Source organism: Lissotriton vulgaris, chromosome 3_1 (genome assembly GCF_964263255.1).
Source record: "Lissotriton vulgaris chromosome 3_1, aLisVul1.2, whole genome shotgun sequence".
NCBI classification, from domain to species: domain Eukaryota; kingdom Metazoa; phylum Chordata; class Amphibia; order Caudata; family Salamandridae; genus Lissotriton; species Lissotriton vulgaris.
Window position 1 is genome coordinate 147540695 of NC_141689.1, and position 288358 is coordinate 147829052.

At 45.2% G+C, this 288358-nt stretch overlaps 3 protein-coding genes across 5 annotated transcripts; 2 read left to right on the forward strand and 1 right to left on the reverse strand.

The window, feature by feature from the left end:
- Window positions 1–11505: 11505 nt before the first annotated feature.
- LOC147726119 (fizzy-related protein homolog) lies at window positions 11506–13125 on the reverse strand. The gene is made up of 3 exons (XM_086962883.1): window positions 12992–13125; window positions 12380–12507; window positions 11506–11862 (listed from the first exon to the last, which is right to left on the reverse strand). The coding sequence occupies exons 1-3, from the start codon at window positions 13008–13010 to the stop codon at window positions 11734–11736; spliced, it is 276 nt and encodes a 91-aa protein (XP_086819009.1). The 5' UTR covers window positions 13011–13125; the 3' UTR covers window positions 11506–11733.
- Window positions 13126–61288: 48163 nt separating this feature from the next.
- LOC147726120 (uncharacterized) lies at window positions 61289–161700 on the forward strand. 2 transcript variants are annotated; one of them, XM_086960224.1, is made up of 8 exons: window positions 61289–61990; window positions 97989–98123; window positions 110888–110950; window positions 116087–116161; window positions 118169–118222; window positions 129113–129169; window positions 129279–129362; window positions 160859–161700. In XM_086960224.1, exons 1-8 carry the CDS (start codon window positions 61654–61656, stop codon window positions 161062–161064), a joined length of 1011 nt encoding a protein of 336 aa, XP_086816350.1. In that variant the 5' UTR covers window positions 61289–61653; the 3' UTR covers window positions 161065–161700. The 2 variants fall into 2 exon arrangements, with proteins under 2 accessions (XP_086816350.1, XP_086816351.1); XM_086960225.1 differs by lacking the exon at window positions 110888–110950 and having other exon boundaries at window positions 61511–61990.
- An 84418-nt stretch (window positions 161701–246118) lies between these two features.
- Window positions 246119–276508, forward strand: LOC147726121 (endonuclease domain-containing 1 protein-like). Of its 2 annotated transcripts, XR_015309265.1 has the most exons (4): window positions 246119–246293; window positions 273848–274160; window positions 274741–276032; window positions 276254–276508. XR_015309265.1 is itself a non-coding variant. In XM_086960226.1 (3 exons), exons 2-3 carry the CDS (start codon window positions 273873–273875, stop codon window positions 275275–275277), a joined length of 825 nt encoding a protein of 274 aa, XP_086816352.1. In that variant the 5' UTR covers window positions 246119–246293; window positions 273848–273872; the 3' UTR covers window positions 275278–276508. The 2 variants fall into 2 exon arrangements, 1 of the variants encoding a protein (XP_086816352.1); XM_086960226.1 differs by having other exon boundaries at window positions 274741–276508.
- The last annotated feature ends 11850 nt before the right edge of the window (window positions 276509–288358 follow it).

Below are 288358 nucleotides of genomic sequence, written 5' to 3' on the forward strand. Positions count from 1 at the left end.
AAAGGCGATCCTGGACTCATGAGCCTCGCAAGAAAAGGTTTTCATGGGAGAATCCTCTGAGTTAGTCCAAATATTAACAATGGCCACGTTTCTAGAGAACAAGTGTGAGAAGTTGGCCTAGCATATGCTGTCCAATATTCTAGTGGGCACCTTGCACCAGCCCAAACGACCCTTATTGATGGTAGGTTTAAAGAAAACCTATATAGAAAGCTATCCTAGTGGTAGTTGTGGAAAGCAACCTTCAGGCTAAGTCTTGAAGGAATGTAAAGCAGCTTGTTTTACCAGCCTATAATCTCATGAATGACCAAATGAAAGGAGAACCACACCAGGCATATGTATAACATATATGTATTTATTCTAAGCACATCCCTCTAGTCTCTTTATGATTCTAGAGGCAAAAGTGCATTCAGTAAACTTATTTAGCACACAGTAAATTAGCACAATATATGTTGACCCCTAGGGGCGTACAAAACCAAGAACCACGACTGACATAGACACAAGGGCTAGAGCCTTTAGAACTGCTAAGGCCACCAGGAACCACCCAAGGTAGTGACACAGGGGACCCATGGGGGACGCGTACAGTGTCTAGACACAGCTGCAAATCACCATTAACTTCTATGAGAAAGTTCAGGTTGGAACACTTAGAAGAGGACTTGGAGCAAACCCCTTTAGAACTAGGAGGTTCTAGAGTGAACACCCACAGGAGCACCGGAGTACTCAAGTTACCTCACCCAGGGAGCCCAGGGTGCCTAGGTGTCTTTTCGTGTCGGGTTTTGACGTAGTTTTCAATGGCGATCTCCTGCAAAGTGCTGCTGGCTGCCAATTCGAAAGTGTCCGGAGGGATCGAAGCCTGGATCAAGGATGAAAAGAACCTGAAAGCAGAGGGGACAGAGTCTGGGTCACTAGCCAGTGAACAGGAAGGCGATGGGCTGATGCCTACCGATGTCGGGTGATTTCAGGTGAAGAAGGTGAAGAAGGTGAAGCTTCACTCTTCAGCCACGAGGACCAGGAGGGGTCGACGATGACCAGATGCTGGATTTGAGCTGTCCCACAAAGGATGTTGAGTGCTGCAGTGTCGGTTTACGGATAGGACCCAACAGGACTGTAGAATGTCGAAGTTCAAGGATATATGTTGCAGAGTTTCGTCCAGGTGTAATCTGAAGTCCTAAGAAAGGGGTTTGGACATACCCTGGGGTCCCACCTATGGGAGGGTCAGGAAAGAGGGGTGGTTACACCCATTTCCTTTGTACAGTTTCGGGCCAGAGCAGGGGTTGAGTGCCCCTGCAACCGGTTTGAACTGGGGTATGCACAGGGACACCAAGTGTGCCCCAGCACTGTCTGAAAAGCATTCTCTGAATGCACCCACCCAGCCCCATTACACTAAAGCCTGTCTGGGAAGGGGTTACACCTCCCTGTGACAGGAAACCTATTGTCCAGGCCTCCCCTGCCTGAGTTTCGTCCAGCAGAAGGAGGTCAGACCCGTGTCTGTGGCTGCAACATCCATTTTTTGATTCTAGGGTTCTTTTAAACTATTAGTGGTTAGGTCAGTGTGTACATGTCTCTCCCGCTAGAAGGGTGGAATTCTACGCCCGCCGACAGGACTGGCGGGTGGTAGGATTCCAAAGTGTTTGACACCAACCATGACATGTTTCCATGCAGTTATTCCAAAGTTAGCATTTACCGCGAGGTTATACTGCACTTAAGAGTATATGGTCTGGCTGCATCACAGAACAGCCTAAGAGAATAAATTCCAAAAGCTGCAGAGGGGTCCTGCTCATGCATGGGCACCCTCTCACACAAAACCAGGCACTCTGCCTTCAGGATTGATAAGGCTTGCCATAGGAGTGACTGATGGGTTTATATGTGTCAGTGATTAATGGTAGATGTAGGTAACCTATATCTTAGTAAGGGGTGCATGCACCACCTTACCCAGGCTGCAGTAGCACTTCTGTGGTGCCATTGTAGAAGGCTTCCACCTATGCCCTTCACACCTAAGGTACAATATACTAGGGAGTCACAAGGGTAACCCAGTAACCAATCTAGAGTGTATCTAAAGTACATGCAATTATTTTAGAGAGGAAAGCAGATAGGCTGAGGCCCTGAATAGCAGGATTCCAGCCAAACAAAGTAAAAACCATCAAAACACCAGAAAAAAGTGGGGGCAACCATGCAGTCAGATTCCACCTTCCTACATAACTCCTCCCCCCCAAAAAAGGATATGAGGCTAACCTTGTCCATGTGAGCCTTTATTTACTAAGTGGCCATATAAGGAAGTACCTGCACTAGTATGGTTACCCCCTGTCTTTTGGTCCACTAAGCAATCCCTCAGCCTAAGGGTATGAGAGGGTCTCCACCATTGGGTATTACTACCTGAGGTGTGTTTTGGTAAAGTAAAAGGATGGTGAGGTGTCTGAGTTGGGAAGTGAGGCCCTAATAGGGTTGGTCTCAGCTTCCTCAGATCACTAGTCACCATGGATGCCTTTCTTTCCATGACTGAGTTATACTTGGGTCTAAGGGTCAACCTTTGGCTGCCTACAGCTTGGGGATGGGCCCCTTTGGTTGGGACACTGGAGGGACATGGTAGGTTTGGGACAACTGTGTCCCAGATTTGCCTTTGTCCAACAGAGCCCATCTGGAGGTGGTCCCTATTCAATGTCAAAAGGGTTCCCTCAGGGTTCGAAGAATTCTCACCTGGCTAGGGCTGCTAGCCAGGGTGCCCCTAACCTGCTGATGGGGGGTTCCTCTGCACAGGAAGCCCTATGGGATTCACTGACCTCCCTGACCTCTTCAGCTCAGGACTGCCTGAAGCAGGGTAGAGAGGGGCAGGTTACCTGCTCCAGACTGGGTGCCACCTTGGAAGGGTCTCCTGCCATCAGAGGTGTTGCCAGGACATGCCTGACTACCTCTGGGGCCGTTCCTTCACTACGGGTAGGATCAGTTCCCTGAGGAGGCTGACCTTTACCTATAGTCTGGGGGGAGAAGACTGTTCTTCATCCCTTGTGCTCTCTTGTGGAGGAGAGTGGGCCATTCTTTCATGCTACATCACTCCAAAATTGCCCTGGAGTTGGGCTGTGGCCATCACATCCCCACTAACTCTCTCAGGGTCACCCAGCGTTCTCAGATGGGCTTGGTGTTCAACTTCAGCCCAGGCTGAAATCCCCAGATCATTGCCCAGTAGGCAATCTAAAGGCAAGTTAGGGGGCACTGCTACTCTTTTTGGGCCTGTGACCCTTCCAGAGCTGAGATTGACTATGGGGTGCCGCTTGTAGTCGTGGACTTTGTTCTTAACCAAAACTGGTGTTTCCCTGTTTTAAAGCCCTTCATTTTCACGATGACCGGGACTGTAGCTGATTCACAAGCTGTTATCGTTCCTGGGGATCTGGAGCTGTTGTTGCTTTGTTTGTAGTCTAATCATCATCTGGGCGCTGACGGGGGTGCGGGACTGCGAGGCCCTGAGGTCTCTGCGCTGAGGCAACCTCGCGCACCTGGTGCCTCTTCCCGCCCCTCCTCCCTGTGGTTCCCTGCTGAGCTCAAATACGACCCGCGGCCCCCGCTGCGCGAGAGTCGTTCGTAGTCGTGGACTTTGTTCTTAACCAAAACTGGTGTTTCCCTGTTTTAAAGCCCTTCATTTTCACGACGACCGGGACTGTAGCTGATTCACAAGCTGTTAACTTACCTGGAGATCTGGAGCTGTTGTTGCTTTGTTTGTAGTCTAATTATCACCTGGGCGCTGACGGGGGTGGGGGACTGCGAGGCCCAGAGGTCTCTGCGCTGTGGCAACCTCGCGCACCTGGTGCCTCTTCCCGCCCCATCTCCCTGTGGTTCCCTGCTGAGCTCAAATACGACTCGCGCCCCCGCCGCGCGGGAGCCGCTCATAGTTGTCGACTTTGTTCTTAACCAAAACTGGTGTTTCCCTGTTTTAAAGCCCTTCATTTTCACGACGACCGGGACTGTAGCTGATTCACAAGCTGTTATCGTACCTGGAGATCTGGAGCTGTTGTTGCTTTGTTTGTAGTCTAATCATCATCTTGGCGCTGACGGGGTGCAGGACTGCGAGGCCCAGAGGTCTCTGCGCTGTGGCAACCTCGCGCACCTGGTGCCTCTTCCCGCCCCTCCTCCCTGTGGTTCCCTGCTGAGCTCAAATACGACTCGCGGCCCCCGCTGCGCGGGAGCCGCTTGTAGTCGTGGACTTTGTTCTTAACCAAAACTGGTGTTTCCCTGTTTTAAAGCCCTTCATTTTCACGACGACCGGGACTGTAGCTGATTCACAAGCTGTTATCGTACCTGGAGATCTGGAACTGTTGTTGCCTTGTTTGTAGTCTAATCATCATCTGGGCGCTGAGGGGGGTGCGGGACTGCGAGGCCCAGAGGTCTCTGCGCTGTGGCAACCTCGCGCACCTGGTGCCTCTTCCCGTCCCCTCCTCCTCTTACTTAAGGCACGCCCTCAACGCCACCGCGGGACGCGCGCGGGACAAAGCACGGGGCTAAGCCCGGGCAAAGGGCGGGCCATCTGAGGCCGTCCGAGGACGGTCGAGCCTGGGCTGGGCCACACCATTTGATTCCTGGTTTTGTGCCAATACTGTGTTAGTGTTGTTTATACACTTAGTTAGCCTTTGCCATCTCTAGTGCTTATTTGTAACTGCTGATTCGCTGTCATGGCTTTACGATCAGGGAAAAGTAGAACTGTTACCTTCAACACCAATGCAAGAATGGTTACGGGCACATTGGACCAGTTTTTTAAACGGGCTACTGGTATCTTAGAGAAAGAAATAGCTTTTGCAGAAAAACGTTTGTTGATAGATATTTTAACGGGCAAACAGTCTTCTTTGGGTGCGATTGGGTCTGCTGTAACACCCGGTCACCGTAATGACCTGGTTGTTCTGGCTGATACTAGCATAATCTCTTGTCCTCTGGAGGAGGGGTCAGGTGGTTCTGCTACCGGCTCTATGCTGGGTTCAATTTCGCATAATCAGCTCTCCAGTGACTTGAGCTATAGAACATCCACGCCAACGCCTCCACCCCCTGCACCCCAGATAGAACAAGATCAGATGTCGAGGGAGACAAATAAGAAACGTATTATAACTCCCAAGCAGGGGAAAAATAAAAATAAAAATAAGAAAGGGGGAGGCAAGAGGATGGGCGGTTGTAAAAGACCCACAAATACCCAAAACTCCAGGGATGTTTCACAGGTTTTAGCTCAGTCTCCTACCATAATTGATACACTAACCTATATTGTTCCATTACCGATTCAACAGAATCCTACTGAGGATCTTCTTGCCAAAATTGAAATATTAGTAAAGTCTCTAATACTACTCTTGATTAATCGTACGAAAATAATTAAAGAAAAATTAGACCAGATAGAGCTAATGACGAAAGGGAATACTTCAAAACTTGATGCTTTAATTAAGAGCACAAAAAGTAATGAAGCTAGAGCCACTCCAACCATATCCTCAGTAATTGTTAAGCCTCCTAAAGCTGTTCAACCTGCTACAAATGTAACTCCCGCAGTTCAGAACATTCAATTAGCCACAGGGGAAAAAGACGTAGTAACCAGAAAGACCCAAGCTACTAAAGCAGACATGGTGGCTGTCTCTAAACAGGTCTCAGATCCAGGACAAGGGGCTTTGAGTAATGCATCTCAGGGTAAAGAAGTGCCAAGAAAGTGGCTCCCGCCTGTAAATCTCCCCCCGGAATCCATGCCTCTGACTATTATTCTAACAGGGGTACCAGAAATTAACCCAGAACACCAAGAATCAGACAGAGAACTAAAGAATAAAGTTATTTTTTGGCTTAGTAGGAACAGGAGATTACCCCCGGGTTTAAATTCAGAGATCCTAGGTGTAAGGCGATTGTCATGGCTGGGGCATAGCACTAAGGATCTCGAGGGAGATTGCATAATTGTCAATCTCAGAGACCCATGGGTTGTGGACTACATACGTAGGGAACCAAGGTTTGCTAGATTAGGTGACATCCAATCATTAGGATTAGACTATTTCTACCCCCATGTGATCCTCAGTTTGTCACAACAAACACAGAACTTTGGTAGGGGTAGATATATGGGTTTTAACAGTTTGGATTGGCTACCTCTAAGAAATAGGTTTGATCCGCTCATGGGATTGGAGGGGGTGGACTGACTTCGTAATATTTGTCTCTTTAATAGCGGGGCAGAAGATATGGATAGGGATAGGACTGTTAGCCCAATGAGGTCAAACCCAGAAAAAGTAGTTGAACCTGTGGGAGAGATCGTTAGTAATATATACTTACGTCCCAACTCGCTGATTGTTCCCTTAGTAGTGGCCAGGGGAGGGAGAGATATGGTCGCACAAACAGTAAAGGTATCTTTGGACCTAGATGACACCGATATTGCAGTAAATCAGGGCGGGAGAGCTAATACCAGACAGGTAGAATCGGCTCCTTTGGTTGCAGATACTAGCTCAACAGCAGCAACGTTGAGCGAGAGTGACGGGATTCCGTTGAAAATAACAACACCACCAGGGGAAGCAGATAGTCTGGCCGAGGGTCGCCCTTTCCGCCTGATTTTAGGGAACATAGCTGGTCTTTCCCGGAGGCTAGAGGACCTGGCATGGTCAAAATTTGTTGAATCTTTTGACATAATCTGCTTCCAGGAGACTTGGAGCAGAGGGGACCTTGGCCTGAATGGATACCAAATGTTTAATGCTCGTGCCGAACACTCACTTGCTGGAAGAGCTAAGGGTGGTCTTATGACAGCTATTTCTGTGAAGCACAACACGATAAAAACTGTCACATTGGTGGATTCCTCCTTTTACCAAATGCTTATGATTAAGGACTTATTTCTAGTGCCTTTGCTTTTAATTAATTGGTACTATAATATATTTGATACTCATGTCACATCGGTCATCGAAAAATTACAGGATGAGATTGTTAAAGTAACCAATACTATATTTCCTCTTTTTATTATGTGGATAGGAGATTTTAACTGTAGTTTGTGTAAATTTAATGGCTCCAGAGTCTGTGGTGTGGTAGATTTAAGTGACCAGCCATTGGCACATTTTAAGCACTCAAAACAAGGGGATGCCTTAAATAATATCATTACAATTAATGACCTTTGTGTCCTGGATATGTCCAACTTTTCAAGACCCTCGGGTATACCTACCTTCCAGGGTATAGGGGGGCAGATGAGCGTAATTGATTTTGCTTTGGTATCTAGAAGTTATATCCATCTTGTTAATGATTTTCAGATTGAGGCAAATCCAGCTAGTGACCATAACCCTTTAATTTTGAACCTGAGCCCCATTTTTAAGAGATTTCAGACCTTGGACCACCCAATCAAATTTAGTCAGAACCAGGGGGTCACCTTAAAGTGGGATAAGGTAGATGCTAGCCAACTAGAGGTGGAGATTTTTAAAGCAAGCAAAGAAAGGATAGATGCTTGCTTAACCCCCTCTAACGAGCCGGATGTAATAATTAAGAACTTTGAGGCTCTTTTAGGCAATGTGGGTTCTCACCTCTTAAAAACTGTGGGTGGGAAAAAAGAAAATGGTTGCAAATGGTTTGATGCAGAATGCTCTAGAGCACAAACTAGATTAACGAAGGCACTACATCTAGTTCCACGGGATAGGGAGTTAGTTAGAAGGTCATGGAAAATGTACCGAGATGCTATTATTAAGCGTAAATCAGATTTAAAGAAAAAGGCATGGGACGATTTAGGAAAAGCTTCAGAACGAAAGGATAGTCGGCTCTTTTGGGAGGTAATAAACTGCCCTTTCTTAAGAAGCGATGAAAAGGATAACATACTGGTCCATATCCCAGGGGAAACCTGGGAAGTACATTATGGAAAAATGTTTAACCCAAAAGGGGCGATCCTGCCAACTGTTAATGAGGGGATTAGTGAATTTCATTTGGAGTCAGCTCCAACACTTAGCCTTTCATTGACTCTTCTAGAGGTTGAGGCTGCACTAAGAAAAGGCACCCCGTTAAAAGCCCCAGAGACAGATTCAGTCCCTTTGGATCTTTTTAAACACAACATCGAGGTGTGGGCACCACTCCTATTACTTTTGTTTAGAGCAGTTGTGGTAGGGCGTATCCCGACCTCCTGGCAAGAGGCGGTAGTGGTACCGATATTTAAAAGGGGCGACAAATCCGACCCCTGTTGTTATAGACCAATATTGCTAATGTTAAATATTAAATACTTGTAAAGCGCACAGCTGCCCCAGTAAAGGGGCCTCCCGGCGCTGTATACCGCTGGGGAACCCGTCCTGGCTTTCCCTGTGGGATGGTCCCTACTGGGAATCCCCAAGGTAGAGCCAGGCATCCCCGGTGTTGATGGGGCCATTGTGGAGATTAGGCAAGCTAATGCCCAGAGTTGCCGAGTGGGACCCCAGGTTAAAGTAGGCACCAAGGCGAGAATTGTCGAGTCCGCTGACCCTGGTCCACGACCCTGCCGCATCGGGAATTGAACCCTGGTCCCGGGCCGTCTTCTGCTCCCGGGTCTGCTGCCTCTAACCAGTGAGCCACACCACTCCACTGATAATAATACTATATAATACTAATAGATGCATCTTGTAAATTGATGGGTAGGGTGATATTGGCCCGCCTGGAAACTTGGGCTGATCAACAGGTATCATTGTGGATTCCCAGTACGGGTTTAGGCGGGGAAAAGAAACCACTGAGCAGTGCCTAAATTTGGCTTTAATCATGGGTAAGTACAGGAGGGCTAAGTGTAGTTGTATCCACTTGGCTTTCATGGACTTATCCAGTGCCTTTGACACTGTATGTAGAAACAAACTGTGGCAAATGATGGAGTCCCTGGGGTTTGAAGAACCGTTGCTCACCCTTCTCCGTAGATTGCATGCTGCTACAACAGTGAGGATTAGATTTGGCCCTGCCGGGGAGAAGACAAAGTCCATTCCATCGACTGAAGGTGTCCGCCAGGGATGTATTTTGGCTCCTTTTCTGTTTCTGGTGTATACCAGCGGTCTAGAAAGTTTTCTGTTGGAAAGTTGTGTAGATTTTCCCCAGGTTAATGGTAAACGGATACCGATGTTATCTTATGCAGATGACATGGTATTAATGACCCTAACTGCCAACAGCATGCAAACTTGTTTGAATGCTTTTGAAACTTTTATTTAAGGATTAGATCTACGGGTCAACTTCACAAAATCCTTTGCCATGGTCTGCGGCCCAAAAGGGGCAAAATCTCGCAGGCTTATGGTGAAGGACTCAACTATTGTGAAAGTTGATAGTTTTAATTATCTGGGGAATCTATTCAATAAATCCTTGAGTTGGGATCCTCTAATATCAGCTCGTGTTCAAAACGCTACGCAATCTATAGAGGCCCTTTTCCGTTTCTCAAGTAAACTGGGCCAGAAGCCGGTTGCAGAACTAAAAACCTTATATAAAGCAAAATGCCTCCCTGTTGCAACATACGGCGTGGGCGTGTGGGGGATACAAAACTGTAATAAAATCCAAATTATGGAAAATAAATTCATAAAGCGCCTCCTATCTGTTCCATCCGGTACCTCAAACATTTTCTGCCATACTGAGGTGGGTCTTGAATTTGTGAGTGACACTATCCATGTCTCCCCCTTGCTGCTATGGAGCAAGGTTTGGAGTTCTGAAGAACTGAAACTCACAAAGGAAATTTTGCAAGATTGCCTTAAGCTTGATTATTCTGCGAAGATCCCATGGTTACTATATGTCAGCGAAATCTTTCATAAGATAGGTTTGGGTTATATTTATCTAAACCCCCAAAAGTGTTGGTAGGGAGACCAAGCTAACAATTAAAGAGGCCTATTCCACTAGGTTAGGCATGCTGAGAAATAGTGAGAGTGTGGTATATGAAAGGGGAAGGTTGCAGCAGTGGCCTTACCTCTCATATATTGCGCATATCCAATGGCGCTTTTATTTGACTAGGTTTCGTCTCAACACACTGCATTTTCTTTTTGCCTTTCCAAAGCAAGCGGGGTGGTGTGAGAGACTACCCCCTTGCCCATGTAATAACAAAGTTTCACAAAATCCTGTGCATCTTGTTCTTTTCTGTACTCTGTATAAAGAACCTAGAAATTGATTTATTAGGCCCGTTTTGTTATCTTTTGGATCTCGCTACTATAAAGAGGGATATGAATATTTATTGTCCCTATCAACTCCAGCTATATGTAGTGCTGTGCTTAGCTTCATTAGATTGGCGCTCACTATTATATAAATATAGAAATAAATAAAGTAATAAGGGGGCAATATTTATCATTTACCCAAGAAGCCAACCATAAGTTGACAATTTTAAAAAGAAGGAGATCTAGGCTTAAGGCTCGTTTAAAACGCAATAAGGAAGACTCACTTTGGATACAATTGAGGGAAGCTTCTTATAACGGCCAAGCAAAGACTTTCTGGTCCTTAATTGGCAAGGGTTGTGGTACTAGAGCCAGTCCTACACCCATTGCCATTGAGGAACGGATTTGGGTCCAATACATTGAGAATTTGTACAGTAACAATAACTCACAATTATATAATGTGGAATCTTATTTTGTCTCACGTGTATTTGACTGTCCAACTGAAAAGGAAATTGAATTTGCTATTAAGAACATGCGTTCCTCTGGTGCTATGGGACCTGACGAAGTTCCCATCTCTGTATTAAAACAACAGAGTGAACTTTGGAGCAAAATTCTCTTTCCAGTGTTTAAATTTTGCTTTTCTAGCGGAATAGTCCCCCCCTCCTGGAAAGGAAGTATCATTGTTCCTTTATATAAACAAGCATTTACAATGCAATGGTTTCGCCTTTGTTAAAGTTAGAGCGATTGGCATTGCTCTTGACATTATTTTTATTTATGTTTTTTTTTTAACATAAATAAATGGCATTGTCATTTACAATGCCACTAGCTTTATCTCTTGCAAATGACACACACCAACACCCACAGAGAGCCCCCCCAACACACACAAACCCCCCCCACACACACACACCCACACAGAGCCCCCCCACACACAGCCACACAAAGCCCCCCACACACACCCACACAGAGCCCCCCCACACACACACCCACACAGAGCCCCCCACACACTGCGAGCCCCACCCCACACACTGTGGGCTCGCTGCGAGCCCCCCCGCAGGCAACAGAGGCACGAAAACAGGGTCACAAGCAAGCAACAGGGTCACAAGCAAGCAACAGGGTCCCAAGCAAGCAACAGGGTCACAAGCAGGCAACAGAGGCACGAAAACAATCTTGAAGTTGCCTATACAAGTTGTATTTCCATGGATACCCAAGTCAGCTAAAAGTAGCACTAGGCAAGAAGTGAGACTCATCAAGTCAATGGGTAGGAACAAAGCTGGTTTAATCTTTTCAGACCTGTGATGTGACCCTTCAGTCTTTTCAACGAGTCAAACAGCCAGTAATAGTTTTCTTGGGAACATGGCCCTTATTAGTGGGCGTAAGATGCGATAAAGAGTATTAGAGGGTTTCCACTGATGCTGCTGCATCGCTGTCTGCTTCTAGTATTACACCAGTGTAAAAATATGTAATCTTTTTTTTGTTTAATTAATTTGTCACCCGATAAGGAAAGGGCTCTATTTTAACTTTGATGGACGCCACAAAGTGGTCATGGAAGGGGCGAAGGTGGTACATGGAGGGCACCATCATGCAGGGCATTTATTTCCCCCCTACAGGTCTGAAGAAACATTTGAATAATCAAGGCCTATACTATAGCATGGTTCTTACAACTGGTGGAGATGGAGCAGAGCTTCATTCGCTGCACATTTGCGCTTCATATAATGCACTCTTTATGCCACCCCGCCCGCGCCAGGACTGACCTTTTGTTGCTGATGGGCGACAAGGAGTATGGAGACACTTCGTTTCCGTCATCTGGGCTGGAGCGCTTTGAACTGAGGGAATACTGCAAGGAAGGAAAACGCAAGGTGAGAGCGGCTCGTGGGGCTGTGATCAGCAAGGAGCAACTCACATTTTATGGGATGGCTTATAGAAAACCGCAACGAGCAACAAAAAATTCCTCGTGTTTACGAATGAGAAATGGTAGTACAAGCCAGCAACCAACAAGCTTATAGGTGTAAGAATCCAGCTTATACATATACACGTTGTGTGTATTGAAATAGAGCATGTGATTGGAGTGAGGATACTGACTATTGTTTGTAAATGTATTAAAACTCGGCATACTCTCGGAAGGAGTCAAGCTATCCATGAGTCTAAACACTGAGCTGGTTGCACACAGACCCCTGCAGCAGGCACAGCAACCCACGGGGATACAAACAAATATGGTAGAACACACTAAGTGCTGCACAGAGACCAGGCCCGCCCACAGCACACCGCCCAGGCCTGGCTGTGACCTTCACAGAGGTCATCACCCCGTCCCAGCGGGTGTGTGAGGGGGGACAGCAGGGGGCGCTGTGGCTTACCGTGAAGAGGCTCCTCTTCTCGGGCGTGGAGGGCTGCAGCCGCCGGTCCTCGGTCTGCGGGTCCTGCACCTTCTCGATGCCCGCCCCCAGCAGCTCGTTCTTCAGCAGGGCAGAGTATGCCAGCCCATCTGCTCGGAAACAACAGGAGAGAGTCTGAGCATCTGCCTGGCCGAGGGCAGGAGGGGGAGGGGACAGGCTTCTTGCCCCCACTTGTCTACAGGTCACATCCATCACGCCCCACAAAGCCCCGCACAGATGGTGGGAACAAAACACATGCGAGGGGTGGGGGAGGGCACCTACCTTTGCCGTTGTCCGAGGTGGCATCCTTCGCTTAAATGGGAAGTGAACGCGATCACAGCGGGGAAAAGTTGAAATATGAGCACTTTGTAGGCACGAGCACTTCATTGTTCTACCAACAGAGCAGTTCTCACCTGCAGCCCTCATACCTCTCCCCCCCCCCCCTGCACACGTGCTTATACACAGGGTATGCTTGGCAGTGCACACAGCCCAAGAGACAGCAATGACTTCGAAGGGGCACAAGCAGCGCGGCGCTGTCACAAGATCACACAGGCGCGCACAGGGGACGCGGGGACCGGAGGCGCCGTCTCTTACCTGCAGGGCGTCCGAGCATGCCGGCTTCTCCTCCGCCTTCAGGAAGACCTGCTGGCCCCGTCTGAAAAATTGAAGGACTGCGATGAGGATGTGGTTGAGAATGAGTACCATCGCTGCCGCTGCTGCCTGGTGCCCTCCCGTCTGCTCCCCGCACTCCCTGCGCCGTGGCAGGCAGCAGCAGGCACTCACTCACACAGGCACGCACACACACGCACACAGGCACACGGCGCTCCGCTCGCAGGTTTGTCTACATGTATAAACACACATTAATCTCTGAGCAGGGGTGGGATCCCAAAACTTCATGAACAATGTTTTCTCTCAAAATAATGTACAACATGCACTGTGAGAAAAGTCATCGACTCTGGGCACAGCAGTCAACAAATTAATAAATATCGCTCTTTTCCACAAACAAAGTCAAGGACTGAAAGCGTGAACCTAACACATCCATTTAATGGTAATAAAATAATGCCATTTCGCATCCAATTATAGAGAGCCGGCAATATTCAAGAGAATTGATGCTCCGTGGGGGAACAGGGGGACAGTGCAACGGAAATCCAATGCATATTCTGCTGACTGGGCCCGACTTCTCCATTTGCATCGGCGAGCCCAGAGAAACGGTGGGACACAAAGCGGACCCCCTGTATCCCCCCGCAGGGGCTCAAGAGCCTCCGTGGATCTCCCAGGCATCCCGTAACCGGCACACAAAGCCCGGCCATGCGGGCGGCCTAGCGCCCCTAAACATAGCCCCGGCCACGAGGAGGAAGACAGGTTGGGGCAGGGGCTCGGAGGGTAGGGGAGGAGGGAAAAAAACAAACAAATAAATCGACTCACCTGCACCTTCTCGATCGGTCTGGGAGGCGAGAAGCGACAGGCTGGGCAGCCCAGACAGAGCGGCAGGTTGGAGAGGCACTTCTCTGGTCTCCCCGCGGGCGCCGCCATAGTGCTTGCCGTCTTCCTCTCCTTCTTCCCCCGGGCTGCCGGGGGCGGGCACTTCCGGCCGGCCACGCTAGGATTGGCCGGCCGGCCAGTCACGGGGTTAGGAGAGACTCAGAAGTGCCGGCAATGCCGGACCAGACACGGGGGCGTTCCCGGCGTCCCGTGACGTCGGCAAAAGCCAAAGAATGTCGGGAACGCCCCCGTGTCTGGTCCGGCATTGACGGACAGGCCCCTCGTCCAATGGCAAGGCTCCGTTTACGGAGCCAGCCAATCAAGGACGAGGGCCGGACAAAGCCACCTTACAGTTCTCAACAGGATTTCGCCTGCGCCGAAAAGATGCGCAGAGCGCATCCTTCGGCGAGGCGAAACCTAAAAAGGGGCAAGAGATCTTCCCCAAAATTACCGTCAAATTGCTTTGCTTGATGTGATTGGTAAGGTTTTCGCAAAATGTATCCTTACCTTAATGAACAAATGGGTAACTGAGTTTAAAATCCTGCCTCTAGAACAAACGGGTTTCAGTCAAAATCACGGAACTTTAGATAACTTGACGGCTCTGCAAGTTATCACGGAAAAATATGTGAAAGTCCGTGGAGGGCAGGTATATGGCGCTTTTATTGACTTTTCCACCGCATTTGATAAAGTGGATAGAATATTGCTGTGGAGAAAGTTATTTGATTTAGGGATGCCCCCTTTTCTCATTAAGTTAATTCGCGCCCTTTACTCAGATACCTGGTGTAGAGTCTTGCTGGGAGGTGAACGTGGTTTATCTAAAATAATTCCCACATCTAATGAGTTAAAGCAAGGTTGCCTTTTGGCCCCTTTGCTCTTTTCCCTCTATACAGTTGATTTACCTCCTGCACTCTCAGCTTGCGCTGGTATTGCCCCGTCCTTGGGGGGAGTTCCGATTGCATGCCTTATGTATGCAGACGACATTTTGATTCTGGATCTTACCCCGAAGGGCTTGAATAATCGCTTGCAAGCGCTTTCTGAATATGCTGAAAACCATTATCTGTTGATAAACACTGCAAAAAGTAAAGTGATGTGTTTTTCTGGGAGGAAGAAACCTAAATTTCCTAACTTTCCTTGGGTAGTGGGGGGTCAAAAATTGGAAATTGTGAAGTCCTATACCTTCCTTGGTAAAATTGTCACAAGTAATCTAAGTGACAAAGCGCATATAGACAATAACTCCCGGAAGGCTATTTCACAGGGAAAGAGTCTAGTATCCTTGTATAAAGCCACAGGTAGAAGGCATTTCTCTATTCTACTAGATGTATTCAGAGCGAAAGTTCCTGCCTCCCTGTTATACGGAATAGAGTTAATTGATCTAAAAAAGTGGAGTTTTTTAAACTCCTCGGAAGGTAAAATTTTGCGTAGTTTATTATCTGTTAGCACTGCAAATTCTACTGCTTCTCTGAGACAGGAACTTGGCTTACGCAGCAGTTGGGTTCAAGGTTTGGCCAGTATCATACGTTGGGTAGCAGGTATAGCAAAAAGTGAGTCTAATACCTTAAGACATCTCATAAAAAATGAATTGCTGGGAAACTTCCATGACCATTCCTTGATTGTAAAAAATTTCAGATTTGCCGTGGCCCAATTAAAATTGGATAAAGAGACTTTATTTTCTTTATCCTCCTATCAATTAAAAACCATCTTGAAGTCCTCCACATGGGAACTGGGGTTTAGACTTGATAGAGATTTCCGGTTGTTGAAAAAAGGCTGTACACCTGTTATTGAGTCCTGTATTTTGTGGAAAGCTCAACCTTATATGTATTGGAACATATCTCATTGCGTTAGACGCCTAGTGTACTTAATAAGACAAGACCTACTTCCGTTGAAATCCCTTTACGCCAGATGGTATGGCCACTCAGCACTCTGTGATCTTTGTCAGATGTATGACCAGGACTTGGATCATGTCATTTTTGTTTGTCCTGCCTTGATGCCTTTTAGGCGAAGATGGTTAAGACCAATCTGCCTACAACTCAACATTTTATCAGCTTCTTCATTTCAGGCGGCCCTGATTAATCCACCAAATGAAATGTTTTGTTTTAAACTGTACAGTTTCTTTAAATGTTTTTTGGACCTGTATTAAGATGGTAATTTTTTATTCTGTTCCCAGTGCATAATTGACATTTTATGTGTTATTTGCTTTTGTATGTATATTTTGTCTTTTATGTGGACCTCATAAAGAGTTCCTTTATCATAATAAATAAAACTTGAAACTTGAAACTTGGCGCTCACTATTAGAAATCGATATCGATTACCATTATTGGAAATCATTGATTATCCTTTGATGTACATCTATGAGATCAGCGTGTAGATTGGTATCCTTATGGATTGCACATGCACTTTATAATAACCTCTGTTTATATATATATGTGACCTTTTAACTTAACTGTATCCTATATGTATTGCAAACTTAATTCTGGATATACAATATGTTTTATGGATGTCAATATAATTGTATGGTCCTTGTAAATTATTTCTGTAATGTGTAATGTTTCTTTTAATTTGTTTATACTTTTATGATTCAATTTCTGAATCGAAATAAAGTTTATTGAACTGAACTGAACTGAACTGACTATGGCCATGGGGTGGTCTGTTCTGACACCATCAATGGTGGTCACCTGGTACTTAAACTCAGGTAAAAGCTGGGGGAACTAGTTTCCCTGTCACCATGGTGACATTAGCCCCTGTCTCCCTGTAGGCCACAGCTTTCTGACCATTGATTATGGGCTCCTGTCTGTACCTGCCCAAAAGCATTAGGACCCATGGTAAAGTGGCAAATCCCATGCCACCATGTAAATGTATGTGTCTTGTAAAGCGCACTACTGCCCTGAGGCATCGTGGCGCTGTAGACCGCTGGGGAACCCATCCTGGCTATCCCTGTGAGATGGTCCCTAGTGGGTATCTCCAAGGTGAAACCAGGCATCCCCGGAAAATGTGGGGGGCCGTTGTAGAGATGAGGCAAGCTAATGCCCAGATTTGCCAAGTGTGATCCCTGGTTAGAGTAGGCACCGAGGCATGAATTATAAAGTCCTCCGACCCTGCCGCGTCGGGAATTGAACCCTGGTCCCGGGCCGTTCTCTGCTTCCGGGTCTGCCGCCTCTAACCAGTAAGCCACACCACTCCACAGACTAAGGAGGCTTGTGAGGGGGCCTGTCTAAACTAGGGCCCACCTCTGTTCCCCATGAGAATGCACCTAACTTTTTGGGTGCAACACTACCGCCTGGTTGATTACTACTAGTAGTACCAGGAGGAGTGGCAGTGTTAGTTGGAGGAACATTTTCTTTATTGCCAACTTTAGGGCAACTGGGATCGGTTTTCCAGTGCCCCTGCTTTTTGCAAACATGGCAATATGGTTTCTTTTCAGGAGAGGGACAAGTTTGGGACCCACCCCCAGAAGTAGGTTTTTGGTGCCCTGTAGGGGGCTTGAATTTTGATTTATCCCCACCTTTCTCTTGGGACTTGGTAGAATCTTACTTCTGGTGACCACCTTGATTAGTAGGCCTCACCCTGGTTCTGACCCACTTGTCTGCCTTCTTTCTCAATTCTTGGGGAGAGGTCAGATCAGAGTCCACCAGGTACTGGTGTAAAAGCTGGTTTTATCAATTGTTAAGGATCTGCTCCCTCATTATCAAATTGTACAACCCTACAAAGTCATCCACTTTGCTGCCCAGTAACCAGCCCTCCAGAGCCTTAGTAGCATAATCTACAAAGTCAACCCAGTCTTGAGTCTAAGGTTTTGGGTGTGTCTGAACTTCAACCTATACTGTTCAGTGGTTAGGCCAAAGCCATCAATCAGAGCACTCTTCAAGACAGTAATTGTCAGCATCCTCTTCTCCGACAGTGACAAGCATGTCTCGACCTTTGTCTGCAAAGGAGAGCCACAAGATTGACGCCCACTGCTCCTGGGGGACCTTCTGAACTTTGAAAGGCTCTTTCCAGTGCAGTTATCCATTTGTGGATGTCATCCCCACTCTGTTAGGGAGGGACAATCTTCTTTAGGTTTCTATGGTCATTAGACCTTTCCCTACCACTAAGGAAGTTGTTGTCACCATGGGACTCTAGTCCCATTGTTTTACTAGTTTTTTCAAGCTCTAGGGAGTCCCTTTCTTAGGCTACTTTCTGTCTCCTTATTCTCAGTTGAGCTTCTTCAAGCCTAAGCTGTTTCTCTCTCTTCTCCTGGGAGGTGTCCCTCCTATGAGAAGAGACAGGGGTCCCTATATATGAGTCAGAATGGTTAGATTCCTGTGAAGGAGATCTTGGCCTTCTAGGCACATCAACAACACAAAATAACCTGTTCTCTTAAGGCAACAATATTTTCACATGGAGTCGGATAGTTTCTTTTATTTATTTATTTATTTATTTATTTATTTATTTATTTATTTTATTTATTTAATTTATATAGCGCGTTATAACCACCGGGGTCTCTAAGCGCTGTTTTGGTTATATACTCTGCAAAGCGTACATATTACGTTACTATCAAGTCACAAAAAACCCACTTCTGTTTTCGTGGTTTATTTGTAACGCTCTCTTGCCTATTACTTAAAACAATTGTCCTTAAGCCACTGACTTAAGTATCCCCTTGCAAGCTGGTATGAAAGGCACAATCTGTGTGAGGGTAATTAGAGAGTTTTCTTGAAATTGAAAACTCCTCGGTTTCTTATGCAGACGGGCAGCCTTTTTAACACAGTGGTGCACTTTTTCCATTGACAGTCCTTGTAGAATGGTGTGTCCAACTGGGGTGCTGTGACGAGGTGTCGAAGCCCTGAAGAATTTGCCAGACGAAAGCAGGCAATGAAACATGTTGGCATGTGAAAATTTGCATGCATGGATAGCAAACATTACACATTTTTAATTTGACAGTTCACTCCTAGTAAATAATAAAGTAATTGTGAGAAAGGTGTGCCTCTCAATTTTAATTACACTCCATCACTATTATTGAGTGAACTTCTTTGTCACTCTATCACTTTCACAGATTTTTATTGGACACTCCCATTTCCTCCTTTTTTTTACGACAAAGTAACCGCCGATGATGAGAAAAGTGGGCTTATCTGGTGAGAACCTGCCAGTTACCCCTTGGGTTGTTCGCCCATGAGGGGTTACTTTTTCTCTCCACACTTTTTTCACTAATAGTTGGGGGTTTTGCTTACCAAGAAGCTTTTCTGATGCACTGGATACATTGTAAAAGGATTGTAATTCAGGCATCGCCGTTCCCTCTGGTGGACTGTCAGTGAATTAAGGGCAATTGATTTAAATAATAGGCAAGAGAGCGTTACAAATAAACCACGAAAACAGAAGTGGGTTTTTTGTGACTTGATAGTAATGTAATATGTACGCTTCGCAGAGTATATAGCCAAAGCGACTATCTGACTCCATGTAAAAATATTGTTGCCTTAAGAGAACAGGTTCTTATGTGTTTTTGTCTAGAGAGTGGAGGGCACCCCGTATTCTCTTTTTCCCTCTGGACTCCTTTTTGATGATACTTCTAGGCACATCCCCAACTCTTCCTGGTGGGACAAAGAGAGGGCCACCTTTGCCTTCTTAATCTGAAGTTGGAGCTGGATTGTCCAGGTCTAGGTCGTTGTCACCTGCCTGATCAGCATCAGTCTGAGTCCTAGTGGTGTTGACCACTGGTCCCTTCTTCCTCTGCTGTTCCCACCCCACTGCCTACCCTTTCAGGCTATGAGCCTTTCTATGGTCATCCAGCAGAAACACTTCTCTGAGGTGTTGGGTGGTGGCATTCTTGCCTGTCTTCAATTTCCTCATAGTACACAGAGTCCTTAATTCTAAAAAAGGAAATGTGTCATCCTTGGATGTCTGTAACATGCTGAAATCTGGCAGGGACTGACTGGTTCCTGGCCCTGAAGACATAACTAGTGAGGTGTGGTGTATGCACTACCTACTCTAGTTGTTTACCTACTAAACTCTCTTGAGTTTTAGAAAGGGTGTGCTTAAGCCCTTAACACACAACTCTAAGTTCAGTAGAACTTACTGTATTTAAGCTTGTATTATATGTACCTTTGGTACCTTTAGTGGTTTTCAAATGATCAATCACTTGAGATTATCTGGTAAAACAATGGCAAGCTGCAATCCCACACACTGCACACCAATGTGAGAAGTTGGCCTGGCATATGCTATCCACTATTCTAGTGGGCACCTTGCACCATTCCAAACGACCATTATTGATGGTAGGTTTAAAGACAACCTATATAGAAAGCTATCCTAGTGGTAGCTGTGGAGAGCAGCCTTCAGGCTAAGTCCTGAAGGAATGTAAAGCAGCTTGTTTTACCAGCCTATAATCTCATGAATGACCAAATGAAAGGAGAACCACACCAGGTATATGTATAAAATATATGTATTTATTCTAAACACATCCCTCTAGTCTCTTTAGGAGGCTAGAGGCAAAAGTACATTCAGTAAACTTATTTATCACACAGTAAATTAGCACAATATACGTTGAGCCCTAAGGGCGTACCAAACCATATATTAAGTAAGTGGTATAAGAACCACGACTGACATAGATACAAGGCCTAGAGCCTTTAGAACCACTGGGGCCACCAGAAACCACCCAAGGTAGTGACACAGGGGACCTATGGGGGACGCGTGAAGTGTCTAAACACAGTCGCGAATCACCATTAAATTCTACGGCGAAAGTTGCGGTTGGAAATTCAAAGATTAAGAACATTTAGAAGAGGACTTGGAGCAAACCCATTTAGAACTAGGAGGTTCTAGAGTCAACACTCATGGGAGCACTGGAGTACTCAAGTTATCTCACCCAGGGAAGCCGGTGCATAGGTTTTTTTCCGTGCCGGGTTTCGTCGTCGTTTTAAATGGCGATCTGCCTCAAAGTGCTGCTGGCGACCAAGTCGAAAGTGTCCAGAGTGATCGAAGCCAGAATCAAGGATGAGAAGAACCTGAAAGCAGAGGGAACAGAGTCTGGGTCAACAGCCAGTGACCAGGAAGGCGATAAACGGATGCCCACCGATGTTGGGTGATTTCAGGTGAAAAGGTAAAGCTTGACATTTCAGCCACAAGGACCAGGAGGTGTCGATGATGACCAGATGCTGGATTCCAGGTGTTCCACAAAGGATGTCGAGTGCTGCGGTGTCTGTTTCCGGATTGGACCCAACAAACCTTGGCAACAGCAACCCATGCAGAAAGCAAGGATTGGCTTTGGTGCAGACCAGCAAGGTCTGAGGGACTCAACACTCGGTGGGGAGTCAGGGCACGTCTGGAGCAACCAGGAAAGCTCAAAGGAAAGTAGAGTTACTTTTGTGGGGACCCACCAGTCGCCAGGCCAGGGATCCCGAAGGGGCCTTAAGCGGAAATGCTAGAAGCAGGCTCACAGAACACTCGTGGAGTGTAAGCCCACTATCTTCAGTGCAGAGGGTGCTCGGGGCTTGGACTACAATTAGCCCATTGCACAACTTCGGGAAAGCTCGCGAAGTTGATGCACTAGCAAATGTGCAAGGTGTCCAGGAGTTTCAGTTCAACGTCACTCGTGAGGGCTGCGGGTCTCAGCTTTGCTGGGATCTCGTGTCGGCCCCTGAGAACTATAGAAGTCTGTGTCCTGAGTCACAAATACTTTCGCGTCCGACAAGAGCTTTAGAAATGCAGACCGGCAAGATGCTTATTTGGTGCCTGTGTGAACAGGGGAGTCACTCCTTGACCCCAAGGGAGATTCTTCCATCTTCTAGTCATGTAGAATGTCGAAGTTCCAGGATATATGTTGCAGAGTTTCGTCCAGGTGTAATCTGAAGTCCTAAGGACTAGGGTCCCATACTTATACTAAGAAAGGGGGTTGTATATACTCTGGGGACCCACCTATGGAAGGGCCAGGAAAGAGGGGTTTTTACACACATTTCCTTTGTCCAGTTTCATGCCAGAGCAGGGGCTGGGTGCCCCTGAAATCAGTTTGAACTGGGGTATGCACAGGGACACCAAGTGTGCCCCCAGCACTGTCTAAAAAGCATTCTCTGAATGCACCCACCCAGCCTAAATACACTAAAGCCTGTCTGGGTGGTGGTTCTACCTCCCTGTAACAGAAAACCTATTGTCCAGGCCTCTCCTTCCAGCGTTTCGTCCAGCAGCAGGAGGTCAGACCCGTGTCTGGGGCTGCAGCATCCATTTTGTGATGCTAAGGTTCTTTTAAACTATTACCTGGTAGGTCAGTGTGTACATATCTCTCCCTCTAGAAGGGTGGAATTCTAACCCCGCCGCCAGGACTGGCAGAGGGGGTGGGGGGTAGGATTCCAAAGTGTTTGACAACAAACACAACATGTTTCCATGCAGCCATTCCAAAGTTTACTGCGAGGTTATAATGCACTTAAAAGTATATGGTCTGGCTGCATCACAGAACAGCCTCAGACAATAGATTCCGAAAGCTGCAGAGGGGTCCTGCTCATGCATGGGCACCCTCTCACACAAAACCAAGCACTCTGCCTTCAGGATTGATAAGGCCTGCCATAGGAGTGACTGAACGTTTTATATGTGTCAGTGATTAAAGGTAGACATGGGTAACCTATTTCTTAGTAAGGGGTGCATGCACCACCTTACCCAGGTTGCAGTAGCAGTCCTGTGGTGCCATTTTGGAAGGCTTCTCAGGGGTGGCATAATACACGCATTAGCCCCTGGTAGGCCTCTGGGATACCTATGCCCTTGGTACCTAAGGTACCATATACTAGGGACTTACAAGGGTAACCCAGTAACCAATCTGGAGTGTATCTAAAGAACATGCAATCATTTTAGAGAGGAAGGCAGATAGGCTGGGGCCCTGAATAGCAGGATCCCAGCCAAACTAAGTCAAAAATCATCAAAACACCAGAAGAAGTGGGGGCAACCATGCATTCAGATTCGACCTTCCTACAACAAGGTCATGTTGAGACTATTACCATCAATACTATAGGAAAAATGGGAGGCGGGGTACCCCATCAAATCAACCAAACTGCATGGTTTGTCTTGAGTATGGTTACATAAGTGAATATTAAAATCTCCCAATCAAAATATAGTAAACACCCCGCCTCTCTTATTACGTTTTAATGCCTCGTCAATAGAGATGTTAATCTCTTCTACAACTATGTGCATTTTTAGACCGAAATAGTTATTGTGAAAATGTATCAAAATTCAAGGGCCTGTTTCGGGAAGCTCAAAAACAAGGAGGTGAAAGAAAGAGCTCATAATATCAAACTTCCTTATTTTTGGTGAGAATGTATTTTATAAATCCATGACCTAATATGTCCCTAAAATTAATGGGACAACTCTTCCTGTACTATTATACGCAGATAATGTAGTCCTTATAGGCGGCACTCCGAACTCTCTCTGCATCTTAGTACAGACTTTTGTTAACCATATGTCAATTTTAAAAAATCATTTATAATGTTGCGTGGCCCTGGGAAACGCCAGCTTAGCTCTATTACCATGGGCAGTCAAAAATTGATGAGTCTAGCACCTTCCCCTACCTTGGGGTGGTCTTTGCTGTGAACAGCTCATGGACTGTGCATATGGCTCACTCCAGGAACAAGTTCTCAAAGGCCATCAATTAAATTATTAGCCTCCTCTCCCAAAGAGTACAGGTGCTATTTTAGCTATTTAAAATTTTTTAAATCACAATGTGTCCCAGTAGCCACGTACGGAGCTGAGATTTGGGGTAATGCCAATAGTTCCTGCATTCAGCAGGAAGAGAACAGATTTTGCAGGAAGCTATTGGGTGTGCCAATCTCTACTTCACAAAATACATTTGCCACAAGGAACTTAATTTAAATTATATCGAAGATTTTATAAGTGCCCGCCCTGCTCTTTTCTGGTTATCGGTTTGGAAGAACCGGACTGCTTCTCTAACTAGAGAGATTTTCAGCGACTGGGTTAAGTGTGAGAAAGGGATGGTTATCCCTTGGCAGTCTGGAGTGTACCAAAGCCTATGTAGTGTTAATAAAGGTTGTATCTTCTTAAATCCCAGTACAGCTGAAACTCTGCATAAAAATTAGCTCTGAAGGGAACTTTATTCATTATAAAATACAGAAAGGATTGGTATGGAATCTAAAAAATCTCTTGCCTTCGGCTACATAACTATAGAACGGCATAGGCATCCCCTCCCTATGTATCTCACCTTACCTTTGAGTCACTAAGAAAGGAGCCTTTTATTTCACCTAAGAGCAGGAACAGTTAAATGTGCATTATGTTTCCCTCTTAGTTACCATTCCAATCTTGATCATGTACCCTGTCCATGTGATGGTGTGTGCGGCCAATCTTCTTTACACTTTTTGTTTCTTTGTAAATATTATTTAAAGTACACTAAGTGGCTTTTAGATCCACTTTTTTAAAAGAACAGGCCTATTAGCCTGGATAATGCTCATTTGTGGTAACTCACTCTGGCTGTTGAAGAGACGGTTTTCTGCACAAGCATGTTTTTGAGAATTGCCATTAGAGCACGAAAGATGATGTCTAACCCCTGATCTCTTATATTTATGTATGAATATTTGTATAAACTGATGTATGAACTGGTATTTTATATCATTGCAAACTGTTTATTGCTAATGGATTTTATTGTTACTCTCCATTTGTCATTTAATTTGTTATGTTGCTGTGCTTTTATGGATACCAAGTTATCCGAATAAAGTTTTCTGAACTGAACTGCAATTGGTATTAGAGTTAGAAGACCCCCTTCGGTCTCCCCGCAGCTGATGGCGAGGCCATTGTCTGGAGGGAATGATAGCCATTAATAAAAACAGGTTCTAAGGCCCACGTTTCCTGAAAGCAGGTAAAATCGCTTGCCTGTCAAAGATTTTGCCAGTGTACATTATCCAATTTCATCCTAATGTCTGCCGCGTTCCAAGAGGTTATTTTAAATAGGCAATTTTGCCTGTCTTTAAACTCATTCTGTTTGAGGGGAACAGGAAGGGTGATGGGTGGGAAGTGCTCAGAGACAGATTCCTTGGATATAGAAGGGGATAGTTAATCACAAAGATCTAAATCAGAAAGTGTGGCATACCTATTTGCAGTACAGACTCCTGTCCCTAATGCAACCGTATTCCTCTCAGTAATAGGCCTCACTAGACAACCCAATGGATTCACTCTAGGATCTTGTAGGCGGGTTTAGGGAGGATTGTAAAAATGTGTGTCCTTCAGGGGCTGTCTGTGTATTTGGTCTAAAATGTAGCTCAGTGCAAAGTGGTTATTAAAATTGATCACCACACAGTCAACCTCCCACATTTTCCTAGATTGACCCAACCAATCTACCCTTCTCACCATGATCATTTAGCTATCCAATGAAGTTCCCCATCTATCCTTAATGTGGCGAGACAGCCAGTATAGTGATTTGTCCATTAGTTGTCCCATGGACACATACTGGCCCTCCCTCAAAGTCGGGACATTCCCCAAAAATAATACAAGGGGGGTGGATGCTGGAGGGAGGTGATGTGTCTGGTATGTGGTACCCGGGGGGTCCTCATTCGTCTTCCAGATGGATTCGTACTGACTTGTGGGATTGTTATTCCCTCAATCCCCTCTTAAATTTTTGGTCTATTCGTGACGTTACTAAGTAGTCGCTGTGAGGACTTAGCTAACCAGGAGTGGTAACTTGAACGTTACGAGATGTGTCGGGGATTTTTGAGGGCGTAAGATCCAAAAACACCTAGATTAATTCTTAAGATACTTGGTTTATTCCCTGTTGTTTGCATCTCAGGGGCTGTCGTTGTTATAGGCCACCGTCCCTTCCCCGTAACCGCAACAGTTTTGAGTCTCTCCTCATTTTGTGTCAATTTAAGTAAAAGAGGTTCCAGGTGCGTGGCAACCAAAATCTCCAGTCTTTTCCAAGTGACGTTGTCAAGCGTCCCTGGGGGCTGTGTTGTACTAGGTGTAGTGCTCCTCTTTGGGGTTTGAGCAGGGCCAGTGTCTCCAATCCCTCTGGTTTTGCCTGACCAAGCAGGTTTCAGATATTTCTGTTTCTGAGAACCTCCAGTTTTCCTTTTTTTAACAGGTGGCTCGCTGTTGTTAATGGAGTGGGATTTGGCAGCCTGCCCCCTAGTAATGATATTAGGGCCCGTTATTACTTCCACTAGAGGGGAGATTGGAACTGCACGAGGAAAGCAGTGGGCAATGGTGTTTAGGCTTTTGCCCATCCGAACAATGCTGGGTAGGGAGGAGCGCTTTTGGGAACTAAGGGATCTCAGCGAGAGCCGCCGTTCTGCTAACTGAATCTCGTGAGTGAGAACAGACTCCGCCTTAGTTAATAATGCATCCAATGTCCCTGCACTTCCTCTCCCAGGTTAATCACTGAAACCCTTCCGTTTGGCCATTTTGTTACCCCAGCTGATTGCGAAAAAAATGTGTGGAAGCCTAAATAAAATAGGGGCACAGCTCCTTCTAGTGGAAGCTGCAGCAGATTTCAGAGGCCAAGGCTTAGGGGGGTGACCCAGCCCAACCTCTTCAGTGCTCCAACGGGCCCGCTCTTGACCCGGTCTTTGCCCAGGCAAGCCCACACCCATCCTACGCTGCGGGAGCCCCGCAGTGATTTAGAGCGCCTTCGGGCACTGCCAGAACTCGTCAGCACCTCCCTGGCACAAAGGCTTGTGGGGGCTGTAGTCCCCGGTGCTGGCCGCTGGAAAGAAGTGTTGCTGTACGGGTTCCCGTGCTGCAGGAGCCCCACAGTGATTTTAAGTGCCTCCAGGTGCTGGCCCTTTGTCCCTTTCTATCTCGGCATGGACTCTGATAGAAAAACAGACATATGAGGTGAGCAAACTTAGAGCGTCACTGGTTTTGAGAGGGCTCATTACTGGAGCTGATTTGTACCTAAACTTGAGACCTACCCAGGGTTCTCTGCTTCTTTATTTTGCATAATTTATGCATCACTCTATGCCTGAAAGGGAATTGTTTTAACTTATACTGGGTGCTCCCTTGTGTCTGGACGAAGCTGTATCACTCTGAAGAGCTCTAATGAGAGCGGAACACATGTAAGGGGTTGCTTTTATTCATTTCAGGATGGCTTAAATCGTATTTACCAATCCAAAGCTGTAAAGGCTTTGGCCATTTTACAGCTCGGCAAGGAGGCTGCAGCAAAACACAGCGCACTTCGCACAGCATCACAACTTCAAAGCTTGTTTTGCCTAACACGTTTCTGGAGTAAATCTCCCTTGGTCACTGACTGGCTTGTGGAGAATGGAACAGCTGCTTCTCATCTTTTACCAGCATTTGAGTTCATAGTCCCACCCACAAGGGCGTGTGCAAGTGTTGCATCCTGGTTCATGGAGTTTCAGGTAAGTACAGCCTTAGTGGTAGCAGCTGCCCCCCCCAATCTTCTTAAAATAAAAAACCTTTGAGTTGCGAGTGCTTGGAAGCGCCGATTTTGCTGCTTGACTCGTGCTTCTCTGAATTGGTGAGGTTGTTCCATATACTGCTTTATCCTGAAAGCACCAGGACCTGCACGGTCTGTAGTGGTGCGACTTCGGGACCTGGAGTGGGCCACTATAAATCCACACTTAACTGCTCAAACATTGAAGTGCCACGCACGACGTTTTATTTTACCATCTTTATTCAGGAGGCTGCTGCAAAACACAGCGCACTTCGCACAGCATCAGAACTTCAAAGCCTGTTTTGCCAAACGTGTTTCTGGAGTAAATCTCCCTTGGTCACTGGCAGGCTTGTGGAGAAAGGAACAGAAGCTTCTCATCTTTTAGCAGCATTTGAGTTTATAGTCCCGCCCATGAAGGCGTGTGCAAGTTGAGGAAAAGTGTCCTTCTTGTCGGCATTTATTTTGTGTCAGGACTCCATTATTTTTGCATTGCCATTTCGTGTCATACACCTCTGCACGATCCTCCTGGTCGTTTCTACTGATGTCTGATGAAACTCTAACTGTCACGACCACCCTGCCCTTCCTGCTTCTTGTGATTGAGCCAATTTCGAAAAAGGGAACAAAGATTTGGCCTCATCACCCTCGGACTGAACGCCTGCACACACCTACCCTGTTTCGCAAGACTTGGTCACACCACCACCCCAAAACTTGTTTCTTTCACATATCCTGTTGTTCAAGATCTGTCTGTGCTCTAACGTAAATATCCAGTTTTGCAAGACCGGTCCGTAATCTTTTGTACCATGTGTTGCAGCACCGTCCTGCCTGAAAAAAAAGAATGGCGTAACTGCATTCTGACTCGGGGCGACAGGCTCCTATCCGAACTGGTTTGCTAAGGTGGCAAGTATGTATATAATGTCTGTGAGCTGCGGAGTGAAGCAGCAGCCTCCTTTGTCTTGTCTCCGACGAGCTTGGGACTCTGTTCCATAGTCTGGGCTATTCGAATAAAACTTGGTCCCTCCTGCAGATGAAGGCTCCTGTGTCCCCTTGTTTTATATATAAGGAGGGTATGGAAGACTTGGGTGGTTTCCCCGCCACCGATACCCCGTAAGTGGGTATAAACGATTCTTCTAATGGCACCCAATTGGGGACCCCACGAGCACAAAAGTCCGGCCCGGTGGATGTTGTCAAGTTCCGAGCCGCCGAACGCTCATGGGCCGCCAAAAGGATCAGGAACTACAATTCCCGGCATGCCGCGCTGACGTCGCGTTCCAAACGCGAGCTGCGCACGCATACCAGGAAATAAAGGTGGTGTTCAAACGGCGGTGAAACGCCGATAATTCCATTTGCGGTGGCGTTTTCTGAGTCCGTGTTTGGAGGCGGTAAGAGGTGTCTGGCGACTCCTTTGATTCTCCAGAATCGTGAGTAATCTGCTTTCGTTGGGGTGTGTGGCGTTGGTAGCTTCGATCCCAACAACACACCCACTACCCGGTCTATTGGCCAAGAGTGGCACCCAGTGCAGTGTTACTCAGAGGCTCAGTGTTTGAGAGTGCAGTTACAAACTGTGGTGGCTGCACGCTTGCTCTCAGGGAAACGGACCTGAATATAGAGCAGAACTGAACTGTATCTTCCTTGGTGTATTATAGTTGTATATAGTGTAATTACTTGCAAGCTTGCACAGTGGCGATAGGACTCACCTGGTGCTTTATTGAGCCTCGCCTTCTCAAGTCCTCACAGAGTGCTATCTATCAGAACTTCCTAGGGCGCAAGCTTTGACGACCCATCACAGAGTGAGATTTAACTCTGAGAACCACGAGAGAAGTGTTTTACGGAAGTGTTTCTGTGGAGTACAGTGTTCATTATAATTTGCTTATCTCGTTCTAACAGGAGACAGGAGGGGTATTGGAAAGGTCAAACAAGGGAACTGTGTGGCTGCCCATTGATAGAGACATACGCAATACATTGGGGTATGTGTAGTGATCTATGTTTTGAACAACAACCAACAATCCAGTACTTGGAGTATTGGGAGTGAATCGTGTTTGTCTTGTATTCACAGTTTGGCCCAGTTCTTCACACCACAACAAACTCCTGTCTCCACTGGATTTGAGCTTTGTGTATTTTTCTTTACAGGTATTGACTGGTGACAAGTGGGGGGAGGCGTTGGGTTAAGAGATTATAGAGCACAGTGTTGTAGTATAGGGAGATAGGGTGCTTTAATATCTTGTTCTTTGTCGTTACAGATCTCCCTCCCCGCTATCCCCTTCCTTTCCCGTGACCTGCTGCACTCTCTTAGTAGTTCTGTGTTTACACCATTGAACTCTGAGGTCGTTCGGTAGGGCCGGGATTGGACTCTCATCACAGCCCCGAGGAAGTTGGGAGCCGAGCCTGATAGAATTATCGGCCCAAGGATTTTGCCTCCTCTTGGCTGTGTTGAGAGTTCGTCATGACCACCTTAGAGGATGTCATGGCTGCTTTGGCCTTAGTGCAGGTGGAGCTAACATCTGCTAATAGGGAGGTAGCGGCTTCCAGGGCTGAGAACGCACAGTTGCGTGCCAGATTGGATAGAATGCCCACTCCTACTACCACGACCGGGGCATCCAGTAGCACTTCCCCTACCACTTCTGTGGTGGTGGAGATGCCAGCACAGATCCCATTAGCACCACCAGAAAGATACTATCGAGACATAAAGAAGATTCAAGTATTCATGACACAGGTCCAGATGCACTTTATGTGCAAACCCAAGATGTTTTCCACACACCAAGCGAGGGTAGCTTTCCTGATTTCATACTTAGGGGGGAAGCTGCACAGTGGGCGGTTCCAATAGTCAAAAGGGATGACCCACTCCTATATCACTGGGATAATTTCAGAGAGGTGTTTGAAAAAACATTTGACAGGAGGGCCGAGGCCCTCACGGCAGACAGAGAGTTGTTACAATTGAAACAAGGGGACAATGACCTTGTCACTTATCTCAACAATTTCAGGAGACTCGTGGCCGAAACAGATTGGCCAGAAGCAAAAAAAACAGCCTTGTTCTATCAAGGCCTCCACGAAGACATGAAGGACGTCTTAGCTCAGATAGACCCTCAGCCCCGTACATGTTCTGCTTTAATAGACCTAACATTGCGATTAGATCATCGCATGAAGGAAAGAAAATGAGAGCATAAGAAGAAGGACAAAGCTGTGATGCCTTATGAACAACCTGGTAACAGTGACAAATCGGCTCCTTCTCCCGAGGCCATGGAGATAGGGGCGGTGCGAGCCTCCTTGACCACCAGCGAAAGAGAATACAGACGCAAACAAGGATTGTGTCTCTATTGCGGGAAGAAAGGCCATTTCGTAAGGGAGTGCCCAGTAAAGCCAAAAAGCAATAGGGGGCGGGGAGGCCCGAGTGTAGCAGGAGTTTCCGCAAAGGAGGCGGGAAACTACACGGCTTGATGGAGAATGAAGGGAAACCCTCAAGCATACACATCATCCCTTCAATCACCCCGGATTCCGTGGATATGAGAAACCACCTATTTGTGAATATGTCCATAACCATCAACAAAAAACAACACGAGGTGCATGTAATGGTTGATTCAGGGGCTACAGGGTGTTTTATGGATTATGCTATGGCTCGTCGATTGGGAGTGACTCTAATTCCCAAAGAAAGACCCGAAACAGTCTACGCTGTGGATGGACATGAACTCCAAGCAGGTCCGATTACTTATCATACGAGCGAGTATGAAATGGTATGTTCTAATTCCCACCATGAACTTCTGATCTTCAACATCATTGAAGCCCCGCAATATGGGATCATCCTAGGTCTCCCTTGGCTACAAACACATGATCCGGATATACAGTGGGCTAGCAAAACTATTCAGTTCCTTTCCCCCTATTGTCGAGAGCACTGTTTTCCCACGAATAAGAAGCATGCACAAAACGTAGAGTCTATGCATTCAATAGCCACAGCAGCGGAAAAAGATGTAACCCTGCCCTCGTGTTACGCTGAGTTTGGACCAGTGTTCAGCGACAAAGAGGCCGAGGTGCTTCCACCTCACCGCACGTATGATTGCCGCATTGACCTCATCCCTGGCTCAGAGATCCCCAATGGAAGGATTTACGCTCTTACTCTACCCGAAACAGAGACGCTGCGAGAATATCTGGATAAATACTTGGCTTTAGGATATATCCGACCTTCTAGATCACCTGCAGCATCCCCCTTGTTCTTCATACCAAAGGCTAATGGTGAAAAAAGATGCTGCATAGACTATAGAGCATTAAACGCCATCACCGTGAAGAATCAATATCCGCTACCTTTGATCCCGGTGCTGCTGGAACAGGTCAGGGCAGCACACATATATACGAAGTTGGATTTGCGTGGGGCCTATCACCTCGTTCGCATCAGACGGGGTGACAAGTGGAAAACGCCCTTTAAAACGCGGTACGGATTATATGAGTATTTGGTGATGCCCTTTGGGCTCTGCAATGCCCCGGCCGCATTTCAATTTTTTCTGAACGAGGTCCTTCGTGAATTCCTGGATCTGTATGCGGTCGTTTATATAGACGACATTCTCATTTATTCCAACTCAACAGAAGAACACATCACCCATGTAAAATCAGTACTGCGAGCACTCCAGAAACATCATCTCTTCTGCAAAATCACCAAGTGTGAATTTCACGTCACAACGGTGGAATTTCTGGGTGTAATGCTTACTCCGTCAGGGCAAGTGATGGCCGAGAGAAAAGTCCAAGCGATTGTGGATTGGCCACGTCCCAACAATGTTAAAGACATCCAGAGCCTGTTGGAGTTTGCCAACTTCTACAGGCGATTTATAGCAGGTTTCTCAGGAATGGTGTCACCCCTCACGCAGCTTACGAAGAAAAACATCCCGTTTGTATGGACCGACAAAGCCCAACAAGCATTTGATGAGCTCAAGGTAGCCTTCTCCTCAGCACCGGTGTTAACACACGCCAATCCGGACTTTCCATTCATAGTCGAGGCAGATGCCTCAGAAATAGCCCTGGGAGCTGTGTTGTCTCAAAAGGAGGAATCAACAGGCACCCTTCACCCGATTGCCTACATGTCCAGAAAGCTCAGTCCCTCAGAAGTAAACTACACCGTCGCCGAAAAGGAGCTACTCGCCATACGGGATGCCTTTATGGAATGGCGACACTGGTTAATGGGGGCTCGTCACCAGATCACAGTTTATACAGACCACCGAAATCTACAGTTTCTAAGGGCTGCGAGACACCTTTCCCCCAGGCAATTAAGGTGGATGATGTTCTTCGAAGAGTTCCGATTTGTGGTTACCTTTAGGCCGGGTACCTACAACAGGAAGGCGGATGCACTTACCAGGAGAGAGACTCTCTTAATACCAGCGGAGAAACCGGTTCGGTCAATCATTGAACCTGCAAACGTCATAGGGGTAACTCATACCGACGACTTTTTGTTTCGAGTCAGGAGGGGAGTACAAACCTGTGTGTGGCGCACATGGCTCAGACATCATCCGGAATGGAAACCAAAACACGGTGTTCCAATGAGAGGATAAAAAACAGGTGTTGGTGCCCTCAGAAGTCCTACGCCGAATTGTGTTCTCGTGGTGCCACGAAGTTCCATGTGCTGGTCACATGGGTTTTGTCAAGACCTTGGAAAAGATCCAGAGGCAGTTTTGGTGGCCTTCCATCAGACCTGATGTGCTTCATTGGGTGGCGGAGTGTGTCACATGCAGTCAAATGAAAACGGACAGACAAAGACCTCAAGGAATGTTACTACCTTTGCCCACTCCGGAGAATCCGTGGGAGAGGTTCTCAGTCGACTTCATTGTGGGGCTTCCAAAAGACCAAGGCAAAACCGCCATCATCGTGGTAGTGGACTTTTTGACCAAAATGGGTCACTTCATTCCTTGTGCACAAGTACCCACAGCAGGACAATTAGCTCAGCTACTCCTGGTGAACATTGTTAGACTACATGGCCTTCCCCGAGACATAGTGTCCGATCGAGGGGCACAATTCACTGCGAGATTTTGGAAGACCTGGTGTAAGGCGTTACACATAACTTCGTCTGTGTCCACCAGTTTCCATCCGCAGACAGATGGACAGACGGAGAGACTGAACCAATCCCTAAAGCAGTATCTAAGATGCTACATACAAGAAAGCAGCGAGTCATGGGTTGATTCTTTCCCTCTTCATCTGAAACTTAGTGATAACATCCTCAGCTTCAGACACTCTCTGAAGACCTGGCTCTTCTGTCAGGCGCATCACTAAGCTGCCTTATCTCCACCCACCGATGGCTACGCCTGTTCCTTACTATAGCGCCATGAAGCCTCCGGGCGTACGAGCGCTTAACAAATACCAAATAACATTAACATTAACATTAACATTGGTTGTGGGTGGCAGAAATAGCCTATAATAGCACTCAACATGCATCCACTCAATACACGCCTTTCTTTTGCTCCTATGGTCACCATCCCAGGTTCACCCCTATGCTATTGCCGTCTGATACGGTCAAGCTGCCTGAGGTAAGGGACAGGTTGTTGAGGGTGCGCAAAACTCTTTTGAGCACACGCAAAAACCTTGAGAAGGCCAAAGCCAGTTATACACTCCAAGCAGACAAGCACAGGAGACCCAATCCAGTGTATAGAAAGGGTGATTTAGTATGGTTGTCCACCAAGCATATTAAATTCAAGAAGCACAGCGTGTTTAATCCTAGGTTCATAGGTCCTTACCGGGTGGTGGGTCATGTGAACCCGGTAGCTGTGCGTCTGCGTTTGCCGGCGCAGCTTCGCATACATCCTGTGTTCCACGTTTCCCTCTTGAAACCCTCTAGAAGTCCGATTCGTAAGTCCCCGGTGCCTATCTTGGTGATGCAGGATCAGGAATACGAGGTGAGGTGCATTCGGGACTCTAGATGGGTGAAGGGTCGTTTGCAATACCTGCTCTCCTGGAAGGGGTTTGGTCCGGAGGAGGATTCTTGGGAACCAGTGAACGCTGTTCGGGCTCCCCAGCTGGTGGCCCGGTTTCACCGTTTGTTTCCTGGAAAACCGGGGGGTGGTGGGGCCCCTTTGTGAAAGGGGGTGTACTGTCAAGTTCCGAGCCGCCGAACGCTCATGGGCCGCCAAAAGGATCAGGAACTACAATTCCCGGCATGAGCGCTGACGTCGCGTTCCAAACGCGAGCTGCGCACGCATACCAGGAAATAAAGGTGGTGTTCAAACGGCGGTGAAACGCCGATAATTCCGTTTGCGGTGGCGTTTTCTGAGTCCGTATTTGGAGGCGGTAAGAGGTGTCTGGCGACTCCTTTGATTCTCCAGAATCGTGAGTAATCCGCTTTCGTTGGGGAGTGTGGCGTTGGTAGCTTCGATCCCAACAACACACCCACTACCCGGTCTATTAGCCAAGAGTGGCACCCAGTGCATTGTTACTCAGAGGCTCAGTGTTTGAGAGTGCAGTTACAAACTGTGGTGGCTGCACGCTTGCTCTCAGGGAAACGGACCTGAATATAGAGCAGAACTGAACTGTATCTTCCTTGGTGTATTATAGTTGTATATAGTGTAATTACTTGCAAGCTTGCACAGTGGCGATAGGACTCACCTGGTGCTTTATTGAGCCTCGCCTTCTCAAGTCCTCACAGAGTGCTATCTATCAGAACTTCCTAGGGCGCAAGCTTTGACGACCCATCACAGAGTGAGATTTAACTCTGAGAACCACGAGAGAAGTGTTTTACGGAAGTGTTTCTGTGGAGTACAGTGTTCATTATAATTTGCTTATCTCGTTCTAACAGGAGGCAGGAGGGGTATTGGAAAGGTCAAACAAGGGAACTGTGTGGCTGCCCATTGATAGAGACATACGCAATACATTGGGGTATGTGTAGTGATCTATGTTTTGAACAACAACCAACAATCCAGTACTTGGAGTATTGGGAGTGAATCGTGTTTGTTTTGTATTCACAGTTTGGCCCAGTTCTTCACACCACAACAAACATCTGTCTCCACTGGATTTGAGCTTTGTGTATTTTTCTTTACAGGTATTGAATGGTGACAAGTGGGGGGAGGCGTTGGGTTAAGAGATTATAGAGCACAGTGTTGTAGTATAGGGAGATAGGGTGCTTTAATATCTTGTTCTTTGTCGTTACAGATCTCCCTCCCCGCTGTCCCCTTCCTTTCCCGCGACCTGCTGCACTCTCTTAGTAGTTCTGTGTTTACACCATTGAACTCTGAGGTCGTTCGGTAGGGCCGGGATTGGACTCTCATCACAGCCCCGAGGAAGTTGGGAGCCGAGCCTGATAGATATGAGGAGGTGCACGGAGAGATTCTGACGGAGGTACCCTACTCGAGGGATTCTTGCAGTCCGGTAGCCTAACGACTCACCCGCTGTTCCTCCCCGCCCGGTCTGAGCCACATAACCGCGTCCTCGCTGGGGTCCCCTAACAAAGTGATTTCTGGAACAGGACACAGCCCTACGTCTGCAGAAGAGAACTTCCCCTTTCAGGTAAGGGTGGGCTGCTCACCGACCGAGTCTGTGTGAGTATGCTGTTATTGACTTTTGCAAAAGCCAAGCCAGCCAGGTGAGTTTTTTGAACCCACTCTTGTCTGTTATCTGTTTACAAACATGCCGGCCAGTAGTAAGTTTAAGAAATTATGTTGTTGTATGTGTGCGCCGGACTCCCAGCTGGAGGCGGCCTGTCCGCTTCCTCCAGAGGGGACCCCTGGTCACATCATGTATACTAAACATGGTTCTTCTGCTATAATGATTTCCCCTTTTTGGGCCAAATACACTAAACAAAGTAACTCAGAATTACAATGGCCGCCTTATGGGTCTTTTGACCACAAGTTCTGGCAAATCTAGAGGAACAGCTATTAAAACGGAAGATTTGTCCCTCGATGTTTGAGTCTGTCAGGTTGTGGAGGAAGGAAATTGAGCAGAGAGCAAAGAAGGAAAAGGCACTAGAAAGGAAGCGGGGGCGGATGTCAATGGCTGACCATGCTAGGGAGCACTTACAGGACCGAATGGAAAAATCTGTAGAGATAGCTGATAGGGAACATAGGGCGTGGGCGCAGAAGTGCTACCCGGCCCATGAAGAGCAAGGAAAAAGCTTTATGGAAGGGGGAGAAGAGGACGATTCCCTGCTCGGTACCATGTTGGAAAGTCCTCCTGCTTATGCCCCGATGTACCCTGTGCTGACAACCCCTGCCCCGCATGCAGCTGCACCAGCTGTGTGCACACTCCTGCCCCACTGTCCCTCCTACTGTTCCCCATGTCACACCAACCCCCCCTATTTTGACACCTATGACACCGATTGTGCACACTACCCCTGTCCTCGCCACAGGAATGACGAGTCTCCATCCGCCCAATCCCTGCAGCTTTACCCCTGCCCGCCCGTTCCCTTCTTCCCATTGGTCTACGGTTGAGCAGGATTTATATAAAGTATTGAATTCTCCCCGATTGGCTTCCTTGTGCTCTGCAGTCAGCTTTTCGTGCCTTCGAGAAGATGACCTGCAAAAGCAACAGTGTGAATGTTGGATAAATAGTGGTAATATTTATCCATTTAAAGAAATATGGTGACCTTTTCCCAGTGGACGATTATGGAACAGACCACCTGGGCTAAATACATGTGTACCTTGGTTATGCAGAGACTTGACAATTCATTTATGTAGATACCCCTCGGATTAGTGGACCCCAGATCACAAATAAAAAGAGGCGATGTGCAGGGAGAGGGGATGTTTGGCGCTATGTCTGCTTTGATAGCTTACCGTGATATGACCGCCTTCCCCAAACCCCCTCTAGAGTCAGCTATGCCAATGAGAGAGGTGGCCCCTGTCTTTGTTAACGCACTCACCGATGCCCAAAATAATGGCAACGGGCCTGTTGAAGCCCACTGGCGTAGGCTATGGGTTCATGTCCCTTGGAAAAGGTCAGAGGTAATAAAGTTGAAAGGGCAGTTACCAGATCCTCGAAAAAATCTGGCTGCATTTTACAAAGAATTAGGCCAGATAATGTCTGCTGGTACACTTATTCTAAAAAACATCGACTTGCTCTTTGGTACGGTCATTCCTACTGAAATTTGGGATAAAATTCGACATACTGACCATGAAGTAGAGCTAGGAGGTAAATGGGCTGATCTGGAAGCTATGGAAGACGCAGGGGCAGGAGGGACTAAGCCAGAAGCTGCCATCCTGACTTTGCCCGGTAAAATAATAACGTTTATGTAAATATTTTCATAAATGTCTGTAGGCAGCGAAAAGATGAAAGTGTGGCTCACTTCTTTAACTGTTTTGAAACAGAATACAATCGACATAGTGGCGTATTTGTCAATAAGTTTGTCAGCAACTTGCTTCCTGAGATTTCCAACAGGCTCAAGAAAGTTGAGAGTACATGGTCTGCCCAGACTATGACTGGTATCTTGGCTATGGCACAGTATCACGAGGAGAATGAAGATTGAGAGAAGGAAAGTAAGAAGGCTAGGGATCTTAAGGCTAAGGTACTTCTGCAGCAGGTTTACCCTCCCCGAGGTCCTGATGACCGCGGAAATTTCAGACCACAGCCCCAACCCCCTCCGAGGGCTCGCCAGTCTACCCCCTCAGGCCCTCAATGCACGGGAGCCCTCCAAACAGATCAGTGTGTTATTGTAAAGGGTACGGCCATTGGATGGATGAGTGTCCTGTATTAGCTGAAAACATCCGAACAGTGAAGACTCGGCCTGGTGCTCCTAGGGAGGGGAGGCCAACTAGAAACCATGCCCCCCCCGTCCGCAGGACAAAGAGCATAGGTCCAGGGATGACGCCCTTGTCCGGCAACGCCCGGCCATTAGGTTTGATGGATACGAAGCAACATGCACTTATTGCAATGATGATTATGACTAAGTTGTTGTGACAGGGTTCTATCAAGCATAGAACAGACAGGAAAGGGGTCTTACTAGAGTGCAAATTCCAGTGGATCAAAGAGGCCCGTATGTTCAAATTTCAGTTGTGGGGAACAATCAGAATTTTCTTCTGGATACTGGGCCCACCAAGCCTTCTATTGCACGTCTGTCAGTCCCGGAGGCACCCCTTTCTGGCAACATGAATGTCTCCGTGGGTTTTGCAGGAACACCCATGAACAGCCCTGTCTCTGAACCCCTCCCTCTCGATATTGGCCTCACACATGTTGACGCTCCATTGGTCCTTACTACAGGTTTCAGTGAAAACTTATTACGCCTGGATTTACTGAAAGCTCTGTATGCGACCATATCATGCAGTCCCCAAGGTGTATCCCTAACAATTTCCCCCACTGCAGCCTCCTATATGTATCTATACCGTTCCCTCCCACCAGAGTTTCAGTCTTTACCTTCTTCCCTCTGGGCATCATCAGACACAGATGTCGACTGTCTCAATGTACCCCATCATGTGGTACGTATTCAGCCCAACGCCATCCTTCCCCGCCTTTGACAGTATTGACTGCCCACAGAAGGAGAAGCAGCCCTTTTAACAATAATATCTGAATTGATCGACAAGGGCGTAGAGGAGGAGACACGTGGTAATATCTGTAACAGTCCCATTATTCTGGTACTTAAAAATATACAGATTCATGATTGACCTGAGAGCCCTTAACAAAATAACGGTCTCCCAATACCCTGTTGTCCCCGACATTACAGCCCTCTTGACGATGGTCCCTTCTGACGCTACGCACTTTTCTGTCATAGACCTGAAGAATGCCTTTTTCAGTATTCCTATACATCCTGACAGCAGACATTTTTTTGGTTTCTCCCTTGGTGGGCGGAGCTTTAGATTTTGCCACGCCCCTCAAGGCTTCACCGAGAGCCCCAGTATCTATAGTCAAGCTCTCAAAAGTCAACTAGATTCCTTGGAACTCCCTGATAATTCCACACTGCTGCAGTATGTTGATGACCTCCTCATTGCTGCAAATTCTGCCCGACATGTAAAGAGGCTACTCTCGGTTACGCCACCTTGCCCTCCATAACCACAAGGGCTCTTTAAAAAAGCTTCAGTTTTGTCAAGAGAAGGTGACCTATTTAAGTCATCTCCTCTCAAAAGAGGGAAGGCAGCTCACCGCTGATCGTGTAGCCGTTATCAATGCTATGGCGGCCCCACGGATACAAAAGCTGGTGCGAGCCTACATAGGTCTAACCTCATACTGCAGACAGTGGCTTTCCAATTTTTCGGCCACGGTCAAACCTCTTCTTGCCCTCACCACTAAAGACATATCAGACAGTTCCTTTCCATGGACTAGAGAGCATACGCAGGCCTTCCAGGATTTAAAAAGACCTTTGTGTACTGCTCCAGTCCTCGGTACTCCTGATTATAACAAACATGGTTTTCTTTTTGTACATGAGACAGACGGCTGTGCATGCGCTGTCTTGACCCAGATATTCGGAGGTCACCATCGGCCATGTGCCTATTTTTCAGCTACCTTAGATCCTGTTGCAAGGGCTCTCCCAGGATGCCTACGGGCGACAGCTGGGCCGCACTCATGGTCCGTCAGAGTGCGGGGATCATCATGAACTCCCCCTTGACTCTGATGGTTCCCCATTCTGTGGATACCCTCCTTTATAACACCAAGACACAGTACCTCACTAGCGCACGACTCACAGGGTATGAATTGACATTATTTTCCAGCCACATTAACATCATGAGATGCACCATACTGAATCCCGCCACCTTACTCCCACTAAATACTCAGGATGCCCGTTTAGATGCACATGACTGTATATTGAGGACATGGGGAGGAGATAAAGGGTCGGGTTGACTTACAGCAGTGCTTAATTTGTGCCGGTGCTTTCCGGTGCTTAGCACCGGCACTTTATTGACAGGGCCGGGTCTACAGCATCTTGCACGAGCGTCATTGATGTTTTTTAAAAATTACCTTAAGTAGTGTACTCAGCGTGACCAAGGAGCGGTTAACAATGACTGCGTGTGTGAGACGACTAACACACACTCGCTTCTCTTAATTAGCTGCGGCGCACGGTGCCGTCCAAGATAGAATCAATTATTATGTTGTGGTCGTGGTGCTTATGATCATGGCGGCCGCAGCCCTTCGTGGTCACTTATTCAGTCACTGAGTGGGCCGTGCGTGTGCACTGCACAGTTGACTGACTGTGCGTGCGCCGTGAAGGTTGGCGGGCGTGGGACCAGTGCACAACACACACTGGCGGCAGCTGTACTGTTTGTCTGAATGACAAACTGATTTATTGGGGCGCTAGGGGCGGGCAGGATTTGGCTTCTTCTAACTTCTGATAGGGGGCTAGGTAGGGGCCACTGTACACGCAGCGCGTGGCAGCGTGCGCAGATTTTTGTCACATGACCTCACGCGCGCCACGACCAAGCATAACCACCGCAGCCAGTATCACTGCTTAAGGCTCTGTTAGCATTGTTGGGTACTGCTGGGTAGAGCAAACAGCAGCAGCAATGCACCAGGCCCACCGCCTAATCTCGTAAAAAAGTTCAGTTACACAGAGCCGGACCATCCCCCCACCACACGAGTAACGGTAAGATTGAAGTTAGTTGGTAAAACTGTGAGTTTCTGAGCAAGCACTGTAAGCGGCTAAGCAAACTGAACTAACTTTTTGCCATTCCAATACTGTCAGTACTGAATACCGTGCAAAAACAAACCAACGCTGTATTTTTATTTTTGGTAGTGTGTGAGTGAGGGTTCGGTTGTAAGATCACCGGCGTGGTGGTGGGGGGGGAAGAGGCAGCTCCATAATGCTGTTTATTTATTAGGAATAAAAATAGGATGCAAATGATGCTGTAATTCAGATTCACTAAACCCCCCCCTCACCCCCCCCCCCCCCCCCGCCACCCCCGGCCGTAGTGGTGTATAGTGGTACTGGCGCCGCAGTACTTACTGCTGTACTGACCTGCACAGGCTGCGGGTTTAAGTGAAACTACTCGGCCCTGCTGCCCTAGCCTACCCGCCCAGCCGCTCGCTGATTGTTTTGTCCATACTGGTGCGATCCCGATGGTAAGGTTTTCACTTTTTTTCTCGGGTGTGGTGTGGCGTTGTCAGCGCAACGGATAGTGATGCAGGCAGCAATATATATTACTCTTAAAATTAATTCCCACAGGTTCAGGGCTCATTGTTCTTGTTTTTAGTTGTTGTCGACATCTGAGTGCAGAGTGCACAGCCTGTTGTTGATGGTATGAATAGTACTTAAAACTCTAAGCCATCGCAGTTGTGTGCCCGCCGTCGTTTGCAAGGTTTGCATTACCGAATTCTGAGTCATGTGGTGGGGTGATAGGGTGCAAGGCAGCAGTTGCTATTGAAACCTATCCTCTTGGAGTACCTTTATTAAAGTGTAACATCTTTTTGCCAGGAAAAGTTTTACATAGTCAAAAGACTTTTAATTTCTATTTTTAATTTTTGTGTAAAATTGTGAGTTTTTATTAACTGTGCAATAAACAAATACTAAATACTTCTTGGAGTACCTTTGTTTCATTCTTGTCAGCCCCTCCCGGACCCGAAGCTCCAGGGAGCTCGCATCTTTATAGCAGCCAGGAGGGGTTGCAACTGTAGGTCTGGGCGTCTTATTCTCCGATTGCAGGTGTAAGGGGAGCAGGTGAGGGTTAAGGGGGGGGGGGTTGTATGAATGCTGCCATTTCTTTTCTTTAGTTGCTAGACTCTTGTTAAGCACACTTCCTGTCACACTCTCCCGGCTGGCATATTAAGCACAGCTGGGCTCCGGCAGGCCTAGCGCCCGGGGCAGGTGCACACTGCCCCACTGGGGGAGGGGGGGGGGGGCGAGGGTCTGGACCCAGGGCACAGCCCCCTTACCGATCTAGGAGGCAGGGCCCACGGGTAGATGCGTGGTATGCATTTATATAGCACCGAAGCACTCTACAAAGCACTACTGAAGATAGCAATCTACCAGGTCAATTAAAAAACTGCCAGAATTAAAGCTGCACATTTTATTACGTGGTCTATATCTATGTTTAGAGCGAATGTACAACTTTCATGGCATTTGAAAGATGTAAGATGTGGTTGGTATTGGTAGTATGCATCAAATGCTAGCCTAACCCCTACCAAATTCCTAATACTTTGTAATAGGATGTTTACACACACTGCTTAGAACAAGCACACGTGGCTGACACAAATTTCGATCAGCAGCTGAACGGATTTCTCATGGGAATAAGGGCATTGAAAAGACAAAAACAGGCAGCTAAGATTTATCAATCCCACCGTAATAAGATCTACGAAACAGGAGAGAGGGTAGGGAAGCAGCTTGCACTCAGTACTCGGCAAAACAATCTCTCAATTCAATTGTGTGCATTGAGTCAGAGGGTCAAGAACTTACAACACCTGAAACAATATTAGAAGTGTTTAAAATTTTGTATAAGAAATTGTATATTAATGAGGACTCTTCTGACTCTGATACAATTAAAAATGAAGTGGCTAGGTGGGCTGCCGAGTCAGAAAGTACTTTAGGGGTAGATACGGCTACTAGGCAAGACCTAGAAAGAGATATAACCATGAGTGAAGTACGAACTGCTTTAGCAGAATTGGCTTCGGGCAAGGCAGCAGGCCCAGACAAAATTCCACTCGAGCTTTATAAGATTTTGGATAATATTATAACTCCCCTACTTCTTGACTTATTTATTGGAATCCAAGTCAGCGGTAATCCCCCTAGATCATGGTTGGAAACGAATATTGTGTTTTTTCCAAAAAAAGACAAACCTCCTAAACTGCCATCATCCTATCGTCCTATCTCTCTTATCAACTCAGACTCGAAGCTATACTCGAAGATTCTGGCTAATCGGCTCAGGGGGACGATCGAGCATCTGGTCTCTCCGTGGCAGCTCGGCTTCATCCCGGGCAAGGGAACTACGGACCACACTAGACGTGTCATTGCCCTCTTTGATTCCATGGCTGCCACGGGGGGGGCGGATGTCGGTGGTCCTCCTAGATGCGGAGAAGGCCTTTGATCGGGTCTTATGGGCTTTTTTGTGGGCAGTTTTAGAGCAAAATAATATGGGACCAAGTTTTATGAAGTCTCTAAAAGCAATGTACTTCTCACCTAAGGCCAGAGTTTTGGCGATGGGTCAGGAGTCAAGCCTCTTTGATACATCCCGGGGGACTAGGCAGGGGTGTCCATGCTCCCCTATCCTCTTCGCACTTTATATAAATCCCCTCATTATAAAATTGCTAAATGCCGAGGCAATTAGACCAATTACTCTGGGCCCATTTGATACTAAAATATTAGCCTACGCTGATGATGTGGCGGTAGTAACATCACACCCCAAGGAGGCAATAATCTAAATCGAACAGATCACTCATGCATTCGGACAAGTCTCGGGGTATTCCTTAAATAGGGATAAAACGATGGTTATATGTACCCAAAATACCCAATTTATAGACTCTAGGAAAGTAGATAGTGCGGTATATCTGGGAGTCCGTATATCCTCTAAAACTGATGAGATTATTAAAATAAACTATGATCCTGTAATACAAAGAATAACAACAGATTTAAAGCGGATAGATGGCATACATCTTTCGATTATCGGAAGAGGTAATTTTCTCAAAATAAACATTCTACCCCGAGTTCTTTACCTGTTCCGGGCGATCCCGTTATTGGTGGACGACAAAACTATTAAGATCCTCGAATCTCAGATGAGCAAGTTCATATGGGGATATGAGAAGATAAGGAGATCTATCCGCTTTCTATCTCTCCCAGTTATAAGAGGGGGCCTCGCAATTCCTAATTTGGGATATTATATGCTGGCAGCTCTACTACATCAGATGAAGCCTCTATCTTATATAAAATCTTTGGGAAGTGAAGTAGGGTAGAGCTATATTCCCTCAATATTTGAATTGATTATCGGGGATAAGGCGAGAGGTCTCCTAGTAAGACAACTTGAACCCTCATACTTCAAAAAAGTGAAATTTAAGATTATACTGAGTGTTTGGGGTATCTGGAAGAAAATTAGAAGACAGCTGAGTATTACTAAACATAATAAGTACACCTCATTATGGCACTCTACCCTTTTACCACCATCTATATACGACATGATTGCCATGAAATGGGAAACATGTGGAGTTTCGACTCTTGGTGACTTCTTATTGCTTCCTGCTAGCCAAAGATTTCAACAGCTTCAACTTAAATTTTCTATTCCCAGCAATAGTGTATTCAAACATATTCAGATCAATATGATACTAGACCTAAAAAGTGCAGATATCACACTGGAGAATATTCCTCTTTTTGACTGTCTATTAAGACCTTCAACTAGGATTGGTACGATCTATGATGTTTTAATTGACAGTCAATTGGATGATGTTGCTGCTGTTGAGCAGGGCTGGTCAAGGAAATTAAACAACCCCAATGTTGATATCGAAGGTATTGTTATTGTTAACAAAATTGTTTATGTCTTCTAATTTAAAAGCACAGTCGTACAAGACCTTGTATGATTTATATTTTACCCCTGCTAAACTTTACTCTTGGGGAAAAAGAGCTAACTCAGAATGCCCTAGATGTGGAAAAAATGTGGCACATTTAATCCATATGCTATATGAATGTGAAAAATGATTAGTCCTGAAAAATATGATAATGAGATTTTGGCAGGAAGTGTTTGGTCATCCAGTGGCCGAATCCCCCACCTTGTACATTTTGGGGTATGATAATACACTGTCAAATACCACTGAAGAAGAAACATCGCTCTTTTTGGGGACAGCTGTGTATCGTATTATAGTAACAGCCCGTTGGAAAGATACAGATCCCCCTAATTTTCAGATATGGTTATCAAGACTCTTGGGTATGTACAATCAAGAGAAGGTGATCTTTGCCTGTAAAGGGTTGAGTGCTAAAGCTTGGGGCATTAAGATCTGGAAACCAATTGAGAATTGGAGCAAATATTAGAGTCGCTAGCTAGACTGTGCCCACCAATGTAAATAATATTGTGGTTTTTCTTTTTCCTGATATTTGCTTTTTATGTTAACTGTTTTATTACACTTCTCGTAAACTTGTTTTGGAGACTAAAATATTGTTCTATATGTTTACTTCTGCATTTATGAATTGCCAAATAAAAAAAAAAAAAAAAAAAAAAGAAAAGACAAAAACAAGCTCCAAATGCAGAGCTGGTTATCGGTGATTCCTTGCCAAGCATTAGGGGGCCAGACTAGAGACTTCAGAAGCTACTGAACTGACAATGTATTACATCGCACAATATAAAAATCAAAATGGTATCAAAGTAATGTGACAATGACATCAGTCAATATGGTCATTTTGAAAGCCATTTCCGTGCCAATCCACACCAAGTTGTAAATGTCTTCTTTCAGGTCACCGTTATTTATCTAACCTCTTATTTTTGTTAAAGCAAATTTTCAATCAAATGAGGTGTTCTTATTAGTGCAGTAATTGATCTGTTCAATATTTCACCTTTACTATAGTGTTTACTTGGCTATGGCTTGCGGGTTTTGTTCAAGACAGTCCATCTTTAGCTTGGGTAAAATCAGTACTGGGTAAAATGTCTAATTCAATGTACTGAGTGAGTCTGAGCAGCAAGTATAATTTTAGTGTGGCTAGAATTGTTTTACAATTGCTCGCACAACGCACTCTGTCTTTCCGCAGTGCCAGATGAGGATGGGGGTGGAGCTAATAGAGGAAGTGGGTGGAGCCGATGGAGGAAGTGGGTGGAGCCAGAGAAAAGTAGGTGTGGCCTCCGACAAAGATTTGAGCACCTGCACTTAATATAGCAGACCCAGAAGGTACACTATATGTGGACGGATCATGTCTCAGTGGGCCAGATGGTAACACATCAGCCTCATGACATTGGAGCAAGTAGTATAAATAGCTCAGTTTCCGCAGTGCTCTGCTCAGGCTGCAGAATTAGTGGCCCTCACTAGAGCCTGTGAGTTAAGCAATGGAATAACGGTTAATATCAACACTGACAGTCAGTACGCCTTTGGGGTGGCTCACAACTTTGGGATACTGTGGAAAGAAAGGAATTTTCTTATTTCACATGGGACGAAAATTCAACATGGCCCCCTAATTCACCGATTACTAGACCCCCTGACATTTCCCAGAAAGGTAGCCATTATAAAATGTAAAGCTCATAAGAAAGTGACGGATGATATTGGAAAAGGCAATGCCCTGGCGGACCAGACAACCAGACAGACAGCTCTTAAGAAAAAGGAAGGAATGTATGTGGGAGGTCCCGCCAGGTGGGTGGCAGAGGGGGGCATGGTTGAAGATACCGAACAGAGTGTGATCAATATTCAGTCCCATGCTACCCCTGAGGAGCTGAGGATGTGGACGGAGCATTTAGCGGTAATGGAAAGAGATGGTTGTTAGCCCCGTATCACTATAGAGAGACAATGGATGTTGCCAGACACTCATGCTTTACCGGTAGTAACGATGGCCCATGGCCCATCTCACATTAGTGGGAAAGGGATATGTAAGTTGCTGGAACCCACCTGGTATAACTCAAAGATACCAGCATATACTGAGAGGATGGTCAAAACATGCATGATTTGCCTTATGTACAACCCGGGAAAAGGTACAGTAACCCCTGGAGGAGGATTCTCTCCCCCTACCTTTCCTTTCGAAGCCCTCCAGATGGATTATATCCAGATGGACAGATGTAACAATTTAAAATACGTCCTGGTGGTGGTCTGTATCTTCAGCCGATGGGTGGAGGCCTACCCTGTCAAAGACTGCATCGCTATCACTACCGCCAAAATACTATTGAAAGAATACTTCCCACGATTTGGTTTGCCCCGTTTGGTCTGGAGTGACAACGGGACATACTTTACGGCTCAAATAATAGAGCATGTCAGTTCAGCACTGGGTATGAAACAAAAATGTCTTGCAGCTAACCACCCCCAGTCAGCAGGTCTAGTGGAGGTGTACAATGGCATCCTAAAGACTAAAATGGCCAAGATTGTAGCCGAGACAGGTGTCACTTGGGTTGATGCTCTGCCCCTGGCTCTGCTGTCTGTCAGGACAACGGCCCATACCAGGATAGGAATATCTCCCCATGAGATTGTGTTTGGGAGGCCTGCCAATGTGTGGGGTGTTCCACGGCCCCAGAAACTGTCTGATATTGAATTCCCTGTGTTGACTGGCTATCTGTACAGTTTGACTAACACCTTTCGTACTCTTTACCACCAGGTGCATGGGCCATACCTGATAAAAGCGAGGGCCCAGGACACGTTATCCAACCTGGCGACTGGGTTCTGATTCGCAACTTTCAGCGTACTAAGAGCCTCAAGCCCCGCTGGAAACAGCCCCGTCAGGTTTTACTGGCCACCCGCACTACCGTGAAAGTTGAAGGTCGGAAGAACTGGATCCACGCAACACACTGTAGACGAGTGCCTCTGCCTCTCCTCTATGATCAGTGGGTGAGAGAAGGACGAGGAGACTCAGAGACAGAAATAGTCCCGAAGTTTGTTCTATTCAGCGACGCAAGATTACATTCTACATCTACGGAAGCAGAGAGTGACAGTATACTGGAGAGAAAGGTGGAACACTCCCCTCACTCTGCTCAGCATCAGGAACAATTATTCCCCGACCATACTGTTCCTACTTCTACCCGATATAACTTGCGTTCCAGAAGTAAGGCTTGCCCTTGACTTCGACAGGGTACCTATAGGCTGTAGGGATGTAATCTCCTGGCTAAGACTGGTGCTGGTGTGTCAGACTAAAGTACACCCCTAGGGCATCCAGTGAAGCAACCACCAATCACAGACAGCCGCTAGTGGTTCCTGGCTTAGTACAATGGCAGCCGTCCAATACACCCAAGTCCAGAAACGATATGTCAGTCTCCTACATAGCAAGTGCTTCATGGCCCCAGTGGTGACGCTGTTTGTCTCAATCATCTTGTCTATCATCGGTTGGATGTACTGATCTAATATCCTGTTACCGCACCAACTCCTACCCCGACTGCTGCAGAGCATCAGTATTTCACGTTACCCGCCCACGAATTACCCCACTGTGCAGAATTTTTCAATAGCACCTTTGTCCAGATGCTGCATCACCATCAGCTGATCATAAATACTTCCAACTGTTGGGTATGTGGACTGATGCCGCATGCTATGACACAACCTGTCCCATCCTTTCCTTATCCTTTTTACCATTTTGGGTCCTGTCTTGCATGGTAGATGTTGATGCAGGAGGACTATACCATCAATTTTACTGCCAATTCTGCCCTTGGAGCATTTCGAGATGACTTCCGGCGAAATAGGTCTGGCAATACCAATACCCCTTTTTGCCTGATAGGCTCATCAACCTTGCTATTACCAACGGATGAACTCATTGAGATGGTGGCATTTAACTCAACTTCTCGACAAACATTTAACACAGTTCGCGCCAGAACGTTACTACCTGATATACGAAACACTCTGAATGTTATAAATGTGCGGGCCGTGTCTGCATCCATGGTTTGGGAACTAAGAAAGTTGGTACTAGTATCTGTGACATCATAAAAACTTTAAAGCAGCCTACACTTGGCTCCCCCGTAACTGGTCTCATACCTGCTATCTGGCCTTCCTCCTTCCACCAATGTATTCTACCCATGGAGATTACCACCTGTTGATGAAGGGCGCTTTGCGCCGCTCACATAGGGGTGTCATATCGGCTGAGGATACAGTAGGCCAGGAGACCGGGGACTTCTTTAAGGGTTTCCTCCCATTCTGGTGCCCCATGGCAAACAGTCGGGCTGTACGAGGACTGACCAGGGTCCTTGAGGCCACCATCACAGAAACATCTGGTGCCCTTCCCAACATCACTGCAGAGCTACAGGCAAACTGCCTTGTAACACTTCAAAATCGTATGGTCCTTGACATCATCCTCCCTGATCATGGTGGTGTGTGTAAATTGATTGGCTCCAGCTGCTGTGTGTATATTCCAGATCACGCACCCACAGTATATGATGCCTTCCAACGTCTGCATCACCTTTCCTCTGAAATTCATCAAGATGAAGGCAACTGGTCCCTCACAGGCAGGACCTCGGGCCTCCTTTCCCAATGGGGATGGAGGGTCCTCCTCTTCCTTGCCTTGGGAGTAGCTGTCCTATTCTCCTACTGTTTGTGCACTCAGTGCCTGCCAATGCTCTGTGCAACGTGTATTTAGGCTCTCAAGCCTCAACCTTCTAATATTCACGACACCAATATGAATATGATGCTCCAACAAGAAACAGATGATCTCAAGAATATCAACGTTTCCTAGGGTATTTGCCACTTAATGGCAAAAGGAGGGTCTGAGGAAAAGTGTCCTTCTTGTCTGCATTTATTTTGTGTCAGAACTCCATTATTTTTGCATTGCCATTTAGTGTCAAACACCTCTGCACGACCCTCCTGGTCGTTTCTGCTGATCTCTGATGAAACTTTCACTGTCACGACCACCCTGCCCTTCCTGCTCCTTGTGGTTGAGCCAATTTCGAAAAAGGGAACAAAGAATTGGCCTCACCACCCTCGGACTGAACTCCAGCACACACCCACCCTGTTTCGCAAGGCTTGGTCACACCACCGTCCCAGAACTTGTTTCTTTCACATATCCTGCTGTTCGAGATCTGTCTGTTCTCTCACGTACATTTCCTGTTTTGCAAGACCTGTCCATAATCTTTTGTACCATCTGTTGCAGCACCGTCCTGCCTGAACAAAGAATGGCGTAACTGCATTTTGACTCGGGGGCGCCAAGCCCCCATCTGAACTGGTTTCTTAAGGTGGGAAATGTGTATATAAGGCCTGTAAACTGCAGAGTGAAGCAGCAGCTTCCTCTGTCTTGTCTCCGACGAGCTTGGGACTCTGTTCCATAGCCCGAGCTATTCGAGTAAAACTCGGTTCCTCCTGCAGAAGAAGTCTCCTGTGTCTCCTTTTTTCTACATAAGGAGGGTATAGAAGACTTGGGCAGTTCCCCCGCCACCGTGACCCAGTAAGTGGATATAAACAGTTCTTCAAAGTGTTGCACCCTGGTTCATTGAGTTTCAGGTAAGCCTTAGTAGTAGCAGCTGCCCCCCCCCAATCTTCCTAAAATAAAATACCTTTGGGTTGCGAGTGCTTGGAAGCACCGATTTTGCAGCTTGACTCGTGCTTCGCTGAATTAGTGACATCATTCCATATGGTGCTTTATCCTGAAAGCACCGGGACCTGCACAATCTGTAGTGGGGCGACTTCATGACCTGGAGCGGGCCACTATAAATCCACACGAAACTGCTCAAACATTGAAGTGCCACGCACAACGTTTTATTTTACCATCTTTATTCAGGAGGCTGCAACAAAACACATTGCACTTCGCACAGCATCAGAACTTCAAAGCCTGTTTTTCCGAACGCGTTTCTGGAGTAAATTTCCCTTGGTCACTGGCGGGTTTGTGGAGAAAGGAACAGCTGCTTCTCATCTTTTACCAGCATTTGAGTTCATAGTCCCGCCCATGAGGGCGTTTGCAAGAGTTGCATCCTGGTTCATGGAGTTTCAGGTAAGTACAGCCTTAGTGGTAGCAGCTGCCCCCCAATCTTCCTAAAATAAAATACCCATGGGTTGCGAGTGCTTGAAAGCGCTGATTTTGCTGCTTGACTCGTGCTTCGCTGAATTGGTGAAGTCGTTCCATATGGTGCCTTATCCTGAAATCACCTGGACCTGCACAGTCTGTAGTGGAACAACTTTGTGACCTGGAGCGGGACACTATAAATCCACACGAAACTGCTCAAACATTGAAGTGCCACGTACGACGTTTTATTTTACCATCTTTATTCAGGAGGCTGCAGCAAAACACAGCGCACTTCGCACAGCATCAGAACTTCAAAGCCTGTTGTGCCAAACGCGTTTCTGGAGTAAATTTTCCTTGGTCACTGGTGGGCTTGTGGAGAAAGGAACAGCTGCTTCTCATCTTTTACCAGCATTTGGGTTCATAGTCCCGCCTATGAGGGTTTGTGCAAGTGTTGCATCCTGGTTCATGGAGTTTCAGGTAAGTACAGCCTTAGTGGTAGCAGCTGCCCCCCAATCTTCCTAAAAATCAGGATTTGAAGTTCTGATGCTGTGCGAAGTCCACACGCCCTCATGGGTGGGACAATGAACGTAAATGCTGGTAAAAGATGAGAAGCAGTGGTTCCTTTCTTCACAAGCCTGCCAGTGACCAAGGGAGATTTACTCCAGAAACGCGTTTTGCAGAACAGGCTTTGAAGTTCTGATGCTGTGCGAAGTGCACTGTGTTTTGCTGCAGCCTCCTGAATAAAAAAGGTAAAATAAAACGTCTTGTGTGGCACTTCAATGTTTGAGCAGTGTTATATTTAGCTTTGGTGACTTCCCTGCTGTCCAGCTGGTGTGGGTCTTGGAATGCCTGATGTCATCATAGAATCTTGGGTGCCTGGCTGGTGTGTGTAGTGCCAGTTGATGGCAGGCAGGCTGAGTGGCAGGGAGGCCACTTCTGATGAGGTTATTGTCTTCTTAACTCTTTTACTTGAAACTGGAACTTGGAACTAACCTTTATGAAATCCAGCTTGTCTTATACCTGACTCAAAAACTTCTTTATGTACAACATTTTTGGCGATGAGGATGGGATAAGACAAGCTGGATTTAATAAAGGTTAGTTCCAAGTTCCAGTTTCAAGTAAAAGAGTTAAGAAGACAATAACCCCACCAGGAGTGGCCTCCCTGCCACTCAGCCTGCCTGCCATCAACTGGCACTACACACACCAGCCAGGCACCCAAGATTCTATGATGACATCAGGCATTCCAAGACCCACACCAGCTGGACAGCAGGGAAGTCACCAAAGCTAAATATGGGGTCAGTGCCCTATGTGGTGAGTTTTTATTTTTGGGGTGGTGAGTGCCTCGTGAATTTCGGTTTGCGTGGTTAGTGTTTTTATTCTGTTTTTTTTCCCTGAGGGAGGGGGATGGGCTATGTAAATGTTAAAGTATGAAAATGCATTGCTTAAATTAGGAGTTAACGTCTTTCTCTTTTGAGTGCAATGTAAATGTTTTTTTTTAATGCAATGTAAATGTTTTCTTTTCACAATGTATGGTAAATTTTCATTGTATATTTTTGTGTTCACATTTCCTTCTTCTACTTCTGAATTGTTGTTTTCCCAAGGAAGGGGGATATGTTATATTTTGCTTTGGTGACTTCCCTGCTGCCCAGCTGGTGTGGGTCTTGGAATGCCTGATGTCATCATAGAATCTTGGGTGCCTGGCTGGTGTGTGTAGTGCCAGTTGATGGCAGGCAGGCTGAGTGGCAGGGAGGCCACTCCTGGTGGGGTTATTGTCTTCTTAACTCTTTTACTTGAAACTGGAACTTGGAACTAACCTTTATTAAATACAGCTTGTCTTATACCTGACTCAAGAACTTCTTTATGTACAACAAGCAGTTTCGTGTGGATGATTTATAGTGGCCCACTCCAGGTCACGAAGTCGCCCCACTACAGACTGTGCAGGTCCGGCTGCTTTCAGGATAAAGCACCATATAGAACGACGTCACCAATTCAGCAAAGCACGAGTCAAGCAGCAAAATCGGCGCTTTCAAGCACTCGCAACGCAAAGGTAGTTACAGAGAAATTTAAAAAATAAAAATATCGATATCTGAGCACCGAAGAGGGTTCGCGAGCCCTCCAGAGTACAAGCTTCATTCTGATTGGCTGCCAGCACTCCAAACCACGAAGTGTTGGCATCCATCTTGTGACTCAGTAACTGAGTCAAAAGAAGAGAGTTAAAAAAAGATGAAAAACAAGAAACGGGGGCAGTGTAGAAACACCGAGACCCCCTAGGCCTGCTCTGGGGTCCCACAAGGAACCCCAGGCCTCAAAAAAGCATCATTTTGTTTTTAATTGTGTGAATTCACGCTGGGTGTGGACTTCCAGCTGAGAAAATTTTTAAAAATGAAGCGCAGGTCCCCGCAATTCATTTTCCTTAGGCCCCTGGGTGGGCCAGGTCCCAGGGGCAATGTGGAATTATACAGCGGGGGCCCCCGCAGACCCAGGGACCGCCACCTCCCCGGGGCTTTATGCATAATGTGCGGGACATGCAGCCCGCCACCTCCTTGTGGCTTGTAAAATAATGCGTGGGGGGCTCCTGCCCTCTCCACGCTGCCCCGGGGACCACCACCTCCCCGGGGCATTCATTATTATCAGCCGGGGGCCTCGTCGGCTCCTTCAAGCCCTGGGAACCGCCACCTCCTCAGGGCTTAAAATAACATAAAATAGTGTTGGGGGGCTCCTGCCCCAGGGTACACGTCCCACCAGCAGTGCGCCAGGTGGCGCGTTTGCAGAGTGGTGTAAAAAGGGGGCGTGGCCTCAGGCCACTCTCAGAAATCCAGCTTTGTGGGGATTACTGGAGGTACCTGATGGGCTAGTTGGCCCTCAGGAACCCTCAGGAGACAAGGGGACATCCTCCCCCAACAAAGAGCGCACCAGGAGGCGTGTTTGCAGAGTGGTGGAGAAAGGGGGCGTGGCCTGTGTCTACCTCTCAGCAATCCCACTGTGTGGGGCTTACTGGAGGTAAGAGGTAGGCTAGTTGACCCCAAAGGACCCCCAGCAGCGAAGGTGACTTCAATGCCAATCCAAGAGCGCGCCAGGGGTGCGTTTGTAGAGTGGTGGGCAAAGGGGGCGTGGCCTGCTCTGAGAACTTAGCAATCCTGCTGTGTGGGACTTAGTGGAGGTAATAGAAGGGGTAGTTGGCCCCAAGGATGTCTGACTACAGCCCAGTCAGGATAGCTACGGAAAGGTCAATCATCAATGATATGCCTTTACCTGCTCTCCTCACCATGGATATATCCTATCTCCCCTACTCAAAATACATCCTGCTTAATACTAAGAGAGCCCTATTACGGCTGGAACAACCCTCTACACTAAAAATCAATAAGTCCAATTTCGCCTATCTCTGGCGCAACCGGAGCCTGAAGATTGATGGAGAGATGCTCCATTGGGAATACTGGTCCAAAAATGACATAAATCTAGTCAAAAACCTTTTTACAAGGACCCTCCTACTACCTTTTTCTGTCCTCCAGACTCGTCACGAGCTAAAACCGATGGATTTTTATGAATTCCTAAAGCTAAAATCTCTCCTCTCAATGCATTCCATCAAACCCTCAGATCCGTCGATAGTCTCAAAGATGTCACAGCTACTAAAGTCAGGACACACCGTCTCTAAAATATATAAACTTCTTTCCCCTAAGCCACGCAAGTCTCACATGAAATGTGAATTTAAATGGATATCTGTACCCAACTCCAGCAATAACCCATATGACTGGGAGAAAATATGTATCACCCCATTTTCGAATAAAATTTCTCCAATATTGTCGCAAACCAAACTCATGATAATAAATAGGAAATACTGGACACCGGAAAAAATCCTTGACCTTAATCTTAGTGAGAACCTGATATGCCGGAACTGTAAATCTTACGTCAGTAACCTCGCCCACATGCTCTTCTATTGCCCTGCCTTACAAACATACTGGGACAAGATTTACGAGTGTATAGGCAATACTTTCAACATAATTCCTCCAAGGGAATTTTCCTATATTACATTAGGTGCTCTGGACCCTAAGATCGAAGATGTGAATTTATTTATTTTATTTATTTACTAGCAGCCCGTCCCGACTTTGTCCGGGAGCAACAGGCTTCCCCGACCCCCACCCGCCCCGTCGTTGTCCAGCAGCCCGGGCCCCCGCCCGTTCCGTCCCACACCTGCTCCGACCCCCGCCTGCCCCGACCACCGCCTGCCCCGACATGGATCCCCTTACCTCAGCCGCCGCTCCTCCCGCCTGTCCGCTGCTGATATACTGCTTTAAATATGTCTGTTCTTCTTTGCAGAGGTGTACAGCTGACCAATCCGTTCTACAGAGTGTACATTGGCTGAGAAAGCTTACATCATAGCTAATCTTTTTGGCATAGAGGTGTGTTAATGATTGCTGTTTCACCATAAACACACGGGATCATTCTCTTTTCTCCTGCAGCCCGGGTCCCCGCCCCGCCCCGCCCGTCCCCCGCCTGCCCCGACATGGGTCCCCTCAGCCGCCGCTCCTCCTGCCAGTCCGCTGCTTGCACCGCCGCTGGCCTGTCCGCTGCTCCTCACGTCACTGCTCCTCCCCCGCACAGTGTCCGCCGCTCCTCGTCGCGCTCCTGGACGCCGCTCCTCCCCGCACTCCTGACGTGAGCACGCACGTCGTGGCCGGTGCTACTTCGGAGGGACTACTTTTTTTTTACTGTAAATTTTTTTAATAACGTTTTTTTTTTACATTTATATAGCCTATAACCATCTACACACCCTGACGATTCCAACTGTGTATCGGGTGTGTGGATTGGCACTGTGGTCCCCGAGTTTACCCGCCTCAAAGGCTGAAAGTTCTTTCTTTATTATAGTAGTATAGATTTATGCGTTTTTATATAGCGCGAACTTTACCCGAAGGCGTCGGTGCGCTTCACATAGGAACAGAAATTTACAAGTGAACAAATTACAAAAGCAGACGATAAGTTACATGAGGTAAAAGTGACAATTGTGAGCAAACAAAATACATGAAGTAGCAAACAGTGCATTACAGGAGGAAAGAGTGACAAGTGTGCAGGTTACAAGAGAAAACAAAGTACAATTAGAGGTAATATACTGCGATATATGCTAGATACTCAGGCACAAGAGCAATTGTTACGTAGGCAATGGTAGCACTTGTGCAAGTATCTAAAGCAAACAAAATGTGAGAGGTAGCAAACAGTGTGTTACAAGAGAAAAGTGGCTGTGCATGTTACAAACACAGGTACGAGGATAATACTGCAATAAATGGCATACACTCCAACCACAAGAACACACTGGGAAGGCACTTCCGTAGTCATGGAGAATGGAGTTTTCAGTAATGGGAGTTCTTCCTTCAGATAATAGAGAGGGTGTGAATTACTTTTGGAGGTGTCTTTGGAGGAAGAGAACTTTGAGGTCCGTTTTGAAGACCTGGGAGGAGGTGGTGGTCCGGAGCTGAGGCAGAAGTGAGTTCCAGATTCTCACTGCGTGACCTGAAAAGGATTGGGCCATCGATCTTTCTTTCTTGAAAGTGGGAGGTTCAAGCAGTAGATTTTCCGCATTATGTGATGGCCTAGAGCATCCAGAGAGTTTTTGTTTATTCACCAGATAGCAAGGAGAGGAGTGCAAGGCTTTGTGGATGATACAGGCAGTCTTGCAGATAGCACTAGCCTCAATGGGAAGCCAGTGGAGGGTGGATAACATCAGTGTGATGTGGTTGCTTCTTTTGGCCCCATAAATGAAACGAGCTGCTGAATGGAGAACAGATCTAAGGGGGGACACGTGGGATTTGGGGAGGCCAGTAAGAAGAGAATTGCTGTAGTCCAGTCTGGAGAGGACCAGCGATTGCACCTGGGACCAGCGATTGCACCGCCGGGATTCCTTCCTGAACGGTCGCTCCCCTCGCTCTCCTGCCAGAATCTTTATTGACATCACCTGCACCGCAGCTGAAGCCCTGTGCACCCGAGCTCCCCTGACTGCGCCTGGTATCGTTGCCATTAACAAACGCTGTCGCGTTCTGTAGCTCTTACTCGCGCAGCGCTTTGAGTACTTCATTGCCAATAATTGAATTGTGCTTGTTGTAATTTTATTTTCCGCATCTCGCTCTGTGCCACATAGCCTTTAAAGTTTACCGCGTGTATCTTATCTTCAACATTAGCGCTTTGAAGCTGATTGGCGCTTTAGAATCCTAGTTGTTCAATTTAGTTTGGCGCTCTGTGTTCATTACGTGCACCTCATTGCTGCGTTGTGCTTCAACGTTGGTAGTCTCTGAGTGGCGCTTTGGCAGAGGTATTGTGCTGGAATTGAGAGCCTTTAGCTGCCTGTTGACGATCATTGTGCTGTGCCCTCGCTGCTGCTTTTAGTTTCACTTTTGCCCTCCATTTTATGTTTTCCTCTCCCCTGACCCGCCTCTCTGATCCCGCCTCCCAGCTGACCCTCCCACGCTCCGCCCCTCCACCAACCATTTAAGCCAGATTGTCCCACGCGCAGCGTCCACGCGCTACGGCCACACCGAAGGTGCGCCAAAGGTAAGCCCGTCTACGCCCGTCCGCGCCTGGACCGCGCCCAGCGCCAGACCTCCTGGCCCTCGCATTGCCCAGCCCTCCCACATTACCTACGATGCCACCACCCTCCTAGCCCTTAACCCCGGCCGCTCCCCCAACTGCGTCCAAGCCGCTCCTGTACACACCCATGGACCTTTCTCATGCTACTCCTGCAAATTCATCAGCACCGACAACAACTCCGCTACGACCACACCACAGATTCCCGACCCCAACCACCTACAATGCATCTTGCTCAACACCCGATCGGTCCACAGGCACGCCATTGACCTATGGAATCTACTAGACACCATCTATCCGGACGTCGCATTCCTAACAGAAACATGGATGAACGCCTCTTCCGCCCCAGACATCACCATTGCCATCCCAGAAGATTATAAGATCATACGCAAGGACCGTACCGGCCACACAGGAGGAGGAATCGCTATCGTCCATAAGAAATCCATCCACATCTCAACCAGCTCCGACGTCAATCTCGCCAACTCTGAACACCTTCACTTCCAGATCCTCATCGACCCCAAGACCACACTCAGAGGCACCCTCCTTTACAGACCTCCAGGACCCCGCGCACAATTTAGTGAGGACATCACGGACTTCATCACTCCACACGTGCTCCCCTCCAAAGATTACATCCTTCTGGGAGACCTCAATTTTCACCTTGAAAAGAACAACGACCACAACTCCACCACCCTTTTGGACAACCTCGCCAACCTCGGACTTAAACAACTGGTCACTTCCCCCACCCACATCGCAGGTCACACACTCGACCCTATCTTCACCTCCAGCAATCATGTCTCCTTCAGCCACACTACGGCTCTCCTCTGGACTGACCACAGCTGCGTTCACTTTACCTACAACAAGCCCAAACCCAACAACCACCCCCAACCAACTCTGCAAAGAAACTGGAACAAAATCACCATCGACCAGATCTCCTCATCGCTTCTTCTAAACCCCCCAGCCCACTCCTCAAACCCCGACCAAGCCGCCACCAACCTCACCCTATGGTTATCCAACAGCGCCGACATCCTAGCACCACTGAAAAAACGACGAAGCAAACTTGGCAGCAAGAAGGCCTCCTGGTTCAACGATGATCTTAAGAAATCCAAGAAACTCTGCCGCTCCCTTGAGAAGGCCTGGAAAAAGGACCCAACCACCAGCACCAAGGACGCCTTCAAAAACGCCACCCGCATACACCACCAACTGATCCGAAAGGCCAAGAAAACCGCCTTCAAGGACCGACTAGATAACAACGCCCACAACAGCAAGGAACTTTTCAACATCGTCAAGGATTTTACCAATCCCTCGGCCAACTCTAACGACATCACCCCCTCTCAAGCCCTCTGCGACTCCCTAGCCTCATTCTTCCACAAAAAAATTGCAGACATCCACAACAGCTTCGACAACCAACCATCTGCTGGACCTTCACCCCCCTCGAACATCCTTAATGACTGGAACCCAATCTCCACTGAGGACACCATCCGCCTGATGAACTCCATCCACTCAGGATCCCCCACAGACCCATGCCCTCACCACATCTTCAACAAAGCAGACTCCATCATAGCACCGTACCTCCGAGACGTCATCAACTGCTCCTTCAACTCCGCCACCTTCCCGGAAAGCTGGAAACACGCTGAACTCAGCGCCCTTCTGAAAAAACCCACAGCGGACCCCACCGAACTCAAAAACTACCGCCCCATCTCGCTCCTTCCATTCCCGGCCAAAGTCATCGAGAAAGCTGTCAACAACCAGCTCGCCGCCTTCCTCGAAGCCAACAAATCCCTCGACTCCTCACAGTCCGGCTTCCGAGCAAAACACAGCACTGAGACCGCCCTCATCGCAGCAACAGACGACATTCAAACTCTGCTGGACAATGGAGACACAGTCGCCCTCATCCTCCTCGACCTCTCCGCAGCCTTCGACACAGTCTGCCATAGCACCCTTCTACAGCGCCTCAGAAACATCGGAATCCAAGGAAAAGCACTAGAATGGATCACCTCGTTCCTCACCGGCAGAACCCAGAGAGTCCGCCTTCCACCATTCAAGTCAGAGGCCACTGAAGTCATCTGCGGCGTACCACAAGGATCTTCACTCAGCCCCACCCTTTTCAATGTATACATGAGCCCCCTCGCGGCCATCGCCCGCCAACACAACCTCAACATCATCTCCTACGCGGATGACACTCAACTGATCCTATCACTCACCAATGACCCTAGCACCGCCAAAACTAACCTACACGAAGGAATGAAAGAAGTAGCCGAATGGATGAAACACAGCCGTCTGAAACTGAACTCAGATAAAACAGAAGTCCTCATCTTAGGTACCTCCCCCTCTGCATGGGACGACTCTTGGTAGCCAGAAGCCCTTGGAAAGGCACCCATCCCGACAGACCACGCACGGAACCTGGGCGTCATCCTGGATTCCTCACTTTCGATGAACAGACAAGTCAACGCCGTCTCTTCATCCTGCTTCAACATTCTTTGCATGCTCAAAAAAACATTTCGTTGGATCCCCACCGAAACTAGGAAAACGGTCACCCACGCTCTGATCACGAGCCGACTGGACTATGGAAACACCCTCTACGCCGGTACTACCGCTAAACTCCAGAAAAAACTCCAACGAATCCAAAACGCCTCAGCCAGGCTCATATTAGACATCCCGCGCAAAGAACATATCTCTGGCCACCTGAAAAACCTCCACTGGCTTCCCGTCAATAAGAGGATCACTTTCCGGCTCCTAACCCACGCACACAAAGCACTCTACGAAATCGGACCAGAATGCCTCAACACACGACTGTCCTTCTAAACCCCCTCCCGCCAGCTACGATCATCCAACCAAGCCCTTGCCACTGTACCTCGCATCAACAAAACCACCATGGGAGGTAGATCCTTCTCCTACCTGGCAGCTAAAACCTGGAACTCACTTCCCACTTACCTTCGCCTTACTCAGAACCACCTAGCATTCAGAAAGCAACTTAAAACGTGGATATTTGACAAGTAATTCACCACCCCTCCTCAAGCGCCTTGAGACCCTCTGGGTATGTAGCGCGCTATATAAATTCTCTGACTTGACTTGACTTGGGTTTTAAGATCCTGCTCCGTTACTTGCTAGATCTCATGCTCACTTTAGCCTGGAAAATTGTATTGTGCAAGTGGAAAAACTCAAAAGAAGTTTCTTTTAGAATGTGGCAAGAATGGCTATCCTTCCTTGGAGGAGCAGATAATGGCGCACTTCATACCTCTCCCTGGTGTAAATACCACAGGAAACTATGGAAGTCCCTTGATGCCTCAGCTTTCTCATATAATCGCCCGTAAAACCTGACCCAAGTCCCTAAATTATAATGCGTATTGTATGCTATATTTACTGCGATACTCCTGTACTGCATTGAATTTCCCGCCACTGTATAAATGTACTTGCTTGTCACACCTGTACCAAATATTGTGTTGTATATGTTTTTTTAACACACATGGGGAATTGTACTTGTTCACCCAGCTGTTCGTCACTGGGTGCTCACTGCGAATACCATGGCTAGGCACTTGAGTAACTTGTAGTTCTTTCTATTTATTTATTTACTTTGTTTTTCTCATGATTTGTACTTTCTCATGATTTGTACTTCTCATGATTTGTATTTCTCATGATTTCATTACTGCACTGTATAGTTATTTGTTAATTTCTTGAAATTCAATAAAAAGGATTTGATTAAAAAAAAACGGGACATGAGACAATTTTACCGAAATCTGCCCGTACATCTTTTGGCAAATGGGAAGGCCCGGGCAAATCCAGGACGCCTGGTCCACCCTACCTAAGTGATTTTTTTGTTCTGGGGGGGGGGGGGGGGCGCGGGGGGAGGAGGCGCGCGCGCAGTAGTGGCCTTTGCGAATGTTTTGGTCCTGGCAGAGTGGGGTCACCAGGAGGCGCACGCGCAGTAGTGTACTTTGAGAATGTTGTGGTCCTGGCAGGGGGTCACCAGCAGGCGCACGCGCATTAGTGGTCTTTGAGAATGTTGTGGTCCAGGTAAACACCGGCAAGGGTCACCAGGAAGGAGGCGCACGCGCAGTAGCGGCCTCTGAGAATGTTGTGGTCCTGGCAGGGGTCACCGTGGGGCGCATGCGCACTCCATCCAGACGCCGCATTATTGGGGACAAGGTGGCGCTGAGCCGCACGTCTGTGGTTGGGATAGCCGGGGAGAGCAGCGGGAGACCGCCCTGAGGCCCCCGGACTGCGGCAGGCCACGCTGAGCACCACGCCGCGGTGAATGTAGCACACGGCTCGCCGGCTCCTCTCCAGGCCTCTGGAGCTCGCCCCGCCGCAGTCCTCCGCCCCCGGAGCCCTCGCACCTTCCCCCCGGGCCACGGACAGCGCGGCCTGAAGCTGGACGGCTGGGCCTTGCTCCGGCGGCTGGGCTATGATCTGAGCCCGGCGGCCGGGCCGGAGGGGGCGGCCTCCCCCGCGGCGGGCCCGGGGCGCTCCTCCAGGCCCGGCAGGATGCCGCGGGGCCCCTGCTGGAGCCAGCACGAGGTGGGCCGGCTGCTGGCGCAGATCGGCGGCTCCCGCCAGGTGCCGCTGCTCATGGCCTCCACCTCCCGGCCCAACGAGGCGCTGTGGCGGGACATCGCCCGGCGCCTGTCGGCCGAGGGCTACGAGCGCAGCGTCTCCCAGTGCCGGGCCAAGTGGAAGAAGCTCAAGCAGTCCTTCTACTCGGACTGGGCGGCCCGGCGGCGGGGCGGGGGCCCGAGCCTCTGCTCCCCGGGACACTACAAGGTCATGAAGGGGCTCTGGAAGGCGGCCGGCCGGCCCGTGTTCGGGGTGCGCAGGCTGCCAGGTAAGCGCCGCAGATCACACCTGGGGGGACTGTGGAGCCGCATGTTTACATGAAATAAGTATATGTGGGGTGGGCTGCTGGAGACGTTTGTATCACATACATTAAGTATATCTGGGGGAGTGCTGCTGGCCTGGAGCCACATGTGCTTACATCTGTCAAAGATGGCTGGAGGTGTGTCTAGGATCACACGTGGTGTCGTTGTAGTAACTGGTGTGTAGGTACATCCATCTCTGCTGTGGGTCGGTGTGAGCTAGCAGTATCGGGGGCTGTCATCGAACATGAACTTGTCAGTGAAGGGACCGAGAACTGTACTAACCTACAGGCTTTACGTTATAGGCTCTATTGGGGGGCCAGACTAAGTCGCGTTTCTTTATTCTGTTTCTCTAGATGCTTTGTTTAAGATCACATAATGTGTGCGAAACGTGGTGGTGCTACTGAACCGTGTGTATACGTTTAATAGAAGTGTTTGGAGGCGTGTACGATAACACACTGCCCTTGGATCTGCAGGGAGATAATCACAAACGCCCGTGTGTCCTGAGAAGTTGTCGATTTCCGGCAGGCAAACAAGTTGTTTTGGTGCCAGTTGTTTTAAGGTTAGAGGGTTGAGAGTTCGGTGTATACTAGGCTCCTCCGTTGACACTTTGAGTGGCTATGACTATCCCGGACGAAACAGATTTTGTTGCAGTGCACTAACTCCATCTTCTCTGATGCTCCGAGCACCAGTATGTCTGTCAGTCCACGGGGTGTAGTATTCCTATTTGATGTCATTTCTAGAACTCTTGATGTCACTTAGAATGCTGCTGTGTCTTGAGCTCATTCTGCTGTGAGCTGCTCCTGTGTCAACTGCCTGTTCCTTCTTGTGGATGTCAAGTTGTCATTTCTTCATTAAAAGCTGTAACTCAGAACCTGCGTTTGGATTGAATTACTACATAATTTCTGGCGACGACTGGGTAACTACAGCTACAACTTTCAACATAAAGACTTCTTTTTATGACAACGTTCACTCTCGCTTATGGAAGTTTGTTCCCTGCCTACAGCTCTACACCGCTGGATTTGCGTTTTAATGGTGCCATTTTCCGATGCAAGAAAGCGACCCGTGAGTTCTACAATTATTTCTTCATTTTTGGCGCTTATTGCTCTTACCGGGTATTGGATTCCGTTACACGCATCTTTTAAATCGCGTGGAATCTCTGCACCCGCTCTGCCTGCACCCGCAGCATCTAGGCAACTCAGAAGCGCCTAGCAACACCCAAAGCTTCCATCTTCGTCCTCCGATCCTCCGGAACGCGCTGCATTGTGGGTATCACCTTCAACCTTGTGACGGAACGCGCAGCATTGTGGGTATCGCCTTCAACCTTGTGACGTCTGACGTCACGACGTGCCGCCATTTTGTTTATTTACATTCTACATCGGAAAGCTGTACTCACGAAGACGCTCTTCTTTTCCTCATATCTTCCTCGTTTTGCCTCGTTTTTCAAGCGGATTCATTTTCCTGCAGTTCACTAACATTAAGGTACTGGAATATAACCTTACTTTATTTTCTTGTTTTTTTTTTTCTTCTTGCACTTATTTTACCACCGTCCTCCAGACTGTTACAAAAATTATTTAAACATGTCTAACATTGCTGCGCCACCTCATTTTTTACAAACTGCTGGTGATCCTAATATTGAATGGGATCTATGGCATCCAATGTTCTTAGCCTATGTTGAGGTGTTGGAGAAAGATGGGTGCTCCGCTAAACGCAAATTAGCTCTTCTCAGACACTGTCTTGGTGGAGCTGGCATTAAAGAATTTGACAATCTTCCATCACTTGATGATGCTGGAGACTTAGATGTGTTTGAAAAAGCATGTGCACAAATGAAAATTCGTTTTGGAAGGAAGATTAATACAGTTATGGAACGTTTTAAATTTTATTCCCGAATTCAAAAACAGGATGAATCCATTGAGGATTATGTTTCTGCTTTAAGATCTCTAGCTTGTTCTTGTGCTTTTGAGACCATTTCTTACGAACAAGTGCTCAGAGATCAAATTATGATGCGCACCAAGAGTAAGAAAATCCAAGAAAGACTCTGGTTAGGTACAGAATCTTCTTTAAGCTCTGTCATCAATATTGCCAAAGGCATTGAACAATCCGAATTGTTTGTTTCAGAAATCAGAGGTCAACCACCCAAGCCTCAAATCACTGAAACTGAAGTCGCATTAGTAAGAAATCAAAATCCTTCATCCAGTTCCAACAGGTCATTTCCCAAAAAAGACAATGAGAAGAAAGTAGTTGAGAATAAAACTATTGCTGAAAATAAATTCTCCTACAGGAAAAATATTTACTGTTACAGGTGCGGTAGTTCTAACCATGTTGGAAATTATAGAGGATGTCCAGCTTGGGATAGAGTATGTGTAAAATGTAAAAGAAAAGGACATTTTTCAAACGTCTGTCGTTCTTCCCAAAGAGTCAATTACATCTCCCAAGAAGAAGAAGAAGTTTTACAAAGCTTTAATTGCATTTTATCTGTTGATGACTCAGAACAAAAAGAATTTCCTTCTTTTACCATTCTAGTTGATAACCAGCCTATCCTTTTAATGATGGATTCTTGTTCATGGTACTCCATCATTGGTTTGAATCTATTTAAAAGTCTCTGGGGGGATAGGAAATTATTGACCTCAGACATATCTCCAGGGGGTTATACTGGTAAGAGAATAAATATTGAAGGTTTCTTCTGGGCTGATTTTCAAGTTGCTGATCGCTTTGCTAAAGGGAAAGTTTATGTCGCCACCAAAGGTGTTGCAATTTTTAGTTGGCCACATCAACGCCTACTCGGCATTAAACTTGATCCCAATGCAAATCCTCCAGTCTATTTGGGAGAACCCTATGTTTTAAGTATCTGCGATGCTGAAGATAATTCTTTGTTTGTAGAGAATACAAAAAAATGTTTTCCTGATGTTTTTAAAGACACTTTAGGTAAATTTGTTGGCTTTCAGCATAAAATTATGCTTAATGACAATGCCATTCCTGTCAGACACAGGGTCAGGAATGTTCCACTGGCCTATCGGGAGAAGTTAAAAGACATTTTGAGTGATCTTGTATCCAAACAAATTATTGAACCCATAGAATCATCCCCTTGGGTTTCCCCCATTGTTTTATCACTCAAAAGTTCTGGCGAGCTTCGTCTATGTGTGGACCTCCGCAGCTTGAATAAGGAGATCTGGGTAGACAAGCATCCCCTTCCCAACATTCATAAGTTAATTTCCTCTCTCACTGGCGCTACTGTCTTCTCAACCATCGATTTAGCTAGCGCCTATCATCAGGTGGAGTTACACCAAGACTCGAAGAAACTCACAGCTTTTGTCACTCCGGAAGGCATGTTCCAGTATTTGCGCATGCCTTTCGGTCTCGCAAGTGCTGCTTCTGTGTTCCAACGCCTGATGAAAGAGGTTCTTCTTAATTGTAAAGGGGCTATTGCGTTCCAAGACGATATTTTAATCTTTGGTGTTGATGTCGAGGAACATGATCATAATTTGCATTGTGTATTGTCCAATGTGCAGAAGAAAGGTCTCACTCTAAAGTTCAACAAATGCAAATTCCGACAATCTAAAGTTGAATACCTAGGGCATGAAATCTCCAGTGATGGCATAAAACCCAAATTAAATCATGTAAAAAGTATCACTGATGCCCCTACCCCCCTTTCGAAGGAACAACTATTATCCTTCTTAGGACTTACCGAATTTTATGGAAAATTTGTGAAAGACTACTCTACCATTGTACATCCATTACGCTCTTTGTTAAAGAAACAAGCCAAGTTTGTGTGGGGTACAGAACAGCAAACCTCCTTTGATTTGTTGAAAAGCAAAATTGTTAATGCCCCTTTCCTCAAACCCTTCTCTGTCCATAAAGACTGCATTGTATGCGTAGATGCCAGCAATGTAGGACTTGGTGCTGTTTTGATGCAAAGAGATCGTTTTGGTGAATATGTTGTTTCCTATGCTTCTAGGACCCTGAGAGATGCCGAGTTTAATTACTCTACAATAGAAAAGGAACTCCTTGCTTGCACTTGGGCTACTCAGCATTTTCGACAATTTATTTGGGGTACGAAATTCACTTTGAGGACCGACCACAAACCCCTTGTCAATATGTTGTCAGCTGGGGGTGGGAGAACTCTCACCGCCCGATTGGCCCGTCTTGCTGCTAAACTGCAGGAGTACCAGTGTGAAGTTGTCTATGTTCCAGGACGACTTAATGTACATGCAGACTGCATGTCACGTCTTCCTGTCAAAGAAATTTCCAATACGGTTATCTCTGACGAATGTGATGTTGCTTTCTCCCTTTCTGATGTTAATCTAATTTGTGGTAAAGGTTCAGATAATTCCATCACCGAAAGTGTTTGGTCTGATGCCATGTGTAACGATGAGGTCCTCACCAAAGTTAAGTCCTTTTTGTGTGCTGGTTGGCCTGAAGAGCGGAAGTTGTGTGGAGATTTAGCTTCCTTTTTCAAAGTAAAAGACGAATTGTCAGTAATCGATGACATGGTCTACAGAGATGACAAAATTGTCCCGCCTCTTGACGTCCGTGAATCCATTTGTAGGTTGGCCCATGAAGGTCACATGGGTATGTCCACCACTAAAAGAAGAATCCGAGAGTATTATTGGTGGCCCAGTTTAGACGCTATGGTTGATAGGTGGGTAAGGAATTGTTCTCCATGTTCTTTAAGCGACAAGTCTGTAAAACCCATTTCCTCTGGGTTTTCCCCTATTGAATTTGTTTGTGGACCTTGGAGGAAGTTAGGTATTGATATCATCGGCCCTTTTAATTACCAGTCAGGAAAGGACATGTTCGCTGTAGTACTTGTGGATTACTTCTCCAAGTGGCCCGAACTCAAAATTGTTGATAAAGTTAATTCTGAAGTTGTTGTTGAATTTCTGAACGAAGTTTTCTGTAGAGAAGGTCTACCTGAAGAGATTATTTCTGACAATGGACCGCAGTTTGTCAGTGAAGTTTTCTCTGCTTTTCTTGAAACTTGTGGTATCCTCCACAAAAGAGTTTCCAATTATTCTCCCCAATCTAATGGCCAGGTAGAACGCTTTAACAGAGTTATTAAGGAATCTTGCCAGTTGGCCCTACGGAGTGGTTTAAAATGGAAAAAAGCTCTACAAGCTACTCTGTTTACCTATCGTATGTCCCCCAACTCTGTTACTGGCTTGTCCCCTTTTGAAATGTTGCGTTGCAGGAAACCTGGTACCAAAATTTTTCCTTGGTGGTTGAAGTCAAAGGATTCTGGATATTTAGAATTGGATATGAGTAGAATTAGAGACCGCGTTGGTAAATACCAAGAAAAAATGGTCAGGAACTTTTCCCCCAAATTCGTCTCGCCCAAAATCTCTGTTGGCGATCTAGTCAGAGTAAAGTTTGGTGGCATCATCCCTAAAGGCGTCTCCAGGTGGTCTTCCCCTGTCAAGGTTACGGAAGTTTTCAGCAAAGCTGTCAGGGTTGAGGGCGGTAAGATTTGGAATTTTAGGCGTGTCTCTGTTTGCAAGTCGAATGGCATAAATGAGAAGCTTGTCCAGTCTGACCCCAACCCATCTGGATCTGGTTTTCATGGTTCCCATGAAGCTTTTGACAATCTGCATTTTTCCCAAGTTCCTCTTCCCCTAATTTGTCCTAACAATGTTCCTTTTCAGACTGCCTTGTCCGACACTCATGATGATGGATCCCAAAATATTCATGATACTGCTTCTCAGAATACTTCTAATGTTGTTTCTCCGAATTCTATTTCTCAGGCGTGCTCAGTCCAACCTGTTAGTTTACGCTGTAGTTCTCGTGTAAAGCATGTTCCCGTAAAGCTCAAGGACTACGTTTGCTCTTAATTTTCTGCTTTTTATGTTTCTCTCTCTTTTTGTTTTTGGGTTTATTGTTTTTTTTTTTTTTTTTTTTTTGTTTTTCGGTGGGAGGTGTGTAGTATTCCTATTTGATGTCATTTCTAGAACTCTTGATGTCACTTAGAATGCTGCTGTGTCTTGAGCTCATTCTGCTGTGAGCTGCTCCTGTGTCAACTGCCTGTTCCTTCTTGTGGATGTCAAGTTGTCATTTCTTCATTAAAAGCTGTAACTCAGAACCTGCGTTTGGATTGAATTACTACACGGGGCTGCTCCTTCAGATAGATTTTTGTAAACCACGCAAGGTAATGGCTATACTGTTACCTGGGATATATCAGGCGTGCTCGGCCTGATGTATATAAACTTTATCGATAGTGCGTAGGGGAAAGTTGTTTGTGATTGAAGCGTACGTAGGGCTCCTGGGTGTCACACTTGTCCCACTGCTTGCATTTTTGGCTTCTTACTTCATAACTCGAGTGTTATTGCCCGCTCCATTATTAGGTCATGCATGCTAGACTGCGCATGTGCTGTCTGTTGCGAGATGTATTGTTGGTTTGCAGTGAGTTTAGAGAACACCCTTTGATTACCGCTGGTTGACTTCATTGTCACTTTAATTTCCTTTGCCTTTTATTCTCTACTGTGTGTGCGCCGTGTGCTTGTCCCTTAACTAGAGCATGAACCTTTGATCACATTTGATCTGTTTCAGTTGCAGCTTGTGCATGTGTGTTCTAGCCATCTCCCCAGTGTGCTTCTCTTCCCATCTCTGCGCTGATCTTTCGTTTATGTGCTTCTTTCTGCCTGTCCCCTTCCGTGATGCACTTGCCCTTGTGTGAGCTCCTCGAAGCTTTCTCACCCATGTGCTTCTACTTCCTGCCAACTCCCCCTCTACCTCATCTCAACTCCAGATGCTCTCTCTCGCCTGTTTGCTCCCCTGCATCCTCCGTGTTGCTTCCCCCCCCAACCGCATCCTCCCAGTTGCTTCTCCACATATCGCCTGCTTTCCCAAAAACACTCCAGCACTTTTTGGCCAACCATTGGCAAACCCACTTGATCCCACATGTGAGACCGACTGGCGTTGCCAGTACTTGTTTTACAGAGTTCTATTAATATGAACTTACTGTCACCCTTTGGGGAATCTCTTAACTTCAGTAGCGAAAACTCGGTCTCCCTGTGGTCCCATGCTCTCCTGTCCCACTTGCACTGCTATGTACATTTGTTTCCTCCTCTTGAGCTTTGGTTTCCTTTTCTTGTATCCTTATAGCTATGAAATGATCAGCTGCAGAGGAAACCTCTTGTGATATTAGTTCTCCTTCCAGGGGTGTGGAATTTAACAAAATATCTGCTTGTCCATGGGGCAGGTTGCTTCATAAATCTTCTTGTTCTGTAACAAAATCTACTTGTCCCTTTTGTGCCATGTAATGCGGCAACAAATTATGGTAGCATTCTCATTATATAAGAGCTCTAATATAGTCTCCCGATTATGTCAGGGCTACTTCCATAGTAGGGTTTGAATAGTAGCAATTCCCTTATGTTGCCACATTTCCGCAGGTTTACATACTGGGGCTGAAGGTAATGGTAAGCAACAGTTCCAGGGTTGGAATGCTCTTTGGAGTCTGTGCAAACCTACTAACTTGCATGTTTTAAGGGTTTTCACCAACTCTTCTCTAATATTTCAGGAAAGGTTAGAAATTTGCTCCTGACAATGGCAGACATAAAACTTCTTCTGTGGTTGGGAAAAAAGTGGTTGGAGGGGAAGTGAACATGTAAACACTCAGATTTTTCACATGAGCAAATGTACACCTGCATATTTGCTCATGCTAACATGCAGTTCACAAATATTTGCTAGGAGTACTATTTTTTTGCCTACTTCTCTAAAGTCTTGTGAATTCACGAAAGCTATATATCTGCAAGTAATGCCAGGGCATCGTGCACTTTTCATACTTTATTTAATAATTGGGCCCCTAATTGGGTCTGGGGTTAACAATGGCCTTTTGTGCTTATTAAAATTCTGTCTGTCTCTCTCTCTCTGTCTATCAGCTAGCTTCACTGTGAGTGACCGCATTCTGTTCTTTCTCAAGGAGCATATCGACGCACAGTAGTTTTGTTCAGTGCCAGGAACGACTGTGACAATGTGTGCTTTTTGAAACCAAAACAGTTTTTGCTTATCGCCAATGTTTGTTATAATGGCGAGGGCCCGGCAGCTCCCGAACCAATAAGGTTTTACAGAAAACCGTGTGAAAATAAGTCGTGCATTGAGAGAACCTAAAGGCTGACCAACAATTTCAGACCTGTTGGCTTTACCAATTCTAGTTTATTTTTGTTTCCCATAATCCTATAAAAAATGGTTACACTGATTTTTTATTATGAATATTTTAGGTAAATACTAGCATACAACATCACACTTTACTAAATGATGCTGCAAAGAAATGGTGCCTACATTTTTACAGTAGTTTAGCGAAATGTTGAATTTTTTTGTGAACGTTTTATTTTGAAAGCAAAGAATCATCAATCTTGATTTCAAGCTTATGCAAATATTTGCTTCGAATCAGAGAGCATTCTGAGAGGATTATAGATAGCCTCATATTGCTAAACATTGAAAACGTGTTTACACACTTTTACACTGGAACCACTGTCAGTAGTGAAGTCTGAGCTTACAACATTTGCTTTGTGTGTTTATCCTAATAATAAAGGCTTTGCATTAATGAACCATAAATACAAGTTTGAACAGCATTAACACATGGACACAAATACTACCTACCTTAACTGCAGGCAATGCTTTCGCTGATCCATAACGAGGTACTGTAAATCGGCAGCCAAAGGGTTTGTGCTGTAGGGGGTTGGGCCTACTTGTCCGAAGGACAAAATACACATGAAAACCTATTGCCCTTGACCCCAAACAACATGTCCCGGGTGTTGGGCTATAGGAATTCCTCATTCCTGTCCTTTGGATCTGAGAGTCCAGGATTTGGAACTCTTCTGAGTAAGGCTAAGCAGTGATTTTAGGAGCAAATAGAAGAAGGCAAATCTCTTTATTTCATCAGTGTTCAGTTGAATGTAGATGCAGTGTATAAGGTGATTTATGTGGCTAGAGGTGTACTTGCCCAGTGTTCGTGAAACATTGTTTTACAGACGACCATGTTCTAACTGAACAAACCGTGAGATGTGCTTACTTTCAACTATTTAAGCTTTTGATACAAAATTCCCAATTATCACTAACGACAACATCCTTGGTATTTAGTATTGTTTGGTGTTCAAAATTACAGTAGGAGACAGCATCTGCAGCTCAACCAGCACCGTGATTTAATATTCTGAAATGAGATTGGATACCACTTCATTTCAATTTTATTATGCATTTGTTCTTTGTAGGTGTGTGAAAGTTAAACTGTGATAGTTTTTCCCAGGGGCAGCGGGGTTCACAGTTCTCAGTTTTCTCCAGTCTCCTGAATAATTAGTAAGATGTATCTAGGCAGCAAGATGAGAATACATTGTGTTGTCACTTGCATTGAAGCAAATAATATTGTAGTAGGGTAAATTATTGATCTGTGAATGAAATTGGCCTATTTTTCCTAAATATACGGATCCCTCCAGAAACCTTTACTTCAGGGACTTAATAGTAGGGAGGGGACCGTGGTCAAATGTTGGAGGAAATGAAAGGCACATAAACTGGATCGAAATGATTGTTAGAGTAAATCTGAGAACTATAGATATTGTTCTGATGGCTCCACTTATATTGCACACCAACTCCAGTCGCAGTTTTTCGGAAGGCCCGCCAGTTGTAGCTATTTATCTAGGAGGCCATCTACCAGGCACCCATTGTTTCCCTTGGGAGCCAAGGAATAGTTCATCACAGGAAATAAATATGCACCAAGTGTGAATTTCTCTAGTGTGCAGGATGCTTCGCTTTTGTTGTACCCTTTGGTTTCTTGAATGTGGTGTTGCCTCTGCTGATGAGCTGCAAATTATTGATTTCACAATCTGAACAGCTTTAAGAGTCCCATTGGCCGTTAGTAGCAAGTCTATTGTGGATTCTCATTTCGTCCCTTGTCTTTCTTTAAGCTTTAGATAAAGTTCAACCTTTGTTGATTCAAAGCTGTGTTGCCGCCTCTCTCGCCCACCACTTGATGCTACCGGTACATCCAGTTTACTATGAGCAACTTTCTATGAGGTGATTTTTAGCAAGAAAGCAGTGACTGCAACGAGCTATGTTCCTAAGACAAGGCGTGGGATGATTATGTTAATCACATTACGCAGTATGTTTGGGCCCTTTAACCTTCCTGTGTCCGGGGCAAAATTTAAAGCCCAGTGTTTTATATATTTTTACTCTTTTGCTGCTGTCATTGAACAATCTGAATTAATGATGAATGAACACCACAGTTGTGGTGCATTTAATTTTGAAGGTTGGAAACTTGGTGTCCCTTTTATGGCCAGAGGTTGTGTTTGAACTATTTTTATACAATAACCTGTGTAGTATCCTCTTAGGGATGACCGTATGGTAAGGAAGGAAAATAAGTTACATCTGCGCTCAACCACGCTCAGTGATGGGGGGGATAAAGGGAGAGAAGAAACCCTTTTTTGTTGTTGTTATATAACCACCACCTATTCTAATAGTGGCATGCTTCATCATCGGGTTCACCCTGGCTCCTAAAGGTCAGGGTGGGCTTGAACACATTCCAGGGAGCTCTTTGAAGATTTTTTTTGGGGGGGTTATATACTATTTGATAAAATTCTTCGTCCACCCCAAGGTATCCTTTTATTGGCGGAAGGATGGGAAGCATGAAACTATGATTGTACGGGGGCAACCAGTATGTTGTGATCCCATAACCCTAATGTTAAAACACTGGCATGTTTCTATACTACTGGCCTGACATGGGTCCTGGGTATTCCTCAGGGTGAAAGAAAAGAAATTATTTCCCCAGTGGCGCACTGCTGTAAAGATTTAACAGGTAATGCGTAGTATGCAAAGATAATCTTTTGCATGCAGTTATTTGTATTTGCATTTTTGGAAGTACCCTAGAGTTAGGTGAAGTATACTTTTCAAGGGACAGTAGGGGGTTCCCCTGTATTCAGACTATTATCAATGGTCCCTGCCTTCAGCGAACCTGTTAGGTACAGCACTTTCCTTGGCTGACTCTTTTAATGCCTTGACTGCAGACCGCTTAAGCTGTCTGCTATTCAGACTTATTGTTTCGGGTTCAGGCCTACTCTGATTTTTCCCCATAGAAATGCTGGAACCTGCACCATTTTTATCAATTGCAATGCTGTGCCATCCATTTTTAGGTTGAGACTAGCCTGCTCGCATGCATGCTCTCTCAACATGCTGTATTCTCTCTGTGGGGTTTAAGCCAGCCCAAAACATCTCCCAAATGCATACAACTGTACAAAACATGAAGAGGAACAATCCTGCTTCCCCATAACTTTACAGACGCAAACATCCTCTTAAAATACATGAAATGAACATTTCCACCAACCAAGTAGAAAAATAGCAGAGGCTGCTTTTTCCTGTTAATACAGATATGATTGCAAGGGGAATCCCTGGTGGTTATGCATAAAACTTCAAGGGTGCGGGTTGACGAGATTGTGCCCGGAACTATAAAAATCTACATTACTGCAAAGCACACGCTAATAAGGCAAGAATAAAAAATTTGCTACCATTCGCACCAATAATTTTAGTTTCTAATAAGGACGCGGAGTCTAGAATTATTGCTTCTCTTTCTTTACTAGAAAATTTCAGCAGCCAATGGAAAAACTTTCAAACCAGTTATAAACCACATTTCCCATGATGCTAATCACAATATCTCAGTGTACCTATTTACATATTGCGAGCTCCTTTCTTTGTTTCAAAACAATACCTAACACTGTAATCTGTAATTTCCTAGTGTCAAAAGCTCTCCTCGCGGCCATCCTTGAAGCCAGCCATAGCTCTAATGTGAACCAGGACACAAAGTGTCAACCTTGACCTGAAACTTTTTTTTTTTTGGTGCAAGACTTTTATTAAGTACTGTCAAGTGTACATAGCGTCACGCCTACAACCCTGAGGCCGGCCGCAATTTGTACCATCATCAGGATTATAAGATATATAAAAGCAATTTCACATGTACTGTTACATAGTTGTTATATAAATGTACTGACCGACTGCATAGGCAATATACACAAATCAATTTGTCTCGCTTTTTACAGTTTTTTGTTATTTAACCTCAACATGTGCGGTATCCAAACGATAAATGGGAGATATCCGTGCGTCAGGTAAGCGGCGGGCCCACATCTGGGCGTGGTGCAGCTCAGACAGTGCATCTCAAGGGAACAATAATAGAACCAGAACAGTCCGTTGTTACATGTAAGGCGTCGACATGGTCCCCCATACCCCATACACCGGGCAATCACCTCTACAGCGTCACTTAGCGAGCAAAGGAACAACACCAATTGCAGGAGCGGTCCGCAGGGTAAAAAGGAAAAAAAAAGGGGGAGGGGGGGGGGGGGAATGGTAATATCAATAGCAGAAAACACAGCCGCATATCACTTTTGTACACTCTCCTGTGACCATGCGAGTCCACAGCAGCATACCATTAGCATATCACATAAATCAGCGATCACTGTTATCCTCCGAGGCAACCTCTAGTAGATAGCATTGCAGCGGGGCCCATATCTCAGTAGGTCTAGAAGCAATCGGTAACAGTTCAGAGTAGGTACGCAATTGCTCTTGACAGTACACCATGTTCTGCATCCAATCCTTGAATTTGGGGGCCCGTCCCCTCCCCCACCTGCAAGCCACTCTTCGCTTGGCCAACAGCATAGCCAGTGCCACATACTTGCGGTGGGCTGCCTGAAGTGGCTCCACATAGCCCAGTAGTGCTACAATCGGGGATGGGTCCACTACCATGTGTATCATTTTGGATATGGCTTGAAAGACTTGATCCCAGTAGTGGTGCACCTGATCGCATCCCCATGCAAGGTGTAAGAAATCTGCCCCAGGCTCACCACATCTATCACAATTGTCAGTGGTTCTTAACTGGAATCTGTGTAGCCGTGCAGGTGTGTGGTACAATCTGTGTAGAAATTTGTAATGAATGATCCTATATCTACTGCTAGACTATATGCGCTCCGTCTGTTGCATACAAAAATCCCACTGTCTATCAGTAAGTGTTGTGTCCAACTCCTGGTCCCACTTCTTCCTAGCAGGTATGTCAGTGTATTCCAGATTAGCCCGGACTGATTTATATAGTGTAGACACCAGTTTGTTGGGGTTATCATTCAAAAGCAGGTTCTGTAGTGGGAGAAGTACAGGAGGCTCGTGTGGGAAGTCAGGGGTGTAACCGCCTGTAAACCGCGCCGGAGTCGGATATAATAAAACACCTCTAGCGGTGTCGGCTGTATACCTTCGTAGAGTTGTTCCTTGGAACGGAACGTGCCATCACGGTATAGGTCCCCCCATGTTCGAACATGTATTTTCGTCAGTAGTTTCTGAAAGCCTGCTTCTTGTAGAAGTGGTAGCTGCGGGTGGTAAACCAAGGGTAATAATGGGGCGTACAATAGTTGTAGATCGAGTTGCGATGTTATCTGCTGCCACGCAGTCACTGTGCTCAGTACTGTGTTGGGGGTTTTGTCCCTACCTTCCACCGGGGAGTATAACGCGCCGTCAATCGGGGTTGGGTGTGCCAGCCAGTGTTCAGCTGCCAATTGGGGCATGTATCTAGGTTGTCGTACCCAGAAGTAGGCAAAGTGGGCCTGAGCTGCGCGGTAATAGAGTTCGAAATCTGGGATCCCAAAGCCACCCTGTGAGTAAGGCCTGATAAGGACCTCCCATTTGAGCCTTGGTGATTTCCTGCCCCATACTAGTTTAAGCAGTTCCGAGCGCAGCAGTCGAAAAAAATAGGCTCCAGGGTGAAATGGTATGTTCAGGAAAAGGTATAGGAGCTGAGGGAGTATCACCATCCTAATTAATGAAGCCCTCCCAGCCATGGATAGGGGAAGGGTTATCCATCTAGAGATATTGTCACTGATTTTATCCATCACTGTGCCGTAATTGGCCCGAATCAATGCCTCCCTGTCTTTTTCTATGTGTATTCTCAGGTATTTAAAATCTCCCTCACACCAGGCAAGTGGATACTCTAACGGAAACTTATGGGTCGAGGCGGTAAGTGGGAAAATACACGACTTGGTCCAGTTGATCTAGACACCGGAGAGGGCTCCAAACCGAATGAATTCCCTAAGGATGGGGTGCAAGTTCTCACCCGGGTGGCGGACAAAGAGTGTAATATCGTCGGCATACATCGAGATTAGTATCTGCCATTGAAAACACCTTAATGCACTATCTCGATGATGTTGACGCAGTTTTGCTGCGAGGGGTTCAGTGGCTATGGCAAATAGGAGTGGGAAAAGGGGGCAACCCTGCCTAGTTCCCCTGGACACCGGGAATTCCGGGATAACCTGCCGTTAATGAGTACCCTGGCTACCGGGCGTGTATACAATAGTCTAATCCAGGATATGAAGATAAGTGGGAAGCCCATGCGTTCGAGTACCCTGAATACATAATCCCACTCCAGCGAATCAAATGCCTTGGTGGCGTCCAAAAATATGGCCGCCATCGGCAAGTCCTCGTGAACGGAATCATAGACAGAGAAAAAGGTGCGGAGGTTATGCAATGTCGCCCTGCCCGGGACAAATCCAGTCTGATCAGGGAGTTTCAGATCGGGTAATAGAAGGCTAATGCGCACAGCTATTAACTTAGCGAGAATTTTCACATCGCAGTTCAGCAGCGACAGGGGCCTATATGAGTCACAGTTAGTAGCAGGCTTCCCTGGCTTGAGGAGGGATGTGATGAGAGCGATTCTCATAGAGGCGGGGAGATGGCCAACCTCCAAGGCATCCTCATACACCTCGCGCAGGACTGGCGCCATGAAGTCTATGAACATCTTGTAAAATTCGATAGGAATGCCGTCCAACCCAGTGGCCTTACCCGATTTCATGTGCATGATAGCCTCACGTACTTCATCTAATTCGAACGGGGCACTTAGGAAGGCCCTCTGTGAATCGCTCAGCCACCCCAATGATGCATCCGCCAGGTAGTCGTCCAGTGTCAGTTCCCCCGTTCTGTTTGAGGAGTAGAGCGTGCTGTAGTGTTCTACAAATGCATTCAGTATGTGTGTGGTATCCCTGAGTAGTATCCCCTCAGCCGTTTCCAACTCAAGTATGACAGTAGGCGAACGCATAAGTCTAGTCGTTGCAGCTAAGGCCTTCCCAGGCCTCTCACCCTCCCCATATCTTCTGGCCACCCAGTGTTTGTTCCTGAACTTCACCTCCCGAGCAGCTTCATCAGTGTATTCCGACAGTTTGGCACGGATCACAGCCAGGGTAGCACTCCCTGGATTAGTGCGGAGTGCATCCTCCGCATGTCTAAGATCTGATTCCAGAGTCTTCAATCTATTCAGAATACTCTTGAGCACTCCCGAGCCCTTTGATATGCAAAGACCCCTGAGCGTGACTTTAAAAGCATCCCATATAGTTTCGACATCTCGGACTGAGTCTTTATTACATTTGAAAAAGTCTAGGCATTCAGTTCTAAGCTCTTCCTGGAATTCTGAATCAAGCAGCATCGTGGGTTGCATACGCCACACCGTAACAGGGGGGCCCAGTTCAGTCCCTCTTAGCGTGATTATGACAGGCGAGTGATCCGAATATGTTCTGGGGGGATGCGTTGAGTATTCTAGGGATGTGTAGAGCTGTGGTGTCAAGAGTACATAATCCAGCCTGGCCCATGAGCGTGCCTGCGCAGTGAAGTGTGTACCTTCCCCCTTTGTCCCATGCATAGATCTCCATGCATCTATGAGCTTATTATCCTCAATAATCGCACGGAGGACCTCCCTCCCACGAGTATAGTGATGGGGGGCGGGGTGCGACCTGTCCAAGACAGGGTTCAGGGCAGTGTTGAAATCACCCCCCCATATGATGTGTTGTGGTCCAGTGCCCATAATTGCCGCCCACAAGTCAGTAAAGTACTGTGGATCGTCCACATTAGGGCCGTAGCAGCAGGCCAATGTCACAGCCATGCGACCCAATCTGCCCCACATTAAGCAAAACCTCCCCTGTGTGTCTGTCCTAGAGCCAGCCGGATGGAAAGGCGTGTTTCTCTTTATCAGAATAGCCGTACCCCGTGCATATGATGAATATGAGGAGAAAACTGTATAAGAGGCCCACCGTTTCCCAAATGAGTGTGGTCCATGAGGTTTGAAATGTGTCTCCTGAAGGAAAGCAATATGAATGTTATGCCGATCAAGATAGCCTAGAATTTGCCTTCTCTTTCTATGATCACAGAGCCCTCTCACATTCCATGTGATGATATTCAAGTTTGTGTCCCCCATGTGTGCATGTGTACACATATACCATAATCAGCGTCATCCGGCATGGCGTATCTAATACCAGCAAGCATTGGGTTCCGCTCAAGTCGTGTGTGCCCTGCACTCCCCAAGGTGAGTGGAGGGCCTAGCCCATGAGCAGTGTTCCCGCCCCCAGCGATGTTTCGTTGCAACATATAATTTACACATCCCATAATAGGCCCATTTATCTCCCCGACGCACTCAGAGAGCCTCACATCAAGACATAGTAGTAATTCTTTGATACCTAGTCAGACCTTCCAGCATTTCGCGATTTCGCGATTCACGAAAAAATCGCGAAATCGGCAGATTAGCGCGATGGCCGCGATATTTGCTGATTTGGCCGCTAAAAAGGGTCTCCCTGAAGAAAGGAAATGATGAAGGATTCTTATTGGTTGCACGCGGCACACACGTCACTAGGTGTCGCCGTGCAGCCATAAAAGAGTTGCTTCCTGGCTGCCAAACTCTGCAAAACTCGGTGTAAAAAAGCGATTCTAGTGTAATTATATGGTGTGAATGAATTTCACTGCTGGGGGGTCTGATTACAGTGACTAATTACCTCTTCCTTGGGAAGCTCCGTTTTTATCGAACGCTTCATTTGTAAGAGCGTGCTTTTAGTTACAGGGAAATAAGAATAAAAAGTTGGCAATTGACGGTAAAGATGCTATTTTTAAATCTCCTTATATTGACAAGTAACGGGAATGAATTGCAAGATGTGGACGGTGTAAAAGCAAAGATGTTCTGAACTGCTGCGGGGGCTGTCCTCGAAAAGACAGGCTTCCATAATCCAGGGGGGTGCCCAGACATTCTTCCGCAGCGGCCGTCATTCAGGTCTCGGAGGCATCCACGGACCCCTGTTTTTTCAGGTATTTCTGTCATTATGGCCAGTGTCACTCTTGCTATTTTACTGACCATAGATGTTGTATTCAAGCTAGTCTAATGGTGTAAAGGTAACCGCCAACCAACGCTACACCAATGTACAGCTCTGCAAAGAGTGAGCATAGTTATGCTTCTGGGGATGTTTTAGGGAGGCTTTCATTTTGTGAAATCATGACATGATTTGTTGGAATTTAGTTTCTTCTGGCTGTCGATTGTATATTTTAATGGTCATTCATATTTGCAGTAATTGTGCTACATTGATGAGCACTGCGGATCACTTAATAAGTAATGATCACACCTAAAAGAATAAATCAATAAATTAGTTTTGTTTAAAAAAATGACTTCAAATTAATAATACCTGGTGATCTCAGGCCCCCACCCTATTCCACTACTCCTATGCCCAGGATATCTGACTTCTTGGCCCTCCTCCTTTAGATTTATTATGAGATTAGAATAACCCTAAACGAAACCAGCATAAGTCAGATGTCCCTGCATGTCGCTGTTTGCTTGTGCATATCTGGGTCCTGCCCCTGCATCTAGGATCTAGCTTTACATTCTTCTACTTCCACATTTGGAGCAGCGGAGGGCTTTGTGGCGTGATGAGATGCCCATAGTACCGGGCTGCCACGTTTTCAGATTCTTATGCATGATATTTCTACAATTGCAATAGTCTTCTGTGTGATATTCTCATGTCTCATGTGTGAAACTTTGTGTGACACTTCCCAACGGCATTCATCTGAAGAAGTGGAATAACTTCTAGAAATACCTAGCATTGTCACCTAAAATGTATAAAATGTATAAAAGCAAATCCAAGCATGAGGGTCCTCTGACTGCTACAGAGCTGTCAAGTTTCCCAGGTCTATGTCTGAATAGCTCACCTGGTACAGGTGTTTTCTACTTGAAGCTGTGAATTTATAAAGGGTTAAACAGGACTACAAGTAACAGCTTGCAGACTAAAAATGAACCAAATGAGCTATTGGCAAATGTGCGCCCCCCACCACCCCTACAAAATTGCTAGGATTGCTGTTTTTTTCTTTCAATTATATTTGTGTGGGCAAGGGGGATAATAAGTAATTTTAAATAATTACAAAATATCGTGCTGACACCGAAGCTCGAACATGAGGCCCCATCTCCCTCGTCGGCAGCTTGCAGGGAGGTAACCGTGCCAAAGGGCTCACTGGTTGACTGGTTACCGGGCATTTCTAAGTAAACAATGAAAAACCACATGGTTTTAAAGAATGCTTTAAAACCATTTGTTTTGCTTTCTTTATTTAGAAGTACATACAGGTCCCCATTCACAAAATCAGCCCCCACCGCAGTGAAATCGGCCCCCAGCTTCTCAGCCCGCCAAAACGCCCCGTAACCAGTCTGGTCCTGTTTCTGGGGTGTTCTCAAAATAGCACTGCACATCATGCAGCTTTAGAAAGTTTCTCTGGAAGCACTATAATTGCCAGAGAAAAAAAACTTCTTGTAAGCAAGCACTATAAGTACAAACTGCGTATTTACGCACCGCTTGCAGGTTTTCAGAACACATAAATAAAAGGCATTGTCATTTATAATGCGAATTAGCTCAAACTCTTACAAATGCGAGATCTATTGCATTGCAAAGGCTTGTTATAAGCAGACCAGTAGCACAGATCATGGCACTGTATATGCAAGGACACGCCGAGAAGTACCTAGGAGGCACTTTTGAACCCCAACCCGCCCCCAATCCCCCTCCTTCCCCCGCACCCCCCCAAAAAAAGCTTGGGGAGTCTGGTGCTACAGAAATATATATTGGCAGGTTAGGGGTTCGAATAAAAATTCTATGGAAGACAGCACACACCGTCTGAACAATGCCTTGGGTGGCGTCACTGGCGGGTACCACAAGGCAACATTGCTAGAGCACCCTCACAGGGGATGACACGCTGGTAGTCCAGTCCTAGTCACTGCCTATCCCCTCCCCCCGCTTGTGTAATGCACTGTACAGACCCTCCAGGATTTGAGGCTGAAAATGAATGATTATGAGTAAAATAAAGTGCCGCAAAAATGCCGCTAAATTTCCATATTTGTGCCGCTAAATTTCCATATTTGTGCCGCTAAATTTGCTAATCCATGCCGCTATATCCTGGGGGGTCTGCCTAGTGCACATGTTATGAACATAAACCAAACATTCCTCCCAATTGTACCCCCCTCCCGCCCATCCCCAAGATTCCCCAGTAAACAAGTCATGCGTGCAGAAAGAACAACCGCAGCTGATTCCCGTCCCCTTTCGCGCAGTCTACACGGCTCCTCCAGAATGAGCCATGCTCTGCTGTCTGCATTTCTCCCATACAAGGCATCTCGCCCACCCCCCCACCCACTGAAGCATTCCCAACTTGCCAGCATTCCAAGCCCACCCCCCTCCCAAACAGCAACAAAACCAACCAAACATCAATATAATTGAAATCCAGGTCTTTGGGGTATACCCATTAGGGGTCATTAGAGGTGCACGTCCTTCCACCCCTCCACCTCCCGCTCCGTACATGTCCGCCCCTGAAGTCACTATCCGGAGGGGAAAAGGGGGCGGGGGGTGGGTGCCTGGCATACGTTACCGCCTGCAGTCCAGTACCCGTCCTTGGTACCCCAAGTATCTGTTGCAGCCTCCAGCCGTAGTAGGACCACCGAACCCTGCAGTGAGACAGGTAACCTGTTCCAGTAGTATGCAGAGGCCTAGCAACATAGGGCCGCCGATCACCTATTCAGAACTTGAGTCATGTTGGCCCTCAGCTTCCGCAGAAGGTCGTCCCTGTTTAGGCAAAGTTTTAATATAATCCTCGACTTGTTGCGGGTTGAGAAAGAAATGTTGTGTGCCCTGATGAGTCACTCTCAATTTGGCCGGGTATAAGAGGGCATAGTCAATGTTCAGGCCTCTAAGTTTGCTTTTAACAGCAAGGAATTTACGCCGTTGTTCTTGCACCACTGGGGTAAAGTCAGGATAGATAGAGAATGTCACACCATCATGTGTAAGGTTCTGATTCGCTCGGGCCGCCCGCAGTGCCGTATCTCGATCTCTATAATTGAGCAGGCGCGCAATTATGGGCCTCGGCGGGGCACCAGGCTTGGGCTGAGGTCCAAGGGAGCGATGAGCACGTTCCACAATAAATTGGTTCGAGAAGGCCTCCGCCCCCACTGCAGATATAAGTATCTTCTCAATGTAGAGCTCCATTTTCCCTGTGTTGGTCGTCTCTGGTATGCCCGTGACTCGGATGTTATTCCTTCGGCTTCTCGCTTCCAATTCCTCATTTTTGGCGGCAATCACTCGCAACACATTGTCCATCCTCGAGAGTCTCGAGGTGTGCGCTGCCGTGGTGTCGTCGTTTTCGGATATGCGGCGCTCCGCTTCCGTAATGCGCTCCTCGTGGATATCCATCTTCTGGACTATGCCGTCCATTCTGGCCGAAAGTCTGTCAACTTTATCGAAAACAGTGGCAAAGCCCTGGCGCATCTCATGTAGCATTGTGGCAATGTCCGGCACCGTGGGGGCTGATGTGGACACTTCCGCGGAAGGACTCCGAGGCTGTCTGCTTTCCACTGTATTCCTTGTCACTTTTTTCTGCACTGCGGCCTCAAAGTGCAGTTTGGGCTGTTTATTGTCAGGTTTCCCCATTGTGCCGAGGATGCAAAATGGCTTTGCTCCAGGCGAATGCTGATCCCGCCTGGTGTAGTTGAGATCAAAAAGGCACCTCTCTATCAATGACGCATAGTGCAGCAGTTGCGTTGCCTCTTCTACGCCACAGGTGGGCAAGGAAAGTCATAGAACATCAGCAGGTAGAGACTGAGTCTCCATACCATATCATTATCTGTTGGCCCCAATCGGACTAGCTAATGGTGCCTTTCTTGCCCTTTTAACTTTTCCAGAAAGACAAGTAATTTGGCACCCAAGTACACACAACACTCCCTACCCCGATCATGGATCGCAGTAGCAGGTCACCCTGTTTCATTCTCATACTCGTACTTGTCTACAACAGGATAGAAAGGAGACACAAAGGAAATTAAACATCTTTATTTAACTGTCATGCTCTAATATGCAATAAATGTGCCACAACTATGAAACAAACACATGGCAGAAATGTCATTTTGCATGATTTCAGTGCCTCTCGAAGCAGTGATATCTGATCCACTAAGGTCAAACACCCGTGTGTTAATAAAATAGACTTTTTGTAGTTAACAAAGAGTTTATAATGTTTTTACATTTAGTGCAAGTTTTATTTAAAACTAAAAGTGTTCCTAAAAGTAAGCTATCTAGGACACCTTATTTTCTTCCTTACCATTACTAAAGTATGCCCGTTTGTTTCACAGCTTTATGAATGTTCCTGCTCTGTTCACCCAGGTCTGCAATTAAAGGTCAGGAGGGCTGCATGCGATACCCGAGCTTTACTTTGAGTATCCCATAATTAGAATATTGGGTTTTCTTGATTTTAAGCCCAGGTGTGGAGTTAAGAAAACGAGCATGACAACCGTTTGTTTCTACTGCCCACAAAAACCACCTGTATGGTCCTGAAAGTGTGGAATTAAAGGTACCATTCTGCACCATGCTATTGAGTTGTGCTTTAGTATAATTTGTCAAGTTTTGCCAATTATTAAAGCGGATGAGGGAGTGAATATCCGGGACATTCAATTCTTTAGTTTTTGCCAGTCCCAGACATACAGTCTACTGGATGGTATCATTCAGAAAATAAATTTGTGTTGGAATTAAACATGTTCGAAACAAGGATTCCGACCCCTGAACTTGCCAAGGTTTGGTGCCCCATATAGATTTCAGTTAAATTATGTTGTTCCAATAATAATAGCCTTTAAGGGCTAATTGAGTGACAGACAAAGCTGTATATATCAGCTTAGTTTGTGTAAGTATGTCTTTTTTCTGTGGAGTAAGTGCTAATTTTAAATAGGATCTGAAGTGTCATATCCTGAAGAATGCATGAATTTGTTTTTGTAGGTTTTGGAACTCTCTGTGGTAATCAGACCATGTTCCCATTGTGTATAATTAAAAAGTTTACATTGGACACTGACCCTATGCAGAAAATGACGTCCGTAATGGTGATAACAGAACATTTCAGCAGAGTTGAGATACGGGTCCTCTGATTAAAAAATAGTGTAATATTTCATTTCTCAGAGCATAGAATTTACAGTTTCTACATCCCAATCATTTCAGTGTAACCCAGGTACTATTAGATCATCCATAGAAATTTTAATCACATATGGTATCTACAGGATCTCCTTGAGCCTAATATGTCAAAAGAAACTTTATCCTGAACAGTTCCATCAGTTACCGAAACAGCTGAAATATTCAAAAGGGACAAGCCTCTTTTCAATTTATGGGAAGAAGAATTGGGGTGGAGGGCAACACCCCAGCTGCCATTCCCATAGCAGAAAGTTCTGGGAGGTAGTGTCCATTGATCAACAGTAAGAAAACAATCACAAATCCAATCCACAGGAAAAGAAGAGTGATCCAAATATACATCCAAGGTGAAACTAGATAGGTGTGTTTCAAACATGAAATGAAAACACATCCTTGCTGGCAAGAGTTTTCAAAACAGAAGAACTGTCTGAAGAAAAATCATTTTGAGCCATATATTATCCAGAACCACTTAGTTGAAAAACGGGAGGCTCCGGTTCATTAACCGGACTAGAAAAATCCAAAAAAAGGTGGATTCTTATAAAGCTGGTCAGCTGGAGACCACGTAGCAGTAAGAACTGTATGCACTTACGTTGTACTGGTGACTATAGACTCAGGCCCCCTCCCCCCACCCAAGGAGTAATGTCATTGGTGGTTCTTCCTGGCTGTAAAGGGCTTTCTTGTGTAGTAGCACAGATATATACTGTGGTGTGTTATTTAGAATCAGTCACATGGTGTAATTTGACATGTTCAGTGAAGACACAGAGCTAGTCTTTAGACCCTGGAATGGTGGCAGGATAACATTCCTCGTGCCTTGGACACCTAAGACAGGAACTGTCATATACAAGATCTCCAAGTTTGGAGATCCAGCAAAACAGTTCAGGTTTCACGTTGGCACTGGGGGAGAGAGAGTTGCGCAAGTGGTCGTTTGATTGGGTGTCACAGAACTTTTGTAGATCCTGTAAGACAGCACATTGATTAGCAATGTCGAAAGTTGTGGTAGCTGCACCAATGTTTGGATCTTTGTGCTGAAGTGTAAAAAGTAAAGCCTTTAACTCAGCCAACTGCTCAGTCTAGTCACTCAGTGACTCCCTCCCTCTGTCTCTGTCCCTCGACCTCCCTCTGTCATCTCACCCTGCCTGTGTGTCAGCCCCGGGTGAGACAGCTTCCTGACACACACAGGCACCCAAGCACTTCACAGGTCGTTAAAGGCCATTTGCATGCTAATGAGGCTTTGTTGTATTCCACCTCTTCTTAGGCCCCTGCAGCTCCACTCTGGCTAAGTGAGAATCGCCCACGCCCTGGCCCCCACAGAGCAGCAGAGACTCTCAGAGTCGCGCTGCAGCAGACACTCTTTAAAAGAAAAAAAATACATTGGTAGGATGTCTGCAAGGTCCGCGGGCCGCCAGGGAAGGCTTGTCGGGCCGCCCCTGGCCCGCGGGCCATACTATGATACCCATGCTAAAACACAACAAATGTTACTTTCTGTCTCATACAACTGATTGAAAATAAAGGAAAAAATAGTGCAACACTGCCACCAGCATGACAAAAATATAATTGCTTTAGGAAAGTGAAGGAAAATACAGGAGTCATATATACATATATATATATATATATATATCATAGCCAGTGTGCACCAAGGAATAAAATACAGTGGTGTAATCATGGAATCAGGATATTTATGGAATTTAACACCACCTCAGGCGTTCCTCCCAGGGAAAGGGGAACCAGAAGTAAAGTGGGAGGAATGGAGGGAGTATTTCTTAAACTACATTTCAAACTTTGAGGAGGATGATGAATTCAAGGCAGAAAAAAAGTACAAAACACTACTACACAGTCTTGGAGCAGGAGGAATTGAAGTGTTCAAGAGCATTAACAAAAAGACTAGGGGAGAAGGAGAAAAGGACGTGTTCGAGAACGCTATAGATGACCTAAACACCTACTACAAGCCAACAGTATGCGTGGGCGTAGACGGGTACAAGTTTTTCCATAGAAAACAGGGTAAAGAAGAGTCAATTGATGACTGTCTCGGCATTGAAAAATTTAGCAATAAGCTGCCGCTTTGGGGATTTGCACGATGAGTTCATTAGGGACCAAATCGTTATGCAGGGTTCCAACAGCAACATCCAGGATAATTTGTGGGCAAAGGGTGAATATCCCCTACAGAACATAATTGACATCGCAAAGAAAGCGGAACTAACGGGAAGGTGTGCTAAAGCAGTAATTGCAGAAAACAGTGAAAAGAAGGACGGTGGAACAGTAAATAAAGTGACTGATGCAAAGAAAAACAAAAAAGGCAGGCCAGACCATCAGAAGCTACAAACCAGTGCAAGGAAGAACACAATACAGTGACAGACAGCGCTGTTACAGATGTGGGAGCACTAAGCGCATGGCAGATGATAGATGATGCCCAGCACAAGGTGCAAAGTGCATGAATTGTGGACTTGTCGGACACTTCCGAAAAGTATGCTACAGACTGGGTGCAAGCAAAATAAAAATGGTGGAATGTGAAGAACCCAATAGTCAAGAGGCGACTGAGGACGAAGAAGAAAATCTGTTCATACTTAGTTTCGAAGATGAATGTGTGAAGAGTGTAGAAAATGAAAAGAAAACAATAACCAGAAAGCCATTATGTGAGATGACGATAGGAGGATTTGAGATCAGCATTGTAGCGGACTCTGGGTCTCCGTATACAATTGTTAATAATGAGGTGTGGAAAGAGAAGTTTGCACCGCTTCTAGATGAAGCAGACATTAAAATTAAGACATTAAATAATTACCCCATTGAAGTCTGTGGATTTAGGAAATTGAAATTTGCTTTCAAAGGAAGAGTCGGCTTGCAAGCTCTGTGTCAGCAGTAGGACCGTCTGTTTTGGGCTGGATGGACCAAGGGGATCTAGGAATAAAACTTGATCCCACCAAAGCAGATCCGGTTCTAGTAGTGGATGACAATGAGAGTTACAGTAAAGTCTTGGTGGAAAAATTCCCAGGTGTCTTCAATGGGAAGATCGGGTCATCAAGGGATATACGCACAAAATTGTTCTAAAGAAGGATGCTGTACCTGTGATGCACAAAGTACGCAACTTGCCTTTTTCAGTAAAGGAAGAAGTGAAGGAACAACTTGACAAACTGCTCATGGAGGGTGTTATTGAACGAGTGGAAGCATCTGAATGGGTAGCACCTTTAGTTGTAGCAAAACGGGCAAATGGCAGTTTGAGATTGTGCATCGACCTGCATAATCTAAATAGGAACATAGTAGTGGAACAGTATCCTTTGCCGAGAATCAATGAAATGCTAGCCAAAACAAAGGGTGTGGAATGGTTCTCGACAATAGACTTGAAACCCGCCTATCACCAGGTACCTCTCCACAGAGAGAGTAAGAATCTGACCACATTTGTGACGCCTTTTGGGTGCTATCGCTTCAACAGAGTTCCTTTTGGTTTGGCATCAGCCGCTGCGATGTTTCAGAGACTGATGCAGAACATCTTTACAGACATTCCAGACTTGCTAACGTTTCAGGATGATATCCTCGTCATGGGAAAGACTCGTCACGACCAAGACAATAAGGTACATCACGTTCTGGAAACTCTGGCAGCAAAGGGATTGACGGCGGAGCACAAGAAATGCAAGATTGCATGTCGCAAGGTGAATACCTGGGGCATGAAATATCAGGAAAAGGTATAAGTCCCAAGAAGGAGCTGTTGGAAGCCATCAATGATGCACCTGAGCCAAACAGAGAGGAACTGGGGTCCTTCCTTGGATTAATTGAATTCTATGTGAAGTTCATAAATAACTTTTCTCACAAGACCTACCCACTGAGGCAACTGATAAAGGAAAGGAACAAGTACATATGGAGTGAGGAGTGTCAGAGCACTTTTGCAGAGTTAAAGAAGGAACTATGCTCAACTGTTCCATTACAAGGTTTTGATCCTAGGCTTCAAAAAACAGACGCAAGCTGTAAAGGATTAGGAGCTGTTTTATCCCAAAGAGATGTCAATGGAAAGGAGTGTACCATTGCCTTTGCCTCACGCTCTTTGACCCAGAGTGAGGAGAAATTTTCGGTCATTGAACGCGAGGCATTGGCGTCAAATGGGCACTTGCAATTAAACTATGAACTTGTGGATGTACTCTTGGTGTTATCTCTTACTGAAATACAAATAGCCTCTCTTTGATGTCTGTTATGTGTTTGAATGGTGCTGAATTTCCGTTCCATTGTGCTAATATTTTGCGGGGGCAGTCTCAGAGCACTAAGTGCGACGAAAACAGACGCCATGCTGCTGGTCTGGAAGCAATGGAATCAGCAAAATAATAATTCGGGTCTACTTTTGGGCCTCGGACATCGCCGCTTAGAACGGTACTTTCGTCAACATTCCATTAGACTACACAAGTATAAAATTAATAATACTGTACACTACATTATAAACTAGCTAAACATGGCACTGTCATTTTAAAGTAAATATAATACATCGAAATATTAAAGTGTTATGCCATTATTTGAAAAAATATGCTCTTATTTCCGTAGCCTCAATTGACGTTTCTGTGTAAATGTAGTAAATAGCCTGTGCCATTCATAGAGGATCAAGCTATCCTAAATTCCTCCGAATCTGGATTTGGAGCAGCCCACAGTACCGAGAAGGAGTCACAGATTCCATCTGTCTTTCTTTGGACATGGGTGCTCCTCCTATGCTTGTGCTTCTGAATCTTTCGGCAGCTTTTAATACAGTTTCTCCTGCAATACTGATTAGAAGACTGCATGAGATCGGTGTCAAAGGCCCCGTCCTGCAATGGTTAGCGGATTTCTTAAAAGGTAGGACTCACATTATTTCTCTGGGTCCGTTGAAATCTCGTCCGGTTCACCTCACCAAAGGAGTACCACATGGCTCATCGTTGAGCCTGACATTGTTTAATATCTATGTTGCTCCTTTGTCCCAGATTGTTAAAACAGCTGGGTTTGAAGTAATATCTTAAGCCGACAAAACCCAGCTAATCATTTTTCTTGGACAGGACCTTGATGGTACTATGTACCGTATTCAAGATTGTATGATCTTGCAGCCTGGATGTCCAGGAACGGTCTTCGGCTGAATAGTGAGAAGACAGAGGTTATGCTGTTTGGCAAGGCCCAGCATCTCCGGTCTCCTGACTGGTGACTTCTGAATTTGGGTCTGCCTCGTGCCCTAGTCAATTGGCATAAAATGTAGATGTTAAAATTGAGCAGGAATAGTCTATGAAAAGCCAAGTAGCTACCACAAGAAGGACATTTTTTGACACCATGTGGCTCCTGAAGAAAACATTCCCCTTGCTCCCATCCTCGGCTAGGAAAATGCTGGTCCATATAATTAGCTGTTTAGACTATAGGAATGCTGACCAAATCCGAACTAAACTACAGGTGGTGCAAAATACGGCAGCCTGGTTGGTTAGTAACCCTCCAGCATGCTCCCCATCTTCCTCTATCCTCCGGTTTCTCCACTGGCTTCCGGTCAGAAAGCCTCTCTACACCCCCCTCTCCACACCCCCTCTCTACACCCCTCTCTCTACACACCCCTCTCGCTCTCTACACCCCTCTCGCTCTCTACACCCACCTCTCGCTCTCTACACCCCTCTCGCTCTCTACGCCCCTCTCGCTCTCTACGCCCCTCTCGCTCTCTACGCCCCTCTCGCTCTCTACGCCCCTCTCGCTCTCTACGCCCCTCTCGCTCTCTACGCCCCTCTCGCTCTCTACGCCCCTCTCGCTCTCTACACCCCTCTTGCTCTCTACACCCCTCTTGCTCTCTACACTCCTCTCGCTCTCTACACCCCTCTCGCTCTCTACGCCCCTCTCGCTCTCTACACCCCTCTCGCTCTCTACACCCCTCTCGCTCTCTACACCCCTCTCGCTCGCTACACCCCTCTCGCTCTCTCTACACCCCTCTCGCTCTCTCTACACCCCTCTCGCTCTCTCTACACCCCTCTCGCTCTCTCTACACCCCTCTCGCTCTCTCTACACCCCTCTCGCTCTCTCTACACCCCTCTCGCTCTCTCTACACCCCTCTCGCTCTCTCTACACCCCTCTCGCTCTCTCTACACCCCTCTCGCTCTCTCTACACCCCTCTCGCTCTCTCTACACCCCTCTCGCTCTCTCTACACCCCTCTCGCTCTCTCTACACCTCTCGCTCTCTCTACACCCCTCTCGCTCTCTACACCCCTCTCGCTCTCTCTACACCCCTCTCGCTCTCTACACCCCTCTCGCTCTCTACACCCCTCTCGCTCTCTCTACACCCCTCTCGCTCTCTCTACACCCCTCTCGCTCTCTCTACACCCCTCTCGCTCTCTCTACACCCCTCTCGCTCTCTCTACACTCCTCTCGCTCTCTCTACACTCCCCTCTTGATCTCTCTCTACAGCCCCCTCGCTCTACACCCCCCTCGCTCTACACCCCCCTCGCTCTCTACACCCCCCTCGCTCTCTACACCCCCCTCGCTCTCTACACCCCCCTCGCTCTCTACACCCCCCTCGCTCTCTACACCCCCCTCGCTCTCTACACCCCCCTCGCTCTCTACACCCCCCTCGCTCTACACCCCCCTCTCTCTACACCCCCCTCTCTCTACACCCCCCTCTCTCTACACCCCCCTCTCTCTACACCCCCCTCTCTCTACACCCCCCTCTCTCTACACCCCCCTCTCTCTACACCCCCCTCTCTCTACACCCCCCTCGCTCTCCACCCCCCTCGCTCTCCACCCCCCTCTCTCTACACCCCCCTCGCTCTCTACACCCCCCTCGCTCTACACCCCCCCTCGCTCTACACCCCCCCTTGCTCTACACCCCCCTCGCTCTACACCCCCCTCGCTCTACACCCCCTCGCTCTACACCCCCCTCGCTCTACCTATCTGTCTATCGCCCTCACTCCGTCTATCGCCCTCACTCCGTCTATCGCCCTCACTCCGTCTATCGCCCTCACTCCGTCTATCGCCCTCACTCCGTCTATCGCCCTCACTCCGTCTAACGCCCTCACTTCATCTTCTATCTATCGCCCTCACTCTATCTATCGCACTCCCTCTATCGCATCACTCAGGGGCACCACAACATCACTATGCCCTACCACAGCATCACTAAGCGCCACAGCATCACTCGGCGCCACCACAGCATCAATCTGTGCAACCATTCAACAACAACTGGTTCAAATATGTTCTCTCAATGTTTCAAGCTTTATTACAAATGTCACAAAAAGATGTTCATATTTCACTTCTGTTCTTGGATTTTCGTCACAATAAAATACACTGAACATAATCTTCACAAAAGTTATTTGCAAAAGATTAAGTAATTGCCATTATAAATTACAATAACTTTTATTTAAGTATTCATTATTAAAAAAATCAATGCCATTGCTATTTGTAATATCAATACATCTAAGTCACGTAAATACAACACATATTGCATTACAAATGCTGTAGGTGTCACATTTGCATAAGTTAAAACTATTGTAAATGACAAAGCTATTAATTTAGCTATTTTCAAAATCAACACATAAATACAATGTCATTTAGAATACCAATAGCTCAAACTTTCCTAATGCGAGACCTATTGCATTGCAAATGCTTGTTTTCTTTTGATCCTGTGTGGGAAGTGTTTCCTTGTCATGTTTGATGGCCGCTTAGCTGTGGTTATCGAATTATGGGACAGAGTGCTTTAGAAGCATGATGGATGAAGAAGTGTGAGCAACCAGCATACGGCCTGTTGTGTTTTTTAGTAAGCTGGCAGCTTAAGGTCCCTTATATTATTTATTGCCATAGCTCATATCTTTTTGAAGTTGTGGTTTTGGAAGCATCTTGTTTATTTTTAGTTTGTCATATCCCCTCACACATTAACTGTTTCCCCCTACACCACCCACCCCTGCCCCTCCCGATCTTTTATTCATTTATTTAGGAAAGCATGGCAGTGATTGCCAACAACTGCTCAACCTTATAACAAGCGCTTCGCAATACCTGCAATTAAATTTCTTTTCATTTGCTGATTCATCTTTTATTGGCAAATTACAAACAATTGCCATGTGCGTAATTTCTTAGGAATGTGCAACCACAATGATGCATGTGTTTTATGCAACCTACAAAGATGCGATAGGACTCATGCCCGCTGCCCTCATTCCCTGGGATTTTGAAGCCCCGATATCTCAAAATATCTCAGCTGTTTAAGCATTTGCATCCGTGGTCTGGGAGCCACCTGCAAAGCCATGTTCTGCCCCTAGAACAGTGTGTGGAGGTTCCACCAGCTCCTGCGCCTTCTTACTTCACACGATCGCTCAGTGGGTGAAACACTCATTGCGAGGTTGGAACCCGGAGTCTGCTAACGTTTTCATCCTTCCCATGTGTATGAAAAGACACCGGTACCAAACACCACTGCTTTCCTAGTACACATCCCTTCATGATCTTCGTACATGCAGCACTCTAGTGCTTTGATGGGTGCACTTTGTTGGCGTCCCTGTACCCCGGCAATACTTGCATGGGATTATAGCTCCCAAAAGCACCCTTTGTAGATGCATATTTTGCAGGATGCTACGGCAGTGCTTCCAGTTATGATGTGCACATCTGTGATGTTGCTGGTACAGGCATGTACGGAAAAGACATTAGCGCTGTAAAGTACAGCAGCAAAGATGGGCACACCACGTGCGTCGAACCGACACAGGGCAGGCACTTACTCAATGAGAATAGCTTTGGATTTGCAAAAAGATGCTTGGCCTCCCCCCCTCCCCCCCCCCCCTTCCATCCCCATGATTAAATGGAACATGCTTGCATCGATAAACAATCAACTATTAACTCCGTGTACAACATTTTAAACATTTATTTACTTTTAATCTGCTTACGGGTGGCGGCATGTCAGAATCTTGTAATAAACCGGCTCACTTCGTGTTACTACCTGCAACACTCTGATATTAACAACCCATGCATTTGTAGAACGTTAACTACCACAAGTATCACTCTGGTTATGAACCATGATCACACCCACCCATGCAGATCCGTGAGTTTAGGATTACCTTTCGTACATGCTCTGTTGTATGGCTGTTCTCAACATCCAGCAAAATAGCACTCAAGTGTGTACTTCACAAAGAATGAAAGGCTGAGCTGTCCCTACATGATTAAACAGGCATTTGCAATGCTATTGGTCTCACATTTGTGAAAGTTAGAGCTATTGGCGTTGTAAATGACAGTTTTTGTTTACTGTTTTTTTTTTTTGTTTGCAGTACAGTGATATTTGCTTAGTTCTATTGCCATTCGTATGACCTCACGGCGCTGAAGAACCAGAAAATGGGAAATAGTTTGAGGGAGGGGAGGTTGAAAATAAATGACACCAATGGAAAAGGAATTAAAGCGAGTATGAGCTCACAGAGATTATCACATCTATATTTAGCTGACAATAATATCCACTGGTAAGGCATCTCAGTGAGTTATAGTGTCTGCTGCAGAGACACAGCAGCTATACGATTCCAATAAGTGTAAAAACATCATTTGCGAGGTAATTAGCAAGACTGTGTCAGCTGGATAACACACTAGACATTGAAGACTAGCAAGCTCTGTAAATCGAATAGAGAGACGCCAGAAAAGAAGGTGGGATGGACTTTTAGGCACAGTATATGAGAGAGTACAACTAGAAACCATGGGCGTGTAACATCCACCGTCTGCATCTGCTGTGCACCTACAGAGAGGTCGAAGCATGGGCCTGTGGGATGCATTTCAAATCCCTGCATTTTTCATCATCGTGCGATCTCTGCAGCGACTGCTTTAAAACATCCCTGGATAAAGGCTTTGTTTGAGGGTGAAAGGGGGCCTGTCCACTCATGGCTTCAGATAGCTCATTTTAAAATAGCGCAAGCCTGCTATAGCTTTGAAGATTGTACCACTCCCCAGAATGGCTCCTTTGAAATTTTGATGTTCCAGAGTGAGGAATTAATAAAAAATGTATGCACGTCTGGGGCGTGTAAACATTTCTGTGCCCATGTTGTGCGACACGTAAAAGTTTGGAATACCTTGTGTCTTACTTCCACTGTTCAGTAACTTGAAGAAAAGTGAAACGAAATGGCTTTAATATCAGTCTCCTATGCTTGAATTTTTCAATGCAGGCTCTTCGATGTTTAATCCAGCCAAATGCATTTGCATATTTCAATGTACGTCATTAAGTAGCAAGTGATCACATCTGCCTGCTTTAGGGAATGCCAGGGAAAGTGTAAATGTTTCAGATTTTTTCTCTCTCCAGTGAAGTGCAACAGAAACAGATCATTTATCAAAAAGGAACTTCGGGGATACCTCACAAATACTCAAAAAACTCATTACGCTGAAAGGCTCTCTGCAAACACACATCCTCCTCCCCTGCCCCCCCCCCCCTCGCACCTCCCCCCCCCACTTTGCAAAATTAACATAGAACGAGTCCCTAAATGTCAGCTTGTGTAGTTTAGCAAGGATCAGCAAACGGCCTGGATGCCCCACACTGTCTCCTGTCTTATAATGTGTTTCTGTAAAGTGTCAAGTCATATGTGTGGGAAACTCATCTTCACTTCCTCAGTGGTAGAAAACAAAAGGAACAACATTATCTGTCTACTGGATGATTATTTTCACTGAGCAAGAGGAAGATACAAGAATGTGAAACTTACCCTGCATTCCCAGCCTCCAGCTCCTTCCTGACAGTCCGGGACAGTTATCACAAAACGCAACTCCTCCTTTCCGCTACATGAACATGGTTTCAGCAGTTTGATTTCACTTTTTCTCACAGGATGTTTCCTGAATCGTGAGGCGGTCTTCACTAATAATTTTTCTCATTTAAGAGTATTGCATACATTTGGCGAACGTCTTCACTCACTCCCCAAATTTTTCATTTCCCTTGAGTTATGATTGATTTAAGAAAGTTGTTCAGTTCGGATCATTGATTATATGCACTTATGTTTTAGGATAAGTTCCCCTGATGAAAGGCTTTGTCAAGGCAAGTCAAATAACTTTATTCGATTCCAAAGAATCCTAAAAGTTTACAAAAATATTCATACATTCATCTTAAAATACAAAAGATTTTAGCAAACCGTGCACAAAAATTGATATTAAGTTACATAAAATCAATAAAATGTGTTCATGATTCATAACGTTTCCAAATTAAAAGAAATTCTGTTAAAACTGAGCACATAGCTACAAATGGTAATGGTTGATAATGACCTCAGGTAATCAAAACCTTCTTGATAAGTACAGGGACGAATGTCCCTTGGAATAAGCTTAATGAAACGGGCTATTGGTTCTTTATAAAGTAAACAAAAAAGCATAAGATGCATTGTGCTCTGATGGGCTGCATTATTGCATGGACTAGGGGAAGTCTCTCTCACCATCCCCCCCGTGTCGGAAAAGCTACAAGAAAATGCAGTGTATTTAAACGAAATCTTGTCATTAAAAAGCATGAATGATCCTGAGTAGTAAAAGAGAAGTAGAATTGTTGTTGTTTTAAAGATACATATGCCATTGTTAATATCCTGACTAGACAAACTTAAAACAGTATGATATGCATTCTTGATGACAGTCTTCATATTAGATTGAATAGACTCTTGGTTTTCATAAAAATGTACAAGGCATATCTTATAAAAAGTTTCCTTGACATAGCGTAACCATGGTACCGCCATTGCATTGTCAAGGTTCATACAGTCTTTTAAAATACATCTTGAAAATAACAGCTCTTCTGAGGTGCAAATTTCCCCCCATAAAAGCAATGGGTAAACATGAATTCTGTCAATCACATAATCTAAGCCCACCTTGGAAGGACAGAATAAAGTAGAAGTACTACTGGGGATAAATAGGATGCATTTTAAAAATGTGTTCTCTAATATTTGGATCTGGGCATTTTAATGGTATCTCCATACCCCTGCCCCATAGGTGGCTACTGCCCGGCATTTAGATCTATACAGTGTTTTCAGTTCAGCTATCGGCTTATTACCACGTTTGCTGGCAAATCGAATGAGCCCCTCTATGGTTCTGCTAGTTTGTTGTAACCGTGTTTTAATCAAGTGATCTCAGCTCAAATTATTATTAAAAAGATTCCTCAAATAGGTAAAATTTGACACTTTGTCAATGTCTGTCATTGACCGTGTTCTTGCGTGTTTTTAGTTTTATTTGGACCACAATAAATGATTTGCTAAAATTAACCTTGAGATCCAATCCGTACATCAACTCATTAAATGCATTCAGACATTTTTGTGAGCTGTTTGCTGTTAAAGTCATCAATACTGTATCGTCCGCATAGGACAATAAGGGTACCTGTTTGCCTTCTATTCTTGTAAAATCCAATTTTTGTTGTAATAAAAAAATGTCCAAACCTTTTCTATATATTAAAAATAGGGAGCCAATATGCTTCCCTGGCGTACGCCCTCAGTTGAGGAAATTGACTTGTTCTTTTCTCCTCCTGGACCATACCGACTGGCTACCGTCGTAGCTGCATGCAGTCTGCGCAACAAAGTAACAAGCGGTTCCTCAAATCCCATGGTGTCCATTAACGCCCCTAACTTTCCCCGACAGACTATGTCGAAAGCACTAGACCAGTCTGGCTACCTCCTCTCTGTACTGTCCATTGTTTGACTGATAAAAACTTTTTCACAAGAAAATTGAATCGTACACTTCTTTTTCAAGCTCTACTCTGCATAAGTAGATAACGTAGTCCGCACTATCGGACCATCAACCAAACAAGCGTGTGCACAGGAACCACTTTCAAATGATCACAAATAGTTTGTGGGAGTGCAATAGTGTGACAGTGAAATTTAAAAAAGGATTTACAAGAGAGAGAACTTGTATTGGAATATCTATTGTAATCCTTAATAAAAACAGCGCAAAAAGCAGTTTTCAAACATAACTGCTTACGGGTAAGGTTGACATGTTTCAGCCTTCTGGACTGATTGTCCACTGCTTTCTTCAGGAACTGTCTATGAATGTTGTTGCTACTGCATTAAAACTAAAGTGTCTAAATAGTGAAAACACAAATTAGAAAAGAATTGAACATAATTGGGAATAAGGGTTGGAATTAATACAGCCTCATTTGCCAAATACAAATCCTCAGTATAGCCGGGATGCAAAAGGCACCTGAAAAAGTCGCATGTAAAAAACATATATTCTAGCACTCTAAGTGAACAGAATAGACAGAGTCTCCAGATTGGTGGAAAAATGCTATGGGACACCAACTGTCAACCCCAAACAGCTATGTACCTATGGTACAGCACAAGTTTACACGTTAAAACTATTTAGGCAAATAAACCAGTTCAACATTCAAATATAGCAATAAACAGCAGAAAGGTGACCAGTCAACCTTTGCACAGAGCCTTCCATTTGTAGCAACGTGTGCGCTTTTTTTAAAGTAACTTGTGGGCTGTTTTGAGTTGAAACATTTTTTTTGTTGTACAAATCTGAAGATTATGAGCAGATGAAGGATTATATGGCATATGCGGCAAATACATAATTGAGTGGAAAATGGTGTCTGCAGGATCTCATAATTCCAGTTGTCCTGGTTAAGTAGAAATATAATTAACCACAAATTGTTTGTTGAACGGGAACTTCTGTGAACTGATAAGAATTTTTGTTAATTTCTTACCACCTTTTCCTGGGATATTCATTGTTACTGAAAAATCATTGTGCCTCATCTTTATTAACTAGTATCGTGACTTGTATTGAATTCAAACATTTATTTTATTTTGAATTGTGAAAAAATAACATCTTTAGTATTCTGTTGCCCTTAAAGACCAATTTATTTATTTAATCTTCCTTTGTGAAGTTTATTCTTTAGGGATGCTGGAGGCGAAGGAGGAGGAGGATGATGAGGATGAAGATGAGGTGTTAAGGCCTTCAAGTGCAACCCTGCCTTGGGATATGAGGTCATCTGTGGAACAAGAGGGCCTCTCCTGCCCAGGTATTCAAGAAGACCAGTTAGCAAGTTATGCCCATACACAACACCAGTACAGGAATCAATAGGCAACAGACAATACATTTTTATTGCTGATTATCTAATATAATATATAATACAAAAAAGGGATTTAAATAAGCATGTAGCCGGGCATCATGCCTGTTGGTTGAGACACTTAAAACCAGTTAATACATATCTACATTAGTAAGTTGTCTTATTTCCTTAATACCAGTTTCCATTTCTAAGGGTAAAGAACCTAACCATTTTCTTCTGTTGTCCAGTAATTCTTGGCAAATAGAAATTAAATGATGTCTAGTTTTCACAGCCTTGCCAGCACAGTTATATACTCTGTCAATTCTTGTTTTCGTTCCATGATGTCCTTAGTCCCCACACATCCAGCAAAAACCTTTTCTTTGAAAAAGGCAGTGGAGTTCTCAAGAAATTCGGAAGTAAACCTAATGAATCCCTACATTTCACATATTTATCATTATTCATAGGCCAATAAAAGTTGTCTGTCGTACGCTTTAAACTGGTGGCTCGATTAAGCTCTGGAGGATTTTAATGGATGGAAAACTATAGATTGGATGGTTTTGAGCCTTTCGATAACTCCCAGAAGATGTTCAACTGGAATGGAACCTTACTGGTTAATCTTAGCCAGAAACCGCCAAAAAGTGATATCTCAGATTATAATTTTAGCATACGTGGTCACAGTGGAACTGAGTAGGGAAGAAAACAAATTGACTAACATTACATTCTGCTTTATCAAACCAGCTAAGTTTGCCTGGAGCGAACAACATCAGTTTTAGCAAATATGTATTCATCGGACGTTTATTCAGACACCATTTTTTAAAGTAGGTCAGACGTTAGTAATAATTAAATGCATATTGAGCAGTGTTATTTTTCAGCCCTTAATTCCAACTAAACACAAACAAAGGTCCCAGGGGACAAATTAAAGACCCTAACTGCTAAACCCCCTGACTTGAAATGACACCAACAAAAATTAGCAGTGAGTCAGGAAAAAACAACTGATCATGTACCCAACACAAAAGAACAGGGAAAGTTTCAATTTGAACGAGTTCCCATCAGTCCACCATCGAGACCGCCCTTCATCATCTGGGATCTCTACTCCATTGTAAGGTAAGGAAACCTCAAGAGACTTGGTGGTATTAGTAACCAAGTCGAGGGTATCCCAAACAGAATATCAAAGATGTACAACAGGTAAATCTGGTGAGGAACTAAATAGCAGTGCTAGAGAAATGTGCAAGTGAAAGAGAGAAAAGAAGCTCTAAAATTAGGTAGTGGTAGGGGAAAACAACTTTAATATACACCCTCACACTCCTAACAGAATAAAAAACAGTGCAATAGTAGCTTTAATAGGAAACTACTAGCTGGAATACTGGGTCGACATGTTTCTGCAGTCTCGTGGAGCCTAGCGGTCTCCTGCTGCTTCATCAGGACCAAATGCTACTGCTATTAAAAAGAAAGATAAACCATATCACCTGATATATGTAAATCCTACTCGTCTTCCCAACCTATGTGGAGAGAAAAACCATATGTGGGTACATGATAGAAAATGCAATTCACAGACCACAAACCGATCTTATCCGTAGTGGAAACACTGTGACAAAATTTGAATCATTACGTTATTTCTAAATGGGCTACAGAACCATTACCAAGAAAGAGATGACAAGTGCCAAATGCTACATATGTCGTGAATATTGTAACTCTAAATTCACTTACCCAATTGTTGGGAAGGAACAGCCCCACCTCACCTGGCACCAGCTCAGGTAGTGGGCGCACCGCGCTATAGAAAAACAGATAACAGGAGGATAATATATCCCATTCCACATCACACCATTTCCTTACATACCACATCAAACGCTCCGTTATCTCATGGATATTGTCTCATGGAACTGATTACACCAACATTGGCTCTAAGTGCAACCTGTTCATATGTCATCATGGCTATCAATATATGTCTCCAGCCCACCGGTAGTGGGATTTAGCCGATTTTAAAGTCACACCCATACTGCAGTTATCATGCCAATTACGGCATTTTACTAGAGTTAGATAACATCACTCTATAGTGCATACGCTGCACCGCGCCGTCAAAATGTGCCGTCAAAGTGTGCCCCTTACCTCTCCGTCGGTACACCGGTCGTCCCTCTGAAGCTGTTTCGTGGGGAGGTACCGACTCGGTGTACCGGCGGTGAATAAATGTATTTCCAAACTTCCGTGTTGTCGCTTGGGTCCATGGCGCGTAATGACGTCATAACGCCAGCTTGCCTAATGGGAAATGTAGTTTATGAGCGAAAAGGCAGCGTTCAAACGCAAAGGACCCGGTTCGAATCCGCACTTCGCCTATATGGCGACACCAGGATCTTAAAAGGTGGACAATTAATTATAAATAATAGACCCGATCTTCTATATAGATATTTTAAATGCCCAGTTGTTGGCGTGCGTGTCAAAAATTTGGTGTTTCATGGAAACAATGTGCCATGTGGTTCCCCATTTGTGCCAACAGGAACAGAAGGCAGGGGACCCCTACAAATCTTAGTTAAGTTTATCTCATACCCCAAAGAGAGTATGGACAGCCGTCCAATCCCTAACAGTATAGTGTGTAAGATCTGCTGAGACTGCTTAATTAGTGGTTATTTGATTATTAATTCTTAAAGCGCCCGCTAATGTGTTTATAAAAACTAGCAGTGGCAAATGGGTCAAATAAGCCTATACATATGGAATTATTCCTACGTGTTTTGGAAAATTATGGCACTAATGTATAAAAAGAGTATACTGCAGGTAGTTGCATCCTCAAGTCATGCAACTGCAAGACAGTCAAGATACTGAAAAGTTCAAAGTGACATCCAGGGGATGTCTTCATTCAACCCTACCTTATCTGTCTTAAGTCTGAAAACCCAACGTTGTTCACACTTAAACAGAAATTTAGAGACATCAGTAATCGTTGGAGGGATCCATGGTTGATCAAGAACCGTCCAGAACATCTCAGAAGGTTGATGACCAGCTTGCAAGAAATGATTAGTCATTTTTGTTGCCTGTTTACAACAGCGGATAGAGCTTTTGTGCTCAGAAATTCTCAGTTTAATCTTTCTTGTAGTCATCCCTACATAATTCAATTTGCAGGGACAAGTGATTAAGTAAATTAAATTTGAACTATTACAGTTTGTAAACCTCCTAAGTTGCCAGGGTCGATCAGTACCTATGTCAATTGTGACTGTCTTAGTCGTTTGTGGACAAGCCGCACAGTTGCCACATGGATGGTGGCCCACAACCGCGGGTAAGTCCCATAGGGTACCGACTGCTCGTGGAACATCTGTTTTGGGCCTGGTGTGGACCAATTGGTCCTTCAGGCTTCGCCCTCTCTTGAAGGCGAACAAAGGGGGAGGTAACGTATCAGTGCCCGTGTTCAAAATCTTCCAATGTTTTTTAACAATTTTCTGAATTTTGTTAGAATAGGTACAGTATGTATTCACACATGTGATTCTCTCCTGTTTGGGTTTTGGAAGTGCCAATTCCAGGAGACCATCCCTATTATTATTGGAGGCCCTTTTCTTGGCATGCCGGACCAATTTTTTTGGATAGTTCTTGGCCAACAGATTTTTTTCAAGTGCCTGTGAGTGTTTGGAAAACGCAGCTCTAGTAGAACAATTCCTCTGTATACGGAGGAATTGCCCAAAGGGCAAGTTCTCCCTTAGTGCTTTGGGGTGGAAACTGTCGTAGTTTAGCAAGGAATTTCTTGCCATTGGCTTCCGATAAAGCTCTGATTGTAACTCTCCTCCAGATGCGGAGATTAGTAGATCTAAAAATGGCAGTTGATGTTTGTCAAATTCCATGGTGAATCTGAGAAAAGGATTCCTCTCATTCAACCATTCGTGAAAAAGATGGAGTTCGTCGGCCGTGCCACGCCACACCACCAGGATGTCGTCTATGTACCTTTTCCATACTCGCAGACACCGAAGATGGGGATTGGTATCTGCGAGTACGTATGTCTGCTCAAACTTATGGACATACAGGTTAGCGAGACTCGGGGCAAAAACACTCCCCATGCTGGTCCCGCTAACCTGTAGGTAGATCGACTCCTCGAAACGGAAAAAATTCTCCGTCATGGCCAAAGTGGCCAAATTCATAATAAATCGGACCGGCGTGATAGAGTTGAGGTCTCTGTTGGTGAGTAATTCTTCAATTGCCTCTAACGTCTCTGTCTGTGGAATAGAGGTGTAGAGACTCTCTACATCAAAGGACACTAGGAGGTCCAGATCTTCATTAAACTCGATATCAGGGAGAATCCTCAATACATCTTTTGTATCCTTTAGGAAGGTAGGCATCTCCCTCACCAATGGCTGTAAGAAGAAGTCTACAAATGTAGAAAGCGGTTCTAGCAGCGAACCAATGCCCGATATAATGGGTCTGCCAGGAGGAGGTCGTTGGGTCTTGTGTACTTTGGGTAAAGTATAAAAGTAGGGCATTTTTGGGTTTACAGTACAGAGATACTGGGATTCTTTAAGGGTAATCCACCCCTCCGCCAATGCTTCCTCCACTATATGTCCGATGACAGTAGTGAGTCTCTCTGTGGGGTCATTTGCTAACTTACAGTAGGCCCTAGTATTATTGAGCTGGCGAAGACATTCGTCTCGATATGAGTCCGAATCCATCAATACTGTAGCCCCGCCTTTATCGGCTGGCTTGATTATCAAAGACTCTAGGTTGGCCAGGGTCTTTACTGCCTCTTGTTCTTTATTGGACAAGTTTACAAAGGAGTTACATGATTGTTGGTACAACTCTCTCAAATCATGGTCTACCGCCTCCTCAAACGTTAGAACTTTGGCTGGTAATCCAATGGTTGTAGGGTTAAAGGTGGAAGGTCTCTGGAGACCGGTATTCTCTAATCCATCCTTTTGTGAGATACTCTGCTTATTGGCAAACATATAGTGGAGCCTAATCTTACGAAAGAATTTACCCATTTCTGTTTGTACAAGAAAAGGGTCACCCTTGTTAGTTGTCACGTAGCCAAGTCCCTTATTAAGGACTGCTTCCTCAATATCGGAAAGAGTGTGTCTACTGAGATTTATCACAATGCTGGCCCCACTGATGTCCCCGCCTGTTCCTGAGGGATCTTCTTGCCATTTCTCAGGTCCATTGTTGTCGGCGGGAGGTTCCAACGGACTTGTCCTTGTTGTGCCCTCCGCCGGCCCCTTGGACGACCGTGGCCCTGTCCTAAAAAAGGCTGTTGGCTAAAGTCGGGATATGCTTGTTGAGGTCCAAACTGACCTGGTGGAGGAAAGGACGGCGGACCCCACGGTGTTGGCTGCCACCATGGCGGAATCGGAGGTTGGTTGTAATAAGGGTTATAACCCCTCCAAGGTCTCCTATTGCCACCTCTTCCCCTGGCAGTACCCCTATTGCTGCCTTGATTCGAGGAGTCAGAATCAGTAGAAGTATCATCAGAATTCGATGTACCGTATGTAGAACCTCCTGTGCGACCATTCTTATTGAAAGGCACGGGTACATAGTTGTCACTAGTGTATGGGTATATTTTTTCAGCAGAGAACTTAGCCAAGTCTTTTTTGAATTTTTCAAGTTTGTTAAACAGGATAGAGTCCCTCAGCTCTTTACTGATCTTGTTGCCCTTAATTCCACCACTATCCAGGGACATTTCTGCAGTAGTCTTCATTAATGATTACGTCAATACAAACAGTCATAAGTTCTTATGCATATGGTTTTGTAGTGGCTCAAGTTAGCTGCTTATAATGGCTTTTGCGAACATGGCGCCTTTCCATAGTTTATTGATGTAGGTTTGTTAAGCGTCACAAAAGCCCGAAGACGCTGACATCAAAACATGTAACTAGCGCTGCAAAAGCAGGTCTTAGAGAGACGAAAAAAACCCACTTTTTAAGTTGCTTTCTAAAACTAGATTCATTCAACGATTTTTAAGAGCCATGGGGAGTGTGTTCCACAACTTGCATGTGGAGTACACAAAGCTCCTGCCTCCCCATGAGACTTTATTACAGTTGGGTATTGCCACAGCTTTGGATGCAGTGGAGCGCAGGTTTCTTCTAGGTATGTCCTGCTTAAAACTTTTCTGCAGAATGTTTGGACCAATCCCCCGGAGGGATTTATGGGCCGTACAAAGTGCCTTAAAAGCCACCGGTGTCTTAATTCGGAACCAGTGAAGCTCAACTAAAGCATGTGACAACGTAGCATTTAGGCATCTTCTTTAAAAGACATGCAGCAGCATTCTGTAAAAGCTGGAGTTTATTAAGTGTGCCTAAATGAAGTCCCTGCTACAAAGCTTTGCAGCAGTCCTGCCTCGACAACACTAATTCAATGGCAACTGATTTATGTAGTTCAAAAGGGATGAAAGAAAGTATTTTCCTTAACATTTTTAAAATGAAAAGGCAAGCTGAGGTAATTTTGCTGACCTGGTTTCTAAAAGTAAGGTTGGCATCGAACACCCCTAAATTCTTGACTTTCAATGGTGGACTAGGGAGAGTACTAAGGCCTCCAAAAAGAGTTCCAAAACGAGGTGTCCTTGCCAATCAGGAGAATCTCAGTTTTGTTGGAATTTATCTTAAGACAAGCCTCATACACTTGGCTACCTCACACATACAATTGTTGAAACTCTTGGCGAACTACTCAACATAATCCAGAAAGTTCACAATAATTTGTGTGTAGTCTAGGTGAGCAATAGTGGAGAAGCCAAAGGATTCAATAAGTTTCACTTAGGGGGGCAACATAAATATTAAACAGCATAGGGTATTTAGATAGAGTTTAAACCTTCCTGAGTCTGTGGTTATTATGAGTGCAAATGTTATTTTTCCTATTATGCTAACTCCCTGATCCAATAGGTTTATAGGTACCAGCGACATGGATTGGTAAGTCAATGGTATAGGACCTAGTAAATAAAATAGACTGATAGTAGAGCGAAGGTTACCTGGTTAAGTAAATGTATAATTGATTATGGGCCCAGGTGAGTATGGTAAAATTATAGTCGGGTGACCTGCACGCTTTATCAGGGTTTTTGATCTGAAGTCTCCAAGACAATCCTACTGTGCCCTGTTGGAGAGAAAATAGCCGAAGAGGTCTAAAGCTGAAGTGTGAATCCTGATGTTTGCTAAAGAATCGATGAGGAACCTGTGACTCACAGTATTGAAAGCCGCAGACATATCGAGGAGAATCACAGACGCCTTCCCATCGTTATCTGTGATAGTTCTGATCCCTTCTGCAGCTACCACCAAAGCCGTTTCAGTAGTAGGGTTAGATCTAAAACCATGTTAGCTTAATCTGGGAGGTTATACCTATCCAAGAATTCTGATAGGATGATGTTAAGATGCCTTAACCTTTCCTACCGAAGTCTGAAGTGAACCAAGGACCGCCCCCCTTTCCTGGCCATATCCCTCCAGTCGCCTATTTCTTTGCCTCGTTGCACTCCATATAGGATACCGGTGAATTAATAAGTAACCCAAATTCTTCCGGATTCCCACCATATTAGTTTGCTTAAAGTCCGGAAGCGTTTTGTTGTCTTGTATAGTAAGTTTTGTTTTTAACTTTTGTGACAAAGATTGGGTAGTGATCAATAATGAGATGATCTGGTTCCAGTGTAACTTAAAATAGTATTTATTTAATCCAAAGGTTCAAGATAAAGTTACAGAGAACAAGAGAGCCCCACCAGGAGCAGCCCTCTGCTGCTCAGCCCATTTTCCCAACTGACACACTCCACACACTCAACATTCCATAGCATCATCCATCCAACATTCCAAACCACATTCACACTGGCTGAGCAGCAGACACTACACTTCTCCCTACCTCATATTAAACGAAAACCCAATACAATGATGCAAGTGAAAAGCACATCAAAGATAAAATAACATGCTCATAAATCTTAAAAGGAAACATTGCATAGGTCTGAGAATGGTTGAGGGCAAAACAAAAAGGATGAAAAATAAGAAAAACACAGTACTATATGCTGCAAGTTAACATTCAACAATGCAAGAAAGCTGAGGAGAAAATGTTAAAAACATGAATGTCAACACAAGGCAAAGCAAAGGTAAAACGTCAATGCCCACCCACGTACCTACAACAAAGAAAACAATCTTTAGGCAGAAAGGCAACCATCCAACTCATGCAGAGCACCAAGGTGTCTTATGCCTTCCATAACTGAAGCCCCCAGCTTCATTGTAAAAGACTGAACTGCATGGTTACTTTCTGTTCCAGGAGCTTCCTAGATGCTACAGACTAAGGGGTTGGAAGAAGCCAAAGTAAAAGTGTTGACTGCTTACTAAAGTATGAGAGCTTACTTACTGCCAGTTATGCCGACTGGCATGTAGGGCAGCAACAAAGGACTTCTACGTCTGTCTTCGCCAATTTTCTGTACGGTGCCCCAGCTGTGGATTCAGGGTCTTCATTTCTGTAGCTCCCATCCAAGTGTCCTTTGGCCTGTCTGCCTCCCATTTGCCTTCTGGGGTCCTTTAGAGATCTGTGCTTGTGATTGAGTCTTGTTCTCTTCTGATGATGTGTCCTATCCATCTCCATCGTTTTCTTTTAATGATGGTGCCCATGCTCTCTTCCTTGCATCTGGTGAATATATCCTGGTGATTTGCAACAAAAAATGTGCATGATTCTCCAGTATTACATCTTTCATAGATTCACATGCTTGTATCTTCCCCGTCGTCATGGTGGGAGTCTCACGGTAACAGAATGACCAAAGCAGTATCATAGAGAAGAAAACTGCATAGAAAAGCCCCTAGGGACTGTAGTATTTGGTAACCAGACCTCCTCATTGTTTGGTCCAAAAGTCAGCCAATCAGAATTGCTGCTCTGCCCTCACACTCCCCAGCAGAAACTTCCTGCCTCAGATTCCCAACCACCTTCGTGTGATAAAGGAGTCTCCCTGAGCTCTGCTCAGTTTGCTGTTCCTTGTGAACTATTGACCTTTGTTTTTCAACTGTCTTATCTTCTGGATTAAGGTATTGTGTGTACCTATTTCTTTTATGATGGCTGAAAGCTCTAAAAAGAGGCTTTTCAGGCCTTGCAGATCCTGTGGAAAGGCTAGGCTTTTCTCTGACGACCCTCACAAGGACTGCTTATATTGTCTTCATCCAAAGCATGTGGCTAAGGATTGTAAATATTGTAGAACCTTCGCTGCTAAAACTCTGCGGGACAGAGAGGCTCGTCTGCTGTTGTGGCTTCAGAAAAAGAAGGTCGCATCAGATTCAGATTCTGGTGAGGAGTCTACTAGTTTAACACCTAAGAAGAGAAAGGCCTCACATTCTGAGGAAATGGTGGAGCTTAAGAAGGTTAAATCTAAGGGGAAGGAGGCCTCATCTCTCCCTCCTACTCCCATCAAGAAGTCGTCAGGTCAGAAGGGGGCAGGGTCTGCTCCGTCGACAAATTCCCTGATTTCTGCTGTAAAATCTGTGGCAAAGACTTCAGCTCCGTCGACGACTTCACCGTTGACGACGACTATTTCGACGACCGCTGCGTCGACGACGGGAGCTGAGACCGTGTCGACGACGACTACGTCGACGAGTTTGATCATGCCGTCGAAGTCGTCGTCGACGGTCCCGTCGACGATGGCTTCAGTGACGACGGCTCCGTTGACGACGGCTCCGTTGACGACGGCCCCGTTGACGATGACTTCGTCGACGATGACTTCGTCAACGAAGAGTGTAATTTCAACGGCAAAGGCGTTTAAATCACCACAATCGAAGACTTTGATCTCTTTTCGCTCATTTCAGTCGTCGAAGGGTTCGGCGACCATAAGCAACTCTGCAGAATTCACGTTGTGGACGCAGATTTCGCCTCTACCCCCATCTTCTTTGCTGGAGCAGGATTTAGAAGGGGAGGAGTCGTCTGGAGTGGCCTACAGTCCTTCGCAACTTAAAATAAAGAGCCAGGACACAGATGATGAGAAGGTGTTTTCCTTTAAGGAGAGAGATCAGTCTCATTCTGCTAGATACAAATCTTTCCAGGAGACTTGCGACTATGGGGAGGAGCATGAGCAACAAGAGGAGTCGCGAGAAGAATCAGTCTCCATACCTGTAGCTCTGGTTTCTGACCTGAGGTTCATGATTAACGACTATTATCGTCGTTTTCCAGAGGCGAATAAGCCTACACCATCTACGCCAGCACCTACAGAACAGCCTCCGAGAACCCATTCTACTCCTCACACGCAGCAGGTGAGATCACCTCCAGTGGTCACAATCAGAGATGATCTAACGGACACTGATGATGAGCAACCTGAGGAAGGTGACATTTTACAAGATTCTACTGGAGGTCAGGGGTGGAATGAGTACATTTTGCCGTCGGCTCCTTCACCTACTCCGCTGCCAACCACTTCTCCTCCTCAGGATATTGGAGGTTTCCATGACATTATGGAAAAAGCAGCCAAGAGATTTGATCTGGAGATGGAGGTTAAAGAAACCAAATGTTTCTTATATGATTTCAAGGATGACGCCAGAAAGTCTGCTCGCTCAATCCCGATTATCCCTCACCTTTGGGAGGAGGGACTAAAAATTTTGAAGACCCTGGCCTCCATTGCGGTTTCGGTTCCTAGAGTTCGAAAAGAAATATAGAGCACCAGAGTCTTCTCCGGCCTGTCTGATAGGACACCCGAGACCGGAGTCGGTGGTGACACAAGCAGCTCAGAGGAATTCCAAGAATTCAGTTGCTACTTCGATGGTGCCGCCAGACAAAGAGGGACGGAGGATGGATGGAGCCGGGAAGAGGTTTGCGGTCATGGCAGCCTCTACTATTAAAGCAGCCAATGCTATGGCCCTAATTAGCCATTTTAACAGGCAAATGTGGTCGGATTTGGCACCCATTATGGCTGCACTCCCGGAGGATAAAAAAGAGGCAGCAGCTGCTATTTTCCGTGATGGGTCAAAGTCGGCCTCGGAATCTATTGATGTCGCCACGGATGTCTCCTCTATGGCCTTCAGGCAGATGGCAGGAGCAGTTTCTCTTCGGAGACAGGGCTGGCTGAAGGCTACATCCTTTCGTCCGGAGGTGCAGGGGAAGATTGTCGACATTGCATTCGATGGCGAAAATCTCTTTGGCAAACATGTAGACGAGGCGCTGCAGGGCATAAAGACCGATACGGACACGGCTAGGGCGCTAGGATCCCTTCAGCGAGGAAGGTTCCAGTCCTTTCGTAAAAGAGGTGCAAGGGGTCAATTTAATCAGAGATCTTCATATCCATCCACCAGATATCAGCCCTATAACCAGCAAGGATATAGGCAATACAATACAGGCAATCAATACAGGCCTTCCAACTCCTCTTTCCAGCAGCAATCTAGAGGCAAGTCCTCCAATAGAGGAAAGAATCAATAATCTAACAGACGACAATGATTTCATGCCGGCGCTCCCCACACAGCAGATCCCGGAAAACGACCACTATCTGTCTCTCTTCTTCGACAATTGGATGTCCATAACATCGGACAAATGGGTTTTGGATGTAATAAGCAGAGGCCATACCCTGGAGTTTGTACAAATACCACCAGATCACCCCCCGGTGCTCGAACACCATCAACATCGTCAAGAGCTGCAAAAGGAAGTCCAATCACTCTTGCAGAAGGGGGCTATATTTTGAACACCGAATGCCCTACGTGGAAGGGAAGAGTGCCAATCCCCAAACACTGTCATTGGGTGCAAGTAATCACTGAATGTGCACCATACAAACCTTTCATGTTCAGAGAACTCGCGTCATATCTCGCTGCTACCAGCCTGCCTCTGCAAGTATCACCATTAGTAGAGTCTGCAGAAGACTACTTCTATTTCCTATCCCGCACTTTCTCATGACGTCACAGGATGGGGTAGCTCGGATACGCTTGTCCTACCCTCAGCCTTTGACAAGATAGAGAAGGGGTGGGACTGTGCTGCTCCTCTGACTCCACCCGTTCCTGTCTTGTCAAAGTCTAGAAATGGAATTCGAAACATGCCTCCACCCCAGCCCGTGACATAATAGAAACCAGTGAAGTGAAAGGCAGTTTTGTATCATAGACCTATCTTCTAGCGCGTCCGGGCTGGTAAGCCCTATGCACGGAGGGATTTTAGAATTCTGTGCTCTTGTGCTGTTTAGACAGCCTCTATTTCAGTAGCCTCGAAGGAAAAAAGGTTCAGCCTAACTGTGTCCATATGCATCAAATAGTCCAGAACTGAACTAACCAAATTGCAAGTAGACAAAAATACATGTTGTTTTGTGCCCATGATGTGAATTGTCAAGCCTGATCTATCTCAACAAACAGTGACCAAAGGCCTACAGAACGAAGTCTCATTAGACGCATTGGTGGTAGAGTAATAATCTGTTGCATCATCGGCCTGATGGATAGTAAGTAAATACTTACACCCCATGGCTTTTAACGAGGCATTTACTTGCGCACATCCTGACGCCTTCGAGGAAGTGCATTATATCCCCATGCCCCTTTGTCCTCAAAACTAAGCATTTTTCCCATCTGCTGCAGTTCGCAGTGAAACCTTTCCCACCTTTACTGAACCCCGGACAATCTGCCTTTGTGCAGGAAGAACATGAGGACAATGTTCTCATTTAGAAGGTGCGTTAAATCAAGATGTTCATGCACAATGAGGCAGGATCACACAATAAGGTCACAACAGATTGTTGAAATCTACAAAATCAGTGTGCATTTTGATGTCCATTATGCCATCTTAATTTCTCTCAATTTGGAAAAAAAATCCTGTGTTTTCTTTAAGAAACGTGTTATGATAGAATGACTTTTTCTCTCTTTTTTTATTTTTAGAGCTCTCACCAGTGAGACAAGTGGGAAGCATCCTGGGCGAGCACAAATCTCCAAACTCTGAAGGCAAGGTTATCCCACTTATACCTTAAATGCTTCATCCTGCAGCAAGTGTGTTTCTCCTTTTTCCACCCATTGTAAGAGCGACTATTGGTAGAAAATAATTGCATTGTTAGGCTGTTGTATGTGAGATGTTTTAGACTGAGGGCTCTAGTGCTAGATTAAATAATTGTTATGCTTTGCACAGCAGCAAGATTTTTGGTGGCACTTGTCATGGTGCTTTGATATATCTCGTTGGTCGTGGTTTGCACTCTTTGCAGATGGTGTTTCCACTCATCAGTGTTAAAGGTTTGTGGTCACAACCTCTTGTAGCAGCGTGGGGCTGGTGTAGGCATTAGCAGTCACTGGTGCTCCTCTTAGGACCCCTTGAATATTGTTGCAGAGCAGAGAAAGTTTGAAGCTGAAGACTAAAAAAGGGAAAGGTCCTCTGTGATGCAAACATCCAAATTCCCGTGCATTAACTACACCCATTGAAACAACTGCTATCAGTAGGAACGATCAGATTCTTTGTATCCGAATATAAAAGGCAACATTTCGGTATTAATGTTACATTGAACAGTGGATACAATGTCAAAATAGTACAGCTGCGCCTTCCCACATCTGGCGGCCAAGCCCTGAAACGGCCTGCACCTCCGTACTCCCCTCGCCCCGCACAAGTTCAGTAAGGACCTGAAGACCTGGCTCTTCAACTAACACATGTCAGCAGCAACTTCCTCCCCGCCCACTCCCCAAGCGCCGGGATACCCTCAGGGATGATAAGCAGCGCTCTAGAAATCCTATTTGATTGATGGATTGAGTGCCATCTTTCATAGACTGGTTCATCGTTTACAAAACTATCACATTGTATTCCACATTTTTGAAAAGGCACAGGCATTGTAGTATCAAGAAGCAGTTCCAGTTTCAGTCTCAGTGACCCAGGTTCTCTCCCCATATACAGTGGTGGTAGTAGTAATGGAGTGCCAGTTGACCTCTAGGGTTCCAAACGCCTCTTAGTTAATAACAGGGCTTTCTCCATGTATGCCCATTATTCATGTGATCGCCTCTTCCAGTGCAACGGCCCATTTACGTCTGCTAGCCCTAGCATCTAGGCGCTGTCCTTTAAAGGTGGTAATTATACGATTGCAAGTGTCTTATATTGATGGCTCATCGGAAAATATTAGGAGTATGGCCAACAGCCGGAAATAGAACAGGGTATATAGTGCTATTTTCTGGGTATCCTAGGTTATTGTCTAGAAATGTGAATGTACCTCCTGGAAATAAATATCCTTAAGTCCTAGTGCCGAAATGCTACAACCAGGATTTAGCTTTGGTTCCAAAGTTAAGGAGTATCACAGGGTTGTGAAGGAGAGGCGACTCTGGGGAGAATAGTTTAATTTTGCTCTTTCTAATGCTTGGTTCAAGCCATTTCCAGCAGGTATAACCTACTGGGTCGAATCTGTCTAGGGACCTCTTAAACCAGTGTATCATCTTTGTGCCCAGTGGGTCTGTAATGTCCTGCTTGACTACCAGGTGTAGCATGTGGGGTGGGGCATGAGACCAATGCTGGGGTGGGCATAGTGAGCTTGGGCGCAAGGGAATAGTAACTCGAAGTTGGGTGCCGCGAACCCTCTCACTTTATAAGCCAATTTTGGCTTGCTCCACTTTATTTATGGTTGTCGACCTGCTCAGTCAGTCTAATCATGATGGATTTCAAGGTGTCAAAAGCTGGTTTGGGATGTGCAGGAAGAAATAAAGCACCTTTGGCAGGATTGTCAGAGGGATGCAAATCCATCCGTTCAGAGTTGTTAGCCTGGAATTTAACTGATTCCCTTTGGTGGTTTCCAACTAAACAAACCGCACCAACTTAAGCTGTAAAGGTGAAGACTAGTACAATTGGAGTGATTTTTTTCTTCTTTCTTTTCCTGAAACACTTCCCCCCGTCCTTACGAGTTTCTCTTAAATCAGTTGCTCTTTTAATGTGTTAATGATGTTTCATCCGGTCATCCATGGCAGTGCTGCTGGTTTTATACCTTTAAGTTGTTCTTCATGTTCCTCTGCTCAGTTCTTATTGGATGTTTCAAAACATGCTCTCTTCTGTGGCAGCTGCAAGGAAGTGCAACAAGCGGCCAGGCTTTGTTTACTTCCCTCGTTACTTAGTTTCCTCAAGTCTTTAAGCATTCCTTATTAATTGTAATGTTAGTAATCCGCCTTAAGTTGTTTTTCTTACAGCACCACAAAACTTTAAATAATGATTTCGCCAATAAATTCCAGCTAAAAACCTACCTGAGGTCAAAAAGTTGAAAAGTGGGGTTTCACAGGCTAGAATACATTTTCCTAAGGGGTGATCTGGGATGACCGCTCTACTGAATACTGCTGTGCTAGAATTTTCAGATATCATACTTGGCCTTGTTTTGGGATTTTAAAGGCTTCACAGCCTCCATTTCAGAGGGGGTAGTAGTATTTGAGACGATTGTACCACACGTAAAGGGGCGGGTAATAGAACCTGGGCAGGTCCATTGTGCTTTTTGGCCAGACCAGCTCATACAGAACCTACCAGTCCTATATGAAATTCTAAAAGCCATTTACTTAGAGGACACATACTTCCACTTGCCCATCCACCCTCACTCAGCATATTCAGTTCTCAACTTTCATGACTATCATGATGAGTTCACAGCCCTGCCATTTCGAGAGAAGTCTTGTTGAATATTAACAAAATGCATTGCCCCAGTGGTTGCACCCTTCAGACTGAAGGTAACCACCTTATTTATATGTACATCTATATAGTGTTCTCCTATTTCATTAGCTCTTTTCTCAACAAAAGCAGTGGGTGCTGATCATGCCAAAATTCAGGTCCTTACATCGCTGGATCTCACTGTCAACGAGATGTCAGTTGTTTTAACTTGCAGGTAAGAAGTTCTTTTTTCTCAGTTGTCAACAGTGGAGAACAAAGGACAGACTTTCTTTGGATCTACTCTTCTTGGGCACATATGTCAATTCACAGAAATTGAAGTTTAAAACACTGCTGTGGCAATCTCCAATAAGAATTGAACATCCAAAGACAGGAGATCAGACACCTGGACATTTTGGTCCAGGTCACTCCGGTTCTGAAATCTCCACAACAGTAATAGAGGAACCAAGAGAACCTCTTCTATGTGCCACTTTGTACAATTCTTGAAACAAGTGGAGAAGAAAATGCCTAGACAGAACAGCAATACAGCTCACAAGGAAAAGTCGGACGCTGCTAAATAACTGCTTTTTCCTTTAATATACTGTAAACATCAATTGGTTTTAGTGTTTTTTTTAACTGGTTTTAATATTTTTAAAAACTGATGACATGCAATGAGATCTTTTGTAGCAATGGTTTTAAGTAACTCTCTTAAATGAAGTAAACTTGAAACTCTTCTAGGTATTTCATGCAGTAGATGCACCAACTTTCCCTAACACCTTCAAGACCTTTGATGTAGTCACCAGCTGTCTACAGACAAGAAAACTGCCTTGCAAGGTCCGGCATCTCTGGCTTTATGCCTTGAAACAGAGTTTTCTTGTCAATGGCGTGCTTCTCACGAATGACCAACGGCTAGGCTGGTGCCTTAAGCAGAGAGCAAAAATGCAGTGAGTAGGAACTTGACAAGAGCCACTCCTACTTGTATTCCGGCAAAGGGGGATCTCATGTGGAATCTCGTTGCAATAGACCAGAATATCAGATACCTGTTCTTTCCATTCCAGTGGATTGGAACATAGTGCTGTTGGACCTTTTGAAGACTCCCTTTGAGTCAATTCAGATAACTTTCATTCAGTAGGTTTGATCAAAAACAGATTTCTTAATAGTGATCACCAGTGTCAAACATCAAGCTATTTACCATCCTTCTTCCACAGCTACCATCTGCATTGTAAACAGTTTTGCACTTCTTGAAGCTTGAGGTGTTACAAAATATTGTCCTAGCACAACCACAGACTTCATGCAGTCTGCCTAGCTCTTTGTGAGTTTTGGTAAAGCGAACAAGGGCGAAGGCTTTGCAGGAATGCATTGCTTCCTGCATTATGTCAGTCGGAGTGAGGAATGCTTCAGGTGTGGTAAGAGGCCAGTCCGATTTTTCTATGGCCACAACATCAGCAACCTTCGTTGGTATTCATTTGGCAGCCATCTGCTAGGGGTCAGCATGGAAAGCATCACCTTAACACTACTGCTTTCATGAGCACGCAAGAGGTAGCAGTGATAATCTGATGTTACTTCACTTCTATGCATTGGGTAAGCCTGATTCACGACTTCTACTTTTTAATGTTCCTACTGGTTTAGTTTTCGAGCATGGTAATGCATCAAACGGCCATGAAAAAAAAGGGTTCCTTTCATGTAACTTTCTTTCACCAGCTTTCTCTTTCATAGATTTTCATAGAACCTTCTCCCTTTGCCTCTTATGAGACCGTTTCTGCTCTTGGCTTAAAACAAATCTCTAAGCTATGGAAGTTTCTTAAGGGAGTGTCGCTTTAAGCCTCTTCATCTCAATTACAATAGGTTGGTTATACAATGCACAATGTGATTTATTTACACATTCTGCCTGGTACATGTACATGTACATGTACATGTACAGGAATTTATATAGCGCAAATCACCACTGGTTTCTAAGCGCTTGCTTAGGGAACCTGTCCTGGTATTCCCCTGTGAGATAACCCCAGCAGGGTATCCGCAAGGTGAAAGCCAGGCATCCCGCCGCGAGGGGCCGTTGTGGAGATTAAGCAAGCTATTGCCCAGAGTCGCATAGTGTGAACCCATGAATGGAGTGGGCACCGGAGCGAGAATTGTCCAGTTCATGGACATTTTAGGACTCAAGACCCGCCGAGCCGGAAATTGAACCCTGGTCCCGGGCTGACCTCTGCTTCCAGGTCTGCCTGCTCTAACCAGTGAGTCACACTTCTCCATGTTCAGGAATGCCAATCTACAAAAGATTGCCGTGCTGGAGTATCTAGTTAAAAGTAACTTTTCAACCCACTCACACAACATTTTTGCAAAACATTTTAACAAATGGTGACTCAAACGAGGTTGAATAGCTAGTGACCCTAAAGCACACCGAATAACCTTTATAATAGAAATTAATTTTTTCTCTGATACTAAATACTGCAGTTGTGATTACCCATCTGTGAGATTTCTTTGCTTACAATTTGCAGATCGATACCCTCAAGATAACGCCAGGACCCCTCCACCTCCAGCTTTGCACCTTGTAAAGACAGATTTCCAGAGTTGTAAGTACACTAAACTGTCTGAGAATGGAAGTGTATGAGTTTATGGAAAGCTTTTTTTGTTTGATCAGCAAGCACACCAATCATACACACATTTGTCTAATTCACCCTTTCATTGGCTATCGTGGCTAGCATCATCCAATCTAGTAGTGCCATGCCTGAGATTCCAGTGAAAGAAGGCTGCTGCTAGTGTGGGCAGTACACGAAGGCCAGTTCTTTTGAATTTGAGTTGGGTCTAAGAATGTGCTTAGAATTTGATGACTCCTTTATTTGAGAATCACTCGCAAGCCCTGATGTGGTGTACTTTTAGTGTGCCATCTTTCTGCCACTGCTCGGGCCTGTTATTGGGGTTTCCATGTGTTTGCCGTTTCTCTTGTGCCATACGACTCCCTCTTGTGTGCTGCCTTTTCCTAATGGCACCCAAGTCTCAACACTACCTATTGGTGTCATATCCTGTCTAACTACCTCCACCCCTGACTTTGTAACATTAGATTGCTATGTACCAGGGGCCTGAGATTCTTGATTTCTTTAAATATTATAGAGTGTGCAGTTACCAATAGGCGTCTTGGCGCGAATACAGGCCAATCATGCAGTAGAATCCAGTTTTTTGAGAGGTTATTAAACATGAAACTGCTCATTCATTGAGTGATTGTTCATTGTGAGGTGAGTTTTAAATATTGTAAGTCAGGCAAGAAAATGAACGAGTGACTTGTGAAGCCTTCCTAATGGTAGGAGTGGTCAAGTAATTGTAAAAGAATTGGCAGACTATAGAGTATGGGATGGGTGAAAGATCTGAAAATGGTCAGATGGGAACCCTGAGTTGAAATTCTATCAATTTTTATGAGAAATGCGTAGACATTTAAAGACTGTTCTTTTTAAATAGCCAATTACAGTTTTTAAAATGTGAAGCTGTGGGACTAGTTTGGCGAATTAAGCATCAAAAGTCTAGCAGCACAGATTTGAACAAGCTGCAAGTGGTGAAAAGGCCATTTTGGTAAGCCAAGACAAAGAACATTACAAAAATCAAGTCTGGGTCCACAGAGAGGGTGTCTTTTATTATGAAAGGCTGAAGTTTCCTCAGTGTTGTTAGTAGAAGAAAACGATGCTGAGAGGCGTTTTTATGTGTACGAGCAGATATGGAGGCGAATCGTCACCAATGGCGTCTAATAGTTGACAGATCAGCTGGTGGTGGACCATTTCTTGGCCTAATTGGAGGCGAATAAAAGAATGCGTTTTGTCAGAACTGAGCTCATTGTTTTTCCATTTAGCACCAGCTAGTATGCAGTGGAATATATTGGATCCGCGTACTTGCCAATATTATGCCAGTTTATCCCATTGATAACGTCACCACTGGGTTCCTGCGTTTGGGATTGTACACATCGCTGTGCCCTTTATGTAACGGATGGCTTAACATTGTGCCTGTGATGTCGCAGAGAAATCCTCTAAAGGTGTATTCGTAAGTGTGGTCCCAGATTTTATTCCACTCTACACTTCTGAATGGAATCAGTCTTTACTTAATGCACAGTGCTATTGGATAAGTCTGATTTATTTTATTATTATTTTTTTTGGGGGGGGGGGGTGGACTCTCATTTCCTCACTTTAGTTTTGCTTCATATTGTAATATTGTATTTTAGAGTTGAAAGTTGGGTCCAGCCCTTGGCAACAGTTGATAAGTTTGAAAACAAACAAGGCTGATTTTTAGGTGCAGGTGATAGATGAATACAGTACACCGCTCTAGCTGGTTTCTAGTGGATTTACCAGTCACCAAAATAGCTTGGCTACGAAATAGGTAACTATGTTTTGACTCCAAACTCTAGAAAGGACTGCTATCCCATTCGGTACCTTTGTTCTTTTCCTTGAAGATGTAAACGCTTCTGTTTTAGTATCCCCTATAGTTTGTGATTAGTCTGGTTTTTCACTAGGTGACCTTGTGTACCTCCTGTTGCACACTGCCACTCACATTGAAAGTAGTGTATTTAAATCACGTGATCTTCTTGCTTTGTATTTCAGCATTGCTGCTGGCCGGAGCACCTGAATTCCAAGCGTCCTCTTCCCCGCTCTCATGTAAGAAGCCTCCAGGTTTATATAAACCTTCATCAGTCCTGGTTCTAAGGAAAGAGACATAACTTGATTTATTGAGTTTGCCAGAGTGAGTTGTTCATTATCAGCACCAGACATACAATGTTGTTTGGACATCTCTATGGACGTGCAGTCCATTGGTTCCCCTCTGAACTGCACGTTTGTGAGTTAGTTACTTGCTTTCTGTGAGCTTAGTCTGGCTGTCAAAGAGCCTATTCAACTCTGGGGCCAGTATTTGTAATGTACTTTATTAATGCTCACAATTTATTTCATTGAGTTTAAACAGTATATACCAGTCCTTGGCTCTAAGTATACATTTTGATGGAATTATATGACAATGTAAGCATCTAGTCGTAACTTCTGAAAAACTTGCATATATAACAATAACAACATTGCGCAGTGCATCTCAAATCCCATAGAGCCCACAGAGTTATAATTGAACAATTGGATCTACGACCTGGAAGTTTTGAATAATATTCCTGGTTGTACAATGACCGGTCTCATCCGGGGAAAACTGCACATTAGGGGTCTGGGGTAATAAGGGGAGGTAGTTCTATGCCCCGGTAATCCGCCCAACGCAGCCATTTTTTCCTATGCTGTTGGGGGAAACCTCGAGCGTGAAACACAGCAATCTCGGCATTCATACAATCATCAATGGCCCTATTACACCTGCTGATCGTCGATGGAAACACACTTTTCCACTGCTGGGCAGTGTCTCGTTTAGCAACGGTGATGGCATAAAACAGGTGTTGCTTGTACCAGTTCCCACCAGTACCATCAGTACTATGCAATAACAGTAGTTTCGGCTCAAATGGGAGATCCAACGATAACACCGCGCTCAGCCATGCCACAATCCTCCACCAGAATGGTTGCAGTTCTGTACAGCCCCAAACAGTATGTATGAAGGTCCTGTCTTCCTCCCCACATCTCAAACCTATAGGGAACTGAATGGCGCCCATCTGCCAGAGTCTGAGTCCGGTGTAATATATGGGGTGTAAATATTTACACTGTGTAAGTCGGTAGCACATTGAAACCGCCGCACCGCAGGGGCCAGCCAAGGCTTCCGTCCATTCGTCGTCAGTTATGTATGTCCTCTAACCATGCTTGTCTGGTCTTATGTAGTGTTGTGTGGTTGTGCGTCGTCAGAGTTTGATAAATCTGGCGGGTCTTGTGGGCACCCAAGTCGCCCATTAATAAGCGCTCTTTCAAAGGGTGAAATTCGGGTAGTGTATCAACTGGCTGCAATAGGGGAGTAAGAGCATGCCTGAGTTGGAGATATGTGTAGAATTGAGTCTTGTGTAATTGAAACTCTGTCTGGAGCTGTAGAAATGATTTTAATGCGGTGCCCTGTACTACATCCCCAAGGTGGATATTCCGTCAAGGTCCCACTCACGTAATCCCACAAGTGATGCCACCGAGAGCAGAAGGGTATCGTGCCACAGTGGGGTCGACTGGATCAGGCGGCCAGGTCATCCCATCCGCCTAACCGTGCCCGGCAGAGTCTAATCACTGTGCTGCTAGCAGAGGGTAGGAAATCTAATTTCTGTGAACTATATAGGAGTTGAAGGAGGGGAACACTCCCCATTGCCATATGGCCCTGTGTGAACGCTGGGTCAGAGGGTGAGTTGTACCACCACACATTAACAACTAGCAGATGGGAGGCAACATAATGGGCATATACGTCTGCTGATGCGATGCCGCTGCAATACGTTTACTGTGTTCACGTACTTCATGCCACCCGTATTGAAATTTATGTATGGCATTCACCTGTGTGAACCAAGCCCGTGGTATGACACACAGGAAATTCGGTAGCCTACAGAGTATTCTGGGCAGGTAGACTATTTTAAAAATAGCCGAGCGCCCGTAAAGTGAAAGCGGAAGACGAGACCAAACTGTAGTCTCATCTTTGAGGCTTTTGAGGAGATGATTGATATTGTGCGCCCATGAGGTCTTCGGACAGGGCACCCAAAAAATACCTAGATACTTAAATCTGGTGTTGCGCAGCCAAAGTCTCGCGGCTTGATTCCTGCACACAGGGAATTGCAAAGACTTGGAGCGGTTAGTGATAAGCTTGGTGGTCCGGCCAAATACATGAAGGATGTGTAGAGTGTGGGGCCCTGAAAACCACTGGCAAGTCATAAAGAAAAGGATGTCTTCCGCGTACGACGAAATGATATCAGATCGAGATGGGGCCCATTCAAAGCCTCTGAGTACCGGGTCACTAAGCACCCATGCCGCCAAAGGTTCTACGGCAAGGGCAAACAATAATGGTGACTGGGGCAGCCCTGTCGTGTACCGTGGCAGATGGGAAACTGGGCTGGTCAATGTCCTACGACCCTAACTGAGGCAGTTAGTCTTGTATAAAGTAGGCATATATATATGATAAAAAAGTGGGTCAAAGTTGATGGGGTCCAGGAGTCGAAAGAGGTACAACCAACTGAGGAAGAATTAAACGCCTTGTCGAAGTCTGCGAGCAATATAGCTGCAGGGCATCCGAGTTGGGTCTGTATGACGTGGGATCTTCCGGCGGGCGACCTGGCTTCAGAAAGAGGACAATCTCTGCTTGTCGCCGATCTTGGGGGAGTTGGGATTGGTCAATAGCTTCATGTAGGGTGTCAAGCAGACCTGGACCCAAGTGTATTCATGTGTGGTCTAAGGAATTCCATAGGAAAAAAGTGAAATGTTCTTAAATAACTATCTATGAGTTGTTTGTACTAAAATGCTAATGATGACAGATGTATTCTGATAGGTTATATGTGGCGGCTTAGATTGCTAAAACACCACCGGCTTCAAAGTAAGAGTACACATTCATCAGATAACGGCGTTGCAACTTGAATTGTTTGTAAAACACAAAATAAATACTGACTACAAATATTTTTTTAGAGGGAATAGATAAAAAGTTAAAAAAAATACCTAAAACTAGAAGCTCTGTTTATAATCCATTCTGTAAAGTAAGTTCTGTTATTTAAGTTGTGCTGTAACTCAGTGCACTCCAAGTGTTCTCTGGTACTGTCCCATCTCAATAGTGCTGGGATTTGTGGACTTTTGACTTCAGGAACTTCGCTGTCTCATAACATCGATCAATCAAGCGTTAAGCGTCATTACTCGCCTGTAAGAGTCTCAAGGGGCGAGGGGTGGTGGGGTGCAGGTTCCAGTCTATCAAGGAGTAGGTCTGTCAAAGAGCCAGGTTTTAGAGGTTTCAAGCGAAGATGGGAAGCAATGTTGTCTGTCTGAGGTGGAGCTGAAGGGCGTTCCAGGCTTTGGCCATGAGGAAGGAGAAGGAGCGGCCTCACGATCTGGTTTTTCTGGTGCGGGGACCACGGCGTAGGAGAGCTGGGGTGATCATAGGGTCCTTTGGGTGCGTTTAATTATAGTCAGCTGTTCAGGTATGCTGGTCCGGTGTCGTGGATGGCCTTGTGTGCATGGGTGAGTATCTTAAAGGTGACTCTAGCCTCAATGGGGAGCCAGTGGACTGAGCGCAGGTGCTGGGAGATGTGGCAGTGTCTTGGCAGGTTGAGGACCAGCCTTGCTGTGGCGTTCTGGATGTTCTGTAGCTTACTGGTGAGATTTTTGTTTAGTCAGGCGTAGAGTGCGTTGCTGTAGTCTAGTCCGCTGGTGACCAGGGCGTGAGTGACTGTCTTTCTGTATTCGAGGGGGTTCCGTTTGAAGGTCTTACGTAGGAGGCAGAGGGTGTCAAGTCAAGTCAAGTCAATTAATTTATATAGCACGCTACATACCCAGAGGGTCTCAAGGCGCTTGAAGATGGGTGGGGAATTATTTGTCGAATATCCAGGTTTTAAGTTGCTTTCTGAATGCTAGGTGGTTCTGAGTGAGGCGAAGGTGATTGGGAAGTGAGTTCCAGGTTTTAGCCGTCAGGTAGGAGAAGGATCTTCCTCCCATGGTGCTTTTGTTGATGCGAGGTACAGCGGCAAGGGCTTGGTTGGAAGAGCGTAGCTGGCGGGAGGGGGTGTAGAAGGAAAGTCGTGTGATGAGGCATTCGGGTCCAAGTTCGTAAAGTGCTTTGTGTGCGTGGGTTAGGGGGCGCAATGTTATCCTCTTATTGACTGGGAGCCAGTGGAGGTTTTTCAGGTGACCAGAAATGTGGTCTTTACGCGGGATGTCTAGTATGAGTCTGGCTGATGCGTTCTGGATGCGTTGGAGTTTTTTCTGAAGTTTGGCGGTGGTACCGGCGTATAGGGTGTTTCCGTAGTCCAGGTGGCTTGTAACCAGTGCGTGGGTGACCGTTTTTCTAGTTTCGATGGGGATCCAGCAAAATGTTTTTTTGAGCATGCGAAGAATGTTGAAGCAAGATGATGAAACGGCGTTGACTTGTCTGGTCATCGAGAGTGAGGAGTCCAGGATGACGCCCAGATTCTGTGCGTGGTCCGTCGGGATGGGTGCTTTTCCAAGGGCCTCTGGCCACCAAGAGTCGTCCCAGGCGGAGGCAGAGGTACCTAAGATAAGGACTTCTGTTTTGTCTGAATTCAGTTTCAGACGGCTGTGCTTCATCCACTCGGCAACTTCTTTCATTCCTTCATGTAGGTTGGTTTTGGCGGTGTTAGGGTCTTTGGTGAGTGAGAGGATCAGTTGAGTGTCATCAGCGTAGGAGATGATGTTGATGTTGAGGTTGTGTTGGCGTGCGATGGTCGCGAGGGGGCTCATGTATACGTTGAAGAGGGTGGGGCTGAGTGAAGATCCTTATGGCACGCCGCAGATGACTTCGGTGGCCTCTGATTTGAAGGGGGGAAGGCGAACTCTCTGAGTTCTTCCGGCATGGAACGAGATGATCCATTCCAGTGCTTTTCCTTGGATTCCGATGTTTCTGAGGCGTTGTAACAGGGTGCTATGGCAGACTGTGTCGAAGGCGGCGGAGAGGTCGAGGAGGATGAGGGCGACTGTGTCTCCATTGTCCAGTAGAGTTCGAATGTCGTCTGTTGCTGCGATGAGTGCGGTCTCAGTGCTGTGTTTGGCTCAGAAGCCGGACTGTGAGGAGTCGAGGGATTTGTTGGTTTCAAGGAAGGCGGCGAGTTGGTTGTTGACAGCTTTCTCGATGACTTTGGCCGGGAATGGAAGGAGCGAGATGGGGCGGTTGTTTTTGAGATCGGTGGGGTCAGCTGTGGGTTTTTTCCGAAGGGCGCTGAGTTCGGCGTGTTTCCAGCTTTCCGGGAAGTTGGCGGAGTTGAGGGAGCAGTTGATGACGTCTCGGAGGTGTGGTGCTATGATGGAGTCTGCTTTGTTGAAGATGTGGTGAGGGCATGGGTCTGTGGGGGATCCTGAGTGGATGGAGTTCATTAGGCGGATGGTGTCCTCAGTGGAGATTGGGTTCCAGTCATTAAGGATGTTCAAGGGGGGTGAAGGTACGGCAGAAGGTTGGGTGGGTTGGTCTCTGGGTTGGTTGTCGAAGCTGTTGTGGATGTCTGCGATTTTGTCGTGGAAGAACGAAGCTAGGGAGTCGCAAAGGGTTTGAGAGGGCGTGATGTCGTTGGAGTTGGCAGTGGGGTTGGTAAACTCTTTGATGATGTTGAATAATTCCTTGCCTTTGTGGGCGTTGTTGTCTAGTCGGTCTTTGAATGCGGCTTTCTTGGCAGTCCGGATTAGTAGGTGGTGTATGCGGGTGGCGTTTTTGAAGGCGTCCCTGGTGCTGGTGTTTAGGTCTTTTTTCCATGCCTTCTCAAGGGAGCGACAGCGTTTCTTGGATTTCTTAAGATCATCGTTGAACCAGGGGGCGTTTTTGCTGCCTAGTTTGATTTGACGTTTTTTCAAAGGTGCTAGGTTATCGGCGCTGTTGGTTAGCCATTGAGTGAGGTTAATGGCTGCTTGGTTGGGGTTCGAAGAGTGGGCAGGGGGGTTTTGAAGAAGCGATGAGGAGATCTGGTCAAAGGTGATTTTGTTCCAGTTTCTTCGCAGAGTAGGTTGAGGATGGTTGTGGGTTGTGGTCTTTTTGTAGATAAAGTGAACGCAGCTGTGGTCCGTCCAATGGAGAACTGTGGTGTGACTGAAGGAGATATGTTTGCTGGAGGTGAAGATAGGGTCGAGTGTGTGACCTGCGTAGTGAGTGGGGGTATTGACAAGTTGTTTGAGTCCGAGGTTGGCGAGATTGTCCAGAGGGGTGGTGGCGTTGCTGTTGTTGCTCTTTTCCAGGTGAAAATTGAGGTCTCCCAATAGAATGTAGTCCTCGGAGGGGAGGGCGTGTGGGGTGATAAAGTCCGTGATGTCTTCACTGAATTGTGCACGAGGTCCTGGTGGCCTGTAGAGGAGGGTGCCCCTGAGTGTGGTCTTGGGGTCGGTGTGGATCTGGAAGTGGAGGTGTTCGGCGATAGCGAGGTTGTCCTCTGAGCTGGTTGAGACGCGGATGGTGTTCTTATGGACGATGGCGATGCCTCCTCCTGTTTGCTTGGTGCGGTCTTTTCGGATGATCTTGTAGCCTTCCGGGATGGCAATGGTGGTGTCTGGGGCGGAGGAGGCGTTCATCCATGTTTCTGTTAGGAAGGCGACGTCCGGAGAGATGGTGTCTAGTAGATTCCAAAGGTCGATGGCGTGTTTGTGGACCGAGCGGGTGTTGAGCAGGATGCATTTTAGGTGGTTGGTGTCAGATCTCTGTATGGTGTTAGTGGATGAGGAGCTGGTCTTGGTGCCGTCATACTTGCAGGAGTTGCATGTGAAGGGTCCATGGGTGTGTCCAGGAGCGGCTTGGGCGCAGTTGGGGAGTAGACCGGGGTTTAGGGCTAGGAGGGTGGAGGCGTCGTATGTAATGCGGGTGGGGAGGGTGGTACGGGGGCCAGGGGTTCTGGCGCTTGGCGCGGACGGGCGTAGACGGGCTTACCTTTGGTGCACCTTCGGCGCGAATGGGGCGCGACCGCTGCGCGCAAATGCATGTGACATAAATGAGTGGAGGGGGAGGGTGTGGAAGCAGGAGGATGAGACTGAGTTGATCTGGTGGTCCATTATGAGCTCGGAGTCCAGGATGATTCCCAGGTTGTGTCCGTGGGTGTGGGCGTGCTTTTGACGGCAGGGGGCAACCAGGTGTCTGTGTTTGGGCCCATGATGAGTACTTCTGTTTTGTTGGTGTTTAGTTGTAGGCAGCTGTTTTTCGTCCATTTTTTGAGGGCTTTCATGCCGTCTCGAAAGTTGTGTCTGGCAGTGTTGGGTTTGTTGGATATGGAGAGGAGGAGTTGGGTGTCATCTGCGTATGACTCAATATTGAGTCCGTAGGTTCTGGCGATTGGGGCGAGCAGAGCCATGTAGACGTTGACGAGCGTAGGGCTGAGGGAGGACCCCTGGGGACTCCACAGGTGGCTAGTGTAGGCTCCGAGGAAAGGGGGGGAGTCTGACACGCTGCGTTCTGCCGGAGAGGAAGGGGCTTATCCAGTCGAGGGCTTTGTCCTGGATCCCTGCATCGTGTAGTCTGCGTATTAGTGTGCGGTGGGAGACTGTATCGAACTCCATCTGAGAGGTCGAGGAGGATGAGGACTACTATTTCTCCCTTGTCCAGTAGGGTGCGGCTATCATCTGTTGCGGTTAGGAGGGCGGTTTTCGTACTGTGGTTTTGTTCTGAAGCCGGATTGGTAGGAGTTGAGGATGTTCTGCTCTTTGATGAATGTGGCGAGTTGGCTGTTGATGGCTTTCTCACTGACTTTCGATCGGAACGGGAGCAGGGAGATGGGTCTATAGTGTTTGAGGTCGGTGGGGTCCGCCGAGGGTTTCTTCAGGAGGAGGTTGACCTCGGCGTGTTTCCAGTCGTCCGGGAACGAGGCAGTCACCAGGGAGCGGCTGATGGTGTGGCGGAGCATGGGTGCGATGGTGTCGGCGGCACTATTAAAGCTGTTGTGGGGGTGGGGGCAGGGGTCCGTGGGGATTAGGGCAGGGGTCCGTGGGGGCACCGGAGGGGACTGACTTAATCTTCTTCAGTGTGTCTTGGGTGGTGAGGGCTGTCCAGTTGTCAATTACTGGCTTCAGGGTGTCTGGGTGGTTGGTGGGGGTTCAGTATGTTGGTTGTCTTCGTTGAAGTTGTTGTCGATGCTCTTCATTTTGTGGTAAAAGAAGGTGCTGAGTTTGTCGCAGAGGTCTTGTGAGGGAGGGATGTCGGTCTACTCGCTGGTGGGTTGGGCGAACTCTTTGATGATGTTGAAGAGTTCTTTGCTGTTGTGTGCATGTGTGGAAATTCTGTCTTCAATCGCTTTTTTCTTCGTTTTTCTGATGAGTTGGTGGTGGGAGTTGGTCGCGGCGCTGAAGTTATGTGCTTCTTTGGATTTGGAGTTCCTCCAGGCCTTTTTGAGGCGGCGGCAAGTGCGTCTGGACTCTCGAAGTTCGGTGGTAAACCATCTGGCTTTCTTGGTGTGAGTGTTGTTGTTTTTCTTGATGGGACTATGGTGTTGGCGCTTTCGGAGATCCATCTGTGCAAGGTTCGGACTGCGGTGTTAGGGTAGTTGTTTTATGGGATGGTTGTGATGGAGTTGCTGAGTGAGGAGGTGAGCTGGTCGTCGGTGATTCTGGTCCAGTTTCTTCGTGGGAGCAGGTACTAGGTGTCTGTGGATGGTGGGTGTTCTGAAGGTGAAGTGGACACATTGGTGGTCAGCCCATGGGAGTTCGGTGGTGTAACTGAAGGTGATTGAGTTTTCTGTAGTGAAGAGGGGATCGAGGGTGTGTTCTGCTGAGTTTTTGGGTTCTGTTATAATTTGGCAGAGTCCAATGTTGTGGAGGTAGTCCAAGAGGGATGTGGTGTTGGGGTCCAGTTGGTTGTCGAGGTGGAAGTTGAGGTCTCCCAGCAGGGTATAGTTGGTGGATGCAATGGCATGTGGGGAGATAATGTCCGTGATGGAGTTGGCGAATGGTCCGCAAGGGTCCAAGGGGTCGGTAGATGAAAGTTCCTCGGAGGTTGGTGGTAGGGCTTGTCAGTATCCTGAAGTTGTCTCGAGGCTCATCAGGGAGTGTGCTCAGGCGGATGGAAGATTTGTGGACGGTGGCGATTCCTCCTCCTGTGCAGGTGTGGCGGTCCTTCCTGGAGATCTTGTATCCTAGGGGAGTGGCAATGGCGATACACGGTCCTGAGGTAGTGTTGGTACAGGTTTCGGTAAAGAACGCTACATCCGGGGTGGTGCTGTTGAGGATGTCCCAGATTTCTGTGGCGTGTTTGTGGCGGGATCGGACGTTGAGGAGGTTGCATTGCAGGGTCTTCGGTTCTGGTGTGTTCGTGCGGTCGGGTTGTGCTGGGTCCGTGTTTCTGGTAGTGCTGTAGGTTTGTCGGCAGCAATGACAGCTTGTGGGTGCCGACTGGTGATGCTAGCATGCAGTTGTTGTTGCAGCATGGGTTGAGTGCGTGGAGTGCTGCTGGGTCGTAGCGTTGGCGGGGCGGAGCTTCGGGTTCCTGGCTCTGGTTGCAGACGGGTGCAAACAGGGTTGCCTTTAATGCGCCAGCGGCATAGCCGCACAGCGGCCGCCATTAAGTAGGGGTCAGGGACAGCTGGGTGGTGGGGAGGGGAGCTGGATTGGGCTGGTAGTGCTGAGGGGGGATGGGCATCGGAGGCAGCAGCGGGGAAAACAGGTGGAGAAAGGGAAAAGGAGGAATAAAGAAGAAAGAAGGATTAAAAGTGAAATAGGGCAGATAAGTGCAGAAAAGAGATTGAGCTGAGGGTAAAAACATGTGAAACGGAGAGGGAAAGCGGAGCAAGAGAAAGGAGACAGAGTTCCACTGGGCCACCAGGCATGAGGCGCAGGTAAACCTGCGGGTGGAGGAGGACCTCTAATACCAAACACTACAGGAGTGCAGGGACTCAGGAGGGCCTCACTTAATGGTGGAGCTACGAGAGAGGGAGAGCAATTTCACTGACAATGAGTCAGTGTTCCTGCTCCTGCCTGACATGCCTGTGATATCTCTGCTGTTCGATCACGGTTTAAGTGGTATATATGTTATTTTAACGATCCCTGGGTACCTTTTCTATTCTTGTTAATTTACTTATGTACTGAATTTCACTACAGTTCTGTTTGTTCCGGAGGCGCTGCAGTGCGGGTTGCATGTATTTGGACCCGGCCCCAGATTCATTGTGGTAGTGTTTGGTGTCTTCCATAGACAACCTGCTTTGCGCCCTGCTTGTTTTCTTTGATACTTTGTAACCTGTACCCCTAGCAGCCTCCTTGCCGGAGTGGGGAGAGGTTGTGGTGCTCAGCTGTCAATACAGGCCGCCTGCGTCCGTCAGTCTCTCCTCCCTGGTGCATAAACTTGGTTTGTGTTTGTGAGAGCGCCCGAGCTGGGAAGTTTGGTTTATGGCAAATCGTTATTCTGTTTTTGTCTCCTCCGCGTTGCCACTTTTTCCTTATTTTATTGCTGGCTCCTACAATAGTAATTTGTATTAATCTTTTTCCAAGGAACCTAACTGTAACGGCCCAGGATAGATCGGCTCAGTTCAGTGTGTGTTCCTTCCTGTCATAGTGCAAATCTAAATGTAGTGTTTCGAGAGGTAAGGGCAGTGTAGTTGAGACTGGAAAGATGTGGAGCAGGGGAACTCCATCAATAAGGCAAGGAAATCATATGTCGATTCCAGTCATGGCTGCCGCAGAATCCCATAAAGTTTAAAAATCTTGAACCCGTCTGCGAGGATGCTAGCCAATGGCGTGGATGCTGAAGGCTCTGATGTCTGAGAGGTGAACCCAGCCCCAGCATCCGATCCTGGAGAAGCAGACAAAATCAAAGCTGCTGTGAATGTCTACGGCAGCTACAGTAGTTGAATCTGCTCTACATGCGCCAGGGTACAGGTGGGAAGTGAAGGGAGTTGAGTGATCCATCTGCCCAGGTTACTGAAACGCCCCCACCGGCCCCGCACATAATCTCCCCAATCCCAGGCTAATGTCAGAGAATAACAATGGTATCTTGTGTTTCAGACTCGTCATTCCCTCATTTGTTGACCATGAAGCAGGAAAGCGGGGAGGATGAACTTGGTAAGTCTAATGCCCTTTATTTTCTCTAAAGATATGAAGACCTTGCTGCATTTTCTCCACTCACGCTTGTTTTTTCCACTTTTGCCACAATCGTTCCCTGATACCTCAGTAATGCCTGCAGAGCAAGAGACCACCGCCTCCCTTCCAGAAGACGACACTTCACTGGACGAGCAAGTGGCGACTGATCTACAAGGCAAGTAATCCTGCCCCTTTGTGCTACAGTACCATGTGCTGGCTTTTAAAGAGAAACTTTGAGTTGTGTCTTTGGTCAACCGGGTTGATGGTGTGTGGCCATTATTGTTAATTAGTCTCAAACAAATTTATGGCATAGGATTAGGAAAGTTTTTTAAAAAGTCAGGTGAGTTTCATTAGTGTTCGATGCATGTGGGCTGCTGAATTCATATCTGTGCATAGATCGCCGCCTAGTGTTGGGTCTGGATGATTGCACATTGTTGTCCTGGAAGAGTCTTCGAAGTATCACAAGATAGGTGGCTCCTCCCCTGGACTACAGTGCGAATGGGCATCCTCTCCATCCTCAGATTGTTTTTTTCCGCCATTGGGTTCGGATGTTCAAATCTAAGCTCAACTTAGGAAGCTTTTTCTCAAAGCCAAAAGGCTTTCGCGAGCGTCGGTATCGTTTCGATTGGTATCGATAACCTTTATCTACAGGACATCAACTATCGGACGGCTTCCTTCACCTCTCGCATCGAGTTTCGACGATGGAGAGTCGAGGCCTTTTCAAAAGGTGTCTGCTTTGTGCTTTGTAACGCCAATTATGCACGCAACGACGTCGACCCTGTGTGCAACAAATGCTTGTCACCGGACCGCAATGAAGACCAATGTATGGCCTGTGCCCGGTTTAGATCAAAGAAAACTCTTCGGACCCGACGCGCGGCTCGACTGGAATCGAAGAGGCCAGGGCCGGAACCAGATAATATCTTCGGGACCGAAAACGAAGAAGTCGTCGAGATCCCGGACCAATAAGAACCATCGGAGCAGGGATCCACGCATGGACCAGACTATGATGCTGATGAGGAGGAATATCTGGAGGAAGAGGAGAATTATGAATTCGTCGACGAGGTAGGAGACGTCGACGTTCAGGCCCTTGGGGCCGAGGAAGATAGCTCGGATGAGCTAGGCCCAACCGTCGATACGGGGACCGATGGACATAATATCGATACGGCTCAGGTCGAGGGAACGCCACACGGCCTTACCCAAGATCTACCTTCAAGTTCAACAGCCCCGCAAAAAGGCCCGGCTTCGAACACTTTAATTGGGCCATCGGTTTCGAAACCAACTTTGGTTGACCGCAGCAAAACAAAACCAAAGCCAGCACAGTCGAAAACGAAACCGAAAGTGCAACTGGCTCTACTCGGCGCCAAGGCCTCAAAGCCCTCGGGGCCGACGAAACAGATGAGGGACTTCGATGCTGGGAGCTTCCAGAAGGCCCTCGACTCGAGTAGCGGGGCGCCGAAGGCCAAGGTGAAGGTCGTCGAGTCGAAGACATCGGCGCCGAAGGGAGCCGCTACGCAGCTTGAATTGAAACGAAGCACCAATCCTCCATCTATGACGGGACCGGATAAAAACGTCGGTTCCACGTCAGAGGCCGACGCGGCACATGCAGCGCATAAGGCTTAAGTCATGGCCCTACACGTCGCGGAGTCGATTAATAGAATCAGAGGCAAGGCTTCGACGGCTGGACCGAAGAAAGCCACCACTACCAAGTTGGTCACCGCGCTTGCAACGTCGGCGCCAATAAAATACGGTTTACCACGGCAGTGCGGCCGAAGATGTTCGAGCCGAAACAGTGCATCGGCATCATAAACAAACCCGTATTCACCCAAAGGCATACGAATGAAACCGAGGAACGGGAACCGAGACAGTTCATAGACTCGGAAACAGGAAGACTGTCTCTCTACAAAAGGAGAAAAGTCCCTGAAAAGCCCATGGAGTCTTTCAGAATTCCTCTGAAGAAAAAGAGGGGATCACCTGCGTCACCAGTGATGGTCGAACACTTGCAGACATATGAGCAGGAGCCTCAATTCTTTTCCCCTACATACTCCGATGCAGGGGCAGGTAATGATGATACTCAAGGTGATGGCGATGTGATGGACACTGATCGTGATGATCTGAAGCGAACATGGGCAGACCCTGCTGACCTGGGTGACCCGCAACATGACCCTGATACTACGGCCTACAATGTCAAGACGTCTCCGACTGAAGACACTACAGCTTTCAACGCTCTGATTGAAAGAGCTGCGTTAAATCATGACGTTCAACTTCATAGTGATACTGTGAAAGTGGATTTCCTTGTGGACACATTCTCAACTTCCGTAAGAAGTGTAAAGACACTACCAATGCTCATGGGTGTTCGTAAACACACCAAGGACATTTTCAAAGAAAATACCAGAGCAAGGGTAGTTAACCCAAGGATAGAAAAGAAGTATAGGCCGGCACCCGTAGATCCTGCATATATTAAAGGACAATTGCCTTTAGATTCTATGGTGGTTGCTAACGCAAGAAAGAGGGCGAACTCGCAAACAACAGGAGATGCGCCTCCGCCTGATAAGGAATCAAAGATACTGTAAATATCTGGCAAAAGAGTGGCAGCACAGGCTGCAAACATCTGGCGCATTGCTAATACTCAGGCGCTTCTCGCCAGATATGATAGGGCCCACTACGATACTCTAGAGACAATTTTGCAGCACCTCCCAGAACAATTCAAGGAAGGAGCAGAGCTGTTGGTTCAGGAAGGGAAGCTAATCTCCAACGCTTCCATCAAGTGTGCATTAGACACAGCTGACACTGCAGCTATGGCTATAAACACTAGCGTCATGCTAAGGCGACATGCTTGGTTGAGAATATCTGGTTTCAAACCAGAAATACAGACCACCATTCTTAATCAGCCAGTTAACACAGACTTCTTGTTTGGCCCAGAAGTTGATGCCACCCTAGAAAAGATAAAAAAAGGACACGGAAACTGCAAAGTCCATGGGGGCTCTGCAGTCGCAGCTGTTTCGGGGTGGTTCCTTTCGTCGATCCAATAACAGAGGAACTTCAAGGGGCCAAAACACCCAACAAACGCAGTATAACAAGGGAGGTACACAATCCACCTACAATAAGAATCCCAGAGGTGGATATAGAGGAAATAACATCAAGGGCAGAGGAAGAGGAAACAACAACTCCAGATCCTCTGCCAATACCAAACAGTGACGCCTTGTCACTGCCCCCTGACCATCTAACACCTGTCGGGGGGAGACTACAACAGTTCCTGTCTGTATGGAAATCCATCACCACAGACAGGTGGGTAAGAGATATTGTACAGTACGGGTATTGTCTAGAGCTTACAGCCACTCCACCCAACATACCTCCAAGACACCGTCCTATGTCCGCAGAGCACTTACATTTATTGCAGCAAGAGGTCGTCAGTATGCTGCAAAAAGGAGCCATAGAGCTCGTGCCTCTAGCGGAACAAGGGTCGGGGTGTACTCTCTGTACTTCTTAATTCCAAAAAAGGACGGGTCTCTCAGCCTAAGACCCCTGAACCAATACATTCTGTCAGAGCATTTTCACATGCTCACCTTACAGCAAGTCCTACCACTTTTAAGTCGTGGAGATTTCCTCGCAACACTGGATCTCAAAGATGCGTACTTCCACATACCCATACACCCCTCACACAGAAAGTATCTCAGGTTCACCATTCATGATCAACACTACCAGTTCAAGGTCCTTCCCTTTGGAGTGACAACGGCGCCCAGAGTATTCACCGAGTGTCTGGCGACAGTGGCGGCGCACCTCAGGAGACCGCACATACATGTCTACCCTTATCTGGACGACTGGCTTATTCAAGCAGTCAGCCCAGCTGTGCGCCACCCACATGTCCCACACCATTCGCCTCCTTCACGATCTGGGATTCTCACTGAATTACACAAAGTCACATCTTCAACCCGCCCACGTACGGCAGTACCTGGGTGCGACAATAGACACTCTGGCAGCCACAGCTCAGCCAAATTCAGTGAGGATCAACAGCATGCAATTGCTGATACAAAAATTCAGACCTCAAAGCTCCCTTCAGGCGCGAGTGTTCATGCAGTTGATAGGCATGATGGCCTCCTGCATCTTCATAGTCCCGCACGCGAGACTACATATGCGCCCGCTTCAGGAGTGCTTGGCAAAGCAATCAAACCAGGCTCAAGGGCAGTTGAAAGACCTAGTGTTGGTGAGCGGTCGGGCATACAACTCTCTGCATTGGTGAAATCCACAAAACCTTTGCAAGGGCCGACTGTTCCAAGAGCCTGTACCACAGATAATACTGACAACGGACGCGTCTCTCCAGGGATGGGGAGCTCATGTACTCCATTAAACAGTGCAGGGACTATGGACGACACAGCAGAAGAAGATGCACATCAACCTTCTAGAGTTGATGGCAATCTTCACGGCACTGAAAGCTTTCAAAGTACATCTCTGCAACAAAGTAGTGTTGATCCGGACGGACAACATGACTGCAATGTACTACATACAGAAGCAGGGAGGAACACACTCTCCAGTTGTCTCACCTGGCTCAGAGCATGTGGAAGTGGGCCACTCAGAGGAACATGTTCCTCATGGCAGAACACCTCCCGGGCAAGGACAACCAGATGGCGGACCTGCTCAGCAGGCACAGCCACCAGATGCACGAGTGGGAGATACATCCATCAGTACTCCAACCGTACTTCCAGCAATGGGGTCATCCACAGATAGACCTGTTCGCCACAAGGGAAAACGCAAAATGCCAAAACTTCGCAAGCAGGTTCCCACACCCACAGTCGCACGGCAATGCGATATGGATGAACTGGTCAGGCAAATTTGCGTACGCTTTTCCCCCAGCACCTCCGATACCGTTGGTGGCACGCAAACTACGGCAACACTCGATGACCCTCATCCTGGTTGCTCCAATGTGGGCACGCCAACCATGGTACACCATGTTTCTGGAACTATCAGTGGTACCGCATCAACGGCTACGCCTCACACCCAGGCTTTTGACGCAGAACCATGGAGACATTCAGCATCCAGATCCGCAACAGCTCAACCTGGCGATCTGGCTCCTGAAGTCCTAGAATTTGGCTACCTTAACTTGCCGCCGGAATGTATGAATATCAGCAAGGAGGCAAGACGGCCCACAAGCAGAGCATGCTATGCGGCTAAATGGAAAAGGTTTGTCATATATTGTACCAACAATGACATTAACCCACTGGATGCATCTATTCAGAACATCATCTGTTATTTGTTGCATTTACACAGATGTAATCTAGTGTACAGTTCCATTTGCATACATTTATCCGCCATAGCAGCCTATCTTCAAAACAGGCAGCACCTCTCCTTATTCAGAGTGCCTGCCATTAAAGCTTTTCTGAAAGGCCTTAAAAGAGTGATCCCTCCCAGACGCCCACTGTCACCAGTCTGGAACCTGAATGTAGTCCTCACCAGGCTTATGGGACCACCTTTTGAACCTCTACACTCTTGTGAGCTTCAATTTCTGACTTGGAAAGTTGCTTTCCTAGTGGCCATTACCTTGCTGAGGAGAGTTAGTGAACTCCAGGCACTCACCATCCAAGAGCCATTCATCCAGGTCCACGCAAATAGGGTGGTACTACGCACCAACCCTACATTTATGCCTAAAGTGATTTCGCAGTTCCACATGAACCAGACCATAGAACTGCCAGTTTTCTTTCCCAATCCGGAAAATGTTGCAGAGAGATCCCTACACACGTTGGATGTCAAAAGGGCTCTAATGTACTATATAGACAGAACAAAGGATTTCAGAAAAACAAAACCGCTTTTTGTTGCCTTTTCTCCACAACACAAAGGCAACCCCATTTCCAAGGCAGGGATAGCCAGGTGGATTGTTAAATGTATACAGATTTGCTATGCCAAGGCTAAACGCACACTAACCATTCCACCACAAGCGCACTCCACACGTAAGTTAGGAGCGTTCATGGCTTTCCTGGGGAATATTCCTTTAGAAGAGATATGTAAGGCAGCCACTTGGTCCACCACACATACATTTACGAAACACTACTGCGTAGATGTGCATTCTAAACAGCAGGCAGCTGTAGGACAGACTGTTCTCAAAACTCTTTTTCACTCTGCTGCAGCTAACAGGGAGGACTGCTATGCAATCTATGCACAGATATGAATTCAGCAGCCCACATGCCTCGAACCGAATATGCTACTTACCAGTATGCATCTGTTCTTGGCATGTAGGGCTGCTGACATTCATATCGCCCACCCTCCTCCCCGGCGCCTGTAGCAGCTGTAGCATTCAGAATTACTATCTAGCATGGACATCACTCAATGGCGAAAAACAATCGGAGGATGGAGAGGATGCCCCTGCGCACTGTAGTCCAGGGGAGAAGCCACCTATCTCGTGATACTTCGAAGACTCTTCTAGGACAACAATGTGCAATCATCCGGACCAAACACTAGGCGGCGATCTATGCACAGATATGAATGTCAGCAGCCCTACATGCCAAGAACAGATGCATACTGGTAAGTAGCATATTCGCTACCACCCACCGGCCTCATATAAAATAATTTTATGGCATGCTCCACTCGCCTTAATATCTTAAATTTGTGATACTCCTACAATATGTTCTTGTTTTTTCTAATTATAACTTCTCCTCACAGCTCTGATCCAAGAAACATAACACCTATTCATTGAGTGCTAGGCAAGGAAGAGTTCAATTTAAAGGGTTCAATCTTTCTTTCACCTCTACTAGCTCCTTCGTGTAATCCTTCAGTCCTCTACGGAGCAGGCTGTCCTGCTCGGGGTTCAGACTAAATGACAAGAACCTGTTTAAAATCTAAGAAAGTAGATGATCTGTACTGTTTTCAGAACATCTTCAGACTTCTTCATGTACGTCAAAGGTTTTAAAAACGATTGGATTTTTAATAAAGTACTTCTATGCCCTGACTCTTCTCAAATACCAGCTAGTAACTGGAAATTGCCTCTTGAAGCTTGCAGTGTCAGATGTGTGTACTGGTGGAAAATCTGTTGTCAACAGCAGCTTTAGTGTTTCTCACAGATTTTTGGACCAGGCTTTGCAATTAAGTCTTGACCTATATTCAGTTCTTAATCTACAACCAACATTAGGTGTGATCAGACTTTACCTCGTTTCACTTGGAGACCTGCTTCTACCCCAAGCTTTAGTGATGTCTTAACAGTGCAGTAAATATTTTTTAACATACAGAATTGCCCCCAAGGCTTATGCTTTTTCAATGTTATGGATCCACACGCGTAAACTCAGTAACTCCATTTTGTAAATGTCTACTTATTGTCACTTAACGTCATGAGTGATGTAATATGTGAGGTCATAAGCTGGACATGACAGGGACGCAAGTAACAGTAGGCTCAGTAAGCTATAACTAGTGATTAAGTGTGTTTTTTTTTGTTTCAACACAAGTTTTTGTGTTATTTCACCACCTATCTATAGTGACTCTTTGACTTTTGTATGTGTGTATATATTTTATATATAACTTATTATATATTTTTGTGTATGTAAGTTTGTGTGTTGTTTTTTTTGTGATGTGTAACTGTAGATAAACATCCACTGCATAATTCTGCCATCTAGTGCTGGGCTCGAACGAGTACAGCTTGTTTTTGTTTAAAGAAGTCTTTTCAGTCAAATGGTGTAAGTGAATCTTCGTGTAAGTGTCTCCTCTCTTAGCTGGTAACGTACATAGGCATCTACTCTGTAGTAAAGTTGTTTTCTTCTGCAGTTGGAGTCAGTTGCGCTTGGCCAGGGCTCCGAGTCAACACCTGTAGAAAAGTGCCCTTTTTCATGATTACCCCCCACTTTTTGCTTGATATCAAATGAACTTTGACTGAAGGTGCACTGGGTCTCTTCTGATCAGGTTTCCAGTGCCTGTGTTCTTTCTCAAAACTGTACCTTTATTTCCACAATCGGCACACCTCTGCTCCACATATAAGTGCCTGGTAAAAGGTACCACAGGTACCAAGGGCCTTGTTGACCAGACCATAGAGGGTTTCTAAGGTTTTAAGCATGTATTGTGCCACCCTCAGAGACCCCTTACCTCACCTAACACATAACAGTGCCATTGCAGACGGCATGCTTTGGTGTCTGCAAAACTGAAAATTCGACATGGCACGCATCCCTGTGTGCCATGCCCACAAACACTGCCTGTGGCATAGGCAAATCACCCCTCTAGCAGGCCTCGTAGCTCTAAGGCTGAGTGCACTATATCACAGGTGAGGGCATGGCTGCATGAGCAATATGCCCCAACAGTGTTTGTCCATTATTTGACATTGTAAGTGCAATGAAGCCATATTGAATACATGGGGTGGGAGTTTGTCATTGCAAACTATGCAGCCCCATGATGGCTTTACTGAATGCTAAGAAGTTTGGTATCAAACTTCTCAGCACAAAAAACCCACACTGATGCCAATGTTGGATTTATTGTAAAATGCACTCGGGGCATCTTAGAGATGCCCCCTGAAAAACGTCCAGCTGACTGGTCTGCACCAGCCTGCCACACATACGTTTTTGACTCCCTGAGGTGAGAGCCCTTCTGCTCTCTTGAGTCAGGGACAAAGCCTGCTCTGGGTGGAGGTGCTTCAAACCTACGCCCAAGTAGGAACAGCATTCAGTGCAGTGAGCCTCAAAGGCCTCCTGCCCTTTGATATGCTAGCCAGGGCCCCTCCAGCTAGTGGAGATGCCCCACCTCCTCTGAGCAAGCCACACTTTTGGCATCAAGGTCGGCTGAAAAATTAGTAGTCGGTAGAGGTGTGTCCCCTTTCTGCCAGGACCATCCCTATGTACCCTGGTGACCCCCCTCTTTAGACATTCCTCCATCTTGAAAGGTAGGATTTTAGCCAATTTTAGTCATGTTAGGGGATGCACCCAAAGGGAGGGGCAAGGTAGGCTGTGGGAGAACCCACAGTTAAGGGAATGCACAGCTCAAAAGACAACAATGTCTAAAACAAATTTATCAATAGCAGTTTAGAATTCTTATGAAAAGCTCTGAAGCCAACCATTATATGTTTCATCACATATGTTTTACTGTTATCGCATTTTTCAAATCACAGCACAAAAACATTATTAGCATGTATAGGTATACAAACTGTTTGTGTCACATGTCAAAATAATATCAAGTCAACAATGCGTTTGAGCACTTAAGAGATACATAACATTCTTATTACATCCATCCCAATGCATTTCGGGTTACGTGGAACCCTTCGTCAGGGGAAAACGTAAGAGGGTGAAGTTTTCTCATTCAATGTCGCCACTGGAAATTAAGAACACAACAACATGCAGTAAAAATACTGCTCGGCTATTAGGATTTGCACCCCAAGTTGTGCATAGAGAATAAAGAGTGTTGGAGATAGGCCAGTATAGTAGTTAAGTGAAATGAATCCTCCAAGTAAGGAGAGTGAGAAGGGTCCAATCACCATAATTTGGAATGAAAATGATAGTAATAAGGAAATAACGTCCAAATGATACCTTGCGGAAGGTGTTGATCCGCAAAAGAGATCAGGTGCTGAGGGTTTAAGTGCGGGGCACTGCTGTCTGTAATTGCAATGATATAATAGAGTATTATAATGGAGACTGTCCTATGACAGTAAAGAAACCGTAAATAAAACGAGACGTTATAATGCTCGCTTACCGGAAATGTAGTTATGTAAGCACTAACAAGAGTGCTGGTAATCCGAAGCGATCGGGAGAAGGAAAACCCTCGGTGTAGGTCAGCTGCAGGTCACCGTGTTCTAAAAGTAGATAGTGGAGGTAAAGTTAAACTCCTCCAATTAACGAAGGTTTCACTATAGACATAGCGTCTACTGGAACATACGAAGCGGAATCTACATACCGGAGGCTTGCCAAGTTCTCGGATCGTCAGTTTCTTTAAACGCTGGGAAGGGAAAATAATCCAGGGTGCAATGCGCGACCGGGGAGGTTCTATACTCAAGACAGTGGGAGGTCTATAATCCATAAAAATAGACCCAAGGGTGCATAACGATGTGGAAAACGGAGTAGTATCTCCAGGGAATCGGAAATGAAACGAGGGAACAAGTGTATAGGGGATCGAGATAATTGTGAAAATAAGATAAAGGAGTGAAAAGAACAAAATATATAATGTTAGGTGTTGGAAAAAATAAAAGCAGAATCTAAAACGAAATTAATTATAGGGAAAGACATGTTTTTTGAAAAAAAGAAAAAGAGAAGAGACATATGTGAACAAGCAGTCAAAAGTGGAAAACAAGATAAGAAATGGGTGCAGATCCTGTACAATATTGAGCTAAAAGGGTTAACTTATAAAAAACACAGCATCTCATAATGGTCATTGAGCCCATTTGGGGCTATCGTTCTCAGTGTTTTTATCCAATGTGTTTCCCTGCGGGCTAATGATGTGTTGATGTCAGTGCCTGACACCTTTTTGACTCTTTCTAGTATTGTAAATCGTAATTGGGGTATGGTGTGACCCGATGTCTCCCAGTGTGTTGCCAGTGGGGATGTGGTGTTCTTGTTCCGAATCCGGCTTTTATGCTCTATAATGCGAGTTTTTATCTTTCTGCTTGTTCTGCCTACGTACACTAGGCCACATGGGCATTTAATTGCGTATATCACTTCTTCAGTGTTGCAATTTGACGTGTGATGAAGTTTTAGTTTGGTGCCCGTTTGTGGATGCATAAAAGTGTCACCTGTGATTACATTACTGCACTGTCCACAGTTGTAACATTTAGTCATTCCCTTGTAACCTCCTATGGGTTTGTCTTCTTGTGGTTTCAAAAGTTCACGAAGATTCTTCGCTCTTTGGTGTGCAAATAAAGGAGAATCTAAGAAGATACCTTGAAAGTCTGGTTCATTTTCAATGATTTCCCATCTTTTCTTGATGATATTTTTTATGCGAGGAGCTTGTGTGGAGTGTTTCAGTACAAATACCTCTCTGCGGGATGGCGTTCTTACTGTGGTTTGTAACAAATCCTTCCTTGGTTTCTTTTCAACCTGTTCTGCAGCTTGATCAAGTATTTCTACTGGATATCCTCTTGTTTGATATCTGCATTTTTGTTCTTGGATTTTGTGGGTACATTCTTGGTTGTCCGAGGTGATTCTCTTTATGCGCATGAACTGCGAAATCGGGAGATGTTTCTTAAGAGAAATAGGGTGTGCACTGGTAAAGTGTAATGCACTGTTCACGTCTGTGGGTTTAGTGTAGACTGATGTACTCAAGCCTGTGGTTGTTTTTTGAATTTCTATATCCAGGAAATGTATCTTATTTTCTTGAATATCATAGGTGAATTGAATTCTCGGATTGTGCAGGTTTAAGGTCTTGATGGAATCCTCCAATGTGCTCTTTTGACCATTCCATATGACCAGGATGTCATCAATGTAGCGAAAGATGGCTATTGCATTATTAATCCAGATGGGGTTGGTAAGCATATGCTGGTTTTCAAAATGAGCCATATAGGTGTTTGCATACGAAGGGGCTCCGGGAAAGCCCATGGATGTGCCCGTCTTCTGTAAGTAGAATTGATTTTGCCAAATGAAATAGCTGTGATATAATGAGAAATGAAGTAGCTCAAGAAGGAAAATTGATAATTCAGGTGGTTTGGATGAGGTCAGCAACCTCCATTCCACTGCTTCTAGGCCTTGGTCATGTGCTATGGATGTATACAAAGCCACGACGTCTATCGTGCATAGTAAAGTGTCTTGGTTCACTTGGTGTTCAATGGCTTGTAGTTTCGTGAGGCAGTCTGTGGTGTCACGTATGTACGTGCCCCAAGTTTGAACTAAAGGCTGGAGGTGATGGTCCACAAAGTCCCCAATGGCTTCATGTATCGAATTGCACCCTGCCACTATGGGCCTGAAGGGTGGTCTCAAAGAATCTTTATGCATTTTAGGAAGCATGTATATATGTGGAACTTTTGGTGTTGAGTTTACAAGAAATTTGCCAGTAGATGTATCAATGGTACCTGCCTCTACAGCTTGCGTGACTATAGTGGTCAATACAGTCAATAGATCGTCCGTGGGATCTTTATCCAATGTCAAGTAAGTATCAGTGTCAGCCAAGTGGGCGTCCACGCTATGGTTGTAAAATGTGGTATCTAGTACTACAAGGGCGCCACCCTTGTCAGCTGGTTGAAAAGTAATGGACTTGTCTCTTCTGAGAGATCCTAAAATTTTTTGTTCCTTTGCAGTCAAGTTAGAATGAGAGGGTTTAGTATATTGGATTTTTGCAAAGTCCTTCTTGACCAAATGTTCGAAGGTGTCAAGTGATTTATGGGTGATAGGAGCCATAAATTTACTCTTGGGACGGAATTTTCTGGATTCTGGGCTTTGATCTTCAACATTAGACAAGGTTGAAAAGAACCACCTCAAGCGTAATTTGCGCATGAATCTGAACATGGCGGTTTCAGTTTCCAATTCATTGGATGAGTATGTGGGCACAAAAGAGATACCTTTGTTCAAGGTGTTAAGTTCCACTGGATTGAGAGTTCTGGAGGAGATATTCATCACTAGGGATTCGGTTTCTTCACCGTCCTTTGTGGTCTTCCTGTTTCGGGTGCTTTTTTTGTTTTGTCCCCTTCTGTTGCGGGTTCTGGTTGTGGTGTTATTTTGTCTGGAGGTCCCTTGGTCGGTGGGCCACTCTCTAAAAAAGATTGTTGATTACTGGATGTTGATGGTTCCCCTTCTGTTGTTGGGATCTGGGGTGTGGTAGAGGGTGGTTTCGGACGTTGAACCGTGAGGTCTTGATCAGGTACCAGACTTTCCTCAGAAGAATTAGAGTTGGGTTTTTTGAAGAAACGTTTCTGGGCATAGGTTTCCGCCCATGAGTAAACCTCATCCAGTTTATAATCTATGGTGTCCCTGCGGAACTTCCTGGTCTTCCGTTCGTGCACTTCTTTTGCATGTTTGTCTAAATTGATATTAATGTTTTCCAATACCTTATCCCAATCATCAGAATCCATTTTTTGTGAAAGGTCATCCTTCAGTTTGTCTATGTCTTTTGTCAGCTCAGCCAGGATAGTGGAGATTTCTTCTATGATGAGAAGTATCAAGTCCAGCGAACATTTGTTCAGTATAGCGTACCAGCGTGACATGAAATCTTTATTAAATTTAAATAGCATGGGTTTTAAGGCTATTCGTAGACCTCTAGGGATTCTTTTGACTTTGTGATACTCAATGAGAGTAGTGGCGTGGAGGCGCTGATTTATTTCTTTTTTGAGCAAGTATTCAAGTTGTTTCAGTTGTTGTGAAATATTTCCTGTGGAGGCACCAAAATCGCGTGCTTCTCTTATAAGTGAGTATATTGACTCTGCTTCCTCTGAGGTATATGCTTTTGTGGCGGCTTGATTTGTAGTTATGTCCGCTATATCTTTCCAAGACATTTTGAAAAAATTCTGTGGGTGCTACCCTGCTAAGAGTGGGTCCGATATAAAAGCACTGATAGGGGGGTGCAGGTGCACACCTATGTGTAGACTTTTAATGAGTTTCTAGTTTCTTATGAGATATTTGGTGGGTTTGTAAAGAATGTGCGTGCAATTCCCGGTGGGGAAATGACCCTAATTCCCCAAGTTAGAACAGCAAGGTAGGCTGTGGGAGAACCCACAGTTAAGGGAATGCACAGCTCAAAAGACAACAATGTCTAAAACAAATTTATCAATAGCAGTTTAGAATTCTTATGAAAAGCTCTGAAGCCAACCATTATATGTTTCATCACATATGTTTTACTGTTATCGCATTTTTCAAATCACAGCACAAAAACATTATTAGCATGTATAGGTATACAAACTGTTTGTGTCACATGTCAAAATAATATCAAGTCAACAATGCGTTTGAGCACTTAAGAGATACATAACATTCTTATTACATCCATCCCAATGCATTTCGGGTTACGTGGAACCCTTCGTCAGGGGAAAACGTAAGAGGGTGAAGTTTTCTCATTCAATGTCGAAACTGGAAATTAAGAACACAACAACATGCAGTAAAAATACTGCTCGGCTATTAGGATTTGCACCCCAAGTTGTGCATAGAGAATAAAGAGTGTTGGAGATAGGCCAGTATAGTAGTTAAGTGAAATGAATCCTCCAAGTAAGGAGAGTGAGAAGGGTCCAATCGCCATAATTTGGAATGAAAATGATAGTAATAAGGAAATAACGTCCAAATGATACCTTGCGGAAGGTGTTGATCCGCAAAAGAGATCAGGTGCTGAGGGTTTAAGTGCGGGGCACTGCTGTCTGTAATTGCAATGATATAATAGAGTATTATAATGGAGACTGTCCTATGACAGTAAAGAAACCGTAAATAAAACGAGACGTTATAATGCTCGCTTACCGGAAATGTAGTTATGTAAGCACTAACAAGAGTGCTGGTAATCCGAAGCGATCGGGAGAAGGAAAACCCTCGGTGTAGGTCAGCTGCAGGTCACCGTGTTCTAAAAGTAGATAGTGGAGGTAAAGTTAAACTCCTCCAATTAACGAAGGTTTCACTATAGACATAGCGTCTACTGGAACATACGAAGCGGAATCTACATACCGGAGGCTTGCCAAGTTCTCGGATCGTCAGTTTCTTTAAACGCTGGGAAGGGAAAATAATCCAGGGTGCAATGCGCGACCGGGGAGGTTCTATACTCAAGACAGTGGGAGGTCTATAATCCATAAAAATAGACCCAAGGGTGCATAACGATGTGGAAAACGGAGTAGTATCTCCAGGGAATCGGAAATGAAACGAGGGAACAAGTGTATAGGGGATCGAGATAATTGTGAAAATAAGATAAAGGAGTGAAAAGAACAAAATATATAATGTTAGGTGTTGGAAAAAATAAAAGCAGAATCTAAAACGAAATTAATTATAGGGAAAGACATGTTTTTTGAAAAAAAGAAAAAGAGAAGAGACATATGTGAACAAGCAGTCAAAAGTGGAAAACAAGATAAGAAATGGGTGCAGATCCTGTACAATATTGAGCTAAAAGGGTTAACTTATAAAAAACACAGCATCTCATAATGGTCATTGAGCCCATTTGGGGCTATCGTTCTCAGTGTTTTTATCCAATGTGTTTCCCTGCGGGCTAATGATGTGTTGATGTCAGTGCCTGACACCTTTTTGACTCTTTCTAGTATTGTAAATCGTAATTGGGGTATGGTGTGACCCGATGTCTCCCAGTGTGTTGCCAGTGGGGATGTGGTGTTCTTGTTCCGAATCCGGCTTTTATGCTCTATAATGCGAGTTTTTATCTTTCTGCTTGTTCTGCCTACGTACACTAGGCCACATGGGCATTTAATTGCGTATATCACTTCTTCAGTGTTGCAATTTGACGTGTGATGAAGTTTTAGTTTGGTGCCCGTTTGTGGATGCATAAAAGTGTCACCTGTGATTACATTACTGCACTGTCCACAGTTGTAACATTTAGTCATTCCCTTGTAACCTCCTATGGGTTTGTCTTCTTGTGGTTTCAAAAGTTCACGAAGATTCTTCGCTCTTTGGTGTGCAAATAAAGGAGAATCTAAGAAGATACCTTGAAAGTCTGGTTCATTTTCAATGATTTCCCATCTTTTCTTGATGATATTTTTTATGCGAGGAGCTTGTGTGGAGTGTTTCAGTACAAATACCTCTCTGCGGGATGGCGTTCTTACTGTGGTTTGTAACAAATCCTTCCTTGGTTTCTTTTCAACCTGTTCTGCAGCTTGATCAAGTATTTCTACTGGATATCCTCTTGTTTGATATCTGCATTTTTGTTCTTGGATTTTGTGAGTACATTCTTGGTTGTCCGAGGTGATTCTCTTTATGCGCATGAACTGCGAAATCGGGAGATGTTTCTTAAGAGAAATAGGGTGTGCACTGGTAAAGTGTAATGCACTGTTCACGTCTGTGGGTTTAGTGTAGACTGATGTACTCAAGCCTGTGGTTGTTTTTTGAATTTCTATATCCAGGAAATGTATCTTATTTTCTTGAATATCATAGGTGAATTGAATTCTCGGATTGTGCAGGTTTAAGGTCTTGATGGAATCCTCCAATGTGCTCTTTTGACCATTCCATATGACCAGGATGTCATCAATGTAGCGAAAGATGGCTATTGCATTATTAATCCAGATGGGGTTGGTAAGCATATGCTGGTTTTCAAAATGAGCCATATAGGTGTTTGCATACGAAGGGGCTCCGGGAAAGCCCATGGATGTGCCCGTCTTCTGTAAGTAGAATTGATTTTGCCAAATGAAATAGCTGTGATATAATGAGAAATGAAGTAGCTCAAGAAGGAAAATTGATAATTCAGGTGGTTTGGATGAGGTCAGCAACCTCCATTCCACTGCTTCTAGGCCTTGGTCATGTGCTATGGATGTATACAAAGCCACGACGTCTATCGTGCATAGTAAAGTGTCTTGGTTCACTTGGTGTTCAATGGCTTGTAGTTTCGTGAGGCAGTCTGTGGTGTCACATATGTACGTGCCCCAAGTTTGAACTAAAGGCTGGAGGTGATGGTCCACAAAGTACCCAATGGCTTCATGTATCGAATTGCACCCTGCCACTATGGGCCTGAAGGGTGGTCTCAAAGAATCTTTATGCATTTTAGGAAGCATGTATATATGTGGAACTTTTGGTGTTGTTTACAAGAAATTTGCCAGTAGATGTATCAATGGTACCTGCCTCTACAGCTTGCATGACTATAGTGGTCAATACAGTCAATAGATCGTCCGTGGGATCTTTATCCAATGTCAAGTAAGTATCAGTGTCAGCCAAGTGGGCGTCCACGCTATGGTTGTAAAATGTGGTATCTAGTACTACAAGGGCGCCACCCTTGTCAGCTGGTTGAAAAGTAATGGACTTGTCTCTTCTGAGAGATCCTAAAATTTTTTGTTCCTTTGCAGTCAAGTTAGAATGAGAGGGTTTAGTATATTGGATTTTTGCAAAGTCCTTCTTGACCAAATGTTCGAAGGTGTCAAGTGATTTATGGGTGATAGGAGCCATAAATTTACTCTTGGGACGGAATTTTCTGGATTCTGGGCTTTGATCTTCAACATTAGACAAGGTTGAAAAGAACCACCTCAAGCGTAATTTGCGCATGAATCTGAACATGGCGGTTTCAGTTTCCAATTCATTGGATGAGTATGTGGGCACAAAAGAGATACCTTTGTTCAAGGTGTTAAGTTCCACTGGATTGAGAGTTCTGGAGGAGATATTCATCACTAGGGATTCGGTTTCTTCACCGTCCTTTGTGGTCTTCCTTTTTCGGGTGCTTTTTTTGTTTTGTCCCCTTCTGTTGCGGGTTCTGGTTGTGGTGTTATTTTGTCTGGAGGTCCCTTGGTCGGTGGGCCACTCTCTAAAAAAGATTGTTGATTACTGGATGTTGATGGTTCCCCTTCTGTTGTTGGGATCTGGGGTGTGGTAGAGGGTGGTTTCGGACGTTGAACCGTGAGGTCTTGATCAGGTACCAGACTTTCCTCAGAAGAATTAGAGTTGGGTTTTTTGAAGAAACGTTTCTGGGCATAGGTTTCCGCCCATGAGTAAACCTCATCCAGTTTATAATCTATGGTGTCCCTGCGGAACTTCCTGGTCTTCCGTTCGTGCACTTCTTTTGCATGTTTGTCTAAATTGATATTAATGTTTTCCAATACCTTATCCCAATCATCAGAATCCATTTTTTGTGAAAGGTCATCCTTCAGTTTGTCTATGTCTTTTGTCAGCTCAGCCAGGATAGTGGAGATTTCTTCTATGATGAGAAGTATCAAGTCCAGCGAACATTTGTTCAGTATAGCGTACCAGCGTGACATGAAATCTTTATTAAATTTAAATAGCATGGGTTTTAAGGCTATTCGTAGACCTCTAGGGATTCTTTTGACTTTGTGATACTCAATGAGAGTAGTGGCGTGGAGGCGCTGATTTATTTCTTTTTTGAGCAAGTATTCAAGTTGTTTCAGTTGTTGTGAAATATTTCCTGTGGAGGCACCAAAATCGCGTGCTTCTCTTATAAGTGAGTATATTGACTCTGCTTCCTCTGAGGTATATGCTTTTGTGGCGGCTTGATTTGTAGTTATGTCCGCTATATCTTTCCAAGACATTTTGAAAAAATTCTGTGGAACTTAACACCTTGAACAAAGGTATCTCTTTTGTGCCCACATACTCATCCAATGAATTGGAAACTGAAACCGCCATGTTCAGATTCATGCGCAAATTACGCTTGAGGTGGTTCTTTTCAACCTTGTCTAATGTTGAAGATCAAAGCCCAGAATCCAGAAAATTCCGTCCCAAGAGTAAATTTATGGCTCCTATCACCCATAAATCACTTGACACCTTCGAACATTTGGTCAAGAAGGACTTTGCAAAAATCCAATATACTAAACCCTCTCATTCTAACTTGACTGCAAAGGAACAAAAAATTTTAGGATCTCTCAGAAGAGACAAGTCCATTACTTTTCAACCAGCTGACAAGGGTGGCGCCCTTGTAGTACTAGATACCACATTTTACAACCATAGCGTGGACGCCCACTTGGCTGACACTGATACTTACTTGACATTGGATAAAGATCCCACGGACGATCTATTGACTGTATTGACCACTATAGTCACGCAAGCTGTAGAGGCAGGTACCATTGATACATCTACTGGCAAATTTCTTGTAAACTCAACACCAAAAGTTCCACATATATACATGCTTCCTAAAATGCATAAAGATTCTTTGAGACCACCCTTCAGGCCCATAGTGGCAGGGTGCAATTCGATACATGAAGCCATTGGGGACTTTGTGGACCATCACCTCCAGCCTTTAGTTCAAACTTGGGGCACGTACATACGTGACACCACAGACTGCCTCACGAAACTACAAGCCATTGAACACCAAGTGAACCAAGACACTTTACTATGCACGATAGACGTCGTGGCTTTGTATACATCCATAGCACATGACCAAGGCCTAGAAGCAGTGGAATGGAGGTTGCTGACCTCATCCAAACCACCTGAATTATCAATTTTCCTTCTTGAGCTACTTCATTTCTCATTATATCACAGCTATTTCATTTGGCAAAATCAATTCTACTTACAGAAGACGGGCACATCCATGGGCTTTCCCGGAGCCCCTTCGTATGCAAACACCTATATGGCTCATTTTGAAAACCAGCATATGCTTACCAACCCCATCTGGATTAATAATGCAATAGCCATCTTTCGCTACATTGATGACATCCTGGTCATATGGAATGGTCAAAAGAGCACATTGGAGGATTCCATCAAGACCTTAAACCTGCACAATCCGAGAATTCAATTCACCTATGATATTCAAGAAAATAAGATACATTTCCTGGATATAGAAATTCAAAAAACAACCACAGGCTTGAGTACATCAGTCTACACTAAACCCACAGACGTGAACAGTGCATTACACTTTACCAGTGCACACCCTATTTCTCTTAAGAAACATCTCCCGATTTCGCAGTTCATGCGCATAAAGAGAATCACCTCGGACAACCAAGAATGTACCCACAAAATCCAAGAACAAAAATGCAGATATCAAACAAGAGGATATCCAGTAGAAATACTTGATCAAGCTGCAGAACAGGTTGAAAAGAAACCAAGGAAGGATTTGTTACAAACCACAGTAAGAACGCCATCCCGCAGAGAGGTATTTGTACTGAAACACTCCACACAAGCTCCTCGCATAAAAAATATCATCAAGAAAAGATGGGAAATCATTGAAAATGAACCAGACTTTCAAGGTATCTTCTTAGATTCTCCTTTATTTGCACACCAAAGAGCGAAGAATCTTCGTGAACTTTTGAAACCACAAGAAGACAAACCCATAGGAGGTTACAAGGGAATGACTAAATGTTACAACTGTGGACAGTGCAGTAATGTAATCACAGGTGACACTTTTATGCATCCACAAACGGGCACCAAACTAAAACTTCATCACACGTCAAATTGCAACACTGAAGAAGTGATATACGCAATTAAATGCCCATGTGGCCTAGTGTACGTAGGCAGAACAAGCAGAAAGATAAAAACTCGCATTATAGAGCATAAAAGCCGGATTCGGAACAAGAACACCACATCCCCACTGGCAACACACTGGGAGACATCGGGTCACACCATACCCCAATTACGATTTACAATACTAGAAAGAGTCAAAAAGGTGTCAGGCACTGACATCAACACATCATTAGCCCGCAGGGAAACACATTGGATAAAAACACTGAGAACGATAGCCCCAAATGGGCTCAATGACCATTATGAGATGCTGTGTTTTTTATAAGTTAACCCTTTTAGCTCAATATTGTACAGGATCTGCACCCATTTCTTATCTTGTTTTCCACTTTTGACTGCTTGTTCACATATGTCTCTTCTCTTTTTCTTTTTTTCAAAAAACATGTCTTTCCCTATAATTAATTTCGTTTTAGATTCTGCTTTTATTTTTTCCAACACCTAACATTATATATTTTGTTCTTTTCACTCCTTTATCTTATTTTCACAATTATCTCGATCCCCTATACACTTGTTCCCTCGTTTCATTTCCGATTCCCTGGAGATACTACTCCGTTTTCCACATCGTTATGCACCCTTGGGTCTATTTTTATGGATTATAGACCTCCCACTGTCTTGAGTATAGAACCTCCCCGGTCGCGCATTGCACCCTGGATTATTTTCCCTTCCCAGCGTTTAAAGAAACTGACGATCCGAGAACTTGGCAAGCCTCCGGTATGTAGATTCCGCTTCGTATGTTCCAGTAGACGCTATGTCTATAGTGAAACCTTCGTTAATTGGAGGAGTTTAACTTTACCTCCACTATCTACTTTTAGAACACGGTGACCTGCAGCTGACCTACACCGAGGGTTTTCCTTCTCCCGATCGCTTCGGATTACCAGCACTCTTGTTAGTGCTTACATAACTACATTTCCGGTAAGCGAGCATTATAACGTCTCGTTTTATTTACGGTTTCTTTACTGTCATAGGACAGTCTCCATTATAATACTCTATTATATCATTGCAATTACAGACAGCAGTGCCCCGCACTTAAACCCTCAGCACCTGATCTCTTTTGCGGATCAACACCTTCCGCAAGGTATCATTTGGACGTTATTTCCTTATTACTATCATTTTCATTCCAAATTATGGTGATTGGACCCTTCTCACTCTCCTTACTTGGAGGATTCATTTCACTTAACTACTATACTGGCCTATCTCCAACACTCTTTATTCTCTATGCACAACTTGGGGTGCAAATCCTAATAGCCGAGCAGTATTTTTACTGCATGTTGTTGTGTTCTTAATTTCCAGTGGCGACATTGAATGAGAAAACTTCACCCTCTTACGTTTTCCCCTGACGAAGGGTTCCACGTAACCCGAAATGCATTGGGATGGATGTAATAAGAATGTTATGTATCTCTTAAGTGCTCAAACGCATTGTTGACTTGATATTATTTTGACATGTGACACAAACAGTTTGTATACCTATACATGCTAATAATGTTTTTGTGCTGTGATTTGAAAAATGCGATAACAGTAAAACATATGTGATGAAACATATAATGGTTGGCTTCAGAGCTTTTCATAAGAATTCTAAACTGCTATTGATAAATTTGTTTTAGACATTGTTGTCTTTTGAGCTGTGCATTCCCTTAACTGTGGGTTCTCCCACAGCCTACCTTGCTGTTCTAACTTGGGGAATTAGGGTCATTTCCCCACCGGGAATTGCACGCACATTCTTTACAAACCCACCAAATATCTCATAAGAAACTAGAAACTCATTAAAAGTCTACACATAGGTGTGCACCTGCACCCCCCTATCAGTGCTCCCAAAGGGAGGGGGACATACAAAGGGCGTTTTCACTCCAAAAGGCAAGTAGCTCATTGACTAAGATCTGCCAGTACCTATAAAGACCCAAAATTCAGTATTTAGGGGCACCTCTGAACCTTGATCCTCAGATTCCTACAACCTACGAAGAAGGACAAAGATGAAGCTGAGCAGCAAAGCCTGAAGACGACTTCTGACTTGGCACCAGCCCTACCATCCTGTCTCCAGCTTAAGGAAACTTGTGAAGAAGACTGCGCCTGTCTGGTGGCCAACGACTTCCAAAAACCTGAGGAAGACTGTCCACTCTTTAACAAAGACCAGATCTCCTGAGGACCTCTGCCATGTCCAGAAGAATCCAACCACAAGGAATCCAGATCCAGCTGGAACCAGGGCCTTGGCCCGGGTTTGAGTGGCTCACCTGTCTAATGAACTTTTCCCAGTGATCTTGACCTCCAATCCAGTGTTGGCCGACCTCTCCTGGAGCCCACGAAGATGCCTGCAGTCTTATCACCGAGGGTCCCCCTGACCGCGCCCAGCTCAAGTAAAGAAATCTGACACCTAAGGGCACCTATGCATCCCCCGCCCCGACTTTGGGGGGCCCTGCTAAAGGTGCCCAGGCATCTACCGACACCTCAACTTACCTGCCCACTTTCATTCCGGCTCCTGGTTTGAGCCTGCAGCCTCTTTGTGTGCCCGAGATTCCCCTGTACTTGCATTGGACGCCCGTCCCTGATTTGCACCCTGCATTCGGCTGCCCCCCTGTTTCGCTAGTGCTGTATTACAGGTGCTGCTTTGTGCCCCCCATGCTTGCTTTAACCCTTGGGCTTGTGCCCTTAAACCACGGGTACTTACCTGCAACCTGCAACTCTTGTGGGTGCCGCTAGTCTCCATTAACTAACATTGGGCCTGGTGACCTCTGCACCCGGCCGGCCCAGTGCCGCTGGTGGTGCAGTATCTTCCTTGATCTGACTCTTGCCCAGTGTTGGTCCAAACTCCTGAAGATTGGATATGCAAGTTGAAAACTTACCTGTAACTGCATATAACGGTTTTCCTTTCATATGACTGCATTGCATTTCTATCTATTGCACTAAATGTCTCTTAGATTTGCTAAGCTTGCTATTGTTTGATTGATATCCCAAAAGTATTTTTAATACTCCTGTACAGTATTTCCCTGCCTTAACAACACAAAACCTATTGCACTTGAAAAGTATTGCTATTCTTGAACTGTTACTTACCTGCAACTGAGTTCCTCTTGGTTGTAAAATATAATACCTAAAGTAATAACTTTTTATGCATAACAATTTGTCTTGGATTAGTTGAGTGTGTGTAATCATTTCTTGCCTGAGTGTGTACAACAGATGCTTAACACAGCCACCTGATAAGCCGAACTGCTCAACCGCACTACCACAAATAGAGCTTTTAGTATAGTCTATTTAAGCCCCTGGGGTTCCACTGGACTCTGTGCACACTATACACTACGTTGGTATGGTATATACAGAGCCAGATTCCTACAATGCCTCATGGCGATCTTCACCTGGGCCTCCCGAGTTCTCCTTTCCCGGCAGCCTTAATGCAATTCTTTGGTGCACCTTTTGTTTTTTCAACGCAGTTGTGGCTCCTCCTTCAGATTTGCATCGATCATGTTGTCGGTGACCTGCTCAGGCCTTGTCCCTCTCGGGCTGCGTTAATCAAGTCTCATGCTTTAATGTTAAAATGGTAATGGAAAAGACACCTTTCCAATACTGTCCACAGTGCCATTGGAAGTACTCGTGAAAATACCAGCACACTGTTTTTTCTGTCCCTTGTCTATTCACAGCGCTTTACAAACCTGCAAATATTGATGCCTTCTGCTTTGCTTGCATTTCTTTCCAGTCGAAAAAGACCATCTGAAATTGCCTAGGCTGATGACTTGCATGGAATGCTATGGAACAGCAACGTTACCCTCAACATCTTTGGAGAAGAAGTTGTAGAAGATGAAGCAGATGAAAAAGTCTACACCAGTCAGGCCGCAACCTTCAACCCAGAACCCGATTCCCTGTTGGACTCTGAGAACCAAACTTCAGCAGCCAACCTCAGCTCAACATCAGCAGAGCACTGCAGTGAGTGTCACACTCAAGCAGGCTCTCACTGCCCCTCTGGGAGCCGGGCGTCACTGCCTCCCAGCCATGGCCAGCACTGACCTATGGCTTCATAGCAGAGTCCAAGCCAGTCAACTGCACCTTCAGGTGAATCCACGCTGCTTCTGAAGTACTCCTCTGAGCTAAAACACAGATTGAGATCGAAAGTGGCTTTAAAGTTGAAACAGACCTATGAATCCAGTCACGATTTCACAGCAGACTCTGGAAGTCAGAAGTTTTCCATTTTAAAGTGCCTTCAGGAGGAGTTGGACTCTCAGCAGCAAAGGTTGTTTATTCACCCTGACACAGGCAAGGTCATTGCTAAGCCCCCGCCACAGGTGCAGCAGACTCTCCTTCGTAAGAGGCAGCTTACCTTTGAGGAGTGACTAACTTTAAATCCTTCACCACCGCCAAAGCATAAAAATGACAAGGTAGGGCACTGGTTTGCTGCTCCCAAGGCCTACTCCTCCATCACTCCCTCTTCGTCTTCCTACCCTACCACCATTGCTGCCACCTCCTTCTCCACCACCACCACAGCGGCTCCTGCCCTCTTTGCCACAAGTTTCTACCCATTCATCCTATGGGGACCGAAGCCTACCACCCTTGGGTCTCTCTGTTCTGTACGACCAAGATCCCCAGAATGACCCCTAGGATGATTAAGGGGTTGTCCCTCTAGGTCCCAATGACCCTGAATTGTACCCTGCCGAACACCCCTCCTGAGGAAAACCACCTAGTACAATGAGATTACCCACAGAGCAGCCACCTTCCATAAGATGGATGTACACACCATACCTGAAGTGGTAGATTTCTTGGCGGAAATGCTCTCCCACACTCAGTGAGCCACTCAATCTAGACGATGGTTAAGGACATGCTGAAGCCTATGTAGGAGGTTTTTAAGGACCCATTGAAGGCCAGAGTTGTCACCCAGGGGGTCTGACAAAAAAAAAAGAGGCCAGCTCTCACCTGACTTCCTGGTGGTGCTAGTCACCCGCAAACAAGCGAACGACCAGGGCACTAGAGACGCCCTGCTCTCAGTTAAAAAAAGTAGAACGATTGAGTCGATGGGACAAAGAGTTGCCTCGAAATCTGCGACTCGTTGGTGTAGTGCCAATTCTGTAGAGCTGTTGGGTAGGTATGACCATGCCCAATGGGGAGCTCATACAACTTTAAATTTACTGCTCTCTGGCCAAGAAGCAGCCTCTCAAGAGCTCATTCTACAGTGTTGCTCCAGTCCTTGACATTTGACAGGCAGCAACATGGACATCACAGCACACGTTCTGTAAGCACTAATGCCTGGACAGTACAGTCCTCAGGGACAGCCTTTTTGACCCCTCTGCCCTGTAGGAACTTTCTGGTCTAGCCTTGTTTGCAGTCCCTCCTCCAGGTATGGTATTGCTTGGGTATCTATTCAAAGATAAGGAATCTGTGGCTAGATGTCTCCATCAGATGGACAAGTTCTGTAGTAGGGGATCTCTGTGTATAGTCATAATCTTGTGAATAGTCCCGCCCATGTGCGTGGACCCCAGAGCAATCACAATAGTCTCTTAAGTTGTCTTCTTCTGCAGTCCTGCATAGACACTTAAGAGAAAATCAAAGACAAATAATGCAGCCCCACAGGCTGCCATTATGTGTCTGGAAAAGGGATACCGTGCCTTTAAGGAACTCTCCAGAGACCCTCGGTATCCCAGTATGCATAGCACAGTTCTTTTTTCCGGTAGCTGCTAGCAGGACCCTGGAGCATTGAGCTCTGCCCTTTTTAGTATAACTCCAATTTTTTGCACTTTTCCAGTGTTTTGAGTGTTTCACCCGACATTTAAGGTCTTCCTTTTCCAGTTGCTGTGTTGTTTAACCAGTTTTGCCACCTCTTTCTTGTCGAAATGGCAGCTTTATTTGACAAGTGCCCTGAGTGTGGTAGGAAGAAGGCTAAGTCTGACCCCCTCAGAGTATGAATACTCTGCTTCCCTTCAACCCATGTCCCTGACTCCTGTGATATCTGTCTCTCTTTCTCCAGGAGGACCCTGCGTGACAGGGAGAAGATTAGCCTCCAAGGCCTGGAGCAGAGGAGACCTCAAGAGACAGGTGGGACTTCTGGGCATGGGGGGACTATTATCGTCCTCTGCCCGTGCATCGGCCTCTGGGGGGCTCCCCAGTCAAGAAAAGGCCCAGAAAAGGCACTGGTCCAGGTCGACGTTGATGGCTTCGACGTCTGCATCGAGAGATATGACCACAATATGTTCCCCGTCGACCCAGGGCTCTGGGTCGAAGCGACATCGACGATCAACGTCGAGGGGTAGGACGTCGAGACCTCGGACGAGGTTGACGTTGAGGACTTCACCGGCGTCGACACACCATCGACGTCTATGATGTGTCCCGAAGCCAAAGGCGCTCGCCGTTGAGGCGACACCGCTGTTCGCTGTCAACGTAGATGCGACGTCAAGGAAAGGTAAATCGATGTCGAGGCGTAGATATTCTACGTCGAGGAGTTCGTCGACTTCTAGAAGATTGACCTCGAGGTTGAGAAGTCAAAGAGATCGACGTCGAGGAAGGAAAAATCGACGTCCAAGAGCAAGTCGAGGCCCAGAACGGTGTCTAGTGCCTCTGTGGTTAGTGTTTCATCTTTTTCTGCGAGTCCCCGGTCGCGGCGAGGCCGGCACTCGTCTGCAGAGAGGTCTGCCTCCAGAGCATCCTCCCCGAGGCCTGTTTGTAAGAAGAGGAGAGTGCGTGAGTCACTGGAATCTGATTATTCACGGACCTATTCACCCTCAAGGCCCAGGACACCTACGCCACCTCTGCTACCTCGGAAACCACCGCCGCCTCCTCCTCCCCCGCCTCCACAGCCACAACCTGTGGTTCCGGCTCAGCCTCCTCCGCTTCCGCAGCCTCCGGGGCCGGCAGTTCCTGTGAGGCCCAGAAAACTATGGTCAAGATCCAGAGGGAGGCATCGCTATCGCAGTGAGCGTAGATCCTTGACGAGGTCACAGCATCATCGTCGAAGGGAAAGGTCACAGGGCCCGATACATGCACTCATCCAGTGACTGGAGAATACCTCCAGTGACTGAAGGTATTCTCCCACTTTATCTGACTCTCCTCCTACGAGAGTGTCGCATGTGGATGACATTGTGACATTCCAGGAGTTGCTGCTGAGGGGGGCAGCGAAGTTAGGGATCACATTGACGTTGGCCACTCCTCCTTCCTCCTCTGTGATCTTCGAAACATTGCAACGCAGACATCTCTCTATTCCTTGGTGCCAGGACTGGAGGAACCAGCCATGGAGCTGTTTCTGACGCCGGCCTCGGTGAAGACGGCGCCATCTCGACTTCAAAAGAAGTACAGGCCCCCGGAATCTGATCCGGTGTTCTTGAGGTCAGATCCAGTCCTGGATTCTGTGTTAGTAACTGCGGCTAAGAAGCATCATTCGACTTCCCCTTAGTCTATGGTCCCTCCGGACAAGGAGAGCCGTCAAATGGACTCAGCTGGACAGAAAGTCTGCAGTACGGCTGCCACCTCGATGAAAGCGGCGAGTGCCTCGGTGCTCTTAGGTCGCTATGACCGCTCTTTGTGGGAGTCCCTCCAACAGTTCATTGAGCTCCTCCCGAGGGATAGGCGTGAAGACTTCCAGGAGATCTTGAACGAGGGCATGATGGTCTCAAACCAAGTCATCAGCTCGACGGCAGACGCCTCTCTCCTGGGAACTGCTATGGCATCAATTTAAGACTTCATTCATGGTTTCGCCTTACCTCTCTTAAGCCAGAGGCACAACAGCGAATTTGCCGTTCTCGGGATCTACCCTCTTCGGGACACATGCGGATGAGGAAATGGCCCGCATGAAGGCGGAAGTTGAGACGCTGAAGGCTGTTGGTTTGGAGAAACCAAAGGAGCAGCGGAAGTCCTTCCGTCCTTTCCAGAGACGGTGCTCTTACCAGAGGCATAGGCAAGGTGGTCAAACTGGCGAACAGCAACAACAGCAGCAGCAATACCAGCGACAGTCCTTCCTAAAGCGTCAGAGGGGTGAGGCGGCCAGCAGTCCTCTTCGGCGAATAAGGGCTCGGCCGGGTCTTAGCCCAGAGGAGTTACTTCCCCCTCGTCCGTTACCTGCTCCGGTGGGGGGGGAAGCATACAAAATTACTTGGCAGGGTGGAGAAAAATTACTCAGGACAAGTGGGTGCTGAATATTGTTTGCAGTGGATACAGTCTTCGTTTTCACAGCCCTCCTCCAGCAATTCCACTGGTTCATTCGCAGTACCAGCTGTGCGAACTTCAAGCGGAGGCTGCTACCCTGTTAAGAAAAAGGGCGATAGAAGACGTCCCTCTGTCTCAAGGTTCTTTCTGGTACACAAAAAGGACAAAAACGAGTTCAGTCTCATTCTGGATTTGCGACAAGCAAACAAATGGATTTACAGGGAAAAAATTTGCATGCTGTCTTTGCACCATTTCATCCTCAGCTGCAAAGAGGAGACTGGCTTTGCCCAATAGATCTGCAGGATAGCCCGGACATCCCACCAGGAGAGCATTGGCATTGTCCAGGCGGGAAAGGATCAAAGCCCGGACGACCGTCTCTTTGGCACCACCTGGCAAGAGGGGAAGAAATTTCCTCAGAATTTTCAGGGTTCCAAAGCATGTCCCTGTTAGCTTCTTCACCTGTGTCGCAAAATTTTAAATATTCCTCAAACCAGACCACCAGGTTTTTGGCAAGACCCTTCTCAGTCAAAGCGGGCGGGAAGTCAGGTGGCCACAGTCTAGTTCTGAAATCCACGGGAAACGAGCCAAACAGGAGAACCTCCGATTTCTCTTCGTTGTACTTTAACTGTGCATTAGCCAGCCAGCGAAACACAGCTGAGAGACAGCGCTGCGCCGTGCTGACAGAGTCCTCACCCCGTTTATAGGAGAACAGAAGCTGCGTGTCATCTGCATAGGCCATCACCTTAGCCCCCAAGGACTCCGCCAGATAGGCCAGGGGAGTCGCATAGATATTAAACAATAGGGGGCTAAGTGAGGAGCCCTGCGGGACACCGGTGGAAAGAGGCGTCGGCGCCGAGGCGCAGGGGGGCAGCCATACATGCTGTGATCTATCCTCCAGAAAGGATCTAAGCCAGCTCCAAGCTGAACCCACAATGCCGATGGCTGTTAGACGATCGAGAAGAAGAGAGTGGGGCACCATGTCGAATGCCGCTGAGAGATCCAGCATTACCAGGGCTGCTCTCCCGCTGGCGTCCAAACAGTCGCGTATAGCTTCCGCCACCTCCAGCAGAGCTGACTCTGTGCTGTAAGAAGCATAAGAGCCTGCTTCTTTTAAGAGGGAACAAAGGCCTCGCGAAGCGACTGATTAATCAGTAGATTGACTTCCGGGTTGATCGTGTCGGACAGCTCGGCCAACAGCCTAGCCGCGCAAGGATCCTTAGGGGAGCCTGATTTCAGTGCTCCAAGAATTCTGTGCGAGGATAATGAGTCCACTGTGCTAAAGACCGAGAGAAAATGAAACAAATCCTTCTCCGGACTCCTCGACGGGACAGTCTGGGTCGGATTAGGGTCTTTCAGAAAGGATTCTTTAATGTCCATGATCTTATCCCTAAAGTATTGCACCAGTTATCTGAGGGGGGAACCACTGCCTCCCGGGCACGGGGAGTAACAAAGATCTGCACGATGGCGAAGATTTCCTTGGAATTATTATTCGCCCGGTCAATACGGGTGGCGAAATGCTGGCCTTTGGCCGTAGCAATAGCTGAGTAATAGATTTTCTGTTGGACTCTTAGAGCCTGTTTGGCAGTGGGGCAATAGCCGCTGACCCGCCATGCTCTCTCCAAAACCTTACAGGCATGCTTAAGAGCCTTCACAACAAGGTGAACCAAGGCTTAGAGGGAGCCTCCCTCCCCAGCTTGCGATGACTCGGGGCCGAAAGGGCATTGACTGAATCACTGATCCAGCTAGAGAATGTTGTAACATTTTCAACCTGTTCATAAGGCTTCTCTACAGCATCTGTCCTGGAAGGCAGCCTACCATGTGGCTATTACATCGGCCCGCGGGGTGAGTGAAATCCAGGCCTTGTGTTGCCAAGAACCTTACACTGTATTTCATGCTTCTAAGGTAGTGATGCGAACTCATCCTAAGTTCCTCCCTAAAGTGATTTATGATTTCCATGTTAATCAGACGATAACTTTACCTATGTTTTTTCAACATCCTTCCACTCCAGCGGAGAGGTCTCTTCACTCCCTGGATGTCAGAAAAGTGTTGAAATTCTACTTGGATAAGACATACGTAGGTCAGACAAATTGTTTGTCAATTATGGATCGGTCAGGACTGGTCTTGCCACCTCAAAACAGTCCATCTCTAGGTGGAATGTGTCCTGTATCCAGTTATGTTACCAAAAAGCTAACAAAACCTTGGGGGTAAGCCTAAGGCTCATTCCACCAGAGGCAAAGCAGCTACAACGGCTTTCCTGCGTAATGTTCCCATTGCAGATATCTGTAGGGCTGCCACTTGGAAGTCGGTCCATACCTTTGCTAAGCACTACTGTCTGGACTCTGATGCCAGAGCAGACGCTCAGCTTGGGCAGGCTTCGTTTGCACAGTAGTGATGTTGTCTATTTCTTCCAATGCTGGTTTGGTTTGTTAGGATGGGCTTGCCATTCTATTCACAAGATTATGACTATACACAGAGATCCCCTACTACAGAAGGAGTAGTTTCTTACCTGTAACTCCAGTTCTGTAGTAGGGGGTATCTCTGTTATATTCATAAGCGCTGCCCTCCTCCCAGGTGGATGAAGAGATAATGTACTATATGCTACAGCCCTGGCTTTATACACCTTCAAAAAGAACTGAAAGTAAAAGGACTTTGGCTGTGCATCCTGGGATACGGAGGGTCTCTGGAGAGTTCCTTAAAGGCACAGTATCCCTTTTCCAGACACATAATGGCAGCCTATGGGGCTTGTCTTTCCAACCCTTCCTCTCTATCATTACAAAGGATTTTTGTGAAGGGGAGTTTCTCTGAGTGTGAAACTTTGCAAAGTGTGTTAAATGTAATATTATTTGGCTATCCTTTTCACTTCAAGATGAAGTGCTGCCAAATGTAGCCTTGTAGTTTTAGGCTGCATTATTTGTCTTTGTTTTTCTTTTAAGTGTCTATGCAGGACTGCAGAAGAAGGCAACTTAAGAGACTATTTTGATTGCTCCGGGGTCCACGCACATGGGCGGGACTATTCACAAGATTATGACTATAACAGAGATACCCCTACTACAGAACTGGAGTTACAGGTAAGAAACGACTCCTTACTTCGCTTCAGCTACGCCATATCTGGTAGAGACATGATTTAGCCGCAGGTTCCTTACCGATCAACCCATTTTTAGGGTCTAGGATGATCCCTTTCACAGACCTAGTTGTTCTAAACACACCACTCAGTTAACTTTATGGCTCCACGCTCCTGGCATGAAAAGTTGAGAAAAGTAACTGGCGCCAGCGTGCTGAGATGGCGCCGATATAGGTGACGTGGATGTAATTATTGGCGCTGACGACGCCACCTATCAGTGAGCAAGTGTATTGCTTGAGCAAAAGATTTCCTGATCCAACCTCACGCCTGGAAAATTCTATGTTAAGGATTCTCTGATCTAGATCTTGTCTACCAGATTAAGCGTTACAAATGGTAAGTAACTTTTCCGTTCATGCACATTCAAATAGAGCCAAGAAGGTGGTGGTGATGTTTTTGTTTTCTCTCAGTTGTGCGTATTCGTCATTCATGCTGCATTTCGCAGATCGTAACTGCATAAATTCCTAAGCTTACTTTTGATTTGTTGTCTTTGCTCCTCAGCTCCAGCAGTGGTGTCCTTGCTCCAGAACATGCAGCAGATCTTGGCACAGCTCCTGCAGACATCCCAACAGCAGCAGGTGCTCCTTGAGAGCCTCGCCAGTGACACCGTCACTCACCTACACCTCATCTCTGACAACCTAGTTCATGTGGGGGAAACTCTGCATGAGCTCCTCATCAGGGTACACAACTGTGATGACATCCAGTAAAGACCCCAAGAAACTCTAGTAGGATCTGATGGCGCAGATCTTCAAAAGGCGAGCCAGTGTTTGGGACAGTGATGGAACTTTGATGCTATGGAAAGAATGCACCTAAATAGTATATAAGTCCTCGTTGAGCACTCACATGTAGTTACAAGCTATGGATACTAAAGGAATACCTGATTAACTTAATCCTTTTATAGCTTGGCTGTCCAACAAGACGGGAGAAGATGTACAGAGAACTAACCTTACATTTCAAGCCTAAAAAAAAAATAATTGTGTGAATAATAATGTTGAGGATACCAGTCACTATCCTCCCTTTTCGACCTACTTCGTCCTCTGACCTTTCTCTCTTCCCCTCAAAAAAGGCACCTAGTCAAGTCCCTGAGATAAATGACATTTGCAGGAAATGCTTTCCAGTGTCTGTGACATCACATTGTGTTTTGCGGCATAGAGAGCATAAACTGAGCAAGACAAATGATTGCTAGTTAGACCATTGGCAGTATTGTTTCTCAAGAAAAACTAAACGTCTACAAAAATTAAGTAATCTGGTGTTTCAAGAACATAACTTTCATTTGTAAATGCAGTTTAGTTGGAATAACTACCCCAAGAGTATTAAACACATTTTTGTAGTTGTGGTGGTAACTAATGTTTTAGGTGGTTATTAATGTGCATGCATTTATCATCTTTTAACTACCTCAATCCACAGACGTTTTTACATGTTTTCTTGTATTAATGCTTGACCGTTTCTAACTAGACAATTTGCATCTATGTAGTCTCAACAATGTCAATACTGTGAATGTGAGCCTCTGCAGGGCTGAAAAGCAGAGGAGCCATGGATGCAACACACACCATGTTTTCGATGGTGGGTCTGAGAATTAAGGTTAAAATGCTGCTGCGTCTACTGTAGCTCATGGTGTTTGGATAGGGAAAAGACTGCACAATCAAATTTAGCTAAAATGAGCTGCATCAAAATAAATGCATTTATGTGTAACATATAGTAAGAAAAATGCTGTCGGTGTTTATTTTTGTGTCTTTTTACTTGTAGGATTGCTGGAGACTTGGTCTATGTCGGACTGAGTTTTGTGCCTAAAGCCTCTCCCACCCAGAGAAGGTGCCCAAGGACTCACAAGTAACTATCTGCCTAATGTTGAGTAGGTAGTCTGAGAGGCATAGAAGGTATCGCCCAAGTATACAAGGAGTATAAAAGGATCTCAAAGTTATGAATCATAATACCTTTCATAAGTCTTTAGCCTAACGCATCAACTTGAATTGGTTCAAATGTAGTAGCTAGTGGGAACTTGTGTTCCAGTGTCTTTTGTTGTGCATGTTTTGTATGTATTGATAACTTGCATGTTCAAGGCATGTGTGTCTGTAGATATAAATGCTTTACATGCTTCTGCCATCTAGTGTTGGGTCTGTATGCGTGTAAGTTGTTTTTCTTCGAAGAAGTCTTTCGAGTCACGAGGTAGAGTGGCGACTCCTGGTGATAAAGAGCTTGGGCATCGACTCCATTGTTAGATTGTCTTCTTTCCACCATCTGGATCAGGTGTGTGTGCGCCACACTTCTGTTCGACACTGGTGTTCTTTTTGGTTCATTCATAACCTTCCCCTTCGTCAGTATAAGTTTCTGATCGCGTTTCCAGTTTCCCTTCATATCATTGTTTACACTTTCGATCGAGAAGAGTTTGTCTCAAATGCGGCTAACCCAGGACCTTGCCCTTCAGGCCTCCTTCAGTCTCCATCGCATCTTTCAAGAATGCCTTGCTGGTGATGGAACAGACGCCCCTCCGTTACAGTCCTCGCTGCTATGTGAAGTCCCCTCGGACTGACTTACATTAGGTCTGTAATTTTGTCACCAGATCACAGCAAGGCCGATTGCGGCATGTGCCGCTCCTTCTGCTCCAAGAAATCGCTTCGAGACCATCGCACACATCAGCTCGAGATGTCGTGGAGGAGCACAGCGACATTTAAGCTGAGGAACACCCTCAACCATAGGCTGCTCAGGAAGTGGCTTTTTCTGTCAAAGGCAGCTCCAGTCAGACTTTGAAGTGACCCAGGAAATGGAGGACATTACACCTGCTCAACAATCTGTGAGTAAAGTACCCCCTTCCTCTCCACGCCATTACAAACAGCCTTTGGTTAGGACATGCAGCCCCTGTGCAGCACAGACATAGGCTCTTGGTCTCTCTGCGCCAAAAAAGAATGCCAAACTGAAACCTTCGGCATCGTCCGTCTCAGACCAACCGTCACCCCCCACCCCCTCGTATCCACCCACCCCGACCTTCGGTGACGAGCCTACATCCAGCCTCTGCTTAGAATCAAACCGGCGCTTTGGTATCAAAACTACTTTCGGATCCGAATATTTCCAAGACAATTTCAAAGCCTGATTCCAGCAGACCACTGGAGCCTATCCTCCATCAACTGCTGCAACAATTGGACTCAAAGTAAAAAACAAATTGTTATCCAGCCACTTCAAAACACAATGCAAAGGTGCACCACTAGACAATAAAACTAGAAATCAAAAATTTTTACCCGCCGTTTCACATCAGCTCCTCTACCACCCAAAAGACTGTTGTCTTGCCAAGAGCGTCTGGGCACTCCAGTTCCTGTCAAAATTCTCAAGAAGGCAGACAAAGCCTCCATTCCTTTACCTCTTGCACCACCATCACCTATGTTATGTTATGTTAAATTAAATTTATTAAGCGCACGTACGCCCGTAGGCTTCATGGCGCTGTGGAAGACTGGCAAAACATAACATGTGACAGGAAGAAAATTAACTAAGGATAAGCTTGCTTAAAGAGCCAAGTTTTAAAGGCCTGTCTAAAGGCTAACAGATCTTCGTGGAGTCTTAGTGGCAGTGGCAAAGAGTTCCACAGGGAGGAAGCTAGGAAGTGGAAAGATCCTCCTCCCTGGCGTTGTTTCCTGATCCGGGGCACGACTAACAAATTCTTTTGGCCAGAGCGGAGAGCATGGGATGGAGTGTAACTGACAAGCAGCTGCTAATGAATCCAGGGCCCTTACCTTGTAGAGCCCTGAAGATAATGCATCCCGCTTTAAATGCTGCTCTCTGCGCTACAGGCAGCCAGTGGAGACTGGCCAATCCAGGTCTGATAGACTGCCACTTAGGAATTTTGCAAATCAACCAGGCCGCTTGGTTCTGGACCAGTTGAAGTCTCTTGAGCTGCCCCGGTGGTAGACCCAAATATAAACTATTGGAGTAATCCAAACGGGACAGCACAAGAGCAATAATGACCTGAATCAGAGCAGGGTGGGTCAAAAGGTGGGCAATCTTCTTAATCTTGCGAAGTTGGAAAAAACTTGCAGATACCACAGTCCCTACCTGGCTTTTGAGCGAAAGGTCTTCATTGAAAGTCATTCCTAAGCTCTTAACTGTTTGGGATTTAGCTGGAGGATCTCCCATTTCTGGAGGCCAGAAGTGTGGTCCCCAATACAGTTCACTCTTCCCAGGCAAAATCAATTCAGTTTTGCCTGGGTTGAGTTTCAGATGATTTAGGCCCATCCATCTCTGAATGTGAACCATGGCCTCCCGAAATTCGGTGGCCGCGCCAGGGGAGTCCAGACAGAAGATCAGTTGCAGATCATCTGCATAGTTAAAAATTAAGGCTCTAAACTTTTTTAGTGAAAATAACAAGGGTCGTAAGTACAAATTAAACAAAAGTGGGGACAGGGACGAGCCTTGAGGGACTCCACATTCGTTTTTGATTTTAGGAGCTGTGAAAGTTCCTAATCTCACTGCCTGGGTACGCTCCGAGATAAATGACTTCAGCCATCTAAGTGCCGAGCCTCTCAGGCCAGCCTGTTCGACACGGTCGACCAAGATGGTGTGGTCGACCGTGTCGAACGTGGCCGACAGGTCGAGAAGTACTAATGCTTGGTGGATGTCCCTATCTGCATTGCTTCTTAGTACATTCTGGACCGCCAGTGTCACCATCTCGGTTGAATGCCCTGGTCGGAACCCAGCTTGATTAGGCTCCAGATATCCAGTGGTTTCAACGAAGCTAGAGAGACAGCTAGCAACGTGTGCCTCCAGAATTTTTGATAGGAATGGCAGCAAGGATATCGGGCGATAGTTAGATGGATCGTGAGGATCAAGACTGGGTTTTTTGATCAGGGGAATCAATAGAGCATGTTTAAACCCTACTGGTACCTTTCCCTGGTTAAGTGAGTCGTTAAGTAGAGAAAGGATCCCGTGAGGGATAGAGTGCCCAATCTCTGTAAAAATGTGGGGTGGGCAGATGTCATCGGGTGATCCAGACTTAACCCGTGCCAGGAGAGTTGAAAAAGTTTTAGAATCTATAGCAGGAAGGGTGTCTAATGTAGTGGAGTTATTAAAAATATCATCTAAAGGAGAAGATTTAGGAGAGCTAGCAATGTTGCGTTTTATGTTTACAATTTTCTCTCTGAAGAATTCATTCAGAGAGTCACACAACTTCTGGGTGGGGGCTATTGATGGGGCTGTCCTATCATCGTCACAGAGCTCGTTGACTATGTTACAAACATCTTTAGTTTTATTTGAAGAATTTAAATTTTTTTGGGAGAAATAGTTAGATATATGTTGGAGCAAGATTTTTTGGAACTCCTTTCTTGCGGTACAATACACTGTCCTGGCTTGAGGGGAGTAGCTTTGTCTCCATTTCCGTTCCTTCTGTCAAACTCCCAGTTTGAGGTCTTTCAGTTCTTGGGAGAACCATTTGTGAGCTTCATTTCCTCTAACATTAGGGACCCGTACTAAGGGGGCTGAGAGGTCAGCTGCGTTGAGTAACCAGTTAGACAGCGCTCTCTCGCCAGTGTCCAGATCATCGTACGGTGGTGGTACGGTTTTGCTTAATATATCAATAAATCCCGGAAGGTCCATAGATTTCCATTTGCGGAATTCTTTGCTCTTGCATGGCTTGGGCTTGACATTTCCGCGTACTTCTAATGTGAAATAGATGATGAAATGATCCGACCAGATATATGGGCTTGGATAAAGATAGATTATGCGTCCAGATCTGGTCCAAGCTGTGACCTTTCTGATGGGTAGGTACATGAATGTGCTGATTTAGATTCAGGTCTGTAAGCAAATCTTTCAGTTCAGCAGCTTGAGTATCTATGCCTATGCTATCAAGCCAGTAATTTAGGTCCCCCATAAGGATGATTTTAGAGTAGCTGACTACATATGAAGCCAGCTGCTCCGCCAGAATAGATGGATATTTGGCCATATATTGGGGGGGCCGGTAAATCAGGACCAGAATGAGGGACCCACTTTCAGTGTCGAAATTAATCACCAAGTTCTCAGTGTCCGGAAGGATTAAAGAAGGTAGTTGCCTGACCTGAAGGGATTTCAAAATTATAGCTGCTACTCCACCTCTTGGCCTTCCCGGGTGTACGGTTGGCAGTCAGGATATAGTATTCTGCAGGAAGAGCCACGAGTACGTCGGGGAGGGAGTGAGGGGTTAGCCAAGTTTCAGCTAGTAAGAAGATGTCAGGTTTTACCTCCTTCAAGAAAAGAAAAATGTCTATCTGGTTTTTGACCAGGGACCGAGTATTCAGGGACCGAGTATTGAGGTAGTAGCAGCGCAAGCTGTGTTTTACAGAGGGTGCAGTTTGGGGCTCAGAAAAAGGTTGTTTTAAAGGCTGAGCATGAGGCACAGCATTGAAGGAAGAGGAAAGCCCTAGACATTGAATGCAAGTCACTGTGCGTGGGGCTAAAGAGTGCTTACAGGAACCATCAGGATTGTGAGGACGTAAATTTAAGAGTTCCTGAGACGAGTATTTATAAAAAATGGCCAGGGGGAGTGGGCCCGGGTGCCGGACGGGCGCAGACGGGCTTAACTCAGGCACAACTCCGGCGTGCCTCCGTCGCGCCCGCTGCGCTCGTCCGCTGCGCTGACACATGATGACCCGTTTAAGTAGAGGCGGTACTCGTGGGGGTGTGGCCAAGATGACCGTGGCCTCGCCTCACCCGAGCAGCCCAATCCAAGATGTCGGCCCCAGCCGCTGCGAGCCGCCGCTGTGTTCAGCGCTGTGCCGTGCCGGTGCACTCAGAAGGAGTGAAAGGTGAGCGTCAGGATTCCGTAGGGGAAGAGATGAGCAGAGAGGATTAAAAGCGCGCCTCTGCGCTTTATGCAGGAGCGCTAATTAAAACAGCGTCTCTTCCTGGAAAACAAGTCAGGTAGTGCAGCTTCCTTTAGCTACAGGCGCGGACCCCCTGCCACAGGGTCAGCCGCCTGCTAGCGCCAAAGGATTGCGATGAACTGTGCTCCTAAGTAGGGGCGGTACTCGTGGGGGTGTGGCCAAGATGACCGTGGCCTCGCCTCACCCGAGCTGCCCAATCCAAGATGTCGGCCCCAGCCGCTGCGAGCCGCCGATGTGTTCAGCGCTGTGCCGTGCCGGTGCACTCAGAAGGAGTGAAAGGTGAGCGTCAGGATTCCGTAGGGGAAGAGATGAGCAGAGAGGATTAAAAGCGCGCCTCTGCGCTTTATGCAGGAGCGCTAATTAAAACAGCGTCTCTTCCTGGAAAACAAGTCAGGTAGTGCAGCTTCCTTTAGCTACAGGCGCGGACCCCCTGCCACAGGGTCAGCCGCCTGCTAGTGCCAAAGGATTGCGATGAACTGTGCTCCTAAGTAGGGGTGGTACTCGTGGGGGTGTGGCCAAGATGACCGTGGCCTCGCCTCACCCGAGCAGCCCAATCCAAGATGTCGGCCCCAGCCGCTGCGAGCCGACCTATACCACCTTCACCCTCCCCACCCCACTCTCTGGAGAACCTACTTGACATTTCACCTCAGGGGGTCGCACACTCTGACATAGCAGTACATGGTGGGGGCAGGACACCTTTGGCACTTATCCACATACCAACCCCTGGAATACCTATGACATAAACCCACTGGGGACCCAGACCTCCATCCTGGCCGACTATCCCCTCCTGGTGACTCTACAACATTTCAGTAGCTTTTAGCAATCGCTGCCTTATTCCATCAGGTGGAGCTTCAGAAGGACCCCTTACCGGAGGATTTTCTGTTCAAAACTCTCTCTTCCACTCACCGGTCCACACAGTTCCTTCCAGTGCTTAAAGGCAGGCTTAGGCATACTGCTGATATTTTTAAAGACCCTATTTGGGCTAGAGTCATTACACCCAGGGTGGACAAAAAGTTTAAGGCTTCCCCATCTGACCCCATCTATATTAGGGGCCAACTTCCACCAGACTCCTTAGTAATCACTACTGCGAGGAAGCAGGTTACTCCCAAGTCAGCTTGCACTCATCCGGACCCAACATAAGATGGCAGAAGTATTCAAAGCATGTGAATCTACAGCAGTACATGCCACGAACAGATGCTTACAGGGTAAGTAACATTTGTCTTATGTTTATGTTGTCATCTTAGGTTAAGCTTGCCCCTTTTATTGAAACTGAGGGCAAGCTTCCAATGCAAAGGGTCACTCACTGTATCCTGGTTACATAATGGTACAGTTAGTAGGGCAATGGTAGCGGTACAGGTGTAAGACATGGAAATCTGTCTACAGATTGAAAGAAGCTTCTCAAACTCCTGCAAAACTGTGAATTCTGCCTATCGTCTGAATAGCCCAACCTGGATGCTTCACAGATTTGTTAACTAATGCTGGGTCTTCTGCCTACTACTTCTGGAAAAGAGTTTGGAGAAGGCAGTTGGCAGCCAGATGTAAGGCAAAATGAAGATCAGTGCTCTCATTCAGAGTTATCAGTCCAGGATAATATACCAGTGCAACAATGCACTACTGAACAATTCAAGTAATTGGTGGCATACTTCAGCTTATCTATGTAGAACCAATCATAGTTTCTCCACATCAGATTCACTTCCTGGGTACTGCACCACTCCTGTATTTGTGTAGCGCCTTCCTATTGGTTATGCCTTTGGGTTGCAAATACTGTAAAAGTCATCAATTTAGTTCTATCCAAAGGCCTCCTTTGTGCCTGAAATCTGCATGGACGACACCCTCTTAATGATCCAAGCCTGGAAGTTTGAAACTCAATCCTCCCAAGAATGAATTTGTGGTTGCTTTTCCCATGACTCAGTTTGTGCTCTCCAGCAATAAACATTTGACAACTGGGTTTATCAAAAGACACATGAACGCAAAAATTAGCAATTATGCAAAACCCTATCTCTACTGACGTGATGGAAGCAGACGTTCTCAGGCCATCATTAGCATCTTTAAAATCATCCTGGTCATTTTATAAATTGCAATCCACCATTGGCCCGCAGTTTAACAATTGTAGGTATGCGGCTGCTCCTAAAACAATCTTAGGATACCAAATGACAGGCATAATTGTAGGTTCAAGGCCTTGAAAGTTCAAGGGCAACAGTAGTTTTACATTGGTCTGTGTGATATTCAAAAATAGTTCTTTTTCTGTGGTCTTTTTCGATGTTGTATTCAACCATTATATTAGCATGTTAATCACAATTCAATGCACAGTATTTTCTAATCCGAAACAAATGCCCTATCAGACTTAAAAATATCAGGAATGCTGACCTCCCATAAAATGTAAGTTATATACCAGGGAATTATAATGTGAAAAAAATGGTATCTAAAGGAGTCACCTTGTAAAAAAAAAAGTATAAAGCTTCCCCCTCAGATCCTCCTTATATCAGAGAGGTCAGCCCTCAGACTCCCTGTTAGCCTACACAGCCCACAAGCTTGCCAAGGATCAGGGCACTGGTGACGCTCCACTCCTGGGCAAAGAGAGTAGGGAGATTGATGTGGCCTGTAAGCGTATCGTGGCTTAGTCCACCAGCCATTGGCAATTCACCAATTCTATTGGCCTGGCCACCAGGTGCAACCGAGCTCACTAGAATGAAATGGAGGATCTTGTCCAACATCTCCCAAAGCAGTACCGGAAACATGGCTGTGACTGTGTCACGGAGGAGAAAATTATATCTCGTGCTACCATTCTGTGTGTCCTAGATGCCGCGAACACTGTGGTGTGGAATCAATTCGAGCATACTCATCCAACACCATGCCTGGTTGCATGACTGGCTTCATGCCAGAAGTGCAAAAGCAGGTGCTCAACCTGTCCTTCAGTGGGGAGCACTTGTTCGGACTGCAGATTGACCAGATGCTTAAGAAAATCAAGGAGTATATCGACACAGCCAAGGCCATGGGTGCTCTCAGGACAATATCACCCCAAGGTTCATTTCGCAGGTCCCAGTAATTTAGAGGTGCCTAGTCTAGCTCCCAAAACCTGATCAAGAAAACCCGGATTCTAATGAGCGTTACAGGGATAGCAACTCCCGGGTAGAGGAAAGGGTGCTGCTAAGGTAGCTGCCCCTACCACACAGTGTCCCTTTTACACTTACCGATCCTCCCAACCACCGGTCACACTACACTGGTCAGAGAAAGACTACAGGGGTTACTTCAACGGTGGCTGGAGACCATCTCAAATCAGTGAGCCCTTGCCATCAGAGGCCAGGGTTACTGCTTGTAGCGCGCCACATCCTCACCATAGTCTCACCAAGCAAACACACAATTTCCAGGCCACAAGCACCTCCTCCAGGAGGAAGTAATGGCACTCGTTCGGGGACTATAGAGCCCCTACCGCCACACCAGCCAGACAAGAGAGTGTACTGCCTGTACTTTCTAATCTCCAAGAAAGAAGTGTCTCAGGCCTCCACTCTACCTCACGTGCCTCAACAAGTTCATCCCACATGATGGCTCTCTAGGGTGTCATCCCTCTACTGCAGTAAGGCGGCTTAATGACTGCCATGGACCTGAAGGATGCCTACTTTGCCATCCCTATCCACCCTACAGAACAAAAGGGCAAACCAGTGACCTGGACTGGAAAAAATATTGTCAAAAAACGGTCCCTACGGAGGAAGTGTAGCCCTTGACTTCCACAGCAGTAGTATTGCACAAGAGATAGAAGAAAACCTCTCAAATGAATGAGTTTCATTTATGCGTTTAGTGCATTTATTATTACATATCCCATATTGTTAAATATATACACAATCCTGTGTTTATATTTTTCTTAGAAACAAGGTGCTCCTAAAAGGTGATGGCGCAGTGAAAGTGATAAAAGGTGAATCAAAAGTGCATACGTGCAATGTTGAAATATATATATACATGTTGCTGATCGGGATAATAGAATATTTGAAGTCGACACCCATAAAACGAGTGTTGATATCCAACATCAATTTCTTAAAATATGTTATTTGTCGATGTTTTGACCACCGCGCATAGGTATTTATAGCAGGGTCATCCTCAGCATGCAAAATATATGCAGAAGACACCTAAAATGGTGTGTGTGTGTGTGTGTGTGTATATATATATATATATATATATATATATATATATATCAGTTATGGTTCCTGTTGCAAAGTCATCCTGTGCCCTAGGCACCCCCCAACCTTTTGCTGACTGGAACTGGTGGTAACTGACTCTCACTGACCCTGGGCTCTGTTTAACCAGGCCCATGGCCAGTGCCTAGCCAAAAGGAACACATTAGAACACAGTTAAGACACCCAACCTACACTAGGGTACACTTTAGTATGGTGGGGGTACCCCTGTAGTTGGCATGACCTACCACCTAAGCCCCTAGTATGTAATAGGGCAGGGGATTGAAACTACCTAGAAGTCTCCAGTATCCTTGGGCATGGCAGTTTAGAGGCCGGCAGATTCTCTGCACCAGCTTGTGTGCAGTGCTGAAGCCTGAGGTCAGTATAAAAGCTGCACTGGTGGCCAGGACAGTTTTTTTAAACCTTAAATTGTGCCCAAACTCGACTTTGGGGGTAGGGGCCCTTACAAATTAAAACCCTACCATGTTTTTGCATATTAGGGACCCCCAGGGTCACCCCTAGGTATCCCAGGGGTGGGGGTCAGTTATCTATAAGGAGCGCCCTTATAAAATGAGTTTTTAGAAGCCTGGGTAAAGTGAAATTTTACATTTCACTCCCCACATTGTCTTAAAGAGGTGCTCAAATTCGACTTTGATGCTGGAAGAATTGGGTAAGGGTGATCTGCAATATTTCTGCAGATTCAGAACCCCTGAAGTCTCCCCTAGTTGCACAGGGGGTGGGGATCCGGTAGAAATTAGGGAAGTACTTATAAAATATGGTTTTATAAGCCCTGGTGCTACAAAAGTGGCGCAAGTCATTTTCCCCATTGCAAACCCCATGGCCCATAGGTTAACATGGTAGGAAGTGATTGATTAATAAATATTGATAGGAGAGGACTAGCCGGACCATTCAAAGACTTCCCAGAATGGTCGTATTAAATCCAACGATATTATATTGTTGAATTTCTCCTAAAGTGTACATACAATATGTTATGAGCATTTCTGGTTTGTAAGTTCAAATTCAGCCTTTCAATGGTCTGCCCTGATTGGTCAGAGTTAAGTGGATTAGCCAGGCTGCTGGGAGGGCAGTGATCTGTTCTATAAGAATGCCAGGCCAGGAGGTGGCGTCGTAAACTACGCTCTTTAAAGGCAAGAGGGGAGGCATGGGTTTTAGTCCACTATGACAGTAATGTAGTGACCCCGAGTCAGGACTAGGCTTAAGTAAGGTATTTGCAGATGTTACTGATATGGTCCATGGAAATGAGATATCCCAGGGGGTGTGTTTAGCCAGCTCTTACCTCCTTGCTGGAAAATCAGCCATAATGGATTTGGAAGGATGATGCACTCTGGGACAAACTAAATGCCATACTCCACCGAATGTGGTCATAACTAGGAGGAGTTGCCCTGCTCTCATTGGTCAGCAGTGACCTGGTGCTTGACCCAGAGAATTTTGAGTAAGTATCTGAGAGGGGCATAGCCCTCCAGATCTGCTGCTTGAAACTGAATGAAGCAAGAAGTGCCCTGCTGAAGATTTTGCTGTGTGCAAGGAACTCTAAGGCATGACCTATGAAGACTGCCCCCTCTGAAACTACAGCCCTGTGGATTACCTTGCTGCCAAAAGACTCAAGAGTGGAAACTCCCAGCAAGCTACAGGTAAACAGAGCTCACCTGAACAGCCCCACAAAGAATTCAAAGCATGGAGTACCAGTGGATTTGTAAGGGTTTTGTTCAACTGGATTGCCGAATTTTAGTTTTACACTTTCAAGGACCCTCTTGGAGATTCCAGAACCTTGGATTGTGTGTTGGATACTTTGGTACCTGCAAGCAGAACGCCAGGAAGGTGTTCTAACTGGACCCAGCTTGCTGAAGAAGGCGGCCCACTACAGTGGTGAGAATTCTTCAGAACAATTTATAAAGGTGTGTCCCTGTCAGAGAAAAAGAAATGTCTAAAAGGGGCACTGTTGGTTTCTAAGCACTAGAAAGTGACTAATCTTTAAAAATTCATATATCTGGTTCCTTACAGTGGATTATTTTCGTTTTGGTGTCATTTAAAGGATACAAATATTACCTATTTTTATAAATTGCTGTGGGATTTTTAATTAGTGTTGTGTATTGATTATTTACTGAAATTGTGTTTTTAAATGCTTTACATACCTGTCTTTCGAGTTAAGCTCGCAGCCAGGTTACCAAGGGTTGAGCATAGGAATAATTTTCTAAGTCCTATGCTGTGTCCTACCATGTGTTAGTGGTTTTATTGCCAGTGGCAGACCTGCATTTGCCCCTACCAATAACCCACTTTCCAACAGTTTCGTTATGTGGCCTTGTAAATATGCAGCAGCAAACTGCGTTGCCGGTGTGTCAAAAACGGTGGCGCAAGGGGCTTGTAAAAATGCCCCGTTGAGGTTAACTTTAGAATCATTTCTAGCTTTGTAAAGGTACCCTCTCAAACTTCTTAACATGGGAGGTGGAACTTGAGTGGATTTCAGAAGAACGAGTCACTTACCTTCTGGTAGAGACATGGTCTAGCAGCAGATTCGATAACTTAGAATATCCCCAGGCGTCAGACTGGATCCAGAAGATTTTTCGCAGCAACACCTCTGCGCGCTGTGGGGCGGCGCTGCCCGGCTCCACCCTGATTTCGTCCACGGACTTGACGTCAGCAGAGCCATATATGCCCCTGCCGGCGCGCTGTCAGTTTTCGCCGAAGAAACTTTTCTGCGTCAGAACGCGGAGCCATCACCCCAAAAACTGTGAGAATATGGGAACAGTGTGCAAAAATTATGTAAAAAATAGAAGAAATCGAAAGGTGAGACAGTGCAGTTCTCTGAAAAGCCACCCCGCAAGAGCAAAGGCTCAATCAACATTAAAGAGAGACAAGGATGTGGACAAACAGCCTGGCAGAGGATAGAAAGTCCACATCCTGAAAGTAGACCCGTGAATGAGAGCAGGCCCGGAACACTAGATTAAGAATAGTGGATTATGTTTGTTTTGGAGTCACTTAAAAGATAAAAATATTACCCATTTTTATAAATTGGTGTCTGTGAGGGCATGAGTAATTTGTTTGATCTGCTGTGGGTTTGGTATGTACAGGTGAAAGGCGCTCAAACAGTGCGGGTGGAGTTTGGTGATGGAAGATGGCGAGATACAACGGTGCAGGCAGTATAGAGGAAAACCCTATAACCTCTAACTAATATTAAGGCATGAGGTGCCTGAACATTATAAAACATACAAACAGTTACTGTGCACACGTCAGATATACAATTCGGTATAAATGTATTGCAGGACAAACCGAGATGAAGCTGTTGGTTTGGTGAAAGCTTGTAGACTGGGTAGTCAGCGTACAAGATGCAAAGGAGAAATTGTAGCTTCAAGGGAACAGTAATGGGTTACGCTGTCGCTCCGTGAGGGATGTGCCTACGACTCGAGTCGTAGGCACATCCCTCACGGAGCGACAGCGTAACCCATTACCTCAGGTTACCGTCTACAGTCGTACCCGACTGTTCCCTAGAAGCTACAATTTCTCCTTTGCATCATGTACGCTGACTACCCAGTCTACAAGGTTTACTCTACCTTACCCGTGTAAGACTCACCACGCCATTCACAGCCCTGATGATTCACAGGCTTCGTCCTGTTTGATGAAACACGTATCGGCTGGCGTCTGTATATTCCCCAAAAAGAAGAACATAAAGCTTTCACCAAACCAACAGCTTCATCTCTGTTTGTCCTGCAATACATTTATACCGAATTGTTTATCTGACGTGTGCACAGTAACTGTTTGTATGAGTAATTTGTTTGATTCCAAATAATTAGACAGCTGGCCGTTGATTAACTTTTCAGCCACCTTGCTGGTACATGGCAGAAGGGAGATTGGCCTAAAGTTGTTTAGATCCAACAGGTCTATATTCGGCTTTTTTAATAATGCCTTAACCACAGCCTTCTTCCAATTCGGGGGGACAATACCCTGTGAGAGGGAGGAGTTTATTACATTGACCATTGGGGCAAGAATGGTAGATGCAACTAGTTTCAATGCCTTCACTCAAGCTGGATCTAGCGGTGACCCACTCTTGAGTGATTGGAAGATAGGCAGGAGGGTGTCCTCAGTTTTCAGAGTGAATGCATCCAGTCTCGTCTTAGGATGGTATCAAGGGCAGGTCCATTGGGTTGACAGGAAAGAGGGGAGGGAGTTGTTTTAAGATATTTTGGATTTTTTTCTCAAAGAATTTGGCTAATTCATTACATCGGTTTTCCGAAGGGTCTACCAAGTGATGCGGCTCCGGGGTTATTAGAAGTTTTTTTACGATTTGGAAGGTTTCTCTCGATGTACTGGAGCCTGCTGGTATCCTCTCCTCGAAGAACGCTGCATGCGTCGCTTTGAAGGCTTTCTTGTAATTAAGAATATTCAATTTATATTCCTTCTTACTGTTAGGGTCGTAGTCCTTCCTCCAAGCTCTTTCGGCTTTTTTACACAGTTTTTTTCAAGATACGCACTTCCTTTGTAAACCAGGGCAGAGTGTTTTTTTTTCCGGGGTTTAATGGAGGTTTTTGAACCCCAAGCAGCTAAATCTTGTGATTTGGATGCCCAGGTCCTTGAATATGGATACCTCAACCTTACTTTCAAAGGGCATGACAACTCAGAAGGAGGCACACAGAACTATAACGCGACCCTGCTATGCAGCCAAATGAAAAGGTTTTCTGCACTACTGTGTTCCCAGGCTCATCAATCCGCTCAAGGTAGCAGTCTCAAACAGTCTGTTATGTGCTTCGTGTGAAGTCCAGCCTTTTCTTATACTTCTATCAGAAGTCATTTCTTTTTTGCATGGCCTTCTGTGTCTTCGCAGCATTATCATCCTCCCTTGCAGTGCAAAGAAAAAAAACGGATGCACATTACCAGTAATAGGTGGAGCCACTGTACCGCATGACTTCAAGTCTTGTTTGAAGAAAACAAGTTGAACACATCCAAACGCACAACTAGATTGAAGAGTATGCACAGCATGTGAATCTACAGCTCTTCATGCCACAAACAGATTTTTACAGGGTAATATTTTCCTTCTATGCTAAGTTATTAATCATAACTGTTACTTAACCTACTACGTCTTACTATAACTACATTTAACAGAATATGCTTCAAATCAAATCAAATCAAGACATTTATAGAGCGCACTACCTACCCATAGGGTCTCGAGGCGCTTGGGGGGGGGGGGGGGGGTGCCGCTACTGCTCGAACAGCCAGGTCTTGAGCTTCTTCCTGAAGGAGAGGTGGTCTTGGGTCAGGCGCAGGTCGGCCGGGAGGGAGTTCCAGGTCTTGGCGGCCAGGTAGGAGAAGGACCTTCCTCCTGAGGTGGCTCTGCGGATGCGTGGGACGGCGGCGAGGGCGTGGCTGGCGGATCGGAGGTGGCGTTTGGGAGCGTAGAAGTTGATGCGGTTGTTGACCACCATTGGAAAGACTCACGTTTGTGAGTACCTTCAATACCAGAAGCAATGCAATACAAAAGATAGTTAAAAGACACTGGCGTCTTTTGAATCATGGTAAAGACAAAATAGCACAACCTCTGTTTGCATTCAAAAGGGCCACCAGTATTCGTGATCGCCTGGTTCATACACGACCAAGAGAAACTCCGAAAAAACTTGGCGAAACCCTTTGGGATCTCCCTCCGGTGGCAGGGCATCATCCATGCGGCACATGCTCGGTATGTCCCCAGACGAGACACACCAAGGAAATTGACATAGGTACGAATAGACCTTGGCAACTGAACAACTTCAGTAATTGCAACAGCACTAATCTGATTTATATGCTGACCTGTTCGTGTTCTACACGATATGTAGGAATGACCACTAGGCGTGTTCGCACGATAATACTGGAACACAAGAGTTCATTCCGATGTAAAAAAAGTCATACTAGACTCGCCAGACATTTTGTAGAACAGGCACATCACGAAACTGATTTTCAATGGACAGTGTTAGAGAAACCGCATATACCTAGTCATATAAGTGATGTGTCTCAATACCTATTCAGAAAAGAACAACAATGGATTTATAAGCTGGAGTCAGACAAAAGGGGATTAAACGATGATATTCCGTGGACTCTACTGTAACTCCTTACTACGGCATTGCAAATGTTACCAATAGGTACATGGACACATGACAAGCCAATGCGAGTTGTTGAGACTCGTTACACACTGATATAGAAGTCCTAGTGCAACATGTGAGCGAGACAGCTCTGATATACTATTAAATCACATAGATACTGCACTATGAACACGAAGACCACTGGCCATAAAATACTACCACCTTGGAATTAAATTGGGATAGTGTTTTTTGAAAGTCATTCTCTATATACAGTAATATTGGTCTCTGTAAGGTCAAAATACACAGATTGGCTGTGCAATTCTGTTTAGCCCATTAGTCATCTACTTAGCATTTGTAATCCTATATAGTTTGCCTATGCGCGACATTGCTGGACTACCAGTTTGCCCTGAAGTGATGTCACTGAGTAGTTCCCACCATGGAGACCTCGCTAGATCTCGCGATATCACGCCATACCCATTAGTCCTTCTATTTCCCTATTTATTGCCACTAAGGGAGAGCTGAGGGGTTAACACTTATTTTACACCTAGGGAGACTGTTTCCCTTTTGTTGTTGTCCTAATATCGGCGTAATTGTGTCTATCTTGAAAGACGCCGATGCCGGGACTACAATTATGGCTGCCGTGACGATATCTGGTAGTCCTTCGCGCGCGATCACGCGTTATTTCCTAGTGATCGCGGGAAGACTACCAAGATGGCCGCGATGATGCAATTTTGTAGTTTTTACATGAGATCACGCGTGATTTGGAGCGTGGTTTCGAACGCAAAGTAGTGCGCAGTGGAATATACTTAATATTTGATCATTAATGGGTATTGAACACTGGAAAAGGTACTGTCCTCTATGTTTTGGGGCAAACAATATAGTACAGGACATGTCACATTGATTATTGGGTTGAGATGTAGTATCCAAGTTAGGCGGAAGGTTACCATACAAACTACCCCCCATAGCCTATTTATACTCAATCCACTCTGAGGTCGGTGACTCCCCCAAGCCTCAGATGACAGCTTGAGGTACCGACGGTTAGGTAAGTGAGACTATTTGCTGCCAAGATACTACAGAGTTGGTATCAAAATGAATAAATAACATCTTGTGATTAGAATCTTGCTGGGATTTAGACCAGTAGTTGTCAGAGGTAATAGTGTTAGTACACTAGTTTGCTGGGTCCACTGGAGCTGCTATGGACCTACTTCAGTTTTAAACTCTGGGAAATAGGGCAATACAGGAAGGAGTTTGACACATAGTGATAGGCTTATATGTTTTTAGCTTTATTATGCGACATTTCCTCCTTTCTTCCCTATACCAGTGCGGTGCCTCCTATACCTGAGCAGTGTCCAGGCGAGGTGAGGTAGCTTCACCCATCAGTCGGGGTGAGCATTGAATTTACTACTTTTTTCACACATTAATGTTGGGTGGATAGGGTGTATTGAGAACCGATACAATCAGATATATAAGTTATTGTTTGATGTGTTTTCCTTCGCAGGATTCACTAGAGTACGAGTGAGTCGGAGGGTGACAACATATGGTTATTACAGGTTGTACCGTAGTGAACCATCTCTTTTCAGTTTTCCCATTTCTTCTTATGGTGGAGGTGAACTTTTTTCACTTGTAAGAGTGCAACGAGTATATGAACAGAGGCCCTGATGAATGCTGTGGGATTAGACACCCAATAGGCAGAAACATGTTGGCCCCTTCACAGACAGATATTTGTTACTGTCATCTTGCACGGTTCTGTTTTTAATTAGGAGGCATGTCTTGTCCATAGAATAAAGTTGCGTAAAGGAGGACATTCCATCCTATTTTAAGTCACATTTTCTGTTTTGTTGCACCTTTTTCAAAACCATCAATAGATCAGTCATTGCGGATGTTTCATCAGTACTGGTGGACCAAATCCTAAGATATCAACACTGTGTGGTTCAGTCCCATTGATCAGGGGACTAGCCGTTCACACTCCAGGGTTTGGCCAGTTGATATGACTGATCACAAAAGTCTTTTTTGATGGAAACCCTACATCACTCTTTTGGACTGGTCAGCCACTGATGAATAGTCTATAATGTATCGATCTCTTTTTCACCTTTGTATCCACTTGTTTTCTTACTTTGTCCTTATTCTTTTGCACACACGTTGGGATCTAGGTGACTCCGTAGTGATAGCATAGCTCTAATAGTTAGCTAATAGACCCCCTGTGTTTCTTATGGTGTATATCTATTTGGAGCTGGGGATAAAACCAGGTGTGGGTCTTTAAACTCTATATCCCTTGGACCCCCCCCCCCTTTTGAGAAGTTGGTGTATTTACCAATAACTCATACTTGCCATGGGCCTCCCACCATACAGAGACCACCACCCCCAACAAGTTATTATATACCTCACATACCGAGTATGTTAAATGTACTGTGAGAAAGACCGGGAAATTGAAATGCATGGGAAGGCGTTTAACTTATTTCATATCATTAAGTCCTTAGATTTTATTGGGTAGGTGGATATATCCTTATTGCGGAAGATCTGTAGAACAACAATATGTCAATCAAACTTCCTTTCCGCAGTACTTTGATTTTTAAGTTTTCTAACTGTCATAATTGTCGGCAGAATTACATTTAATGCCAGTAATCTCTATAGATCCAACTTCCCATATTACATTTTTCAACAGCTCAACAGTCCGTTCCTTGATATAATGGACAGGTCTTAGTCCTATTTTATTCTCCTTATGGGCGAGCGAAGTGTTGAAGATTCTTTCTCTCAACTAAGGCTTACTGTGTTTGCGCGTGAGATGAAGCGCGAGCCGTGTGAGATGAAGTATGAGCTTTACGAATGAAGATTCCTTTCTATTCTGCCCGTTTGAAGTGAAACACGAGGACTGAAGCTGAAGTGTTACTTCCATTCGTGTGTGGTGAAGTTTCTACAAGGAAACAACATTAGAGAAGGTCCTTTTAAACTAAAGAAGCAAGAAAGTGAACTTACTCACGTTTTGAAGCTTCACTGGAGACAATCCTCTACTTGTCAATCATCATCATAGAGTTTCCTTTTGCCATACAGCAGAGGTCTTCAATCTGTGAGGAGCGCTCCCCTGGGGGGGGCGCGCCACCGTCTCAGGGGGGGGGGGGGGCGCGTAGTCCGCCGTAAATCTCACCTTTGTCCTACACTGATTAAAGAAACAGACGGCAGAGTGAAGCTGCAGGGGCCCGAAGAAGGGGTGAAAACTATTAAAGCCTCATTAACAATACGAGATTTCTCTTTCAGCCTGTAATCCGCCGTAAAGGGACTAAGCACGGGTGTAAATGAAACGTAATTATTGTGGGAGGGTGCAGCACTGATAAAGGGTTTAAACTGCCCTTCTGAAGACAAAGGTGAACCATATGGTTGGAGAGGGGATAGAGCCGCTTATATATCTGAAAACAAATGTGTGCAGGGGCCTCTGTTCATCTCTGCAGCGTGCGGGCTCTGTTTCACATCAAAATGCAAGCAATCTCATACGTGTTGCAGAGGCCTCCTAGGGACTCGTTGAGCAGATCTTTCCTGAGAAGTTTGCATGGAGTGCAGGTTTCAGCTTTGGGACGAATTTCACTGCGCATCTTTATTTTTCTTGTTTTATTTAATTTGCGCAGGCCTGCTTGGCAACACCCCTGACAGTTATATATTTTTTTTCTTGTGCCCCAGTCATGATCATCTTCAGAGCTGCCGCCTGTCTACCCTTTAACAGCTGAGAACTGTACATTACATAGCAGTCTGTCTTCTCACTGACAGTAAGCTGTGTTAGTAGTTGCTTGCACTAACCTGTTTTGGGTCAGGTGACTGTGAGAGCCACTGTGGTGCTTGCCAACGTAACTTTTCAGCGCGCAAAGCAACACAGAGTCAGAAGAGCAAGAGCATGCCGGGTAGCTCTGTGTGACAGGCTGCAACTGGTGTGATGGGGCCACCAGCGGGGCTTGGCAGGCAGTGGGCAATATTCAGGACCGGGGTGCACCGCTCAGTAATACAGCTTGTGGTTTATGATGTGACTCGTCTTAGAGTTCCTTGTTGTTCATATGGGTGTCATTTCTGATATGTATGTTTCCCTCGTCTTCACTGCTTGAGTTTGCCTGCGAGAAATTGTCACTCAGTCCTTGAAATGTCACTCAGAATTACACTGAAATTAAGAAAATGTCACACATAGCAATCTGAAACCTTGGCAGCTATGTTTGGGGGGAGGGGGGGGGGCTATCCTGGTTAATTCCTACAGCTGAAATGCTTTAGCTGCAGTGGGAGGCAAGGAGCCTCCTTTTCTAAAACTGAAAGCAACTATTTTGCAACTATTTACTGCAAGTGTCTGGGAATGTACCCTGCATTCAGACAACTTGCTCCTCTTTCTCGCCCTTCACTTTCATGCTCACCCTGCACTCACAGCGATAACAATTCCCTCATACTGACCCCCATGCACTCACACCATTCACCCTGCACTCTGTGATCACGCTGCTCTCACAATGCACTTTCGCGGTTTTCCCTGTACCTCAACCTGCAGCCACACAAGCACACTACCCACCCTGCACTCATGTGACACTTCACTCACCTGTCCCCCTCACTGCTCAATCTGCAATCTCACTTAAACAAGCCCATCACTAACCATGCATTCATTAGTCCTACTCTGCACTAACATGCACACCCAAATTCATATGGTCAGCTCACATGGATGAATGAAAAATGAGGAGAAATAATGTATTTCTCCTACTTTCACCAGCTTAAGACCAGGTTTTCCCTGTTCTTAATTTTAACGCTGACTCACTTTTACGCTGCCCTTGTAAATAGGGCGCAACATCAAAATCAGTGCCTGTTGCAGTGGAACGCCCACTGCCCACCATTTCATGCTAAGCATAGTATGAAAGAGGGCCGTATTTACAAGGCAGCGTTAAGCCAAGTTAAGTGGCTTAACTCTGCCGTGTAAATACGGCAATGCCCCTATCACCACCACAACGTCGTAAAAAGTGACAGTGTGGTGTCTATAGGTACTTGTACATATGCCCCCGAGTATGCTAAAACTATGAGTAGCACTATAAAAAAAATTGTTTGCCAGAAAGGTGCTATAGAGAGATGAGGTGCATTGTCGGTGAGTGGTAATGAGGGAATTCATGGAGAAGGAGGAAACACTCATTGTTTTGAACATTATTTGCCGGATATGGCCGGGGATATGCGGGTGGCGGTCAATTATGTAGTGTACCAGATTCCGGAAATTTCTGTCAGGTGGTGGGGGGGCCCGACATTTACAAAAATTCAGCTTGGGGGGCTCAACCTTCAAAAGTTTGAAGACCTCTGCCATACAGTGTATCATTTTTCTTCTCTTCATTTTTATCCATTCTTGGTCAACAGTGCCACCCTGTGGATCTTTATGGTATAACAGCAGCATTTGAAGCAATCCTTTCTGTGATTTGCACACACTTCTCATTTTAAGTGCAAATATTCAAGAAATAAAACTTCTCACCCTAGTGTAAGTCAAATTTCTCAGTGATTTGCACACTATTTAAAAGCAGTTTATTGCTAGTCAAAATTCTCAGTGATTTGCACACTATTTAAAAGCAGTTTATTGCATGTCAAATTTTCAGTGATTTGCACATTATTCTCTGGGGTAGTCTCTTCTGTGATTTGCACACAATTTTCATTTCAAGTCAAAGGTTCTCATTCAAGTGCAAATCAAGCCGATTTTTATACTGCGTACATTTATATGCATATTATTTTTTTTTTTCAGTGGTATGCACATATAACATGTTTCTACTGTGAAGTGCACTCAGTATAATTTTATACTTTTGTGATTTGCACATTTAGCTAAAAAAAATAATAATAAAAAATATGCAGAGTATCTCGCCACCAGCACCTTTTTTGCAAGAACCAGGTGAACCTATACCAGAATGGAAATTGTGGATTCGTTCATTTAATGCTTATTTAATATCTATTGATGCTACCAAATTTAAACTGGATAGAAAAAAAGGCTTGATGTATTAACATCTTGTGGTCGAAGGTCAAAATATTTTTGACCATTTACCCGATTATCCAGACTAAGATGAAACTGAGCTTGATGAATACCAACTTGCTACTGCTCAATTAGATAAATAGTTTTCCAAGTCCAAAAATCTTGTTGTCCATACGGTTACATTTTTTACACTTGTTCAGAAACCCATAGAAAGCATTGACTCCTATGTTACTACTTTAAAAGTGTTAGCTGCAACTTGTGAATTTGAAGATTTTACTTCTCAGCTCATAAGAGATCAATTGGTTGTTAGATCTAATTCGAAAAAAAATACAAGAACGTCTTCTCACCTGTAAGAATCCATCTGTAGATAAAGCTGTTGATATAGCTAAAAGTATTGAAGGCTCATGTCAAGAGGTAAAGTTTTTAGAAGACTCACTCAACAAGACTAGGATTTCTGGTGCTGTTGTCAGTATGAATATTTCTAATTCTGATAAGTGATGGTAAAAAAAACCAGTTTTTAAACCTACATCTCAACCTACTGATTCTTTTTCTCAAAAAATTATCTGTTTCAGATGTGGCTCACCAAACCATGTATCTAATTTTAAATATTGTCCTGCACTTGGCCAGCAATGTAAAACGTGGTAAAGTGGGTCATTTTTCTAAAGCTTGCAGAAGTGGAAGGTTTAATATTGGAAGTAGGTTCAATAATTCCAACCCAGTACGTTGTGTGGTTAATGATGACCATGATACTGACGACAATATTGATGACACCGTAGTCAAAGAATTATCATTAGGTGTTAGATGCATCAAGCAAGATCAAACTTCTTTTATTGCGGATCCAGAAATTGAAGGGTTGAATAATGACATCCCCATTATGCTTTTGATAGACACTGGAGCTCGCATCACTATCATAGATCAAACCAAATATGAACAATTTTGGGGCTCTCAACACTTACTGCCTCCTGATGTTACTACTGTGGCTTTTGAAGGCAGTAAAGTGGATTTAATAGGATATTTCTGGTCATTTATTAAACTAGTACATTCTACCATAAATGGAAAAATCTATGTAGCACGTAAAGGCATTAATGTCTTAGTTAGTTTGAATTCGGCTTGGTGAATAAGACCTATCATACCTGGTTCAAAAAATCCTATTACTATTGAAAAACATGTCAAATCTGTCATTAACTTCGATATTGATTGGGAAACCACATTTCCTGAAGTTTTTCAAAACAAATTGGGAAGAATTTCATATTTTTTTATATACTCTGTTAAAGTCAAACAAAATGTTACACCTGTTAAACACAAAGTACGTAACATACCTTTCATTATCAGAAAAGAACTATCAAGTATGCTATCTGACATGTGTATGCAAGGGATTATCGAAAAAGTAGAAGGTACTTCATGGCTTTCTCCCATAGTTTTAGCTAAAAAAAATACAGGTTAACTTAGAATGTGTGTTGACCTAAGGAGTGTCAATGATGCCATCTGGGTAGATAATTTTCCCTTGCCCAGGATTGAAGACTTAACAAAAATTGGACAATCCAATTGGTTCACGAAACTTGATCTCAGATCCGCTCATCACCAGGTGGAATTGGACAAAGCTTCTCGTCATCTTACAGCTTTTGTCACACCTGATAGGACTTTTCAATTTTGTAGAATGCCTTTCGGCATAGCTTCAGCTGTGGCTGTCTTTCAACGACTAATGTCGAAAATGTTCTCAGGTATCTCTCTAGTAGCTGTTTTCCAAGATGACATTTTACTGTTCATGGAGATTAGTAGCAAACATATTACAGATATGGCACATCTAAGACCTATGATGTTTTGGTTTCGTATCTGGTCTACCCCAGAACAAATGGAGTGAACGGGCGCATTGAGGAATTTAATGAGGATCAATGGCGTCCTCCAAACCCCTTGGTTATAATATATGTGAACATGGTGTAGGTGAATGGGGCTGACTAAGCAGGCTCTGGGATAGTCCTGAGAAAATCGGAATGTCTGAGGTTTCTGTACTCAAAACCAGGTTTTGGGCCTTCCTGCATGGCCAACAACTAGCAACAGCTTCTTTAGGTCGTCTCAACAGATCAGTTTCTTGTATTCAAACCTAGCCCAAAGCTTTAAGTTTTTCTTGATATAATTTCTGCCCCCACCCCCAAGGACTGTATGTGAGATTTTGGTTGGGTAGCCTGCCACTAAAAACCTTCATGAGTTAGTGGGTAAGGGATCGAAATTCAGACTAATACCCTGCCTTTGGGGAAGTTCCAGAGACAAAGGTACACGTTTTGTTTTTTCTGCCCAGAATACCTTGGCCTCCGCAGGATATGGATACACCCAGTCTGTTTAAACCTGAGGGTTAATTCTTATAAAATTACATTCAGAATTTTTAAAACTGACACCTCTGAAGCAATAGTATTTTCCGTAAGTCAGTTTTAGCCAAGGTTTGGCATAAACGCTGTAAGGTTGTGCTCTAACGAGAGGAAGAGTACATTACTTCTGTTTTTAGAATTGAATTCTGATAGCTGGGGTTCGTAAAAGCTCGATTCAATTACATTATAATACTGTAAGCTCACTACGCTAAGTGAGGATACATTAGTCCTCTGCTAGATTTGCACAGATTTTATATTAGAAGAATACCACTACACCTTTGGTATTATAACTGGTTCTGTCTTTTATTAGATCTTTTAAATCTGTGAGAAACTTTTAATGGCTTTATGCGTGAGCCAAGCATTTTCAGTAGCGTTCTGGCCTCAAGAGGGAGCAAGTTGAGAGACCTAAGTGATGTGGTAATGTGGTCACAGCATCTAGTGCCTGTTAACAGTCTAGCTGCTGCATTGAGGTTCGCTTTGAGTGGAGCCGGTCTCAATTTGGGAAGACCTGAAAGGGTCACAGATCCATATTTAAGTCTTGAGACCACTCATGATTGTAGTGCTTGTTTGAAGTCTGAAGGTGGCAGGAATGGCTTCACTTTCTTCAGTAGATTGACCTGGAATAACGTGCACCATTGTGCATTAGCATGTTCAGATTAGTCTCCAGTGTTATTCCAAAAGATTTAGTGGAATTCAATAATGGTAGGTTTGCAGTTGAGGGTGTTAAGGTGATTGAGCCAATGTTGGTTGCATGTGGAGCTGTTATGAGAGGACTTAGTTTTGACTAAATTGTTATTTAGTTAGATAACATCCTGTAAGTAGGATATCTTTAAGGATAATAGTGTGCCGTCAGCGTACATGTGGTATGCAACATTCAATTGAAGATTTGCATTAGTGACTCCACCAAGTGATTAAAGAGTGTGGGGTAAATTGTCGACTCTTGTGGGACTCTGAATCTCACTGGTGGGGCACCTGAGGAAGAGTTTCCCATTTAGATAGCAAAGTATGAGTCTGTGGCTCTTTGGAGCACATGGCGATCAGATGGAACTCTGTCTTTGTTGGATTAACTTTACGTAGCTCTACCCAGTTCTGGTTTACCTTGGTAGGTTTTGAGACACTAATTGTTGTTTGCTTAGGTTTGAGGATAGAGTTGAGTGCTTCTAGCATGTTGATAAATCTTGACATTTAGCTGTGATTGAGGATTTGGGAGGTTCCATGTAGAGATTGAAGATGTGACTGGGGACTAATCGATACTTAAAACCATTACAAAATGTAAATTCTATTATTAAACATAATTGTAAAATGAACAATTCACAACATTTAATTAACAAACATTCTAACATTAACATTTCATAGATAAACACCAAACTATGAAGTATATTTACATATATAAAATGTTATATATTTAGAAAATGTAATTAACATTTTTTATATTTTTTAATTTAATTAACACATTTCTTAATCTCTCCCTACCCTTTTACCCATAAACCCTACATCCCACTGTTAAAACAAATAACTTATTATAAATTAAGATACATAATTTCTTATAAAAATTAAAAATATATTTTTAGATTATTGATTGTATTTAAAATCTTAAACACCTGAAAGAAATATACAAAAGAACAACTGAAAATGTAATGGAATTGAATATTTTAAAACAAAAATATTTAAAATATATATAACATTTATACCTGGAAAATATTTCAAAAACAGTATTGCTTCCAACAATAATTTTAATCACTATTCTTTTACTAATGGTATTAAAAAGAACACTACAAAACAATATTCTTACCCACTCTATTCCTGTCTGATATTTTTAACATCACAATACTGTTGCAAAGATGTTCTGGGAACACAATACTTTAACTAACTATTTTGTTGAAACACCCTTTAAGCACATGAAACACTGAACGAATACCAAACATAAATCAGTTTGAACTTTGGTAAATAGACTAACTTGAAAATCAATATTTAGACACCTCTACCTTTATCTAAAACATTTCGACCACCATTTGAGAGCTCAGATTACATAAACAATCATTAGCAAAACCAACAGATCTGGCTTTGGCTGGCAACCTTTGTGCTTTTCTTACTTTTCTAATGCTTAACTGATTACAAAATCCCTCCCCAAAATGGCCAGTGTGCATGTTCATCCTGTCGCATGCATTAGTGGACAACTGCAATTGTTTTTTTTTTTATTAAGCTATGCAAAAACATTCAAATATGACTGCCTGTGAGAACCTATGCTAGTATATGAGCACACATGAATAACTGTAATTGAAGACATGGACAGATGACCACCTATGCACGCGCACGCGGATTCACAAGAACAACCATCCATGGTTTTTATTCAATCAAAAACCATTAAAAGATGGCAATTCAGTTGTACGGACTCATGCATAGGCAGATAGTTTCTATTTTTTAAATAAAATAATTATGCATGTGATGCATGTTTCTGCTGTTACACAAGCAAAGCAGTGTTCGGATAGCAGCCAAGCACTTCCAGCTAAAAAAAAGTATATTTTTTTTATGGTCGCAAAAAGAACACGTTGCCTTAGTAGTCCCTGAAGGGAACTTTGTGTGAGCGGATGTGCTCCCTGTGAAAGGACAGAATGTCATCACTCACAGTGAAATCAGTCAATGGCTGAATTGAGACTGACTCCTAGCCCCACCCTGGCAATGCTTAGGAAATGGAGACCCGATGGTTGTTTGGTTTTCATTGGCTGTGGGCAGAAAGGCTTGCTATACAATGAGATTACTATTCTTTTTAGTTATAAAGCAAAGTATGAAGAATTGAATGACCAATAGAATAATCTTGTGGAAAAGGTTCTGTTGAGCAGCCACAGCCCTTGCTTGAAAGGAATATCTGATGGAGACGTCTAGCCGCATATTCCTTAATTTAGAATATCCCCAGGCGTCAGACTCGATCCGGAAAATTTTCCGCAGCAGCATAAGCGTGCCGAAGGGGCGGTGCCGCCCAGCTCTGCCCTGACGTCGTCCACGGACATGATGTCAGCAGAGCCATATATGCCCCTCCCGGAGCGCTGACGTTGGTTTTCTTCTTTTCCGCGTCTGAGCTCGGATCCTGGAAAACCAGCAGTTCCTTGGCCTGATTTTTGAACCTTCTACGACACCTTTGGTGTCGTGGGAACAGTGTGTAATGCCTCCGGATTTAAGGCTTGTAAAGTCTGTGCGCATCAGATATCTGGCACTGACCCGAACCTTATTTGTATGTGATGCCTTGGCGTGCACCATGACTCCAAGGACTGTGACACCTGTGAGATGATGAAACCAAAGTCCTTTAGGGAGCGCTGCATAAAGTTGCTGGCCGCACGGGTGTCTGATCTGGCTCCCTCCCTTCGCCGCTCTTCTTCTCAGATTCGGGCTTGTTCCCGAGGTCGCTCCTGTGCTCGCCGTGCAACACAGGTAAGCGTAAGCACAGGCGTCGCTTATGCAGATCTTCATCCACTGTCCCAGCCGCTGCCACCCATTCCTATCGCACTGCCCCAGGTGAGGGCGCACGGCAGTCTTATTCTCTGTACCCACCCTTTCCGGGTGTTGGACAACTCGTGCCCAAAGGGAGGCCTATTCAAAGGCACTCCAGGCTTATTTTAATTTAAGTCATCCTTTTGTGCCTTCGGGGTCCCACAGAGGTAGCTGGCACTCATGCCGGGTCTTCATCTGCGGATGTTTCCCCGGCACCGGCGACGCCACTGAGCCAGGGCCCAGAGCACGGCCCACCCCATCAGTCAGCACATAACGGCTTCCTGCGCCTAAGTTGGAGGAGGCGCCGGGGACGCCTGGGTCGATGCCCCGTCTGTCAGCGCATAGCACTGCGCGGCTTCCTGCGCTAATGTTGGAGGCGAAGCCGGCGACGACCGAGTCAACACCGGGTACTACACCAGACTGGTTCCGGCACTTCGTGCTCCCTCTGGGCAGGTTGCAGTGGGCTCAGCATTAGTCGACATCCAAGTAGAGTCCGCTGTCAAGGTCGTGAATGTCGAGTAAACTCCAGTGCGGCGTCGAGTTCGCTTCCCATGGTGGTTACTCCCCCCAACTCCTCGGGGGGAAATGGGTCTCCGCCATGGGGTGCGGCAACGCCGGTGCTACCATTTACGCCTCCTCGCTTGGAACCTGATGTTTCCCTGGACACTCCTGATCAAGGAGCCCAGGTGCAAGTACCCTGTGTTGCCTGGCCTTCAGATCAGTCCCCGGCTCCTTCACTGCTCATGTCCAGTAGTAGAATTAGCCTTCAACCGTCTCCCACTGACAATTTATTATCTCCTACACAGATGGCAACTGAGTCTAGTGCTGCCTTTGCACATGCTATTCATGGGGCTGCTGCTGTGCTTGGCTTTCAGCCTCCTATGGTGCCTCTTCTCTCTGATCCTTTGTTGGAACTGCTCCATTTGGAGCCTATCGAAGTAGAACTTTTGCTGCCCTTCGGTGACTCTTTACTTGATATCCTGCGTGGCACACGGTCCAAACCCTCTTTAGGTGACCCTGTTGATCAGGCTATTGCTCGTAGACACTGCCCTGCTCCGGGTGATCCTCTTTGTCTCTTCACCCAACAGGTCAGGGACTTGTTGTCCAAGCAGCTTTTAATTTACAGTCTTCACCCTCTTTGCCCCTGTTACCTCACACCAGGGAGTCTAAGTGGCTGGATGATTGTGGTCGCCGGCTCTTCACCTCTGCCAACGCAGGCGTCCGGGCTTTAAATACAGCCTGTGTTTGCACACGCATCCTCCGCCCTTTGGGATTCAGTTGCTCACCTTCTCCTTTCTATTCCAGAAGGTCCGCAAACAGAATTGCTTTGTCTACTGCTGCATGGTAGAAGAATGGCACAATTCTCCCTTAGGTCATCCCTGGATACAACTGACTACGGGACGGGTCCTTGATCACGCTTTGGCTTTGCTGCAACACAGTCGCTTCCCAGATCATATCTGGGATGCACTCGGAGATCTTTTATTCAATGGAGTGGAACTTTTTGACCGCCACAGATTCGGCGGTCTCCCGTCTCTTGTCGGGGCTGCCATAAATCTTGTTGCCATATTCTCTAGCCTTATTATCGGATGCCCAACCTAATGCTCAGGTTGGTTTTGATTGTCTGGTTACTGTTTATGGCCGGGTTGCCATCTCTATGTTCATTCAGCGCAGCCGTTTAGCTGATTCTCTTTTCAGTCCTCTGAATGTGGTCTTAGCTCTAGAATTAGGCGGTATGTCAATAGATCATGTGTTACTTCCAGCCCTCGGCCTGGATTGTAGGATGTGAAATCTGTTCACACTTTTTTCCACCTCCCCACTTTCCCCTTCTACATTGCCTTATGGTTTTGCTACCTCTGCGGCCTTTTCCTTCAGGTCCATTGGCTATGTGCATTTATGGATCTTTAATTGGAATGCGACGTCTCTTTTTGGTGACGTCTTGTGGTAAACTCTTCTTAATCTAGTGTTCCGGACCTGCTCTCATTCACGGGTCTACTTTCAGGATGTGGACTTTCTATCCTCTGCCAGGCTGTTTGTCCATATCCTTGTCTCTCTTTAATGTTGATTGAGCCTTTGCTCTTGCGGGGTGGCATTTCAGAGCACTGCTCTGTCTCACCTGTCGATTTCCTCTTTTCTTTACATAATTTTTGCACACTGTTCCCATATACTCACAGTTTTTGGGGTGATGGCTCAGTGTTCTGACGCAGAAAAGTTTTTTCAGCGAAAACTGACGTCAGCGTGCCGGGAGGGGCATATATGGCTCCGCTGACGTCATGTCCGTGGACGACGTCAGGGCAGAGCCGGGCAGCGCCGCCCCATGACGCACAGAGCAGTTGCTGCAGAAAATCTTCTGGATCCAGTCTGACGCCTGGGGATATTCTAAGTTAAGGAATCTGCGGCTAGACTATGTCTCTACCAGATACATCGGTCCCGAAGGTAAGTAACTCGTTCCTCTGAAATCCACTCAAGTTCCACCTCCCATGTTAAAAAGTTTGAGAGGGTATCTTTACCATTCTAGAAAGTTATTCTAAAGTAAACCTCAACGGGGCATTTTTACAAGCCCCTTGCGCCACCTTTTTTTACACACCGGCAATGCAGTGTGGTGCTCCATATTTACAAGGCCACATAACGCAAATGTTGGAAAGTGGGTTATTGGTAGGGGCAAATGTAGGTCTGCCACTGGCAATAAGGCCACTAACACATGTTAGGACCCAGCATAGGACTTAGAAAATTATTCCTATGCTCAACTCTTGGTAAAGTGGCTGCGAGCATATAGGCTTAACTCCAAAGACAGGTATTTAAAGCATTTAAAACATTTCAGTAAATAATCAAGACACAAAACAAAATAAAAATCCCACACCAATTTATAAAAATAGGTAATATTTATATCTTTTAAATGACACCAAAACGAAAATATTCGACTGTAGGGAACCAGAGATATGAATTTTTAAAGATTAGTCACTTTCTAGTGCTTAGAAACCAACAGTGCCCCTTTTAGTAATTTCGTTTTTTTCTGACAGGGACACACCTTTATAAATTGTTCTGAAGAATTTTCTCACCACTGTGGTGGGCCGCCTTCTTCAGCAAGCGGGGTCCAGTTAGAACACCTTTCTGGAGTTCTGCTTGCGGGTCCCAAACTATCTAACACACAATCCAAGGATCTGGAATCTCCAAGAGGGTCCTTGAAAGTGTGAAACTTCAATTCCGCAATCCAATTGAACAACACCCATACAAATCCCCTGGGGTCTCCAATGTGTAGATGTAGTTGGTGATATTCCAGTTAAGCTCTTTTAACCTGTAGCCTTCAGGGAGTACACTCTTTTTAGTTCCTTTTGCAGCATGGTAATCCACATGGTTGTAGTTTTCAGATGGTGCAATTTTCAAAGGTCAGGCCTTCGAAGTCTTTGCACAGCAAAACTTCTCAGCAGGGCACTTCTTGCTTCAGTAGTTTCAAGCAGCAGATCTAGAGGGCTCTGCCCCTCTCAGATACTTATTCAAAATTCTCTGAGTCAAGCACCAGGTCACTTCTGACCAATGAGAGCAGGGCAGCTCCTCATAGTTATCACCACGTCCTGTAGAGTGCGGCATTATTTTGTCCCAGAGTGAAAATCAGCCATAATGGCTGATTTTCCAGCAAGGAGGTAAGAGCTGGCTAAACACACCCCCTGGGATGGCTTATTTACATGGACCCTCCCCCTACCATCTGCACATACCTACCTTAAGCCTAGCCTGACTCTGGGTCAAGAGTATCTGAGTGAAACTGAAACCCAGGCCTCCCCTCTACCTTTGAAGAGCATAGTTTATAACTCCACCCCCTCGCCTGGAATTCCTATAGACCAGCACACTGCCCTCCCGGCAGAGTGGTTCATTATCTCCTCTTCAAAGCAGCCTGGCTAATCCACCGCTCGTTTGCTCTGCTGGCACCTTCCTTATGGAATTCTATGCCCCAATCCTTACGATCTGAAATTTGTTACTGTACATTCCGTAAAGGCATCAAGACATGGCTTTTTAATACTTAATTTGTGTACGGATCCCCTCTAAACATATCTCACTCACTGTTTTCTTTAGCGCCGGGAAACCTCCGGGTAGCTGCGCGCTCAAAAAATGCAATTATAATAACTCTCACCAATAAGGGCAGACCACTGGAGGCTGAATTGGACTTACAAACAAGAAAGTCTTATAACTTCTTGTATGTACAATTTAGGAGAAATGCAACAATATAATATTGTTGGAATTACCACTACCGTTCTGGAAAGTCTTTGAATGGTCTGGCTAGTCCTCTCCTATCAATATTTATTAACCAATACCTTCCTACCATGTTAACCTATGGTCCATGGGGTTTGCAATGGGGAAAATTACTTGGGCCAGTTTTGTAGCACCAGGGCTTTTAAAAACACATAAGTATTTCCCTAATGTCTACTGGACCCCCACCCCGGGTGCATCAAGAGGGGACTTCAGGGGTTCTGAATCTGCAGAAATATTGCAGTCCCTCCTTACCCAGTAATCCTAGCATCAAAGCCGAATTTCAGTAGCACTTTAAAACAATGCGGGATGTGAAATGTGAAATTTCACTTTACCCAGGCATATAAAAACTCATTTTATAAGAGTGTACCTTATAGATAAGATAACTGATCGTCCCCCCCACCCATGGGATATCTAGGGGAGACCCTGAGGGGCCTTAATATACCAAAACATTGTAGGTTTTTCATTTTGCAGTGCCCCTACCCCCAAAGTCTAGTTTGGGCACACTTTAAGGTTTAAAAGCTGTCCAGGCAAGCAGTGCAGCTTTTAAACTGACCTCAGGCTTCAGCGCTGCACACATGCTGGTGCAGAAGAACTGCCGGCCTCTAAACTGCCATGACCCAGGATACTGGAGACTTCAAGGTAGTTTCAATCCCCTGCCCTATTATATACATAAGGCTTATGGGGTAGGTCATGCCAATTACAGGAGTACCCCACCATACCATAGTGTATGTTGGGTGTCTTAACTGTATTCTAATGTGTTCCTTTTAACTTGGCACTGGCCATGGGCCTGGTTAAACAGAGCCCAGGGTCAGTTAAGGTCAGTTACCACCAGTTCCAGTCAGCAGAAAGTTGGGGGGTGCCCAGGGCCCAGGATGACTTTGCAATAGCAAGCCTGCTTGACTATTCGTGGCCTTGTAAATATGGCCCCTTTTCACACATCGCTTTGCATGAAAGGGGTGTTAATGTGGGTGTTCCCACGCAACACCCATGGATTCTGCCGCTTTCTCCGATTGACAACATTTCGTAAACCTGGGAATGCATCCGAATCCTATCCTTCCCCATTGGAGGCGTAAGGAGGCCCAACAAGGTGAAATACATATACTTCTCCCTGTTTCTTCCTCTTTCTATGCGTGCTGCATTCTGCAGGCACGCCTTGACAGAAGAAAACACCTCACATGATTTTTTTGTGCAGGAAGTTGTACCTTCCTGAACAAAAGCAATCTCCCCTTAAACGCAGACACCCTTGCACCATGACTTAAGGGTGCCTTCATTGGCACATGGCTGCCAATTGTGTGCCAGTGCAGGGGAAAGCACAGGGATGGATATACGTTGTAAATATCATGCCTCCCTGTGCTTTAAAAGTGATGCAGCGCTGTGCAGCCAAATGGCTTGCGGTGCCGTGCTGCGTCACTTTCTTGTAAATAAGTCCCTACATTTCTAAGCAGGTCAGTATGGCATATTAATGTTCCCCATGTGTGTTCTAGTTAATGTATCTTTATGGGTGATTGTATAAGAGAGGAAGGCATGAAGTGGTCTTCACCGCTGTTTCGAAAGTAACTTACATAGGTCATCTGGGTCAGTTCCAGTCTGGTAGTTCTCACCTTAGGCAGTTCTGACAAGACACTGGTTCTTTTCTTGGGGTCTAATCAGCAGGTAAATAGGATACAAATCAATCAATCATAGCAAAATAAACAGCAAGAATGGCACTGGGTGAATGTCAAGTTATCATACAGCGCTTTCTAAAATATTTACTGCCTCAACAATACATGAAACAGGGTAGGAAAGTGCCTCTTGGATAGAGGCAATTAAAAATGTAATAATTGTAACAAATTAAGAAAAATTCAATAATAGACTTTCTATAACCTCTAATAAGTACAGAGTTAGGAAAGGGACAAAGGAAACCATCCTGAGCCCTATTCCCAAATGATATTTTGTAGTTTATTAGTACTACTAAAGAACTGCAAAATGCTATTCGCAAACCTACAAGTACAAATCTCCACGTCTCCTATCTTTTCAATGGCGAGATCCTCACCCATGCAAGTTACCATTTAGCAATAAATGTAGGAAGGATCGGGGGAGTGACTGGGAAAAGGGGCAAACTTACTACTAAATGTGAATGGTTTAAGGAGGAGAAAGGAGGGGTTTAAGGAAGAGTTTAGGGAGGGACATGTATCAACATACAAAAGAGTAATATCTTGTGCTTCTCAGAAACTGCACTTTTAAAGTTATTATAGCTCCCAAGACATTAGTAAATTATTGAGCTTGGAACTTGGTTTTTTCAGCTGCGCACCGGCCCAACAGCTGGTACTGCAATACCGACCTAGAGTAAAGAACTTCAATAGGGAATTAACTTAAAACCCAACACGAATAATGTTAAATTAAATTATGTAGAATAGGTAAAAGTATAAATAAATGTAATTTAAGGTGAAAAAATATTCATTTATTTATAAAAATATTTTAACAGCCTTCTTCGAATTTATAAATTAATGCAACATTCATTTTTATTAAAATATAATTAAATAACTTTTAATAATTCTATACATCACTTTCAATAAAATGAATGCATACTTTTTGTAGTTTGTTACATTAAAATATATTTATTTACATTTTAATTATTTTAAATACTTTAATGTAATTTCACATTATTTCCTATAGGGTTTTATTTTAAGACCCTACCTCTATTTTCTATGTGTGGGTGTTGCAGTATCCGTAGTTGGCCATGTGGGATGTCATGTCTGATAAGTGTAGGGTGCTATCAGGTAGAGTGTTGTGCATCATGATGGTGAGATATATTTATTTATGGAGGCTTATAAAGCATGAACATGACCCAAAGGTATCAAACTAGAAAACTGGGTTCGAGCCTCGGCAAGGACGCTCAACAACCTGTGATTCTGGGCAAATCAGTTAATCTCCCTGTGCCTAACAAAATGAATGTGTCTATCTGTAACGCAACTGAGGCTCATGAAAAGCTAGCTAATACCTTCAGGTCGAGTTCCCGCCATATAAAATTCAAAAAAGCAAAAAAAAGGAAAAAAGCTGTATGATCAAAATAGAGCATTTGTGGACCAAGAGATTGTGGTTAGAGCCCAGGTAAAAAACTCGTTATGTTAATAATCGGTCTAGTAAAATCCTCCTCACCGCTTTCTTGAAACTGATCATAGATGGGTTAATTGCTTACTTTGCACATTGCCTATTTTGCACAAACAATTGCTCTTTGTGCATATTATAGAAATGATTTTTGAAGAGTCGCCAATCGTAGTTTCCTTTGAATGTGTACTTAAAATTCACTGATACTCCTACCCTTGCAGTTAAACTGTAAACACACACTATGATGAACCAGATGATTTTATTATGTTATTTTATTAACTCTTTTTAATAAACCTATTGGACTTTCTGTTTTGTATAATATTGCATGATGCTGTGATTTTATGTACTTTTATGGATGTTTAATCCGAATAAAGATCTTTGACTTGACTAGATGTTTTTTATTTTTTTTATTTTTTATTTATTTAGCGATTTATAAAGCGCCTGGTGACCCGGAGGCATCTCCGCGCTAATGATACATGTGAAGGCCAGAGGGGGAAAGGGAGCTTATTTGGGGAAAAGCAAAGTTTTTAATTTCTTACGGAAGAGGAGGTGGCAGGGTTCCTGTCGCAGACAGCGGGGGAGTGAGTTCCATCCTGCGTAGGCTTTTACTGCGAACCGTCTACCGCCGGTTCGCGCCTTCCTGAATCTCGGAACGATGGCCAAGCGTTCGTTGTCCGAGTGGAGGAGTCTAGGGGCCTTGTAAGGGGTGACCATGCCTCTCAGGATAGAGGGGCCAAGCCCATTGAGGAGTTTGTGGGCAGTACACATCGCTTTGAATTCTACCCTCTGACGCACTGGAAGCCAGTGTAGGGCCTTGAGCGCTGGTCTGGCCGAAGTTCTTGAAGGGAGGCCCATAAGGAGTCGGGCTGCTGCGTTTTGAGTTCGCTGGAGTTTGGCCAGGGTGGATTCAGGGGCTCAGAGGTAGACAGCGTTGCTATAGTCTATATAGGTTAAACTGATAATCCGGCTGGAGCGAGGCCCATTTTCTTGGTGCGGTGCCAGAGAAAGTGTGGACATAATTCTTCAAGTTTCTGAACTCTGTGGTTCCAGCATGAAGGAGTTAGCATTTCGTAGGAAATGACTGCCCCTTTGATAAGTTGGACTGGTCTTCAGGGTACTCTGGTGTATCATGGTGCAGGGATTTTTGCGTCAAGCACGCTATTTTCATCAGGATCCTTGCTGCTCCTGTTAGCCAGTTGAGAGACTAAAGCAGGACTGATGTGGTTAGAGTATCTAGTTCCTGTTATTAGTCTTGCTGCTGGGTCTCCTTGAGCGGTGCTTTGCTTGATTTCAATAAACCTGTTAGGGTTGCGCTCCCATATTCCATTCTATATACGATTCAGCTGCGATCTGGAAGTCTGGTGGAGGAATGAAGGGGTTCACCTTCTTTTTTTGAGTTTAAAGAGCTTTATTGAAGCAAATTGAAAACATTGGCACAATATACAGCAGTGCAATCAAGAATATAGCAAAAGAGTAACAAAACGAAATATATAATATAGTGGAAAGAAAAACACAAGATATCTACAAATTGTGTAAAATACTCCAGAAGAAAAAGCAATACTAAAAAGTTGTACCTTGAAACAAAGTAGCTTTTTACAATTTTTAAAAAGGAAGGAAGGGAAAAATGGAATAAGGATCAAGAAAGAAGGAAAAAGAAAAAGGAAAAGATGAGGAAAATGAAAGAAAGAAGGAAAAGAAATGGGGAAGAGAAAGGAAAAGAAGAAGATAAGGTGATATCCTAATCCCCTTCTCGAGTTTAAGTTGTAGAAAAGCGATGCGTGCAGATGCGCTGATGTGTGCTTGCATGTTAGGATTTTTATCCAGAGTTATCTCAGGGGATTTTGTTGCATCTATGGTTACAGGTGTGCATCATCTATTCTTCTATTGGGTGGGAGATGAAGGGGTGGGCCGCGAGGCTTACAAAGCCGAGGCATGTGTAGAAAGGGAGCAGTGAAGGAAGAGTGAGCTTGCATATGATGCCAAGGACACCAACAGGTGGATGTGAGCACTGTGAGTGGTGCATCTTTAAAGCAACCAGGATGAAGAGCTCAGAGATAGTGGATGATGTTGGTGTGAGCCAAGTCCAAGTGATGGAGGGTATGCTGAGTTTGGATTATAAAGTGTTTGTTTGCCTGCTGGATGTGAGGTGCTGTGCATAAATGGTTGAGGTGGGGTGGTGTCTGGCCCATGCCTGGGAGTGTGCATCTGATTAATGGGTGTGTGTCTGCAGGCACAAGCTTGTTTGGTTCTGTAGAGCATAGATGTGGCAGTATGTGGAGGCACGTAGTGTTGTGAGAGCAGGGGAGGGGTGCACTGTGGTTGGTATTTGTGGCTGGTCCTTCCAGTAGTGATTTCTGGAGATTGGTTAGGGTGCAGACATGCTAGCATGCGTCAGGGAGCAGGTCTACCAGGTGAACACGGTACAAGATCTGCTTAAGGATCAGATTTGCAAAATGCCCTTTAAATGCAGGATGTGTCAGGGCAATATCCTTGTACAGCACAAGCGCGTGCCAATTCTCTGAATGCAGCCTATGCTAAAGAGGAAATGGGATATTCCTGGGTAATGTGCACGTTCACTAGAACAGGGTAAGGGTCATTCACATGACTCATCGCTTTGCTTGTTTCCAGTTAAGTTCTGTATTTCTCTCCACCACATAGACGTGTTGTCATTTCCCAGCAGCATCTACACACAACCGGGTTTCTGTTGCTCTTTGCATCACACACCATCAACTAAGTCATTACTGCTTTTAGAGAGTTATTGAAAGAGGCTCCTCTCTGTGCCTCCAGGACTACAACTCACTGGTGCAGTGTTTGGGATATGATACTGCATTACAAGGCCATGAACAACACTTTGCTTTAAAAGTTACATGCTAAAGAGCACAATGCTTTCCCGCCATGCCTCTCAAACGCACTCAGTGGCTGCAGGGTGACAGCCATCAAAAGCCTGCGTCTTTTAGAATTGCAGAAACACTTTGCCAGGGCATAGACAGCAGGCAGTCCCATGGCACACGTGTTTGTTAGCTGTTTCTCTCCCTCTCCGTTTTATCTCTCTTTTATTGCTCACCACCTGCTGAAACTCTGATACCTTTATTTAAATACCATGGTGTCAGCTGCCTCCCTTAGATTGAGATTTATTGCTGCTTATCTCTCTGATTGCCTCAGAAGGCAAGATTATGAAACATTTTGCACTGGGTCAGCAACCAAAAGAGACACTAACCAGCACCAAATGTTTTTGTCCTGACCCACTTAGCAGAGTAAAACCTGTTTTGCACTGGAAAGTACCCAAAAGTAACACAAAGCAACGTGAAATGCTTCTTTGCATTACTTTGCGTCAAGGGACGTTACATGGGTGGGACATGGCGTTCCAATGCAAACACCCATGCCTTTTGATGCTAAACCCTAACGACAAACGTTAGTAGATGGGCTTTAGTGCCAAAAACTAGCACCGCAGAAAAGTAGGTGTTAAATGGAGAAATGTTTCATTCCTCCCTTCTTTTCCTTCTTTGCATGTGTGCTGTACTGTGCAGCACACACATGAAGTAGGAAATGTTTTTTTTGCTTGTCTAACCAAAGTATTTTGTGCAGGAAGGGTACCCATCCACTACAAGATCTATGGTAGACTCAGGCACGCACCCTAGCACTATGGTGCGAAGATGTGTCCTGATGCACTGCAGCTAAACTCAGTGTCAGCAGTAGGGAGAGGAGGAGAGAGCCATATCTCTGTGGATATGGCGCTCTCCTGTTCTCTTCCCATCACTCAACGCTGTGCCGCATTTTGGGCTGCTGTGCTTTGTTCCGGGACACCTTTGCGCATTTGGGCCCTACTCTTTTTTTAGTGATTGACTATAGTTCTCTGCAGGGGTGAAGGGACTCTCCTGATGGCCTTGGGAAATTAACTGAGCTGTTGGAATGAGTTGCAATTAATTGATGTTTTTACTATTTGTTGCATGTTTGCATGTATCTCAGTATTCCTGTAAAGTGTGAATCTAGCAGTGAAGGAATAGGCCACTGAAAGGAAAGATATGAGAAGGGAAATGAATTAAGAATGCTTACTTTGGGGCAGGTAGAAGGTGGGACCTAATGAGGGATGTGATGGTGGTCTTTAATGAGATGCGTCTTTAGATTTATTGCTTCAGGGTCAAACTAGTTCTCATGTTAATAGTGATGTGATGGGTGGAGCGTTGGTGTTCCGGTGAATTTCCAGCTGTACTAACACTGGTAATCCTGGGAATTCATCAAAATGTTACGCCTTCCCAGGGGTAGTGTAACTCTGAGAAATATTTATTTTCCCTGTTGTGTACTCTTTCTACACGTGCATGTACATGTAGAAAGAAGAAAAATCCTCAGCTGATTATTTCTATGCAGGACATGGTCCCTTCCTGCAAAAAAAAAACAACAATCCTAGATGTAACCTATGCACTCGTGCACCATCTTCCAAGGGTGCCTGCGTTGGTGCTCGACAGCCATAAATGTGGGGTAATAGACGTTTCTATCCATGCCTTTACCACTCATGCCTTTACCACGCTGTTAAGTTCCATGTAGGTAAGCATTCCTACCTTTATCACACATTACTTTACCACACTGGCAAGCAATTTTTTTATTTTTTTATAAAGTGGTTTCAGTATGAGTAGAGGTAAAGGTAGGTAAGAGTAATCTCAGGGTTCAGGGGAGTGAAGAGGTAAAAAGAGATAAGTATTTAAAAAAAGGAGGGTAATGCCACACATTGTATATCTCAACGCGTGGTGTTGTGTGTGTGTGGTAAAGGCATGTTTGGTAATGTCATACAAGCCAGTCTGTTGCATTGTCCACCCAAGAAGGCTAGTTTTTTGGATACGCATGCCGTGGCTTTCTTTATGATGTCCTTGTGGGTACTACAACTGCGACTGCAGATGATGCAGGTCTGAAAGCAGAGCTAGTAAAGTTCCTTCAGCGTCAAGGTGATGTTTTCTAATTTCCTCATTCCCTTATAAGCCTCAGCTAGTATGATGCCTCTCAGAAGTAAGAGATGGCAGTTTTGGTTCTGGGGCACTGTTGAACCGAACATTGTATTCATCTAGAAGGAGAAAGGTGCTTGCCCTGTTGATCTGAAGTCAGGTTTGGCTATCAAGGATTTCACTGTGGAGCTAGTACCATGTAGTCCTGGTTTCTTGATGATATGCAATGGAAGACAATCCTTTGTTGAGAGTAAAAATGTTATAATATAACCTTATAGCCCTCTGTAGCGGGCTATACTGGCTATTAAAGACCCGCTCCAGTGTTAAAGGACCAAGCGGAAGGCGAGGGACTTTAACAAGGATGCAGGACTTTAATAGCTGGTATAGCCCGGCTACGAAGAGCTATAAGGCTATTAGAACATTCTGCAACTAGAGGGTAGAATCTTCCAACAAATAAAAAAAAGGCCTCTCGGAGTTCAAGTGGCTTAAATTCCCTCGGGCTCAGAGAGGCCTTTAAAAACAACATTAGAATGTTGCTTTGCAGGCCTTTACCGGCCCGTAAAAGCGTGGAGCACTCCATTGTCTTCACCGGAGCTCCCAGCATTCCAGTGTTCTAATCTTATTTACTATTGTTTTAATATCTATTTTCCTTCACCTAGATTTTACCATGTTCCCCTTCCTGCTGTCTCTTCCTTTCCCCTGAACTCCCCTGTTAAAACATTCTATGAATGTGATGCAGCATTGTTGACGTGGACAACTGTAAGTCACTTTTTACATTTGCAAGTGACTGGAATAAAGAGACTTTACCACAGATTGTGTGATAAAATTTTTATAAATACAACGCTGGCAACGATTGCTAACCTATTGTGCTGTGCACAGGTGTGTTCAAATACAATTGTTGTCACCAGAAATTTTGGCTAACAACTGCACTGAGAACTGAGAGGAGACCGGGTCTTGCGAGCTCGCCTAGCCACCGAGGATGCATTGCTGTTCGGATCGTAGGCTCCTTGTTCATTTTTCTCCGCAGCAACAAATCCTGTTCAGGAGTCCTTTGCCAAAGTGGTATCCGACTTCATGGAAGTCACTTTGCCTACAGCCTCCTGCCTTGTCCTACTCAAGATTTTCAACACCCATCTCAGAGAAATATGCACTGTGTCTTTACCAAGACTCCCTCCTCAGACACACCAGCCTTACCCCACTGCACTTTACCCTCTTCTAAATTCTTCTAGGACTGAAGGTAAACCAACACCGGGCCTAATTCAATCCTTGTATTAAAGACTCGCTCCGTCGTTGTTGGCCTTAAATTTTGACTTTCCCTTGTTCTTGTGTGACTAGATACCAAGGTTGGCAATTTGTTCTTTTTGGCACTATTTTTCATTTAAAAGTTTGAACATTCAGAACTCCGGTTCTACTAATTGGATTTTCTTTTTTGTGTCAAATAATGAATGAACATTTATTGTATTTTTCTAAACTGGTGGGGATTTCTCTTGTGTTGTTTTTGTACTTTATTACTGTGTCTGCATAGATACTTTACACACTGCCTCTAAGTTAAGTCTGACTGCTTTTTGTGCCAAGCTACCCAGGGTTAGGTATAGGTTTATTTATTGACTTTTTGTGGTTCACCGTACAAGAGATTGTGGCTGTTGCTTGACCAGGGCTCAAACCCCAGTCAACCAACAACCCAATTTCTCACACATACATATAACATAAACCAAGAGATTTCACAGTAACTGTCTGCCTGGGGTTGAAATGATTGAAACCTACAATAATGTTAGCCTCCATGTCTTTATTAAATTCAGATTCTTCTAACGCTATACATTGGTGAATCAATACTTTATATAAAGGACAAGGCTATCATTATGCCTGCTCAAAGCTTTCTAAATATTGCAGATTGCTAGACCTGGCTTTTCCAGTTGGTTTATCCCCAGACTTTTTGCCCTCCTGTCATTGACCCTTTTTTGTTTGTTTTAGGACTCTGGGCACTTTACCACTGCTGTTGAGTGCTAAAGTGCATATGCTCTCTGCCTAAATTGTCATTATGGATTGGTGTTTCCATAATTAACTAGCTATTTGATATCCTGCTAAGTCCATAGTTCAGTGCACTGTGTGAGCCCAGGGCCTGCAAATCAGATGCTACTAGTGGGCCTGCAACACTGGTTGTGCCACCCACAGAAGTAGCCATGTAAAGGTATCTCAGACCTGCCACTACAGTGTCTGCATGCAGTTTTTACTGCCATGTCGACTTGGCAAGTGTGCCCACTTGCCAAGCCCTAACGTTCCCTTTTATTACATATGAGTCACCCCTGAGGTAGGCCCAAGGTACCTATGTAGGCAGGGTACAGTGTATGTGAAAGGTAGGACATGTAATTGTTTGTGTGACATGTCCTGATAGTGAAATACAGTGTATTTAGTTTTTCACTACTGAAAGGCTATCTGTCCTATAGGATAGAATGGGAGTTTATTTAACATCTTATAAGTATAACTTCCCCATGGGACAAGATCGGAAGTAAGAGATTAGTATGCCGGTGCTACCATTTACGCCTCCTCGCTTGGAACCTGATGTTTCCCTGGACACTCCTGATCAAGGAGCCCAGGTGCAAGCACCCTGTGTTGCCTGGCCTTCAGATCAGTCCCCGGCTCCTCCACTGCTTATGTCCAGTAGTAGAATTAGCCTTCAACTGTCTCCCACTGACAATTTATTATCTCCTACACAGATGGCAACTGAGTCTAGTGCTGCCTTTGCGCATGCTATTCATGGGGCTGCTGCTGTGCTTGGCTTTCAGCCTCCTATGGTGCCTCTTCTCTCTGATCCTTTGTTGGAACTGCTCCATTTGGTGCCTATCGAAGTAGAACTTTTGCTGCCCTTCGGTGACTATTTACTTGATATCCTGCGTGGCACATTGTCCAAACCCTCTTTAGGTGACCCTGTTGATCGGGCTATTGCTCGTAGACACTGCCTTGCTCAGGGTGATCCTCTTTGTCTGTCTCTTCACCCAACAGGTCAGGGACTTGTTGTCCAGGCAGCTTTTAATTTATAGTCTTCACCCTCTTTGCCCCTGTTACCTCACACCAGGGAGTCTAGGTGGCTGGATGATTGTGGTCGCCGGCTCTTCACCTCTGCCAACGCAGGCGTCCGGGCTTTAAATACAGCCTGTGTTTGCTTTGGAATTCAGTTGCTCACCTTCTCCTTTCTATTCCAGAATGTCCGCAAACAGAATTGCTTCCTCTACTTCTGCATGGTAGAAGAATGGCACAATTCTCCCGTAGGTCATCCCTGGATACAACTGACTCTATGGGACGGGTCCTTGATCGAGCTTTGGCTTTGCGCCGCCATGCTTGACTGCGACGCAGTCGCTTCCCAGATCATATCTGGGATGCACTCGAAGATCTTTTATTCAATGGAGTGGAACTTTTTGACCGCCACAGATTCGACGGTCTCCCGTCTCTTGTCGGGGCTGCCATAAATCTTGTTGCCATATTCTCTAGTCTTATTATCGGATGCCCAACCTAATGCTCAGGTTGGTTTTGATTGTCTGGTTACTGTTTATGGCCGGGTTGCCATCTCTATGTTCATTCAGCGCAGTTGTTTAGCTGATTCTCTTTTCAGTCCTCTGAATGTGGTCTTAGCTCTAGAATTAGGCGGTATGTCAATAGATCATGTGTTACTTCCAGCCCTCGGCCTGGATTGTAGGGTGTGAAATGTGTTCACACTTTTTCCCACCGCCCCACTTTCCCCTTCTACATTGCCTTATGGTTTTGCTACCTCTGCGGCCTTTTCCTTCAGGTCCATTGGCTATTTGCATTTATGGATCTTTAATTGGGATGCAACGTCACTTTTTGGTGACGTCTTGTGGTGAACTCTTCTTAATCTAGTGTTCCGGATCTGCTCTCATTCACGGGTCTACTTTCAGGATGTGGACTTTCTATCCTCTGCCAGGCTGTTTGTCCACATCCTTGTCTCTCTTTAATGTTGATTGAGCCTTTGCTCTTGCGGGGTGGCGTTTCAGAGCACTGCTCTGTCTCACCTGTCGATTTCTTCTTTTTTTTACATCATTTTTGCACACTGTTCCCATATTCTCACAGTTTTTTGGGGTGATGGCTCAGTGTTCTGATGCGGAAAGGTTTCTTCAGCAAAAACTGACGTCAGCGCGCCGGGAGGGGCATATATGGCTCCGCTGATGTCATGTCCGTGGACGACGTCAGGGCAGAGACGGGCAGCGCCGCCCCATGACGCACAGAGCAGTTGCTGCGGAAAATCTTCTGGATCCAGTCTGACGCCTGGGGATATTCTAAGTTAAGGAATCTGCGGCTGGACTATGTCTCTACCAGATACATCGGTCCTGAAGGTAAGTAACTCGTTCCTCTGAAATCCACTCAAGTTCCACCTCCTATGTTAAGAAGTTTGAGAGGGTACCTTTACCATGCTAGAAAGTTATTCTAAAGTTAACCTCAACGGAGCATTTTTACAAGCCCCTTGCGCCACCTTTTTTTTTACACACCGGCAACGCAGTGTGGTGCTCCATATTTACGAGGCCACATAACGCAAGTGTTGGAAAATGGGTTATTGGCAGGGGCAAATGTAGGTCTGCCACTGGCAATAAGGCCACTAACACATGGTAGGACCCAGCATAGGACTTGTGGCTGCGAGCAGATAGGCTTAACTCCAAAGACAGGTATGTAAAGCATTTAAAAACATTTCAGTAAATAATCAAGACACAACACAAAATAAAAATCCCACACCAATTTATAAAAATAGGTAATAATTTTATCTTTTAAATGACACCAAAACGAAAATATTCGACTGTAGGGAACCAGAGATATGAATTTTTAAAGATGAGTCACTTTCTATTGCTTAGAAACCAACAGTGCCCCTTTTAGTAATTTCGTTTTTTCTGACAGGGACACACATTTATAAATTGTTCTGGAGAATTTTCTCACCACTGTGGTGGGCCGCCTTCTTCAGCAAGCGGGGTCCAGTTAGAACACGTTCCTGGAGTTCTGCTTGCGGGCCCCAAAGTATCCAACACCCAATCCAAGGATCTGGAATCTCCAAGAGGGTCCTTGAAAGTGTGAAACTTCAACTCCGCAATCCAATTGAACAACACCCTTACAAATCCACTGATGGGTCTCCAATGTGTAGATTTAGTTGGAGATATTCCAGTTAAGCTCTTTTAACCTGTAGCCTTCGGGGAGTCCACTCTTTCTAGTTCCTTTTGCAGCATGGTAATCCACATGGCTGTAGTTTTCAGATGGTGTAATTTTCAAAGGTCAGGCCTTAGAAATCTTTGCACAGCAAAACTTCTCAGCAGGGCACTTCTTGCTTCAGTAGTTTCAAGCAGCAGATCAGGAGGGCTCTGCCCCTCTCAGATACTTATTCGAAATTCTCTGGGTCAAGCACCAGGTCACTTCTGACCAATGAGAGCAGGGCAGCTCCTCATAGTTATGACCACGTCCTGTAGAGTGTGGCATTATTTTGTCCCAGAGTGCACCATTCTTCCAAATCCATAATGGCTGATTTTCCAGCAAGGAGTTAAGAGCTGGCTAAATACACTCCTTGGGATGGCTTATTTCCATGGACCCTCCCCCTACCACCTGCACATACCTACCTTAAGCCTAGCCCGCACCCTGGGTCAAGAGTATCTGAGTGAAACTGAAACCCAGGCCTCCCCTCTGCCTTTGAAGAGCATAGTTTATAACTCCACCCCCTCGCCTGGCATTCCTATAGACCAGCACACTGCCCTCCCAGCAGAGTGGTTCCTAATCTCCTCTTCAAAGCAGCCTGGCTAATCCACTTAACTCTCACCAATGAGGGCAGACCACTGGAGGCTGAATTGAACTTACACACAAGAAAAGCTTATAACTTCTTGTATGTACACTTTAGGAGAAATGCAACAATATAATATTGTTGGATTTACCACTACCGTTCTGGAAAGTCTTTGAATGGTCTGGCTAGTCCTCCAACAAACGCAAAAAGTTCCCTTGAGTTTCTATATTTTAGATCTTCTAGAATTAAAAATCTCCAAATAGATCCCATGGAGATCTCACTGTAGTTCATTGACACAAACTGTTTTTCATTTCTTATTGTTCAGACATTCACAAGAGATATAGATTTGTAGTACATTCAAAAGTACACTTAAATTAAGTTAAAACCAAGTCTATATCTCAGGTGAATGTCTGAACAATAAGAAATGAATAACAGTTTATTGAGATACATGTGAATACTCACTGAAAGAGATATATATATATATATGTGTTTTTAAATATGAAATTTCTGTTATGCAATTTGAAATTTGAAATTAAATAAAACAATTATTTTTACCAATATACAAACCCCGGCTACGTAGAATATATATAGCTTTTAGAGTGTAAGTGCTTTCTTGTGGTTCCATTAAAGTTTGAGAGAGCAGAGTGCATGAACAATTGTGTCATTTAAACTACAGTGAGACCTCCACGGGATCTATTTGGAGATTTTTAATTCTATAAGATCTAACATATAGAAACTCAAGGGAACTTTTTGCGTTTGTTGGTTACTATTTACCCTGTTCCCTTGGCACAGAAGGGTCACTCTCCCTTGTTTTATACTGGCTAGTCCTCTCCTATCAATATTTATTAACCAATAACTTCCTACCATGTTAACCTATGGGCCATGGGGTTTGCAATGGGGAAAATTACTTGGGCCAGTTTTGTAGCACCAGGGCTTATAAAAACATATATTATAAGTATTTCCCTAATGTCTACTGGACCCCCACCCCCAGTGCATCTAGGGGAGACTTCAGGGGTTCTGAATCTGCAGAAATATTGCAGATCACCCTTACCCAGTAATCCTAGCATCAAAGTCGAATTTGAGCAGCTCTTTAAAATAATGTGGGGTGTGAAATGTGAAATTTCACTTTACCCAGGCATATAAAAACTCATTTTATAAGGGTGTACCTTATAGATAACTGATCGTCCCCACCCCACCCATGGGATATCTAGGGGAGGGGCCTTAATATACCAAAACATTGTAGGCTTTTCATTTTGCAGTGCCCTTACCCCCAAAGTCGAGCTTGGCACATTTTAAGGTTTAGAAGCAGTCCTGGCACCCAGTGCTGCTTTTAAACTGACCTCAGGCTTCAGCACTGCACACATGCTGGTGCAGAGAATCTGCTGGCCTCTAAACTGCCATGCCCCAGGATACTGGAGACTTCTAGGTAGTTTCAATCCCCTGTCCTATTATATACATAAGGCTTATGGGGTAGGTCATGCCAATTACAGGCGTACCCCACCATACCATAGTGTATGTTGCGTGTCTTAACTGTATTCTAATGTGTTCCTTTTAACTTGGGCTGGTTAAACAGAGCCAAGGGTCAGTTAAGGTCAGTTACCACCAGTTCCAGTCAGCAGAAAGTTGGGGGGTGCCCAGGGCACAGGATGACTTTGCAATAGCAAGCCTGCTTGACTATTCGTGGCCTTGTAAATATGGCCCCTTTTCACACATCGCTTTGCATGAAAGGGGTGTTAATGTGGGTGTTCCCACGCAACACCCATGGATTCTGCCGCTTTCTCCGATTGACAACATTTCGTAAACCTGGGAATGCATCCGAATCCTATCCTTCCCCATTGGAGGCGTAAGGAGGCCCAACAAGGTGAAATACGTATACTTCTCCCTGTTTCTTCCTCTTTCTATGCGTGCTGCATTCTGCAGGCACGCCTTGAAAGAAGAAAACACCTCACATGATTTTTTTGTGTGCAGGAAGTTGTACCTTCCTGAACAAAAGCAATCTCCCCTAAAACGCAGACACCCTTGCACCATGACTTAGGGGTGCCTGCATTGGCGCATGGCTGCCAATTGTGTGCCAGTGCAGGGGAAAGCACAGGGATGGATATACGTTGTAAATATGATGCATCCCTGTGCTTTAAAAGTGATGCAGCGCGGCTTGCGGTGCCGTGCTGCGTCACTTTCTTGTAAATAAGTCCCTACATTTCTAAGCAGGTCAGTATGGCATATTAATGTTCCCCATGTTTGTTCTAGTTAATGTATCTTTATGGGTGATTGTATAAGAGAGGAAGGCATGAAGTGGTCTTCACCTCTGTTTCGAAAGTAACTTACATAGGTCATCTGGGTCAGTTCCAGTCTGGTAGTTCTCACCTTAGGCAGTTCTGACAAGACACTGGTTCTTTTCTTGGGGTCTAATCAGCAGGTAAATAGGATACAAATCAATCAATCATAGCAAAATAAACAGCAAGAATGGCACTGGGTGAATGTCAAGTGATAACTTGACATTCACTCAGTACCATTCTTGCTGTTCAGGCCGCTTTTGTAAAATATTTACTGCCTCAACAATACAGGAAATAGGGTAGGAAAGTACCTCTTGCATAGAGGCAATTATAAATTTAATAATTGTAACAAATTAAGAAAAATTCAATAATAGACTTTCTATAAGCTCTAATAAGTATAGAGTTAGGAAAGGGACAAAGGAAACCATCCTGAGCCCTATTCCCAAATGATATTTTGTAGTTTATTAGTACTTCTAAAGAACTGCAAAATGCTATTCACAAACCTACAAGTGCAAATCTCCATGTCTCCTATCTTTTCAATGGCGAGATCCTCACCCATGCAAGTTACCATTTAGCAATAAATGTAGGAAGGATCGGGGGAGTGACTGGGAAAAGGGGCATACTTACTACTAAATGTGAATGGTTTAAGGAGGAGAAAGGAGGGGTTTAAGGAAGAGTTCAGGGAGGGACATGTATCTACATACAATAGAGTAATATCTTGTGCTTCTCAGAAACTGCACTTTTAAAGTTACTATAGCTCCCAAGACAGTAGTAAATTATTGAGCTTGGAACTTGGTTTTTTCAGCTGCGCACCGGCCCAACAGCTGGTACTGCAATACCGACCTAGAGTAAAGAATTTCAATAGGGAATTAACTTAAAACCCAACATGAATAATGTTAAATTAAATTATGTAGAATAGATAAAAGTATAAATAAATGTAATTTAAGGTGAAAAAATATTTATTTATTTATAAAATATTTTAACAGCCTTCTTCGAATTTATAAATTAATGCAACATTCATTGTTATTAAAATATAATTAAATAACTTTTAATAATTCTATACATCACTTTCAATAAAATGAATGCATACGTTTTGTAGTTTGTTACATTAAAATATATTTATTTACATTTTTAATTATTTTAAATACTTTAATGTAATTTCACATTATTTCCTATAGGGTTTTATTTTAAGACTCTACCTCTATTATTTTCTATGTGTGGGTGTTGCAGTATCCGTAGTTGGCCATGTGGGGTGTCATGTCTGATGAGTGTAGGGTGCTATCAGGTAGAGTGTTGTGCATCTTGATGGTGAGATATATTTATTTAGAGAGGTTTATAAAGCATGAACATGACCCAAAGGTATCAAACTAGGGAACTGGGTTCGAGCCTCGGCAAGGACGCTCAACAACCTGTGATTCTGGGCAAATCAGTTAATCTCCCTGTGCCTAACAAAATGAATGTGTCTATCTGTAACGCAACTGAGGCTCATGAAAAGCTAGCTAATACCTTCAGGTCGAGTTCCCGCCATATAAAATTCAAAAAAGCAAAAAAAAGGAAAAAAGCTGTATGATCAAAATAGAGCATTTGTGGACCAAGAGATTGTGGTTAGAGCCAGGTAAAAAACTCGTTATGTTAATAATCGGTCTAGTAAAATCCTCCTCACCGCTTTCTTGAAACTGATCATAGATGGGTTAATTGCTTACTTTGCACATTGCCTATTTTGCACAAACAATTGCTCTTTGTGCATATTATAGAAATGATTTTTGAAGAGTCGCCAATCGTAGTTTCCTTTGAATGTGTACTTAAAATTCACTGATACTCCTACCCTTGCAGTTAAACTGTAAACACACACTATGATGAACCAGATGATTTTATTATGTTATTTTATTAATTCTTTTTAATAAACCTATTGGACTTTGTGTTATGTATAATATTGCATGATGCTGTGATTTTATGTACTTTTATGGATGTTTAATCCGAATAAAGATCTTTGACTTGACTAGATGGGTTAAACTGATCATCCGGCTGGAGCGAGGTCCATTTTCTTGGTGCGGCGCCAGAGAAAGTGTAGACATAATTCTTCAAGTTTCTGAACTCTGTGGTTCCAGCATGAAGGAGTTAGCACTTCGTAGGAAATGACTGCCCCTTTGATAAGTTGGACTGGTCTTCAGGGTACTCTGGTGTATCATGGTGCAGGGATTTTTGCGTCAAGCACGCTATTTTCATCAGGATCCTTGCTGCTCCTGTTAGCCAGTTGAGAGACTAAAGCAGGACTGATGTGGTTAGAGTATCTAGTTCCTGTTATTAGTCTTGCTGCTGGGTCTCCTTGAGCGGTGCTTTGCTTGATTTCAATAAACCTGTTAGGGTTGCGCTCCCATATTCCATTCTATATACGATTCGGCTGCGATCTGGAAGTCTGGTGGAGGAATGAAGGGGTTCACCTTCTTTTTTTGAGTTTAAAGAGCTTTATTGAAGCAAATTGAAAACATTGGCACGATATACAGCAGTGCAATCAAGAAAATAGCAAAAGAGTAACAAAACTAAATATATAATATAGTGGAAAGAAAAACACAAGATATCTACAAATTGTGTAAAATACTCCTGAAGAAAAAGCAATACTAAAAAGTTGTACCTTGAAACAAAGTAGCTTTTTACAATTTTTAAAAAGGAAGGAGGGGAAAATGGAATAAGGATCAAGAAAGAAGGAAAAAGAAAAAGGAAAAGATGAGGAAAATGAAAGAAAGAAGGAAAAGAAATGGGGACGAGAAAGGAAAAGAAGAAGATAAGGTGATATCCTAATCCCCTTCTCGAGTTTAAGTTGTAGAAAAGCGATGCGTGCAGATGCGCTGATGTGTGCTTGCATGTTAGGATTTTTATCCAGAGTTATCTCAGGGGATTTTGTTGCATCTATGGTTACAGGTGTGCATTTGAAGGCTCTCAGTTGCTTCATCTATTCTTCTATTGGGTGGGAGATGAAGGGGTGGGCCGCGAGGCTTACAAAGCCGAGGGATGTGTAGAAAGGGAGCAGTGAAGGAAGAGTGAGCTTGCATATGAGGCCAAGGACACCAACAGGTGGATGTGAGCACTGTGAGCGGTGCATCTTCAAAGCAACCAGGATCAATAGCTCGGAGATAGTGGATGATGTTGGTGTGAGCCAAGTCCAAGTGATGGAGGGTATGCTGAGTTTGTATTATGAAGTGTTTGTTTGCCTGCAGGATGTGAGGTGCTGTGCATAAATAAGTAATTGAGGTGGGGTGGTGTCTAGCCCATGCCTGGGAGTGTGCATCTGATTAATGGGTGTATGTCTGCAGGCACAAGCCTGTTTGGTTCTGTACGACTCAGAGCAGAGGTGTGGCAGTATGTGGAGGCACGTGGTGTTGTGAGAGCAGGGGAGGGGTGCACTGTGGTTGGTATTTGTGGCTGGTCCTTCCAGTAGTGATTTCTGGAGATTGGTTAGGGTGCAGACATGCTAGCATGCGTCAGGGAGCAGGCCTACTAGGTGAACACGGTACAAGATCTGCTTAAGGATCAGATTTGCAAAATGCCCTTTAAATGCAGGATGTGTCAGGGCAATATCCTTGTACAGCATAAACGCGTGGCAATTCACTCAATGTAGCCTATGCTAAAGAGGAAATGGGATATTACTGGGTAATGTGCACGTTCACTAGAACAGGGTAAGGGTCATTCACATGACTCATCGCTTTGCTTGTTTCCAGTTAAGTTCTGTATTTCTCTCCACCACATAGACGTGTTGTCATTTCCCAGCAGCATCTACACACAACCGGGTTTCTGTTGCTCTTTGCATCACACACCATAAACTAAGTCATTACTGCTTTTAGAGAGTTATTGAAAGAGGCTCCTCTCTGTGCCTCCAGGACTACAACTCACTGGTGCAGTGTTTGGGATATGATACTGCATTACAAGGCCATGAACAACACTTTGCTTTAAAAGTTACATGCTAAAGAGCACAATGCTTTCCCGCCATGCCTCTCAAACGCACTCAGTGGCTGCAGGGTGACAGCCATCAAAAGCCTGCGTCTTTTAGAATTGCAGAAACACTTTGCCAGGGCATAGACAGCAGGCAGTCCCATGGCACACGCGTGTTTGTTAGCTGTTTCTCTCCCTCTCCGTTTTATCTCTCTTTTATTGCTCACCACCTGCTGAAACTCTGATACTTTTATTTAAATACCATGGTGTCAGCTGCCTCCCTTAGATTGAGATTTATTGCTGCTTATCTCTCTGATTGCCTCAGAAGGCAAGATTATCAAACATTTTGCACTGGGTCAGCAACCAAAAGAGACACTAACCAGCACCAAATGTTTTTTTCCTGACCCACTTAGCAGAGTAAAACCTGTTTTGCACTGGAAAGTACCCAAAAGTAACACAAAGCAACGTGAAATGCTTCTTTGCATTACTTTGCGTCAAGGGACGTTACATGGGTGGGACATGGCGTTCCAATGCAAACACCCATGCCTTTTGATGCTAAACCCTAACGACCAACGTTAGTAGATGGGCTTTAGTGCCAAAAACTAGCACCGCAGAAAAGTAGGTGTTAAATGGAGAAATGTTTCATTCCTCCCTTCTTTTCCTTCTTTGCATGTGTGCTGTACTGTGCAGCACACACATGAAGTAGGAAATGTTTTTTTTGCTTGTCTAACCAAAGTATTTTGTGCAGGAAGGGTACCCATCCACTACAAGATCTATGGTAGACTCAGGCACGCACCCTAACACTATGGTGCGAAGATGTGTCCTGATGCACTGCAGCTAAACTCAGTGTCAGCAGTAGGGAGAGGAGGAGAGAGCCATATCTCTGTGGATATGGCGCTCTCCTGTTCTCTTCCCATCACTCAACGCTGTGCCGCATTTTGGGCTGCTGCGCTTTGTTCCGTGACACCTTTGCGCATTTGGGCCCTACTCTTTTTTTAGTGATTGACTATAGTTCTCTGCAGGGGTGAAGGGGCTCTCCTGATGGCCTTGGGACATTAGCTGAGCTGTTGGAATGAGTTCAATAAATTGATGTTTTTACTATTGGCTGCATGTTTGTATGTATCTCAGTATTCTTGTAAAGTGTGAATCTAGCAGTGGAGCAATAGGCCACTCAAAGGAAGGATATGAGAAGGGAAATGAATTAAGAATGCTTACATTGGGGCAGGTAGAAGGCGGGATCTAATGAGGGATGTGATGGTGGTCTTTAATGAGATGCGCCTTTAGATTTATTGCTTCAGGGTTAAACTAGTTCTCATGTTAATAGTGATGTGATGGGTGGAACGTTGGTGTTCCGGCGAATTTCCAGCTGTACTAACACAGGTAATCCTGGGAATGCATCGAAATGTTACGCCTTCCCAGGGGTAGTGTAACTCTGAGAAATGTTTATTTTCCCTGTTGTGTACTCTTTCTACATGTGCATGTACATGTAGAAAGAAGAAAAATCCTCAGCTGATTATTTCTATGCAGGACATGGTCCCTTCCTGCAAAAAAAAAAGACAACAATCCTAGATGTAACATATGCTCTCGTGCACCATCTTCCAAGGGTGCCTGCGTTGGTGCTCGACTGCCATAAATGTGGGGTAATAGATGTTTCTATGCATGCCTTTACCACTCATGCCTTTACCACGCTGTTAAGTACCATGTAGGTAAGCATTCTTACCTTTATCACATATTACTTTACCACACTGGCAAGGAATTATTTATTTTTATATAAAGTGGTTTCAGTATGAGTAGAGGTAAAGATAGGTAAAAGTAATCTCAGGGTTCAGGGGAGTGAAGAGGTAAAAAGAGATAAGTATTTAAAACAAGCATTTACAATGCAATGGTTTCGCCTTTGGAAAAGTTTGGGCTATTGGCATTGTAAATGACAACATTTGTATTTATGTGTTGGTTTTGAAAACAGATAAATAAATGGCATTGTCATTTACATTGCCAATAGCTCTAAGTTTTCCAAAGGCAAAACCGTTGCATTGTAAATGCTTGTTTAATTTGGAAATACTTTTAGGTTTGCACTTTCTTGAATTAAGGGGTGGAAGTAAGAGCCTCTGTATATCATATGAGTAAAGGGTTATTTATCCCTTTGTGCATCTTCTTACAGCATGTGTTTGAACGCAGTAAGCTAATGAACATCGTTTACAGTTTTAATTCAATTTAAATGTCTTTTGGGTTTGATTTCTATTCAACCAATATACTAATTAAAGCAACCAAAAATATACAAAACTAGTGTGCATACCATAATCACATGTAATACATTCAATTCCATTAAATTCCCACGTAAGGAACCAACCAGTTATATTACTTTTCTTAGCATTAGTTCATTATTGTTTTTGATATTTGGTAGAAAAGAATGTTTCACCTCGGGTTGAAAAGGGGACAACAGTTCCATACCAATTTGGCACCCCCTCTCAAAAATAACCCACATTGCAGAAAAAGTACAATCCACGTTAAAAAATGCATTTATCATGTTCTGGCTAAAACAATTCCAAAAAGTAATTAAACACAGTTTTGTATGGACGACAGCTCCTAATCTGATTTTACACCAGTGTCGAATGTGTTAGGACAGTGCTAGACTAGGGAGCAAACACAACACGATTTTTTCTAGTCCTAAGCCGCACTTAAAGAGATGGTACGTCGAAGCAAAGCAGCTCCACGCGCCTATTAGAGCGCCAACAATCGGGATGCTGGGTACCTCTGGGGCTCTATTACTACAGGGAAAACTGTGACACGCCAACTGGCACGGTGACAGCAGGCTGGGGACATCAGAGGACTTTAAAAACAAAATTGTATTTTTATGTGTTCCTTAACACTGCCCACACTTTTGCTATAATACAATCTTGGGTGTCTGAAGTTAAAAACTGAAACAGGGTGCAGAGCTAGACACGCGGCCTTCGTAGCTAGTATCTGTTCCTTAGTGCTGACTAGGACTGCAAATTGCTCAGGCTGTGCACGAGGAATCTGCACGCACGCCTACAAAGAGCGGGTACGGACATCTGCTGTCTGGTTGGGAGTTCAGCCAGGGAGATCAGCGTGGCTGAAGACCTGGGAGGCGCGTGCAGCGAAGGGCATAGCGGACAGTTCAGCGTCCTCCCTACTCCCAGCTCTTCTCTCACAGAATAGACGATCCGAGAGCAGTGGCCCACAACACGTCACACCCCTCCGGGAAAGCTGGGAAGTGAGCGATTTACACAACTCCCTGGGAGAGGGGCGGAAGCACACCTGAGCTGCGCATAGGGGCCGGAGGGGGCGATCAAGAGCAGGGGAGAAGGGAAGCACAGTAAGCAGCAGCTTTGGCTTACCTGGCTTGGGCGAAGCGCCTTCGTTCGGAGGCTGCTTTCCCTCCTTCCTGTCCTTGCCTCCTTTATTCTTTTTGGGTTTACGCTCCTCTTGTCTTTCTCACCATTCTCGGACATCGTGGAATTATTTGAAGCGCCCCTTGCTTTTCTCTGCCCCGGGTGCTTGCCGATTCACTTACCCTAACGTCTGCTGCGCAAAAAAAATTGCGTGCCTGTAAAATTCCACCTGAATCTGTGTGTCGTGCAGCTGCTAAAATGAAGCTCCAAAGTTGAATAAGTCTCTTGCCCTGTGGTAGATTTGGAGAAATCGGGGGCACCACCTGCGTAGGCTTGAAGCAGCCGCCCTTTTTTTCTGGCTCTGCCTACAGCCTCCCTCCAATGTGCCGTACAAGACTTTCTCTCTCAGCCATCGGCCTCCTGGGACTTTTTCTAAACTCTCGCCACCCCCGGTCCTTAATTCTGCCAGGTTGCTCTTTCCTCTCCGCCCTCCTTTTTTCCGTCCGCACACACAGAGGTGGAAAGATTACCATCACACCGGGTGGAGTCAGAGGCTCAGGGCACGTTCTTCGTTATGCTTTACCCGCCCTCTTCCTCCCATCCGGGTAATCTGGCCTGCCATGCCCCTACATTTACGCCAGATGGTGCTCATACTAAGGGATCCCGGGCTCTATTCCTCCCTTGACAACAAAATGCCTCCGTTGACTTTAATAGAATCACCCGCTTTTCAGAAGTTTGTCACCCTCCAAAACAAGTTAGGTCCCGGGCCGGCAGCCAATCACAGCGTGGCCCGGGAATGACGTCACGGGGGTGTCCCGGCCGGTGTTCTGAGAATGATTGTATCCCCATGAGTGGCTGCCCCCCCTACGTCACGGGGTGCAGATTTCGACATATTGAGAGACAAAGGGGCAAAGAGCGCCCGCGGGGTCCTTGTGCCGACCGCGTTCACAGCCTCGAGCCGCCAGCAGCCCGAGTCAAGTCAAGTCAACTCAGAGAATTTATATAGCGCACTACATACCCAGAGGGTCTCAAGGCGCTTAGAAAGGGGGGGAGGATTACTTGTCAAATATCCACGTTTTAAGTTGCTTTCTGAATGCTAGGTGGTTCTGGGTAAGGCGAAGGTAAGCGGGGAGTGAGTTCCATGTTTTAGCAGCCAGGTATGAGAAGGATCTGCCTCCCATGGTGGTCTTGTTGATGCGAGGTACAGTGGCGAGGGCTTGGCTGGAAGAACGTAGTTGGCGGGAGGGGGTGTAGAAGGACAGTCGTGAGTTGAGGCATTCTGGTCCGATGTCGTAGAGTGATTTGTGTGCGTGGGTTAGCAGTCGGAAAGTGATCCTCTTATTGACGGGTAGCCAGTGGAGGTCTTTAAGGTGACCAGAGATGCGTTCGTTGCGCGGGATGTCTAATATGATCCTGGCTGAGGCGTTTTGGATTCGTTGGAGTTTCTTCTGGAGTTTAGCGGTAGTGCCTGCGTAGGCGGTGTACGAGGCTGAGTGTTGTATTGTAAGTGCAGTTATAAAACGTATTGTAAGAGCAGATATTAAACACTGGCCACCCCTTTATTTTAACTCCAATTATAAAACGCTTACCGTCCCAGACGAAGCGCTTTAGGCGGGGCAGTGCTGCTCCGGGAGCCCAAGGCCAGTTCATTGTTTATTGCCTCCAGAGCAGCACTGCCCCGTCTAAAGCGCCTCGTCAGGGACAGTAATCGTTTTATAATTGGAGTTAAAATACAGGGCTGGCGACTCCAACCTTATGAACGCGGTCGGCACAAGGACCCCGCGGGCGCTTTCTGCCCGAGACACGAGCCATGTCTCAACAGAGCATGCGCAAATGGCAAATGTTAGGGGGTACATGGAATGATGGTGGGCGTGATGGCACGTCATCGGCACGTCATCGGGCCGCAATGTGCGCATGCGTGCGCTTGCGCAAAGCAGGGGGGTCCACTGCCTCACGGGGGGCAGCGGATCATAGAACACCTGCAGATTCGGGGCGTGTTTTTCGCGCTCTCCCCTTCCCATTGGCTGGAAGGTAAAATTCCAGCCAATGGGAAGAGGAGAGGGCGGTACTTAAAAAAAGACACAGAAACGCCCCCGAATCGCGTTTTCCCGAGAAAGCGTGATTGACAGCCTCTGTCTCCCAATGGCTAGCCTCCATTTATGGAGCTAGCCAATGGGAAACAGAGGCGGTCCGAACATCCCTACTGTAGACAAAAGTTTTCGATCTGGGAGGGGCACTGTGTGCCCCTCACCAGGTCGAAACCTAAAAAGGGGGGTAATGCCACACGTTGTATATCTCAACACGTTGTGTTGTGTGTGTGGTAAAGGCATGTTTGGTAATGTCATACAAGCCAGCCTGTTGCATTGTCCAACCAAGAAGGCAAGTTTTTTTGGATACGTATGCCGTGGCTTTCTTTAGGATGTCCTTGTGGGTACTACAACTGCTACTGCAGATGATGCAGGTCTGAAAGCAGAGCTAGTAAAGTTCCTTCAGCGTCAAGGTGATGTTTTCTAATTTCCTCATTCCCTTATAAGCCTCAGCTAGTATGATGCCTCTCAGAAGTAAGAGATGGCAGTTTTGGTTCTGGGGCACTGTTGAGCCGAGTATTGTATTCATCTAGAAGGAGAAAGGTGCTTGCCCTGTTGATCTAAAGTCAGTTTTGGCTATCAAGGATTTCACTGTGGAGCTAGTACCATGTAGTCCTGGTTTCTTGATGATATGCCATGGAAGAAAATCCTTTGTTGAGAGTAAAAATGGTATAATATAACCTTATAGCCCTCTGTAGCGGGCTATACTGGCTAATAAAGGCCCGCTCCAGCTTTAAAGGCCCAAGCCAAAGGCGAGGGACTTTAACAAGGAAGCAGGACTTTAATAGCTGGTATAGCCCAGCTACGAAGAGCTATAAGGCTATTAGAACATTCTGCCACTAGAGGACAGAATCTTCCAACAAATAAAACAAAGGCCTCTCGCAGTTCGAGGGGCTTAAATTCCCTCGGGCTCTGGGAGGCCTTTAAAAACAACATTAGAATGTTGCTTTGCAGACCTTTACCGGCCCGTAAAAGCATGGAGCACTCCATTGTCTTCACCGGAGCTCCCAGCATTCCAGTGTTCTAATCTTATTTACAATTGTTTTAATATCTATTTTCCTTCACCTAGATTTTACCATGTTCCCCTTCCTGCTGTCTCTTCCTTTCCCCTGAACTTCCCTGTTAAAACATTCTATGAATGTGATGCAGCATTGTTGACGTGGACAACTGTAAGTCACTTTTTACATTTGCAAGTGACTGGAATAAAGAGACTTTACCACATATTGTGTGATAAAATTTTTATAAATACAACGATGGCAACGCTGGCAACGATTGCTAACCTATTGTGCTGTGCACACGTGTGTTCAAATACAATTGTTGTCACCAGAAATTTTGGCTAACAACTGCACTGAGAACTGAGAGGAGACCGGGTCTTGCGAGCTCGCCTAGCCACCGAGGATGCATTGCTGTTCGGATCGTAGGCTCCTTGTTCATTTTTCTCTGCAGCAACAAATCCTGTTCAGGAGTCCTTTGCCAAAGTGGTATCCGACTTCATGGAAGTCACTTTGCCTACAGCCTCCTGCCTTGTCCTACTTAAGATTTTCAACACTCATCTCAGAGAAATATTCACTGTGTCTTTACCATGACTCCCTCCTCAGACACACCAGCCTTACCCCACTGCACTTTACCCTCTTCTAAATTCTTCTAGGACTGAAGGTAAACCAACACCGGGCCTAATTCAATCCTTGTATTCAAGACTCGCTCCGTCGTTGTTGGCCTTAAATTTTGACTTTCCCTTGTTCTTGTGTGACTAGATACCAAGGTTGGCAATTTGTTCTTTTTGGCACTATTTTTCATTTAAAAGTTTGAAAATTCAGAACTCCGGTTCTACTGATTGGATTTTCTTTTTTGTGTCAAATAATGAATTAACATTTACTGTATTTTTCTAAACTGGTGGGGATTTCTCTTGTGTTGTTTTTGTACTTTATTACTGTGTCTGCATAGATACTTTACACACTGCCTCTAAGTTAAGTCTGACTGCTTTTTGTGCCAAGCTACCCAGGGTTAGGTATAGGTTTATTTATTAACTTTTTGTGGTTCACCGTGCAAGAGATTGTGGCTGTTGCTTGACCAGGGCTCAAACCCCAGTCAACCAACAACCCAATTTCTCACACATACATATAACATAAACCAAGAGATTTCACAGTAACTGTCTGCCTGGGGTTGAAATGATTGAAACCTACAATAATGTTAGCCTCCATGACTTTATTAAATTCAGATTCTTCTAACGCTATACATTGGTGAATCAATACTTTATATAAAGGACAAGGCTATCATTATGCCTGCTCAAAGCTTCCTAAATATTGCAGATTGCTAGACCTGGCTTTTCCAGTTGGTTTATCCCCAGACTTTTTGCCCTCCTGTTATTGACCCTTTTTTGTTTGTTTTAGGACTCTGGGCACTTTACCACTGCTGTTGAGTGCTAAAGTGCATATGCTCTCTGTCTAAATTGTCATTATGGATTGGTGTTTCCATAATTAAGTAGCTATTTGATTTACTGCTAAGTCCATAGTTCAGTGCACTGTGTGAGCCCAGGGCCTGCAAATCAAATGCTACTAGTGGGCCTGCAACACTGGTTGTGCCACCCACAGAAGTAGCCATGTAAAGGTATCTCAGACCTGCCACTACAGTGTCTGCGTGCAGTTTTTACTGCCATGACGACTTGGCAAGTGTGCCCACTTGAAAAGCCCTAACGTTGCCTTTTATTACATGTGAGTCACCCCTGAGGTAGGCCCAAGGTACCTATGTTGGCAGGGTACAGTGTATGTGAAAGGTAGGACATGTAATTGTTTGTGTGACATGTCCTGATAGTGAAATATAGTGTATTTCGTTTTTCACTACTGAAAGGCTATCTGTCCTATAGGATAGAATGGGAGTTTATTTAACATCTTATAAGTATAACTTCCCCATGGAACAAGATAGGGAGTAAGAGTTTAGTATGTTTGAACTCAGAATATAATATAGTAAAGATGAATTTTATAGTGTGTGTGACAATATCACCTTTTACAAAGTGGGTATTTTCTTGCTTAGCCATCCTGTGTGCCTCTTCTGGGTTGTGGATTGACTTTCTAGCTTTGGGGTAACGGGGGCTGGGGATGTGGATTCATTTTAGACAGCCACTGGGGGGTTGTGGTATGTTCTGCCTTTCCTGAATGAGTCAGGGCTGGGCTGAAAAGACCTGAGCTGCATTTAGAGTAGTGGGAGGAGATTTCCTTGCACCTGAATGGGCCTGGTCTACCTTACACAATGCTGTCTCCACCTCCTGCCGGGAAGCTGGACTAGGAAGGACAGAACTGGTTTTGACTGAGCACAGAGCCTCTCTGGCACAAGAGAACAAAGAGAAATTGAGTAAAATTATTGGGGCCCAGACCCCAGAGCATTCAAATACTTCTGGACTTAATAGGAACCTCTGCCAAGGAGAAGAGCTGGGTAAGCTGAAGGAGAAGTACTGCCTCTTTGATGTGTGCTACCCAAGGTTGGCCTGCAGTGGCTTTTCTGCCAAGGAGAGGACAACCACTTTGTTGTGTGCTGTGTATCCTGCTGGAAAAAGAGATCCAAGGGCTTGAAGTAGAGCTTGCCTTCTGTCCTGAAGTCTCAGGGACACAAAAACTTCACCACTAGCTCCCCTGAACTTCATTGGTGGGAGGTCTGGCCTGCCAAGAAGTGCATTTACCTGTTTTGTGCCTTTGGAGGTTGTTCCAGGGAGCTGGGAAAAGGGAACCAACTAAAGCCGTATGACACATCCGCACCAGTTTTCGACACAGCAAAACACCGCCATGCTGGAAGAATTCCCATGCATCACCATTGTGCCGCTTAACAAACTGTCACAGTGCCTGCCTGCGACTGGAGAAAACGCCACATGCCGAGTTTCGTGCAAGATCTCCGAAGTCAGAGATCAGTGCACAAACTCCGACACAGGCCCTGTTGTGCGACTACAAGAACTGACATATCTGGGGACCGCGGCTGGAGAGATCAATGCCGTGCCGTTGCTGCTGCCGCATTGAGAACCACCGCCTCCCTGACAACACACGCATCGCACTCGAGTGTCAAGTCTACAACAACGCCAAGGCCACAGTAAGAAACTGATGCATCACCTCCCCACACAGTAGTCAAGTCAAGTCAAAATGTATGTTTATTATGACCATAGTCTTTAAACAAAGCAGTGAGCATAACGCAATAAGGGGTATATACAATAAATACCTATGCTTATTTTTAAAAATGTTCTTCTTTAAAAAGCAATTCTACATTTCATTTTCAAAAGTACAAAGTCCACACTATAAAATACTAACTACCAGTAAAAAATTACAAATACCTTAAAACTTGTTTATAAATGTTAAAACCTATTCACTTTCTTACCACCATTACAATTTCAGTCAGTTAAAATTCATACAGTACTACATTTCTTCCTTGGTTCTTAGTGCACTCAGGGCCACCTTTAGGAATTTCCCTAGGGCAATTACAATATCAATGAAGGGTATTTCTGTTAAAAGGCTGGCTGCCTGCACCCTTGTTTTTATTCCATATTTTAGGAAAACCGGGCGCAGCCATAGTTTTCTCTGCTCTAGGAGTAACAGACAGTCCAACAGAATATGCGGCCAGTCTCCCTTGGTTCTCAACTTACACTTGCAGCGGCCTTCTTGATCCAACATTTTATATTTGAGCTCCTTGTTTATTATCCACGGGTTAATCCCAATTCGACACCTCAGGATCTCTTGCCTAAACCTGCGGTTAGGTAATCTATCAAGGTAGGGGAACCTATTTTCGTTGGACCAAGCATTTAGCATATGTGCCACTGATTTTTTCTTTGTTAGATAGCCTATATCAATCGCTTTAGAGATTTCCTTCCCCCTTTGCTTCAGCTCCCCTTTGGTACTAAGGACCTGAAGCGTTTCCTGGTCCCAATCGATCTCTAATGAGTTACAGATTCCTTTCAGTTTGTCCCTACAGGCCTTTGCCCATTTTAGCTTGCTTCTCAGTATTTCAATGCGACACCAATGTGCTACTTTTTGGCTTTCGGGGTCTTCCAATCTCTTCCAGAATCTAATCACAGCCATCTGGGTTTGTATTTTCCAGGATTTTGTGCCTATTTCTATCCTGATGGCTTGTATCATCGAACATTGTGGAAGGGATAAGAGCCTTTTTAAGCAATTCCCCTCTATCACGTCCCAGGATCCCTTACCGCTCAAATAAAGGATCTCAGCGCCATATAAAACTTGAGAAGGTATCATTGCTTCGAAAGCTCTCAGCATAGGTCGGTGTGACATCTCTCCATAGACCCCATTAAACCTTTTTAGACCACATATGGAAGAGAGTGCCTTTGCTTTTTGGGTATCCAGGTGGGAGTTCCAATTTAAAGCTCTATCGAACCATAAACCCAGATATCGATATTCATTAACTGTCTCCAGTTTGAGATCACCTATATACCAAGTAAATTTGCTTATCTTTTTCCCGAAGCATAGGGTTTTAGTTTTATCCAAATTAATTGTTAAGAATTTACTGGCACAGTATGTATTGAAGGCGTTAAGCTTCCTTTGGAGGCCCCTCTCGGTCTGGTCTACTATCACCAGATCGTCTGCGTACAATAAACAGGGTATTTTATTGCCATCCATTTTAGGGCTAGCACTGCCCTCCACCTCTAAATGTGCCGGAAGATCTGACAGGAAGATCGAAAAGAGCTGTGGGGCCAACACACAGCCCTGTCTTAATCCATTAGCAATGGGTATTTTTGGTGTCAAAGAACCCACCTTATCCTTAATTACTTGCCCCCAGTTTTCCCTGTGGAGTTCTTTTATTATAGTGAGTAGATCATTGGGCATCTTCAACCTCTCTAATAACTCCCGTAGGCAGGCCCGATCCACCGAGTCAAAGGCTGCTCTGAAGTCGACAAAACAGCAGCATAACTTGCCGTTCTGTTCTGTCGACTTCATCGCCCATAGCGCAAATCCGTGGTCTATTGTAGAGTGGCCTGCTCTAAATCCACCTTGTTCTGTGGGTATCATTTGAAACTCATCTACCCATGCATTCAATTGTTTCAGCACAATTTTAGAGAACACTTTCTCGCCTATATCTAGCAGATTGATTAGCCGGTAGTTTTGTGGCTCCTCTTTGCTCCCTTTCTTGTGAATTGGCCTTATTATGGCCCCCTTCCAGGTTGGTGGCATTACCCCTTCTTTTAGGACTACCAGGAACATCTTAGCAAGAAATCTTGCCCACCATTTAACCTCGGATTTCAAAATTATGGCAGGAAGATTGTCCGGACCTGCTGCCCGAGTTAACTTGAGTTCTCTTATTGTGAGCTCAACTTGTTCTTCATTGAATTGAAGTATTAGGTCATCTGAGATTTCTTGCCATATTTTAGACTCCACCTCCTCTCTAGGAGTCCTTACCCCATACAGATCCCTTATGTACCCTTCCCATGCAGCCTCACTCACCACACAGTTCATTTCTCCATCTGATGTTCCCGCTACAGACTTTACTAATCTCCAAAATTGCCTTAGATTTTTATTCTCTATGGCTTCTAATAATTCTAACCAACATTTTTCTTTATATACCCTTTTTGCATTGGTTACCATTATCTTGAATTCTTTTTTCTGCTTAACTAGCTGGTCCTGTCTCTCTAGTGTAAAGTTCTTTTTTTGTCTTCTTTGTATTGCACGTATCTCCTTTTTCTTATTTTGGCACACCATAGAAAACCCTTTACATCGATTTATTTGTTTAACCCTTGTGAGTTGGTTCCCTTTTAGTTTTATCTTTAGGCATTGGACCACCTCTTCTAATTTCCCTATGAACCATTCCAATTTTTTATTCTCACAGTTTTCTGGAACTATTTTTATTTGCATGGCCTTCAATTTTTCCATATAATCCTCGGTTAGACGTGTCGTCACCCGTTTGGGATACTCGACCTCCTGGGTGATCACCCTTTCTCTCTGTAGTTCCCTTCCCCCTGCTATTATTATATACAGGAGTTTGTGATCACTCACTTCTTTTTGTTCTAACCTAAAATCCCTGATCAGGGTGAAATTCCAGGCCTGCAGGAATATATAATCAATTGGGCATTTCTGTTGCCCTTGGATGAATGTCTTTCCTGCTGGGGAGTCTGTCTCTATTCTCCCATTTACACAATGAAAGCCCCTACCTCCTAAGGTGTGTACTAAACCAAGGTCTTGTTTCGAGATTTCCCCAATTGGGAACTTAGCCGGGTTTATTCCATACACCTCTAACTGTTCCCTATTCCATAGGTCTGCCTTTTTTGGATTTAGTTTATGGTTAAAATCCCCCATTATTATTATTGTCTCTGTGGGATATTTTTCTAGAGTACTGTCTACATCCTCTTTAAAACACTTCATTTCCCTTTCATACTCCTCCCTGTTATCCCACTGCATGTATACATTCATTAAAATCATCATTTTATACTTCTGTTCCACCTTCATAAGTTCAATTCTGCATGATTGTACCCATTTACATTTTGTATTCAACATTTCAATATCTCTCATAACTTTTGTTGATATCAAAGTCAGCAGCCCCCCCGAGGGCCGTCCATGATTTTTCTTTATAGCTGGCTGCTGTATCTGGACGTATCCGTCAAATGTAGGGGTATTGTCGCAAAGCCAGGTCTCTTGCAGGCAGGCAATGTCCACTTTATTTATAACTTCCTTTATGTACTCACGTTTTTGCTCATTGCCTAGCCCGTTTATATTCCAGGTTAAGAGACCTAAATCTTGCGACCCCCCTCCATCCTATTCAACGTCACTCAGAACTCCTACTTCCTCCGTATCCAACGAATTACTTACGTTACCTTCTCCCATTGGATTACTATGTAACGACCAGTTGCCCCATGAGGAGTCGTTTCTTGTATTGTCTATTACGACGTTCAGGCGGCTTAGATCCTTTTCCGTTTCTCTAAAGAGGATCACTTGTCTCTTCTGAAGCCCGGCATGCTGATTTAAGAAATTGTTATCATTGGAGGTTTTTATTTCCCTCTCTGGGATAATCCTTATTCCCTGTTGAGTTATCTCATTTGAGGCTTTTTGGATTGCCCTTTTTACCAGGTCTGAATAAAGGGTAATTTTTGTTATCTCCTTTCCATACCTATTTTCTACAAAACCAACATGCTGTAGGTCTTTAGTACCAATCCCTCTCAGGCTGCCGCATTTTTCAAATGCGGTCAAAATCAGTGCCCTATTTAGGGGTCTAGGATTTCGTGTCGGCTTCTCCTTCCTCCCAGCTGGTACTAGGTCCAGAAATAACCAATTGTTCTTATCTCTCTCATATCGATTCGTGTTTGTTACCAGCGCCTGTTGGTAGGTGATTGATCTCTCTGTTTGCCGTCCGTTCTTTCTCATATTGGGTTCTTCATGTACCTGAGGTCTTACTGTCCTTTGTTCAGTAGCTCGTTCGTCCCTTTGCCTTACTTTCTGTTTCGTCATATGGATGGAAGGGGGGATCTCAATTGCCTCCTTGCATCTCTGCGTTTTCCTTGGTACTCTCGGGGTCCTTGGGGTCTTTGGGGCTTTTGCCTCTACATGCGTAGGTCTAATTGTTGTAAAGGACGGTGCTGATGCATTTAAGCCTGACTGTACCACCCCCGTCGCTGTTTCCTTCCCTTTTCTCTTCCCTACTTGTTTCAGTTGCCTGTTTTTTCCGGTCCTGTTCGTGGCCCCACGTGTGACATACCCCCGCGCCTTTTTATCAGCATTGGTCTTCTTGATATGTATACATTATCTGCAGACTCTTCTGCCTCCTTTGATGTTTGATCTGCGGGTTGGGGAGCTCTTTCCAGAGAAACCCTACTTTCTTCTTCTAATATTATCATGCCACTTTCCTCCCTTAAAGGGGTTGTATCCATTGTCATTGCCTTGATTGGCATTTTGCTCTTTATTTCTCCTAGTTCTTCTTCTATTTTCTTTAGATGTTGTTTTTGAGCTTTCATCAATCCGTTATTTGAGAGACTCACTTCCAGGATTCCTTGTAGTGCCTTCTGAAGTAACAAGATTACCTCTATCAGTGAAGATGTAGGCATTTCAGAGATCACCGAATCCTGTATAGTGTTTCTGACAGGGTTTACTGGGTTGCTAGACCTTATGCTCTCTTGATGAATTGGTGTTTTTTGCAGTGGATAGAGCTGCTGGAATTGATCTGGCGCGCCTCCCCAGATAGCACTCTGGTTCAGGTCTTCATTTCCCCTCTGACCTTCGTTTCCTGGTGACAACTGTGAGAACAGTTTGGGAGATGATGATAGTCGAGGCGCCGAGATTTGGTGATTTTGGCTTTGGAGAGTCAGGTTTATAGTATTGTGGTTCTCCCCTTCCTCTTTGCTATCCGGGTTGACTTCTTCGTGTTTTTCTCCCTTTTCTAACCGTCTTTGACTTTCTTCCGGCTTGCCTGGGTTTTCATCAATTTCTCCGCCAATTTCCACTATTCCTTCATCTATCTCCGATGTTATCGCTGGGTTCAATGATTTATAGTGTTTACCCACAAACTCCTTTATTGACTTTGTCACTCCCGTGTTCTCATTCTGTTTATTAGTCGTTTGATTGCCACCTCTTTTTGCCTTCTGGGCATTCTTCGCTGCTTTTTTAACTTTCCTTTTCTTTCTTTTACCCTTACTGTTGTCCAAGGATGATACTTGACTGTCTTGGCTCTCTTCCAGAGATTTTGAGCCCTCCATTAATTTACTCATTCCTTGTTCATCCCCTGTTCGTAGATTTGTCCCTTTTTTGGGAACCATTTCTGGGTACAAAACTGTTGTGCAAATGTAGGTGTCACACTTAGTTATTGATTTTTACTTTATTACAGGTTAATCACTTACCTCTGTTCTGCCTTAGGTGCCTTCCGCCAGCTTTCATTCAGCTTTCTTTGCCACGCTCGCACTTTCTGTCGTGTTTGGAGAATCACCTACTTCACAGTTGATCCAAAGCTTCTTTTGGACTAGTGCTTAGATTGCTAAGATTGCTAAGCTCTTCCTTGGTGCCTTCAGGCGCCTCCTTTACGATGTTATGGTCTCCTATCTCCCAGTTTCTCCCTGCAGACTCTGCTGGTTCGCTGCTCCAGCTAAATGTCCAAGTCTGCCTAAGGGCTGATAGGGGCTAAATAGTAGCTGGATGGCGCTGAATAATAGCTGGGTGGGGCTTGCGGACGCGTCCTCCGCTAAAACGTCTCTTGTGCCCCTCATATGCCTTTCGTGACTCTTGGCGGCTCACCGGCTCGCGCCTCCTCCCCCCCGGGCTCCGCTATACTCCCAGGCGGGGGGCGGGCTCAGCGACGGTATGCTCTCTTCCCGCTTCCCGTTTACCGCTTACCGCTAGAAAATGAAAGCGGTCGTCCGGTGGATGTCCTGCGGTAGTTGTCCAGTAGACGCAGCACACTCTCCGTAACTCTCCCGCTCAGGCTCCTGCTCGGCTGCCCCCACACAGTAAGAAACCAACACAACACCTCCAATTCAGTAAGGTACCGATGCATCACCTCCCCTGCGTGGCAGTAAGGAACCGATGCATCACCTCTCCGGGAGCAATGAACCAAAGCATCACCTTCCCTGCGGCTGTTTTTGTTTATGATTTTGACGCAGCCAAGGTACTTTGTGTTGAAAATGTTGCATCTATAGATTGCTATGGACAGAATTGTTTTTACCTTTTAAAAGTCATATCTTGATAACTGTATGTTGGATGTTTGTCGTTTTGGTCTTGTTTGGTTTAGATAACGATTGCTTATTTTTTTCTAAACTGGTGTGGTGTCCATTTGTGGTGTTTTCACCACAAATATGTGTGCACATATGCTTTACAAACTGCCTCTGGGATAAGCCTGTCTGCTCGTGCTAAGCTACCAATGAGGAGAGCAGGGGTTGGGTAAGGGTGTAACTCCCTTACCCTGACTATAAGCAAGGGTCCCTATAAAGGTGCAAACCATTGCCAACGAGAGACTCCCATTTCTGACACAGATGCAGTATGTTCCACTGGTCACGAATATACCGGCCTTTGACTAACTAATATGCAGCTCCCAAAATGTCTTTCAAATGCCCTCCTGCCAAAATAGCCTTCCTTGCCTGAGCTCATCTAGTAAAATGAGGCACAAATCTATCTAGATTCCCCCATGCCTCCTCCATAACCCAAGGAATCGATCTAACAATTGTAGCTAGAACTACTGGCCTCTGAGGCCATATATGCAACAAGAGTAATTGATCAACATCATCATCCCAAAACTCAATCATTTTCCTTTCACACGCCAAAAACACTTCACCACACATAACCGAGGCTTCATCTTAAACCTGGAATAAAAGATGGAAACATTCATAATTTTTGTTCTAAGCAAAGTAATAAGCAACACCTCCCTAGAAGAAATGAATTTATCCACATCCAAATTACAAACATTGTAAGCTCTTCTAAAAGAGATGAGAGACAACAGTGTAGCAAAAGTATAACTCAACAGCTGAAGATACAACTCTGACATTGATGCCCAGTTTCCGAACAGCACAAAAATCAAGCACATGTCCTAAACAGAGTTAAATAATTTAGCAATGGCAGGTTTCCCTATACTAATACCCATCATAATCCTACAAACCAGAGCCTCCTTTTACAATCACCAACCTCTGGCAGGCAGCCACTGCTAAACTATAGCAATTAATTCTCCTACAACAGAATCCTCAGTAAAAATGTATGTGATAAAACATTTCTAACACTACCACAGATGTCTCCAAAGAATCAAAATCCTTCTGCTTGCACCAATGAACCCAATTTCTCCACACTTCCCGGTACCTCTGCCTTGTACTAAGTACCCAAAACACTGTCAGCAATCCTGAAGCCTCCTCCAAAAGGCTAGTTAACTCTTTAGTCCCCTGATACCCATCAAGAAAGAAGACACAAGGACCCTGACTCAGTGGTGGACATTTCTCCGGGCCTAAAAGCATCCCCTGAAGAGATATTATCAACCAATGCTCCTCCACTGCTAACTCCAACACCAGTGGAACAACTTCCCGAAAGCTCCTGAAACTATGCAATGCATAACTGCTTGCCTTCTTCTTTAGACAGTGTATTAGAAAATGTCTTTCCTGTCCTGGGGCCCCAATGTCCAACTTATCCAATCGAGTCCCCGCAACCTCTTGATTTTCAAAGTGAAATCGCCCAACCATTCCATGCCTCTAAATTTTGGAACAAATATTCAAACTCCAACATTGCCTCCTTCGCCAGATCTACCCGATCGCCAACCCACATTCCCTCACAGAACATTGTTCACAGCCTTGAACCCCAAAGCACTCTCTATTGAAGTGGATCCAGAATAATTGCATGAATGAAATATGATGAAAGAACAATTACCCAAGCTAAAAACTCCAAAGTAACCCTCTTCCTTCTCATCAATTATTTTATTGCTGCCTTTTTTCCCTTACCTTTAGACTAAACAATCTCAGCGCTGTCTGTCCTGTGTCCACCTGGAAGTCCATGAAATCCAAAACGTGGCAAGGCATAAGCACTGACTTTTCTCTGTTTACAATGAAACCCAAGCCTTCCAATAAATGCCATGCTATGTCCACGTGTTCTACTAACATCTTCAGATCTTGAGCCATGAACAGGAAATCATCCAGATACATTATCATTATAATCCGAACCCCCTTTCTTGAAAGTAGCTTGCTCCCGGCTGCAATACTTTAAAGAAATACCATGGAACAGAAGCAGGGTAAAACGGATAAACCTTATACTGGTAAAGGAGATTACCTTTTGCTATGGGTACCATGAAGTAAGTGTTGTTTAGGTACAGGGTTATTAACCAATTCCTTTCCTGCAAAAGTCTCTCAAAAGATAGATTCCCTCTATCTTGAAATGATGATAAAGCACAAACTGATTTACTCTTAAATTCATGACAGATCTCCAACCCTTCCCGGTTTTTGAACCATGAATAAAGCAACCCTTTCTATCTCTCGTACACCTTTACCACTTTTCCAAAATTGATTTCACCGCTGTCTCCACCAGGCATTATTCCTCTTCTGAAATAATTCAACTCACTTAGCTCTTTTATTTCTATATGAATCACAAAACTCTACCACATAACATTGAACTGCCCCTAAAACCCAGTCTGTTTCTTGCTATCTTCATTCACTCATTTAGGAATGAACTCGACCTTCCATCCACCTTTCCATTTAAATCCTTATAACAATCTTCCTGTCCAGCGTATTCGAGTGCCCTGCCTCTACTATGCCTACCTTGGCTTAGTTTTCCTCTCTGAAGGAAGAATCCAGTCGCTGACTGGAAAACATGAACCCCACCTTGTTCTCTTTCACCGCTTTGCATAAACACTTATTGACCCCAAAACCACATGCATTGAGCTCTGGTTTTTTTCAAAATCTGTGAATGGAGACATGTATTTACTAATGCTTTTCACAATGTCAGATCAAAATAATAGACCCTTTGGGTCGTCACTACTCTCCTGCTTCACCAGATCAGCTAACGTGGGGCTGATACACATTAATATCGCCTTCCTTCTCACAGGTAAGAGAGCTGAATTAGCACACCCCAAAAAAACTCATTGCCATTTGGCTCTATCCTTTAGAAGTGTTACATCAACTCCTTTATGATGGACTTCCTCAGCTATAGCTAAGATTTAGGAAGAGGGCAAAACGTTTCAAATAACTTATCTTGCCAGTGTTTCAGTTCCTTTTCAATACCCTTTCTAGAATCGCAAGCATGATGGATTAAATATTCATAAGGTCGGGACTCATATCTGGCTTGGAACAGGTCTTATACCAACTGCAGGCCTTCAAACACTCCACCCTTGTGAGCCCTTTCCTCCTGGTCTAGTGGTCTGTGAATCCAGAGCTTTATGTATTGATCTACATGGTGCGTAGTCCCCTGGTCGGTGATCTGTGGATGGATCCAGGTAAAAACATTTCTTCCCTTTTGAGTTGCAACAACCCCTCCTGTCTATACAGGCATACTGGGATACTGCTTATCCTGATCCAAATCTCGTCCATCTCACACAGAGTGGTCGCAAATGTACTCCTCATCATCAAACCTTCCCCTATGACTTCCCAAATTATGGGTCAATCCTTTCCAAATGTCCTCCACAGCAACCCGAGACTCCTGTGTAAAGCCTTCTTGTTTGCTCACCTCCACACTAGTTGGACACCTAGCTTTTCCTTGGAACACACCTCTTGTCCATTGTGGCTCATGGATTCTTTTCCCAAGTCATCCTCTAAGGGCCTTATTCTGATGCAGTTAGGAAAGCACTCCCACCTGGGGCCTGATTCAGATGCGGTTAGGAAGGCCTCTTAATTGCATTGGCTCCTTCCAAATCGGATCGGGAACGTGTCTTCCTGACCCAGAGCCCAATTATGATGCAGTTAGGAACATATGCCCCCATTGTAGTCAATGGGAGTCCAACCAAATCGTATCTGGAAGCATCCAGATGCATCGTACTCCGTTGGTCGAACTCTCCTGATCCAAGTGGGTCGGAAACCATTTCCAAACCGATTTGGTCGGGAAGCTTTCCACCTGCATCAGACTCAGGCCCAGAGTGTTTTCTATTCCGCATACTCTTACCTCCTACATTTTCCACACTCATATCCTGCTCATCTATGGACTAGAACTCTTCATTTGAACTTTCATCAACCTTATGCCAAATATTCAAAACCCCCTTTAGTGGTCCCTTGTGGATTCCTCTAGGTCCTTTTACATTAGCTTCCTTAGGAACTCATTCCTCACCTCCTTACTAGATTCAGAGGCCAGATATAGTGGTGGGAAAAATAACGAGACAAAAATATTGTGATGCAGAAATGTTGTTGTCAAGAATACCGGTTTTTTTTCAGGTAATTAATACAGTTCTTAAGAATACCATTGTTGTTAATACTGTTTTTTAATAATATAGTTGTAAAAATATAGATTCTTAATGATTTTAATTTGTTTTAGTTCATATATGAATTTTATGTGTTATTATTGTTTGTATAATTGTTAATATTTTCAAATATAGTTTGTAATTTTAAGTGATTTATCATTTTTAATATAACTACAAATAGTAATTTAGAGTGTTGTGGTGGGTTGCTAGGTTTGTAGGGATATAGGACGGGAAGTTAATTAAGCAATAATTAAGAAATGTAATATTCATTATTTATTTGATTATTAATGATGTAAATTGTGTAAGAGTTATATTTTTAGTTACATTTTAGGTGCGCGCTGCTGGGCTTCTAGGGGTATAGGGTGGGAAGTTAGTTAAGCAATAATTAATAAACATTATTAATTCATTCTTAATTATTTAATTGATTATTACTAATGTAAATTGTGTAGTAAATGTATATATTATTTATATTTTAGCTGTGCACTTTTGGGTTCGTAGGGATATAGGAAAGGAAGTTAATTAAGCAGTAATGATCAATTATTTATTAGTAATAAATTATGTACATTATGTTCATTATGTAATATTGATTTCTTTTAGTCATATTTCAGTTGCGGGTTGCTAGGTTTGTAGACTGAAGTGAGAATAGTAAATATTACCCCTCCGATGTCCAATGCTTTCCTTACTATTTCACAGACTGAAGTGTGAATAGTAACTCTTACCCCTCCGAAGTCCAAGACTTTCCCTACTGTTGCACAAACTGCAGGTAGAACAATACTTCAACTACTCCTAAATCCAATACTTTCCCTACTGTTGACCAGTTTTAAGTGGGAAGAGTAAAGGTAACTCATCTGATAGCCTACGCTTTAACTACTATTGCATAAACTAGAGTGGGTATAGTATATAAAAAACTATTCCAGAGTTTTATATAGCACAAATTTGGCCCAAAGGTATCGGGTATCGGAGCACTTTACATGAGCACCAATTGCTTACACAAGGACACATTCATTTTTTGGTAGGCACGGGGAGATTAAGTGGTTTGCTCAGAATCACAGGATGTTGAGCTTCATTGCAGAGACTTGAACCCGGTTCCCCAGATTTGAGATCGACCGCCCTAGCCGTTAGGCCAGACTTCAATTATTTTCTTAATATTGTTTAAATACATATATAAATATATATATATATCTTATTATAATTTGTGTATATATATATATACATCTTTTTTTTAAATGTTATAATATTTTTTGTAAATATCTTTTTTGGGATTTTATAGTTTGTAGTTTTTCAAAGTATTTAATTAATTTGGTACTTTAATGTTTTGCCATTGAATATTTTTATGTTTCATTTATATATCTATCTATATAATATGTATAGATATATAATAGTATCTATATAATATGTATATATAATATGCTTTTTATCGTACATTTAAAAAATACCCCCCAAAATTTAGCAGTGTAAGATATATCACATTATATATATATATATATATATATATATTACCTACTGGCGATAGCCAGTAGGTATATATAGTTAGGATTTTTTCTCTATGGAACTTTTGAAAATTCTATGTCTAATAACTTTGGCGTTTGTGGACGGAATCGGCTGAAATTTTCAGGAAAATGGCACATTTTGTTTCTGAGCAGCCCCTAAAAATATGGGGGGGTTTCGTCAAGGGGGGGCCGAGAAAAAAGGGGGGTCCCAAAACGCGTTTTTCCCATGTTAATTTCCATAGGGCCTTTGGCCTCACTTTTAGCTCGAACGGCTGAATGGATTTGCACGAAACTTGGCAAAATTGTAGGGACTGTTAGCCCGATGTGCCTTTGCTAGGTCTCAATATATGTGCTCCAGTGGATTTTGAGAAATTAACGTTCAAAACAAGATATATATCTGTAACAGCGCTCCGGGCTGCGCTCCGGTCCGCTTACTTTTCGCGAAACGGAACTTTGCGATGCGAAGCTGATTGGCTCCCCGGTGTCTGTCAACATTCTAAACAGTCCGGAGCGGCCGCCATCTTATCTCTCGGTAGGATCGAGAGAGAAGAAGAGGTGAAAAACGAAGGGGGAATTTAATGAAAGGGGGCAAGGTATACCCCTCTTGACCCCCTAGGAATGTTGTTGGGGTTATTAAAGGGTCCCGTGGGGAAAATAAAAAAAAAATTATTTTTCACGGTAGAAGCGCTTCACGGGCCGCGAACTGGGCCGCAAACTGGTAGCGAAACGGGAATTCGCCATTTTGTGCTTCGTTTTAATTAAATTACTAGGTATAAGGGGGTGCGGGAGACGTATCCTAATCCCTTATGTTTTCTGAGGGTGGCTGAGGAGGCTCATATATGTTGATACATGTCTTCCAGCGGCTGTGCGTGAGCTTTTTTTTTTTTGTTGCTGCGTGACGTCTGTTAACGTTCGATTCGATGGAAATCAGGAAGTGTTGACCGCCAATTTGTCAGTGCGATAAAATATTTTGTTATAAATGAATCCTTATTGATAAACATTGTCTGCGCCATCTTGCCTTTTTTCCAATGCCACAATTTTGTCGTGCACGGCAGCCATTTTAGATGCCAGGCCGGTCCCAGGCTATCACCTAGCCCTGCGGATGTAGTTTATGGCCCCAGCTGTAGAGAATCCAGACATGCCAACCCTCCCGATTCAGGCGTGAGACTACTGATTTCAGTGCTAGTCTCCGCCTCCCGATTTCTGCAAGCAAAAACCCGGGGGCATATTACCAACAACTAGCGATAATTTTTGTCTCTAACTTGTTTAGAGACAAAAATTATCGCCGCACATCGGCGATTTTTATCGCAGATAAACCTTGCTATTAGCAAGGTTTATCGCAAATGCGAAAAAAACCGGCCGCAATGCATGAATATCGCTGAAAAGTCAGCGATATTCATGCATTATCGAGCAAATGCTCTTAGCCATGTTATCCACCTCCCATTGGATAACATGGCTAAGAACTGCTCAGGGCAGGTGTTAGCTTTTGGAGATATTCGCGCTTAGCGCGAATATCTCCAAAAGTTGGTAATAGGAGATAGCGATGTTAGGGACTGTTTCCAGTCGCTAACATCTTGGCACGCCCACTTTGCATGTCATTAGTGATAAATATCACTGACATGCAAAGCGGGGCCCAAGATGGTCGCTATCTCCTTTTAGCTGTCACTAACTGGTGTTAGCGACAGCTTGGTAATAGGGAGATAATTTTATCTCCGCTTTCTTGGCTTTTAAAGCCAAAAAAGCGGAGATAAACCCCCTTGATAATATGCCCCACGATTCCTCGGGTGTTTCAGCTGACAAGGCTTGGTATTGTGTTACGTGGTAATTCTTCCAGGAAACGTCAGAGGGTCGATGCAGGGGTTCTAGAAGGGGTGATAAACCATTTAAGCCTCATGAACAAGCGCATGGTCTTTTAAAGATCTGTGAAGTACTCGGGGCGGCGGTGTGTGTGTGTCCTCTTTCAGGAGTGAGCGGGGGGAGGGGCACTGCCAGCAACTTGCCAGGCGAGGCAGTATTCAACACTTGCATCACCCTTTCTCTGCCGGCTATTGCGCTCCATGCTTCGGAAAGGTAAGAAAAAGAACGTGCATTTGAGTTTGAAATGTCAGATCCTGTAGCAGTACACTTGCAAAGCCCACACATGACAATAACCCGATTCAAGGCCCCATTCACCCGATTTTTTAAAAATATATAGCACTCCAACAAAGTAGGATTATAAAACTTTATTAACTTTTAAATATAACGAACGGAACAAAAACTGTAAAAACATTTAAACATTTTTGACAAAAAAAAGCAACAATGGTCAGAAGCTGTCTTTTGTGCGAATAGTCCCAAGGCAGCACAACGTGCTGAGTTCTGGACGGCACCCAGGTGATGTCACCTGGGTGCCGCACTGGTTTTTGGGATCCTACAATGCAGCTCAGAAAAACAGCGTGGGGCGTCCCGGGTGGTGCGGGGGGAGGCCTCGTCAGTAGCGGTCTGTTGTGCGAATAGTCCCAAGGCAGCAGAACGCGCTGAGATGTGGATGGCACCCAGGTGATGTCCAGTAAACTGCTGCACTGGTTTTGGTATCCTACAATGCTGCTCCGAAAATTGGCGTGGGGCGGCCCGGGGGGGGGGGGCGTGGGGGAGGCGGCGTGAACGGGCCTCCCCAGGTGGCGGCCATCCAGCTGAGTTGCGCCCGCTCTTGCGGCTACAGCGTCTCGCTCACCATGTAGTTGAGTTGCGCCCACTCTTGCAGTGCAGCGATAGGCGGCTGCCACAGGACTCTTAAAATGGCGGCCGGCTCTTCGGTTTTGGGCCTGGTCCACTAAAATGGCCCTGGGACACCTTGGAACTCGGACGCTTGCCTGCTAGGGCTTGGGCTCCATTCTCGAAAGTGTCCCTTCAGCCGTGAAGATTCTACAAAAGTCTGCGGGGCCCTCGACTCCTGCAGGCTTCCGGTGGGGAGCAGCTGCCATGATTGCTCGCGGAATGACCACGACGGAGCCACGAGATGGTGGTGTTCTCATGCTGACGCCAGCTTCAGTCTGAATCATCCAGAAACAAGGTGGGGCTTTCATCGTTTGGGAAAAAAAAATGTTCTAAACCAATGAAAAGTGTTATTTTTAGGTCATATGACCAAGCCTTCCATCTTTAGGAAACCAAAAGTAAAATGAACAGTTTTATAAACAAGTCACATGACCTGTTATGCGGCATAGGGCTACAAAAAGCGTAGAAAATCCGTTGGCACGTGAGGCGGCATCAGTAGCGGACCGATGTGCGAATAGGCCGAAGGCAGCACAAAGCGCTGAGATCCGGATGGCACCGAGTTAGTGTCCAGCAAGTTGCTGCACTGGTGTGGCTATCCTACAATGCTGCGCCGAAAGTCGGCGTGGGGCGCCCCATTGGCCTGTGAGGTCGCCTCAGTCAGTGGGGGCTGTGCGTCTCCCCCAAGATGGAGGCTCCTCGGCTGCAGTGGAGCGCCCCTTAGCGTTTCACTCGCCGTCCAACTGAGTTGCGTCCGCACTTGCGGCTACAGTAGGCCGAAGGCAGCACAACGCGCCGAGATCCGGATGGCACCGAGGTGGTGTCCAGCAAATTGCCGCACTGGTGTGGCCATCCTACAATGCTGCGCCGAAAGACGGCGTGTCCAGCTGAATTTCTCCCGCTCTTGCGGTACAGTGACTCGAACGCGCCGAGATCCGGATGGCACCGAGGTGGTGTCCAGCAAGTTGCCGCACTGGTGTGGCCATCCTACAATGCTGCGCCGAAAGTCGGCGTGGGGTGCCCCGTTGGCTTATGAGGTGATGTCAGTAGTGGATCGATGTGTGAATAGGTCGGAACCAGCACAAGGCGCCAAGATCCGAATGGCAAGTCCTGGATGTTGAGTGCCATAGTTGAGAGTTCTGAGCAGTGCTTGTAAGACTGTCTGAAGCTTATTTGCACCTGCTGCAGCTTCACTATTGCCCTGGTGTGGCCAAAAGTCGCACATGACATAGGCGGCCGGCTCCCGAGGTCCGGCTGAACTTTTTTCCTTTTCCTTTTTGCTTTTTGTCCCACAATCCGTTTCATCTGAAGACACGACCAGGTCCCTGAATGTGTGCAGGGGGACGTTATTGATTGAATCAAAATGGCGGCTTGACACAAAGCTGACTCAAGCGTTGCTGTTGATGCTATACAGACAAAAATTGGTTTTCAGTTTGTACATTCTTCAGGATTTTTTTTTCCATCCAAGGCTGATTGAGAGTTTGTAGAAAAATGGCTTCAGATTTTCCACATACTACTCTTCAACATTCTTCCTAAATGTAACAATGTGAGACTCACTAGGAGAACGGCTGTTTATCTTTCCTTTCAAAATGCTGCCAACAATATTTTCTGAATGGAAGACACCATCTTGTAGCATAAAGGGCCGAAAGGGGTTCTGGTCTGGCCGATGGTTGGTGGAGACATTTTGACTATATCTTGGACCTGCCCGGCCTCGCCCAAAATGGCGCCGGTATAAATGGGACTCGTAACTCCTTGTTGTGTACTGGTTGAACAACCTTGATATCACGAGATATGAATGCAGTTTTGATGCTCATGGCGGGCGGGGACGAGAATTGATTGAATATTTCGACATCCCTATTGATATTAAGTTCTGATGTGTTATTGATTACTGTACTATTGAAAGTTCGAATTAACGTCACCCATGGTACTTGCACGCAAATGTATATCTAGATAACTTTTTTGTAAGTGGCCCTGTCGTATTTTAATTACAAAATGTACGTCCACCGATTCCGCAACTGTTAGACACCTTAGTTCTTGCAACCTAATGGCTCGCTCGTTACGTTCCTCTATAATGTCAATGTCTCCTCATCATATACGATTTCAGTTTGCTCCGTGGCCGGCCCACGTGGTTATAGGCCCGTATTTGTATACTGACATTTTCACAATAAAGGTTTTTAATACAAAACATGGTAGTAGTATTTACATTGGTAAAGTTTTTACTTTTAGTCACTGTTTTCGAATCAGTAAAAGGCAAGTGAAATAAAGCAGACCAATTACATGACGGATAAAAGGTATAATATGTAGGAAAGCAGTAAAGATAAATGGTCAAGGGCAGTTGTGTTTTCCACTCCTGCAACATAAAGTGATCGATAAGAATCTGATAATCAGGCGTATCGGCGACTAAGACAGCAGCCGAGTCTCTTTTACTCAACGGCTCCGTCATGGAACGAAGAAACGCCCTTTTTCTCGAAAAAGGAATATATTTTACTTGCAGGACAGTTGTAAATTTTCCGGGAAAGTACATTAGCCTGGAATATTATAACATATATGTTTTAAAAAAAAAAGTTTGAAATCAATAAAAAACGTATTTTTTAGGTCATATGACCAAGCTTTTCATTATTAAAATAACAAAAGTAAAATGAACCAATAAAAAGTTTTATTAACAAGTCACATGACCTGTTATGCTTACGTTACGCGCTGCGCGCCGCGCCCCGGATCACTTCCGGGTGCGCTAACGCGGCGTGTCATATAACGCATTACGCGACAACGTAGGTCAAGAATATAGTCAAAATGTCTCCACCAACCAGCGTTCGGAACACAACCCCTTTCAGCAGTCCAAAAAGTTCTGTAAAATGACAACAGAGGGGACAGGCAACAAGAACCATCAGTCAAAGAGGGGAGGGCAAGTTCTTCTCTACCGGGTCATGTTGGGGCGCTACCGGAACTGATTGAATTGGTAGTCTACAGTGTTTCTAGATGTTTCAGACTAAAGCTGGCGTCAGCATGAGAGCACTACCATCTCGTAGGTCCGTCGTGGCCATTCCACGAGTAAACATGGCAGCCGCTCCCCACCAGAAGCCTGCGGGAGTCGGGGGCCCCCAAGACTTTTGTAGAATCTTCACGGCTGAGGGGACGCTTTCGAGAATGGGACCCAAGCCCTATCAGGGAAGCGTCCGAGTTCCAAGGTGTCCCAGGGCCATTTTAGTGGACCACGCCCAAATCTGAAGAGCCGGCCGCCATTTTGAGAGTCCTGTGGCAGTCGCTTATTGTTGCATCGCAAGAGCGGGAGCAACTCAACTACATGGTGAGCGAGACGCTGTAGTCGCAAGAGCGGGCGGTAAACAGCTGAATGGCGGAAGAGGCACAGTGTAGCAAAAGCGGGAGGAATGGCAACTAAAACGGTAAAGGGGCGCCCCACTACAGCGTGTCTTCAGGTCAAACGGATTGTGGGACAAGGTCCAGAATAGAAGAGTCATCAAAAGGCAAAAAGTTCCGCCGGGCCCCGAGAGCCGGCCGCCTATGTCGGGGGCGATCTCAGGCTAAACCGGTGCTATAAGACTTGGGGAGGGGGTCGGAGCCAAGCGTCTTCTCCGAGTCCGTGCCATCACACCGCCCCTCGGGGGCCTCCGTCAAGCGGTTTAGGGAGGTACCATATCACATTGTTTTCAAATGCAGTCAGGTCCACAAACGACACTCACTTACTTTGAGAATAGTGAAGCTGCAGTAGGTGGAAATAAGCTTCAGACAGTGTTACAAGCGCTGCTCAGAACTCTGAACTATGGCACCCAACATCCAGAACTTATGCCATTTGAGAATGGAAGTGACATTGAAGCAACTCAGGGACCAAAACCATTAACGTACTTTCACGTATGAAAATCTTACTTGGGGAGGGGGCAGGAGCGAAGTGCCCCCTCCCAGTCCGCGCCACCACACCGTATGTTGAAAATCTGAAGCCATCGTTCTACAAACTCAACCAACCTTGGATGGAAAAATCTAGAAAAATGTACAAACTGAAAACCAGTTTTGGTCTGCATAGCATCAGTAGCAACGCTTGCTATCAGAGTGCATGAGTTTCATGCTCGATCGATTGAGCTAGCCGGATCGGGCAATAAAAAGTATAAAATAGTTATGTAAATAATTATTTAATAAAATGTTTTACCCTGTTTCTTTGCTGGTGTGTTGTATATATTTTTAATATTTGCATAAGGTTTGTCGTTATTTTGGGCGGGGTGGGTGACAGAGCCGAGCTGTCTTGCAGCCCTCATGGTGTGGAGCTCAGTTCATCTCACTATTTTCGTATTTCTCATGAAGGGTTGTTCCTAATATTTCTATTTTAGCGAGGTCAAAAAGAGATCCAATTAGTGGCCTACTGATTTTGCTCGATTAATTTTATTTTTTTACACGATTTTTCACTATCTGCAAAGACTAAACAGAGTATTGCGACTTTGTGCTTGTTTGTAAATAGAGAATGAACCAAAGAGAATCAATTGTAAAACAGTAAATGCTTGGATAACAATCAATCAAATGGAGAGACAAGCAGGCACGACGGATTACAACGGGGGTAAAGGCCTGCGTTAACTACTCTTCACTATCTGCAAAGAGAGAGTACTACTAAGAGAAAAGAGGGGAGGGGGCAGCGTTCAAAGCACATCAGCGTGCATAAACACAAAAAAAGTTTTTACCTATCACGTACTTGACATTTTACAGCTTTTGATATTTGCTATTAAAAAACCAATGAAATTCACTGAAAAAACCATAGGTTATAGGCCATATATAGTTAGGAATTTGCATTTACAAAACCTTGAAAATTCACTGAAAAAACCATTGGTTATAGACCATATATAGTTAGGGATTAGCCTTTTCAAAACCTTATTTTACTCACACAAAACCATTGAAATTTCATATATAGTTAGTTCCACTAACTATATATCGCGCACCCGCAATCCACTGCTGATGATGTCACATATTACATCATTCATGACATGGTTAGTGACATCACTGATGACATCACTGATGACATCTCAAATGACATCACTGATGACATCTCAAATGACATCACTGATGACATCTCAAATGACATCACTGATAAAATCACTGATGATATCATTCATGTGATAATACCATGAACCTCTTCAGACTCTAATATAACCTTAGATACAATCAGTGTAAACAGACAGTCACAGACTGTCACTCATCCATGGAGTTACTCACACACCTAGTCAGTTATGCAAAAAATCAATCACACCTCCATTTTCTCAACTATACAGTTATACACACCTTACTTATTCAAACATATACTAACACATATTTACTTTACTCTCTTATACAATCCCTGATACATGTTCACAATGATCCATACAGCCACTCACACATTCACTGGCTCTTATGCACAGTTATTTATATATGTCAACTCTCACATGTACTGTGTTTTACATATGTACTTACTTTGACATGTAGCACTGAGATATCCATTCACTCACTAATACACTCATGCACAGTCAACCGCCCATACAGCTGTTTCCACATGCACTTTTGAACCCATACATATAGTGAATCAACTACTCACACATCTATGTACAGAGTCACACACCTCCCAGCCACCCATACACACACACTCAGTTTCCCATACAAATACTTGGACAACCAATGAATAACCCATACAGTTACTCATATAGCTACTGATCAACATATGCAGCAGTTTGTAGAACAACAGATATAATGATGCACAAATTAAAACAGTTTAGTCACTAACCCATGCACTCAGTGAGACACATTTAATCACTCACTCGTACAGTCAGTCATGCACCTACTAAATCCTTCATCCAGACACTTATACATCCACTCATTCTTCAATATGTAAGACATATTTTAACTTTACAGAAACATACAGTCACTGGATATTGTCATCAGTGATGTCATCAGTGATGTCATTTGAGATGTCATCAGTGATGTCATCAGTGATGTCACTAACCATGTCATGAATGATGTAATATGTGATATCATCAGCAGTGGATTGCGGGTGCGCGATATATAGTTAGTGGAACTAACTATATATGAAATTTCAATGGTTTTGTGTGAGTAAAATAAGGTTTTGAAAAGGCTAATCCCTAACTATATATGGTCTATAACCAATGGTTTTTTCAGTGAATATATATATATATATGAACATACACGCACCTATATGTGCATCTGTGGTTATATAAGTATATATTTATATATAGTATTCAATAATATTTAAATGTATTTCATTCAAATTATATTAATGTTAAATATTAAAATGTTTAGGATTTTCTATTTAAACCTATACACATTTTGCAAAACTATATTATTGTATGTTTTTTAATGATAGTGTGAAACTATATTTGTGGGATATTTTTGTATCTACCATTATGAGTATGGGTACATGATATTTTTGTTATCTATATTTTTGACACAATATTTTTGTATCACAATCATTTTTTTCAATATTGTGTCAGTGATCCGTAAGCTTTGAAGTACTGCAGGGAGTGGCAAATAAAGGGCTGCACTTTTAATGCTAGCCTTGCATAAAATGGTGTCTTATTCGAGTTTAATGTAAGTTTTATGAAGATGCTGAACTTCCAGTTTTGAATTCACCTGAAGCTGGTTTTAGGACGTGGCAGCCACTGATGATGACATTTTGAGGTTGAGTTGTGTGCCATCAGCATACACAGAGTTCCACGGTAAAGCTGTGTGTCAGGTTCCATCTGGAGAAATTCCTTCACTGCCAAAGAGGAAGGAATGGTATAAAGAAAAGGCCCACGTGCACCAGTGTGTGGTTAACCGTAGGATGTTGCAGGCAGGAAACAACAACCCCTTGCAGCACTTCCGCCTGTAGGCAGCGAGCTCTCACAGCTCTTAGCTCCAAACCCCACACTTCTCATCTGCATGCCCTCACACCAGTCCATGCCAGTGGCACGGGAATGCCAGCTCAGCACATTCAGTTTCTTATTGCCTCCTTAGCTGTTCCTTCTATTTGGAGATGCACCTGAGCCCTCCACGGAGTCCTACTACCCCTCTTTGTGGTTGTTGCCTGCTCTCTGTTTGTGGTGTCTTGCTGCCTTTCTCTTGCTCCTCTGTCACTTTATTGAATGCCTTTTGCCTTTTCTCTTCCTCCTTCTGTTTGCCTCTGTCCCTCTCCACCATGGCCGCCTCTTCTCAGCGTTAGCTTTGTTCAAGTAGGTGTTCTAGGCCTTAAATAGCAGATAGTGGGATCCAACAGGCAGTGTGAGAACCATGTGGAGTGGGGACATACACCCCGAAGCCCCTCTTCTTACCCCCTGCCTCTCCACTACAGGCGTAGTGTCTTTTCAGGTCTGAGCGAGAGGAGGCAAAGTTCTCCGCCAGTGTTAGAGGGGAGGTGGCACTTATACAAATGCTAGTTACTCAACACTACTTTATTCTTTTGAGGTCGGGTAACATGGGTGGGATGGTCCCTCATCCCCACAACCTCACTGCACAAAGCCACCCTGTAAAGAGCAGACCTGTGGAGAGTGTATGAGCAGCCCAGATGTGCCAGGGTAAAATGTAAGTAAACCGGGCCCCAGACACGCTTACCACATTTAGGTCTTGCTATTGGTACGTTTAGCTTTGTCGCCAATTATCGCATTCCATGCAACATATTGACGCGAGTGCTCTTCGGGCAGTTTTTAACTGCAAGAGTCTTGGCTGATGTTGGGCTTTGGATGGGGCACTATTAGCCCAGCTCTGCGCCTTACACCTCACACTTTACCCAGCTCCTTGCTTCCCACAAAGGTATGGACAAACTAGCCAATATTTAGTTAAACCTTCTGTCCCCAGATCTGCAGTCACCCCATAAGGTAAGTTGCTGTAAATTGTTCTTCTCTGTCATCAATAGCTGTTTGAGACCTTTTGGGGGCCGATCATTCCATAGTTCTCGGTTTCTTTTGACAAGATTTGTATGCGGTGCATTGTGCATCAGTATTCGGCATGCAAAGAGTTAATCCTAAAAACTGCGAGCACGTGCCAGTACATTTATATATTTAAACGAAAATGACATTCATCCTTCTTACTTCATATTAATTCGCGGATTTGAATCTTGTTTGGGACTTGGTGAGTGTGCACGGGGGGGGGGGGAGTGTCTTTTCAAGCACTTTTGCCAGGAAAGCAAAAAACAACAACTTCTCTTTTCACTTCCAGTCACAGAAGTGTTCTATGTCCGTCCTTCCTGTGCAGAAGCAGGGCTGGGTTACTGATCAAACCCCATAATCGACAGGAACTAGAGGTGTATAAGTGTCGCGGACGGCGCCATGACAAAGGTTGAATGTGAATTTGTGCCCTTGAGAAGAGGTCGGAGGCTGCACCAGGTGTGGGTGAGTATCACTCTCTGTGTTACGAGAACGAGATTACTTGTGCCTAGTGATGTTTGACCTGTGATGCGTGCTATCTATTTTTAACACTCACTCACTCACTCACTTTCTCACTCACTCACTCCTAAACTCACTTTCTCACTTTCTCACTCACTGATAAAACTAACAAGAGCATTTTTGTTTTGAAAATCTCAACACCAAAGTGCACCCATTTCTCTCACCCTTTCACTAGTGCTTGATGGTGAATTCATCACAGTCCTCGGGTGGGTGTGGTAAAACTTTAGGATTTAATGGCGCGCCGCCATTTCGAATGATGCTTTCAACTCTTCACCGCCAATGCAATTGTGGATAATGGATTAACACACACTATGGAAAAGGTGCCCTCAAAAGAGGCAATGTTGCAGAGTGACAGGATTTGATCTGAAGGGAACACGAGCAAAGGAAAGATGCTGGCAGGTGATTAGATGAGTGCCCACACTAGCTGGGTGAATTGTACGATGCTCCAGGCTTCTTAAAAGCACATGTCCTTTAGTGAATTGGCCCTTTAATAGTTGAGAGTATATACCCAGGGTGCGTGCAGCTTTCTGTACACAGAGATGGTGGTTCGGCAGCGAATGTTGTCTTCTGAGGCAAGGAGGGCGGGGGCGGGATGGGAGGGGGGAGGGGAGGAGGGGGATTTTGACTTGCCAGGCAAACGCAGCTGAGGGTACTGTGTTCCAGGGGTTGTCCCTGCACAAGTATCCCTGATTGCAGTGTGTGTGTGTGCGGGTCCTTTGATGCCCGGCCTCGCCTGTGTTAATTGCGTTGGTTTGCCTGTCTGCTTGGGGTCTTAGTAGACCTTATGCTGTGTGGGACACACCTGTTAGTGAGATCTTGTGTGAGTTAGTGTGAGGGTGGATGCATTGCTGAGAGCTCTTACGTGTGTTCTAATGGCTGCCGCTGGGCTGGTGATCTGTTATCCTGTCCCAAGGGTTTTATTGTGTGTGTAGCTCTCACAGTGGTTGTGGGGGTATTCAGGCCACCATTATCCTGGTGATCAGACTCACCCGCGTCCCCTGTTCCTGTGTTTCCATGCACCCCTGTCACTACCTATTTGGATCTTCCTATCCAGCTGTGATCTTCATTTTCTTGCATCGTTGCACATTTCTGCCGGGTGGACAGACTCACCTCATGAGGCTGGGCATCTTTATCGAGTCAGGGCATTCTTGCTAATAGTCAATCAATCAAACAGCACGTGTACAGCGCAGTTTATCACCTGAGAGTATCCAGGCGCTAGGCGGAGGTTTAAGTCATAGAGCCGGGTCTCGAGTTTCTTCCTGAAGCCTGTCAGTGAGAGTGATGCTCGGAGCACTGGGACAGACACTGCCTCCTTCGTATCATAAGTGTGGGTCTAAAGTTCCCAGCATGAAAAGCAATGGGAAAACCAAGAACTTGATGAAGCAAACCATTGGGACATGACGTCAGCGGGCATTTATCAAGTTCTAAACAACCTGTAGCAACAATCAGTGCAGGGCTTATTCAGTAAACATTTTCTTACAGTAGGTGCCTCGATTGGTGGATAAAGTTAGACTTTCAGAATGAATTCAGAAATTCTGAATCACAAACCAATACTTACAGTTTTTCACTTGATGACTGATTGCGGATTCGTCCATACACAGACAGAGGCCCGATTCACAAAAGTCATCTGAGACAAAATCCTAACTTTATGACTTTCAGTATTCACAATGGGCATTTAGGAGTACTAAAAGTAGGATTCCCAACTTTAGTAATCCTTAATGCATTTTGTGATTACCGAAAGTCGTAAAGTTAGGATTTGGTCTCAGATTACTTTTGTGAATCGAGCCATGGTATTTATATAGTGATGAATGAATAGGTGCTGTGGTGTTTAACAGTGAAACAATGCGGGGATCCAGATACCGAGTTTAAGTAATTTAGACCGTCCCTAGTTTAGAAATTGTTGGAAAAGATCAGCCTTGAACTGTGTTTTTCACTATTCAAAGGTTAGAGGGAAGAGAGTTTGAAGTGAGGCAGTTGAACGTGAGAGCGGCAAGTCTTTACCTGCCGGTGCATGCGTTTACAATTCCATGCTAGGCAGGAGTTTCTAACCACGCAAATATTTGCGTCACTTGGGGAGTGTTTCACAACTGAATCCACCCTGATGAAAGCTCAAGACCTTTTTAGGCCTGTCAGAGTAGGGCTGAAACTTGTTGGTTGATAAGGGTCATTGGACCATCAAATCCTACAGTCCCCTTCCATATTTTATTTTTAACTTTCCCCATCTTCTCCCCTAATAAAGGGATACCTTGGAGTGGATGAGGGATTTTTACACCCCCTACTCTCCTTTTTCTCCTAAGAGCTCCCTGAAACACAGTTGAACTCACCCTGACCTTTAGTCAGGGAGAACCTGGTGATGAAGCATGACACTAATAGAGAGTGTGAGGGTTATATATATTAACAAATTAAATCTTTCCTTTCCCATTTCAGGTTAAGTAGAGTCTAGGTGTGGCGAGCACTTCCTCTCATTGTGCCTAGTGTTGTGAAGTCAGGAGGGATCCTCTATAGGTATTGGTATTGTTATAAATGGCCTTGTGAACTAAACAATATATCTCAATTTCAATTCTGGCCGGTATTGGGAGCAATTGTAGGTCGTAATGTATCGTGTGGTGTGATCACATTTGCTTGCAGTGTGTATAAGTCTGGCCGATGAATGGAAGACCTCTTTTATTGCGGTTACTGATGAAAGTGGTGCATCACTGGAGGCAAGCTATCCAGGCTGAATGAAGGCTGATAGCCAGAAACCGGTCCTTGGATGCTTGATTCCGGTCTGGGAAAGACATGGCTTGGTAGTTCGGACTGGACTGTTCCCATGGGGCACAGGGTCAGAGCTGATTTGCATATAGCCAGTGTCTAACCCAGGGTGGTGTGGAGTGCAGAAAAACGATGGATTTAGGCCCAGATCCTTGTACTGGGGTGAATGTACGACATTGTTCTACATTCTGTCCATCAACTGTGTTTTTTGCAAATTTCACCCCAAGTGTGCTGGGTATACTCAGACGTGAGTCCCAGGCTCTCCACACCACTGGAGTCAAGCTATCAAGGCTGAATGAAGGCTGATAGCCAGAAACCGGTCCTTGGATGCTTGATTCCGGTCTGGGAAAGACATGGCTTGGTAGTTCGGACTGGACTGTTCCCATGGGGCACAGGGTCAGAGCTGATTTGCATATAGCCAGTGTCTAACCCAGGGTGGTGTGGAGTGCAAAAAAACGATGGATTTAGGCCCAGATCCTTGTACTGGGGTGAATGTACGACATTGTTCTACATTCTGTCCATCAACTGTGTTTTTTGCAATTTTCACCCCGAGTGTGCTGGGTATACTCAGACGTGAGTCCCAGGCTCTCCACACCACTGGAGTCAAGCTATCCAGGCTGAATGAAGGCTGATAGCCAGAAACCGGTCCTTGGATGCTTGATTCCGGTCTAGGAAAGACATGGCTTGGTAGTTCGGACTGGACTGTTCCCATGGGGCACAGGGTCAGAGCTGATTTGCATATAGCCAGTGTCTGACCCAGGGTGGTGTGGAGTGCAAAAAAACAATGGATCTAGGCCCATATCCTTGTACTGGGGTGAATGTATGACATTGTTCTACATTCTGTCCATCAACTGTGTTTTTTGCAATTTTCACCCTGAGTGTGCTGGGTATACTCAGACGTGAGTCCCAGGCTCTCCACACCACTGGAGTCAAGCTATCCAGGCTGAATGAAGGCTGATAGCCAGAAACCGGTCCTTGGATGCTTGATTCCGGTCTGGGAAAGACATGGCTTGGTAGTTCGGACTGGACTGTTCCCATGGGGCACAGGGTCAGAGCTGATTTGCATATAGCCAGTGTCTTACCCAGGGTGGTGTGGAGTGCAAAAAAACTATGGATTTAGGCCCAGATCCTTGTATTGGGGTGAATGTATGACATTGTTCTACATTCTGTCCATCAACTGTGTTTTTTTGTAATTTTCACCCCGAGTGTGCTGGGTATACTCAGACGTGAGTCCCAGGCTCTCCACACCACTGGAGTCAAGCTATCCAGGCTGAATGAAGGCTGATAGCCAGAAACCGGTCCTTGGATGCTTGATTCCGGTCTGGGAAAGACATGGCTTGGTAGTTCGGACTGGACTATTCCCATGGGGCACAGGGTCAGAGCTGATTTGCATATAGCCAGTGTCTAACCCAGGGTGGTGTGGAGTGCAAAAAAAACGATGGATTTAGGCCCAGATCCTTGTACTGGGGTGAATGTATGACATTGTTCAACATTCTGTCCATCGACTGTGTATTTTGCAATTTTCACCCCGAGAATGCTGGGTATACTGAGACGTGAGTCCCAGGCTCTCCACACCACTGGAGTCAAGCTATCCAGGCTGAATGAAGGCTGATAGCCAGAAACCGGTCCTTGGATGCTTGATTCCGGTCTGGGAAAGACATGGCTTGGTAGTTCGGACTGGACTGTTCCCATGGGGCACAGGGCCAGAGCTGATTTGCATATAGCCAGTGTCTAACCCAGGGTGGTGTGGAGTGCAAAAAAACGATGGATTTAGGCCCATATCCTTGTACTGGGGTGAATGTATGACATTGTTCTACATTCTGTCCAACAACTGTGTTTTTTGCAATTTTCACCCCGAGTGTGCTGGGTATACTCAGACATGAGTCCCAGGCTCTCCACACCACTGGAGTCAAGCTATCCAGGCTGAATTAAGGCTGATAGCCAGAAACCGGTCCTTGGCTGCTTGATTCCGGTCTGGGAAAGGCATGGCTTGGTAGTTCGGACTGGACTGTTCCCATGGGGCACAGGGTCAGAGCTGATTTGCATATAGCCAGTGTCTAACCCAGGGTGGTGTGGAGTGCAAAAAAACGATGGATTTAGGCCCATATCCTTGTACTGGGGTGAATGTATGACATTGTTCTACATTCTGTCCATCAACTGTGTTTTTTGCAATTTTCACCCTGAGTGTGCTGGGTACACTCAGACGTGAATCCCAGGCTCTCCACACCACTGGAGTCAAGCTATCCAGGCTGAATGAAGGCTGATAGCCAGAAACCGGTCCTTGGATGCTTGATTCCGGTCTGGGAAAGACATGGCTTAGTAGTTCGGACTGGACTGTTCCCATGGGGCACAGGGTCAGAGCTGATTTGCATATAGCCAGTGTCTAACCCAGGGTGGTGTGGAGTGCAAAAAAACGATGGATTTAGGCCCAGATCCTTGTACTGGGGTGAATGTATGACATTGTTCTACATTCTGTCCATCAACTGTGTTTTTTGCGTTTTTTTAGAATTACAGCAGCATCACTTGCAAATCACAGGCACGGGGAAGCTCTATAAATGTGGGCCATTTTCCTCCTCCACGTTGCCCGGGCCAGCGGTGCAGGATTGATTTACCCTCCTCCCCTGTACCTGGTCCTGGTTTGAAAGGCAGAGCTCATTACTGCAGTCCAAGGAGGCAATCTAGCTTGGTTTTCTCTTTCATGAGGATCCGATGATCCAGGGCTGCGGAGATGAAAAGCTGTTGTTCTTTTGTTAGCTGATAACTAGACAGCCTGAAAAGCAGGAAGGGAGGTCGAGGAGCAGGTAGGATGCTCTAAGCACTTGCCTACCGAGGCTCTCTGGGGTTGTCTAATTTAATGGCCCGAGTGTGTGTGTGTGTGTGTGTAATGGGGAGAAAGGAGGCAGGGTGGTTAGGGTTGGGGAGAAAGGGATATGAAATACCAAGTCTCAATCACTGCCTTTAGTTAAAAAAAAAACATACTGGCACTCGCAAAACATGCATTAATTTTAAATATGGCCGGAGCAAAACAGAAAAAGTATACAGTAATTTGCTGGCTCTCGTTAGCCCTCATTTGGTTCACGTTAAATGGTAGATAACTCTTGATAAACTTGCATACGAATACACTGTGCACTATTTCTGGAATCAAATTGCATCAAGCATTGATTTGGTGTTGAAAAAAGCTAATGGGAAAAATCTATTTTTAATGTACTGCAGCCATCCTCACCCAAAAAAAAGAAAAAAGCCAGCGAGTGGTGCGCGCGCGCGCCACTGCAAGCATATGTTTTGAAATATCGCGGCTGTCAATCCGCGATAATTTAAAACATATGGCCTCTGGTATGCGTAACAGACACCAATAGGCCATAGGCGGAGCTACGCGACCGCCTATGGCCTATTGCTTGTTCTGTTAAAAAACGGCACGCACACAAAGGCCAATGAGAATGGACCTTGGAAATAACACGCACGAGCTGCGTGGAATTTCCAGGTCCATTTTCAAAACGGCGGGAAAAGGACTCTAAAATGCCCAGGCTGGAGAGGACTCAACTTCTGAACGGGGAATGGGCTCTGATGATGTTAGACAGCACAGCAGAAGTAACAATAACTCGCCAGAACATGATGGAATTTTTAGTGACAGCGGCGTTGAAGGAGCTTATCACAGTGGAAACACCTGATACTAAGGTTAAGTGTCCCACACCAGTTATATGAAATAGCACTCCATATGGAGGGGGACAAACCCAGGACGGTGTAGGGTCTCTTTTGGGAGAACCAGACTTTTGGATACAATATTGTTTTAGCTGAAAAAGATTGGCCAAATGTAGAAACAGTAATTTCTGAGAAACAAAAAGGGTGTGTGGAGGGTCAAGGGGAATGTTTAATGACCTGTCTGCTCACTCCCCTACAGCAAGTTACAGAACACACAAGAGAGCAGACCAGGTCTAGGGGGTGTGTACTAGCAGCGGTGACCGTGTGGCACCGTGGTGGATGCGTGAGAACATGATGTTGAAGACAAAGAGCTGTTGCAACTAAAGGCTAAGACAATTCCCATCAGACCACCCATGTGGTGGAGTTTACGTCATGTGGGACTTGCTAGTCTTACCTTCCCAAGTCCGACCATGTAGTGCCGGTGTGGGAATGAATATCAAAAGTATAATCATGATGTGCATCCTAAAGTGATGTGAAAAATGTGCTGTGCCCAAATAATAAACAGATGGATAAAATGAACTACCCTGACCTCAGAAAACGTTTCATAAAGAGGTCGGGTGTCAAGATTAAAAACACGCCCAGTAGCAGGACTACCTTATGGCGCTGTGCAGTATGGTCTGTAATGTGGTCGACATGTTTCAGCCGTTAGGGCAACTAACCCGGCTTTCTTCAGGACCTATTGATAAAGATTGGCTACTGCAACTGTCTACTAAATATTTGTGTGAAGAGAATGACAATCACAAGAATGCCCCGGGAGTAGAACCTCCACTTCCGCTCGTTCTACTCCCGGGGCACCGACGGATAGAGCGGGGCCTCATACTCCCGAGCGGTTGCCGGGTGAGGTGAGGTCATCACCCACACAAAGCTGGGAAGAAGATATACCTCTTTCCCATCTGTGGACACTTAAGTATACAAGTTCCTGATATAAGTGTAACTTTTCTAGTACATTCTTGTGATTGTCATTCTCTTCACACAAATATTTAGTAGACAGTTGCAGTAGCCAATCTTTATCAATAGGTCCTGAAGAAAGCCGGGTTAGTTGCCCTAACGACTGAAACATGTCGACCACATTACAGACCATACTGCACAGCGCCATAAGGTAGTCCTGCTACTGGGCGTGTTTTTAATCTTGACACCCGACCTCTTTATGAAACGTTTTCTGAGGTCAGGGTAGTTCATTTTATCCATCTGTTTATTATTTGGGCACTGCACATTTTTCACATCACTTTAGGATGCACATCATGATTATACTTTTGATATTCATTCCCACACCGGCACTACATGGTCGGACTTGGGAAGGTAAGACTAGCAAGTCCCACATGACGTAAACTCCACCACATGGGTGGTCTGATGGGAATTGTCTTAGCCTTTAGTTGCAACAGCTCTTTGTCTTCAACATCATGTTCTCACGCATCCACCACGGTGCCACACGGTCACCGCTGCTAGTACACACCCCCTAGACCTGGTCTGCTCTCTTGTGTGTTCTGAAACAGTAATTTCACCATCTTTCTCTGTCATCGTTCCAGAGTCACTTAAACATTCATATGCATAGGAGTGGGCGGTAGAGCTATCTCCTGCATTATACCGCCATCATGTAGGGTGGGATGCTGAGTCACCTCACCATATAATCTCAGTAAAAACTACTCCAACTCCACAGAGACAGTAGCCATAAAATATGACATAAAAAAACAAGTCAGGGAGATCTTAGTTCAACTTGAATATCAAGGTGTGATTGAAAATTGCACCTCTTCCATGAATACTCCCTTGTTTACCGTAATGAAAGCAGACAATTCATATTGTGTAGTTTTAGACTGCAGATATTTGAACACTTGCACAAAAACAATTGTAGTTAAAAATGCACACAGTGCCGCATTAATGACTAACATTGTGCGGAAGAAATACAAAACAACACTAGATATCTCAAATGGATTCTTTTGCCAAAATATAGCACCTGAAAGCAGATATTAGATAGCATTTTCAGCCCTAGGCTCTAAACACAAATTTTGTAGACTGCCCCAAGGGTATAAGAATAGCCCCGGGTTGTTCTCAGTAAGAGTTTCAGAGTTACTTCAAAATTTTGATGAGGAGGTATCGTCCTATGTAAATGTTATTTATCTGATGGACGATGAATTATTGGATCATTTGACCAGGGGGAACAACATAATTCTGGGATTTGTCTCTAAAAGCTGCAAATCTAACTTAAAAAATGGATGTATTACTGGACCCATTAAAAAAGGCCCAAGTTGTGCAATGTCCTCAGCGTATTCCAATACTGATGTCGGCATTCCTAGAGCCTCCACAGGATGCTTCAGCTCTTGTTAGATTGGATATCGGCTCTGTGCCAGGCTTACAGGCATCAAATAATCTCTCAGCAAAGGCTGTAGGAACCGGAGAAGATCACCTTTGCTCTATTGACCTGATCCAAGAGGTGTTACAGGGACCGTCGTCTGCGATGGCAAGCAACAGTAATATTGTGTCTCCCACACAGGACACATGAGCATTTGGCTCAGTGTATGCTGGTAACAATACAGCCTTTTTTTTCGAAAAGAACTAAACCTGGAATTCGAAAACATTATTTTTTTTTAATTTCATTTTTCCTCTTCTTCTATCACTGGGACTATGGCTTTCAGGTTTCCCAGTTGGTTTAACACTATATTGATTTTTTTTACTTATAGAGCTTTTTTATAGCTACATTTTCAAAACGGCGGGAAAAGGACTCTAAAATGCCCAGGCTGGAGAGGACTCAACTTCTGAATGGGGAATGGGCTCTGATGATGCTAGACAGCGCAGCAGAAGTAACAATAACTCGCCAGAACATGATGGAATTTCTGGTGACAGCGGCGTTGAAGGAGCATATCACAGTGGAAACACCTGATACTAAGGTTAAGTGTCCCACATCAGTTATATGAAATAGCACTCCATATGGAGGGGGACAAACCCAGGAAGGTGTAGGGTCCCTTTTGGGAGAACCAGACTTTTGGATACAATATTCTTTTAGCTGAAAAAGATTGGCCAAAGGGAGAAACAGTAATTTCACCATCTTTCTCTGTCATCGTTCCAGAGTCACTTAAACATTCATATGCATAGGAGTGGGCGGTAGAGCTATCTCCTGCATTATACCGCCATCATGTAGGGTGGGATGCTGAGTCACCTCACCATATAATCTCAGTAAAAACGTTCAGAAAGCAACTTAAAACGTGGATATTTGACAAGTAATCCTCCTCCCCATCCTAAGCGCCTGAAACCCTCTGGGTATGTAGTGCGCTATACAAATCCTATGACTTGACTTGACTCCAACTCCACAGAGACAGTAGCCATAAAATATGACATAAAAAAACAAGTCAGGGAGATCTTAGTTCAACTTGAATATCAAGGTGTGATTGAAAATTGCACCTCTTCCATGAATACTCCCTTGTTTACCGTAATGAAAGCAGACAATTCATATTGTGTAGTTTTAGACTGCAGATATTTGAACACTTGCACAAAAACAATTGCAGTTAAAAATGCACACAGTGCCGCATTAACGACTAACATTCTGCGGAAGAAATACAAAACAACACTAGATATCTCAAAGGGATTCTTTTGCCAAAATATAGCACCTGAAAGCAGATATTAGACAGCATTTTCAGCCCTAGGCTCTAAACACAATTTTTGTAGACTGCCCCAAGGGTATAAGAATAGCCCCGGGTTGTTCTCAGTAAGAGTTTCAGAGGTACTTCAAAATTTTGATGAGGGGGTATCGTCCTATGTAGATGATATTTATCTGATGGACAGTGAATTATTGGATCATTTGACCAGGGGGAACAACATCATTCTGGGATTTGTCTCTAAAAGCTGCAAATCTGACTTAAAAAATGGATGTACTACTGGACCCGTTAAAAAAGGCCCAAGTTGTGCAATGTCCTCAGCGTATTCCAATACTGATGTCGGCATTCCTAGAGCCTCCACAGGATGCTTCAGCTCTTGTTAGAATGGATATCGGCTCTGTGCCAGGCTTACAGGCATCAAATAATCCCTCAGCAAAGGCTGTGGGAACCGGAAAACATCACCTTTGCTCCATTGACCTGATCCAAGAGGTGTTACAGGGACCGTCGTCTGCGATGGCAAGCAACAGTAATATTGTATCTCCCACACAGGACACATGAACATTTGGCTCAGTGTATGCTGGTAACAATACAGCATTTTTTTTCGAAAACAACTAAACCTGGAATTCGAAAACATTATTTATTTATTTTTTATTTCATTTTTCCTCTTCTTCTATCACTGGGACTATGGCTTTCAGGTTTCCCAGTTGGTTTAACACTATATTGATTTTTTTTACTTATAGAGCTTTTTTACAGCTACATCATTTTTTAACACATACCATGTTTTTAGATGTTTTTTAACTCATATTTTAGAAATGTTTTTATCCTTTTACACCGGAATATTTGAGCATTTAGTACTGTCGTCCAGTCGAATGAGGAGTGGATGTTATGAACCCCATTATACCCCAATATAGGCCTAGGTAGTTATAAGACCCTTTACCTACATTTGTCCTTCCATTGTTCTATATAATGGGTCAGACGCTGACCTTTTACCTCATTAGGTGCTGATAAATGTTGTGCGATTTTCTCCAAAATCTAGCCTCGTTTATTATGCATGAGGATTCTCAGTATAACAGCAGGACTACCCTCTTCTTCAAAATAACTATGCATAAGGGTCACCAATATCGTCATAATTGGCCAACATGCCCCTAGCACACTTCTAGGTGGAGAGCCTGAGGGTACCTTTTGAGTATATAAGCACCACATCTTCGCTGGGTAAACCAGATGAGAAAACGCTTCTATGCTGACACGATGACGAGAGACGCTGAGGTCCATGCATGCAGTCACTCCAGTACGCAGTGGTCTGGTATCCCATGAGGGGTGTCCATTTCAAGACCAAGACGGGGGCATTCACTCTCCCACATCAAGTAATCGGGTTGGCTCTATCCTACCGGGATTCTTGCCTATACACATACATACATGCTAGGCACACTTAGGAACATCTAGTTAGGGTTTGCATAGTAGGAAAACATATTTCATTGTTATGTATCTATATGCCTGCATATATTCATTGCTTTAGTACTATGGTAGAATTTTACCTTTTCTTTACTCTGTTGATGCTCATACCATATACATGTGTTTGTCTAGTGATTGTTGCAGCACACATCTTTTTTACTAGAATTACGCTAGTTAAAAAAATTCTTCTTGAAAACATCCCCACCGTTTATTCTGTATATCTCTCCTTGAGACAGAGTGAGCACAAGTGACTGAGAGAAAAGCACTGTACTCTTTCCATGATCCCTGAGGGGCAGGGTTGTCGTGTTCAATAGTTGCCAGGAACTATTCACTCCTTGGTAAGAGGGTCTCACATTTGTACAATGAGATAGCTGGTCTACAGACAAACATATACTGTGGAGGTGTCTGGAATCAGTCTGGATACCAATCCCTTATTTTATGTTGTCTAAATGCTCAGATCCTACATGGATTCATAGGTACTACAGAACAGCTCAAAGGTGCACCAGGCATAGGACACTGTCCCAGAGAGCGATGTGCTTGCTCCACAATGAACCATTTGGAGAAGGAGTCGGCACCAAACAGTTCACATAACAATTCCATCTTCCCGGTGTTGGTAAATTCAGGGATACCCACCAAGCGCAAGTTATTCAGTCTAGAGCAGGCCTTCAAATCCTCTTTCTTTGCAGCTACAATTAGTAACTCAGCGCAACGTTTTTGATTGTTAGATTTTTAGGTCACCTGATCCGCCTGCAATGAGGAAAGGTGCTGCTCTGCATCAGTTGTTCAACGTTTTTGATTGTTAGATTTTTAGGTCACCTGATCCGCCTGCAATGAGGAAAGGTGCTGCTCTGCATCAGTTGTTCGTGTCTCCTGCTCATTAAGGAGAGCCTCCAGCCTATCAAGATAGCCGGTCAAATGATCAATTTTAGAATCTATGTGTTGGAGGCTAGCGCTCATCTGGAGCAGTAAGCCATGAGTTTTAAAGTCAATGAAGAGATTTCCAACACGCACCGTCTCACCGCCAGTCTCTTCAGTTTTAAATGCTACATCTTTGTGGGAAATCGAAAATTAGCTGGGTTGCTTGGAATCAGTTTTACCTATAGTTGGAGTGTCTGTGGGAGTTACAAAACCCTTTGTCTGTTGCAGCACCCCTACCCCCCCTCCCTAGAGCAGGGCAGTACCTTACTGGTTATGTATCAGGAGTCATGAGAGAGCAGTAAAAAGGTTCACACCGCAGGGCAGGGGGTCAATAAGTGGTGCAAGCCACAGACTGCTCTCAGCAGTATTCCCCTTGGTCTTCTGCTACACAGTAGAATATAGGTGTATATCACTACTGGGCCAATTATACGTGCCGATGCTAAAGACCACAGCTACAGGATCCAGGCATGGTGCAGAAGGTGGCAGGCCAGTCACCATGTGCCTCCACCAGTCACCCCATTTGCAGGTTACTTCAGTAAAGGGGGTTGGAAACACACACACTACTGAAGTGTATGGCATCATACCCAGAGTTCAGGAAAGCAGAAAGCATTTTGTTTAGTGGAGCAACCCGGACAGATGATGTCTTTTTTGTGGACCCAAGCTCCACAATTCAAGATATCCTGCCATATTGATTATTGGATCTGCTAAGGCCACACAGCTCAGTTTAGGGTTAGTTAGCCATTGATATGACAATCATAGCTGGGCCCGCCACCGTGCTGCAGAGCCAGTGATATGCCACAAGGGGGTAGCAGAGGGAAGACCATCCAGAGATAGCGGCATAGCAGAGTACAGGGCCCCACTCCAGCAGCCATGTAGGGCCCACAATTCTGGCGCCAACAATTCTGGCGCCAACTACTAAGTTAAGGTGCACGTCCAGGGCCTGTCACTCCCCAGGACACGCGGATACGAGCAAGGGCAGAACACCTGCCCCAGCAGGGACCCACGGATCAGCCCCAGCCTGCCCGATGCAGCAAGGGGCCACGCAGGCCAAAAGGCAGTGGGCTCCCTCACAACAAACAGCAGTTTGGGTTGCCCCCAGGCCCTAGCCCAAACCGGCCACTGCTCCACTGGCCTCCCCTGCGCTCCCACCAGGTCCGGGGTAAGGCCCGATGAACCTGGGGAGTGTTCATCTAGGCCTGCTCCTTCTCTACCCTTCCACACACCCCTCAACAGGTAGTGGATATTCTGCCCAGAGGTATGGTGGCGTTAAAATGCAGCCATGCAGATATCTCTTTCATGTTTAGAAATATGAGTCTCTCCCTTTCGCCCTAAGAAAATACGTTTTCACTTGTTTAATGTTTAGTCAGTAGCTGGGGTCTCAGAGACAATGTCAAAATGTCTTTGCAATGCTAGGAACGAGAGGGGCTATCGGAAATACCAATGGTTCTTTAATTGATATTTCTTCGCTCTTTTGGGAGTGAAGGACTGGGTTCTTTAAGACCCAGCGGTGCCAGGGCACAACACCTGAAACCTTCGTGGGTAACCTGCTCCGGCGTACGAATGACAGAGACACGGGACACTTCCTTCGGCGTCAAAGATTCAAGGTTTATTTGCTGCAGGGAAACACAGAAGTCACAGGAAGTACAACGAGTGTAGTTCGGGGAGACTGCTTCAAATTGGTTCTGTGGATCGCTCCTTTTATACACGATTCTCCCATAGGTTTACACGGTACACAAAGGTTTACGACCCAGTTCCCACAATTATCCCCGAGAGGGGTCGCTTTGGTCACTTTGATACATACAAGGTCCGGAACATAAGTGCGGAAACATTTGGCGGTTCCCAACTGTAAAAACCCATCTTCCCACCATTAGTACATTCCAATCAGCAGTAAAACAGATCGAAGAAGGAACAAGAACAGGTGTGGAGGAAGATGGAAACAGTGAGGAGATTGGAAAGGGTGTAAAAGGGGAGGTATCGGGAAACACGAGCTACAGGCATCAAAGGGACGTGCCTAATGAGATGCACGGCTGAGACAATAAACCGGCACGGCGAGATGAGCCTCGAGCGGGGCCATCTGCCTTACAGTATCATCCCCCTCATCATAAAGACACTTACAAAGGACATGTGTCTTCCGCAAATATCTTGGGAATCCCAGGGTCGCGAAGCGGACAACGTCCGTTCGCTGGCTACTTGAGGGCAAGAGACAAAATGGATGCCGTATCTAAGATGGAACCCGTGGGTACAGATGAAAAACCCACGTAACAAACGAACGGTTTAAGTTAGCACAGCGAAACTGCGCACACTTACTAAACTCGTCATTTGCGGTTCGTAGATACCAGACTCGACCATATTCGTGCGAGTCGAAAACACCACTTACAATTGTCGCGGAACCTCAGACGCTCCTTTTGCCCTCATGTAGGCAAGCACTAGTCGGAATCATACTCGATATTCATCAGACCATCTAGATGTTGCTGTAGCATAGCTCTGTCCAACCGAGTTCCATTGGTAACAGGCGGCTGTCTCATACACGTTGTAGCACAGAGGCCACATAAGGCAGGACCGCACTGCACACAAAGGCAACACGTGAACAGGAACGCCACAACGACTCCGATGATCAACAGAATCTTCCAACCCCAAGTCGACATCAGGCCCCAAAACCACCCAAGTAGCGTCCAATCCCCTACATCCACGTGTATGGATTCAGAGATTTTATGCAACTTCGAGATGGCTTGATAGACAGTCGGAGCGTTATCCGGAATGAAAATACAGCAGCTCGAATGGATCACCTTACATACCCCACCTCGATCTGCTAAGATCACGTCTAAAACCATACGGTTTTGTAACATCATAAGTCTATCCGCCTGAAGTTCTGTGGTGATATTACCAAGGGCACTGGCAGTAATATTAGCTGTCGATTCTACCACTCGAGTCAACTGTCTCAGGTTCCTACTATTAACCATAGGTCCCCAAAACGGGAGGAAACCCTTGAAAAAGTCTCCTACCTCTTGACCGGCAGTATCCTCTTCGCTAATAACCCCTCTCACAACTCTAGTCTTGTGATAATCTGCATCTACAGTGAACGTCGGAGGCAACAAGTTTGCGATAAAACATGAGCCCATGAAGTCAGAGGGCAACCATGCATACGCACGATCATGACAGACAAAGTAGGTACCCTTGGCAGCCAGAAACACAGGGGACGAGATCATCAGCAGCATGTAATTTTCAGTGCAAGCACTCTCTCCAAGTCGGGCTTTCGATCTTCGGCCACGACCCATTAGACAAAAATTACCAATGTGGGGTACGACCCATATCGGAGGCGAGCTTTTAAGCTGTTTATCACTCGTGAGCGCACTATACTCAACCTTACTCAGGACCCTATAGGCTTGTACCTCTTCCACTGGAATGAGCGACGGCTCATAGATATCTCTATCTAAGTCTTCTATCGCTATAGACAAAGGCTTATAGTACGAGCCAGGGCCAAGGTAGGGAGAACGTGGCTCTCGATTGGGGTGAGAATCTAGTGCGCTTCGAAACATTGTTTGAAATGCTCGAGCGGACCCTTGGGAACTATACAGTAACACCAGATATGGAATTCCCTTATCCGTGGTATGTGGCATCAACCCACACACCCAACAATTAGTAGTGTTAACCACTAACTGGTGCTGGTGAAGGAGCTGAATAAAGGAATTGTTGCGGAATTCTGCACGTCTAGCCTGCTCGTGTTCGGGTAAGATGTGAAAAGAATGGGGAGATGCAACGGTGGTAAGTTTAGGGTCAGGAGTAGGAGTAGGTATGGCAGGAGATAAGAAACGAGACATCATGTAATACACCCCACCCGCCAATAATGCAGAAACAGTCAAAAGCAATACGAAAATTTGAAACAAAAAACATTTGGTGCGACTAAGTTGTTGCAACTTGAACCTTTGCGCCTGAGCTTCTTCCAAGTCCATCAGCTTCGAAAATGCCATCCCCTACGACCGTCCGCAACGTTTCTTGACGCACTTCGTTCTGTGTAGCAGTAGTCAATCCCTAGGAGTTCCCAGGAACCGACGGCCTTTAACCTAGTGTCAAGACCTACTAACCAGAAGGAAGTACACGCGCGGCCCTACGGCCTTTATTCACAATTATGTGTATGCAAAATGTCTCTCAGCTGTGGAAGCAAAAATATGAGGAACGAAACTCAATGTATATATACAAGAATAATTACAATGATACGAGTGTTCAAACTGATCGTGGAAAACGGGATAATGCAATTGTCAAGGGACAAAACAGGATCTTTTATTAGTCTTTAGTGCTGGATCGCAAAAAGTATCGAGTTTTCCCAGGACGTGTCTGTTCGTCAAACAAAGGATCCGTTGAAGAGACAGCGTTCTGTTGATCAGTTGAAAGTTCTGGTCTTGAGTCTTTTGATGACAAATGTTCAACAGTATCTTTCTGCTGCACTGAGGATTCTCCGACAGGTTGTGCGTCGCTGAAAGGTACAAACGCCGGCAATCCTTCGGTTTCAGTTGATGCAATGCCTCTCCTCACCCACGAGTCTGCCGGCAACGGAATAGGGACTTTTTTTGTATGGGTGGCATGCACCCAGTTTTTCCGACCCTCTAGACGAACAGCAGTTCTCGTGGCAAGGAGGACCTGGTAGGGTCCAGTGAATCTGGGCTCCAAATTCTTTTGCGCGTAAAATTGCGCGTCACCACCCAGTCTCCGGGCTGGAGCTGGTGGCCTGGACCCTCCGTCTGCGTCGGCAATGCTTCGTAAACCTGTTGGTGAATTAACCTCAGTTTAGCAGTCAAGTCATGAAGATAATCAATCAACATTGGGTACTCAAGATCACAGAACACACCCGGCCTAGGGACCCCCCAAACATTTGCAGGACGACCGAACACTATTTCATAGGGACTGAGCCCTACTCGGGAGTGTACGGTTGCCCTTGTTGACAGTAATGCTAAGTGTAAAGCGTCAGGCCACGAGAGACCAGTCGTAGCCTGAATCTTCGCTAGCTTCAGTTTAAGGGTGCCATTGTACCCTTCAACCAAACCAGCTGACTGGGGATGATTGGCGCTGTGGAATTTTTGATTAATTCCAAGGCCCTTACACACACTCTTCATCACACTCCCCACAAACTCACTTCCGTTATCCGACCATACAATCCGAGGCATTCCATACCGAGGAAAGTATTCCTTCAGTAGGATTTTTGCAGTTGACAAAGCAGTGTTGTCCTTAAGAGGGTAGGCTTCGATCCACCGGGAGAATGCGCAAACCACAACTAAAACATACTTCAAGTTATTGCATCTCTCCATATGGATGAAGTCTAGTTGGATCACCTCAAAGGGACATGAAGGGGGAGCAAAACTACCAGGAGGAGTTGGGGTTCCCTTACCAGGATTGTACAACATACATACCATACAGTTCTTAACCAATCGTTCAGCACATTTCGTGATACCATCATTCTTCCACACAGGAGACAACAACTTACAAATACCTTTCGCGCTAATATGTGCTAACCCATGTGCCATTGTCACAACAGCTAGCACATATGCATCCGGTAACATCCATCTCTTATGTTCCGACAAATCAACCCAACAACCATTCACATCCAACTTTCCCGTACTTTCTTTCCACTTTGTCTTTTCAGTCTCGGTGGCCTCATTCTGAATTGCTTTCACACTCTCGATAGTGTCCTCACACATACTCGATTCTGTAGGCCACCTAACCGAACTCGTCACATACATTCGAGTGCTAAGGTTCCGGGCAGTCTCCTTAGCAGTCTCATCCGCAAACGCATTACCACGACCAACATCATCCGTCACCTTGCGATGCGCACTACATTTAACAATCGCTACCTGCTTAGGCAACGTAAGTGCATCCAAAAGATCATTCACAAGCTGACCATGCTGAATCTTCGTACCATGCGATGTCAGAAAACCTCTCTCTCTCCACAACCGTCCAAAGCTATGGGCGACGCCAAAAGCATATTGGCTGTCTGTAAACACATTCACACGTTTCCCTTTCGCTAACACACACGCTCTAGTTAGAGCGATCAGCTCTGCAGCTTGGGCAGAATTCTGATTTAATCTTGCGGCCTCAACAACAGTATTCAACGTTACAACAGCATATGCAGTAGTCACATCGCCATTCGGTAATTTAAAACATGAACCATCCACATACAGCGTTCCATCTGGATCTTCCAAAGGAGTGTTTTTAAGGTCCACTCGACCTTTTGTTTCCTCTTCTGTCCTCAAATAACAGTCGTGTTCTGTTATTTCATCTGACTCTGAACTAATTGGTAACAAAGTCGCCGGATTCAGAACATTGCAACGTTTTATCTGAATGTGGCTTGCCAACAGCGTCAACTCGTACCCAGACAACCTTGCACTCGTCAAGTGCTGAGTTTTCGTACGATTTAAAAGAGTGTCGACTGCATGCGGAACCATCACCGTAAGCATATTATCCATGACCAGTCCTGCTGATTGTCGGATGGACACTGCAGCTGCCGCTGTTGCTCTCAAACAACTCGGCAATGCTCTAGCTACCGGGTCCAAGGTCGAGGAAAAATATGCACATGGACGTTGCTTACCACCAAAAGGTTGGGTTAAGCACAACCTTCCCTCTCGTGAACATATAATGTAAACGGCTTACTGTAGTCAGGAGTACCTAACACAGGGGCCGAACACAGTGAATCACGTAATTCAGAAAAACTTTTCTGACATTCTTCCGTCCATGGTAAAGGAGTTGAAACATCCTTGCACGTGAGAGCTACCAATGGTTTCGCTAGCAATGAAAAATTTGGAATCCATTGCCTGCAGTACGATGTGATACCTAGAAAGGCACGCACATCTCTTTGGGTTGTTGGCACAGCCATTCGCGCAATTGCTGCAATTCTCTCTGGGGTCAACCGCCTTCCCTTCTTTGACAATGAGTGACCTAGATAGGTTACTTCTTGACAACAATATTGGAGTTTAGAAGGTGACACCTTGTGATGTAAATCGCAGAGATGTTGCAGCAACGACACCGTAGCAATTTTGCAAATGTCCTGAGTATCTGCAGCTACCAATAAGTCATCAACGTATTGGATTAAGGCCGCACCAGGCGACAATGAAAACGCATCCAGTTGACCCTTCAAGGCTTGACTGTAAATCGATGGACTCTCACAGTAGCCCTGAGGAGCGCGTTTGAACCGGAAGCTGCGTCCACCAAGAGAGAAACCGAAAAGGTCTCTGCTCTCTTCTGCAATGGGAATGCTGAAGAACGCATTCTTCAAATCAATCACCGAAAACCAAGATGCAGAAGCTGGAATCAGAGTCAGTAGCGCCGTAATGTCAGGCACCACAGGGAACTGAGGAATCACAATTTTATTCACCTCCCGTAAATCGATAACAAAACGATAAACAGGTGGTTTCGAAGGATCAGTACGTTTTAGAATGGGCAGTACAGGGCTGTTGCACACGTTTCCCCGTGTTTCTTCTATTACGTCTTTCTCGATCAAATCATAGATGATCGCTAACAATGCTCGTTCACCATCAAGAGAGATACGATACTGGGGAATACGTGGCTACCGCACATTAGATTTCAACTGAACAACATAAGGGGAGATGTCAAGCAGGCCCACGTCATTGGGACCTGTTGCCCACAAAGATGCAGGAAGAGAACTCAATTCCGGTGGAAGCTTATCGAGAGACAAGTACATGGGAGAGACAACCCTCTCTCCTAAAGTAAGCTTTACACCCGCAGGAGAACAATACAGAGTTGCATACAAACGTTTAAGCAAATCCAGGCCCAAAAGATTTTCACCACAACCCGTAGTCAAAATCAACGGAGCTTGCAGCTCACGAGGCCCAATTGTAAGGGGCAAAGGGCGTGAAACTGGATTGCTAACGGGGGCGCCAGAGAATCCAACGGAAACATTTGTTAAGCCAGACAAAGGTGCGCCAGGGAGTTTCGAATGCAAAATAGAACTTTTCGCTGCACCAGTGTCCAACAGAAAAGGCTCAACGACGCCCGATGTAGCAACTGCGACGTAAGGCCCTCTCTGATCAACCGGAACTGATACCACTCCCTCTCCTTGTCTATGGCTGTCCTAGTAATTACTGTCGTCAGTTCCCTGATCGACGTAATAATCGTCTACATTGTACTGCGCAGATCGTCCTTGCGATGATCCACGTTGATCAAAACAATTATCGGAATTTGATGAGTTATCTGAACGGTCATTCTGAGCATAACGACCCCTACCGCGTGATGTCTGCTGTGAACCACCACGACCTCCTCTCGATGAATTACCGCTATTACGATCGTTTAGAGCAGGACAATTGAATTTTAAATGACCCTCCTGTCTACAATAGGCACATTGATTGTACCCCAACGAAGATCTTTGGGAAGAGGAGTCATTTCGGGATTGTGATCGATTCGATTGTGGTTGCGATCTATTTTGTTGCGAAGCATTCTGATTCGAACGCGGGGGATAGGCCTGCTGTAACAACACTTTAGTTTTAAGTTCTTTCGTCTTTTTATCAGCACGGTCGTTCTCTTCTTTCTCTTTATTCTCGTAATATTGTGCTGTGGCTAGTATCTGAGCTGAGGTAGAAACGGCCCACGCACTTTCTGAGTTTTTCAATTTATTGCTCAAATCGGGCAATAAGTTAGAGACAAATTTGTCCACAAACAACCGTTGACCACCCTCAGTGCTCATATCCTGACCACTGTGGTCAATGAATGCCTCCTCAAATCTCGTGAAGAAATCAGAGACACTCTCGTCCTTTTTCTGTCTGCAAGCTGACAATTTGTCCCAATTCACCCTCATAGCTGGCATAAGGGTTTTCATTAGCGTGATTATTCTTTGAGGAAGAGCAGCAATCAACTGCTCGGGTTTAGCACCACCAGTTTGTCGACCATCCGCCGCTATAATGGCAGCCCAATAACCACCTAATTCATTCGGATGATTTTCCTGACGAATCTTAGCCCACACCGGTTGCGGTACAACATTACCAAAGAGCATGTCAATATCGGCAAGATTCATTACCGTAGCGTCTACGAGCTGCGATAATTCTTTATAATACCCTGCAGGATTTTTGCGAGGGTCAGGCAAGGATTGCTTCACCTGTAACACTTCTGATCGTTTCCATGGGAGATGTATCCATACTCTCTGGAAATATGGTAGAATAATGGGATTAGCATTAGGATCGCCTGGCATCCACACTGGTGGAACTTCACGCATAGGAAACTGGCCAGACTCATCTGACTGTCTTTCAACATCCTCAACAAACAGGGCTTGAGGTATAGGAGTGGGACGAAAAGATAGCAACCGCTCGACAGCACGTCGAACGTTGGTATCCACTATCAGTCCAGTCGAGAACTGAAGCTGTAGATCAGACAAAGCGGTCAGCACCTCGTCAGGTGCATCAGCCGATATCTGATCACGAAGGACCTTACACATTTCTTCGAACACGTATCTTTGTGTCGGTTCATTGAATTGGCAAAACGTATCAAGTACAGTACGTGGTGGATTTCTAAGAGGATGCGTCATCCAACCCATCGCCATATTATATAGCGAAGCACGTTCCCTGTTACCGGGAAGCTGACTACGTCTCTGAGGACCATCTGAACCAGCGGATCCAAGAACAGGTCCGAGAGAATGAAAGAAGCTAGCCGCAAGAGGAGAAGTACGACTACGAGTAGAAGGAGAAGTATAACACACAGGACTAACAAGCGAAGGAGTAGAGACAGAAGCAACAACAGGAGTTAACAGAGCAGGAGCAGTAGCGGGAGCAGGAGTATGTGGAAGCGGAGGAGCAGTAGGGATAGCAACAGGCAAAGGAGCAGGAACAGTCGGAAGAACGGGTGCAGGTTGAGGAACAAGCGGAGGAAGAATAGGTGGAAGAACAGGTACGGGGGGCCACAGGAACTGCGGCACCCTGTACATACGGAGGTGGCGACTTCATAAGATAGGACATTAAAGGATCCTCAACTATGTCTTCCTTCTTTTCCGACTCCGTAGGCAAAGCAGGATAGCATTTATCTATAGTCATACGCTGTAGCCTATCAAACACTTCCTTTTCCTTAACCTCCTTGTCACGCTGGAACTGCTCTGCTTTCTTCACAATGGCAGCAACACCATCTCTCTGATTTCGTTTAGTCTGTCTGATCTCTTTCTGTCGGGCTTCTTTACGCCACAACCGAAAGGCATCAAACATGGCCGGCCTTGACTTTCTCTCGAACAATTTAGCCTCAAGATTATCTAAGATCGGGGTCTCAAAGTTACCATGAGGTGGCCAACTAAGGACACCGTCCTTCTTAGTATAGCGAATCCAATAATCATTAAAGGTAATCGGGCCTAGCCTGTGTTTGCTGTACAGTTCATAAGTCGGAGTTCCAACCGGAGGTATCGGACACGAGTCCTCCAGTCGGGAATCCGCACCACAACGTCTAAAACAACTAACCAAAGTACTGCGACCAGGCATCTTGCACACTAGCCGAGTTTCACAAACGTCAAGGGTTACGGGATTTACCAAGTCCCTGCAAAGAGCAAAAACCCTCGGTTTTTGGCGACTGCAGACGTCAAATATCACAACAAAGTACCAAGAACTACAAATGCAATGGAACCATGCAACCACTAAGCAACCACAACCAAGAACTCTGGGAGCGACCCACAAATACTTAACTCAAAGATCGATGGCGTCACCAGGAAGGCCCGTCAGTCGTCTCGCTCTACCAAGGTCTACGCCAGGCGCCAAAACAGGTCTACAGTCAGGGCAGCAGTCCGTCGCAGCCGTCAGGAGGCGGGAATCTTCGCGGGAAAAGTCTTCGGGCCACTTGTTTCGACAACAGGATCGATGAAGCGGAGTGCACCTTCCCTCGGAGATTTCACACGAAGTTCCTCACGATCGTCGGGCTTGGACCGGTACCACTGATGCAGCCCTACGTTGGGCGCCAACTGAAGGACTGGGTTCTTTAAGACCCAGCGGTGCCAGGGGACAACACCTGAAACCTTCGTGGGTAACCTGCTCCGGCGTACGAATGACAGAGACACGGGACACTTCCTTCGGCGTCAAAGATTCAAGGTTTATTTGCTGCAGGGAAACACAGAAGTCACAGGAAGTACAACGAGTGTAGTTCGGGGAGACTGCGTCAAATTGGTTCTGTGGATCGCTCCTTTTATACACGATTCTCCCATAGGTTTACACGGTACACAAAGGTTTACGACCCAGTTCCCACAATTATCCCGAGAGGGGTCGCTTTGGTCACTTTGATACATACAAGGTCCGGAACATAAGTGCGGAAACATTTGGCGGTTCCCAACTGTAAAAACCCATCTTCCCACCATTAGTACATTCCAATCAGCAGTAAAACAGATCGAAGAAGGAACAAGAACAGGTGTGGAGGAAGATGGAAACAGTGGGGAGATTGGAAAGGGTGTAAAAGGGGAGGTATCGGGAAACACGAGCTACAGGCATCAAAGGGACGTGCCTAATGAGATGCACGGCTGAGACAATAAACCGGCACGGCGAGATGAGCCTCGAGCGGGGCCATCTGCCTTACAGTATCATCCCCCTCATCATAAAGACACTTACAAAGGACATGTGTCTTCCGCAAATATCTTGGGAATCCCAGGGTCGCGAAGCGGACAACGTCCGTTCGCTGGCTACTTGAGGGCAAGAGACAAAATGGATGCCGTATCTAAGATGGAACCCGTGGGTACAGATGAAAAACCCACGTAACAAACGAACGGTTTAAGTTAGCACAGCGAAACTGCGCACACTTACTAAACTCGTCATTTGCGGTTCGTAGATACCAGACTCGACCATATTCGTGCGAGTCGAAAACACCACTTACAATTGTCGCGGAACCTCAGAAGGATGTGAAGGAAGGGTACATATGATAATCGAACGCAGGACAAAAGAGCACAGCATCTCTCCTTGTACATTGTTACTTTACAGAGGAAGTAGTGAATGTATTACAGCTTACAGCCCTTGCATATATATGTTCATTTTCGTTGGGTATCTCTTTTGAATACAATTTTTATTTGACAAATATGTAGTGTGCAACACTGGGTGAATGTCAACGCCGCTCATTTTCTTAACGTTTGGAAAGTCACAATTTGAAAAGTTTAAAAATAAGGATAGCTAAAATGTCTTAAAAACAAGCATGTCTTAGAAAATAACAATGCACGGCCAGAGCCTTACTCATAGATGATATAATTTGTTTTTGGAATTGTGCATAGAAAGGAAAGAGAAACTAACTTCACCACTCGGAGGCCAGTGGTCTAGTTGGGTGGATTAATGGAGTGATGTACAGAATGTGTTCGGCGGGTCATTACATGCAAGAAACCTACCATTGCTTTGAATGATCTCTTCTTTGGTCTTACTACAACAATTTACACTAAGCAACCTGGATTCTCCATTCCAAACACTCAACTTAACTTATTGACCGATTGGGATAAAAATATGGCTGTCAGAGAAATAGATATGACTCAAATGTATAAGGTATCGTCTTGAAATGTACTAGCTAAACGATGGATTATAAATAATTGGGATGACAATGACAACAGAGTCATGATTTGGAAATCAAAAGTTAGTGGCAGAGTGCAGGTTCGGTATATAAAACGTGATTAATGGTATGTCTTAGGTCCAAGCGTCTCGGTCGTAAAACAAGTAAGTTAAAATGTGGTCAAAATCAAAGAGAGATAGTGGAACATGAGTAGAATTTACTGTGCAATGGTGCTTGATGCCAGTCCTCAGGCTGTGCCTGTACTGTCTTCAAGTGTCCTTGCTATGAATGATTTGTCCAATAAGAGTATAATTTATAGAAAAGCAAACAAAATTAGATAAGACCTGTTTAGGTTACAGATTTAGTGAAGAGATTCAAATAAATTTGCTTGCTTTAATCATTCTAGTATGCCATATTGTTCTCAGGAACCTATCCTTCCTTATATCCTTCTTTGGGTGTTGTATCCCTCAATACTTTCCAAACTATGGGGCAGATTTGCAAGCCTCTTGTGACACTTTTGCATCACCGTTCCCCATTGTGTCACTTTTTGTGACTCAGTGGCGGCATAAACAATGCGCCATGTTGCGGCCCATTTACAATGTTACACATCTAGGGAGATGTGCTACGTTGTAATGCCCTTTAGCACATTATACCTTCATCAGGTATAATGTATGCAGGCTCGTAGAAGTGACCCCGTGAAATCTACAAGATTTCACTGTGCCACTTCTAGGACGCCACTGTGTCAAAACCCTACGCTTGAAGCAGGTGTAAGGAGTGACACAGTGGATTGGGAATAGGCCTCCCCTTGCATTGCTGGAGTTGCGTTGTGCTTGCAACACATCTCCAGCAATGCATGACTTTTGCGGCAACAGATGCATCAGAATTTCTGACGCATCTGTTGATTCTTGCATCATGGTGCGCCGTATTGTAAATACGGCACATCCATGGTGGCACAAGGGTTTCACATGGAGGCGCAGGGAAACTGACGCATCTATCAAGATGCGTCAGTTTCTTAAAAATCTGCTCCCATATGTTTAAAGCAAAACACACAAGATGATGGACGGAATGTTGTACAGTCAAAACATTCACCCCCAGTCACAGATCTGGGTTTAATCCATCGTTATTTTGCTCACCAAGCCACCCCAGTTCAGACATGGCCATGTGCAAATCAGTCTTGATTCTGTGCTTCATAGGAACAGTCCAGACCGAACTGCAAGCCATGTCTTCCCTGGACCAGAAACAAGCATCCTAGGACCGGTTTCTGGCTATCAGCCGTCTTCAGCCAGGATAGCTTGACTCCAGTGGTGTAGTGAGCACGGGACCCATGTCTGGGCATACCCTTCCCACATAGGGTGAGCAGCAAAACACACAAGATGATGGACGTAATGTTGCAAAAAGTCAAAACATTCACCCCCAATCACAGATCTGGGTTTAATCCATCGTTATTTTGCTCACCAAGCCACCCCAGTTCAGACATGGACATATGCAAATCAGTCTTGATCCTGTGCCTCATGGGAACAGTCCAGACCCAACTTCAAGCCATGTTTTCCCTGGACCAGAATCAAGCATCCTAGGACCGGTTTCTGGCTATCAGCTGTCTTCAGCCAGGATAGCTTGACTCCAGTGGCGTAGTGAGCACGGGACCCACATCCGGGCATACCCTTCCCACATAGGTAGAACAGCAAAACACACAAGATGATGGACGGTATGTTGCACAACATCAAAACATTCACCCCCAGTCACAGATCTGGGTTTAATCCATTGTTATTTTGCTCACCAAGCCACCCCAGTTCAGACATAGCCATATGCAAATCAGTCTTGATCCTGTGCCTCATGGGAACAGTCCAGACCGAATTGCAAGCCATGTCTTCCCTGGACCATAATCTAGCATCCTAGGACCGGTTTCTGGCTATCAGCCGTCTTCAGCCAGGATAGCTTGACTCCAGTGGCGTAGTGAGCACGGTACCCACTTCTGGGCATACCCTTCCCACATAGGGTGAACAGCAAAACACACAAGATGATGGACGGAATGTTGCACAAAGTCAAAACATTCACCCCCAGTCACAGATATGCATGGCTTGGCAGTTCGGGCTGGGCTGTTCCCATGAGGCACAGGGTCAGACTGATTTGCCTATGGCCATGTCTGAACTAGGGTGGCAGAGCGGGCTAAAGAACGGTGATGAATTAAACCCAGATCTGTTGACTGGGTGTGAGTTTTTGATTGGTTCAGATGCTCCGTCCCTCACCACCCCCTTTTGTACCTATATGTTTAAAGACCACGATAAAGCCATGATCTGATCACATTAAGTTTGCAGTAGGCAGAGGAATGTTCTAGAAAGATATTCCATAATGCTCTCTGGGCATCCACATGTAATGAAAGATGCTCCAATTGACTTGAAGTGAAACTGGGAGTGTGCTCTTGGTTTCTGGGTCGGTGTGAAAAATAAAGGCTTCATGCCTTCTCTATGTTTGAGTCTTCTTTTATTGGAGTTCGCAACAATAGCACATGGCCTTAATGGCACTCTGGGTATAGCCTCTAGGGAGAAACTATAAATCAAGATTATATTGACATTTTTGAACTGATGAGCTGACACTTGTTCTTTTTTCTTTCAGGGAGGCGATTGTCACCAGTTTCATCATGTTCCATATTGCACTGCTCCCGCTAGCGCTGAGCTGCTACGAACTGGCAGATGCTAAAGTATTACTCGGGAATGTATTTACAAAGACATATTGTTCTGGTTTCTTCTACAGAGACACAGAGCCAGCTGGCATTATATCAAACAATAGAGCCTGGATATGCCAACGGTTTGGAAATCAGTATCGGTTTGCCACAGTGTACGACCGAAGCCACCGCATTGCAACATATTCTGCGTATATCTACGAAGCCAAAAAGAGTGTCAGAACTAAATGGATGATAGAACCCCAGGTGAGGACCTTTCTACCGCCACATTAAGGCATTTGATGAATCTTCATGGTTTGGCCTGAATTAGCGAAGGGTCATCCTAGCGCCCTTGTAGCTGCCCCATTTTAAGGGTCCCATGCACAGTCATGCTCTTGAAGGCCTCTTGAAGTCTATAAAGGCCCTGTGCATCACATCTATCTGGCTGTGTCAGCTTCATCCAGCCTGTGTGGAACCCCAAGCAGATCTTCCTTCTTTGTACTGAGCTGCAGTTCCTTGTTTGTCAATTCATCACATACAGATATCATAAGTTTTTGACCCCTCCATGATGAAACCATGGGGTTGCCCATCCTTACCCATCTAACTTCGGGGAATTGGGGAACGAAAAGACCCATTATAGTGAGGGAAACAAGGACAGCGCCCAGCGGAATCCCTGATTGACGCCTATGCCACCATATTGTTAGTCTCAATCCTTCCTCTGTCTGAACCAGTACTCAACGTTTCAAAAGAATGTTTCCTCTTTAGGAAGAAAAATTGGTAGCTGATGAAAGCTAAATATAGAATCAGGGGTTCCCTAACATCTTTTCTAATTTTTTCTATTTTACAGCTTGTAAGCCAATCATACACTGAGACAATGAAACTGGAACGATTTACAAAAATTCCAAAAACATTGCTTCTAGAAAGCCAGGCTGTAGATGAGGACTACAAATCTGCTTCAAACACGTATGACAGAGGGCACCTGAACCCGAGCCTCCACCATAACAACACGTTCGACTCGAAGGCCACCTTCACCTTGACCAATGTTGTGCCACAGAACAGAGTACTCAACCAGGGGGCATGGAAAGAATATGAAGAGAATGAAATAAGAAAGCTATCTTCAGGCTGCACCAGAACATACGCCATTGTGGGGGCGATCCCTGGTAACAACGTCATAGCCAATAGAGTCAATGTGCCTGGCTATATCTGGGCTGCTGCCTGTTGCACTTTGGCAGATGGTAGGGTGAAATCCTGGGCTGTCATTGCTGAGAACAGTAGTCTAAATAAAGTAGACCCTATCACCATAGAAAACCTTGAGACACAGATCAGCCGGTCAACAGGATCAAGTGTCCGTCTCTTCCATGATGATTGCCCCAGAAACCTTTAAGACTCTGACTCCTGCCTCCGGGATGCTGATGGTCCTGCTCCTGTAGTTAGTAGATTGCTAACTTCAGAGTTGACATTACATTCTTTGCTATTCTTGGCACCCTTTGCTCTTTTGCAAACTATAATGTATCTGTCAGATCAATAAATGAATGCCTGTTTATAGATCATATTAATCCTAACAAAGCAGGTTCTAATCACTCAATGACCAAAACCACCCTGAAGGAAACCACTGACCAGAGTAGGACAGTGACACAGTGGCTGCCATGTGATCTTTATCATATGCTAGCCAGTGGCTATCACAGTTCAGAATCCTATTGGAAGCCTCTCATGACCACTGAAAGGACCACAAACCCACTAGCTACGGTGTTATGAACTGTGTAATCACCTCTCTAAGATACAGCACACACAGTAGGCACATGCATTAAAGCCCAAAACTCATATAATTGAGAACCACTGTAGAAGAAATACATCTACCACTGCTCCTTGTCTAGGAATAGTCAAACAAATTTCAAAATGAGATGACATATAATAGATACTGATTGGAAACATAGTGAGGCGTCCTTTTGAGAAAATAAACAGCTTGTTGTGTATATTCATCCTTTCTCCTCCACCTCACTGGGGAGGCTCAATCACCTTCATTCATTTATACCAGACCAATCCCAACAAAACAACTCACACACTATTCACAGGAAATAGCGCTTGTAATGCTCACTCCGTCCCTGACCTGCGTATTGTTGTGACCCAACGAGAAGAAGAGTGTCGCTGCCGCAGCTGTTGCCGTCGCATCACCGGAGAAGCGTGTCTCCATCACAGCTGTTTGTCGTTGCATCATCATAGAAGCGTGTCGCAGGGCCTGTCGCAGCTCAGAAGTTCCAGAGTCACAGCATGGCCGTCGGGTGTGCACGCATCACCTTCACATCATCGCATCGCATCAAAGACACCATCTTATCGCATCGCACCGGTTGCGATGCGAGAAGATTTCGCCTTGAACACACTACGAGATCGACACATCACCTCCTCTCTGGTAATGAACAGACGCATCGCTTACTTTAGCAAGCACTGAGGGACAGACATATCGCCTCCCCGAAGCAAGGAACCGACGCTTCGCTCTCCCAGCGAACCTTTTGTTTATCTTGCGTTACGCTTCCAAAGGTACTTTGTGAGAAACGTGTCTCATTTACCATCATATTTGAACTATGCTATTTTTATCATTAAAAAAGTCATTTTCCTAATACCGTAATGTGGATTTTTGTTGTTTGGGTCTTGTGTTAAGTCTGTATAAAAAATACTTTGCCAACTAGAGCCCCCCACTTCTAACAGTTGAAATATTTACACAGTTTAAAGCCTGTCAATTCTGGAGGGAAATGTCCCTTGCACACTGACAAAACTTTGAGACAGAAAGTCTGTCAGGCATGACAGAATTTGAACGAGAGAGCTGAAAATCCACATGGGAATATACTGAAAGAAAGGAACTGATATTAGCAAGCAGAGGTGGCAGCTACGTAGGGGCCCAACGTCACTTCTAAGGTGTGATGGACCTGATGCAGAGCCGCACAATGCCATCTACTGACATACAAGGAAGTCGTTGAGAAAGGTCTTCTGATCCAGTCTGGCGCCATAGGGTATTCACAAGGTGAGGAATCTGTGGCTAAGATAATTTACCAGAGCACATGGACAGTGACTTCTTTATCTTCCTCACTATCACCCATTTATTCAGAGCCTGAAACAGGAGTTGTAGGAGTTAGTGTTCTGAGTTTCTTATTGTAGATGGTAGCTAATCGATGGCAATAGCTCATCTTCTGCCAGGTGGCAGTATGAAGGAGTATTTGTTTCTGTGAGTACTCTAATGAAGAACATACCCAGGGCAGTTAGGGATTTCCTATAGGACTACAGCTACAACTAAAGAGGTGGTGCCAGGGATGCAAAATAAAATGCCATTGTACATAATACTAGTCGAATCACATTTAAAAAAAATACTTTATCTTGTAAGCCTCATCACCAAAGAAAGGAAGATGTAGGAACATCCATTCTTCGAAATGCCTGCGGTGCAGTAGATGAAGTGGGGGGATCCGAGGGGCACGAAGTGCCCATATTTGTTTCGTTTTCTTTAAAAAAAGAGTTCCACTTTTTTGTGTGAAAAGACAACCAGTGTGGGACGGTTCATTTTGAGAGCGGAAAAGCTTCAGCAGAAGTGTGAGGCAGGGAGTCTTATGTGCTGTGAAACAGAAGGAAGCACAGGCACCTAAACAAACCTTCTTGTCAGGGTGCCTGCTTCTCAGAAAGAAATGTAAATGCCCACAACTGGTCAGTATGCAAATGTAAAGTGTGCTTGGTAGCTGGTATTGGCTTTGTTAGTTCTGGCTTCTTTTGGCGTGTTTCACCTGTATTTTTGCTTTCTGACCTCCCGGTTTTGACTCTGTTTTTGCTGATTTAGGGTCTCTGTGCACTTTCTAACTGCTGTTCAGTGTTAAAGTGCAAGTGCTCCTTTTGTAAATTGTGTTATGGATTGATGTTTCCACGATTGGCATATATGATTTACTAGTAGGTCCCTAGTAAAGTGCACTGAGGGTGCCAGGGCCTGTATATCAAATGTTTCTAGTGAGCCTGCAGCGCTAGTTGTGCCACCGACACAATCAGCCCTGTAAAGGGTTATCGGACCTGCCACTGCAGTGTCTGTGCTCAGTTTTGTAACTGCCATGTCGACCTGGTAAGTGCATCCCATTACCAGGCCCTAATCTTCCCTTTTTTTACATCTAAGTCACACCTAAGGTAGGCCCAAGTTACCCCTGTGGGCAGGGTGCTGTGTATGTTAACCGTTGAACATGTTCTGGTGTATGTGACATGTCCTGGTATTTAATTTTTCCCTATGAAAAAACTGTCTGTGCATAGGATAGAATGGGAGTTTACTTATGACATCAATCATAACTTCCCATGGGGACAAGATTGGGAAATAGAGTTTAGTATGCCTGGACTCAAAATGTAAGAATGCATATTTTAGTAAAGATAATTTTTATGTTCTGTGTTTGAAAATACCACTTTTAGGAAGTAGGTATTTTCTTATTTAGCCACCTGTGTGCCTCTGCTGGGTTTTCTGATTGACCATCTAGCTTTGGAGTGACAGGGGTCGGGGATGTGCATTCTCTTAGGACAACCACTGGGGGGTTGAGGTGTATCCTGCCTTTCCAGGCTGAATAGACCTGGGCTGCATTTAGAGTAGCTGGAGATTTTATTGCACTTCAATGGGCCTATTATGCTTTAGACAATGCTGTCTCCAACTCCCTCCGTGAAGCTTGGCCAGAGAGAACCAAACTGGCTTGGACTAGTTACAGACACTCTCTGACTAATAGACCAAAGAGAATCTGAGTATAAATATTGGGGCCCAACCTCAGAATATTAGGACTATTTTGGGACCAAGAAGACCGCCAAGTAGAAGAGATGGAGAAGCTGTGAGGAGGAACTACCTCTTTGCTGTGTGCTTTGCTGTGTTGGCCTGCAGTGGATGCTTCTGTCTTGGACAGAACTTTCTGCAACATCTTTGTGTGAGTTTCTCCAAGGGCTCAAGGTAGAGCTTGCTCTATGTTCCTGACGTCTCAGGAACAGCAAAGACTTCAAGTTCACTGCTACCAGCACAGTGAACTGTGTGTTTTGCGCTGCAAGAGAAGAAAAAACAGCCAACACCATCAACAATGCTGCTGCTGACCCCGTGTCCTGAAGGCACCGCAGAGGGCATGGGCACACTTTGCACCACAACTCTGGTCTCACCGACAACGCCACCCGATGCTGCCACCGAGTCGTTGCTTGCACCGTTGCCTGTGGGCGCCGCACTTCATACCCCCTCACTTCACGCCGCTGTCCTGCTATCACCGGCAATGACGTTCCACACCAACAATGGCACCAACCCTTGCACCGTGGTTCAAGAGCACTGCTTGTAAGTCACACAATGCATCACCCTCATCCCCTATCACAGCTTTGGCCTGCCGGTGCCATCAACTCCAGTTCGTCAGCCGACTGCAGCATTTCAGCAGTGACCACGACCCTGCTTACACCGTGAACTGCCAACAATGCGACAAGCACTGCATCACTTTGCACTGCAGCCCTGGTCTCACTGACGCTGCTGGACGGCCGTCAGTGAACTGCTGCCTACACTGCAATGTGAGGGAACCAAATGCTGCACAGCAGCCCGATTCCTGCTGACACTGGTGCTCCCGATTTCAACTGCAAGGAGTTCGATCGGCAACATGTGCGACTTCAAGGGCCTGACCACTCCTGCACCGAGTTCCGGAACCAACTCCTGTGGACTTCGGCTCTTCGGAGCTCAACTAGAAGTTGCTGATGCCCTGCATTTCTAAAGGTATTGTTTTGTCGGTCTTCCCAACACCGTGGCTGGCCCACAACGCCACTGTCAGCCAGAACTGTTTGGAATTGTTGTTCACGACACCGTGATAGCCCCAGACGGAGCTATCGACGTGAGGGAACTGTATTTCAAGTCTATTTTAGAGTATTGATATTTCTGAGAACTGTTTGGTGGAGTTTTATCATATTTGGTCTTGTTTGCATAGATAAGATATTGGTTATCTTTCTAACCGTGGTGCAGTGTCCTTTTGTAGTGTTTTCAAGGTATTACTGTTGGTAATGTGCAAATGCTTTACACACTGCCTCTGAGATAAGCCTGACTGCTCGTGCCAAGCTACCAAGGGGGTGAGCAGGGGTTATTTAATTTGTGTATCCCCCTATCCTGACTAGAAGGCATGTTTACATTGCTTTCTGTCACAGACTGGGACAGCATAGCACTAAACATACAAAATACTCTATTCTCTATTGCACTACTCGGGATTCAATTCTGTGGGTCTCTGGTGCAGTGCATTAACCAATAGAGGTTTCATAATATATTATAGTGTATTTCCCACTGATTATCATAACTTGTGTTTAATTTTCATTTAAGCTGTGCGTTATTTTATATGTAGTTACCCCAAAAAAATACAGAATATTCTTGTAGCCATGCCTTCTACCCTGCACTCACTCTCACTTAGCCACCCCCTTGTGCACAACATCACAGTTCCCATAATTTCCTTAGGTGGAGCCTAAGCGTACGACCACTTGTATACTTTAGTATACATATATATATCTCTCTGGGCCAAATGCTATTCATTGCTTCTCATTTGTTTGTTTTTAATGTTCTTTAAAAATCCTTGCTTACAAGTAGCCAGTCCTGCCTCTTTGTCCCTCATTTTTCCTCCAAGGAGCAGGGACTTAGTACAATATCATTACGCTTTGTTCTGTTGATCTGCTTGTGGGGGGGACTATTTTATTAGGTTTTCAACCTTGTGTTACACTGTGGCTGTGCCTCTAGAAACAGGCACAAAAGCACTGCAGCAGCATGCCATCTAGCTACTGCAGCTCTAAATCATGTAAAAAAGTTAAACCACTACTTAAACAGCCATTGTTTTAGTTCCAATAAATCACCGCTTCAAATGATACTTTAATATGTATGCTGCTTGTGTTCTTTCCTATCTTTCAGGACCTGTGCTTGGCTGCTGGCTGAGGGGTTGGAAGTCTCTGCTCTTGGTTTAGCACTGAGGCCAAAATGTTTCTTTCTGGAAGAGTGTTCCCTGTAAATGTGCATTTGAATGTAGTACATTAAATAAATGCAAAACAAGAACACAGGACCGGCACAAGGGCGGTGTGATCGCACTGGAAACTCACTTCAGAGCAGAGGGGCTGTATTTCTGAGTTTATTTTGCTTTTAAAAGCAATTGCAGACAATAAGAATTTTAAGATAACTCCAGTGATTAATATTCTTGCTGGAGAGATGGAGTTGTCTAGGAGAAGACGTTTTGACTCATTGCAAGGTAGCAGAGGGTTAATATTTGGGCTGCAAAGAAAGTGTACCATGCAGAACACAAAATGCATAAAATGTAAACAGGTCAGTGGGTTACTGCTTTTCTGTTTCTTGCAGCTTATAAATTGAAATCCTAACCTAGAACAGTGAATTTATAACTGTCTCAGAGAACTGCATGCACTGAAAAGTATAGATTAGAGCGGATATTAATGTTGCAAAAAGGGTTCATCTGTTTTTTATTTATTTAAGAGAACCCTCAACTATGGTGTGCTGTTTTCAATTCTGAGTTTGTGCTTCTGGGGCCCAATCACTCTTTAGCAATTTAATCTACCAATATGCATGACTTGTGACTCCTACACCCTGAATTCCTCTGTCCTATGTAACATTTCCTTTATGCTAATGTATATGCATATGAATGGTTGCCTCTGTGTAATTTGTGAGTGATGCAAAGTGCTTTGACACCCAACACTGGTATGAGTGGGGCTTTATAACGAATTAAATGCATCTGAACATTAGTGATTATGTAGCCTTAAGGAACACTGTCAAAGGGTGGTGGTGGCGATGAAGGAATCTGCAATACTCAGCCTTACCTCAACATCACCTCAGCATCAGCGCAGTACAACCTCCTCATCATTGCACCACCAATTTAGTATCAGCGCAGTACCAGCGAAGCACCCCTCAACATCAGCACGGCACAATCTTAGCTTTAGCACAGCACTATCTCAGAATCAGTGCATGACCACCACCTCAGCCCCACCTAAGCAGCAACTCAGCACCAATGCAGCACCACTTCAGTATCAGTGCACCACCACCTCAGCACAGCACCACCACCACCTCAGCATCACTCATCACCACCTTGGCATCAATCAGCACAGCCCCACATCCTCATCAGTGAGCCATCACCAGTGCAGCACCAACTCAGCATCAGTGCAGCACCACCTCAGCATCAGTGCAGCACCTGCGTATCACCATCTTTGCATTAGCACAGCACCACCTAAACACCATCACCTCAGCATCAGCACAGCCTCTTCCCAGCATTAGCATCAGCACTATCTCCTCATCAGTGCACCACCACCAGTGCAGCACCAATTTAACATCAGAGCAGCACCACCTGAGCATCAGTGCAACAGCACCACCTCAGCATGACTCAGGTCCACCTCAGCATGAGTCTGCACCACCTCAACACCTAAGCAGCCCCACCTCCACAGCAACTCAGCACCAATAACGTACCAATTCAACATCAGCGCAGCATCACCTCAGCACAGCACCAACTCAACATCTCTCATAACCACCTGAGCACCAGTGCAGCACCACTACCTTAACATGAACCAGCACATCTGCATCACTCAGCACCACCTCATTATCACCTCAGCATCACCACCTCATCAGTTCACTACCAACTCAGCAGCAGCGCAGCACCACCTCAGCACCAACATAGCACAACATAAACATTAGCACAATGTTCGTATCAGTGCACCACCACCAGCCCAGCACCACCTCAGTATTGGCAGAGCATCATCTCAACACAGCACCAACTCAGCACCAGCACAGCACCATCACCTCCGCATAACTCAGTACCACAGTGTCACTCAGCACCACCTCAGCATACCTCTGCATCACCTCAGCATCACTCAGCACCACCTCAGCCCCACTTCAGCTTTACTTAGCACCACCTCAGTGTGTCCTCGAAATCTTTCATCTGTTGATTCTCTTCTAGTTCCCGTCCGTTGCTCGTGTTGTAATTCAGGTACTATTCCTCAATCTCCACCCTCCTATTGTTTATGTCTCTTCATTCATAACAAAAAAGCTACCATAAACAAGCATTACAACAGGCAGGAAGAGGTTGCCAGCATTGCAAGGGCAAAAATACTAGAAGACATTTTTTGTTAATTCTTTTTTTAATAGTCATTTAATTGTATATAATGTCTTTTTTAAACTCCACTTCATAACACTCCACAACACAAAATACCATTCCACATACTTACAGTCTATTACACACAGTCCCATTCCACATAATTCCAAAACACTCACAAACGCATAATTACTATCCACATAATACAACTGCACACCATACCACTTAACTCCACTACACAAATTCACACTACACAATACCACGATTAACAAGTCTAATCCAACCCACATATTTAGTACACACCACATACATCCACTCCAATCCATAACACATGGGTAAGAGTTGTTTACAGTGCCAATAGCTCAAACTCTTTCCTTTTTTTAAAACACCCAGATCTTAAGCTTATCTCCTACTTATTTGTTCTTTTCCTTCACCAAAAACACAAAGCTATACACCTTTCCATGCCACACAATTCAGCTTCCAGTCTACACCACATAATTTAACAGCAAATCACATAATACAACTAAGCAACACAATTACACAATACACCACATACATCCAATCCACAACACACAATTGCGCATTGTGCAGCAAACACAACACATAATTAAACTGAACTACTTGCCACTCCACAACACACAATCCCACTCCACATAATGCCACTACAATGAATGCCACATAATTGCTAACCATATATTTCCACTGCACACCATGCCACATAATGCCACTACACAAATCCACTACACACAATTCCACACTTATACATACATACATACATACATACATACATACATACATACATACATACATACATACATACATACTGTTTGTAATTGAATTTCTGGTTGGCTAAGGTTTGCACCAAAGCCAGCCAGAAAACACCACTCTAGTCAGGATAAGGGAGTTACACTCTTAAAATAACCCCTGCTCACCCCCTTGGTAGCTTGGCAAGAGCAGTCAGGCTTATCTTAGAGGCAGTGTGTAAACTATTTGCACCTAACCAACAGTAATACAGTGTAAGCACTACAAAAGGACACCACACCCGTTTAGAAAATAGCCAATATTTTTTATATACGTAAAAAACAAGACCAAATACGATACAAATCCACAGTACAGTACTTTAAAAATCTTCAGTTATCAAAGTATTCTTGACAAACAGTTCCTTGTTGTCGATAGCTCCGTCCTGGCTATCACGGCGTCCTGAACAAACAAATCGAAACAATTCTGGCTGACCGCGGCGTCACAAATCAGCTACGGTGTCGGGAAGACCTACAAACAGTACCTTTTAGAAATGCAGGGCGTCGATGACCTCTCGTTGAGCTTCTGAAGACGCGGCGTCCGCAGGTGTCTGTTCCCGAGGTCGGTGCACGAGTTGTCGGGCCCTTGATGTCCCACGCGTTTCAGGTCGATCTCCTCTCTGATGGAGTCAGGAGCGCTGGCATCGGCAGGCGTCAGGTGCTGCGGTGTGAAGTGCAGTGGTGCGGCGTGTGGTGTCCTCAGGTCGCAGTGCGAGCAGCAGCTCGGTGGCAGTGTCAGATGGCATCGTCGGGGACAACAGGGTCGCGGTGTGAGATGAAGGCAGTGCTCTTCACGGTGCTGGCAGGTGAAGGTGCAGCAGCGGTGTAGTCGTTGCTGATGCGCTGTCGTCGGCTGATGAACTGGAGTCGATGGCACCGACATCGGTAGGCCATGGTTGCGGCGCAGGAGAAGGACGGTGCGTTTTGCAACTTCATGAGCAGTGCCCTTAAACTGCGGTGCAAGCAGCGGCATCGAGTCCGGCGTGCAGTGTCGTCGTCGGGGATAGCACAGCGTCATTGTGAAGTGAGGCGGTGCGGAGTGCGGTGCCCACAGGTCACAGTGCGAGCAGCGGCTCAGTGGTGGCATCAGCCGGCGTTGTCAGTGAGATCAGGGTTGCGTTGCAGCAGTGCCCTCTGCGGTGCCTTCAGGACATGGAGTAGGCAGCTGTGTCGTAGACGGCGTTGGGCTTGAAGTCTATGCTGTTCCTGAGACTTCTTGAACAGGAGGCAAGCTCTACCTCAAGCCCTTGGAAACACTCAGCACAAGTAGAGAAAGTTCAGTCCAGTCCTTTCACTGCCCAAGGCAGAAGCAGCAGCTGCAGGTCAACCTAACAAAGCAAAAGCACAGCAAAGGGGCAGTACTCCTCCTGGCAACCCCTCCAGATCTTCTTATTGGCAGGTTCCTTGATTCCAGTGAGTTCTAAAAATCTGGGGTGTGGGTCCCCATTTTCATCCTCAATTTCTCTTTGTTCTCTGAAGGCAGAGAGTCCAAACCAGTTCTGGTCAGTCTTGGAGCACTTTGTGACAATTATCCTTCTTTCCTTTCACAGTGTAGGCCAAAGACATTAGACGCAACACAGGAGGTGAAACCAGCATTGTGGATGGAAGGCACAGCCCTACTCAGGTCACAGGTGCAACTCCTCCCGCCCATCTACATGTAGATATTGCTATTCAGCCCTGTGGTGACTCACTGTGTCTCCTGGAATCCCCCAGCCCCTGTCACTCAAACTACAGACAAGGAATACACAACCTATCGGAGGCAGGCTTGGATGGTTAGACAAGAAAAAACCTACTTTCTAAAAGTGGTATTTTCCCAAACCCAGAATGTCAAAAACAACTTCACTAAAAGGTGTATTTTATCATTCTGAGTTCAGGCATACTAAACTCGAATTTCTACCATGTTCCCTGAATCAGTTAGGATTATAGGATGTTATAACCAACTGCCCACTCTGGCCTATGGGGAACAGTAGCCTTGCAAGAGTGAAAAACGAAGTAGGCTGTAATTCACTATCAGGACATGCTACATACACCAGGGCATGTCCTACCTTTCACATACAATGCACCCTGCCCATGGGGCTACCTTAGGGGCAACTCACAAGTAGAAACGGGAAGGTTTAGGGGCTTGCAAGTGTGTGCACATGCCAAATCGCCATGGCAACCCCAGGCTGCACACAGGCTGTGCAATTACAGGCTGTTTGCGTGGGTGGCACAATCCAGTGCTGCAGCCCACCAACAGCATTTGATCTATAGGCCCTGGGACTCACAGTGCACTTTACTAGTGACTGACACATAAATCACATAGGCTAATCATGAAAACACCAATCCATAACACGTTTTATACAGTAGCTCTTGCACTTTACCACTGTACAGCAGTGAGGAAAGTGCGCAGAATCATTACATCAGTAAAAACAGAGTCAAAACCAGGAGGTCAGAAAGCAAAAACTCAGGGGAAACACACCAAAAGATGCCAAGTTTAACACACAGCACAAAGTTACACAACTAACTAACTCAATCAATATAGTTCCACTACACACCATATATATATATACACTCCATAACACATAAGAAAAATACATTGCCATTTCAATGACAATAGCTCCAACTCAAACAAATGCGAGACTGGTTGCATTTCCCATGCTTGATTTTAATGCACTTCAACCAATGCTGGGTTGGTAGTAGTGACATCATGCACCCTTTGGCACACTATGGCAGCACTAGGCAGACCTCTTGTCACAACAGTGCGTCCTCACCAACCTACAATTTGTTGCCGAGGGTCTGGGGAAGAATAAAGTGCAGACTCAGGAGACTCAGAACAGGGGCGACTATTCAAATATCTTTAATGATTACATGCAGCAGTATCCCTACAGTAAGACTTCATGAATTGATAAATATCATCATGCATTTTTCCCAAAGCTTTTAAATGAGAATATTCAGGGAATATTCATATGCAATCAATACAAGTAGGAACAATGTTGTCCTTTTTAGGTCGAGTCTACTGGACAGTGAGTGTGCTGTTTGTTGTGAGACATAGAGTGGCTTCCCAAAAGCATGCAGTGGCTCTGAGCCCACCCATTGCTCACTATTTGTTGGCTTTCTTGTCACTCTCATTTGCCTACTTCCTATTCACACCCCAGCTTGTCAATCTAGTGTTTGTCCCACCCCAGGAACATTGCCTCTATACCATCTGTTTGTTTACTTGCTGACTGTGCTGGCATTCAGGAAACGTTTTACTAATTTTTGTATAAGCACGCCATGAGAGCCCAAGTGTTTCCCATCTCTCTCCTCATGTGTTTACCATTCCCTAAACTGAAAAGACTGCGATAAATGTGGTCCATGTTTCTGCTCCTTTCTAAATTCTTGTGCTCTGAGTTGCTTTAACTGCACGCTGCTGTAACTATATTCTTCTTTGTTGCCGCCTAGGTTACAAAAACAATTTGAACGCACAAGTCTGTGCACTCTAAGTTATTACTATATCTTAACAATTCACACTGCTCGGTATTTCCCAAGGCTTTTCTCACTTTATAATAACCACAATGTTCTCTTCCATCTAATGCCTTTAATAGCACACCTTTGAACTTCTGTGTAGTGTATATCAAGCGTTTGGTTGGCCAGCTATTTCTTATGTGGATTCATACTGCCACCTACTGACCGTTTTTAAAACTACATTGTAGGATTTTACTCTTTACTTTTAGCTTTGGCAGGTTATTATATTTTCCTAACACTCTTTTTCTTCATCTCTTGTGTAAACTTCTCACCTTAATCCGCTACTAATTTGCAAACAATTTGCCTATGATTTATTCAATTTTTGTTTGTTCTGCCCGTTCCTTTCTCTCTTACCTCTTATAATATTTTTAAACGATGTGTTTCCCTGCTTGCTGTTTGTTCTCCGTTGACTTTGGCTCCTGCGCTTTGAAACTCTAATTATGACTGTTTTTCCTGCTGTATTTGATTTCTTTAATTTCTCAACCCTCACACTCCGAGTTAGAACACATTTTAAAACAATGTCCTTCCACACTGGAACCTGCATTTTCACCTTAGTTTTTTAGGTACAACCTATTACATGCTTCTCTCTTTTTGGAGCACTGCATTCCATTCCATTGTTTATTTTTGTATGTGTCCTCTCTCCTTCCTGGGTACTTATATTCGCCTGCTCATTCCAACTTTGAATGTTTTGACAGAAATCTCCAAAGTAATTTCATGTACTTTTCTTTCGTACCTAATCACCGTTTGCCATAATTTTCACTTGACTTCACATTACCTCTTTTAATTAAAATAAACGTCCTTCACATTTACTGCTCCCAAATGCTTTCCTCCAAGCAAATCGTCCCAGGATCTCATTTAATTGGGACAATTAATTCTGATGGCCCCAGAAAGACATATTGACACCCCCCTTAGCACGGTTTTGCATATGGCTTGGCCTGGAACCTGATGTATTTGAGATATCAGCCAAACAAATCCCACCAGACCCCTTGTGGTGGACGTTTCCTCACCTGCAGGTTTGTCCTGAGGCCACAGGCAATGTTTATCCTGTTTTGTAAGACATGAACTGGTTTTAAGTGATGTAAGTTTCAGAATGTATTGTGCTTGTGTTAAA

Bases quoted from the DNA above. Each gene is read 5' to 3' on its own strand.
- LOC147726119 (XM_086962883.1), bottom strand. The intron at 11,863-12,379 runs GTAAGCCACAGC...CCTTCCTTGCAG, and splicing joins AGAAGAGGAGCCTCTTCACG to TATTCCCTCAGTTCAAAGCG.
- LOC147726120 (XM_086960224.1), top strand. From the start codon at position 61,654: ATGCCGCGGGGCCCCTGCTGGAGCCAGCACGAGGTGGGCCGGCTGCTG. The intron at 129,170-129,278 runs GTAAGTCTAATG...CTGATACCTCAG, and splicing joins AAGCGGGGAGGATGAACTTG to TAATGCCTGCAGAGCAAGAG. The intron at 129,363-160,858 runs GCAAGTAATCCT...TTTGCTCCTCAG, and splicing joins AGTGGCGACTGATCTACAAG to CTCCAGCAGTGGTGTCCTTG.
- LOC147726121 (XM_086960226.1), top strand. From the start codon at position 273,873: ATGTTCCATATTGCACTGCTCCCGCTAGCGCTGAGCTGCTACGAACTG. The intron at 274,161-274,740 runs GTGAGGACCTTT...TCTATTTTACAG, and splicing joins AATGGATGATAGAACCCCAG to CTTGTAAGCCAATCATACAC.